Source organism: Gorilla gorilla, chromosome 15 (genome assembly GCF_029281585.2).
Source record: "Gorilla gorilla gorilla isolate KB3781 chromosome 15, NHGRI_mGorGor1-v2.1_pri, whole genome shotgun sequence".
NCBI classification, from domain to species: domain Eukaryota; kingdom Metazoa; phylum Chordata; class Mammalia; order Primates; family Hominidae; genus Gorilla; species Gorilla gorilla.
The window spans coordinates 120,581,239-120,864,985 of record NC_073239.2 but is presented as its reverse complement, the minus strand read 5'-3'; the positions used below and the strand labels follow the sequence as shown (position 1 = coordinate 120,864,985).

At 49.1% G+C, this 283,747-nt stretch overlaps 4 protein-coding genes, 2 long non-coding RNA genes and 1 other non-coding gene across 62 annotated transcripts; 3 read left to right on the top strand and 4 right to left on the bottom strand.

Moving 5' to 3' along the window:
• Positions 1–18,814: 18,814 nt before the first annotated feature.
• Positions 18,815–27,102, bottom strand: LOC109023300 (uncharacterized). Of its 3 annotated transcripts, XR_002002701.3 has the most exons (5): positions 25,735–27,097; positions 24,175–24,250; positions 23,020–23,116; positions 21,604–21,804; positions 18,815–19,792 (listed from the first exon to the last, which is right to left on the bottom strand). It is a non-coding gene; the product is annotated as an uncharacterized lncRNA (long non-coding RNA). The 3 variants fall into 3 exon arrangements; XR_002002702.3 differs by lacking the exon at positions 24,175–24,250 and having other exon boundaries at positions 25,735–27,102; XR_010130840.1 differs by having other exon boundaries at positions 21,604–23,116; positions 25,735–27,089.
• Positions 27,103–44,393: 17,291 nt separating this feature from the next.
• PPP1R13B (protein phosphatase 1 regulatory subunit 13B) lies at positions 44,394–157,977 on the top strand. Of its 5 annotated transcripts, none has more exons than XM_055361674.2 (17): positions 44,394–44,981; positions 94,402–94,549; positions 106,989–107,108; positions 113,069–113,145; positions 134,036–134,137; positions 137,515–137,689; positions 138,560–138,756; positions 141,840–141,980; positions 145,164–145,344; positions 148,887–149,056; positions 149,419–149,920; positions 151,120–151,889; positions 152,692–152,829; positions 152,903–153,036; positions 153,855–154,021; positions 155,524–155,723; positions 156,531–157,977. In XM_055361674.2, exons 1-17 carry the CDS (start codon positions 44,769–44,771, stop codon positions 156,570–156,572), a joined length of 3,477 nt encoding a protein of 1,158 aa, XP_055217649.2. In that variant the 5' UTR covers positions 44,394–44,768; the 3' UTR covers positions 156,573–157,977. The 5 variants fall into 5 exon arrangements, with proteins under 5 accessions (XP_055217649.2, XP_004055795.5, XP_055217652.2 ...); XM_004055747.5 differs by lacking the exon at positions 44,394–44,981 and adding an exon at positions 45,664–45,948; XM_055361677.2 differs by lacking the exon at positions 44,394–44,981 and adding an exon at positions 51,804–51,852.
• LOC115930697 (small nucleolar RNA SNORD51) lies at positions 94,572–94,648 on the top strand. Its single transcript, XR_004067313.1, has one exon. It is a non-coding gene; the product is annotated as a small nucleolar RNA SNORD51 (small nucleolar RNA).
• An 87-nt stretch (positions 157,978–158,064) lies between the features above and the next one.
• On the bottom strand, positions 158,065–176,023 carry ZFYVE21 (zinc finger FYVE-type containing 21). Of its 3 annotated transcripts, none has more exons than XM_004055757.5 (8): positions 175,789–176,015; positions 164,897–164,947; positions 163,801–163,969; positions 162,727–162,802; positions 162,528–162,619; positions 161,865–161,918; positions 158,962–159,104; positions 158,065–158,741 (listed from the first exon to the last, which is right to left on the bottom strand). In XM_004055757.5, exons 1-8 carry the CDS (start codon positions 175,924–175,926, stop codon positions 158,706–158,708), a joined length of 759 nt encoding a protein of 252 aa, XP_004055805.1. In that variant the 5' UTR covers positions 175,927–176,015; the 3' UTR covers positions 158,065–158,705. The 3 variants fall into 3 exon arrangements, with proteins under 3 accessions (XP_004055805.1, XP_004055804.1, XP_055217654.2); XM_055361679.2 differs by lacking the exon at positions 158,065–158,741 and adding an exon at positions 161,437–161,516 and having other exon boundaries at positions 158,963–159,104; positions 175,789–176,023; XM_004055756.5 differs by lacking the exon at positions 161,865–161,918 and having other exon boundaries at positions 175,789–176,013.
• A 260-nt stretch (positions 176,024–176,283) lies between these two features.
• XRCC3 (X-ray repair cross complementing 3) lies at positions 176,284–194,130 on the top strand. Of its 2 annotated transcripts, XM_031001539.3 has the most exons (9): positions 176,284–176,344; positions 180,220–180,321; positions 180,542–180,754; positions 183,106–183,243; positions 184,556–184,768; positions 188,399–188,553; positions 192,195–192,407; positions 192,592–192,638; positions 192,754–194,130. In XM_031001539.3, the coding sequence occupies exons 3-9, from the start codon at positions 180,700–180,702 to the stop codon at positions 192,971–192,973; spliced, it is 1,041 nt and encodes a 346-aa protein (XP_030857399.1). In that variant the 5' UTR covers positions 176,284–176,344; positions 180,220–180,321; positions 180,542–180,699; the 3' UTR covers positions 192,974–194,130. The 2 variants fall into 2 exon arrangements, with proteins under 2 accessions (XP_030857399.1, XP_063554285.1); XM_063698215.1 differs by lacking the exons at positions 176,284–176,344; positions 180,220–180,321; positions 192,195–192,407 and having other exon boundaries at positions 180,623–180,754.
• Positions 177,317–180,546, bottom strand: LOC109023212 (uncharacterized). Of its 4 annotated transcripts, XR_010130836.1 has the most exons (3): positions 178,842–180,546; positions 178,217–178,492; positions 177,514–177,710 (listed from the first exon to the last, which is right to left on the bottom strand). It is a non-coding gene; the product is annotated as an uncharacterized lncRNA (long non-coding RNA). The 4 variants fall into 4 exon arrangements; XR_010130838.1 differs by having other exon boundaries at positions 177,317–178,460; positions 178,842–179,957; XR_010130839.1 differs by having other exon boundaries at positions 177,317–178,268; positions 178,842–179,957.
• Positions 190,185–262,551, bottom strand: KLC1 (kinesin light chain 1). 44 transcript variants are annotated; one of them, XR_008671405.2, is made up of 18 exons: positions 262,222–262,547; positions 236,451–236,712; positions 233,495–233,725; positions 229,108–229,186; positions 228,373–228,598; positions 222,121–222,208; positions 221,437–221,538; positions 218,515–218,688; positions 218,272–218,371; positions 216,101–216,150; positions 215,946–216,013; positions 214,179–214,287; positions 212,161–212,397; positions 204,490–204,620; positions 199,292–199,358; positions 198,088–198,169; positions 191,024–191,096; positions 190,185–190,546 (listed from the first exon to the last, which is right to left on the bottom strand). XR_008671405.2 is itself a non-coding variant. In XM_031001533.3 (17 exons), exons 2-16 carry the CDS (start codon positions 236,709–236,711, stop codon positions 191,025–191,027), a joined length of 1,920 nt encoding a protein of 639 aa, XP_030857393.1. In that variant the 5' UTR covers position 236,712; positions 262,222–262,551; the 3' UTR covers positions 190,185–190,546; position 191,024. The 44 variants fall into 44 exon arrangements, 41 of the variants coding, with proteins under 41 accessions (XP_030857393.1, XP_055217618.1, XP_055217620.1 ...); XR_008671406.2 differs by lacking the exon at positions 199,292–199,358; XM_031001533.3 differs by lacking the exon at positions 198,088–198,169 and having other exon boundaries at positions 212,161–212,322; positions 262,222–262,551.
• Between the last annotated feature and the right edge of the window lie 21,196 nt (positions 262,552–283,747).

The following is a 283,747-nucleotide window of genomic DNA, read 5'->3' as shown; positions in this document are numbered from 1 at the left end:
TTCTGATGCATACTCAAGTGCAGCCCAGTGACCTAGAAGAGCCTGCCTTTGAAGGAAGCCTGGAGCAAGTCCTTCTGCAAAGACTTGAACCACCCGCAGTTCTGCCCAGTCAGCACAGCTGAATTTTCCTCCAAATACAGCACGGGGTGCACCCGCCTTCAGAAGAAAAGCCCCCCGGCCCAGCTTCCAGGTGTCGTGAGGAGAGCAGCCACAGACCGAGGCTGCATACCTGGCGCTGGTCTCCCCTCCCCTCCCCTGCCGCCCTGCCTGCCCTGCTGCAGGAGGCGAGGCCCGGCTGTGTGCTCACTGCTCCAGGCCTGATGATGGCTGGGAGCATTCAAGGAGCCACCCCTACCTGTGCCTGGGGCGCAGTTGGTCTTGTCTTAAACTCAATTTCTGGTAGACCTGGAGGCTGGGCTTGACCTCAGTCTCCCTCCACCTCTCCACCATGTGTGTCAGGCAAAGAGGCTGGGCTGCCCCGCTATTTTCCTGCCCTGAGCTGAGCATCAAGCTGGGCCTCAGAGATCCTGCCTTTGTCCTCATGCTCCCCTCCCTCCAGGAGGGGAGGGACTCTCCTCCAATCTCCAATATATGGTACATATACATACATATATACCAAAACAAAGATGTAGCTGCTGTCACTGCTGACCAGAACACCCTTCTGGTGTCCCTTCCCACCTGAGCTGTGCCTGCACTCACCAGCCCCCTTGGGCAGATTGCCACTGTCTTTAGGAGCCAGGCTTATACCCACCTCTCCCCACATGCCTACCCAACTCTCAGGTCCCAACATGCCCGGCAGTTGAGCCAACACAAGTTGATCTAAGTTCATCAGAAGGTGAGTGTTTGACTGATTCTATACTCGCCACACAGGCCCACCCTCGTCTCATGCAAGTGACAGCCCCAACTCCACTCCTCATCTCCCAGCCTGTGAACCGAGGCAGCCATGGAGCCTGGAAGGAGAACAGACTCCAGTATCCACAGATGCCCATTCTAAGATGTTCTCACGGGGGGTCAAAAGAAGCTGAGATCTACCCATGTTGGCCCTGTCGGGACACAGTATCTTTTGGGGATCCAAGAAGACACTGTGGGCCCCAGGACTCCTGGATCCCAGAACTGCGGCTGGCCCTGGACACAGAGTGGCCTAGAAGATCTTGGCTCTGTGTCTCACTGGGGCCTCCTTGACCCATTTCCCAGCTGTCCTCTCTCCTCCCCGCGCCTGCTCCCTGCTACGCTGCTCCGCTCCTCCTGACTAGGATCACGATGCTGTGTGGGGCCCCATGGCACCCACACGACCTTTTGGCCATATTTCCCTTCTCCAAGGAGCCTCCCTGTTCTGTTTATGGTCCAAACCTGAATGGGACATCCGACTGGCCCGGCTCATCTTCGGCACCAGCCTATAGGTCTCCCGCCAACCTGTGCGCGAGCTGCCCTCGGGCCTGGCGTCCGCCCGTGATCCATGCCGCGTGACAGGCCAGGGTTTCAGGGGTTTCCTTCCCCACAGTTCTGCTCATTGTCTCTCTCCACCATTGAGACGCCCATCTGGGTCCCTTATATTTTGGTTTTTAAACCTCCCGGTTTCATGCAGTTTTATTTCATCTTTAAAGGTTGACACATGGTTGTCAGCCCAGCGGCCCTGGTCTGGAAGTCCAGGTTTGGGTGGCAATGGCGGTGGGGGTGCGTTGGGCCTCGGTGCCAGAGGCCAGCCTGGTGATTTAGACACCTCCTCCCTGCCAGGAGCCTGTGTTCACTCCAGTTCTTTCAAAGTGGCTGCAGGGGAGGTGGGGATTAAACTGACAGGTTTCTCACTGCAGCAGAGGAAAGCAACCCTTGCTAAGCCCCTGGTTTTGTGCCAGCTCCCTGCTGGTTTGGGGAAAGGTGATGAGGGTGGCCCGCCATGCTCTGGTTCTCAGGACAAAGTTCAGAAGGTGAGCCCAGCGTCCTGGCAACAACTACCCCTGGCTGCTCCATGGCCACCGTGGGAGTGGTTAATAAACACCCGGGCTGGAGGTGGTAACGCCTATCTTCCAGGAACTTAGTTCAGAAGAGCTTTATGACCTGGATGGAGTCACCTGTTAAAGAGTAACGTACACCCCATATTACACTCGAGTCCCAGGAGTAAGTATCCAGGGGAAGTGTTTATTTCCATGGGGGAACAAAGCATCCTTTGGGGGAGACCCTGCCAGCACCAGGCTCTCCTTTGATGGGAACCGTCTGGCCCAGGCCCGGGGAATATGCAGCCTTGCAGCTACCAGTTAGCCATTTTGGGGGTGAGTTTATCCTACACAGTTTATCCTTGCTCTCCCCAGAGTGAGGGATTGAGTGGGCTGGCAGGAAACCAAAAGGAATCTACCTGTCCCTCCCACTCCCCCCACAGGCCCACATGGCGGGGAAGGAAGGCGGGATCTGTCTCCACATGACGGGAAGGAAGGCGGGATCTGTCTCCACACAGCGGGGAAGGAAGGCAGGATCTATTTCTGCATGGCAGGAACAAAAGGCAGGATCCATCTCCACATGGCGGGAAGGAAGGCAGGATCCATCTCCACATGGCGGGAAGGAAGGCAGGATCCATCTCCATGTGGCCGGAAGGAAGGCGGGATCCGTCTCCACATTGCCAAGCTACACCTTGTGGTTTCTCTCCTCGTCTGGCACAAAGGCAGTGCTCATCCCTCAGTGTGGGGCCATGGCAGTACAGGTACCCTCATCTCCTCTGGGGTCCCACCACGTCTCACAGATCCTCCTGGAAGGGGTGCTACAACTCTCCAAGCACTTACCCTGGGCTGCACCTTCAAGTCTGGGAGAGAGCTTTGCTAAAATACAACTTTCTGGGTCCAGCCCTGCAAACCTACCCAGCCCAGACCAGCCGAGGAGGAGATGGGGAGCCAAGTGCCTGGAGGAAGGAGCCTGGGGCTGGCCAGTGCTGGATGATTAAATTAAATTCCTAGGGTGGTGCGTGCCAGTAATCCCAGGTACTCAGGAGGCTGAGGTGGGAGGAGCACTTGAGCCCAGGGGGTCAAGGCTGCAGTGAGCCATGATCACACAACTGCACTCCAGCCTGGGTGACAGAGTGAGACCCTGTCACTTAAAAATAAAATGCTCCCTGGGCCGGGTGCGGTGGCTGTCTCACACCTGTAATCCCAACACTTTGAGAGGCCAAGGTGGGCAGATCATGAGGTCAGGAGTTCGAGACCAGCCTGGCCAACATGACGAAACTTGGTCTCTACTAAAGATACAAAAAATTAGCTGGGCGTGGTGGCTGGCACCTGTAATCCCAGCTACTCCAGAGGCTGAGGCAGGAGAATCGCTTCAACCTGGGAGGCGGAGGTTGTAGTGAGCCGAGATCACGCCATTGCACTCCAGCCTGGGCCACAGGGCAAGACTCTGTCTCAAAAAGAAAAGAAAAGAAAAGAAAGGGGGAGGGGAGGGGAGGGGAGGGGAGGGAGAATCCAGCTATGTAGCCAGGTTGGGAAGGCCAGGAGTGTGAACCCCACGGGATGAGATGGGACTGGGGCCGTGTGGGAGGCAATGCTGGCTCAGACAGAAGAGGGCGCCACGGCACTCCAGTGCAGGAGCCTGCAGTGGACCTCGTTCCCTGTGAGCACAGGGTTCTGCCTGGTCCAGGTAACAGCCGCGTGAGGCTGGTCTTAGACTGTCCATTTTATCGCTTAAGGAACCCACAGGACGGCCGGGTGCAGTGGCTCACACTTGTAATCCCAGCACTTTGGGAGGCTGAGGTGGGCAGATCACCTGAGGTCAGGAATTCGAGACCAGCCTGGCCAACATGGTAAAACTCTGTCTCTACTAAAAGTACAGAAATTAGCCCGGTGTGGTGGCACGCACCTGTAATCCCAGCTGCTCGGGAGGCTGGGGCAGGAGAATCGCTTGAACCCAAGAGGCGGAGGTTGCAGTGAGCCAAGATCGCACCACTGCACTCAAGCATGGGTGACAGAGCAAGACTCTATCTCAAAAAAAAAAAAAAAAAAAAAGGAAAAAAAAGAAACCCACAGGACCACAGGTAGCCTGTCCAAGCCACACGGCCAGAGCAGGGGGCCTGGGGTGCGCAGCCTTCCGATCGCGACCACGGCTCTGTGGAGTAGAACCCCTCCTCCCTGGTATGGACCCTTTATGCAAACATCCTGAGTGACACAGAGACAGAGCCTGTCTGCCGTGGTGCCATTAAGCCACCGAGCACTGGTGGCCTCTGAGTGGGACGGGTATAAGGTGGCCAGGTGGAGCCCAGCCCTGGGGAAACCAGGCCAAGGACGCTGTGCCAGGCTTGGCACCAGAGACACACCCTCAGCTCACCCTGAGTGCCTCTCCACCCCCACCCTGGGGGCGCCCTGGCATCCGTGAGACGCATGCCTCGGACTGGAGGTGGGTCAGCTGAGGCAGGCGCAATTAGGGAGAATGGGGCAAGGCCCATGACCTGGCAGGTGCCCTCCATGTGGGGCCCTTGGGTGATTTCTGGCTCACAGGCAGGCCAGCACTGAGTCAGAAGGAGACTGCGTTTGGGAAGGCCAGAGGCCACTTCCGGGTGCTCTTCCCTCTCCTCGGGAAGCTGCCCTAATTAGCACCTTGGCCAGAGGGCCTTCATGGGAAGCGCGGCAGCTTGCATCCTCGGCCCGCCCAGTGACCTGGCCTTCCCCACGTGTGCCTGGTCCTGACCTAAGTCCTAGAGGGTGGACACCCAGCCCCCACACTGGTGTAGCGGTGAGGACTGATGATCTCCCGTGGGAGATGTGGGGAGTGGTGCCTGGCCCCACCCCCGGGGCCCGCTGGGCATGAAGGGGCTTCCGCCTGTCCTCGAGAGCAGCGCTGGCCTGGTCACCTCCAGCCCTGCACACCTACCCAGCCTGGGCCGGCCAAGGAGGCAGGGAGCCAAGTACCTGGAGGAGGGAGCGTGGGGCTGGCCAGTGCCTGGGTGATAACTCGGAGTCCCCGGAGCACTCAGTGTCACACCCACACTGCAGCCAGAATCCACAGGCTTCCCAAAGGCCTCGATCCCCCCACCCCCTCCACACGGGCTGTGGCTTTTGCCCCCAGGCCTGCCACGCCTTGCCTCATGCCCTGAACTGGCTCATCATGCCTGCCCCCTCAGCCCTCCCAGACCCTGGCCCTCACCGTGGGTGGCGACCTTTGACAAGTCACCCAACTTCTAAGCCTCGACTTCCTCATCCACAAAACAGGCTTGTTCCTGTGGTGGACATCCACTGTGGTCTGGGGACCCTCTGCAGCTATCATGGGTCATAGAGTGGACCTCTACATACTGACACAGCAAGGGCTCCAGGGGCCAGTAGCCAATGGGAAAGCCAGCTTACGTGATGACAGACACAGAGCAATGCCACTTATTTTACAACATATGTGCACATGCATGCACACACGCACTTGATTTACAACACGCACACGCAGGCACATGCACAGAGACACACGCACTCACACACAAATAAAACTACAGATTCTGGCCGAGTGTGGTGGCTCACGCCTGTAATCTGAGCACTTTAGGAGGCCGAGGCAGGTGGATCACCTGAGGTCAGGTGTTCGAGACCAGCCTGGCCACCATGGAGAAACCCCATCTCTACTAAAACACCAAAAAAAAAAAAAAAAAAAAAAAAAAATTGGCCAGGTGTGGCAGCACACACCTGTAATCCCAGCTACTCAGAAAGCTGAAACAGGAGAACTGCTTGAACCTGGGAGCTGTTGAAGGTTGCAGTCAGCCAAGATGGTGCCACTGCACTCCAACCTGGGCAACAGTGAGACTTCATCTGACAAAAAAAAAAAAAAAAAAAAGGCTGGGTGCAGTGCCTGTAATCCCAGCACTTTGGGAGGCCAAGGCAGGCGGATCACCTGAGGTCGGGAGTTCAAGACTAGCTTGACCAACGTGGAGAAACCCCTGTCTCTACTAAAAATACAAAATTAGCCGGGTGTGGTAGCACATGCCTGTAATCCTAGCTACTCCGGCTGAGGCAGGAGAATCGCTTGAACCTGGGAGGCAGAGGTTTCAGTGAGCCAATATCGTGCCACCGCACTCCAGCCTGGAGTGCAAGACTACCTCTCAAACAAGAGCAAGACTACCTTGCTCAAAAAAAAAAAAAAAAAAACCTACAAATTTTGGTGCGTTTTGAGACAGGCTCTCACTCTGTCACCCAGGCTGGAGTGCAGTGGTGCGATCATGGTTCACTGCAGCCTCAGCCTCCTGGGCTCAAGCGATCCTCCTGTCTCAGCTTCCCAAGAAGCTGAGACCACAGGCACCCGCCACCAATTTTTGTAGAAACGGGGTTCTGCCATGTTGCTCAGGCTGGTCTTGAACTCCTGGGCTCAAGCCATCCACGGGCCTCAGAAAACTATGAATTCATATATGTCAGCACCACACACGGAAAAGTCTGGCAAATATGCAGACGGCAAACAAACCAGGAGGGGCAAGACCAAAGGGTCTTGATCAAGATAGACTTGAATTTTATTGGTAATGCTTTAATTTTTTATGAGAGTGTTCAAGAATTACTGTGCGATTTTAAATAAATAAAGTTTAAAGTAGCGTCCTTCTTGCAAGGGTGTGGGAGAATCACACCCTCAGAGCCTGATGAGGGCCGCGCCTTTGGCCCTCACTCCTGTCTCCCCAGCACCTCACTCCAGGTCATTTATTCATTCAACAAGCATGTGCTGCTGCCTCCTCCATGCTGGCCTCAAGCTGGACCCTGGGTCAGAGATGACTCCGAGGCAGGCCCTGGCCTGGAGAGGCATGCAGCCCAGCAGGAAGCTGCAGTGAGGGCTGGACTAGGGGAACTTCACCCCCAGCCCTGGGCACTGGGGGCCACTTCAGCAGTGTTGCCTCAATGTTTGGAGATGCCTGAGGATCCTGCAATAGTGCTCCTCACGCCAAACACTGATGAATAATTTCTTCAAAAGAGAAAGTGTGTCAGACCAAAATTAATTAGCCACACAATGAAATACAGAGCCAAACCAAAGAGGCCCTAGAACCTGGTATCCCAACCATGAAGAAATAACAGAAAACAAATAACTTAGAGAATTTTTTCAAACACCTGAAACACCCCAGCAGGGTGTTCCTGGGGCTTCAGATCAGAACTCCAGACCCCCGCTGCCCTTTCGGAGCCCGCTGCCGGCGGCATCCTCAGGGTTCTGCCGTTAGTCCTCCCCAGACCAGCATCCAGCCCCTTTCCGATGACTTTTCCCAAGCCTGCCTCTGCACCCAAACGCCCCGGTGTCTCTAAGCCAGCCAAGTGTGCCCACAATCACCCATCCCTGTGGGAACCTTCAGCAACTGCTCCCAGAAGCCCCTGCTCTGGGCCTGGCCCTAGCATGCAGCCTCCAGCCAAAAGCGCAGTTCCCAGGGTCCCCCGTGGACTGGGGCACATTCCCCAGCTCTGGTCACCTTGGCCAGAGGATCTCCCCCGAGGCCTGGGAGGAACATAGGTGTATGTCAGGCCCAGTGGAATGCAGTCTCCAGGAGGGCACCAGGAAAAACAAGTTCCAGGGCAACCTCCCTGGAGGTCTCACCTGCTGCCAGGGTCTGCGGGACTCCAGAGCATCCGGGAAGAACTGCTGTCTGCAGACAGCAGTGCCGGGTGCACAGGGTCAGGGCCTGGAGAGCAGAGCTGTGGCAGGAGCTGAGGCTGGGGAGGGTGCAGAGCCCAATTAGAGGGCAGAGGAGGAGGCTGCCTGGGCAGGCCAGAGTGACACCAGCAATGGACAGGGGAAGCCTAGGACCAGAGACGTCCTTGGCAGGTGGGAGGGAACCAGTGCCCAGGCCAGGGCCTGAGGTTGGGAAATAGGTCCTGGCTGAGGCCTGGCCAGGAAAAGCAAGTGTAGGAACTAGGCCAGAGTCACAGGATCCCAGCATTCACAGGCTGAGCCTATCTGTCAGACGCTCGCTGGAGAACAGTGGACACTGGGCACCTGAGGCTCCCCCTGATGCACCTGTGGGAAGGCAGGGCTTGCAGGCAGCCTCAGTGGGTGTGGGAACCAGAGGGCAAGAAAGGCAGGAGCCCCCAGTGCCACACAGGGTGGTGTTGCTGCGTGCCAGGCTCTGTGCTGAGCTTCAAGCAGGCCAGGGAGCAGCCTTTCTCAGGATCCTGGCCAGGAAGTGTGGCCTCTGGGAGCCAGGTCAGGTGGGCCTTGCCCCAAGGTGGATGCTGCTAACCCTACTCCACCTGCCCAGGGATCACGGCCAGCATTCACAGACCAGCACACGTCAGTTCAGTTAATCTCACAGCAGCTCAGGAGGTAGACAAGGTCATCCTCCCCACTTTCCAGGATGAGGAAATGAGGCACTGAGAGGGGAAGTGACCTGCCCACGGGCACACAGCTAGCATTCAGCAGAGCCCGCATTCAGACCCGCAGGCCATCTGAAGCCAGAGTCCCAGCTCCTAGCACCCCACTGTGCCACCCACCCCAAATCAGTGTGAGAACAGGAGCCCCGGCCCAGGGTCGGGCTGCAGACCCTCCGCCCCTCCCACCTCCCAGCTGCTGACACTTTCCTGCCTAGACCTGCTGCCCATGTAGCAGTACAGAGGGGCTGTCTGGCATCACACGACACCGGGTTCAAGTCAGATTCAGCCACTTAGCAATGTGTGACTGAGTCAGGAACTTCATCTCCACCCCAAGCCTCAGTTTCCTCATCTGCCAAATGAGGTTGTGACGTCCACATCAGCAGGCCATGGTGAGACTGCCTGAGAATGCACTGAGGTGACCCACACTCCTCTGGATATTACGATTTGAGACAGTGGGGTGTGTGTTGAGAGGAGGGGTCAGCCCTAAAATCAGGGCCAGGAAAACAGTCACAGTGCAGCCACTCTGCAGGCCTCCTGCCTGAGCTCCGGGTTCCCCAGAGGAGCCTTGCGCCCAGCCCGCCTAGAATGGGCTGTCAGGGGCCTTCCCGTCCGGGAGAGGGGCCCTGTGCTCCCAGTGGCCTCCTCTATCACTGGGGAGGCTCCAGGCCGTCAGAGCAGTTTTGGGGTCCACACCTCCAACCCCATCCCCAGACCCACAGCAGGAGACGGCTGGAGAAACAAGGCTGGCCTGGGGTGGGTCCCGGCTGCCCCACCCAGTTGTCTAGAAAATACCCGAATTTGTGGTCAGCTTTAGGTCGGAAGGGGCTGGGGCTCACTGAGTCTCTGCCAATGGCCTTGCCAGTGCTGCGTCTGAGGGACACCGACTGAATCCTTTTTGCTATCACTGCTGCTGATGCTGATGAACTGCAACTGGGCAAGTCACCGCCCCATCCACCAACTGGAGCAAATACCACCACCCACGCGGTGCTTAAGTGAACATGTACCGCCTTGGTAATCAGAAAATAACAACAGGACGCTTTACAAACAATAATGTAATAGCCCCGGTCCAGCTGGGGCGGGCAGCAGATGATAGGATCGTGCTGTGGGCGGGGCTTGGGGAACTCCCGGTGAGATCAGAGTCTCCGTGTCCAGGCCTGACCACGCCGACCACAGGCACTGGCGTTCCGCCCACGGCCGAGCCTCGAACCCTGAAGAGGTCCATGCACTCCTCGGCTTCCACTGCAGTGCACTGTCCTGCCCAGGGGCTGTACGGGCCCCCATTCTCCCAATCTCAGCCCTTTGCCCCAGGTCCCCCGCTGAGGCTGTGTGGAGGCTGCCTCCGCCAGGAAGGAAAAAGAGACCTTGCTTCCACCCTGCCCTTGGTGTCTGGGCGGCGTGAGTGGACCGGCCCTCAGGCAGGACCCCACTGAGCCATGTGCGTGATCCCTCAGTCCCAGACCAACGTGTGCACTGGTGGCCTATTTCCCCCATGTACACAGAGGAGCTGGCAGAGCTGGGCACCGGACGAGGTGAGTCATGTTCTCCTGGGGCAGAGCACTGAGGGCCACGGCCTCTAAGGGCCCACCAGCCCTCTGCAAGGCTGCGGCCCGGCCTACCACAGTGCCACCCGGGGGGGCTGGCTGGCTGGCTGCACCCTGCACCCTCGTCCCAGCCATGGGAGCTTGGACCCTCTAGCCTTAGATGCCACAGATATTTGCATTGTATGAGGATTTGGGTTTAAAAAAAAAAAAAAAAGGCCAGGTGCGGTGGCTCGGGCCTGTAATCCCAGCACTTTGGGAGGCTGAGGTGGGCGGATCACGAGGTCAGGAGATCGAGACCATCCTGGCTAACACGGTGAAATTCTGTCTCTACTGAAAATACAAAAAAAACCCAGCTGGGTGCGGTGGCGGGTGCCTGTAGTCCCAGCTACTCAGGAGGCTGAGGCAGGAGAATGGCGTGAACCAGGGAGGCGGAGCTTGCAGTGAGCTGAGATCCGCCACTGAGCTCCAGCCTGGGCGACAGAGCGAGACTCCGTCACAGAAAAAAAAAAAAGAAGACGGGGAGGGCGTGCCAAATCAAACACCATGATATGCCTGGAAGTTTACATTTCACAGTGCAGCCTTTCACTTGAGAACCCCACGTGCAACTCACTGGAAGGTGGTAAAGGCTTATAGTGGAGGCTTTTGGTGAGGGAGGCTCCAGGCATGGCCCTGCCTCCTGCTCTGTGCCCGCAATTCCCATGAGCCTGAACTTGGGCCTCAGCCCCTCTGCCTCTCAGCCGTGAGGCCCAGCATAGGCCCCGGGGAACAGATAGTGGACAGAGGGACGGCCGCTGGGAAGCATGGCAGGTGCTTCCTGTCCCTGCCAGGAGACCACTGGCTGTGATGTCACTCTTGTGCTCTGGCCTAGTGGTGACAGCTCTGGTCATGACCCACTTCCCCTCAGGTGACTCACCTGCACCTTCTTCTGCTCCTCAGGTCATCATCGAGCATGACTTACCTTCAACACCGGCTGAGCGAGGCCCAGAAGATGACCAACTCCGTGCGGACCTGAGGTCAGGAGGCAAACGTGCAAGGTGGCTCGTGCCTGTAATCCAACACTTTGGGAGGCTGAGGCAGGAGGATCACTTGAGCCCAGGAGTTTGAGACCAGCCTGGGCAACAGAGTGAGACCAAAAAATATAAAAATTAGCCGGGCATGATAGCACACGCCTGTGGTCCCAGCTACTCAGGAGGCTGAGCTGGGAGGATCACCTGAGCCCAGGAGGTCAAGGTTGCAAATCACAGCACTGCACTCCAGCCTGGGTGACAGAGGAAGACATGGTCTCAAAAAGAAAAAAGGAGACAAACATCACCGGGGGCCGTCCTGCAGGAGCTTGGGGAGTTTCTGCTGCTGCCTCCTAGAGACCTTCCCGCAGGGTGTGGCTCTTTACAGTTTGCACAGCTAGGTCCCCCCGCCCCCATTCTCTTATGGAGGCTCCAGAGGGGCCTTGATGGCCTAGTCAGCAGGGCGGCCAGAACGCACTGCCAGTCTCCTAACTCTGAGCCCAGTGTCCTTTGGGTCGGCCAGGCTCAGCCTGAGCTGAGGGGAGAGGGAGGAGAGCCGGAGGCCCCACCAGACGGTGAGAGGAGCGAGGGCAGCAGCCAGGGTGGGTGCACAGCAGGTGCCAGGCCTGGAGGGCATTCATGAGCCCCTTTGAGGCCTTTGGTCTCACCTGCCTGGCAGGGAAAAGTTAGAGGTTAGAGGCGGCTGAGGAGGGCACAGCCTGTCTGGGTAGATGAGGGGCAGAGGTGAGAAGGCACCATCCACCCTCCAGCAGGATGGGGCGGGAGACCCAGCTCCCACCAGGAGCTCTGAGCTTTCGTCTCACGGCCCTGGCAGTACCTGTCACGACAGGTGGAGGCTCAGGTGCGGACAGTGTGCTCACGCCCTCCTGGCTGGGAAGTCTCGTGGGCCTTGACTTCAGGCTCCTCAAGGTCCTATCTGTTGGCTCCCAGGCAGAGGAGATGCCTGGCCTGTGGTGAGAGTGTGGGGTCCGGGTCCCCCAGCCCCCACTCCGCCTCACTGGGCCAGTTTCAGCTCTGTCAGTCGGTGCCTGGCTGGCCCCCCTCTCCCCAGAGAATCCCAGTGCCCCCTCCACAGTGTCCAGCCCAGACGCCTTGGTGGCCCAGGGGTACCCAGAGAGCAAAGGGGAGGGAGGCAGGGGGCAGCTAGGCTGGGCTTGGGCCTGCGGAAGCCCACCCTCAAGCCTCCAGGCAGATGGAAGGCGCGGTGCTGCCGCCCCCGGTCCTGCTCAGCCTGGCTGGAGCGTCTATTCTTACATCCACACTTCCTGCTTCTTTTCCGGTTCTAGGTAAAGGCTGAGGGGCTCTATGGGGCCTGGCTTCTCGCCCAAGCCTGATCCTGCTTTCTGGGCAGAACCATGAAATGGGGGGCTCCTACACACCTCCCCAGAGAGGGTCCTTCTGCTGCAGGGCGGCCTTGGGGATGCCTCTGCTTAGCAGCAGCCGCTGCCCACTTGTCTGTCTGTCCTGCACCCCACACTCCCCACCCCCAGATGCATTCTGTCACACGGCATCCTGCCAGACCCCGAGGAACCAGAGAGGAGGAAGGAGTGGGCTGGAGGAATCAAGAGGAGACTGCCTCGCTTTTTTGTTTGTTTGTTTGTTTTCACTAGAGACAGGGTCGCGCTGTGTTGCCCGGGCTGGAGTGCAGAAGCTGTTCACAGGCACGATCAGAGCACCACAGCCTCAAACAGGAATCCTGGGCTCAAGCGATTCTCCCGCCTCAGCCTCCCGAGTAGCTGGGACTGTGGGTGTGCAACACCTTGCCTGGCCTGGTTTTCTTTAAAAAGAACAATTCTGAGCTTTATCTCTGGTGCCCCTGGCTGTGGATCCACAGAAGCAGGGATCACGTCTCTCTCACTTGGGGGGAGTCTCGGTGAACTGTGAAATGGGTTCCTGCTGCGGCAGTGAAAACTGATACGGCCCCGCGGGGTTCACAGGTCACAGCCGTGGGGGGACGGTGGCTATCAGTTCTTTCGGCCACCAGCACTCAGACACCAGTTCGGGCGCAACTCAGGCAAAAGGAAGACTCTCCTGGAAGGAGGTGGAGTGTCTGCAGGTGAAAAGGGAGCTCACCCTTCCAGTCTGCAGCCTTGAAACTGGGGCTACCTCTAGGCAGGTCAATGTCTCCCTGAGGCACAGCCAGCTCAGTGCCGGGGCTCGTGATATTTCAGGAAGCTCATGGAAACGATTTCACTTATTCTAAAATCAGGAGAAAATGGACTTTTAGGTTGAAGAAAATGTTTGTATGTGGACTATTAACATATTCATTTTTCCATCAATGCAGTTACGGCCCTTCCTCATACCTACACCACAAACCGGGGGCTCCTCCCTGGCCCGTCAGGCTTCAGGAGGAGAGTCTGACCCTCAACTAGAGTCAGGGCCCACTGGGGGACCAATCGGCTGAAGCCCGTGGGACAGGATGACCCGGTCCAGACTTGGGCCACTCCATGTCAGAGACATTCCTGGAGAAGGGTAGGGGCTAGGAGCCCCCACAGTGGGCTCTACCCTGCCGTTGTGGTCCCCTAAGGTGGCTGCCGTCAGAGTCTCCCACCTCCAGACTGAGCCATGCCCTTGGTCTGCCCTCTGCCCTCTCACAGGTAGGCACCCACATGCAGGAACCTTGGGGCTGCAGGCGAGGGTGGGGCACTCGCCCGCTGGAGCGGGCCAGCAGAGGCGGCATGGCCATGGCCACTTTCAAGGTCAGCACCACCGGCCCTGACCTTGGCTGTGGGAGGACAAGGACGCTCCTGAGCATGCAGGAGTTTGCTGGAGGGACCATCGGAGGGAGACCTCCCCCAGGCTCCCTGACAGCTGGCAGGGAGCAGGCATGGGGGGACTCTGGGCCAAAGGAATTTGGGAGATGGTATGAGAAGGGGCCATCCTTAGTGGCCGTGGATGGAGCCAAGACCAGCCCCTTCTTTGGTCTCCGTTAGGTCCCCTGATAAAACCTCATCAGGCTGGGGCAGAGTCTACTGAAAGGATAGGGGAGTAGAGGCCAGGGTGCCCCCCACCGCGCTTCCTGGGAGTCCTGGATCAGCTTTTCTGAATGCTGGTTCTCTAACCAGAGCCTGGAGAAGGGACGGTAACATGAAGAGTTTGCAGCATTTGGTGGTCGAGGATCCATATGAAGGGCATCCGGCTTGGGCCTGGCATGCTGGGTCTCATAGCGAAGCTGGTGACTGGCCTCCCTGCGAGGCCAGGGCCCCCTCCTCAGGAGCCGCCACAGCCACCAGGCAGGAAAGTCCACTGTGGAGCCATCCAAGCCAGAAGGGGCCTCAGACATCATCGTTTTGCAGATGGGGAAATGGAGGCCCAGAGAGGGAAAGTGATTAACCCAGGGACACACAGCAATTATGGCAGAACCGGGGCTGCCCCATGGGAGAACAATGGGCTTTGGGACAGGCTTTGGACCAGCTGTGGGACTCTGGGCAAACTCTTTCCTCCCTAAGCCTCACTTCCCTCTTCTGTAAAGAAACCCAGCTAGGCATGGTGGCTCACGCCTGCAATCCCAGTACTTTAGGAGGCTGAGTGGTAATCCCAGTACTTTTGAGGCAGGAGGATCGCTTGAGCCCAGGAGTTTGAGACCAGCCTGGGAAACATAACGAGTCTCTGTCTCTACAAAAATACAAAAATTAGCCAGGTGTGGTGGTGTGCACCTGTGGTCCCAGCTACTCAAGAGGCTGAGGTGGGAGAATCACTTGAGCCTGGTAGGTCGAGGATGCAGTGAGCCATCATGGTGCCACTGCCCTCCAGCCTGGGCAACAGACCAAGACCCTGTCTCAAAAACAAACAAACAAGAAAAAAAAAAAAAGAAAACACTTCAAGGACCAAGCTCATGCATCACTGGAGCAGTGCGGGGAGAAGGAGAGTGAGGAGAATCTTGAGACGAGATAGATTCTCAAACGGACATTTACAGAGCCCTCATTACTAGGCACTTGCCAAGTCCTTTGGGGGCATCTTGAGACTCTTTTTTAATTTTAATTTTATTTTGTTTTATTTTTGAGATGGAGTCTCGCTCTGTCACCCAGGCTGGAATGCAGTAGCATGATCTCAGCTCACTGCAACCTCCACCTCCCGGTTGCAAGCTATTCTCCTGTCTCAACCTAAGGAGTAGCTGGGATTACAGATGTGCACCGCCACGCCTGGCTAATTTTTGTATTTTAGTAGAGACAGGGTTTCACCGTGTTGGCCAAGCTGGTCTCGAACTCCTGACCTCAGGTGATCCACCTGCCTCAGCCTCTGGAGTAGCTGGCGTACACCAATATGCCTGGCTAATTTTTGCATTTTTGGTAGATATGGGGTTTCACTGTTAGCCAGGCTAGTCACAAACTCCTGACCTCAAGTGATCTGCCCGCCTCAGCCTCCCAAAGTGCTGGGAGAATCGTTTTCTAATTTAATTAATTTTTTTTTTTTTTTCAGAGATGTTCCTCAGGACTCAAACTCCTGGGCTCAGGTGATCCTCCTGACTCAGCCCCAGAGTAGCTGGGACTACAGGCATGCACCATCACCCTTGGCTTGGGAATCTTGAGGGGAAATGAACTAGCCCAGGCCTTCTGGGAGCCAGAGGAGGTCATGACAGACAGCAGGAGGCCAGGAGGCTCCCAGTCATGACAGACAGCAGGAGGCCGGGAGGCTCCCAGTCATGACAGACAGCAGGAGGCCAGGGGGCTCCCAGTCATGACAGACAGCAGGAGGCCGGGAGGCTCCCGGTCATGACAGACAGCAGGAGGCCGGGAGGCTCCCGGTCATGACAGACAGCAGGAGGCCGGGAGGCTCCCGGTCATGACGGACAGCAGGAGGCCAGGAGACTCCCAGGAGGAAAGTCTGGCACGCAGTCCCTCCCAGACCACAGCGGCTCTCCAGGCCCTGTAGTGGGACAGCCTCTCACCATCCCCCTGGCCTTGGAGTTTCTGTACATCCTGTGCCCTGCAGGCCAGGGTGCTCTTGCCCACGTGTCAACCCAGGCCACCCAGTGCAGACCCAGGAAATCTTCCAGACCTGTGGGAGCCCCTCATCCCCACCCCGTGTGCACTGTGCACCTGGGGCACACCAGGGCACCTTCCCAAGTGCTGACTATGCCCGGGCACCTGGGCTGCGCCATCTCACCCTCACAGCCACCCTTGAGGCAGGTGCCCTGATTCTTATCCCTGTCCACAGCTGAGAGAAGCCAAGCTCAGGGAACTGGGTCGCAGAGCAGCAGCAGGGGCTGCATCAGGTCTGTCTGTGTCGCCTCGACAAGCGCAATGTCCCGTCAGGGCAGCTTCTGAAGCAGGCCTGCCCTGCCTGCCGGTCTCTGAGACAAGCTCCCTGGGACCAGGCTGGAGCCGGTTGGTCTTTGTGGTGTCCAGGGACTATCTTGCGTGCAGGGCAAGGTTAACCAGGTCCCTGCCAAGACTGCGGCTCACATGTGGCATCCCTACCCAGCCCACTGCCCTGCAGGAGTGGCTCCACTTGGCACTGAACTGGAGTAGGCTGTACAGTTCTGTCCCAGGCCAGGAGGGGCGTGCCTGAGGCCAGGTGCAGTTCCCCAGGGCTGGTCCTCACAGGTCCTCCCATGGTGTTAGCAGGGCCCCAAGGCCCCCACCCAGGCCCGAAGCCTCCTTGCTATTCCATCCGGCCCCAGGGTGCAAGCGCTGCCATTTGGCACTTACATAAAGCATTCAGCAGGCACTCAGCCTGGGCAGGGCCGGGGAGTGGGAGGCAGCTCCCAACATCTGGAGAACATCACCTCCCTGTCCCACATGCTGGAGATAATACAGCTTGTTTGTCTGGGGAGATGCACCTTCCTGGCTGTGCCCAGAGCCGGCGGGGCTTTTATGCAATCGAGTGTTTTCAGTGATGACCCTGGAGAGCCACCCCACTTTGGGCGTGAAGGAGGGCCCACACTCGAATATTTTCTATATTGTAAGTTATTTAATCCCTCTGGAGAGGATCTCTCTGAATGATGTGAAATAAACCAGCTTTCTCTCTTGAGAGTTGTCCAAACCCTATGTACAGAATAGTCTACCCTTTCCCCCACGGATCTGCAGAGCCAGCTCTTTGTGGGTCAAGTTCTTTAAGAGTTTAGGTTTGATCGTAAAAGTAGCAGAGACCAGTAAACCACTCTAATCCAGGGGGCTGTAGCCTGAGCACAGAACCGTGGCAGGGCAAGCTGGGCGGTGGCTGCTCTCAGCCGGGGTGGAGTGGGGGGGATGAGGAGGCAGCAGGGAGGCAAAGGAGGGGCAGGCTTGGAAATAACCTGGGGGGTCTGTTCCCAGTGAGGTCCTGGCTGTCTCCCCTGGGAGCGCTTCTGCAGGCAGGGTCTGCTCTTGGGAAGCTGGGTCTGGCTTCCCTGGCAGGGCCAGGAACGGGGCCCGGAGCCCTGCACGAGACAGATCTGACTGGGTGTCCTGCCTGAGAGCGCCTTCATTTCCCGGATTCCAGGAAGGCTCCCAGAGGGGCAGCGGGCAAGCCCTCACTAGGGGTGTGCGCATCCTGCAGCTCCCGCCAGCCCTTCCGGTGGCCAACAAGAGGCCGGGTGGAGTTTCTGGGAGTGTGTCTGGCCATCCGGAGTCAGGGGCTGGCAGGCAGGAAGGCCCCAAGTTCAGCTAGGCCCCGAGCCTCCCAGAACAGCAGGGAACCGAGGTCCAAGAACCAGCCCGCAGTCACAGAGCAGAGCCACCAAGGGAGAGCCCAGGGCTGCTGGAGGAAAACGGGTGGTGGCGGCCAGTGCCTGGCTGCTGGCCCTGGCGCTCTGTGTGGCCTGGACCCTTCAGCCCCTCCCTGTCTGAAAGCTGCTGGCTGACCGGCTCCACGTTCCAGGTGTCCAAAGCCATGCACAGCCACGTGCTGACCGTGAAGTTGTCCCTGAGCCCAAGCATGCCGACCAGTTGGCCTGGGCACTGCCACGGCAGTGGAGGGCAGCACAGACACAGGCTGCAGGCGACAGGCCTGCCCAAGGGGGAGTTGGCAGCGCACCAGAGGCGAAGGCAGATTCTGAGTTTGCAGCCTCAGCTTCCTGGGGCGGGGGGCAGAGCTAGGGAGGCAGAAATGTGGGAGGGCAGGAAGATGGGGAGAGGCCAGAGGGTTCTGGATGCCTCTGTAGAAAGGCTGGTGGGGTCCCCTTGCAACACTGGCCCTTGAACACTCAGCATTCAGGCGGGGCCGTGGAGGTAGGCTGCACCAAGACGGAGGTGACCAGCTGTAGGGTGGACTTGGGGATGAGCTAATGAGGCACAGAGAGGGAGGGCTGTGCCCAGGGAAGAATGACTGGGGACCCTAAGAATGAAGCCCAGGGAGGAGGGGGCGTCCCATGCGGGAGACATGGAGTCCCATCACCACACTTGCCAGTGGGCCTCTCTAAATCGCCCCTACCCTTCCAGCCAGCTGCCCCCGAAATGCTGGAGCAGCAGAAACAGCGCAGCTGCTGGCTCTTGCTGGGAGGCCCTGCTCCCGACAGAGCTGTCCTCAGGAGAGGGCAGGGGAATGGGGTTGGAGGGAGCATCCAGCCAGCTGTCTCAGAAGTTGGGGGAAGGAGAGAGAGGAGGCTTGGGCTGTGGATACCCACTGGTGACTTCCAGCAAACAGCTCAGGATGAAAAGGGCTGACTGGAGCACTAGCTCCTCCCATGACGAAGGGAGGTGGGCATTGCTGATGGGCGACCCCTGGCCCGGGCTAGGAGGGTGGGGGAGCCATTCATCCCAACAGCTTCTCATTCGGTGACCCTGAAACAGGGGGCAAAGCAGGCGTCAGCGTTTCCCGAGCATTTCCTCTGGTGGATCTGCAGCACGTGGGCACGCTTCCAGGGCACTCTGCCAGTCCCCAAAACCACACGTGGGGTTGCCACAGAGGGGACTGAAAACATACTGAGCAGCTTCAGTGCTGGACCACAATTGTAAGCACATTTTCTAGCGGCGATTTCACGGTCCTCAAAAGGTGAGTGCCTTGGGTCCCTCCCAAGGAGCCCCAGAGGCCGAGAGGCCAGTGCTGGTTAATGGACCTCACTTTATTCCAGCTTTATTAGCTAATGGCAGCTAAAAGTGATTTTACACAAAATAATGTGTTGGAGATCATTGTTCCCGGGCACAGGTCCCAAATTCCAGCCCACGACCGAAGGCCAAACGTGCCCGTTAATGATTAAACCTCTGGAGTCAGTGCTCAGGGACACAGGCAGGGAGCAGCCCGGAGAGCTGCCGGTCAAGGTGCCCGGCCGGGCGGGGGTGGGGCAGCAGCCAGGCCCCGCCCAACAGGAACCTCTAGTTTCTGCCCAAAGCAGGAGGGGAAAGGCTTTTCCACCAAGGGAAAGCTAAATATTGTCTAATTCCGGCACCCAGGACGACACACAGGCTTCCCATTGTCTGCCGCACAGCAGGTCTCGGCCACGGCCCAGGTTGCACCCGTGTGAGGTCAGGGAGGGTGGAGCATCCTGGGGAGGGGGCCTGCCCCCACCGTCTTCCTCTGCACCGAGGCACATTCTTGGGAAAGGTCTTATGTTGCCAAAAGGGCTTAACCACATGACACGAGTGAGCATAGGTGGGCACCGGTGAGGAAAAGCCACCCTTGGCAGCAGAAGCCGGTGCAGGGGCGACGCTTCAGACCACAAGCAGCGAGCTCTCCACGGTGGCCGAGGGCTTTTCCACTCGGCGAGCCTGGGCACCAGTCCCAGCTCTGCTACCTTTTCGCTGTCATAGGATATCTCAGTTTCCTCCTCTGTAAAATGGGAACGTGGTACCTGACCTCAAGGTCACCATGAGGTCTACCAAGTGGCCCCTGTGAAACACATAGTGCCGGAGCCCTGGTACCTGCAAGCTCTCAATACCCGGCGATCACGTTCATTACGATTAGGATCACAAGATTCTGTTCCTTTGCGAGATCCTTTCCAACCGCGCTTTCATGTCAGTGTTCGTTTGCAGGTTGATGTTGGACCGTATTTACATTCAGTGTTTGGGGCTGACCGGGAAGAAATCTGAAAGTGGAAGAGAAGGGAAGGCACCGGTAACCTCGTCTTCCCAAGAGGAGGTCAGAGGTGAATGTGAAAGTAAACATATTCTTTTTTTTTTGAGACGGAGTCTCACTCTGTCACCCAGGCTGGAGTACAATGTCACCATCTCAGCTTACTGCAAGCTCTGCCTCCCGGTTTCAAGCAGTTCTCCTGTCTCAGCCTCCCGAGTAGCTGGGATTACAGGCCCCCGCCACCACGCCTGGCTAATTTTCGCATTTTTAGTAAAGATGGGATTTTAGCACGTTAGCCAGGCTGGTCTCGAACTCCTGACCTCTGGTGATCCGCCTGCCTCGGCCTCCCAAAGTGCTGGGATTATAGGCGTGAGTGACTGTGCTTGGCCTAAAAGCTCATTTATTGAAAGCCACTCAGTTACAGAGCGAGACGACCTCAGAAAGCAGAGGAAATGCGCCCGCTTTAAGTCTTTCTTATATGGGGGTCTTATCTGTATAAAGACTAAACTAAGCTGTGCCCACGTGCGGGTGGGCTGATAGCATGACAGAATTTATTATTCGGTTGATTTAAAGAAAACTATCCTTGACATTTTAGTATGCAAGTACAAAAAGCATAAGTAGAATTATCTTGAAAGCATATATTATTGTGTCTATCAGAACATCTGGACTTTTCATCGTTGTGGGAGTGTGTCCTTGCAGGTATTTTTAAGCTGTTTTCTCATTTGTAAATATCTCAGTACTATGTGACCGGCAAGGAATGTCCCTTACTAGTTTTAAGATGAAGTTTGTTTTAAGATGGTGTGACCCTGGCTCTCCTAGGCTCTTGTTTCCCTAATAGCAGAAAGAATATTATTTAAAGTTACCAAGGGCCGGGAGCAGTGGCTCATGCCTATAATCCCAGCAATCTGGGAGGCTGAGGCAGTCAGATCACTTAAGCTCAGGAATTCAAGACCAGCCTGAGCAACATGGTGAAACCCCGCTCTACAAAAATACAAAAAGTAGCTGGCAGCGTGGTGTACGCCTGTAGTCCCAGTCACACAGGAGGACTAGGTGGGAGGATCGATTGGGCCCCGGAGTTCGAGGCTGCAGTGAGCTGTGTCCACACCACTGCACTCCATCCTGGGTGACAGAGCAAGACCCTGTCTTTAAAAATTAAATTAAAACATACGCCGGGCGCAGTGGTTCAAGCCTGTAATCCCAGCACTTTGGGAGGCTGAGGTGGGCGATCACCTGAGGTGAAGAGTTCCAGACCAGCCTGGCCAACTTGGTGAAACCCCATCTTTACTAAAAATACAAAAATTAGCTGGGTGTAGTGGTGCACGCCTGTAGGCCTAGCTACTTGGGAGGCTGAGGCAGGAGAATCACTTGAACCCGGGAGGCAGAGGTTGCAGTTAGCTGAGATCACGCCACTGCACTCCAGCATAGGCAACAGAGAGAAACTGTGTCTCAAAAAAAAAAAAAAAAAAAAAAAAAAAAGTCTGGTGGTGGCTCACACCTGTAATCCCAGCACTTTGGGAGGCTGAGGTGGGCAGATCACCTGAGGTCAGGAGTTCGAGACCAGCCCGGCCAACATAGTGAAACTCCGTCTCTACCAAAAATAGAAAATTAGCTGGGCATAGTGGTGGGCACCTGTAATCCCAGCTACTCGGGAGGCCGAGGCAAGAAAATCACTTGAACCCAGAAGGCAGAGGTTGCAGTGAGCCGAGACCGCGCCGCTGCACTCCAGCCTGGCAATAAGAGCGAAATTGCATCTCGAAAATAAATAATAAATAAATAAATAAATAAAGTTACCAAAAAAGCAGTAGAAGAAATAAAAATAATTACATTAACAATAAAGTTTGTAGGGTGATGTGATGTAGCTGAATTCCCATCTTTCACACGAAGGAGTCAATAGTGTCTAAAATGTGGTAAATCGGAGAAGAGAGACGCTGTGCATGGCGCAGAGCTGTCCAGGTCATTGTCAGCAGAACTACACACAGCAGGAGTCAAAGGAAGCAGCTCTTGGGGAGACTCTGGGAAGAAAAACTGGGGTGGGGAGGTTCGGGGCACAGTGTTACTTCCCATCATAAATATCTCTGTGTCGGCCGGGTGTGGTGGCTCACGCCTGTAATCCCAGCACTTTGGGAGGCCAAGGCGGGTGGATCACGAGGTCAGGAAATCGAGACCATCCTTGCTAACACGGTGAAACCCCATCTCTACTAAAAATACAAAAATTAGCTGGGCATGGTGGTGGGTGCCTGTAGTCCCAGCTACTTAGGAGGCTGAGGCAGGAGAATGGCGTGACCTGGGAGGTGGAGCTTGCAGTGAGCCAAGATCGTGCCACTGCACTCCAGCCTGGGTGACAGCGAGACTCCGTCTCAAAAAAAAAAAAAAAATCTCTGTGTCATTTGTGACTATGACTGTTTTGCTTTCATTCAAAAGACACTTTGTTGGCCAGGTATGTTGGCTTGCACCTATAACTCCAGAATTTTGGGAGGCCAAGATAGGAGGACGGCTTGAGCCCAGGAGTTTGAGATCAGCCTGGGCAACACAGTGAGACCCTATCTCTATTACAATAATATAATTTTTAATATGTTTAAGTATAAAATTATTTTTTAAAAAAAGATGCTTTGTTGATTTGTTTGTTCGTTTACAGACAGGGTTTCTTTCTGCTACCCAGACTGGAATGTAGTGGCAAGATCACAGCTCACTGCAGCCTCAAACTCCCTGCCTCAAGCAATCCTCCTACCTCAGCCTTCCGAGTAGCTGAGACCATAGACGTGCATCACCACTTCTGGCTACTTTTTTAAACAACTTTTTGTAGAGACAGAGTCTCACCATGTTGCCTAGGCTAGTGTGGAACTCCTGGCCTCAAGTGATCCTCCCACCCTGACCTCCCAAAGCACTGGGATTTCAGGCCTAAGCCATCATGCCCAGCCAAGACACTTTGTTAATTATAAAAATGTTTGGAGTCATCAACAATTTCAGAACTAAAAATGTAAGTTTGCAAAAAAATCGGGTTCCATTTACCATTTGGCAGAAGCCCCAGAAGAGAAGGTGTCTGAAACCAGCAGGCAGCTTGAGCCTCAAGAAACCATCTGCCTCCCTGGTACTTCTGCCACTGGTTCTTGGTCCACCTGTGGAGCCATGAGGCTCAGGAGGGGTGTCCTTGCCTACTCCCAAGGGACAGTCCTCTAAATATTCAAAGGCAGCTCTCCTGTTCCCCTGAGCCTTGTCTTCTGTAGGGTAAACTTTACCCACCTCTCTAGCCGTTTTATGGACAGCCTATATGATTCTTTCTGGCCAGAAACTCCAGCAAATCAGCATATACAGGGAGACAGGAGTGGTCCTCTGGCTGCTGCTGAGAACACACCATTCACCTACCCATCCACCTATCCATCCACCCATCCACCCATCCACCCATCCACCCATCCACCCATCCACCCACCCACCCACCCAACCACCCATCCACCCATCCACCCAACCACCCATCCACCCACCCACCCACCCACCCATCCATCTACCCACCCATCCACCCATCCATCTACCCACCCATCCACCCATCCACCTATTTATCCATCCACCCACCCATCTTTTTTTTTTTTGTTTGAGACGTCTCACTCTGTTGCCCAGGCTAGAGTGCAGTGGCATGATCTCGGCTCACTGCAGCCTTCGCCTCCCGGGTTCAAGCAATTCTCCTGCCTCAGCCTCCTAAGTAGCTGGGATTACGGGCACATGCCACCATGCCTGGCTAATTTTTTGTATTTTTTTTTTTTCTAGTACAGACAGGTTTCACCATATTGGCCAGGCTGGTCTCAAACTCCTGACCTCAGGTGATCTGCCCGCCTTGGCCTCCCAAAGTGCTGGGATTACAGATGTGAGCTACCATACCTGGCCATCCACCCACCCATCTATCCGTCTACCCACCCACCTATTCATCCATCCATCCATCCACCCACCCCACCCCCCACCCACCTGTCCATCCATCCATCCATCTATCTACTCACCCACTCATCGACCCATCCATCCATCCATGCACTCACCCACCCATGCACCTGTCCATCAATCCATCCATCCATCCACCCATCCACTTGTCCATCAATCCATCTATGCATCCACATATCCACCCACCAACCCACCCATCTATCCATCCATCCATCCATCCACCCATCCACCCACCCACCTTTCCATTTATCCATCCATCTGCCCAACTATTCATCCACCTGTCCATCCATCCATCCATGCATCCACCCACCTGTCCGTACACACACACATCTGCCCACTCATCCGCCGGCTCATCCATTCATCTACCCACCCACCTACCCACCCTTCCATCTGCCACTTCCTGATACCTTCTCAGAGCCAGCACCATGAGCTCTGTCTTTACAGAACATCAAATGCAAGGGCCAGACTGACCTGTAAGCCAGCAATGACCACATGGGATGAGCAGTGTTGGGTCAGCCCCAGATGCAAGAGCATCAAAAAAGACTTCCTGTTTGGGGGAGACAGTGAGGAAGACACTTGAATAACCAGTCTCAGGTTAGGGCAGCAGAGAGCAGGAGAAGCAGGGGGTTGTCCACATGGCCAAGTCTGACCAACTCAGGGGTCAGGTCAGAGAATAACAACGATGTCACCAGTAGTAGTGATTTTACAGCAGTCTCCAGCCTCCTTCTGCAGACACCCTCCCCAACCTCAGGAAAGGCTCTGCAGCAACAAACTCAGCTTTGGAGCCCCTCCTGCTTGTGTCCTGGCCTGCTTCTCCCACTGAGTGTTCAACCTTGGGCAATGAATCCCCTTCCTGAGCCTCCAATCGCTACCTGTATAAATGAGAAACAAGGCTGAGTATGGTGGCTCATGCCTGTAATCCCAGCACTTTGAGAGGCTGAGGTGGGTGGATGGCTTGAGCTCAGGAGTTTGAGACCATCCTGGGCAACATGGCAAAAACCTGTCTCTACTAAAAATACAAAAAATTAGCCAGGCATGGTGGTACGTGCCTGTGGTCCCAGCTACTCGGAAGGCTGAGGTGGGAGGATCGCTTGAGCTAGGGAGGCAGAGGTTGCAGTGAACCAAGATCGCGTCACTGCACTAGAGAAAAAAAAAAAAAGGCTGGGCGTGGTGGCTCATGCCTGTAATCCCAGCACTGTGGGAGGCGGAGGCGGGTGGATCACGAGGTCAGGAGATCGAGACCATTCTGGCTAACACGGTGAAACCCCATCTCTACTAAAAATACAAAACATTAGCCGGGTGTGGTGGCAGGCGCCTGTAGTCCCAGCTACTCAGGAGGCTGAGGCAGGAGAATGGCGTGAACCCAGGAGGCAGAGTTTGCAGTGAGCTGGGATGGCGCCACTGCACTCCAGCCCAGTGAGCTGGGATCGCGCCACTGCACTCCAGCCTGGGCGATAGAGCAAGACTCTGTCTCAAAAAAAAAAGGAAAAAAGAAAAGCATTGTGAAATGTTCTTGGGGGTTTGTGTGACAAGGGTTTATTGAGTACCTGGTATATGTCAGACACAGTTCTAGGCCCTGGGATACAGCTGTGAGCCGAAGTCTTGCCCTCGAGGCCCTCTGAATTAGAGTGAACACCAAAAGCATGCAGCACAGTAGGGCTCAAAAACCAGCAGCCTCAAGAAGTGTTGCCTTTTTTTTTTTTTGAGACAAGGTCTCACTGTCACACAGGCTGGAGTGCAGTGGCAGGAACATGGTTCACTGCAGCCTCTACCTCCCCAGGCTCAAGTGAACCTCCCACTTCATCCTCTTGAGTACGTGGGACTACAGATGTGTGCCAAGCCCGGCTAATTTTTGTACGTTTTGTAGAAATGAGGGCTGGGCATGGTGGCTCACACCTGTAATTCCAGCACTTTGGGAGGCCGAGGTGGGCAGATCCCTTGAGGTCAGGAGTCCAAGACCAGCGTGGCAGACATGGTGAAACCCTGTCTCTACTAAAAATACAAAAATTAGCCAGGCATGATGGTACGTACCTGTAATCCCAGCTACTCCGGAGGCTGACCCAGGAGAATCACTTGACCCTGGGAGGTGGAGGTTGCAGTGAGCCAAGATCGTGCCACCACACTCCAGCCTGGGTGACAGAGAGAAACTCCATCTCAAAAAAAAAAAAGTCTGGGCGCGGTGGCTCAGGCCTGTAATCCCAGCACTTTGGGAGGCCGAGGCAGGTGGATCATTTGAAGTCAGGAGTTCAACACCAACCTGGCCAACATGGTGAAACCCCGTCTCTACTAACAATACAAAAATCAGCCGGGCGTGGTGGTGCACACCTGTAATCCCAGCTACTCGGGAGGCTGAGTCAGGAGAATCACTTGAGCCTGGGAAGTGGAGGTTGCGGTGAGCCGAGATTGTGCCACTGCACTCCAGTCTTGGCTACGGAGTGAGACCCTGTCTCAAAAAAAAGAAATGAGGTTTCACCAAGTTGCCCAGGCTGATCTCGAACTCCTGGGCCCAAGCAATCTGACAGCTTCAGCCTCCCAAAGTGCTGGGATTACAGGGATGAGCCACTCCATGTAGCCAAATGTCACTTTCTTAACAACAATGCAGATGCAGGACCCCCCACTGCACACAGGGCCCTGGGCCTGCCTCTGGAGGGGATGCCATGAGCCCCTCCAGCCCCTTCTTCAGCTGTTGAGGAATGTGCGCCCACAGATTCTGTTGGTGGAGACTTTCTGCTGAGCCGGCTGTGGTTCTGGAAACCCCCTTTCCCCCTTAAAAAAACCTTCAAGTCCTCCTAGGTATGGCCTGCGGAGCGGGTAATAAACATGAAGGAGATGTGGCTCTTCCTTCCCACAGGCCTCAACCTGCTCGTTCTGTTCAGCCTCCTCCAGCTCAGGGAGCAGGACCGCGGGCCACAGGTCGCATGGCTGCGGGAAGAGTCCATCCTGCAATTGATAGGAAAAGATCCTGCGGCCGAGTTTGGCCAAGCTGTTGATGGCCACTGTGGAAGTGACCTCCGGAGACGGCACATCTGACTGGCCCCGGATGCTCACTCACAGCCACGGCACTGCCCAGACACGGGGCCTTCTTCCATAAGACCCGGAGGCCTGGCCTGGAGGGCCTGGATAAGCACGCGGCAGGCTGGGCGTGTGGTGGGCACCCACCCAGGGAGGGGCGGGGGAAGCTGGATGTCGCCGCAGGAAAGGCCCAGGCTCGCCTTCTTGTCAAGTTGCCATTGTCACCAAGTCCAGAACACAGCATCAGAGAAGAAGGTGGCTGCGGCAGGCAAGGCCCGGGCTGGGTGGGGGAGGGGCGCCGGGGGAAAAGAGCACCGACCCGGTCTGGGAGAACAGAAGCCCCCCAGCAGGAAGGAAACGTGGGGGGCAGGAGGTGCCCTCTGGACTCAGGAAAGGGAAGAGGCGGTGCCGGCCACGCCCAGGCCACGCCCCGATGCCACGCCCCCCGTGGGTGGCGGGGCACCTGGGCGCTCCAGAGCCCAGGGCGCACCCTCAGCCAAAACCCTTGTCAAGCGTCCTGAGGCCGTCTGGCCGCCCGCCTGTCCCTGCCGCGTCCCCTTCCACCGGGAGGGCAGGAAGGCGCGCCCGGCTGCCTCTGCTTGGCTTCTCCAACGTCCCCCCAGCCGGTGCGCGCTCACCCCTACACTGGGCCTTCGCAGGTTCGGGGCGCTGGGGGCGGCCACCACCCCGACGTGGCTCTCCCTGCCTAGGACAGTCACAGGCCCCCGGGAAGGGTCTGCCGGGTTGGACCGTATCTGAGCCTGGGCCAGGGTCAGTAGAAGGTGTTCTACTACCTAGACAGTAGAAGGTATTCAGGAATGGAGAGAGCCAAGGCCTGCCCACTTGCTCGCCCCAGGGAGCACCTTCTCCCCAGGAAGAGGCTCTGCCTGAGTGGCTGCTCAGGGCCTCTTATCTGAACCCTCCTGGGAACAGGAAGCCCTGAACCCTGGACCTAGGGATGCTACAAACATAGGACAAGAACACCAGCCACAAGCCACCACAGTGGCTGCCACCATCGACCTGCACCTTCCTGGGGACTGTCACTTTTTTTTTTTTAACAGGGACTGATCTCTGCTTACTGCAGCCTCCACCTCCCAGGCTCAAGAGACCCTCCTACCTCAGCCTCTCCAGTATCTGGGACTACAGGCGCAAGCCACCATGCCTGGCTTTTTTTTCAATTTTTTGTAGAGATGGGGTCTCAATATGTTTTGCCCAGGCTGGTTTTGAACTCCTGAGCTCAAGCGATCCTCCTTCCTGGGGCTCCCAAAGTGCTGGGATTATAGGCTTGAGCCACAGCGCCCAGCCCATTAGGGAAGCAGGAGCCCAGGACAGCCAGAGCAATGCCATTGTAAGTTCATCTCCATCCTGAGACTAACAAGGCACATTCCTTGCCAGCCACGACTTGTGGTCACAAGAAGCTTACAATTAAGGGAACAGCCTAAAGATACCTGCAAGGACGCACTCCTACAAGAGAAAGTCCAGATGTCCCCATACTCGTAACAACATATGCTTTCGAAATAATTACAGCTATAATTAGATGTACTTACACTAAAGTGTCAAGGATAGTTTTCTTTTTGTTTTGGTTTTTGGGTTTTTGGGGGGTTTTTAGGTTTTTTTTAGACAGGGTTTTGCTCTGTTGCCCAGGCTGGAGCGCAGTGGCACTATCATAGCTCACTGCAGCCTCAGCCTCCTGGCCTCAAGCGATCCTCCCACCTTGGCCTCCCAAAGTATTGGGATTAGCCACCTCGCCTGGCTTGTTACTCCGTTAACAAGTGATTCCACCTGACCAGCCAGCATCCAGGGGGATTGCGCCCAGGGAGGATGGTACCAGGGCCCCTCACAGTGGTCAGAGCCAGGAATGGGCCTGGGATGGCCACGCTCCAAGGTCCAGCTGACAGCCCCAGACAGCAGGGAGGGCAGGCCTCAGGGCAGAAGGTGACCAGTGGCTGGGACCCAGACCAAGGCTGCAGCCCTGAGGTGCCACACAGGGTCAGGCAGACAGGGACCAACAAGAATGGTACAAAAGGGAAGGGACCCGGCCAGTTGGATGGGCTGTAAGAGGGTTCTGCGCAGAGCCACCTAGCAGGAACCAACCTGGTCAAGCCCTCTGGCCTCCAATCTGGTTTGGCTCCTGCGACTGAGCTGGAGCCCAGCAGGGGAATGGGGAGAGTAGGACCAGTCATGTGGCTCTAGGGATCCTGTGGCAGGGAGCCAGGCCAGGCCTGAGACTCCCTCTGCAGGGGTCAGAGGCCCAGTTCTGGGCCCCACGTACCAGCCTGTGGCCAACCTTTAGGCTTTTCTGACCAAGGCCAGACTTTTCCTGTAAGGTCCCCTGAGACCAGGCCTGGAGGGAGTTGGACGGTGGAGCCTCAAGAGCCCACATCTTGACAGGGCCCCGCACTACCACCTCCTGTCTATGGAACACCCCATCCCTCCTCTCTTCAGGGCAGTTCAGACATTGAAGGAAGAGACAAAGAGCCTTGAATGTCATGAAAAGGAGGTTGGACTTTATCCTGCAGGCAATCAGAAGCCAGAAAGGTTTCAGGATGGATGGGCTGATCAGATTTGAGTTTCAACAGGCCACTGTGTGAGTATGCGGAAAGGGTGTGGCTGGGGACAGGAACCCCAGTGAATGGCACTGCTGTCCATGAAGAGGGGCAGCAGGGGCCTGGGCTGTGCAGGGACCAGGGGGTACAGCAAAGGGGCTGGTGTCCAGAGAAAGCCCAGGGATGCCCCGGGACAGTCGTACCACCATGAGTCTTTGGGCCCTGTCCCTTTCCTTGAAGACCCAGCAGAGCGGGTGCTGCTTGATTTCCCAGAAGCCCTTTGGGGAGAGTAACTCACCCCATCCCCCACCCCTGCCACACAGACTGCTACAGACACCCAGACACCGGAGCTCCAGCTGGGGCAGGCTGCAGGATGCCCAGCCGTGTCCCCAGGATGCCCTGCACGCTGTCCTGAAAACTAACCTGTAACTGCAGCTCTTGGAGCCTTCCGGAACCCAGATCCCCACCTGAGATCAAACCAAAGACCTGGTTTAAGGTCCCTGGTTTGGCTTGTTGCCGTCCAACGCTGCCCCAGTTTGCTGTCTTTTTTTTTTTTTTTGAGACGGAGTCTCGCTCTGTCGCCCAAGCTGGAGTGCAGTGGCGCGATCTCGGCTCACTGCAAGCTCCGCCTACCGGGTTCACGCCATTCTCCTGCCTCAGCCTCCCGAGTAGCTGGGACTACATGCACCCGCCATCACACGTGGCTAATTTTTTTGTATTTTTAGTAGAGACGGCGTTTCACCATGTTAGCCAGGATGGTCTCGATCTCCTGACCTCGTGATCCACCCGCCTCGGCCCCCCAAAGTGCTGGGATTACAGGCGTGAGCCACCACGCCTGGCCAACTTCGCTATGTCTTTAGGCCAGCCCTGACTGCCCTGAGCCTCAGCTTGCCCAGGCCCTTGCAGAGTGATGGGGTCACAGAGAGGTACAGACACACAGTAGAACAACAGACATGTACATGGGGGGTGGCACATGTGACCATGGGAACAGAGAAGAGGGAGAGGGAGGTGGTCAGGGTGGGGACATCAGAGTTGGTGCTTGAAGGTGGGATGAGGCAGAGCCAGGGGTTGCCGTCACCTCCCTCTCCCCCAGGCACCAGCACCCAGCACTGGCTCTTGCTTATGGGCAGGAATGAGGAACGGATGTCATTAGTAGCAGCTCCCAGTAACTACCAATAGGTGTGAAGCCCGGTAGAGTTACAGAGGCCTGACATGCTGCAACCTGCACTTTGGCAGCACGTACCTGGGCTTTGAAGTAAGTTTCATTATCTCCAATTCACAAATGAAGAGACTGAGGGCCAGGATGGTGTAAGTCACTATCAGTGAGTAGCCATCCTTGTCGGGTGGGAGTGTAGGCCCTGGGGGCCCAGAGTGGGCAGGGTGCTGAAGTCCCCTCCCTGTATTCCTGGGCAGTCAGGTGTGCCCTGCCAGAGCCTTGGAGCATCTCCAGTCTTGGGGCAGGAGATCCCTTAAAGTGAAGCCGAGGGTGAGCCCCCAGGAGAGGGGGTCCGAGGGCCCAGTCCATCTCCTTCCCTCCGGCCTGCCCTGAGTTTCTGAGCTGGGTGATGGGGCCCAGGAGAGCAGGAATTGTGGGCGAGGCTGGCCTCCCTGAGACTAGGTAGATCAGGAACAGTTTCTTGGAGGAGGAAGTGCCTGAGCTGAACCTTGAAGGCCATGTCCGATTTTCACTAGTGAGGATGGAAGCAGGGACGTGTTAGGATCAACCAACAGCATGAGCAAGGATGGGGCCGGAGGGCAGGCAAGGGAGTGATGAGCGGGAGGTGAAGCCAGAGGAGTTGGAATGGAGGGCCGAGGGGAGCAGGAGCCAGGGCAGGCCTCCTTCAGCACTTGGGGCCCTGCAGACACCAGCAGGTCACTTCTGTGTCAAGCTCTGAAGCAGCACCAGGGAGGCCTGGGGAACCACCTCCCAGACACACACCCTACACTGTTTGCCTGCAAGATCAGCCCTCCTGGGGCAGCACCACTGGCCAGTTACAGTCGGGTCTGGTCAGTGCCCAAGACCAGAAGGGCACAGGGGCACGGAAGTCAGGGGATTGGAGACCAGGGGCCCTGCTCCAAGAGAGGCCTCAGAGGAGCCAGCTCCACTGAGCTCTCCCCATGGCCAGCCGGTGGCACGCGCCCCTCTGAGGAGGTAAGAAATCCGAGCCTGACAACGAGCCAGATGACTGTTTCTCCTGGATAGCAGGCCCCGAGCCAGTGCCTGCAGGCCCAGGCGTGAGTGCCAGCCCCCAGCCCCGCCTCCCTCCTGGCACTGCCTGGCACTCCACTCAGCTGGGCCCTGTGCAAGGCTGCTTTGATGGTGGAAATGCACAGTCACCACCGCCCAGAGGTTTGGGAGCACCTGGAGCTGAGCCTGAGGTTGCAGTGGCTCCAGGCCCCATCCCGCCTGCATGACCTAATGGCTGGTTAATTCGCCTCTCTGGGCCTTGGTTTCCTCATCTGTCAAGTAGGAATGACAGCAGTGCTTGCTTCCTGGAGACTGTTTGAGGATGAAAGGACAATGTGTGTGAAAGGCCCCGGGGAGCTCCAGCCAGGGCGCAGGGGAGGAAGGATTAGGCAGCACCCCACAAAGCAAAGTCAGAGCTACCTAACAAGTCCACACACCTTCGAGGGGGTCAGGAGGTGGCGGAAGGTGCCCGGGAAGGCTTCCAGCAGGAAGGTTCTGGAACATCTGCCCATGTTTGAACCCCTCTCAGCGTCCTTCCAGCAATGGAGCGCCTCGCTGCTCCTCCAGGCATAGCTGCAGGTCCCCCACTCCTCTACAGAACATCCTGTGAGTCCCCTGCCCCCCCACCCCCCCAGCCCTGCAGTGTGTCCCTGGGTTTTCAAGACCAAAATGGCCACCGAGCTCGGTGGCTCACGCCTGTAATCCCAGCATTTTGGGAGGCCAAGACAGGCAGATCACCAGGTCAGGAGTTCGAGACCAGACCAACCTGGCCAACATGGTGTAACCCCATCTCTACTAAAAATACAAAAATTGGCTGGACATGGTGGTGGGCTTCTGCAGTCCCAGCTACTCAGGAGGCTGAGGCAGAAGAATTGCTTGAACCCGGGAGACAGAGGTTGCAATGAGCTGAGATCCTGGGTGACAGAGAGACACTCTGTCTCAAAAAAAAAAAAAAAAAAGGCCAGCCGCAGTGGCTCACACCTGTAATCCCAGCACTTTGGGAGGCTGAGGCAGGCGGATCATGAGGCCAATAGATGGAGACCATCCTGGCCAACATGATGAAACCCCGTCTGCACTAAAAATACAAAAATTAGCTGGGCATGGTGGCGTGCGCCTGTAGTCCCAGCTGCTCAGGAGGCTGAGGCAGGAGAATGGCGTGAACCCAGGGGGCGGAGCCTGCAGTGAGCTGAGATCCAGCCAAGATTGCGCCACTGCACTCCTGCCTGGGCGACAGCGAGACTCCATCTCCAAAAAAAAAAAAAAAAGAAAGAAAGAAAAGAAAGCGCATTTTGCTAACTTCTTGCTACAAAATATCCAAGTAGTTACTGCCAAATGGATCCTGAGCTCATAAAACAATGCAAAGTGTACACATTGTGGAGAGTGCAGGGTTTAGAGTCAGAAGAGCTGGATTTGAATCTTGGCTCTCCCACTCAGAGGCTGAAAGACCGGGAAAGCCTCTATATCCTCATCTGTAATGAAGGGGAAATGGTATTTCCTTCACAGGATTATAGCGACCGGCAAGTGAGATAAAATCCTTTGAAACACTTGGGAATGATGCAATGACAATTTTGAAAATCAAAATTAAATTTCAACATAAAAATAAATTAAGGAGCACTCAGAACTGGCCTTGATTCGGCCCTCTAGAAAGACCACAGCAGACGGACTAGGGGAGAAACCCCAGGCCAGGAAAGGCAGGGGCATCTGAGAAGCTTCAAGAAGGGGTTTTCGTACATGACAGATGACGGAATCAGCGCTCCTGCTTGGGACAGCGAAGGGACATTGTCCTCAGGAGTGGGACCCAAGGTTGACCTGGAAGCAGCTGGCCGGCGGGAAGGACAGGGCAGGGCTGGAAGCCAGCGTGCCAGCCGAGTCGCTTCTCCCCAGGCTCAACTTCCTCCCACCAGGAGCCCCTGTGACAGGGAGCACAGATGGTCGGAGAGTTCCAGGTGGGCCAGGGAACAGGGAATTCGGACCGAGAGTTGGACGGAGGCAGGCCGTTGGGTGCCCACCCAGGGGACTGCAGGGAGGTGGGTGCCGAGGGAGCACAGAGGCTAGACACTGGCAAGGGAGCGAGCAGGGATGGTCTGAGCTGGGAATGGTTTGCCAGCAGCTTCACTGGGCAGAGCTGGCAACACTCTCCACCCCTTAGTTACCTGTGAGGGAGCCAAGGAGTTGTCCTCCAAGGAGGTGGTCAGCCAATTTCAGAGGTCAGCCGAGAAGAGGCACCCCTTCTTCTCAGGCCTCCTTCCCTTTCCCTTCCCCACCCTCAACATTCACTAAACACCTGCAGAGGTTTATGGGACCAGGTGCTGGGAAGGCCCCACATCTGTCCCCACCCGGCCAGCTCATGTGGTCCTTCCTTTCCTTCCTTCCCTCCCTCCCTCCCTGGCTCCTTCCCTCCACTCCCTCCCTCCCTCCCCTGGCTCCCTCACTTCCTTCCTTCCTCCCCCTTCCCTTCCTTCCCTCCCTCCCTTCCTCCCTTCCTTCCTTAGTGGTTACTTACTGAGTGTCAGGCACTGTTTTAAGTGCTTGGGACACATATACAGATCCCTGCCCTCCTGGAACTTATATTTTACTAGGAGCAAGACAATAAACAATAAATATAATAAGACCAGGCATGGTGGCTCATGCCTGTAATCCCAGCACTTTGGGAGGCCAAGACAGGCGGATCACCTGAGGTCGGGAGTTTGAGACCATCCTGACCAACATGGAGAAACCCCGTCTCTACTAAAAATACAAAATTAGCCAGGCGTGGTGGCACATGCCTGTAATCCCAGCTACTGGAGAGGCTGAGGCAGGAGAATCACTTGAACCCAGGAGGCGGAGGTTGCGGTGAGCCAAGATCGCGCCATTGCACTCCAGCCGGGGCGACAAGAGTGAAACTCCGTCTCGAAAAAAAAATATATATATATATATATAATAAATATGTGAATAAAATGTTATATTAGAAGGCAATATATGTTAGGGGAAAGAGAAAAAGTAGAACAGAGCATCCTGGGTTGGGTGTCCAGAGGGTGAGCCCAGAAACTGGGATTCCAGGGCCAGCTGTGGGTCTGGAAAGTGATCCTAGGAAGCGAGATGAGGAGGGAAGGAGAAAGGACAGGGTGCATAGCTGAACAGGGTACCCTGCGCCTGCCTGGGCTCAGTGGCCTCTGGGCAGCTGTGTGGAACGTGCATCCAAGCAGAGCCGGCCCGTCAGGGGAGGGGGCCGGGGACCCTCCAGCCCCACAGTCTTTGTGAGGACTGCTCCTATGCAGCAGCCAGCGTGGTGGAGTGGCCTCCCACAGCCTCAGGGGCTGCCAGACGGTCGGGTGGGGACAGCCTGGGGCAGTGGCTCTCCAAGTGTGGTCCCTGGACCAGCAGCATCAGCAGCACAGGGGAACTTGTTAGAAATGCGAATACTTGGGCCCATCCCAGACCTACTGGAGCAGATGGACCCAGCCCTGCAGGCGATTCTCAGGTGCTGAAGGTGGAGAAGCATCGGCTTTGGGGATGTGGCTAGGCACTGCTAAGGTCTGCACAGGGTTTGGGGAATCGGGAGTGAGTGGGGTAGTGTGGGGTGGTGTCTTAGTTGCGGCTGCTGTAACAAAGTATCATTAACTGGGTGCTTGTCAACAACAAAAATGTATTTCTCACAGTTCTGCAGACTGCAAAGTCCAAAGTCAGGGCAGCAGCAGGTGCAGGGTCTAAGGAGGGCCTGCTTTCTGCTTCAGCTTCATAGACAGTACCTTTTTTTTTTTTTTTTGAGATGGAGTCTTGCTCTGTCGCTAGGCTGGGGTGCAGCAGCACGACCTTGGCTCACTGCAAGCTTCACTTCCGGGTTCAAGTGATTCTCCTGCCTCAGCCTCCTGAGTAGCTGGGATTACAGGTGCCCACCACGTCCGGCTAATTTTTGGGTTTTTAGTAGAGACGGGGTTTTGTCATGTTGGCCAGGCTGGTCTTGAACTCCTGACCTCAGGTGATCCGCCCGCCTCAGCCTTCCAAAGTGCTGGGATTACAGGCGTGAGCCACCGCGCCCGGTCGACAGCACCTTTTGACAGTGTCCACACATGCCAGAAGGGGTGAGGGGTCTCTCTAAGACCCCTTTTATAAGGGCATTAATCCCATTCATGAGGCTCTGCTTGCTATGGACTGAATGTGCTGTCCCCAAATTCATGTGTTGAAATCCCAACCCTTAAGGTGGTGGTATTTGGAAATACATTTGCACTATCGGAGGAGGCCTTGAAGGATAGACCACGTGTCAGCAGATCCACCTAGAATGGAAGAGAGGGGCCTTGGAGAGCCACAGCCCAGACCACAGGGGCTGTGGAGAACACAGCAGTCTGGCTTGCTGGGAGCAGAGTTGGGGCACTGCAGGCGAGGCCACCAGGTGTGGCTGTTACATGACAGCCATTGATGGTGCTATGGAAGGGCCTTCAGTGGGGTAGTGACATACGTATTTTGGGGTCCTGTTAAAATGCAGTTGTTCTTACAAAGCAGGAAGGCTCTGGCTCAGGAATTCACTTGTTGTCTCATACTACAGAAACCCCCTACAAAGAAGAAAGGTGTTTGCGCAGAAGTTTCCTGCACACCTGTGCTGGGTGTCCGGCTCTCGTCCTCCCAGATTGATGCTCCATCCTTCACCCTGCTTTTGCCTTTTGGGGCCACCTCCATGGGCTGCAGCCAGATGTGGAGGTGCCCCTGTGGGAGGTCAGAGGCAGGAGAGGGAGCGATGCGGGAATGGATCCCTTCCCTCTTTGGGCCTGCCTCTGACCAATGCCACTGCCCTCCAGGCCGGCCTTCTCTGGACTTTCTTCTTTGCTGGAGAGCTCCCCTTGCTCTTCCTTCCAGCCCTGAGGGTGGAAAGAGTCCCCCTAATGTTGGTCCCAGAGTCCTGCCCTCCCCTAGTGGTCCCCCCTTCCTTCTGTAAGCATCCCCCTTTGTAAATCACCCTCCTGGAATTTCCCTAATTTGAGGAAGCCATCTGTTTCCCCATGGGACCCTGACTGATGTGACAGCGTTGTGAGTAATGGCGGGAACTGGAAGCAGCCAAGAGGTAGAGAGCTGGGGAAAAGCAGCGGGTTAGGTGGAAGAATGTCAGGGAAAACCCAAAATAAAGGCAGGAGTGAGCGGGCGCTTAGGGTAGGATGCTTGGTGAAGAAGAAAAGACGTAGGATGCTTGGTGAAGAAGAAAAGACGGAAGACTAAAGTGTGTGGCCTGACACAACATCCAGAGGGAAAGCTCGCTGTGTGCAGGGACCAAGACTCCTACCCTCCTTCGGGCCTAGCACGGAGGACGCAAGAAAGGTCAGGAATGAATGAATGAATGAAGTGTCCTGGCCCAGCAGCCTTTTCTTCCTCACAGGGGCCCCAGACAGATTCCAGAAGGAAGGGAGAAAGAGAGGTTTAGACCCTGAAAGACCAGTACTGTGTGTGTAGGACACCAGGCAAACCCTGCCAAGGCGGAGGGCGGGACTTGTGGAGCTGGGAGTTTTTGGAGGCAGCGGCCACCAGGTGGAGGCCATAGACTTGGCTCCGGGTTCCAGTCACAGGCTCCGTAGCTCTGTGGCCCTGGGCAAGTGGCAAAGCCTCTCTGGGCTTCAGAGAACGCCTGCCCCGCTCTGAGTCCTCGCAGGAAGATGAGGCTGCAGTCAGCTGAACACTTGCTGAGTTCTGGGCATGGCGACCCCTACCCCTGGACAGTGATCCTGTGACAGAGGCCTGTTGCAGGAATGAAAACAGGTGGGTTGGCTCCGGAGACCCCCCTCTCTGAGTTCCAAGACTCCTGGGTGGGAACTCCTGGCAGGGACACTCTTTTCTGTGGCCTGGGGTGGATGTCGCTGGGTTTCCAGCTGTATTTTATTTGGTGGAGGCAGCAGTGGAGTCTGCCCTCCATGCACATTTATTAGGTGTCTACTGTGTGCTGGGCAGTGGGGATCTGGTGGGGGACACAAGTGCAGCCTCACAGGCCACAGGGGCCACCCGCGGCCAAACAAAAGACCAAAAACAAGCAGATCGCTGGGTGTTTTCCCACCAACTTATTTTCTAACCTGGATAACAAAAAATATTACTTAATGCCCCAGAGGAGCGAATGGAACCACGACTGGTTCACAGCCAACACTTGTGAAAACAGGTTTCCCCGGGCAGCTGTGGGGGCGGAACAGGAGCTGCACGTCCCATTGTCCCAGAGTCCCCACCCCCACACTGGGGAGGGGCTGCCAGCGGGGCCTAGGGTGGGGTGGGAGTTGGCCTGGGGCGGGGGATGGTGAGGGCAGGAGGCTGGAGAGCAGCAGACCCAAGCCCTCAGGGGTTTAACTACCCTTGACCGTCAGGGCAGAAGGGAGGCCCCGAGGGGTCCCAGTGGGGAGTGGTTGGGTCGGATTTTCCAGCGGGAGGGAGGCTAACTTGGAGTAGAGGTGAGGGCAGCTCAGGTTGGGGTGGGGCCAGAGAAGAAAGGAGGTGTGTGTGTTGTGGGGGAAGGACTGAGGGGGTGAGGGGCACGGTAACACCTGGCATTTGGCTGCAGTGCCAGATGGATCCCAGAGTGGGCCACAGGCCCAGGGTGGACAGGAAGGGGAGTCATGAAATGTGGCCTTCTTGGGGACAGCATGGCCAAGCAGATGTCAGCACAGAGCCCACAGCGCCCTCTCTTAGGCCTGGATAAGGCATTGTGGGTGCCAGGTTGCAGGCCCTGCACAGCAGCCCCAAAGCCTGGAGCCATCCTGAGTCCTTCCTTTCCTCCTCCCAACTCCCACCCTTCAAATCTTACCCGAGATAGAAGCCCTTCCCCACATCCACTTCCTCTACCTTCCTCATCCTAAGGGCCCATCCTCTCCACTGCTGCGGAAGGCCAGCCAACTTCCACCGGAAGCTTAAGACTGTAAATCAGCTGTCAGAAAGAGTTTCCCCTGGAAACACCAGAGGGAAGGCCCTCTGCCCTCAGGGCCAACAAAATCCAGACCCGCCACAGCCCGCAAACTGAAGCCTGACCCTACCTCCCTCCATAGCCTCCAGCACTTTCCTTACCTGCTCCTCCCCCTCCCTGCTCCTGCAGCCCGCAACTCAAATTCACCTTCTCCTGGCAGAGGCAGCTGTCTCTGTCACATTATCTGGCTTTATTATTATTGTTGTTATTACTATTTTGAGGCAGGGTCTCCCTCTTTTGCCCAGGCTGGAGTGTAGTGGTGCGATCTCAGCTCACTGCAGCCTCAGACTCCCGGGCTCAAGCGATCCTCCCACCTCAGCCTCCCAAGTAACTGGGACTACAGGAGCACTCCACCACGTCTGACTACTTTTTGTATTTTTGCTGTAGAGACAGGCTCTCCTTATGTTTCCCAGGCTGGTCTTTAACTCCTGTCCTCAAGTGATCCTCCCGCTCCAGCCTCCCAAAGTGCTGGGATTACAGATGTGAGCCACCGCGCCCAGCCTGGACTTATTGTTAAAAATACACTTACCAGCGTTTGTGTTCTTGTCTATCGTCTTCTTGCCTGGCCGGAATACAAACTCTGTGAGGACAGGGACCTCACTGTTTTGCTCAAGGCTGTGTCACCAGGGCCTGGACCTGGGTGGGTACATGGAAGAAACCAGGGGACACCTGTTAATGGAGCCTGCTGGCCCCTGGGGCGACAGGTACATAGACAGCTCCAAGGTGGCAGATTGTGATGCGTGACCCAGGTCTGGGCAGTCTGGAGGAATGTGGTGAGATGCGTCATCCCTGGGCGATCTGGGGAAATGCTGCAGAAGAAGGCTTTGATTTTCAACAGGAACAGGTAGCACTCCTTTCTGAGGGATACGCAGAGTGCTTTCTCGTACACGGGGAGGTGGGTGGACAAGGGCCTGGAGGTAGGGTCTTCAGACAGGTAATTAGGTGAAATGAAGTCCTATGGCTGGGCCCTAACGCAATGTGACTATGACCTATGAAAAGAGAGACACCAGGCAGGTGCACACACAGCAAGAGATCATGTTAGGAGCCCACAAGAGGGTGGTCATCTGCCAGCCAAGGCAAGAGGTCTTGGAAGAGTCCAGCCCTGCAGCACCTGGAGCTTGGACTTCCAGAAAACTACCACGAAACTGTGAGAAAATAAATTTCTGTTTTTTTAAGCCACCCAGTCTGTGGTATTTTGTTATGGTAGGCCTAGCAAACCAATACGGGTCTTAGGCATGTTTTTTTTTGTTGCTGTTGTTTTATTTTGTTTTTGAGACAGGGTCTCACTCTGTTACCCAGGTGGGAGTACACTGGTGTTATCTCGGCTCACTGCAGCCTTGACCCCCGGGCTCAAGCAGATCCTTCCACCTCAGCCTCCTAAGAAGCTGGGACCGAAGGCGCCTGCCACTATGCCCAGCTAATTTTTAAAATTTTTGTAGAGGCCAGGCGGCGGTGGCTCACGCCTGTAATCCCAGCACTTTGGGAGGCTGAGGTGGGTGGATCACCTGAGGTCAGGAGTTCAAGACCAGCCTGGCCAACATGGTGAAACCCTGTCTCTACTAAAAATACAAAAATTAGCTGGGCGTGGTGGCTCATGCCTATAATCCCAGCTACTCAGGAGGCTGAGGCAGGAGAGTCGCTTCAGCCCAAGAGGTGGAGGTTGCAGTGAGCCAAGATCGTGCCACAGCACTCCAGCCTGGGTGACAAGAGTGAAACTCCGTCTCAAAAAACAAAAAAACAAAAAACAAAAAACACAAAATATTTTTGCAGAGATGGGGTCTCACCATGTTGCCCAGGCGGGTCTCAAACTTTTGGGCTCAAGCAATCTTCCCACCTCAGCCTCCCAAGTAGCTGGAACCACAGGCACATGCCACCACCCCTGGCTGATTTTTGTATTTTTTGTAGAAATGGGATTTTGCCGTGTTGCCCAGGCTGGTCTCCAACTCCTGAGCTCAAGCAAGGCACCCGTCCCAGCCTCTGAAAGTGCTAGGATTATAGGCATGAGGCACCATGCCCAGTCAAGTTTTAAAAAATGTTATTGTAGTTTAGTAATATAGTCACCTGATTCAAAAATCAAACATGAAATGCAACAGCAGCCGAGAGATGAAGGTCAGCGTCAATGGCACTGTCATGCTGATCATATGTATCCTTGATACAATCGGATGAGAATGGTCCCGTACCTCTGTGGTCTTCCTCCCCCAAACTCATAACATCAGTGTAATCATTAGAAAAACATCACATACATTTCAACTGAGGGACAGTCTACAAAATACCTGACAAGCACTCAAAACTGTCAAAGCCATAAAAAACAAGGAAAGCTGGCGAGGCGCGGTGGCTCACACCTGTAATCCCAGCACTTTGGGAGGCTGAGGCAGGCGGATGACCTGAGGTCGGAAGTTCGAGACCAACCTGACCAACATGGAGAAACCCCGTCTCTACTAAAAATGCAAAAGTTAGCCAGGCGTGGCGGCGGGTGCCTGTAGTCCCAGCTACTTGGGAGGCTGAGGCAGGAGAATCACTTGAACCCGGGAGGCAGAGCTTGCGGTGAGCCAAGATCGCGCCATTGCACTCCAGTCTGGGCAGTGAGAACAAAATTCTGTCTCAAAAAAAAAAAAAAAAAAACAAGGAAAGCCGAGACTGTCACAGCCAAGAGGAGTCTAAGGAGACAAGGAGACACGACGACTAAATGCCACTTGATGTCCTGAAACAAAGGCACTGGCTAAAAACTAAAGAAATCTGGGAAAAGTATGGACCTGAGTTGATACTAACGTACAGATAATGGTTCGTTTGTTGTAACAGGTGTACTGTACTGATGTAAGATGTTAATAAATGGGGAAAACTGGATGGAGAAAGGGGTATCTGGGAACTCTCTGTATTTCAAACTCTTTGCAATTTTTCTATAAAACTGTTCTAAAAATAAAGTTTATTTTTCAAAAACTAATAGTGAAAAGCCTCACTCTGATTTCTGCCCCTTATCAACCCAGTTCCCATTCCCACGTGCAGTCATCACTTTATTAGTGTTCCCTGGATTCTTCCAGAATGTATTTATGCCAATATGAATATATACTAATGTCCTCCCTAAAGGGACTTTTTATCTGTTTTAAGAGTATTTAATCATTTTTAATTTTTTTAAATTAAAATAGAGATGGGGGGGTCTTGCTATGTTGCCCAGGTTGGTCTCGAACTCCTGGGCTCAAGCAATCCTCCTGTCTTGGCCTCCCAAAATGCTGGGATTACAGGCATGAGCCACCATGCCCAGCCTTTATTTTTTTATTTTGAGACAGAGTCTTGCTGTCACCAAGGCTGGGGTGCAGTGGGGCAAACTCAACTCACTGCAACCTCTGCCCCCAGGGTTCAAGAGATTCTCCTGCCTCAGCTTCCCGATAAGCTGGAATTAGAGGCGCCCACCATCATGCTCAGCTAACTTTTTTTTTTTTGATACAGAGTCTTACTCTGTTCCCGGACTGGAGTGCAGTGGTGTGATCTCAGCTCACTGCAACCTCTGCCTCCCGGGTTCAAGCAATTCTCCTGCCTCAGCCTCCCGAGTAGCTGGGATTATAGGCGTGTGCCACCACGCCTGGCTAACTTTGTATTTTACTAAGAGACTGGTTGGTCAGGCTGGTCTCAAACTCCTGACCTCAAGCAATCTGCCTGCCTCAGCCTCCCAAAGTGCTGGGATTACAGGCGTGAGCCACTGCACCTGGCCTAATTTTTGTATTTTCGGTACAGACAGGGTTTCAGCATGTTGGCTAGGCTGATCTCAAACTCCTGACCTCAGGTGATCCGCCTGCCTTAGCCTCCCAAAGTGCTAGGATCAGAGGCTTAAGCCACCATGCCCAGCCATGCCCAGCCTTTAATCTACAGCCTTTAATCTTTTTTTTTTTTTTTTTTCCTGAGGCAGGGTCTATGTTGCCCAGGCTAGAGTGCAGTGGCGTGATCTTGGCTCACTGCAGCTTCCGTCTCCTGGGCTCAAGTGAACCTGTTGCCTCAGCCTCCTGAGGAGCCGGGACTACAAGTGAGCACCACCATGCCTTGCTTTTATTTATTTATTTATTTATTTGTTTATTTATTTATTTTGAGATGGAGTCTTGCTCTGTCTCCCAGGCTGGAGTGCAGTGCCGCTCACTGCAAACTCTGCCTCCTGGGTTAAGTGATTCTCCAGCCTCAGCCTCCCGAGTAGCTGGGATTACAGGTGTATGCCACCACGCCTAGCTAATTTTGTATTTTAGTAGAGACGGGGTTTCACTGTGTTGGCAAGGTTGGTCTTGAACTCTTGACCTCAAGTGATCCACCTGCCTTGACCTCCCAAAGTGCTGGGATTACAAGCAGAGCCACCATGCCCAGCCCCTTTAATCTTTTTTTTTTTTTTTTGAGACGGAGTCTCGCTCTGTTGCCAGGCTGGAGTGCAGTGGCACAATCTCGGCTCACTGCAATCTCTGCCTGCCGGGTTCAAGTGATTCTCCTGCCTCAGCCTCCCAAGTAGTTGGGACCACAGGCACTTGCCACCACGCCCGGTTAATTTTTGTATTTTTAGTAGAGACAGGGTTTCACCATGTTGGCCAGGATGGTCTTGATCTCTTGACCTCGTGATCCACCCACCTCGGCCTCCAAAAGTGCTGGGATTACAGGTGTGAGCCACCATGCCTGGCCCCTTTAATCATTTTTAACATAAAATATTTCAAACATAGAGTATAAAGTACAATGCACCCCAACATACCCACCATCCAGGTTCAAATGTTATCAAGAATTTGCTACGTATGTTTCAGTTATTCCTAACTGCTTGGCTCTCTCTCCCTCTGGCTGAATTGTTTTTAAACGAATTGCAGACCCCTTACATATGCTAGGATGCATCTCTAAAAAATATGGACATCTCCTTCCGTAACCCGAATGCCTATATCCCATCATTAGTGGTGATTCCTTTTTTTTTTTTTTTTTTTTAAGAGATGGGGGGATCTCATTGTGTTGACCAGGCTGGTCTCGAACTCCTGGCCTCAAGCAATCCTCCCATCTTGGCCCCCCAAAGTGGTAGAATTACAGGCGTGAGCCACTGCACATTAACAACATTCACGGCGATTCCTGATGGGCTGCTCGTGAACTTTGGTCTGTGTAATGGAGAGACACAGAAGGGCTTTACAGGGTTGGGCCGTGTGTGCTCCAGGAAGATGGAGGGCAGGGGCGTGTGGGGAATCGTGGGGGCGGGGAGACTAGAGCAGTGGGCTTATAATGAATGAGCTTGGTCCAGGTGGGAGGTGATGAGCCGATGCCTGGAGGTGGCAGGCTGGGTGGAGAGGAGGACGGGGACCAGCGGGAAGGACCTGAGGGGGAGCTGACCAACCTGCCTCAAATGGACCCTTGCCTGGAGGATATAGGACGCTTTGGTGTGAGGCACGGTAGCTGCCACTGTCTGTGCCCACAGGTCCTGCAGGCAAGAGGGGGGCCCTTGTGCCAATGCTTCCCTTCCTGGAAGAGCAGGCTCATTTGGATCACCTTACCCCGGGGGGCACCTCTCTGAAGAGCCTTGGCAAAACCTGTCCTTCGTCAGGCTTCGTGGGCCAGAAGTACCCCTTCGTGACTCAGGGACATCAGCTGTCAAAGCTAGGGAAACCAAGGCTCAGAGAAGGAGTGCAAGTTGCCTAAGGCCCCACAGGAGGTCAGAAGCAGAGCAGCTGGAATTAGAACTTAAGTATGTCTCTGACTTTCAGCCTAGGATCACTCATTTTCTAGAGCCTCCTCTTCTCTCCAAACCCTGCTCCCAGAAGAGGGGTGTCATTAGCCATTCATGCCCAGGTGTGGATAAGTTTAAAACTCCCAGGGACGTCTGTACACTACGCCTCCTTGCTAATCACGGCCCAACTACAGAATGCTATTAATGGAACAGCTACCACGTGCCACAAATTGTGCTGGGCGCTTTCCATCCCTCGCATCCGAAAAAGCCCCCCGACACGAGGCAGGCACTATTATCCCTACACTCTCCCATCACAGAGACAAACACAGTACGATGCAGAGAAGATGCGGCTTGTTTAGGATCCCAGGCGAGGGTGTGGCGGAGGCGGTGCTGAACCAAGTCTGCCTAACTGGAAAGTCCACACTCGCAAACACGAGCCCCCGTGGCCTCTGAGGGACAGGGGTGGCTCCCCAGGAATGGGCTGGTGGGAGCTCCCTGGCCTCCTCCCTTGCTCTGCCCCCACTCTGCAGCAGCCAGAAGCCTCTCCGAGAACCAGACAGGCTCCAGACTGACCCTGACCTCGCGGCGGCCTTCTCCACGGGGCCGGCGCTTCCCAGGGCGGCTTACGCCTTCTGTGTCTGGGGCCATCCGCAGACCTTGCCTTCTGATGCCCGTGGGAGTTCGGTGCTGCCGCGGGGAGCACCTCAGGCCCCCTGTCTGCTCTCCGCCGCGGTCCGGGCGAATGGCACCATGTGGGGGGCCCCGAGCGGGTGCCTGCCCCCCTGGCAGCCTTTACTGAGGGTCTGCTCAGGGCCCTGCCCAGGGCTCTGTCACTCCGGCCCTCAGGCCCGAGGGGGCGGCGCCTCTGGAGACGGGACTGCAGGGAGAGACCCAGGCCCTGGAGACGAGGACCGGACCCTCCCCGGGGACGCTGGAGCTGGACCTCGAGGGATGCTGGCGCAGGTGGGCACAGGTGGCACAGGTGGGCGCGGGGTTCTAGGCGGGAGATCGCTCGGGCGAAGGCCAAGGCTCGGGAGCTGGTGCGGGGGGCGCGGCCCCGAGAGCCGCGGAAGACGCCGGTGGGGGAGAAGCAGGTGCCAGCCAAGGGCGTCGGGCCGGGGCTGGTTCCGAGCGCGCGGCGTCGGGTCACATGCTCGCTCCGGCGGCCCCCCGCGCCCCTCCCACCGGCCTCTGGGCCGCAGCCCCACGGCGCGCCGGCAGCCGGGGGTCAGGCCGCGGTCAGAGTGCGGGCGCGCGCCGTCGCCGCAGGGACGCTCCCGGCCCACAGTCGGCCCCCGGGAGCACGGGTTCGAGTCCCGGCCCTGCCGTGATCCGCTGCGGGACCCGGGCCGGCCCTTCCCTGTCGGGCCTCAGTCCTCCCACCGTCCGCGGTCTTCCATTGTCGGGGCTCACGCAAGGGCGGGGGAGGCCACCGGTGGCCACTGCGCGTCCGCCCCTCCCCCGCCGCCGGGAGCGCGGACGCGCACGCACCTGGCCGCCGCTGAGAGCGAGGGTAGCGGGCGGAGCCGGGAAGCCCCGCCCCTCTCCCCGCCCCCGCTCCCACCGGGCCAATCAGAGGGGGCTACGGAACCCGTGCGGGGTGTCGCGCTGGGGGCGGGGCCTGCAGGGACTGAAGAGCGAGCCGGGCGGGCGGGCCAGAGGCTGTCGGGCTGGGGTTGGGGCTGAGGCTGAGGCGGCGGCGGCGGCGGCCGGGTGCCCGGGACAGCGACGCAGCGCGCCGGCGGCCGCGACAGGGCCGGCGAGAGCCCCGCAGCCCGCCGCAGCTGCCGCCTCGCCGCGGCCGGGCCGGAGAGCACGGCGGCGGGAGCGCGGCCTTAGGAGGCGGCCGGAGCGGCGGGCACAGCTCGGCGCGGAGCGTCCTGTCAGGCGGCGGCCGAGGGCGCCGCGGACTCTCCCCGCGATGATGCCGGTGGGTGAGGGCGGGCGGGAGGTGGCGGCGGCTTCCTCCGCGGGCCGCTGGCCAAACCTCCTTCCTCCCGCGGCTCCCAGCCCCCGCGGGCCGGTGCGAGGCCGGGCGGGCGGGGAAGGAAGTGGCTGGGCGGGCGCGCCCGGCCGCGGCGCCCCCCAGGCGGGCAGGTGGGGGCGGCGCCGGGCTGTCAGCGCGGGGCCGGGGCCGCCTGCGGGCCCTTCCTGCTCGGCCTCCGCGGCCGCGGGGCCGCGGGGGCTGCCGGGGGGAGAAGCAGATGCATTTGGGGCCGGTCATCTCCTCGGTCCTCTCCGGTGCGCGGTCGGACGCTGGGGCACAGGTCTGGTGGGTGGCGCAGCTGTGACCCGCCTGAAACGAACGTCCTGGGGTCGCCCTGGGAGTCGGCGGGGTGGGCACCCGCGCCCGGAGTTCCCACACTCTGCAGGCGCAATCCCGTAGCCTTCGCGGTTGTACTGAGGAAAGGTGCCGAGTGCACGGATTTGGAGAGCCATCTTAGGAATTCCCTTTTCCCGTATCTGCAATATTGGTTCGTTTTGCTTTAACTGGTTTGTTCTCCGTGTTCTGAAGGTTGAACGAGGTTCGTTTGTAGTGGTGGTGCCTTTGTCCTGCCCTTAAGGATGCTTTCGCCTAGAAAGACATTGGCCATTAGATATGCCATCGTCCTACCGACCCTTCCCTTTACCTATAATCTGAATAGGAGGGGATGCTGAATTCTGATTTTTAAAAATTGGCTTTTTGGGAGGTAAGCATCATGACTTATGAAAAAATGTGGGACTGGTTGTACCCAGTTGGAGAGGTATTGGTTTTCTGAGCGCCTATATCGTAAGTAAAATTCTCAAACACGTTTATAGTAAAGTAACACAGTCATTTTTTTTAACCTACAATACTACGTTGAAAATCACATTTCACAGGAAAGTGCAGTTTTCCTGCGTTCTCTACTTGAATATTGCCATTCTGCTGTGCTGCACCCAAGGACATTTAGATTAGATCCCCCTTCTTCCTCTTTGATTTCCTTTCTCTTGATAATCTCTTCTCCCCGTTTTTAACGGATTCCAGCATGTTTTGTAGCCGGCGTTCAGCGTTTTCCACGTCTTCAGGTTTGATCTACTTGATCCTTAGGTCTTTCTTTAGCATCAGACTTGCTGGGTTTCTAAACATTTGGTTTTAAATGAATAATTGTCTTGTAATGGAAAGAGAATTGGATGAGCATCAGAAGATCTGGGGTGAAACGCTGGTTCTTCCACTTTTTAGCTATGTGACCTTGAAGAAGTCAAGGTCTTTGAGCCTGGAATTACCTCTAAAGTAGGGAAAAAATGTACCAATATCTGAGCACTGTCCTGAGGATCAAATAGGATGATGTATCCAAAAGTGATTGTTGAACAGAATGTCATACAAATATTTATTATTCTTAATATGGCTTTGAATTTTCCATTTCTAACTTTAATCTCTGTGAGATAAGGCGTTTGGAAACTTCCCTCCCTAATTCTCACTAGCTAGATTTTGATGAAAGGCATTATGGTGTTTCAGAATTTTGAAAGTAGTTTTAGTTAAATCCTGTAATAGTTGATTGATGCATTCATACTGTGGTGGCATTGAAGGATATCTAGAAAAATTTTGGCTGGCTTCATCATTGTATAATGTTTAATTATAAATATCCTGCTAAGAAACTTGGCTTACATTTTCCATATGATTCATTCAGACATTTTACCTCTATTCCACGTGATTAGAGTTTTGAGTTCCTACCTTAACAGGTTTCCTTTTTAAGAAGTTTGTTTAGCTGGGAATTGGGACATTTCTTCGGATTTCTCAAAACAATAAAATACTGTTTTTTAAAAAAACAGGTCTATTATCTGTTTAAAACACCGCTTTTGTTTAAAAATGCCTTTAGAAACAGATGGTATTTCTCTTAGACTCTCATTTATGGCTTTTACTTTTGTATTTCCTTTTTGATCCCTAAAAATACTACTTGTAGGACTGAGTCCTTCCTCTATTAACACAGTTGGAGTTGGTTGTAAATTTAGTAGGAGTTTTCAGAAATGCCATTCTTACTTGGTAATATTTTAAACTATGTATCCAAAAATGTAAATAAGATTTTTCTCGATTTATTGTATATTTGGTATTCATCATGATGATGATGAATCAAAGGAACGTTGGGTCATATTTTGCAGTTTGTGTAGAGCAGCACTGTCCAATAAAAATGTAAAGCAAGCCACAAATGCAATTTTAAATTTTGTGGTAACTACATGAAACAAGTTGAAAAAGTATTAATTTTAACAGTATCCTTTTGTTAACTTAGCATATCCAAAATATTATTATTTTAACACGTTTTCATTATGAAAAAATCACTAATGAGATACTTTACATTTTTTCTGGTACTAAGTGTTTGAAATCTGGTGTGAATCCGGTGACAGTTTGCATTTTACAGCACACCTCAGTTCAGACTAGCACATTTCCAGTGCTCAATAGCTACATGTGCTTAGTGACTACCATATTGGACAACATAGGCTTAGAGTATATTTTATTTTATTTGAAAATTGGCAATTAGTATATAATGTCGTGGTAACTTTTTTCTTTTTTTCTTTTTTTGTGACAGAGTCTCACTCTGTTGCCCAGGCTGGAGTGCAATGGCATGCTCTTGACTCACTGCAACCTCCACCTCCCAGGTTCAAGAGATTCTCCTGCCCCAGCCTCCTGAGTAGCTGGGATTACAGGCACCCTCCATCCTGCCTGGCTAATTTTTGTATTTTTGTAGAAACAGGGTTTCACTGTGTTGGCCAGGCTGGTCTCGAACTCCTGGCCTCCAGTAATCTGCCCACCTCAACTTCCCAAAGTGCTGGAATTACAGGCGTGAGCCACCACACCTGGCTCAGCATCATTTCTTCTTGAAAGAGTGTGGACGTTTTGTAGCTAGTAAAACTTTTCATGCATAGATGAGATATATCTGGGGAATGTTGCTAAAGATACTTTTTTTTGTTTGTTTTCAGACAAGATCTCACTCTGTTGCCCAGGCTGGAGTGCAGTGGCGCGATCTTGGCTCACTGCAACCTCCGCCTCCCGGGTTCAAGCAATTCTCCCACCATAGCCTCCCAAGGAGCTGGGATTACAGGGGCATGCCACCATGCCTGGCTAATTTTAGCATGTTTAGTAGAGGTGGAATTTCCCCATGTTTGGCCAGGCTGGTCTTGAACTCCTGACCTCAGGTGATCCACCTGCCTCGGCCTCCCAAAGTGGTGGGATTACAGGTGTGAGCCACCGAGCCCGGCTGGCATACTTTTTCTTTTCCAAAAGATTATCGACGAGGCAAGAAGTGTTCTGTAGCTCTGAAGTGTTTTCTCTTCATAAAGAAGGTACTCTGGGCTTGGTGTGGTGGCTCACGCCTGTAATCCCAGCACTTTGGGAAGCTGAGACGGGCAGATCACCTGAGGTCAGGAGTTCAAGACCAGCCTGGTCAACATGGTAAAACCCCATCTCTACTAAAAATACAAAAATTAGCCAGGTGTGATGGAGGGTGCCTGTAGTCCCAGCTACTCAGGAGACTGAGGCAGAAGGAACGCTTGAACCTGGGAGGTGGAGGTTGCAGTGAGCCGAGATAGTGCCACTGCACTCCAGCCTGGGTGACAATGCAAGACTCCATCTCAAAAAAAAAAAAAAAAAAAAAGAAGGCACTCTGGTGGTGGTGTTTGGTGATGTTAGCAATGGGGCACCTAACTTCTACTAGATGCTGTGAAGTGTGGCTATGATTCTACTTATTTCTGTCCTAGGAGCCCTTTCAGCATGTTTACTGCAGGGTATGGATGACATTAATTTGTTTTTAATATTTAGCTTTCATTAAATATTTACTTATTCTAGGTATTCATTTTCTTCCCAACTATGTAGAAGCATTTTGAGATACTAGAATAGGTTTTTCTGTTTTTTAAATAAACAAATAACACGTAATTGACAACAAAACCCTGAACTGGAAATAGAGTTCTTGCTCCTACTTGTTAGTGAGGACCTTTGGACTTAGTCTCTTCGGGCCTCAGTTTCTCATCTGTAAAATGAGTTGGATGTGGTAATTTTCAGGCATTTATGGTTGGTCCAGTAGCTGATTTATAGCAGATACTTGCATGAAGTTCTCTAATATTCATATTCGCTTCATCAAAGGTTGAGGCAAGTTGACACTTGTTTTGGCAGGCTTCTAGTAAACTCTTTCATTTCCGAAGCATCTTTTATGACAGAGCAGATAGTAAGAGCTCAGTAAATGTTTGCTACTATTTTTTAATTAAGAATTAGGTGACTTGATAAACTTGATTTTACAGCCGAATTCAGTAAACAAACACCAAAGACAGGACAATATTTAAAAAAATTTTTTTTTCTTTTTTTTTCTTTTTGAGATGGAGTCTTGACCTGTTGCCCAGGCTGGAGTGCAGTGGTGTGATCTCGGCTCACTGCCATCTCTGCCTACAGGGCTCAAGCGATTCTCCCACCTCAGCGTCCTGAGTAGCTGGGATTACAGGCGCCCGCCACCATGCCTGGCTAATTTTTTTGTATTTTTAGTAGAGATGGAGTTTCACCTTGTTGGCCAGGCTGGTCACAAACTCCTGACTTCAAGTGATCTGCCCGCCTCGGCCTCTCAGAGTGCTGGGATTACAGGCTTGAGCCACCGCGCCCAGCCTTAAAAAAATTTTTTTTTTGAGACAGAGTTTCGCTCTTGTTGTACAGGCTGGACTGCAGTGGCGCCATCTCAGCCCACTGCAACCTCCATCTCTTGGGTTAAAGTGATTCTCCTGCCTCAGCCTCCCGAGTAGCTGGGATTACAGGCATGTACCACCATGCCTGGCTAATTTTGTATTTTTAGTAGAGACGGGGTTTCTCCATGTTGGTCAGTCTGGTCTCGAACTCCCGACCTCAGGTGATCCACCTGCCTCGGCCTCCCAAAGCGCTGGGATTACAGGCCTGAGCCACTGCTCCTGGCAAAAAAATTTTTTAATTGATATGTTTATATATGTTTCTGAGGTATATGTGATATTTTGTTACATGCATAGAATGTGTAATGATCAAGTCAGGGTATTTGGGATATCCATTGCTTCTAGCACTTACCATTTCTATGTGTTGGGAACATTTCAGTGGCTCTCCTGTTTCAAAATACACAATAATGTTCTTTTCTTTTCTTTCTTTTTCTTTTTTTTTTTTTTTGAGAGGAAGTCTCCTTCTGTTGCCCAGGCTGGGGTGCAGGGGTGCCATCTCGGCTTACTGCAACCTCCACCTCCCAGGTCAAGCAATTTTCCTGCCTCATCCTCCAAAGCAGCTGGGTTTACAGGCATGTGCTTCCACACCCAGCTAATATTTTTGTATTTTTAGGAGAGACAGGGTTTCACCATGTTGGCCAAGCTGGTCTCAAACTCCTGACCTCAAATGGTCTGCCCACCTCGGCCTCCCAAAGTGCTGGAATTACAGGCGTGAGCCACTGCGCCCTGCCAAAAAGAGGTAGTTTTTTCCACCTGGAGTTTAGGGACAACTCAGTTTTAAATGTAAATGTGTTAAATGTATTTTCTTCATTCCTTTCTCAGCATCCTACTCTGAACGGTTTTAGGATTAACAGTTTCTTAGGATTTTTAGCAAAATAGGAACTTAAAATATCACTGGGTTATTGTATTGAAGTTATATAACTGGTTGTCAACATGCATTTGTATGTGTTTGCACAGATGGAGAATACTTTCTCAGCAAAAGTGTGGTGGGATTTTGGTGCCTTGAAATGCTGTTGTCATAGTTATTTCACAAACTGTGGTTCTAGGGCTAAACAGAGGAATGGTGGTAATCAGATTCTATTGTGACACTTTCTTGGCTTGATTGCTTTGCTTTATTTCACTGCAGAGATAGCTATATGACTGTTGTTCAGACTAATTGGTAAGCAAAAGCTGCTGTTACTGGATTTTGTAAAATAAAAATCTTTGGTGATATCATATAGAACAATATAAAACTGGAAAATTTAGGTAGTTTTTATTAAAATTTATGACATTTGAAATATTAGTGTACAGTTCAGTACAAGATCTTGTTAGTGGCATTATTGATGTGTTTAGAGAAAATGTTAACTGAGGTTTTAGCAGAATCATGATTTATGCCACATGTTGTGATTGTAATTATCATAGCTCAAGAAAATGCAAACGCCATGTGGTAGGAGCATGCCCAGCATGCTGGAGAAACAAAAGTAGGCCTGTGTGGCTGGAGCAGAGTGAGTAAGGGGGAAAGTGGAGGAGGTGAAGTCAGGCGATGGGGAGAGTAGTGTAGGATTGATCTTGTAGGGCCTTAGAGGCTATTGTAATGACAAAGGAGATAAAAAGATTTTTTTTTTTTTTTTTTGAGGCAGAGTTTTGCTCTTCTTGCCCAGGTTGGAGTGCGGTGGCATGATCTTGGGTCACCACAACCTCCACCTCCCAGGTTCAAGGGGTTCTTCTGACTCAGCCTCTCGAGTAGCTGGGATTACAGGCATGCACCACCACGCCCGGCTAATTTTGTATTTTTAGTGGAGACGGGGTTTCTCCATGTTGGTCAGGCTGGTCTCAAATTCCCAACCTCAGGTGATCTGCCTGCCTCAACCCCGCAAAGTGCTGGGATTACAGGCGTGAGCCACTGTGCCCGGCGAGAGATTTCTTTTATCAGAAATGAAACACAGTGGGCTGGGTGCTGTGGCTCACGCCTGTAATCCCAGCACTTTGGGAGGCTGAGGTGGGCAGATCACAAGGTTAGGAGATCAAGACCATCCTGGCTAACATGGTGAAATCCCGTCTCTACTAAAAATACAAAAAATTAGCTGGGTGTGGTGGCACGTGCCTGTAATCACAGCTACTTGGGAGGCTGAGGCAGGAGAATCGCTTGAACCTGGGAGGCAGAGATTGCGGTGAGCAGAGGTTGCGGTGAGCTGAGATTGCACCACTGCTCTCCAGCCTGGGTGACAAAGCGAGACTCTGTCTCAAAGAAAAAAAGAAAAAGAAATGAAACACAGTGGTCTGTGTTTATTGCATCATAAGTAGTTCTGAGTAATAGTCATTGCCTAGGTGACTTTACTGTAGCAGGTAAGAGTGCAGACCCCCACTTTATTCTGCTTAAATATGGATGCTGGCATTGCCATTTGTGGGCTCTCTGACCTTAAAGTTACTTGACCCCTCACTTACCTCTGAGTTGAGCATAATAGTAACCTTACATTGTTGGTAGGAGGATCAGATGCATTAGTACAGTGAAAGTTGCCTGGCATATAGTAAATGCTTAGTAAATATGTTATTTGTAAACTCTGTTATTTCCTCTGGAAAGTTTTCACCGTCTCTGCCTTGGCCAACTCCACCATCAGAGGTGCTCACCCTGCCATGTCTTTTTCTGGGGAGGGGGATATGGTATAATTCATGTGCTATAAAATTCACCTTTTAATGTGTACAGTTCATTGGTTTTCAGTATATGCACGAGACAACTATTGCCACTGTCTAATTTCAGATTATTTTACTTGGAGGGTCTTTGCAGTAATTGTCTTAGTTGTAATCTTAAACATTTGTTTGTGTGACTGGTTGATTTCTGTTTCTTGTCCTAGACTGTGAGCTTCATGAGAGCAGGAGCTCTCTCTTTTTGTTTCCCATTATACCACTGCCGTTTAGCCCAGTGATTGACACATAGTTGGTGCTAAATAAATATTTGTTGAATGAAGAAAGATATGATGTGGAAGGTCCTGTTGGACCCCATTGTGAAGAGCTGTATGTGTCTGTGTGTGTGTGTGTGTGCCGTAACAGAGTTAGACTTGATCCTGTAGAGATGATCAGAAACCACCAAATGTTTTTATTGTTGTTATTTACTTTATTTATTTATTTATTTTGAGATGGAGTCTCACTCTGTCACCCAGGCTGGAGTGCAGTGGTGCGATCTCGGCTCACTGCAACCTTCGCCTCCTAGGTTCAAGCGATTCTTCTGCCTCAGCCTCCCGAGTAGCTGGGACTACAGGTGTGCGCCACCATGCCCGGCTACTTTTTGTATTTTTATTAGAGATGGGGTTTCACCATGTTGGCCAGGCTGGTCTTGAACTCCTGACCTCAGGTGATCTGTCTGCCTTGGCCTCCCAAAGTGCTGGGATTACAGGTGTGAGCCACCATGCCCAGCCAGAAACCACCAAATGTTTTTAAAAAGTGGAGTGATAGAGTCAGATTTGTATGATAGAAAGATAATTCTAGAGCCAGAATTATTGGAAGAGAGATAGTTGGTGCAGTAAGGTAGATTAAAAATAAACAGGAAAAGTAGTTAGGAAACAAATTGTTGTAGGCCTGACTTGAGGACCTGAAGAAGAGAAAGATCCAGTTGAAAAGCAGTAAATAGATCGGATGGAGAGTGTGTGTATGTGTGCATGTGTGTGCATGTGAGGGAGTGAGTGCTTGCGTGCATGCACATGTAAGTGTGTGTGAGAGAGAGAGAGGAAGGAAGGAGGGAGGGAGGGAGATAGCTGGAATTGAGGATAACAGGTTTATTGCTTCAGCAGCCAGGCTTGCCTTTCCTTTAAGATAGAAAATACTGCTTGAGAAAGGAGTAAGTTTAAAGGGTTGTGAGAATAAGGAGTTTTATTTTGGCTGTGTGGAGCTTGAGATAGATCCCTGCCATGTCCAGAAAGATGTTATCCTTAAATCTTAAGGTAAAATAGATATGTTAAATAAAACTTTTTGCCTGTGTTCAGTGGCTTTAGCATAGTGGGTTCTGGATTGCTGCCTGGGCATCTGCAGCACCCACACACGTCCTCCCCGTGTTTCCAGTTTGCCTGATGAGCGTCACCCTGAGCCCACTGGACCAGGGTTCTCAGGGCAGGGACTGGACTCGCTTTGTCCATCTTTGTGCTCCAGGCACCTGGCAGAGTTTATATGTACACTTTTTGTAGAGGTGTAATTTCTGTCTGTGTTGATTTCTTGTGTCCTGCTTTTTACTCAGTTGCATGTTTGTATTTCTATCCAATGACATTCTTGAAAATAGTATCAGTAAATAATAGTCAACATCACAAATTACCAAAGTATAAACAGAGATTTTTGTGATAGAGCTAGTATTTGTGATGGGAAATACAGATGTGAAAGTGTAGAGCATAGTGGTTATCAGCAAGTCCAGACCCGAGACTGTATATTCTGGCTTTGCCTCTTACTAACTCTGTGACTTTGGACAATTTTTTTTTTTTTTTTTTCTGAGACAGACTCTTGCTCTGTTGCCCAGGCTGGAGTGCAATGGCGCTATCTTGGCTCACTGCAACCTCCGCCTCCCAGGTTTGAGTGATTCTCCTGTCTCAGCCTCCCGAGTAGCTGAGATTACAGGTGCGTGCCACCACGCCCAGCTAATTTTTTTAATCTTTAGTAGAGATGGGGTTTCACCATGTTGGTTAGGCTGGTCTCAAACTCCTGACCTCATGATCCGCCTGCCTCTCCCTCCCAAAGTGCTGGGATTACAGGCATGAGCCACAGCGTCCAGCCAAGTTTGGACAAATTGTTTAACCCCTTTGTGCCTTATTTTCCTATTTGTAAAAATGGGTTTAATAACACTATATATTTCATGATACTGTTAGGATTGTCAGGTGCTTAGAGCATTGTCTGTTACTATATGTAATAAGTAGTTAGGGGCTGGGCATGGTGGTTCATGCCTGTAATCTCAGCACTTTGGGAGGCCAAGGCAGGCGGATCACCTGAGGTCAGGAATTCGAGACCAGCGTCGCCAACATAGTGAAACCCCATCTCTACTAAAAATATAAAAATCAGCAAGGCGTGGTGGTGGGCGCCTGTAATCTCAGCTATTTGGGAGGGTGAGGCAGGAGAATTGCTTGAGCCTGGGAGGTGGAAATTGCAGTGAGCTAAGATCGTGCCTCTGTACTCCAGCCTGGGCAACAAAGTGAGACTGTGTCTTAAAAAAAAAAAAAAAAAAGAAGTCAGTAGGCCAGGCGCCATGTCTTACATCTGCAATCCCAGCACTTCAGGAGGCCAAGGTGGAAGGATTGCTTGAGGCTAGGAGTTTGAGACTAGACAGGACAACATAGTGAGACCCTGTCTATATTAAAAAAAATTAAAGGCCAGGCACAGTGGCTCACGCCTGTAATCCCCGCACTTTGGGAGGCCGAGGCGGGTGGATCACGAGGTCATGAGATCGAGACCATCCTGGCTAACACAGTGAAACCCCGTCTCTACTAAAAATACAAAAAATTAGCTGGGCATGGTGGCGGGCGCCTGTAGTCCTAGCTACTCGGGAGGCTGAGGCAGGAGAATGGCGTGAACCCAGGAGGTGGAGCTTGCAGTGAGCCGAGATCGTGCCACTGCACTCCAGCCTGGGCGGCAAAGCGAGACTCCGTCTCAAAAAAAAAAAAAAAAAAAAAAAAATTAAAAATTAGCAGGACATAGTGGCATGCCTTTGTAGACCCAGCAACTCAGGAGGCTAAGGCACTAGGATCGCTTGAACCCAGAAGTTGAGGCTGCAGTGAGGTATGATCACACCACTGTACTTCAGCCTGGGCAACAGAGCAAGACCTGGTCTCTTTAAAAAAAAAAAAAAAAAAAAATGCTGGGCGCAGTGGCTCATGCCTGTAATCCCAGCACTTTGGGAGGCTGAGGTGGGAGGATTGCTTGAGCCCAGGAGTTTAACACCAGCTTGGCCATCATGGCAAAACTCCATCTCTACCAAAATAATACAAAAATTAGCTGGACATGGTGGCTGACACCAGTGGTCCCAGCTACTCAGGAGGCCAAGGTAGGAGGATCCCTTGAGCCTGGGAGGTGGAGGTTGCAGTGAGCCGTCTTCATGCCATTGTACTCCAGCCTGGCAGAGTACAGGCTGTATAGAGTACAGACAGATCCTGTCTAAAAAAAAAAAAAAAAAAAGCAAATGTTTACTGAGTACTTTAAGTTTTCTCCAGCAACCATGAGGCTTCTTAGCAAACAAGATTCAGTCAGAAAAGGATCACAATTACCCTATTACTCTGAGGCAGAATGCTTGTGCCCTTCATGCTGAGAGTAGCTAGGTGGTTAATTGCAAAATCTATTAAGTTAATATGGACAGAGAGAATAGTTTGCTTTTCTTAGAAATCAAAGTTTAGCCGGTGCGGTGGCTCACGCCTGTAATCCCAGCATTTTGGGAGTCCGAGGCGGGTGGCTTACCTGAGGTCAGGAGTTCAAGATCAGCCTGACCAACATGGTGAAACCCCATCTCCACTAAGAATACAAAAAAAATAGCCAGGCATGGTGGTGGGTACCTGTAATCCCAGTTACTCAGGAGGCTGAGGGAGGAGAATCACTTGCACCCGGAAGGCGGAGGTTGCGGTGAGTCGAGGTTGCTCCATTGCCCTCCAGCCTGGGCAACAAGAGCGAAACTCGGTCTCAAAAAAAAAAAAAAAAAAAAAAAAAAGAAGACATTAAAATTTACCTTCCCTGTGCAGTGCTTTCTGTTTTCCAGACCTGACTCAGAACCAGAATAAGGTTCACTTCATGCAGTGTCCTATCAGTCAGCTGAGAAGCCCTTCTTGGGGTCTCTACCTCGATGGCATCTTCCATCTTGTATGAAATGCCTCTCCCCTTCTTTTGCTTTATTCCTCTTTGTAGTACTTACTAGTTTTTGAGACAGTCTCACTCTGTCACTGAGGCTAGAGTGCACTGGCATGATCTTGGCTCACTGCAACCTCTGCCTCCTGGTTTCAAGCGATTCTCGTGCCTCAGCCTCCCAAGCAGCTGGGACCACAGGCGTGTGCCACCATGCCCAGCTAGTTTTTTGTATTTTTAGTAAAGACGGGGTTTCTCCATGTTGGTCAGGCTGGTTTTGAACGTCTGGCCTCAAGTGATCCACACGCCTCGGCCTCCCAAAGTGCTGGGATTACAGGTGTGAGCCACCATGCCCAGCCAGTTCCTCTTTGTAGTACTTGTATCAGCCTGGTGTTTATTTGTGGAAGCACCATGAAAGCAGAGTTTTGTTTTCTTTTCCCACTGCAGTATCCTTGGCACTTAGGACATTGTTGGTCTCTGGTAGGCATTTAACATGTACTTGCTTACTGAAGGAACTCAGCACGCCTTTAGGATTCATCATTTACATGCTGGGTCAGCCATTGCTTTCGGTGAGCTCACATTGTCGAGAACAATCATGTAACTAAAACATGCCATTCCAAAAGATAAAAGTCAGGATACAAGGTGCAGCAGAGTACGGTGGCAGAGAGGTCTTCTCAACCTCAGGATGTTGGGAAGTTTCACAGAGGAGGGAACATTTGAGTGGGGTTTGGAAGATTGAGGAAGAGGGAGTGAAGGTGATAGGGAAGGACTTTTAGGTGGAAGGATTTTATTTTATTTTTTATTTTTTTGAGATGGAGTCTCGCTCTGTCACCCAGGCTGGACTGCAGTAGTGCGATCTTGTCTCACTGTAACCTCCACCTCCCAGGTTCAAGTGATTCTCATGCCTCAGCCTCCCCAGGAGCTGGGATTACAGGTGTGCACAACAACACCCAGCTAATTTTTGTATTTTGGTAGAAACAGCGTTTCACCATGTTGGCCAGGCTGGTCTTAAACTCGTGACCTCAGGTGATCCACTCGCCTCGGCCTCCCAAAGTGCTGGGATTACAGGCATGAGCCACCACGCCTGGCCAGGTAGAAAGATTGACATGCAGAATGTTGAGGTCTGAATCAGCATGGTATGTTGAGGGAAGTTGCCTAGGATATGAGGCCAAAGGAGGTTAAGAGGAAGGGGATGAGGCTGGAAAAGTGATAGAAGCCAGATGTGAGGGAAGTGTATTACCTACATAAGAATTTGAACCTGGTCCTGAGAAAGATATGAAAATATTGAAGGATTATTTTAATGTTAAAATATGAGTTACCATTTTAGCCATTTTTAAGTGTACAGTTCTGTGGCATTAAGTACATTCACATTGTTTAGCAACCATTATCACCATCTACCTCCAGAACGTTTTTATCTGCATCTTCTCAAACTGAAACTACTGTTGATGGATCTTTTTTTTTTTTTCTTTTTGGAGACATAATCTCGCTCTGTCACCTAGGCTGGAGTGCACTGGCACGATCTCGGCTCACTGCAGCCACTGCCTCCCAGGTTCAAGTGATTCTCGTGCCCCATCCTCCCAAGTAGCTGGGATTACAGGCGCCCATCACCACGCCCAGCTAATTTTTGTATTTTTAGTAGAGACGAAGTTTCGCCATGTTGGCCAGGCTGGTCTCGAACTCTGACCTCTGGTGATTCTTCCCCCTGCACCCCGCCCCCCCTCCTTGGCCTCCCAAAGTGCTGGGATGCTGGGATTATAGGCATGGGCCACCATGCCCAGCTGGTGGATCTTAAGCTGAGATGTAAAGTGCTGCAATTTAAGTTAAAATTGATACCTTTAAGTGTCTGGAGTTGAAGAGAGTAGTCCCTTACAATAGTCAAGGCAGAGAAGGGTCTCTGAGTGATCAAAATAGTTGTCAAGGAACTTGGCGTTGAAACTGAATTCAGTTTGTAGACTTCCTCAATCCTTCACATAACCTTTATTCTTACATGTTACACAGTTCTAATTTACCAGGCTTCTAAGTCATTAGAAGCTGCATCTGAGATTACTAGAGGGGTAGTCGTTGGCAGACAGACTGGCTGGAGAGTGTGGTCTCAGACTGGAAATCATACAGAGGTATAGCTTCAAGCACAACCTGAGGTTGAGGTCTGAAGGTGGGCAGCCTGACCTTAGTCATCCCAACAATTGTCACAATTACAGATGACAGATTACACATAGGGTAGTAAAGTTCCTCATGATGACTGAGTCATCAAGAAAACAGTAAATATCAATGATGTAGACAGCAACTGGATACATTTTAGATGAGCTGTGTGCAATAGAAACATAACTTTTTTTTTTTAAGAGATAGGGTCTTGCTTTGCTGCCCAGGCTGGAATGCAGTGACAGACTTACTGTAAAGTCCTGGACTTAAACTCCTGGACTCAAACAATCCTCCTGCCTCAGCCTCCTGAGTAGCTGGGACTACAGGTGCACACCACCATCCCTGGCTAATTTTTGGTGTTGTTTTTTTTTGTGATGGATTCTTGCTCTGTCACCCAGGCTGGAGTACAGTGGCATGGTCTCGGCTCACTGCAACCTCCGCCTCCCAGGTTCAAGTGATTCTCCTGCCTCAGCCTCCCAAGTAGCTGGGACTACAGCCATGTGTCACCATGCCTGGCTAATTTTTGTACTTTTAGTAGAGACAGGGTTTCACCATGTTGGCCAGGTTGGTCTTGAACTCCTGTCCTCAAGTGATCCACCCACCTTGGCCTCCCAAAGTGCTGGGATTATAGGCGTGAGCCACTGCGCCCGGCCACAATTTAAAATTTTCTAGGAGCCTCTTTAAAAAGGCAAAAGAGGCCGAGCATGGTGGCTCACGCCTATAATCCCAGCACTTTGGGAGGCTGAGGCGGGTGGATCACTTGAGGTCAGGAGTTAGAGACTAGCCTGGCCAACATGGGGAAACCCTGTCGGTACTAATAATACAAAAATTAGCCGGGTGTGGTGACAGGCGCCCTGTAATGCCAGCTACTGGGGAGGCTGAGACACGAGAATCACTTGAACCTGGGAGGCAGAGATTGCAGTGAGCTGAGATCGCACCACTGCACTCCAGTCTGGGTGACAGAGTGAGACTCTGCCTAAAAAAAAAAAAAGTAAAAGAATGAAGTTGAAATTAATTTTAATATATTTTATTTAACTCATTATATAAAAAATATTACTTGAGGCCGGGCGTAGTGGCTCATGCCTGTAATCCCAGCATTTTGGGAGGTCGAGGTGGGCAGATCATGAGGTCAGGGGATCGAGACCATCCTGACTAATGTGGTGAAACCCCGTCTCTACTAAAAATACAAAACATCAGCTGGGCGTGGTGGCACATGCCTGTAGTCCCAGCTACTTGGCAGGCCGAGGCAGAAGAATCACTTGAACTTGGGAGGCGGAGGTTGCAGTGAGCCAAGATCGTGCCGTTGCACTACAGCCTGGGTGACAGAGTGAGACTTCGTCTCAAAAAAAAAAAAAAAAATTACTTGAGTATATAGTTAATATTAAAACATCATTAGTGGGGTAGTTTACATTCTTTTTTTTTATACTAAGTCTCTCAAATTTTAGAACATATTTTACGTATATGGCACAACTCATTTGGCTTAACCATACCCCAGGTTCTCAATAGCCATGTGTGCCAGTGGCCATCATATGCACAACACAATTTCAGATTTTGCCTGAGATGGAAGGGTTAAATCCCCAGCCATTCAGAGAATGCTGCCATTCATAAGAATTAATTCCTTAAGGATTATAGATGGCTGGGGTTTTATTATAGTAGTTTTCAGTTATGAATACTTGGTTTGTATGTTTGGAAAACTACTGGGAGGCAGTAAAGAGTACAGATTTTGGAACAGACTATCTGGGTTTGAATCTCAACACTGTCTTTTCCTAGCCCTGTAATCTTGGGTGAGTTACTTAATTTCTCTGCGTCTCAGTTTCCTCATCTATAAAATGGAGGGCATAGTAGTACCTACCTCATTAGGTTTTATGAGTTTTAAATGAGTTGTTACATAAAAAGAACCTAAAAGAGGCTGGGCAAGGTGGTTCACTCCTGTAATCCTAGCACTTTGGGAGGCTGAGGTGGAGAGGTCACCTGAGGTCAGGAGTTTGAGGCCAGCCTGGCCAATTTGGTGAAACCCCATCTGTACTAAAAATATAAAAATTAGCCAGGCATGGTGGTGTGTGCCTGTAATCCCAGCTACTCGGGAGGCTAAGGCAAGAGAATCAGTTGAACTCGGGAGGCAGAGGTTGCAGTGAGCTGAGATTGCACCACAGCGCTCCAGCCTGGGTGACAAGAGTGAGATTTCATTTCAAATAAATAAATAAATAAAATAAAAATAAAAATACAGGCCAGGCGTGGTGGCTCATGCCTGTAATCCCAGCACTTTGGGAGGCCAAGGTGGGTGGATCATGACATCAGGAGATGGAGACCATCCTGGCCAACACGGTGAAACCCTGTCTCTACTAAAAATACAAAAATTAGCTGGGCATGGTGGCGTGCATCTGTAGTCCCAGCTACTTGGGAGGCTGACTCGGGAGAATCGCTTGAACCCGGGAGGTGGAGGTTGCAGTGAGCTGAGATCGTGCCACTGCACTCCAGCCTGGTGACAGAGGGAGACTGCGTTTAAAAAAAATAAAAATAGTAAAATATTTAGCCAGGTGTGGTGGTGCTCACCTGTAGTCCCCAGCTACTTTAGAGGCTGAGGTGGGAGGAATGCCTGAGCTCAGGAGTTTGAGGCTGCATTGAGCTGTGATGGTATCACTGAACTCCAGCCTAGGTGGCATAGTGAGACCCTTGTGTATAGTAACTATACACTATAGATGTGTGTTTTTATCCTCAAAATATTTATTATCTTTAAAATGTTAGGCTGGATATGGGTGGCTCACTCTTGTAATCCCATCATTTTGGGAGGCCAAGGCAGGAGGGTTGCTTGAGGCCAGCAGCAGTCTGAGACCAGCCTGGGCAACAACATGGAAAGACCTTGTCTGTATTAAAAAAATTTTTTTTTAAAAACATTAAATTATTTTGATTCACTATAGTTCAAAGACATTCTTGCTTTAGAGATTGCTTAATTTCACATAGGCATTTAGCAAGTTTTCACAGGTGAAGAAAAAAATGTTGAAGTGTCATTTTGTGAGGATGCTTTCTAATTGATGTCTTTAGGTAACTAGTTTCCTTGTTTGCTGCAACATTAACAAGCACAGCAGTAGTGTGATTAAATAAAGGATTTAGATTTATAATTAAAATTAGAAAAATTTTGAGAGGATGATTTTTATCAGCATTTAATTAATACTGTTACAATTAAGCCACTCTTTCTCTCTGAAACACTTTAGAATCCTATGTCTGGGGAGACTTCATGGTTTTATCTTTTTTTGCAGTCAGTATATTTAACACACTGGATTATTTTGAGAGTCTCCACTTCTTTGTTAATAGAGTAGAAAAGAGTAGCAAAAGTAAAATAAAAATATAAAAAGATTACTATTTAGTACTTGGAAGACAGGTAAGAAGAGGACCTTTATCACCTTATAGAATGAAGACGCATGGCTGGAAACAACCAAATCTTCATATGGTTCTTTGAATGTCAAGTTTTTGGCACAGAAGAAAGCAGCTCCTAATGGGGGATTCTTCAGTCCTGCTTTCATCTGCCGTTAATTAGCAGTCCGGCCCTGCTGTTTCCAGTCTGTCCTGTCTTCTTGGGACATAATCTGCCCACCCTCTCATTCCATCTGTGGCTTACTCCTTTCTGTCTTAGCCTTCCGTGGCGTCCTTTGGGAAGTCTTTCCTGTTGGAGCAGGCAGCCCTTCTGTGGGATCTCGTGGCACTCTGCAGTTCTGTACCGTAGTTTTCTGCTGTCCTTTCTCTGTGTCTGCTCCAAGTTTAGTGAGGGCAGAAGTTGGCTCAGAGCCTGGCCCAGGGCCAAGCTGGGCTGAGTAAAATTTTCCTAAATGAATGAATGAGTGATCCTGTAAATGTAACCAATTTATGTTACATAAAAGGTAACACTGCCTTACACTATGGGTTTTGGCTTCTTGCACTTTTTTTTTTTTTGGAGACAGAGTTTCGCTCTTGTTGCCCAGGCTGGAGAGCAGTGGCGTGATCTCGGCTCACTGCAGTCTCTGCCTCCCAGGTTCAAGTGATTCTCCTGCCTCTGCCTCTCAAGTAGCTCGGATTACAGGCGCCCGCCACCATGTCTGGCTAATTTTTTTGTATTTTTAGTTTGTATTTTTAGTAGAGTTGGGGTTTCACCATGTTGGCCAGGCTGGTCTCGAACTCCTGACCTTGGGTGATCCACCCACCTCGGCCTCCTACAGTGCTGGGATTACAGGCATGAACCACTGCACCCGGCCGTGCTTTTTATACTGCCATGTCTTGCCATAAAACAAAAACCTTAGAGCCCAATTTTAGTCTCTTTATGTGGTTGGTTATTTGCCTCTGGAATTGAACAAACTCTTAAAAATCACTCTTAATAGAGAATACCTTATGGTCCAATTGGTTTCTTGTCCTTTTTGAGAGTTGCTAGTAGTTAGATACTAAGGCTTCTGTGGGATAACTAGGAGAGGAAAATGCTGTTTTTATAATAGCAATAGTAGCTGCTTATACTTTTGGTAATAAAGTCACAGTAGCTAAGTTCCATGATTAAATGTAATGGAAAAATGAACCTCAGTGTTTTGTTAGCTTTTTTTGTTAGGTGACAACCAATTGTTATAGAAGTCTCTTAAGCTGAAGCTTTATGGTTAATGATATACTATATCATATCTATATCTATATATCTAAAGTATATATACTATATATATACACTATAGATCTATAGTATATATATACTATATATCATACACCAGATATCACACTATAGATCTATAGTGTGATATATACTATATCATACTATAACTTTCTAGCAGTTTGTGATGTATTGGCTAATATTCAGAGAAGTCTGGTGCTAGGAATTACTGAAACCAAAATTTTACACTACCATGAGATAAGAAATGGATTTCTCAATGTTTTTGGAGGCTCTACTACACATGTAGATTTTTGCAAAATCTCACTGCTTTCACATTCCACTCTCCACCCCAAAAAGTATCTAGTATAGTCTCTTTTTTTGGAGTCTCGCTCTGTCGCTTGGGTTGGAGTGCAGTGGCGCGATCTCCGCTCACTGCAAGCTCCACCTGCCGGGTTCACACCATTCTCCTGCCTCAGCCTCCTGAGTAGCTGGGACTACAGGTGCGTGCCACCACACCTGCCACCACACCTGGCTAATTTTTTGTATTTTTAATAGAGATGGGGTTTCACCGTGTTAGCCAGGATGGTCTGGATCTCCTGACCTCATGATCCACCCGCCTCGGCCTCCCAAAGTGCTGGGATTACTGGCGTGCGCCACTGTGCCCAGCCTTAATCTACTTTTTTTTGCCTTTTATTTTTTGAGATGGAGTTTCACTCTGTCACCCAGGCTGGAGTGCAGTGGCGTGATCTCCGCTCACTGCAAGCTCCGCCTCCCGGGTTCATGCCATTCTCTTGCCTCAGCCTCCCCAGTAGCTGGGACTACAGGCACCTGCCACCACGCCCAGCTAATTTTTTTTTGTATTTTTAGTAGAGACAGGGTTTCACCTTGTTAGCCAGGATGGTCTCTATCTCCTGACCTTGTGATCTGCCCGCCTCGGCCTCCCAAAGTGCTGGGATTACAGGCATGAGCCACTGCACCTGGCTTTTTTTTTTTTTTGGTAGAGACAGGGTCTAGCTGTGTTGCCCAGGCTGTTCTCAACCTCCTGGCTTCCCCATTGTGCATGGCCTATACCTACCATAATCTAACCTTAACTGCTTTGTACTTTTGTTTTGAAATTTTCAATGTATTTCTTGTGATTTGAAGCTTTATTAGTTTGTCATAAAACCATAATTTATGAACTCTCTTACTATAAAGCGAGGAGAAATCCAGACTAATAACTGCTAAGATCCTTTGTAATGCTGACTTCTCGTGGTAATACCTGAGTAGACCTCTTTATGTGAAAGCCCTGTTAGGGAAGCTCCTGGTGAAGCAGGTGGGTTTCAAGTTTGAATTGTGTATGCATCCTGAGATCCAGAAAGGTCAAGTGGCCTGGGCTGAGCGGGAAGTGGTTATATCCTGGGTGTTAAATCTATAAAGGCTTACTTTGAAGATATTGCGAGTTTGGTTCCAGACTACTTTAATAAAGCAAATAATCACAATAAAGTGAGTCACACAAATGTTTTGGTTTCTCAGTGCATATAAGTTATGTTTGGCCGAGTGTGGTGGCTTGCAGCTGTAATCCCAACACTTTGGGAGGCCAAGGCGGGTGGATCGCCTGAGGTCAGGAGTTTGAGACAAGCCTGACCAACATGGTGAAACCTGTCTCTACTAAAAATACAAAAATTAAAAATAATAATAAAAATAAAAATACAAAAATTAACCAGGCCTGGTGGCGGGCACCTGTAATTTCAGCTACTCTGGAGGCTGAGGCATGAGAATCACTTGAACCCGGGAGGTGGAGGTTGTGGTGAGCCAAGATTGCGCCACTGTACTCCAGCCTTGGCGATAGAGCGAGACTCTGTCTCAAAAAAAAAAAAGAAGAAAAGAAAAAATCACTGTCTACAGTGTGGTTTAGTGTAGTCACCTTCGTCAGTGATTGTAGCTGGATCTTCTGGATAACTTCCTGCAGCTTTTCTGTCATTACTTGTTGTTTCACCTTGCACTTTTATGATACAGAGATGACTTCTTTCCTTGAAGCTCATGAACCAACCTCTGCTAGCTTCCAACTTTCTTTTGCAGCTTCCTCACCTTTCTCAGCCTTCATAGAATTGAAGAGAGGGCCTTGCTCTGGATTAGGCTTTGGCATAAGGGAATGTTATAGCTCGTTTTATTGATCCAGACTACTAAAACTTTCTCCATATCAATACTAAGGCTGTTTCAGGCTCTTATCATTTGTGTGTTCACTGGGTAGCACTTTTAATTTATTTTAGGAAGTTTTCCTTTGCATTCACAACTTGGCAAGAGACGTAGCTTTCAGCCTATCTCAGCTTTTGACATTCCTTCCTCTTAAGGTTAATCATTTCTAGCTTTTGATTTAAAGTGACAGACACGGTCACTTTCCTTTCACTTGAGCACTTAGAGGCCACTGTAGGGTTATTAATTGTCCTGATTTCAATAATGTTGTGTCTCAGGGAATAGGGAGGCTCGAGAAAGGGAGAGAAATGGGGGAATGGCCAGTTGGTGGAACAGTCAGAATACACACAACACTTACCAATTAAGTTTGCTGTTCTACGTGGGTGCTATTTGTGGTGCCCCAAAGCAATTACAATAGTAACGTTAAAGACCACTGATCACAGATCACCATAGGAAATATAATAATAATGAGAAAGTTTGAAATATTGAGAGAATTGTGACACATGGGTGAGCACATGCTGTTGGAAAATGGCACCAGTAGACTTGCTTGACACAGGGTTGCCACAGCCCGTCAGTTTGTAAAAAAAAAAATGCAATATCTGCAGAACTCAATAAAGCAAAGCACAATAAAACAAGATATGCCTGTGCTTTCAACAAATATGTTTGTGCTCTGACTAAATGCCAGGGCATTGTGAAAGATGTGATGGCCCAGTAGGGAAGATAAATGTAGTACAAAGAAAGTGACATACAACAAATATTTATTACCCTTTTGTTATATACCCACATGATCATAGGCACTGTGGACTTAAAGACACTCATTTGCTGTCTCTTTTTTTTTTTTTTTTTTTGAGATGGAGTCTCGCTCTGTCGCCCATGGTGGAGTGCAGTGGCGTGATCTCAGCTCACTGCAACCTCTACCTCCCAGTTCAAGCGATTCTCCTGCCTCAGCCTCCAGAGTAGCTGGGACTACAGGTGCGCTCCACCACGTCCAGCTAATTTTTGTACTTTTTTAGTAGAGATGGGATTTCACCATATTGGCCAGGCTAGTCTCGAACTCCTGACCTCGTGATCTGCCCACCTCAGCCTCCCAAAGTGCTGGGATTACAGGTGTGAGCCACAGCACCCAGCCTAATAATGCCTGTCTCTAAATAAATTATGATGTGATCATATAGAGAAATAGCCTTAAAAAAGAGAATGAGGGCTGGGTGCTGTGGCTCACGCCTGTAATCCCAGCACTTTGGGAGGCCGAGGCGGGCGGATCACAAGGTCAGGAGATTGAGACCATCCTGGCTAACATGGTGAAATCCCGTCTCTACTAAAAATACAGAAATTAGCTGGGCGTGGTTGCACGCACCTGTAGTCCCAGCTACTCGGGAGGCTGAGGCAGGAGAATTGCTTGAACCTGGGAGGTGGAGGTCGCAATGAGCCGAGATTGCGCCACTGCACTCCAGTCTGGTGACAGAGCGACACTGCATCTCAAAAAAAAAAAAAAAAAAAAAAAAAAAAGGATAAGGTAGAATGTTTTTCAGCTGACAAAACATATTGTTAGCTGGAAAACTAACATTCTACTTCATGTGGCCTCATTGTGAAAAAGGAAGGAAAGTGTTTTGTGGTGTAGAAAGGGTTTGAAAGGGTATGTATGTACCTGCTGTTTAAAGTGTGGGTCATTAGGGGGCTATTTTTTATTTCCTCTATTGGTTGACTTTTTTTTTTAAAGCGTATGTATATTAATTTGTAAAAATAAGAAAGATACTTTAAAAAACAGGATTTCTGGCAGGCTTGAAAGTTGTTATACATGGAAAGTGATCAGCACAAAGTCCAGCATATAGTAAATGTCAATAAGTGGGTGCTATTACTGTTATTGTTGGAGGTGGCAGTCAAGGAGGAGGAAGACTGCTAGACTGAATAATTTTGATGGTTGAAATTTTGTTCTGGGGTTTAGAATTTCCAAGGTCATTTGATTCCCCAGGTATAAGATCTTGGTGACAAGGTGGGGTCCAGAGCCCATGAGTTTTGGCTGGCCTTGTGTGAAGGAAGCAAAATGTAGACCAAAGCTAGGTCCAGTGTGCAAGTCATACGTGAACACTGCTCTCCCTTCTTCTCCATCCCTCCCCTTCTCCTTTAAGAATAACACTGTCCAGCTCACCTTGATGGAGGGAGAGCAGTGGTCTGCCAAATTGTCCCTGTTGTTTTTTTTTTCTTTTTTTTGAAACAGAGTCTTGCTGTGTCACCCAGGCTGAAGTGCAGTGGCGCGATCTCAGCTCACTGCAACCTCCGCCTCCTGGGTTCAAGCGATTCTCCTGCCTCAGCCTCCCAAGTAGCTGGGACCTACAGGCACCCGCCACCACGCCCAGCTAATTTTTTGTATTTTTAGTAGAGACAGGGTTTCACCGTGTTACCCAGGATGGTCTCGATCTCCTGACCTCATGATCTGCCTGCCTCAGCCTCCCAAAGTGCTGGGATTACAGCTGTGAGCCACTGTGCCCGGCCAAATTGTCCCTGTTCTAAGAGACTTAGGGATCCTTGTGGGCAATGTGATATAGTAGGCTTTTGGGGTCATCCCTGGGTTTAGATTCTGATCCCCAGCAAGGTGTCAAGCATCTCTTGAGTCTGCTTCTCCATCTGTAACGTAGGGATGATATGACCTACCTCATTCATTTGCATGTCATAAATGGTTCTTTTCCTTGTTCCTGTTCAATGCAGGAAGGATTAGGAAATACTTTTTTTTTTTTTTCTCGAGATGGAGTCTTGCTCTGTCTCTCAGACTGGAGTGCAATGGTGAGATCTCAGCTCACTGCAACCTCTGCCTCCCAGGTTCAAGTGATTCTCTTGCCTCAGCCTCCCCAGTAGCTGGGATTACAGGCGTGCACCACCACACCTGGTTAATTTTTTGTATTTTTAGTAGAAATGGGGTTTCACCATGTTGGCCAGGCTGGTCTTGAACTCCTGACCTTGTGATCCACCTGCCTTGGACTCCCAAAGTGCTGGGATTACAGGCGTGAGCCACCGGTGAAATAGGTAGTTAGGGTGAATTTTTATGAACAAAGAAATGTATTCTGTGGGGTTTTGGTGTTTTCTCTTTAGACTTGATTTTATAAAAGTTTGTGGCTTTGGCTGGGTGCAGTGGCTCACGCTTCTTCTAATCCCAGCACTTTGGGAGGCCAAGAAGGGCAGATCACCTGAGTTCAGGAGTTGGACACCAGCCTGATCAACACGGCGAAACCCCGTGTCTACTAAAAATACAAAAATTAGCCTAGCGTGGTGGTGGGTGCCTGTAGTCCCAGCTACTTGGGAGGCTGAGGTAGGAGAATTGCTTGAATCCAGGAGGCGGAGGTTGCAGTGAGCTGAGACTGTGCCACTGCACCCCAGCCTGGGCGACAAGAGCAAAACTCCGTCTCCAAAAAAAAAAAAAGTGGCTTTTTGATCCTCATCTCTTGGGATTGTCTTGTGGATGAAACAATGTAGTTTTTCATAGGCGTGATTTGTATTGGGTTTCCATATATCCAGATGTGCATGGGAAGGTCTTGGTTTTACCTGTTGTCCTAGCAATCTGTCCTGTTAGCTTATTTTTTTGACTCAAAAGCAGCATATTTAGTTCTTAATTTTATGATACCTCAATTATATCTCAACTAAATGCCTTGGACTTATTTATTTTTAACAAATATTGTCACTTAGCTTACATTTTCCAGGGTCTTGTTGGTATTTATGGAGTCCTCTTATGTTTTCAAATCATATTATAGATCTATTTTGTGGTCAGCTCCTCTTTATTTATTTATTTATTTTATTTATTTATTTTTTTGAGGTGGAATTTTGCTCTTGTTGCCCAGGCTGGAGTGCAATGGCACAATCTCAGCTTACCGCAACCTCTGCCTCCCGGGTTCAAGCAATTCTTCTGCCTCAGCCTCCTGAGTATCTGGGATTACAGGCAGGCATCACCACGCCCGGCTAATTTTGTATTTTGAGTAGAGATGGGGTTACTCCATGTTGGTTAGGCTGGTCTCGAACTCCCAACCTCAGGTGATCCGCCCACCTCAGCCTCCCAAAGTGCTGGGATTATAGGCGTGAGCCACTGTGCCCAGTGCTCCTCTGTATTTATAATTCACACTTGATATGTTCCTGTGTCAATTTTGGGTCTCTTTTGTGACTTAATTTCAGTTCATTTCTATAATTTTAAAAGTTGCAGGGAGGCTTCCCGACTTTTTCAGTGCCTATTATTATCGGTACTGAAATTAGAAAGAGGAAGAGGAGATTAGATTGGAGAGAATATGGTGTGTCGTGCTTTTGCTAGACATTTTACAGACCTCCTTTAATATTCAGTGAACACGGTGACTGAATACTGACAAGGATGTGTCATGCAGGGATGAGGATCAGCCTGGATTTTAGCCTTCATTTTGTTACCAAGATGATTTATTAACGTTGACAAATTATTTCCTTTTCTGGGCTTCTACTTCCTCATCTACAAAATGGGGAAAGAGTGTTGGATAGATTAGGTTCTAATCTGGCTCTAAGATTTTATGACTGATCTTTTTGATAGCTTGAAATCTCAACATAACCCTTTTAATTGAATGCTTTCAAAAGGACTAAGTAGCAATCACTTTCTTGCTTACTAACTTAAATTACAAGAAAAACAAAAAGTTATCCCTTTTTTCACCTCAAACAACTTTAGAGACTATAGAAAAAAATTGAGGCAGCTATGTAGTGTTGTCTTAAGTTTGCAGCTTCTAATGTAAGCTTTTCTTCTAAAAGGACTAGGGCTGGGTGCAGTGGCTCACACTTGTAATACCAGCACCTTGGGAAGCTGAGGTGGGAGGATCACTTGGGACTAGGAGTTGGAGACCAGCCTGGGCATCATAGAGTGGCCACCCTGTCTCTACAAAAAAAAAAAAAAAAAAAAAAAATCCTGGGCATGGTGGTATGTGTGCCAGTCCCAGCTACTTGTGAGACTGAGGTGGGAGGATAGTTTGAGCCTAGGAAGTTGAGGGTGCAGTGAACCATAATTGCACCACTGCACTCCAGCCTGGGTAACAGAGTGAGACCCTGTCTATTAAAAAAAAAAAAAAAAAAAAAGGACTAATGTCAATGTTTATTGAATGTTTTATTTTTGTGTCAAAATACGGGTCCTTGTGAGAACATCCTGAGTGCTAAGCCAATAACAACACTATTTTTGAGAAGAGAGAGAAAATGATTTTGCAGCAGTGTAGAAAGATGATGAAACAAAAGGAAAGGTGATCTGCAAATTTGGCCCCATTTTCTCTCCTCTTCTGTAGCCAGAGCTTTCAACTTCGTGGAGCTGGGGCTTTCCCATGTTTGCTGAACAGAGGAGCTGAGGCTCTGGACCTGGTGGGCTGGTGAGAAGGGAGGGGCGTTGTCCGTAATAGGATGATTCCTGCTTCTCATGCGTCCGTCCCTAGGGAAGTTGCTGGGACTGAAGCCTGATTGTTGCTGGCCTTTTTCCCCTGCCCCTCCCCCTTGTTTTTGTTTTAAGCTCTCTGTACCCGTTGGCAGGTAGAGGACTACTCAAGGCCTTGGAAGCAGTGTGCTTTAATGGAATAAGTGCAGGCTTAGGAGCCAGTCAGACTGGTGTTCATATCTGAACTCTACTACAAGTAACTGTGGGTCTGGGATAAGTACTGAGCCTTTTTTACACCTCAGGTTTCTCTTTGTAAAATGATCATAATTGTAGCGGTTAAGTTCCTTTTGGTCTCAAGTGGCAGAAACCAACTGTTGTTTTCTAACCTCTCAAAAGGGGGTTTATTGGAAGGACTCTGGAGGGATAGCCTAACAACCAGATCTTCAGATGGGGCAGAAACAGGGGAGCTCTGGGGACCTTGGCAGCAGGTGTGGTAGGCTTTCTCTCTAGGGCATGACCTCTTTCTCACAGTCCACATCCACTCCATCAGCAAATCTTGTCAGAGCTAACTTTACAGTGTACCCAGGTTCTATTTTGCATTATCTCTAGGGTTCTCATTCTCTCCTGGATTTTTATATTAGCCTCCTGAGACTCCTTCCTGTTTCATTTCTTTTTGTTGTTGTTGTTGTTGTTGTTGTTTTTTTATAGACAGATTTCTCATTCTCTTGCCCAGGCTGGAGTACAGTAGCAGGATTATAGTTCACTGCAGCCTCAGACTCCTGGGCTCAAGGGATCCTACCACCTCAGCCTCCCGAGTAGCTGGGACTACAGGCCTGCGCCACCATGTCTAGGTCTTCCTAATTCTGTGCTTGTTCCCCGCCTCAGTCTGTTCTCAACAAAGCAGCCACAGTGAACCTGTAAACCTTTATGGCAAAATATGCCACTTCTTACTTAAAACCCTCCAAGGGCTGCTAATATCCTTCTGAGAAAAAGCCTAATTAGTAGCTTATCTCTCATTTCCTACTCCTCTCCCTTTGATTTCCCTGCTTCAGTCAAGCTGGACTCCTTATTGATTCTCAGTCTCTTCAGGCATTCATTCTGCCTCAGGGCCTTTGCACTTGTTCCCTTCGCCTGAATGCTCTTCCTTCAAGCTGTCATTACGGCTCATCCTTTCTCCTCCTTCAGTGAGGCTTTTGTTCCCCTTCCAACTTAGAATTATCCTTCAGCAGTAAGGCTTTTTCTAACCACTTATTGAAAACTAAAATTGCCCCATTCCCAGTCTTCTTTGTCTGCTTAATTTTTTTCCATACTATATAGTACCACCTAGTCTAGTATACTATATTTTTTGCCTATTTATTTAGTCTCTTTTTCCGAACTATATAGTAAGAATTCCATAAGGGCAGAACCCTGTCCATTTTGTCAGTGCCAAATCTCCAGTGCCTGGCAGGTAGTAGGTGCTCAATAAATATTTGTATAATGAAGAACATTTTTCATCAAGTGTTTTTCTTAGTTGAGTCAGCATGGCAAGAGGGATGGGCCATGTAAAATAAGCATGACCCCTGGGAACTTGCCCAAATGTGAAGCCCAGAGAAGAGGAGAAAGAATTGTCATCTGAAGGCCATCCCAGTTGATGTCTCTGAGGTTGCCATGAGGACGAAATCAACTGGTGTATGATTGTCTAGTAGCTGCCAAGAAAATATTCATTCTTCTCCCTTTGTGAAAACAGGTACCTGACAATATTAACATTGAGAAATTCAGTCATTCTCCATAATATAGGTTGTTGTTTGCAAGAGTAGAAATTATGGTCATAGAAATATGAAAACTCATATGCAGCCTAATGTTTTAATCAGTAGTGTCTTCAAAAGGGATGGTATTGAAATTCTACAAATTGTAGACAGGTTTTATAAGGGCTCTTCTGGTATCTGAGCAGACCCAAATCTCAGGACCCAAACCACATTCATAAAAGAGTGGGAACTCATAGAGTGGGAAGGAAGGCGTTAAAGTTTTCATTTTTAATTTCCTTTCTGTAGTAGGAAATGTTTTGCGTGGTGGCAGGCTAGGCTGTGAGTACATTAATCTTTGGATTTTACGATGAATATCTACTAATTCGTCCTTTTATGTCACACTTACAATGTTTTGTTTTTCAAAGGTATGTGTATATTATATGTATGAAGTGAGTTCTTTCATTATGAAAAAAAAGTTTGATTTACCCATCTGATAATTTTTGGGTAAAGATTATTTCCTGTAGTTTGATCAAGATGAAGAACTTGAATAGTTGGGTTTTTTTTTTAATGTTCATAAACTTTAGCACTGTTTTGTTCCTGAACTATCTGAGTAGAAACTTAAGCTTTGGAGTCAGACACACTTGGGTTAGATTGTCATGTCTGAAGCATCTCAGTCACATGGCCTTGGACACGCCAGTCTGTCTGCAGTGACAGGATCATCATCCTAGCACCTAGCATAGGCCTGTTGAGAGTTAAAAAAAGGAGAGGGGCTTATCCTCAAACATAGCAAGCAAAAATAATTAGCTATTTTTATTATTAATAAATGGTAAAAGTCCTTTAATGTTGTATCTTATTATAAATTTCATTCTGATTTTATCTAAAATGTCAATACTAACAAAATTAAAAAAAAAAATTTAGCTCTGTATGTACCCTACTTTGAACAAGCAAATAGTTTTCAGAAGCATAAAACATGAACAAGGCATTTATTGTGAAAATATATTTTTAAACCTTTAGGTTTCACTTTTTAAAGTTGATAACCAAGCTTAGGCCGGTCTTTTTTTTTTAATATAACAAGTTTTATATGGAGATTAGTAAATTTATGTGTAGTCTTCATTTTGATAGTGATTTCTAGATCTTGGTTACAGTTGTTATTGAACAAGGCTATCAGTGAATTTTTTCTTCACTGGAGCTCACCTAATTAGGTGAAACTTTATCCACCATGTCACTGTGCAGTAACAACGGTGGTCTGTCTTGTTTCATTAGGACATCTTATCATGGCTCATGTCGTTAGTGCCCGAATTTAGATTCCACGAGGCCTGAGGGACATCTAAGTATTTTCCCTTTGTAAATGACATAGATAATCTCCAGGCACTTGCAGTTTTGTTTTCCACACTTCACTTTTGCTTAATTTTCTGAAGATGAGAAATATTTTAAGAACAGTAACTCTGAGCATTATAAGCAAATTCAAGGCAGCATCATGGTTTTCAAGAGCTGGCTCAGATCTGAAAGAGGAAATGGATAGAGTCATTTGTAAAAAGTTGGGGTGCTATTAGATTTACTTTTCCTTTGTAAATTGTATTCATCAGATGAATAGTATTTACTAAGCTATATTGATATACATGATTATATAAAAGTGTTCTTCAGGAACATTATTTTTCTAATTATCTTTGTTGTTTTAAGCCCCAGTTGCTACTGGCAAATGGATTAATACTGAATTTTTGGTATTTGCAGACATTAAGGTACAGCTATAAATGTTTATTGCCTGAGAAAAGGAAAAATATATGCAAGGAAATAATTTTTTTTTTTTTGAGACTGAGTTTTGCTCTTGTTGCCCAGGCTGGACTGCAGTGGTGCAACCTCCACCTCCCGGGTACAAGCGATTCTCCTGCCTCAGCCTCCCGAGTACTGGGATTACAGGCATGTGCCACCACCCCCGGCTAATTTTTATATTTTTAGCAGAGACGGGGTTTCACCGTGTTGGCCAGGCTGGTTTTGAACTCCTGACCTCAGGCGATCCGCCCGCCTTGGCCTCCCAAAGTGCTGGGATTACAGGCGTGAGCCACTGTGCCTGGCTGGAAACCTGGCCTGAGTTCTGGAGTTCAAGACCAGCCTGGTCAACATGGTGAAACCCCGTCTCTACTAAAAAGACAAAAATTAGCCGGAGGTGGTGGCACCCACCTGTATTCCCAGCTACTTGGGAGGCTGAGGCAGGAGAATCGCTTGAACCTGGGAGGCAGAAGTTGCAGTGAGCCAAGATCATCTGCACTCCAGCTTGGGCAACAGAGTGAGCTCTTGTCTCAAAAAAAAAAAAAAAAAAAAAAAAAGTTGTTTTCATTGAGAAAAATATTTTACTGATGGTATAGGTTGAATACTTGGCATAGCTAGGTTTTTTGTTTGTTTGTTTTGAGATGGAGTCTTGCTCTGCCGCCCAGGCTGGAGTGCAGTGGCGCGATCTCAGCTCACTGCAAGCTCTGTCTCCTGGGTTCATACCATTCTCCTGCCTCAGCCTCCCGAGTAGCTGGGACTGCAGGTGCCCGTCACCACACCCAGCTAATGTTTTCGTATTTTTAATAGAGACGGGGTTTTACCGTGTTAGCCAGGATGGTCTCGATCTCCTGACCTTGTGATCTGCCCGCCTCAGCCTCCCAAAGTGCTGGGATTACAGGCATGAGCCACCACACCTGGCCGTACTTTTTTTATTATTTTAAAATTATTTTATTTTATTTTATTTTGAGATGGAGTTTCACTCTTGTTGCCCAGGCTGGAGTGCAGTGGTGCGATCTTGGCTCACTGCAACCTCCACCTTCCAGTTTCAAGCAATTCTCCTGCCTCAGCCTCCTGAGTAGCTGGGATTACAGGCGCCCGCCACCATGCAGGATAATTTTTGTATTTTTAGTAGAGACAGGGTTTCACCATGTTGGCTGGGCTGGTCTTGGAATTCCTGACCTCATGATCCACCCACCTCGGCTTCCCAAGGTGCTGGGATTACAGGCGTGAGCCACCATGCCTAGCCTGTGTTTGTGTTTTTTAAATAACAGCTTTATTGGTACATAATTAACATACAATAACATTCATCTTTTCAAAATGTACAATTCATTGGTTCTTAGTATATTCACAAATTGTGCAACCATCACTACTATCTAGTTTTATATTTTCATCCCAAAAAGAAATCTTGTACCCATTTTTCAGTCACTCCCGCTCTCTCCTTCCTCCCAGCTCCTACCAACAACTAATCTACTTTATCTCTCCGTGGATTTGCCTGTTTTGGACATTTTATAAAAACGGAATCATATAATATGTGAACATTTTGTATCTGGCTTCTTTCACTTGGCTTAATGTTTCCAAGATTCATCCATGTTTAGCATTCATTTGAATCCTTTTTATGGTCAAGTAATATTCCAGTGTATGGGTATACCACATTTTGTTTAGGCATTCGTCAGTTTGAGTTGTTTCCACTTTTTGGCTATTATGAATAATACCATAAATATTTGCAAGTTTTTACATAAACATCTATTTTTTTTCTTTCCTTTTGTTTTTTTTTGTGAGACGGAGTCTCGCTCTGTCGCCCAGGCTGCAGTGCAGTGGTGTGATCTCGGCTCACTGCAAGCTCCACCTCCTGGGTTCACACCTTTCTCCTGCCTCAGCCTCTTGAGTAGCTGGGACTACAGGCGCCCACCACTATGCCCGGCTATTTTTTTGTATTATTAGTAGAGACAGGGTTTCACTGTGTTAGCCAGGATGGTCTCGATCTCCTGACCTCGTGATCCACCCACCTCGGCCTCCCAAAGTGCTGGGATGACAGGCGTGCGCCACCGCGCCCGCCCGGCCGGTTTTTGTTTTTTTTTTAAATAGTGATGTGGTCTCGTCAAGTTGCTTAGGCTCATCTCTTAACTCCTACCCTCAGGTGATCCTTTTGCCTCTGCCTCCTAAAGTCTTGGGATTATAAGTGTGAGCCTCTGGGCTCAGCCCATTAAAACTTTTACTGCCTTATCTTTTTTATTTTGAAGCATTTTAGAGTAGTGGTTTAAAGCTTAAGCTTTGGAGTCACACAGGCCAGGGTTAAATCCTGACTCTAGTATTTATTAGTTCAGCAGACTTGGGACAAATTATTATTTTATTTATTTATTTATTCATTTATTTTGAGACGGAGTCTTGCTCTGTCGCCTAGGCTGGAGTGCAGTGGCGCAATCTCGGCTCACTGCAAGCTCGGCCTCCCAGGTTCATGGCATTCTCCTGCCTCAGCCTCCCAAGTAGCTGGGATTATAGGCTTGTGCCACCACGCCCGGCTAATATTTATATTTTTAGTAGAGACGGGGTTTCACCATGTTGGCCAGGCTGGTCGTGAACTCCTGACCTCAGGTGATCCGTCTGCCTTGGCCTCCCAAAGTGCTGGGATGACAGGTGTGAGCCACCACGCCCATCTGGGACGAATTATTTAACCTCTCTGACCCTCTTTTTCCTAATCTGTAAAGTGAAGAGTAGTACCTATATCACAAAGATGGTATGACAATTGAGAATGTGTAAAGTCCATACTATAATGAGTAATAATAAGTACCAATAAATGATAATGGAAATGTTTTTTCCCTAGTGCAATGACTTTTCATTTAGTTTTATGGAAGTCCTGGTAGGTTTCATGAGGCCCTCAGAGTAGTATCTTTCAAACTTTTCTGACCATGAACCCACACTAAGAAATATGTTTTACAAGGTGACTCAGTTCTTACATAAATACTCAGACACGTATCTATACGTGTCAAAATGTCAGGAGAAAACACCCTATGTTACTCTTCTCTTACCCTGCTATAAAGAACTACCGGAGACTGGGTAATTTGTAAAGGAAAGAGATTTAATGTACTCACAGTTCTGCGTGCCTGGGAGACCTCAGGAACTTACAATCATGGCGGAAGGCACCTCTTCACAGGCTGACAGGAGAGAGAATGAGTGCCAGCAGGGGAAATTCCAGATGCTTATAAAACCATCAGATCTCGTGAGACTCACGCATTATCACAAGAACAAAATGGGAGAAACTGCCCCATGATCCAGTTATGTCCACCTGGTTCTCCGCTTGACACATGGGTATTACAATTCAAGATGAGCTTTTGGGTGGGGCACAGCCAAACCATATCTTACCCTTTCCATGGGCAGTGTACTGTCTTATTTTTTATAGAAGTTTTAGATATACAGAAAGATGGAGCAGAAAGTACAGTGGGGACGTGAAAGTACAGTGGGGACTCTCTTCTGGATTTGTGCTTTTTTTTTTTTTTTAACATTGCTGAATAACTGAATACTATTCCAGCAGTATTATGTACCACAGTTTGTTTATCCATTCATCTACTGAAGGACATCTTGGTTGCTTCCAAGTTTTGGCAATTATGAACAAAGCTGCTATAAACATTCACATGCAGGTTTTTGTCTGGACACATTTTCAACTCCTTTGGGTAAAGACCAAGCAGTGGGATTGCTGGATCACATGGTAAAAGTATGCTTAGTTTTTTAAGAAGCCACCAAACTGTCTTCCAACATGGCTGTACCATTTTGTATCCCCAACTGCAAGTTCCTTTTGCTCCGCATCCTCACCAGTGTTAGGTGTTGTCGATGCTTTGGATTTGGGCCATTCTAGTAGGTGTGTAGTAGTATTTCATTGTTGTTTTATTAATAATTTGCAATTCCCAAATGACCTATGATACGGAACATGTTTTTCATATGTTTATTTTGCCATTTGTATGTCATCTTTGGTGAAGTATCTGTTCAGATCATTTGCCCATTAAAAATTAGGTTGTTTTGGCCAGGTGCGGTGGCTCACGCCTGTAATCCTAGCACCTTGGCTGAGGCAGGGGGATCATTTGAGGTCAGGAGTTCGAGACCAGCCTGGCCAACATGGTGAAACACCATCTCTACTAATGATACAAAAATTGGCTAGGCCTGATGGCAGGCACCCCAATCCCAGCTACTCAGGAGGCTGAGTCACGAGAATCGCTCGAACCCAGGAGGCAGAGGTTGCAGTGAGCTGAGCTTGTGCCACGGCACTCCAGACTGGGCAACAGAGTGAAACTGTGTCTCAAAAACACAGAAAAGCCACACGCGGTGGCTCACGCCTGTAATCCCAGCACTTTGGGAGGCTGAGGTGGGCGGATCACAAGGTAAGGAGTTCGAGACCAGCCTGGCCAATATGGTGAAACCCCACTCTACTAAAAATATACAAAAATTAGCTGAGTGTGAGGGCAGACACCTGTAGTCCCAGCTACTCGGGAGGCTGAGGCGGGAGAATCGCTTGAACCCAGGAGGCAGAGGTCACAGTGAGCCGAGATTGCGCCACTGCATTCCAGCCTGGGTGACAGAGACTGTCTAAAAAAAAAAAAAACACACACACAGAAACAAAAACATTAGCTTGTTTTATGATTATTGAGGTTTTTTTTTTTTTTTTGAGGGGGAGTCTGGCTCTGTCGCTCAGGGTGGAGTGTAGTGGCGCAATCTCAGCTCACCACAAGCTCCGCCTCCCAGGTTCATGCCATTCTCCCACCTCAGCCTCCCAAGTAGCTGGGACTATAGGCGCCCACCACCACACCCGGCTAATACTGTTTTTGTATTTTTAGTAGAGATGGGGTTTCACCGTGTTAGCCAGGATGATCTTGATCTCCTGACCTCATGATCTGCCAGCCTTGGCCTCCCAAAGTGCTGGGATTACAGGTGTGAGCCACTGCACCCGGCCTGGGTGACAGAGCGAGACTCCATCTCAAAAAAGAAAAAAGAGTTATTTGTGTATTTAGGATACAAGTCCTTTATGTATTTATTTATTTAGTGACGGTCTCACTCTTGTGCCCAGGCTGGAGTGCAGTGGCACAGTCATAGCTCACTGCAGCCTCAACCTTCTGGGCTCAAGCAATCCTCCTACCTCAGCCTCCCAAGAAGCTGGGACTATAGGCCTGCACTACTACACCTGGCTACTTTGTGTGTTTTTTGTAGAGATGGGGTCTCCCTATGTTGTTCAGACTGTTCTCGAACTCTTGGGCTCAAGTGATCCACCCATCTTAGCCTCCCAAAATGCTGGCATTACAGACATCCCGAAGTGCTGGGATTATAGGTGTGAACCACCACACCTGGCCAAGTCCTTTATCAAATATGTACTTTGCCGATATTTTCTCCCAGTCTGTGGCTTGTCTTTTCATTCTCTTAATAACTGTTATATATTGTTCTGTTCTAGTTCATTAAAAAACAAAACTGGTCCTGAGGCACTAATTGATTTTAGAGCCCGCTAAGAGATCATAGTCTGTGGTTTAAAATTCAGTGTTTGTTCTGCTTCCGTAATATTCACGTGATCAACATTAGTAAGGCAACCATTATTTCAAGCAGTAATTTTCTTTGTCTTTTTTTTTTTTTTTTTTTTTGAGGAGGAGTCTCATGCTGTCCTCCAGGCTGGAGTGCAGTGTGGCATAATATCAGCTTACTGCAACCTCTGCCTCCCGGGTTTAAGCGATTCTCCTGCTTCAGCCTCCTGAGTAGGTGGAATTACAGGCACGCACTGCCATGCCCGGCTAATTTTTTTTTTTTTTTTAGTAGAGACGGGGCTTCACCATGTTGCCCAGGCTGGTCTTGAACTCCTGACCTCAAGTGATCCACCGGGCTCAGCTTCCCAAAGTGCTGGGATTACAAGCACGAGCCACCACACCTGGCCTCAAGCAGTCACTTTCAATTTTTTTTTTCTTTTTTGAGATGGAGTCTCGCTCTGTCATCCAGGCTGGAGTGCAGTGGTGCGATCTCGGCTCACTGCAGGCGCCACCTCCCGGGTCACGCCATACTCTTGCCTCGGCCTCCCGAGTAGCTGGGACTACAGGCGCCCACCACCACGCCCAGCTAATGTTTTGTATTTTTTAGTAGAGATGAGTTTCACTGTGTTAGCCAGGATGGTCTTAATCTCCTGACCTCATGATCCGCCTGCCTTGGCCTCCCAAAGTGCTGAGATTACAGGCATGAGCCACCACGCCCAGCCAAAGTAATTTTCAATATTGATGAACAGTGGTGTCAGAATTGATACTGTTCTTTATTCTAGAGTATTATTTTCTAATTTTAATTTTTTATTATTTTTGAGAGGAAGTCTCACTCTGTCACTTGGCTCACTGCAACCTCTGCCTCCTGGGTTCAAACGATTCTCCTGTCTCAGCCTCCTGAGTAGCCGGGATTATAGGCATGTGCCACCACGTCGGGCTAATTTTTGTATTTTTGGTAGAGATGAGGTTTCACCATGTTGGCCAGGCTGGTTTCGAACTTCAGACCTCATGATCCACCTGCCTCAGCCTCGGAAAGTGCTGGGATTAGAGGCATGAGCCTCCACGCCCGGCCTTTTTAAAATTTTGAGACAGCTGGGCGCGGTGGCTCACACTTGTAATTCCAGCACTTTGGGAGGCCAAGGCGGGCAGATCACAAGGTCAAGAGATCAAGACCATCTGGCCAACATGGTGAAACCCCGTCTCTACTAAAAATACAAAAATTAGCCAGGCATGGTGGCGCATGCCTCTAGTCCCAGCTGCTAGGGAGGCTGAGGCAGGAGAATCACTTGAACCCGGGAGGCAGAGGTTGCAGTGAGCCGAGATCGTGCCACTGCACTCCAGCCTGGGCAACAGAGCGAGACTGTCTCAAAAATAATAATAATAATAATAATAATAATAATAATAATAATAATAATAATAATAATTTTGAGACAAGAGTTTCACTTTGTCACCCAGGCTGGAGTGCAGTGGTTTGATCATAGCTCACTGCAGCCTTGACCTCCTGGGCTCAAGTGATCCTCCCTGCCTCAGCCCCCCACGTGTCTGGGACTACTGGCATATACTACCATGCCTGGCTAATTTTTTGTGCTTTTTGTAGAGATAGGGTTTCGCCATGTTGCCCAGGCTGATCTCGAGCTCCTGAGCTCGAGCAGCCTGCCCACCTCAACCTCCCAAAGTGCTGGCATACAGGTGTGAGCCGCCACACCCAACCTATTCTAGAGTATTCTTTAAGTTTTAGTGGATAGAATAAATGTGGTCAGCTGTATCACCTCTATATCCTGTAGTCATGACACATCTTGGTATTATGGAAAGCTGTATGAATTTCGCATTTCTACAAGGTTTAAGATAGGTTCTCTCAAAATGCGTTATGCTTTTAAATACTGAAGGGACTATATACTAAGTAAATAATGTAAATAGAAGCTAAGGTGTCTATTTTGTATTCCCAGGAATACTGTATAATGTAATTTAAAATGTGAAATTATTAAGGCAAGTAAAAGTAAAACAGTGATTAGAACTCAACAGAATTGATAAGGTTATTGAGATCTATTGTAGTGGCTATTTAACTTTGAGTAGATGCTACTCACATATTTAAATATGTCTAGGCTGAGCATGGTGGCTCATGCCTGTAATCCCAGCACTTTGGGAGGCCAAGGCGGGAGGATAATTGAGCCCAGGAGTTAGAGACCAGCCTGGGCATAGACCCCATCTCTACAAAAAATAAAAAAAATTAGCTGTGGTGCACTTTTACAGTCTCAGCTACTTGAAAGTTGAGGCGAGGGAGGATCACTTGAGCCTAGGAGTTCGAGGGTGCAGTGAGCTAGGATTGGTGCTGCTGCACTCAGCCTGGGCAGCAGAGCAAGATCCTGTCTCTAAAAAAAAGAAACATTAAAAAAAATGGGTGTATGGCTGTCTCTGCCTTCGTAAGAGGGTTAAATATGTACTTCTACAGTCTTATTTATTTAGAAAAAAATTTTCATTGCTCTAAGGTTAATTTTATTTCTTTTCCAAAATAATACAAGCCCTAATTATGGAAATTGAACTTAATATGATCTTACTAAACTGTACCTTTATTTTCCTTGGAGTTAATTCTTCATCCCTAAAATTTGTGTCAGGGGAAGGGGGTGGTGCTGAACTCACCCCCGTTACCCTGCAGTGCCACCTTGTGGAAAGAAAAGCTTTAGCTCAAGCTTGTCCAACCCCTGGCCCCGGGCCACAGGAGGCCCAGGACAGCTTTGAATGCAGCCCAACACAAATTAGTAAACTTTCTTAAAACATTATGATATATATATATATTTTTTAACAATCTTGTTTTCTAACTCATCGGCTATCATTAGTGTTAGTGTATTTTATGTGTGGCCCAAGACAATTCTCCCGTGTGGCCCAGGGAAGCCCAAAGTTGGGACACCCCTGCTTTAGAGCAAGGGACATCCATTGTATCTCTAGGTTTGAGCGAAATCTGCCGAATACCACATACTTATGTTCAAGTCTCCTGACTTTCACACTAATTTTTTTTTTTTTTTTTTTTTTTTGACATAGAGTCACTGTCACCCAGGCTGGCGTGCAGTGGCGTGATCTTGGCTCACTGCAACCTCTGCCTCCTGGGTGCAAGGGATTCCACTGTCTCAGCCTCCGAGTAGCTGGGATTATAGGCAGGTGCCACCACGCCCAGCTAATTTTTTTTTTGTATTTTTAGTAGAGATGGGGTTTCGCCATGTTGGCCAGGCTGGTCTCGAACTCCTGACCTCAAATGATCTGTCCACCTTGGTCTCCCAAAGTGCTGGGATTATAGGCGTGAGCCACTGTGCCCAGCCTCACACTAACTTTTTTTAAGAATATTTTTCTTCTCTTTGATGTGGACTAATTCAGTGATTAGAGGGGTAAAATATTGGCTGTTTTTCTACAGAGAACTTGAAGATGAGAAAACAGGCCTACCTGTCGTGATTCAAGAAACCTACTATAAAAAGACATTTCATGGCCAGGTGCGGTGCCTCACGCCTATAATCCCAGCACTTTGGGAGGCCAAGGTGGGTGGATCACACGGTCAGGAGATCGAGACCATCCTGGCTAACACGGTGAAACCCCGTCTCTTCTAAAAATACAAAAAATTAGCCGGGCGTGGTGGCAGGCACTTTTTGTCCCAGCTACTTGGGAGGCTGAGGCAGGAGAATGGCGTGAACCCTGAAGGCGGAGCTTGCAGTGAGCCGAGATCGCGCCACTGCAGTCCAGCCTGGGCAACAGCGTGAGACTCTGTCTCAAAAAAAAGGAACATTTTACGTATAATTGGGGGAGTTTATTGAGTGCCTCTTACGTGCCAGGCACTGCTTCAGGCACTACTGACACAGCAGGTAATTAACTGAAACTCTGCTCTCAAGAAGCTTATGTGTTCTAGTGACAACAGACAGAGGATAAACAAATATATACATAGATCAGGTGGTGGTTGAGTGCTAAGCAGAAATACATAAACCAGGGTAGGAGGACAGAGGGATGCAGTAGTGCTATTTTAGGTAGACTCTCGGTTAAGGAAAGCTTCCTTGCTAAGACGCCATTCCAGCAGAGGCCTGAAAGAAGAGGGTAATACAATGTCAGTAGCTGAGTGAAGTGGTCTAGGCAGAGAATAGCAAGTGCAAAGCCCCTGAGGCAGGAGTTGGCTTGCCCTGTTGAGGGAGGGAGAAGGGATGAAGAGTGTGGTAAGCATTGAGATCAGAGTGGTATGCATGTGTGTGTTGCAGGTCTTGCAGGGCCTCTTAGACAATAGTTAGGACTTTGAAATTTATTCTCAGAGAGGAAACCACGGGAAGGTTTTGAATGAAGTGATGTATCTGAAGGGTGAGAGTGGAAACAGATGAATGAGTTTGCTCTTGCAGACATCCTTTCTGAGAGGTGGTGGTGGCTCGGGCTTGGGTAGTAGCCAGGGAGACGAGTTATCAGATTCTGGGTACGAGGTTGACAGTCTTGCTAATGGATTGTTTGTGGAGTATGAGAGAGAAGGGAGTTGAGCCAATCCTTTATTTTATTCTCCTTTTTCTGTGTGGATGACAGCGACTCCCAGGTGTGTTTTTCAGTCTTTGAGAGGCTAATTGAGGAAAGTGAGATGAAGCATTTAAGGTGATGGCTTAGACTTAATTTTCCTTACAGCTCTAATGTTTCTGAGATTTTAAATTGGTGAACTGAGTTGCAATCAGGGCCAGAAGGGACCTTAGCATCAATTCTCATTTTAGGGTGCGTGGCCTGCTGGAAAGCTAAAGGGGTCTTCCTGGTGTTCACCCACCCTCACCCCAACTGATCCTTTCTGTGGCTTTTATGAGCTATTTACTCATAACCTACCAAGTGAGTTATTGCAAGTTACTAAAATTTAGTATAGGTTTTATCACCTTATTTCTCTTCAGTTATTTTTTGTTATCCCTGAGCTCCTTTTCCACTAGAAAGAAGTAGTAGATGGTATAGGTGAGTTGGGGGATCTAATACTTTACCTGATTGGGTTGGGCCAGAAAAGCCTGAGAGCCATTTTCCTGCAAATATGTGTTTCATATTATCTGCTGAGTTCTTGCCAAGAAACCAAGACCCAGAGATAGACTAAGGAGCAGCTTCCCCAGCCAGTTGCAGCAGTCAATGCCATAGCTAAGGATAGAACTTGGGCTTCCTATTCCAGGGTTCTTTGTACCATGTAAATCAAGTTTCTGAATTCCTTTTCTAGAAGTTTTGTATATCCTACTTTTTAAAAACAGCTTCATTGTGTTATAATTTATGTGCCGTAAAGTTTACCTATTTTAAGTGAACATTCAGTGATCTTTAGTAAATTTACATAGTTGTACAGCCATCACCACAATCTAATTTTAGAACATTACTGTCATACCAAAACAAAGTTTGTGCCTATTTGCCATCACTCCTCATTCCCATCCCCACTCCTAGGCAACCACACATCTTTCTTTCTCTATGGATTTGACTGTTTTGGGCATTTCATATAAATGGAATCATATAACATGTGGTCTTTTGTGTCTGGCCTCTTTCACTTAGCTTAGTATTTTCAAAGTTCATCCATGTTGTAGCATGTGTCAATACTTTGTTACTTTTATTGCTGAATAATATTCCATTGTATGATATTGCATAATTATCTGTTAATGGAGATTTTGGTTTTGTCTTGTCTTTCCTTTTCTCTCTCCTTCCTTCCTTCCTTCTTTCCTTCCTTCTTCCTTTTTTTTTTTTTTTTTTTTTTTGAGACAGCATCTCGCTCTGTCACTCAAGCTGGAGTGCAGTGGCATGATCACAGTTCCCTGCAGCTTTGACCTCCTGAGCTCAAGCAATCCTCACACCTAGGCTTCCTGAGTAGCTGGGACTATAGGCGTGTGCCACCATGCCCAGCTACTTTTTAAATTTTTTGTAGAGGCGGGGTTTTGTTATGTTTCCCAGGCTGGTCTTGAACTCTTGAGCTCAAGCAATCTGCCACCCTTGGCATCCCAAAGTTCTAGGATTACAGGCATGAGCCACCGTTCCTGGTCTTGTTTCTTCTTTTTGGCTACTATGAACAGTGCAGCTATGAACATTTGCATACAAGACTTGGTGTGGACATATATTTTTATTTCCCCAGGGTAGGTACCTAGGAGTGGAATTGCTGGGCCATATGGCAAATCTGTGTTTAAAATTTTTTAGGCCGGGCATAGTGGCTCACGCCTGTAATCCCAGCACTTTGAGAGGCCGAGGCGGGCAGATCACGTGAGCTCAGGAGTTCGAGACCAGCCTGGCCAACATGGTGAAACCCCATCTCTACTAAAAATAAAAAAATTAGCCAGGCGTGGTAGCGTGTGCCTATAATCCCAGCTACTTGGGAGGCTGAAGCAGGAGAATCAGTTGAACCTGGGAGGCGGAGGTTGCAGTGAGCTGAGATTGAGCCACTGCACTTCAGCTGAACTGTTATACAAAATAGCTGTACCATTTTACATCTTCATCACCAATATATGAAGGTTTCAGTTTCTCCACATCCTTGTCAATGCTTGTGATTGTCTGTCTCTTTGATTACAGGATAATTCCTGTTTAGATTTTTTTTTTTCCTTAGAGATGGGATCTCACTCTATCACCCAGGCTGTAGTATAGTGGTATGATCATAGCTCACTGCAGCATTGAACTCCTGGGCTCATGTGATCCTCTACCTCAGTGTCCTGAGTAGGTGGGACTACAGACACATACCATGATGCCCAGCTAGTTGTTTATTCATTTATTTAGTTTTTAGTAGAGATGGGGTCTCAGTATGTTGCCCACGCTGGTCTCAAATTCCTGGGCCTAAGCGATCCTCCTGCCTCTGCCTCCCTCAGTGTTGAGATTACAGGCTTGAGTCACCATGCCCAGCTAATTCCTGTTTTTTAATAGCTTATACATCCTCAATTTGTGTTTTGCTTTGATTTCCTTGGATTGCCAAGAAAATAGTTTAAATACCAAGTTTGTAAAAACGTTAAAATATCTGTGTGGATTACTTAAATTAGTGATTATTTGATTTCAGTTGATTTTCTTAGTTCAGATGTTCCTGAAAGCAAGGGTAAGATGACGTCTTAAGCTACTTAATAATGGTTGTCAGTTTTCTGCCTGCCTCAGCCTGCATTTCTTGAGCACCACTGTGTGTCCAGGCACCGAGCTGGAGAACACAAGTATTGTCCTTATGGTCTAGTATGATCTTTTCCAACTTTTTTGAATGAAAAAAAAAATGGAGCAAGTTAAGACACACTTAGATGATTTCAAGACCAGGTAATGAGTCACAGATACTGTTCCAGTAGAGGATGTAGTCAAGAAAACTATTGATAATGTAATGTAAGAAAGTTGTACTATAAATAGTCACAGTCTGTTACAGCAGGGGAGAAGAGGAGGCTTTATCTGAGGTTGGGTCAAGATGGGCAGACATTGGTTCCAGTCTTTCTCAGGTCAGGTCAGGATGGGTAGAGAGTACTGTCAGTGAGCAGAAAGGGGCAGGATTTGTTGTGTGATTCATCAGGGCAGAGAAGCAGTTTGAGGAAAGGCATAAGTAGGGCATCTTGTCATTACATGCTATATTTGTTACAGCACACAATTAGAAATTTTTGTTTTCCTAACTGTAGCTAACCAAATCTTTTATTTTATTTATTTATTTATTTATTTATTTATTTATTTATTTATTTATTTTTGAGACGGAGTCTCACTTGTTGCCCAGGCTGGAGTGCAGTGGTGCTATCTCGGCTCCCTGCAAGCTCCGCCTCCCAGGTTCACAGCATTCTCCTGCCTCAGCCTCCCGAGTAGCTGGGACTACAGGTGCCCACCACCATGTCCGGCTAATTTTTTGTATTTTTAATAGAGACAGGGTTTCACTGTGTTAGCCAGGATGGTCTTGATCTCCTGTCCCGGTGATCCGCCTGCCTCGGCCTCCCAAAGTGCTGGGATTACAGGTGTGAGCCACCGCGCCCGGCCCCAAATCTTTTATTTTTAACATATTAATCATTTAGGAAGGATAAACCTATTAACTTGTTTTCTTTTTTCATTTAGTTTCCTTAATCCTACTGAATTTCATCTGTTTTGTACATACTATTAAAGAAAAAAATATGCTACCCATTAAATTGTGTCATGCCATCGTGAGGTGTACTATGATTTCAAAGATGTTATTAAAATACAAGCAAGTGCATCTAGAATCAATACAATATATTTGTTTTGGAGCTTCTTTAGTCATGTTTAAGCTGAAGAAATCTTACTAGAATAACATTAGCAGTCACACGGCTTTTCAGCTTCAGTTTTCGGTGATGCTTTAGGGAAATGTGTACCATCCAGGTCAAAACCAGCTTAATTTCTCTAGAAAGCTTTAAAGTCTGCCATGATTATAATGAAATTAGCTTGAATAATAGAGATTAGGGAAAATGAATTTTGCTAAAATTAGGAAAGACAGGGTTATTGCGAGTGAAAAAATGGAACACAAGAAATTGAAATAATGTTTAGTGACTTTTGGATAAGTTATTTGGGTGTTCTTTGCTTTTAAAAATATCCAGATTTACAAGCTGTCATCGTGCCTCTCCCCCTCCCTCATCACATTGAACTTACTCATGAGCTGAAGAGTCTTGGTAATTCAGAAAGTACCCCAAAATGCTGCCATACCATCCTTCATTCTGACAATGCCTTCATAAAGAATTCCGCTTTTCAGAGCAAGTAAGCACAAGCTGTGCCTCTGTGAGTGCCTAAGGATACTGCTTTACGCGTGCTATATTCATGAGGCAATGATTGTGCAAATGTTTTGCTAGCTCAGAGCGTTGAGAGCAAACCGTGGGATGCCTTAGTGGGTAGAAGGGTAAGGAACAAGGAAGAAAAACCGATCCCGAAGTACTGAGTGAAACGGCATTCTGCTTGTTGCTAGTGAACTGTAGGAATAGCATATAAGGGAAGGTAGTAAAAAAAAATTTTTTTTACTCATTTGAAGCTTCAATTTATAAAGCATGATTTGGGAAAATTTATTATTAGATCTTTTTGTTGTTGTTGTTGTTTTTGAGACAGAGTCTCACTCTTTTGCCCAGGTCTGACTGCAGTGGTGCTATCTCGGCTCACTGCAAGCTCCGCCTCCTGGGTTCACGCCATTGTCCTGCCTCAGCCTCCCGATATTACTAGATCTTTAAGAGCATAGATTATGAAGTCACATTGGAAAATATTTACCATTGCAACTGTAGAATAAATGTGTATAAGTAAGAATAAAACTATATTCCAGTTGTTTCTGATGAAACTGTTAAAGTATTAGTCTTGGCCTTGTTAGAGCTGGATCCAGTAATTACCTGTTTTATTCCAAATTCTATAGATTCCAGGCTACTTATTTCAGTATACAAAAATCCCCAGTTTTTATAAATTCTTCTTACAGGTTAGTGAGCAGAGGTAACTGTTACTTAATTTTTAAAAAATTTATTGTAAAATAGAAATGTGCTCAGGGAAGAGGGATGATGCTTGTTTATTGAGCAGACTGGATATATCTTACTTCAATTGTGTGTGTATATATTTTTTCTCAACTTAGGGCATGGTGGGGGTTCTATATTTGTGTGTCATTCATAGAGTTGACTAGATTTTAGTGTGCCTCCTATGCGTCAGGTCCTGACTCAGCAATGGGAAATTAAAGACTCAAAAGTGAAGTGCTTGGAAGAGTGCAGAGTCTATAAAGGGAGGGAGTCATTGAGGTGATTCAATAGAGATCTGTGTGAAGAGCCACTGGATCGTAAAGGAAGGAGCATGTGGCCTCCCTGGTGAGCGGAGGCGGTAAAGGGATGTTTTTGCAAAAATGGTAGTTAGGAGCTGAGTTTTGAATTGTGAATAGGAATTTACAGGCAAACAGGAAGGGTACTTGGGCAGAGGGACGGCTGCCAGAGAGAACTCCATTGATGCTGATGGAGGGAGGTTTAGTGCTTGGAGAGACTTAGAACCTGGAAGGTTTTCTCAGAGTATATTTTATAGAAATCCAAGCCTCATGAGATTCCCTGGAGGGAAAAAAAGAAATATATATGATCATTACATTAGACTCTTAAGGAGTGCTCAGTTAAGAAACCTATTTCCTGCTTATATACCAGAGAAGGTGTTTTGGGAAGGGCTGGTGTTGGGCAGTGGGGAGCTCTTAAATATTTTATGCAAGGGAATAACTTTATTTGACTTTTAGAAAATGAAATGGTAGGCCAGACGTGTTGGCTCACGTCTGTAATCCCAGCACTTTGGGAGGCCAAGGTGGGTAGATCACCTGAGGTCGGGAGTTCAAGAGCAGCCTGATCAACGTGGAGAAACACTGTCTCTACTAAAAATACAGAATTAGCTGGGTGTGTTGGTGCACGCTTGTAATCCCAGCTACTCGGGAGGCTGAGGCAGGAGAATCGCTTGGACCCAGGAGACGGAGGTTGCAGTGAGCCGAGTTCACGCCATTGCATTCCAACCTGGGCAACAAGAGTGAAACTCCGTCTCAAAAAAAGAAAAAAAAAAAAATGAAATGGTAACGGTGAGGAGTTAGAGTCGGGGGAGATTAGTGGCAAGGAAACCAGTTCAAAGCTGTTATCAATTTTGGTTACATAAAATCTGACCATAGATGTAAAGATGCTTAATTTCAGAATGTAGGAATTTAGGGCGCTTGTAAGAAAAAAAATCTTTTTTTTGTTTTTGTTTTTTTTTTTGAGACAGAGTCTTGCTGTGTTGCCCAGGCTGGAGTGAATGGTGCAATCTTGGCTCATTGCAACCTCTGCCCCCCGGGGTTCAAGTGATTCTCATGCCTCAGCCTCCTGAGTAGCTGGGACTAGAGGCGCGGGCCACCACGCCTGGCTAATTTTTTGTATTTTTAGTAGAGACAGTGTTTTGCCATGTTGGCCAGGCTGGTCTCAAACTCCTGATCTCAAGTAGTCCGCCCACCTTGGCCTCCCAGAGTGCTGGGATTATAGGCGTAAGTGACTGTGCCTGGATGAAAAAAAAATCTTAACAACAAACTAAAATCATATGCTTACTCGAATGCAGAGATTTTAAGGTCTGGCTCTGTTGCCCAGGCTAGAGTGCAGTGGCGTGATTGTAAGCTGCACTGCAGCTTCAAATTCCTGGGATCAAGTGATCCTCCCACCTCAGCCTCCAGCTGAGACCACCGTCATGAGCCACCATTTCTGGCCTGTTTCTGACCTTTTGTCAAAGATTAGACATAAATGTTTTATAATACCTTCTGATTAAAGAAAATCTTTGGTTTAAATTTTACTTTATTCCTTTATTTTTATTTATTTATTTATTTATTTTTGAGATAGAGTCTTGCTCTGTCGCCCAGGCTGGAGTGCAGTGCGTGCCACCGTGCCTGGCTAATTTTTGTATTTCTTTTTTATCAGAGTTGGGGTTTCACCAAGTTGGCCAGGCTGGTCTTGGACTCCTGACCTCAGGTGATCCACCCACCTTGGCCTCCCAAATCTGGGATTATAGATGTGAGCCACCATGCCTGGCCTAATTTTTACTTTAGGTGTATTGTTTTTAAAGTATCTCTTTCACTGTTCCACTGAGGAAAAGGGGGAAAAAAATTTCCTTCCAATATGATGTCTTAAGATGCTAGATCAAAGTGTTAGTATTTTTTTGAAATTTAAAAAAAAAAAAAAACCCGGCACAGTGGCTCACGCCTATAATCCCAGCACTTTGGGAGGCCAAGGCAGGCGGATTACTTGAGGTCAGGAGTTCCAGATCAGCCTGGTCAATGTGGCGAAACCCTGTGTCTACTAAAAATACAAAATAACGCTGGGCGCAATGGCTGACGCCTGTAATCCCAGCATTTTGGGAGGCCAAGGAGGGCGGATCATGAGGTCAGGAGTTCAAGACCAGCCTGGCTAACACGGTGAAACCCCGTCTCTACTGAAAATACAAAAAATTAGCCGGGCGTAGTGGCGGGCGCCTGTAGTCCCAGCTACTCGGGAGGCTGAGGCAGGAGAATGGCGTGAACCCAAGAGGCAGAGCTTGCAGAGAGCCGAGATTGCGCCACTGCACTCCAGCCTGGGTGACAGAGCGAGACTCCATCTCAAAAAAATAAATAAAATAAAATAAAATTAGCTGGGCGTGGTGATATGCGCCTGTAATCCCAGCTACTCAGAAGGCCAAGGCAGGGAAATTGCTTGAACCGGGGAGGCAGAGGTTGCAGTGAACCAAGATCGCGACATTGCATTCCAGCCTGGGCGACAGAGTGGGACTCTGTCTCAAGAAAAACAAACAAACAAACAAACAAAAAAACACCAGGTGTAGTGGCTCACATTTGTAATCCCAGCACTTTGGGAGGCCAAGGCGAGAGGATTGCTTGAACTCAGGAGTTTGAGACCAGCCTGGGCAGCATGGCAATACCCTGTCTCTACAGAAAATACAAAAATTAACTGAACATGGTGGCACATGCCTGTAGTCACAGCTACTTGGGAGGCTGAGGCAGGAGGATCTCTGGAGTCTAGGAGGCAGAAGTTGCAGTGAGCTGAGATCACACCACTGCACTCCAGCCTGGGTGACGGAGTGAGACCCTGTCTCAAAAAAATAAAATAAAGTAAGGCTAGACAATTTTTATTTTTTCAAATACACTATAATGTATGTTTAAGGGTCATTTATTTTTCTTTTACTGTGATATATTAATACACTTTCCTGGCTAATTTCTTTTAAGGAATTGGATTTTTGGTCTTTCTGTTATCATTTTTTAGGAGCGCTTTATGTATTGAGGGGATTAGCTTTGTATTTGTAATACGAGTTGCAAATATTTTCCCCTACCTTGTTTTTCTGGATTATAGGAGATTCTTGGCCGGGTGTGGTGGCTCACACCTGTAATCCCAGCACTTTGGGAGGCCGAGACGGGCGGATCACGAGGTCGGGAGATTGAGACCATCCTGGCTAACACGGTGAAACCCCATATCTACTAAAAAAACAAAAAATTAGCCGGGCGTGGTGGCGGGCGCCTGTAGTCCCAGCTACTCTGGAGGCTGAGGCAAGAGAATGGCGTGAACCCGGGAGGCGGAGCTTGCAGTGAGCCGAGATGGCGCCACTGCACTCCAGCCTGGGCGACAGAGCGAGACTCCATCTCAAAAAAAAAAAAAAAAAGAGATTATTATATTTAATGTACTTGAGTATCAGTCTTTTTAAAAATAGTGTCTGATTTTTGAGTCATAGTTTGAAACAGCACCTTTATTCCAAAGCTATAAAAGGGAATTTACCCAGGTTTTATTCTGGACTTTTTATGGTTTTAGGGTTTGTATCTAAATATTTGATCTGTTAGGAACTTCTGCTAGTGTACGATATATGGTATGAAACCATTTTTTTCCAGATGGATATATTTTGCTCAAACATCACTCATTGTATAGTCGTTTTCCCTCCTTGATTTTTGAGATACCTCCCTCATCATTTGCCATTTTTTTCATAGGTAATTGGGTCTATTTCTGGGGTATGACTTTGCCCCATTGATCTATATATATATCTACTGCTGCCTTGTTGTTTTGAGGCTTTATAATGATCTGGTAGTGCTCTTTCTTTTCTATTACTCTCCTCATTTGGAATTTTCCTGACTTGTCTTTTTCATCTTTCTACATGAACTTTAGAATCAGCTTATCTATTATTATTTCCAGAAAATAATCCTGTAGGCATTTTGGGGGCGGGGGATGGGTAGAGGGATCACTTTAAATTTACAGATTAATCTGTTTGTGATAAGGAATCTAAATTACAGCTTTACTCTTTTCTCTTACAGATGATATTAACCGTTTTCTTGAGCAACAATGAACAGATTTTAACAGAAGTTCCTATAACACCGGAAACAACCTGTCGAGATGTTGTAGAATTTTGCAAGGAACCTGGAGAAGGCAGCTGCCATTTAGCTGAAGTGTGGAGGGGAAATGGTATGTATTAGGTCCTGTAAAGATTGTTACATTGATAAAATCAAATCACCATCTTTTAGCTAAGCTTGTGATAGATTTGCTTTTTTTCTGATAAAGATGGGGAAACAAGGTAACTAAATACATATAATTTAGTATTTATCAAATGGAAAATATTGCTTCTAGTTCTTAGTTATCTGTGGTAATAAAGAACTGAGTAATTAAAATAAATGTAATTATATTGTACAGGACTGAGTTTTACAAAATGCTTTTTTGTATACTTTTTTTTTTTTTTTGAGACAGGATCTCACTCTGTCTCCCAGGCCAGAGTGATAGATGTTTGGGCTGTCTCTCTTTTTTTTTTTTTTGGCTATTATGAATAATGCTCCTATGAACTTTCATGTACAAACTGTTTTTGTTTTTTGTTTTCCGACATGGAGTCTTGCTCTCTCCCACAGGCTGGAGTGCAGTGGCATGCTCTTGGTTCACTGCAACCTCCACCTCCTGGGTTCAAACGATTCTTGTGCCTCCGCCTCCCAGTAGCTGGGGCTATAGGTGCGCACCACCACGCCTGGCTAATTTTTTGTACTTTTAGTAGAATCGGGGTTTCGCCGTGTTGCCCAGGCTGGTCTTGAACTCCTGAGCTCAGGCAATCCACCCACCATGGCCTCCCAAAGTGCTTGGATTACAGGCATGAGCCACTGCACCTGGCAATGTACAAGTTTTTGTGTGGACATATATTTTCATATCTCTTAGGTATAAACCTAGGAATCTCTGGGTCATATGGTAATTCTGTGTTTAACCTTTTCAAGAACCACCAGACTGTTTTCTAATGCAATTGCTTCATTTTACATTCCCTGCAGCAGTATACGATGTGGAGAATTTCTGCACATTCTCATCAACACTTGATACTGTCTGCTTGAGTTTAGCCATCCTAGTAGTTGTGAAGATATGTCTTATTGTGATTGTGATTTGCATTTCCCTAATGACTAATGATGGTGAAAATCTTTTCATGTGCATATTGGCCGTTTGTATATCTTCTCTGGAGAAATGTCTATTCAGTTCCTTTGCCTATTTATTTATTTATTTATTTATTTTTGAGACAGTGTCTTTCTCTGTTGCCCAGGCTGGAGAACAGTGGCCCAATCCTGGCTCACTGCAACCTCTATCTTCTGGGCTCAAGCAGTGCTCCCACCTCAGCCTCTTGTGTAGCTGGGACTACAGGCATGCACCACCATGCCCGGCTAATTTTTGTAGAAACAGGGTTTTGCCATGTTGCCCAGGGTGGTCTCAAACTCCTGGGCTCAAGTGATCCACCTGCCTGGGCCTCCCAAAGTGCTGGGATTACAGGTGTGAACCACTGCGCCCCACCCCATTGCCCATTTTAAAAATGGGTTATTTGTCTTTTTGTTACTTAATTGTAAAAGTTCTTTATGTATTCTAGATACAAGTCCCTTATAGGTATAAAAATTACAATTTTTTTTGCAAGGTCTTGTGCTTTTTACTTAGAATTCAGAGTAAAGAATTTTAAGGATACATGGAGAGAAACTTGACTTTGATAAACACTGGACTATTACTAAATTAGAAGTAAAAGGACAGGCCCTCAATTGTTAGCCTAATGACAGCTACAGGAAGCAGGCAGTTAAGTAATTGTAATTAACGTTTTTAAGGGGAGCAGTGTTAGAGCCTGATCATTCATTCCCTTGTTTTTTTTCTTCTCTAGCCTCTTAGTGCTTTTGTTCTCTGTTACTTGTTATCAATTCTAATTCCTTATCTGCCTTCCCATTGTAAAGGAATAAAATTTTTACACAAGTATTATAGCCCTAAATGGTCTATGGCCTGTTGAGAATGCTTATCTCTCTCATATGAGTCACTCAGTTGGTGCCATCCTTGTCTCCCAGCCCATCTCAAATCATAACTTAGTTTTACCTCCTCAAGGATGAGGACTACCACCCTGGAGCACAGAGTCACAGCACAGTACATTTACTGTGGCTTTTGTACATGCTCCTTCGTTGTCTAGAACAATCCCTAGGAGCTTGGCTAACATCTATTTATTCTTTGCCTCTCATCCCTTCCATGAATCTCAAAGGGTGTTAGTGTCCCTATGCTCTAATACTGTTGTTGTATTTATCAAAACATGATACAGGTCGGGCACGGTGGCTCTTGCCTCTAATCCCAGCCCTTTAGGAGGCCAAGGCGGGTGGATCACTTGAGGCCAGGAGTTGGAGACCAGCCTGGCCAGCACGTCAAAACCCCATCTCTACTAAAAATACAAAAATTAGGCAGGCATGGTGGCACACGCCTATAGTCCCAGCTTCTTGGGAGGCAGGAGAATCCCTTGAAACCCGGAAGCGGAGGTTGCAGTGAGCCAAGAGTGTGCCACTGCACTCCAGCCTGGGCGACAGAGCGAGACTGTCTCAAAAACAAACAAACATAATGTAGTAGTAGTTTTTATGTCTATCTTGTTGGACTAAAATTCCTGAAGGCGAGAACTTGTCTGTTGCTCACCATTACATCCCCAGTGTCCAGCCTAGTGTTCATAGAAGGCACTTAGTAAACACAGATTAGTAAGTAAAATGGCCAACGAAGCTGGATCTAGGAAGAAGAGAAGGTAACTTCCAGTGGATGCCATCAAAGGGAGAGGGCAAGCACTGTAACAGCCTTTCTCAGTCCTTTTACCTAGAGGAACCCTTACAGAGATTTTTTTTTTTTAGGTTTCAGAGAACCCTCACATAAAACTTATTGCACCTGGCCGGGCACTGTGGCTCACTCTTGTAATCCCAATGCTTTGGGAGGCCAAGGTGGGTGGATCACCTGAGGTCAGGAGTTTGAGACCAGCCTGGCCAACATGGTGAAACCCTGTCTCTACTAAAAAAACAAAAAATTAGCTGGGCATGGTGGTGGGCACCTGTAATCCCTGCTACTCAGGAGGCTGAGGCAGGAGAATCGCTTGAACCTGGGAGGCGGAGGTTGCAGTGAGCCGAGATTGTGCCACTGCACTCCAGCCTGGGCAACAAGAGTGAAACTTCATCTCAAAAAAAAAAAAAAAAAACAAAAAACAAATTACTGCCCCCATAACTGCTGACATTAGTATGATCAGTATGTCATAGATAGAATCCTTCAATAGTAATTATCAGTGCTTTCCAGTAGAGCTATTTCACTGTGGATCTGTGCATTATTTTGCTAAGGCTGCCGTAACAAAGTGCCACAGACTGGGTGGCTTAAACAACAATAATTTATTTTCTCACAGTGATGGAGGCCAGAAGTCTGAGATGAAGGTGTCAGCAGGCTTGGTTTATCCTGAAGACTCTCTCTCTCTTTGACTTGTAGATGGTTTTCTTTTCTTCCCTCCATGCCTGTCTGTGGACAAACCTCCTTGTCTTGTAAGGACACTAGTCATATTGGATTAGGGGCCACTTTGATGACTTCATTTTATCTTCTTGCCTCTTTAAAAGTCCTATCTCCAAATACAGTTAAATTTCGAGGTACTTGAGGTCAGGACTACAACAGATGAATTTAGCAGGGACACAGTTCAGCCTGTAACAGTCTGTTAATTTGGCCAGGTCATTAGCTACTCTGTGTGGTTCCCTTCCCCACACAGGTGTCAGTTCTAATGGCAGTCAGTAAGGTAGATAAAACCTTCCATTTTTATCTTTTGTTAAGTTTCCTACTTGAGGTTTTTTAACCTTATTTAAAGTTCCTAAAAGTCTTAAATAGATTTCCATTATACAAGATGCTGATTAGGTATATTTTATATTACATGATATGTATAGGGTAGTTAGTCCATTTTCATACTGCTATAAAGAACTGCCAGAGATGGGATAATTTATAAAGGAAAAAGGTTTAATTTACTCACAGTTCTGCAAGGCTGGGGAGGCCTCAGGAAACTTACAATCATGGCAGAAGGCGAAGGGAAAGCAAGGCAGCTCCTCCACCAGGTGGCAGGAAGGAGAAATGTCAAGTGAAGGGGGAAGAGCCCCTTCTAAAACCATCAGTTTTCATGAGAACTCACTCACTATCATGAGAAACCACCTCCATGATTCAGTGACCTCCATCTGGTCTCTCCCTTGACATGTGGGGATTATGGGGATTACAATTCAAGATGAGATTTGGGTGGGGACATAAAACCTAACCAGATCAGTAGTGTTTTTTCCTTTTCTTTCCTTTCCTCACTTCTCTTCCCTTTTCTTCCCTTCTCTCCCTTCTCTTCCCTTCCCCTCCTTTCCCTCCCCTCCCCTCCCCTCCCATTGCCTTCCCTCCCCTCCCCTTCCTTCCCTTCCCCTTTTCTATGACAGAGTCTCGCCCTGTCACCCAAGCTGGAGTGCAGTGGCGCATTTTCAGTTGACTGCAACCTCTGCCTCCCAGGTTCCAGTGATTCTCCTGCCTCAGCCTCCCCGAGTAGCTGGGACTACAGGCATGCGCCACCATGCCCAGCTAATTTTTTGCATTTTTTAGTAGAGACGAGGTTTCGCCATATTGGCCAGGCTGGTCTCAAACTCCTGACCTCATGATCCGCCTGCCTCGGCCTCCCAAAGTGCTGGGATTACAGGTGTGAGCCACTGCACCCAGCCTCTTTTTCTTTTTTTTGAGACAGAGTCTTGCTCAGTTGCCCAGGTTGGAGTGAAGTGGTATGATCATAGCTCACTGCAGCCTTAAACTCCTGGGCTCAAGGGATCCTTCCATCTCAGCTTCACAAGTACCTGGGAGCACAGGCAAACTGCACAGTGCCCGGACAATCCTTTTATTTATTTATTTTTTGTAGAGACAGGGTCTTGTCATGTTGATCGGGTTGTGTTTTTTCTACTTTAAAACAAAAATTATGTTCAGTTAAACTTTCTTAAAAAAATATGGCGAAGCTTTCTTGGAATTAATCTTCTCAAAATTTTGCCAGGTGCAGTAGCTCACAGCTGTAATCCCAGCACTTGAGGCCAAGGCGGGCAGATTGCTTGAGCCCAGAACTTCGAGACCAACCTTGGCAATGTGGCCAAACCCCATCTCTACAAAAAATACAAAAATTAGCTGGGCATGGTGGCACATGCCTGTAGTCCCAGCTACTTGAGAGGTTGAGGTGGGACGATCGCTTAATCACACCACTGCACTTCAGTGCTCCAGCCTGGGTGACAGAGGACAGAGTGTGACCCTGTCTTTTAAAAAAAAAAAAAAAAAAAATATATATATATATATATATACACACACACACACACACACACACACAATGAATAGAGGGAAACAATAAATTTCTGTTAAATAACTGGCTTAAGACAAAATGGGTTTTAATTTTTATTAGGTTATGTTCAGACTTGGTATATTTAAATATAGGTTGTAAATTGATTTTAATGTAAAAGTTTAAAAGTTGATTTTAATGTAAAAAAAATGAAAATTTACTGACAATGTTGATTAGTAAAACAACTAAAAATAAAGCTACTAAATGATAAGCCAAAGCAATGTGAATAAAAATGTGGCCTAAGACACAATTTTGTGCGAAACTGAGAAACATGATTTAGCTAATATAGGCCTTGCAGTTAGAAAAGGCCAATACACTTGCTTTTACAGATCTTTTTATAGGCATATGTGTATATAAAAACATGCTGCTTTCAAAACTAAAAATATGGAATGAAATTCACTTCTATATGTATATTTTGTTTGTTTGTTTGTTTTGAGACGGAGTCTTGCTCTGTCCGAGGCTGGAGTGCAGTGGCAGGATCTCGGCTCACTACAACCTCCACCTCGTGGGTTCAAGCTATTCTCCTACCTCAGCCTCCCGAGTAGCTGGGATTATAGGCGTGTGCCACCACGCCTGGCTAAGTTTTGTATTTTTAGTAGAGACGGGATTTCACCATGTTGGCCAGGCTGGTCTCGAATTCCTGACCCCATGATCTGCCCGCCTTGGCCTCCCAAAGTGCTGGGATTATAGGCGTGAGCCACTGCTCCCAGCTGAAATTTACTTCTTTAATGTTTAACTTGTCGTTGTTTTTTGCTCTACAGATACTTAGTTCTGATATGAACTTGAGCTAAGCACAAACAGATTTCATTTTCAACTAAGATGAGACCGTTTCTGTTTTTGCCTTTGATGTTTGTTAAATAAGACAAAGCTAGAGCCAGGCGTGATTGTGTGCGCCTGTAGTCCCAGCTACAGTAGGCTGAGGCAGGAGGATCCCTTGAGCCCAGAAGTTCAAGGCTACAGTGAGCTATGATCATATCACTGCACTTTAGCCTGGGTGGCAGAGTGAGACCCCATCTCTTAAAAAAAAAAAAAAGAAAAGAAAAAAGTCAGCAGCATAATGTGCGTTATATTTCTATGAATGGCAGGATTTTCTTTATGCAAATCTAGAACTTACCTAGGAATGGAACAGTAAATTACAATCACTTACACCTTGAATCTGTGCTTAGATTGTGTAGCTCACAAAGTTTTATCTCTTGACATCAAATTCTTTGGTTGCACTGAAGATTTAGAGTTATAAATCTTAAGTATAAACACAAGTTTATAGCTGTATTACAGGCACGCCATCATACCCGGCTAATTTTTGTGTATTTCTTGTAGAGATGGGGTTTCGCCATGTTTACCAGGCGGGTCTCCAACTCCTGACCTCAAGTGATCCGCTTGCCTTGGCTTCCCAAAGTGCTGGGATCACAGGCGTGAGCCACCCACGCCCAGCCTGTTTATTTTTGAGACAAGGTCTCATTCTGTCACGCAGGCTGGAGTGCAGTGGTACCATCTTGGCTCACTGCAACCTCCACCTCCCAGGCTAGTTTTCTGCACTTTTAGTAAAGATGGGGTTTTGCCATGTTGCCGAGGCTGACCTCAAACTCCTGAGCTCAAGCGATCCACCTGCCTTGGCCTCCCAAAGTGCTGGGATTACAGCCGTGGGCCACCGTGTCTTGGGCCTCTTTTGTAGGGGCACTAAACCCATTTATGAAGATAGAGCTCTCATGACCTAATCACTTCTCAAAGACCCCACCTCCTAATATTACCACATTGGGGATTCAGTTTCAACATATGAATTTTAGGGGAACACAAACATTCAGACCATAGCAGATTGTTTACGTTTTTGGTTCTTATGAATAAATCTCCTGTGAACATTCATGGACAAAAGTTTGTGTGGACGTGTTTTCATTTCTTTTTTTTTTTTTGGAGACAGGGTCTCACTCTGTATCCCAGGCTGGAGTGTAGTGGTGCCATCTTGGCTCACTGCAACCTCTGCCTTCCTGATTCAAGCAATTCTCCTGCCTCAGCCTCCCAAGTAGCTGGGATTATAGGCGCCTGCCACCATGCCCAGCTAATTTTTTTATTTTTAGTAGAGACAGGGTTTTACCATGTTGGCCAGGCTGGTCTGGAACTCTTGACCTCAAGTGATATGCCTGCCTCGGCCTCCCAAAGTGCTGGGGTTATGGACGTGAGCCACCGGGCCCGGCCTTCATTTCTTTTGAATGTGGGTATAAGTCTAGAGTTCTCCTCTTTATCTTACACCTCATCTTCAAAAACTGTCGGACATGTTTGTTAAGACATAAACACTGATAAAATATAAAGCAGGAAGACATAATTAATAACTAAGCAAGAACTGCAGGCTGGGCACAGTGGCCCACACCTGTAATCTCAGCACTTTGGGAGGCTGAGGTGGGTGGATTATTTGAGGTCAGTGGTTTGAGACCAGCCTGGCCGACATGGTGAAACTCTGTCTCTACTAAAAACACAAAAGTTAGCCGGGCGTGGTAGTGCACACCTGTAATCCCAGCTACTCAGGAGGCTGAGGCAGGAGAATCGCTTGAACCCGGGAGACAGAGGTTATATAAGCCAAGATGGCGCCACTGTACTCTAGCCTGGGCGCGACACAGTAAGACTCCATCTCAAAAAATAAAAAATTGGCCGGACACGGTGGTTCACACCTATAATTTCAGCACTTTGGGAGGCTGAGGTGGGGAGATCACTTGAGGTCAGGAGTTTGAGACCAGCCTGGTCAACGTGGTGAAACCCCATCTCTACTAAATACAAAAATAGCTGGGTGTGGTGGTGCATGCCTGTAATCCCAGCTACTCGGGAGGCTGAGGCAGGAGAATCGCTTGAACCCGGGAGGCGGAGGTTGCAGTGAGCCGAGATCATGCTAGTGCACTCCAGCCTGGGCGACAGAGTGAGACTCCATCTCAAAAAAAAAAAAAAAAATTTTCAGAAATACACAGTACAGTTCACTTTTAACCTACCCAATGTGTATTTTTAAGTGTTAACAATAGCAGAGCCAGGGAATCAGCTCATGAGGTATAAATATTCTCTCAGTAGAATGAAAAATTCCAAGATTCCTATTTCAGAGCTAGAGCTTGTTTGTTCCTATAAATCAGTCATTAGCATATAAAGAGGTGTTGGGGAAGATGTTTCTGGAGGGAGAAGCTAATGCCATCAGCCCACCATCCTCTCCTGTCTGCAATACTCTCACCATCTACCAACTCCTGATTGAGAATGAACTTTATCAAAGGAACGTGGTCCTGCACACAGCCATTCGGGGCTGAGAGACCACTGTTGACGTTGCTGACAGGGCTGCTTGGCCGTTGTCTGTCACTCTAAATGCTAATATCATGTTCTGTATGAAGTTCAAAAATGCTAATTTTTTTCAGTTATAATATCTCATGAAGCCCTTAGTGACATCTTACAGAACTCTAGGTTTCTGTAGACTCACAGAGGAGAAACTTTTTTTTTTTTTTTTGCTTTGATTGTATTAAGACAGGGTCTTGCTCTGTCATCCAGGCTTGAGCGCAGTGGCAGTCGTAGCCTCAAACTCCTGGGCTAAAGGGATCCTTCCATCTCAGCTTCCTGAGTAGCTGCAATTACAGATGTGCACTGTCATGCCTGGCTAATGAGAAATGCTACTTTATAGACTAAAAGTATCATGGACTTCTGCTTAAGTGGTGTGAATAAACCATACATGCATCCGTATCAGTCTTTGTTCTTTCCTGAAATTACACTAAAATTACAATGAAAAGGGATAAAATAGCTTAAAGCTACAAGGTTGAAGAACAGGATGTGATAGCATTGTAATATTTTGGAATGTTCAACACAGATGGATGGGTGGTTAATGACTTAGCAGACCCCAAAAAGCTAAAATCTAAGGTAACAGTAAGTCTGACTCATGCCAAAGAAGCTACGGAAGTTTAAGAAATTGCAGGTGTTAATACTTTTGAAAATGGTGAGACTAAAAACAGAATTGGCTGAAATCTGTTAACCAATCTATCCCCCAGATCATTCTGGCATTTTTAATCTTTTTTTTTTTTCATTTTTCTCTTTTTGAGACAGGGTCTTGCTCTGTCACCCAGGCTGGAGTGCATTGTGCAGTCATGGCTTACTGCAGCTTCAGCCTCCTGGGCTCAAGCAATCCTCCTGCTTCAGCCTCTCTAGTCTCTGGGACTATGGATGTGTGCCACCACACCCGGCTAATTAAAAAAAAAGGAGGCTGGGTGCGGCGGCTCACGCCTGTAATCCCAGCACTTTGGGAGGCCATGGTGGGCGGATCACGAGGTCAGGAAATCGAGACCATCCTGGCTAACACAGTGAAACCCCGTCTCTACTAAAAATAAAATTAGCGGGGCGTAGGTGGTGCACACCTGTAGTCCCAGCTATTCGGGAGGCTGAGGCAGGAGAATGGCGTAAAACCCGGGAGGTGGAGCTTGCAGTGAGCCGAGATCGCGCCACTGCACTTCAGCCTGGGCAACACAGGGAGACTCTGTCTCAAAAAAAAAAAAAAAAGTAGCAATTAAGTCTCACTGTGTTTCCCAGACTGGTCTTGAACTCTTAGGCTCAAATGATACTCTTGCCTCCCAAAGTGCTGGGATTCAGGTGTAAGCCACCACGCCCAGTCCCTAGGGTTTTTTTTTTTTTTATATGCCAGCTTTTCAGTGCTTCTTGATAGAGCACGTGAGCTGATATGAACTTTCTTTTTTGAGACAGAGTCTCACTCTGTCACCCAGGCTGGAGTGCATGGAGTGAAGTAGCACGATCTCAGCTCTCCACAACCTCCACCTCCTGGGTTCAAGCAGTTCTCTGCCTCAGCCTCCCGAGTAGCTGGAACCACAGGCATGCACCACCACGCCGGGCTAATTTTTGTATTTTTAGTAGAGATGGGGTTTCACCATGTTGTCCAGGCTGGTCTTGAACTCCTAACCTCAGGTGGTCCACCTGCCTTAGCCTCCCAAAGTGTTGGGATTACAGGCGTGAACCACCACGCCCAACCTGATATAAACATCTTGATTATGTAAAAGATTAGTTTTGTAATCCCAGCACTTTGGGTAGCCGAGGCAGGTGGATCACTTGAGTTCAGGAATTCAAGACCAGCCTGGCCAACATGGTGAACCCTGTCTACAAAAAATTCAAAAAATTAGCTGGGTGTAGGCCAGGCGAGGTGGCTCACGCCCATAATCCCAGCACTTTGGGAGGTCGAGGTGGGTGGATCACCTGAGGTCGGGAGTTCGAGACCAACCTGACCAACATGATGAAACCCCATCTCTACTAAAAATACAAAAAATTAGCCAGGTGTGTTGGCTCAAGCGATCCTCCCACCTCAGCCTCCTGAGTAGCTGGGACCACAGGCATGCACCACCATGACCAGCTTTTTTTTTTTTTTTTTTTTTTTTTTTTGAGACAGAGTTTTCTCTCTTGTTGCTCAGGCTGCAGTGTAATGGTGCGATCTCGGCTCACTGCGACCTCCGCCTCCTGGGTTCAAGTGATTCTTCTGCCTCAGCCTCCTGAGTAGCTGGGACTACAGGTACCTGCCACCATGCCTGGCTAATTTTTATATTTTTAGTAGAGACAGGGTTTCACTAAGTTGGCCAGGCTGGTCTGGAACTCCTGACCTCCGGCGATCTGCCCACCTTGGCCTCCCAAAGTGCTAGAATTACAGGCGTGAGTCACCCCACCCAGCCACAACCCAGATTTTTGAAAAACAGGCATAATACCTGAGACAGTTCACAGAGAAGGAAAATGGACTGCATTATACATATAAAAGTGTTCTTTTAAATTCAACAACTGAGTTAGTGCTCTTCTCAAGTAATTGGTTAGATACTGGCCAGGTACAGTGGCTTACACCTGTAATCCCAGCACTTTGGGAGGCTGAGGCAGGCAGATTGCTTGAGCCCAGCAGTTCAATACTAGCCCAGGCAACATGGCAAAAACCCCATCTCTACAAAAAATACAAAAATTATCCAGGCATGGTGGCATATGCCTATAGTTTCAGCTAACTTGGGAGGCTGAGGTGGGAGGATCGCTTGAGCCCAGGAGGTGGAGGTTGCAGTGAACTGAGATCATACCACTGCACTCCAGCCTGGGTGGCAGAGCAAAGACCTTGTCTCAAAAAAAGTAAAGGAGTGAGAGATTGTGAGTAAGCTTTGATTTTTAAAAAAACATTTGAAATACATTTAGTTATATAGGATTTAATTTTTATTAACTTGGTACTGACAAACATTCACAATAATGTTGCCTGAGTTGCCAGGAAGTGCCCTGTCCAGCCTTCGTACCTCTGATTGCCACGCCTGACATTTTAAGAAATAACATGGCCTGGTCAATTTATGTTTCTTTCAAGAATGAGAGGCTGAGCATAGTGGCTCACACCTGTAATCCCAGCACTTTGGGAGGCCAAGGCGGGTGGATCACCTCAGGCCAGGAGGCCAAGAGGCCAAGACCAGCCTAGCCAACATGGTAAAACCCCGTCTCTCCTAAAAACACAAAAATTAGCTGGTCGTGGTGGTGGGCACCTATAATCCCAGCTACTCAGGAGGCTGAGGCAGGAGAATCTCGAACCCTGGAGGCAGAGGTTGTAGTGAGCCGAGATGGCACTCCAGCCTAAGTGATAAGAGCAAAACTCTGTCTCAAAAAAAAAAAAAGGCTGGGTGTGATGGCTCACGCCTATAATCCCAGCACTTTAGGAGGCCAAGGCGGGTGGATCACCTGGGGTCAGGAGTTTGAGACCAGCCTGGCTAACATGGTGAAACCCTCTCTCTACTAAATACAAAAAATTAGCTGGGCACGGTGGTGAATGCCTGTGATTTCAGCTACTTGGGAGGCTGAGGCAGGAGCATCTCTTGAACCCAGAAGCGGAGGTTGCAGTGAGCCAAGATGGTGCCACTGCACTCCAGCCTTGGCAACAAGAGCAAAACCCCATCTCAAACCAAACAAACAAACGAACGGGAGACACAATGCTTTGTGATAAATAAGTTTTGTAAAAGGCATGTTTCAGTGTTCCCTATTTAATGTTGCAAAATTGCTTTCGTGGATACTTTTTGTGTTTATCTGTTGCCTAAATTATTTCCCATTCATATTCTTGCTTTTACTCGGTAATGTTGAAATTCAGTGCTTGTAATATCTTTGAATTGTAACATGTAGACATACATGTGTGCATATATACATTCATTTAAGTTTTTTAAAAAATTTACTTTTGGTTGGAGTCATTTTAATTCTGGAGTAAAAAAGATGTGGTCTTTTTCCTAGAACGTCCCATACCCTTTGATCATATGATGTATGAACATCTTCAGAAATGGGGTCCACGGAGGGAAGAAGTGAAATTTTTCCTCCGACACGAGGACTCCCCAACTGAGAACAGTGAACAAGGTAGATAACTGCTTTCTTCCTCATTTGTTAATTTTTGCTAGGAAAGTTAATTTAAGAAAAATAGGAATAAATATTAAATTATTCACACACACCCGGCCCTGCACTTTCAAGTGGCTAGAGGGAAAGTTGGTATCTCATGTTTCTTTGGCTTCTGTTAGTGTTGTTTACCATTACGGCACTTTTTTTTTTTTTTTTTTTTTTGAGACAGAGTCTCACTCTGTCGCCTAGGCTGGAGTACAGTGGCGCAATCTCGGCTCCCTGCAACCTCCACCTCCGGGGTTCAAGGGATTCTCCTGCCTTAGCCTCCCAAGTAGCTGGGACTACAGGTGTGCACCACCACACCGAGCTAATTTTTGTATTTTTAATAGAGATGGGGTTTCACCATGTTGGCCAGGCTGGTCTCGAACTCTTGACCTCAAGTGATTTGCCCACCTCAGCCTCCCAGAGTTCTGGGATTATAGGTGTCAGCCACTGTGCCCAGCCAATTACATCACACTTTTTAGGCACCAACCCTTCTTTCCTTCTCAGGACTCTAAGTTAATTAAACAACGTACTCAGACATATAAAGGGACTTGGTGTTTAAAGGGATTTTTGTTTTGTTTTGTTTTGAGGTGGAGTCTCACTCTGTCACCCAGGCTGGAGTACAGTGGCACAATCTCAGCTCACTGCAACCTCTGCCTCCTGGGTGCAAGCGATTCTCGTGCTTCAGCCTCCCGAGTAGTTGGGATTACAGGCACCCACCGCCACGCTAAAGGGATTGTTTTTGGTAAATATCAGATTGGTCAAACATCTAGATTTTAAAAATATATAAAACCATGAAAATACTAGAAGAAAGTTCTGGAAGATCTTTTATTTTTGAAGTGAACAAGGCCTTTGTAAGTGTAACACTAAAACATAAAAAGAGAAGACTGATAAATGAATTATTTAAAACAAAGCCTGGGTGCAGTGGCTCAGGCTTGTAATTTCAGCACTTTGAAAGGCTGAGGCAGGCAGATCACTTGAGCCAAGTAGTTTGAGACCATCCCGGGAAGCATGGCAAAACCCCATCTCTACAGAAAATACTAAATAGCTGGTTGTGTTGGTGGATGCCCTGTAGTCTCAGCTACTTGGGAGGCTGAGGTGGGAGGATCGATTGAGCCCAGGAGGTGAAGGCTGCAGTGAGCCATGATTGTGCCACTGCCCTCCAGCCAGCCAGGGCAACAGAGAGAGACCCTGTCTCAAAAAATAAAAATAGGCTGGGTATGGTGGCTCACGCCTATAATCCCAGCATTTTGGGAGGCCAAGGCAGGCAGATCACTTGAGGTCAGGAGTTTGTGACCAGCCTGGCCAACGTGGTAAAACCCCATCTCTGCTAAAAATTAGCCCGCTGTGGTGGTGTGCGCCTATAATCCCAGCTACTCAGGAGGCTGAGGCAGAAGAATCGCTTGAACCTGGGAGGCAGAGGTTGTAGTGAGCCAAGATCAGGCCACTGTACTCCAGCCTGGGGGACAGAGCGAGACTCCGTCTCAGGAAATACATATAAATAAAACAAAACCAAAAATAGCTGCATGGCAATAACATCTAAAAAAAAAGTCAAAAGATAAATTATAAACTGGGAAGTAGCATTTGTAGCTCATATTGCAAAGGGCTAATTCTCTTTACATGTAAAGAATTCCTAAAATTTGATAAGAAAAAAACTTGGCTAGGCGTGCTGGTTCCCACCTATAATCCCAGCACTTTGGGAGGCCAAGTGGGGTGGATTACCTGATGTCAAGAGTTCGAGACCAGCCTGGCCAACATGGTGAAACCCCATCTCTACTAAAAATACAAAAATTAGCCAGGCTTGGTGGCATGCATCTGTAATCCCAGCTACTCGGGGGGCCGAGATAGGAGAATCACTTGAACCTGGGAGGCAGAGGTTGCAGTGGCCGAGATCGCGCCATTGCACTCCAGCCTGGGCAACAAGAGTGAAACTCCATCTCAAAAAAAAAAAGCTTAGTAGAATAATAGAAAAAATATATACACACACAGTTCACAGAAAAGGAATATACATGGCCCTAGGATATATGAAGATATTCACCTTATTACTAATAAAAGACATGCAGAGAAAACTATCTTGAAATACTATATTTTAACTGTCACATTGACAAAGATTAAAACAGTTAATAGCACAGTGTTGACAAGGATTCTGAGAAACAGGCAGTCTTCTGCATTGCTGTGGGAGGCGGTTGGCACCTTCTATAGAAGGAAATTTGGCAATGGCTGTTAAACTTACAAAACATAAAACCTTTTACCCAGCAGTTTCATTTCTGAGAATTTATCCTAAAGCTGTGCCCTGGCACATACAAAATGATATATAAACAGGGTTATTCACTGAGCATTGCTGGTAGGAACAACCTAAATGCCCACCAGGAGAGTTGAGCTAAATAAATTAGGGTCCATCTACACAGCAGAATGCTCTGCAGCTGTAAATAATGAAGAACCTCTGTGCCCTGACCCAGACCATCTCCTAAACATGTTACATGAATTAAGCATGGTGCAAAAGAATGTGAACACTTAGTCTTCTTTTGTGGAAAGATGAGCAAAGAGTAATGTGCATATCTATCTGTTTGTATGTGTATATGTATAAAGCAGTTTTGGAAAGATATCTACGCAACTGGGGATGTTGTTGGCCTGGGGGGGAAGGGAAAAGTGGCTGTAGAACAGAGGAGGGAGGGTTGTTGATTGTATACCTCTTTGTTCTTCTTGATTTTTGAACCATGGGAATATACTACATATTTTTGAATTAAAATTTAAAGAAAATAAGGATATTTTTTTGAACACGTATACACTGTACAGTTAAAAGACCTTTGGCCGGGCGCGGTGGCTCATGCCTGTAATCCCAGCACTGTGGGAGGCCAAGGAGGTTGGATCACGAGGTCAGGAGATCGAGACCATCCTGGCTAACATGATGAAATCCCGTCTCTACTAAAAATACCAAAAAATTAGCCGGGTGTGGTGGCAGGCGCCTGTAGTCCCAGCTACTCAGGAGGCTGAGGCAGGAGAATGGTGTGAACCCAGGAGGCAGAGCTTGCAGTGAGCTGAGATCGCGCCACTGCACTCCAGCCTGGGCGACAGAGCGAGACTGTGTTTCAAAAACAACAACAAAAACAAAACAAAACAAAAAAACCTTTAACTTGTTAATTAACAGTGATTATGGATTACTTCTGATATTTAAAAAAATGAACTCAAGCAAATAAAAGGACAATCCTTTGTAAAAATAATATTTCTTTATTGCAATTTATCCCCTTTATTTGTATTTTATAGTAAAGGAAAATTTGCCCTTGATTGAGCTACTATCTACTTTAAAATCATCTTTCCGTAGCATAAGGCTGTCTTTTAGAATACACCATTACATCTGGAGCCAGGACACCAAGGCTCCGGGCTCAACTCTTCATCTACTTTTACCTTAGACCAGGGTCCGTCCTCTCTGGGAACATCCACCTGAAGAGGAGGATTAGACTAGCTGACAGTCGAAGTGCTGCTTTAGTGCTAAGGATTTATTTTAACTCTCTACCTGAGTTCTTCAGACACCTATACCCTCCCTCACTTATCTATACTTAAATAAAAAGTCTTGCCTTTTACTTATTAATATGTGCATAATCCTTAATGTCCTGAGGAGAGTGGTTATTTTTTTCTCACTTTATAAAGTTTGGAAACGGGCTGAGTATGGTGGCTCATGCCTGTAATCCCAGCACTTTGGGAGGCTGAGGTGAGAGGATTGCATGAGCCCAGGAGCTGTACATTCACTCTCTCTTTCATGCCCCGACTCAGAATTCCATCTTCCCCACCTGTAACACTCTACCCTCTGCCCCTTTACCTTTGCCTAAAAGGGTGGCATAGAGAGTAGCTTATTGGATGCTGTCTCGTGTTTTGTTTTGCTTTTGCTCACTAAACTTCTCCCTTCAACTTACTAATATTCTTTTTTTCTTTTCCTTTCTTTTTTTTTTTTAGAGACAGAGTCTCACTCTGTCGCCAGGCTGTAGTGCAGTGGCCCAATCTTGGCTGCAACCTCCGCCTCCCGGGTTCAAGCAATTCCCCTGTCTCAGCCTCCCAAGTAGCTGGGACTACAGGTGTGCACCACCATGCCGGGCTAATTTTTTGTATTTTTAGTAGAGATGGGGTTTCACCATGTTGGCCAGGATGGTCTCAATCTCCTGACCTCATGATCTGCCCGCCTTGGCCTCCCAAAGTGCTGGGATTACAGGCATGAGCCACCACGTCCAGCCCCCATCTCAGTGAATGTCTTTTTTTTTTTTTTTTTTTTTTTTTTTTGAGATAGGGTTTCACTTGTTACCCAGGCTGGAGTGCAGTGGCGTGATCTTGGCTCACTGCAACCTCTGCCTCCTGGGCTCAAGTGATCCTCCCACTTCAGCCTTCCAAGTAGCTGGGACCACAGGCGTGTGCCACCACGCCCAGCTAATTTTTTGTATTTTTGGTAAAGATAGGATTTCACGCTGTTGCCCAGGCTGGTCTTGAACTCCTGGTCTCAAGTGATCCTCCTGCCTTGGCCTCTGAAAGTGCAGGGATTGCAGGCATGAGCCACCATGCCTGGCCCTAAAATGCAAATGCCTTTTGGATTTTTTTTTTGCTTTTAGTTTTGGTTTTTTTTGAGACAGAGTCTCACTCTGTCGCCCAGGCTGGTGTGCAGTGGTGCTATCTCAGCTCACTGCAACCTCCGCCTCCCAGGTTCAAGCAATTCTCCTGCCTCAGCCTCCTAGTTAGCTGGGATTACAGGTGTGCACCACCACGCCTGGGTAATTTTTGTAATTTTACTAGAGACAGGGTTTTGCCATTTGGGCAGGCTGGTCTCAAACTCCTGGCTTCAAGCAGCCTGTCCGCCTCAGCCTTCCAAAGTGCTGGGATTACAGGCGTGAGCCACCATGCCTGGCCGCAAATACCTTTTTGAAATTTTTTTTCTTTTTTTTTCCCCTCTTGGTAATATGAATGCCAAATTTTTATCTTTATTTTATTTTTGAGACAGGGTCTCACTGTCACCTGGGCTGGAGTGCAATGGTGCGATCATGGTTCACTGCAGTCTCTACCTCCTAGGCTCAAGCTATTCTCAGCCTCGTGAGTGGCTGGGACTACAGGCACATGAGGCACATGTCACCATGCCTCGCTACTTTCTGTATTTTTTTTTTTTTTTTTTTGTAGAGACAGATTTTCGCCACGTTGCCCAGGCTGGTCTTGAATTCCTGAACTCGAGTGATCCTCCCACCTTGGGAGAATCCCAGCACCTCCCAAAGTGCTGGGAATACAGACGTGAGCCACCTCGCCCAGCCCCAAATTTTTATTTTTAATTGAGATAAATACACATAAAATTTACCATCTTCTCCATTTTTAAGTGTTAAAAGCCTTTTGATAACAAGTCAATTTCAAGATTCTGAGATAGAATGTAAAAAGAAAAGATTTCATTTAAACACTTTATTTCATTTATTTTTAATTTATTTTTTTTAAACAGGGTCTTGCTCTGTTGCCCAGGCTGTAGTGCAACAGAGCAAGATTGTGCAGTAGCCCAATCCTGGCTTACTGCAGCCTCGACCCCTCTCACTCAAGTCATTCTCCCGCCTCAGCCCCCCAAGTAGCTGAGACTACAGGGTGCACCACCATACCCGGCTAATTTTAAAATATTTATTGTGGAGACAAAGTCTCCTCATGTTGCTGAGGCTGGTCTAGAACTCATGGGCTCAAGCTATCTTCCTGCTTTGGCCTCCCAAAGTGCTGGGATTATAGGTGTGAGCCACTGAGCGCAGCCTGAACAACTTTATATATAAAAGATTAATTGTAAGACCATTTTTTCAACTGTACTAAAGTCTTGAATTTCTCAGCCTGGTATTTTACACTTGTGTTCAATAAATATTTGAATACATGAAGAAATGGGAGAATATTACTTTTTTCTAATACGCCTTTTGGTGAGTTTGATTCTTTCATTTCTTTAGGTGGCCGTCAGACCCAAGAGCAACGAACTCAGAGAAATGTAATAAATGTACCTGGAGAAAAACGTACTGAAAATGGGGTAAGTGATAGTGAATTAAATTGAATTTTAAAAATTGATGGCTAGGTGCAGTGGGTTACACCTGTAATCTCAGCACTTTGGGAGGCCAAGGTGGGAGGATCACGTGAGGGCAGGAGTTTGAGATCAGCTGGAGCAAGATGGTGAGACCCTCTGTCTATAAAAGGTTTTAAAAAATTAATCAGATGAGGCCAGGTGTGTGGCTCACACATGTAATCCTAGCACTTTGGGAGACCGAGGTGCACAGATCACGAGGTCAGGAGTTGAGACCAGCTTGGCCAATCTGGTGAAACCCCATCTCTACAAAAAAATACAAAAAGTAGCCAGGCATGGTGGCATGCGCCTGTAGTCCCAGCTACTCGGGAGGCTGAGGCAGGAGAATTGCTGGAACCTGGGAGGCAGAGGTTGCAGTGAGCCAAGATCGCACCACTGTACTCCAGCTTGGGCAACAGAGTGAGACTCTGTGTCCAAAAAAAAAAAAAAAAGTCAGATGTGGCCAGGCGTGGTGGCTCATGCCTGTAATCCCAGCATTTTGGGAGGCCGAGGCGGGCAGATCCCCTGAGGTCAGGAGTTCAAGACCAGGCTGGCCAATATGGTGAAACCCTGTTTCTACTAAAAATACAAAAAAATTAGCTGGGTGTGGTGGTGGGCTCCTGTAATCCCAGCTATTCGGGAGGCTGAGGCAGGAGAATCGCTTGAACCCAGGAGGCAGAGGTTGGAGTGAGCCAAGATCGCACCATTGCACTCCAGCCTGGACAACGAGCGAAATTCCATCTCAAAAAAAAAAAAAGTCAGATGTGGTAGCATCCGCCTGTAGTCCCAGCTACTCAGGAGGCTGAGGCGGGATGATGACTTGAGCCCGGGAGTTTGAGGCTGCCGTGAGTCATGATTATACCACTACACTTCAGCCTTGTCAACAGAGTAAGACCCTGTTTTTTTTTTTTTTTAATTGCTTTGTACCGGTAGTAATGAGTTTGGGTTATAACTTATTTTTAAATAATTATTTTTGGGGTAGATATTGTCATTTCTATTGAATATTTCAAAATATTATATGAAATTATAAAGCAGCAGTCACTGAGTGGTGTTACCTATTCACATAATGGTCCATGAATCAGATCATGTCTCCTTTGGAGCAGCCCTCCACCTGCCCTTCACATGCTGCTGCCATGTCCTCTCCTGGAGCAGGCAGTGGGTGCCTCTGTGCACGTAAACACAGCATCTCTGTGGCGGCAGATGGGCTATGGTCTTAGCTTGTAGACTAAGAGTTGAGTAGGCTGACTTGCTTTGCATCTTCAATGTTGGTTCTGGATCCTCTGTCAGGTTTTGACAGACACAGTGGATGGTGGGTTGCAGTGTCTTCGTCCATCATTGTGGTATAGACTTGGAGAATAGATGGAACGCTGATCATAGGTGAGGGGAGCTGTGGAGGAGCTCTTTGTAAGAAATGTTGGTGTTGGCTGGGCATGGTGGCTCACACCTGTAATCCTGGCACTTTGGGAGGCCAAGGTCGGTGGATCACCTGAGGTCAGGAGTTCGAGACCAGTCTGATCAATATGGTGAAACCCTATCTCTACTAAAAATACAAAAATTAGCTGGTCGTGGTGGCATGCACCTGTAGTCCCAGCTACTCAGGAGGCTGAGACAGGAGAATCACATGAACCCAGGAGGCAGAGGTTGCAATGAGCCGAGATTGTGCCACTGCACTCCAGCCTGGGCAAGAGAGTGAGACTCCATCTCAAAAAAACCCGAAATGTTGGTGTATGTTGAAAGAATGAACCAAATAGGGACATTTTTAATGTGGTCTTTTCTGAAAATTTGAAGATAACTGTAACAAGTAATTTTAAGACTAGAGATTGAGTTTCTTTTTTTTTTTTTTTGAGACAGAGTCTCGCTCTGTCGCCCAGGCTGGAGTGCAGTGGCCTGATCTGGGCTCACTGCAAGCTCCGCCTCCCGGATTCAAGCCATTCTCCTGCCTCAGCCTCCCCAGCAGCTGGGACTACAGGTGCACACCGCCACGCCTGGCTAATTTTTTGTATTTTTAGTAGAGATGGGGTTTCACTGTGTTAGCCAAGATGGTCTCAATCTCCTGACCTTGTGATCTGCCCACCTCGGCCTCCCAAAGTTCTGGGATTACAGGCATGAGCCATCGCGCCCAGCCTGATTGAGTTTATTTTTCTGGCTGTAACACTAACTAGGCATCTAAGCTTAGGCAAGTTCCTTCCTCACACAGGGCTGGGCATGGTGAGAATACTGGTAAAGTGCATGGAATCTAGAGTGTGACTGGCCCATGTTTAGCCCACTGGCCTCGGAGCTTTCTAATGAGCTGAATTTGAGCAAGTTATTTCACCTCTCTACTTCCCAACTTATTATTGAATTGCTAGTTCTTTTATTGGCTATATTTGTGACCCTACCTCATATACTTAAATCTCTGTTTATTTGTACTATCAACTTTAAACAGTATCTCTCTGGACCTTGCTCTTTGTAAAATGATAATATTAGGCCCCTCCCTCCCTCCCTCCTTCCCTTCCTCCCTTCCTTCCTTCCTTCCTTCCTTCCAGCTCTTGCAGCTGTACCAGACTTTCATGTTGTAAAGGTTGACAATGTTTGTATATTGTTATCTAACTATAAACCTTTTGTGCTTTGTCTGTAGATTGGTTATAAAGTTGAAAACCATTTAGTAGTTTCATTATTTTAGATTTTGCAGGTATTATCCACTGCAGAGCCATGTGGTATACTAGATTATATTTTCTTCTCTTTGGTTTCAATATCATAAACCTTCTGCCACTCAGGGAGAAATATTCCTGTTGTTAAGATTATAGATTCTCCCTCTTCACATTCCTGCCTTCTGTCATTGGAGTAGAGATTTGTCCACTGCACATCAAGAGCCTCTACAGAGTTCTTCCAGGCGGATCTGCTTTAGGACGTCTTAAGAAATAGATGCACACACGCCACTGGTAGAAATTTTCATTCAGTAAATCTGGAGTGGGGCCTAGAAAACTCCCCATGTGACTATGTTGCCATGCCAAGCTTGGGAACATCCAGGTTACACTTTAGCAAGCATTTATAGCTTGTTTGTCTAACAGAATGTTGAAGATCTTTTTGAGTTCTAAGATTTACCATGGGACGGGCACGGTGGCTAGCTCCTGTAATCCCAGCACTTTGGGAGGCCAAGGTAGGCGGATCACCTGAGGTCAGGAGTTCTAGACCAGTCTGGCCAACATGGTGAAACACTCTCTCTACTAAAGATACAAAAATTAGCTTGGCATGATGGCAGGTGCCTGTAATCCCAGCTGTAATCTCCTGGCTGAGGCAGGAGAATCGCCTGAACCCAGGAGACAGAGGTTGCAGTGAGCTGAGATTGCACCACTGCGCTCCAGCCTGGGTGACAGAGCGAGACTCTGTCTCCAAAAAAAAAAAATAATAATAAATGAAAGAAAGGAAGAAAGAATTACCATGACCTGAACTTCAGGGAAGATTAAATAGATACATTGAATAGGCCGTGTGTTGAAGAAGTGAGGTGTGTTATATATGATATAATATATGGAAGAGACTCAAAAGGAAAGCATTCCAAAGGTATGATAAATTGGGTAGACCAGTTTTGATGTGATGAGACCTTTTCCTTGATGAAGTTGTTTCTTCATCAAGTTAATAAGGAGATAATGTGTATATTTCAAGATAAACAAAATTGAAACCTGAAACCAAAGTTAAAAATGTGTTTTTATCCTTTATGTGGCTTGTAATTAGAGGAAGGTATGAGAGCTCCTCTAGAGGAATAATTTAGGATTGGAAGCATCACATCAAAGATGTTACTGTATTTTATGGCTTACACATCTACCTTTTAAGCTTAATAATACGTTACCTTGTAAAACACTTTATTGTCTACAGAGCAGTTTTACGTGCATTTTAAGATATGAAAAACATCTTCCCCCAAAATGTTTCTGTGTATACCTTGGTTATAGAATAATGACATGTTAATAAGCCTTCTAACTTCTGGGCTGAGACATCTAAGGACAGATTAAGGAGAGCTGTGAGGAAAGGAGGGAGTGTGGATTGGAAGAGAAGGGCAGGATGCTGAGTTGGTGTGATTGATGTCCATCAGCAGCTGCTGAACTAAGAAGCCGGGGAAGTTCTGCTCTCTGAAAATTGTAGGCCAGCAAGTCAGGTTAATACTACTGTGCTGGTTTGTCATTATGCTGTAAAGGCAAATTGATTTGTTCTCATTATATATGCCTGTGTTGAAGCTTCCAAGATGTCCCCAGGTTCCGTGGTTTGCTAGGACCACTCAGGACTAAGCATAGAGTTCTCTTGAGTTGCTACAGTGAAAGGATTCAGAGCCAGATCAGCAAAGAGGAAAGACACATTCGACTTAGGTATCCTGGAAGAATTTTTTCCTGTCTTCTCAGCCAAGCAGGTTTAAAATCTGAGTCAGTTTTTGCTTTATTCTAGGATATCCAGTAAGTTGCCAAGACCAATTGATCCTACCCTCCTGTGTTTTCTTCTAAGAGCTTTATAGTTTTAGCTCTTACATGTAGTTCTATGATCAATTTTAAGTTAATTTTTGTGTATAGTGTGAGTTAAAGGATTCAAATTAATGTTTTTCCATGTAAATATCCAGTTATCCCAGCACCATTTGGTGAAAAGACTATTCTCTCTCCCACTGAATTGCCTGACACCTTTGTCAGATCAACTGACCATAAATGTGATGTTTATTTCCAGAAGCATTCATTGCTAACGTAGTCACCCAGGCACCGTTTTCCATATGGTGCCCAAGACTCAACTGTGCCTATCATCTCCTAGGCCAGATAACACTTCAACTGTCTAGAGAAAAACTTTTAGACTTATGCCAGGAGAGGATAGAGGGAGTCACCTAGGAGCATGGAGTTGGGGAGTAGATAGGGATTTAACTGCCTCTTAAATATTGTTCACTCAGTCTGCCTTATTTTCAGTCCCTACATTTTATTCCCCTTTCCAGAGGTACATGGTGTTGTCAGTTCCTGAAACTTTGAAGATTCTGTGCTGTAACTGGAGTGTTTATCCAGTTTTACTCCTTCTGGCTTGAGGTTTGTCTCAGATGTACTAGGTCAGTTATTTCTCGTCTGTTCTTTTGCCAACTTCCAAACATCTGTGTTGTGTGCACTGCTGTTAGTCCCGCTTTTGTGGTTTTATATTATTTGATGTCAAAAATCCCTTTACTGTCAATTAGTGGAGTTTTGGAATTTAATGAAATTGGGATTAATCCTCCCTTGTGAGCAGAGCCAGGTGTGAATTTCTTTTAATTTCCCAATTGGGCTTTGTTGAATTTACTGATTCTGAGGATTGGCATCTGTCAACAGTTCTGGAACATTCTCTGTTATCTCAAGAAGTATTTTATCTTCTGCATTCTTTCTGTTTTCTTCTTTTGGAACTCTTATTAGACCTTCATCTTTCATTTTATTCTCCTTATCTCTTAATTTCTTTTTTATATATTCTCTTTTTTGGTCTCTTTGTACTATATTCTGGATACTGTCCTAAGATTAATCTTTCAGTTAGTGAATTTTGTCTTCAGCTGTGTCTGTCTATTTAATACATAAAAGGTGCTTTTATTATTATTATTTTCAAAGGTATGACATAGTCTAGGAAAAATACTAGCAAATCATGTACCTGATAAAGGATTCAGATGCAGAATATATAAAGAACTCCCAAAGCTTAATAATAAGAAAACAACCCAATTCAAAAAAGAAGTAGGCTGAGCTCAATGGCTCATGCCTGTAATCCCAGCACTTTGGGAGGCTGAGGCGGGTGGTTAACTTGAAGTCAGGAGTTCGAGACCAGCCTGGCCAACATGGCAAAACCCTGTCTCTACTAAAAATACAAAAATTAGCCCAGCATGGTTGTGCACGCCTGTAATCCCAACTACTTGGGAGGCAGGAGAATCACTTGAACTCGGGAGGCAGAGGTTGCAGTGGGCTGAGATCGCGCCACTGCACTCTAGCCTGGGCAACAGAGTGAGACTCTGTCTCAAAAAAAAAAAAAAAGAAAAACAGGTGAAAGATTGAACAGGTGCTTCCCCAAATAAAATATATGAATGTCAAGCACATGGAAAGGTGTTCACCATCATTAGTCTTTAGGAAAATACAAATTAAAACCACCATGAAGTGGCATTACACACCTATTAGAATGTCTAATGTTAAAAAGACTGATCATAACAAGTGTTGGTGAGGAAAGGGAGAAATTGGAACTCTTATGTATTGCTCGTGGGAATGTAAAATGGTATAATCTGGAAAATAATTTGGTAGTTTGAAACTTAAACATAAATCTACTGTATGACCCAACAACTCTACTCTTAAATATTTACCTTAGAGAAATGGAAGCAAATATCTGTGCAGACTTGTACATGGATGTCCATAGCAGTTTGATTTGGCTTGAAGCCAAAATCTGGCAACAACCCAAATGTTCGTTAACAGATAAATGCACAAATAGACTATGGTATATCCTCACAGTGGAATATTCCTGAACAATCAGAAGAAATGAACTACTAATACATGCTACAACATGGATGAATCTCAAAATCATTGTGCTGAAAGAAGCCAGCCAAAGGATTACATACTGAATACTGTTATGGTTTCATTCATATACAATTCTAGAAAACACAATCTCTAGTAACAGGGAAGGTCAGTGTTTGCCTGTGGATGTGAGAACCAGGAGTGGGGGGCAAAGAGATAGGAGGAAGGGATTACAAAAGGGCACAAGGAAATTTGGGGAGAGGATGGATTTATTTTCTTGATTGTGCTGATTTCATAGTTTATACATTTGTCAAAACATTAAATTATGTACTTTAGATATATGCAGTTTATTATATGTGAATTATACCTCAGTAAAGCTGTTGTAAAATTCATTAAAATTTTCACTTCTAGAAGTTTTAGGCCGGGCACAGTGGCTCACACCTGTAATCCCAGTACTTTGGGAGGCCAAGGTGGGTGGGTCACCTGAGGTCAGGAGTTCTAGACTAGCCTGGCCAACATGGTGAAACCCCATCTCTACTAAAAATACAAAAATTAGCCTGGCGTCGTGGCAGGCGCCTGTAATCCCAACTACTCGGGGATGAGGCAGGAGAATCGCTTGAACCCAGGGGGCGGAGGTTGCAGTGAGCTGAGATCATGCCATCGCACTCCAGCCTGGGGGACAAGAGGGAGACTTCATCTCAAAAAAAAAAAAAAAAAGAAGTGTTAGTTCTTAAATCTTCTTAGTTGCTCTTTGGTTACATTTTAAACACACTAAACATATTTTATGTTCAGCAACTAATAATTTCTCGATCTGAATGTGACTTCTGCTGACTGTTGAGTCCTGGCTCCTTGATTGCTCTGTGTTTTGGTTTTTGACAATGAGCTGCTCATTTTCCTTGGAACTTTACCTCTGGGCATTTTTTGAGACCTGGATAAAGTCAGGCCTTTCCTGAAAGGCTTCCATTTGCTTTGTCAGTAACTAGGCACAAGCTAGGCTCAATTTCTACTGTCCTTTGTGGATCATGACGCTTTCATGAGAGCTGTCTAGTGGTTACAGATAGTTAGGGGGCCGTCTCTCCTTCCACTCAGTGATAGAGAAAGGTAGGTTCCTTACTGCCCCCTTCTGTGTGGGGGGTTCATTTCATAGTTAGCCTTACATTGAGGTTGTAGGTCTTCGCATCCTGGACGTTTGTGGGCATCTCCTCTTGGACTCTCCACAATGGAATGAGCTTAAGTCTTTACCTCCTAATGCCAGACTTCACCAGCTGCCAGGGAGCAAGTATGCAGGTGGGCAAAAACCTTCAGGACAAAAGCCAGCTGTGGAGTTCTTTTATTATTGCCCAAGGTTTCTGGTTTCTCTTTATTTTTGGTCCCTGTAGTTTCCTTACTGTTGTGCCAACTCAGTGATGCTTTTAAAAACATGTTTTGTGTTTTATCTTGCCTTTTAGGTGTTGTTACCAGGAGTGTGATACAGGGTGTCCTGTCAGCCATGAGGTTGGAAGCAGAGCGCTCCCAGGGTGTTCTCATAGTTCTCATGTGGCATGAGATGCGTTTTCTTTTGTTATCTGTGCACTTTGATAGCCCATTTTCCTGCCAGTTTCTTTCTAGCCCTAATTATTCCTAGCATCTTGCCTTGGGTATAAATGTATATTGAATTGAATGGATATGGATGAATTTTTTTTTTTTTAAGACAGGGTCTTGCTGTGTCTCTCAGGCTGGAGTGCAGTGGCACAATCTCGACTCACTGCAACCTCTGCCTCCCGGGTTCAAGTAATTCTCCTGCCTCAGCCTCCCACGTAGCTGGGACTACAGGCATGCACCACCACGCCTGGCTAATTTTTGTATTTTTAGTGGAGAACAGGGTTTCACCATGTTGGCCAGGCTGGTCTCGAACTCCTGAGCTCAAGTGATCCTCCTGCCTCAGTCTCTCAAAGTTCTGGTATTACAGGCATGAGCTACCACCTGGGCCTTATGTGAATAAGTCTTATGATTAAAATTTATTCATATTGGGCCAGGCGTGGTGGCTCACACCTGTAAACCCAGCACTTTGGGAGGCCGAGGTAGGTGGATCACTTGAGATCAGGAGTTTGAGACCAGTCTGGACAACAGAGTAGACCTCATTTCTGTTTAAAAAAAAAAAAAAAATGTTATTCACATTTATAGACTAAAATAGCATGTTGTAGTACTATTGCAGGGGGTAGGGAGCTAGTATGCATTTTAGATATCTAATTGGCTCTTATTAATTTGTGAGACTTAGTAATTGTTGGAATATGAAATATTCTGGCTTCAGAATTTAATGAGATGTTAGAGAGGCTTGATTTTATTGAACATTTTATATTTTTGCCACCTTTGTGACTGGGAATACTGAGCATATAATTTATGTGATAAAAATGAGCATCCGTGTTCATAAGGTATCTTGATATCATTATCACCTATTTTTTGTTTGCTAAATGGGCAAGTAAAACCTACTCTTCAAACCTGAAGATATATAACCTTGAAGAGATAGGAACAAAGAGGAATGATTTCGTACTGATGAATATTACGTGAGCATAAGTAGGTTTTATTCTAATTATTTTGCTAGAGTTTTGCATTAGGGATGTTTGTCATTTTTGAAATGACATTTTACTTGAGAAACTGCTTATACTTTTAAAAAAAAACCTAGTTATACAGTATGTGTTGTGGCTCACGCCTGTGATCCCAGCACTTTGAGAGGCCAAGGCAAGAGAATAACTTGAGACTAGGAGTTTGAGACCAGCCTGGGCAACATAGTGAGACACTGTCTCTACAAAAAAAAATTTAAAAATACATCAGTGTAGGCCAAGCACAGTGGCCCACACCTGTAATCCCAGCACTTTGGGAGGCTGAGGCGGGCAGATCACTTGAGGCCAGGAGTTTGAGACAAGCCTGGCCAACATGGTAAAGCCCCGTCTCTACTAAAAAAAAATACAAATATTAGCCTGGCATGGTGGCACGCACCTGCGATCCCAGCTACTCGGGAGGCTTAAGCAGGAGAATTGCTTGAACCCGGGAGGCACAGGTTGCGGTGAGCCAAGATCGCACCACTGCACTCCAGCCTGGGTGACGGAGCGAGACTCCCTCTCAAAAAACAGAAAGAAAAAAGATCAGTGCAGTGTGGAAGTAAAACAAAGACAAATTTAAAGACATTTTCTGTAAACTGCTAAAAATATTTATAGTCTTTTTAAATCTTGTGATGATTAAATTACAAGATACTAGACATTTGATCTAATTTTTTCCTATTCTTTATTGTGAAATATATACACAGAAATATATGTACATGTATAAAACATGTACAGTTTAAAGAGATACTGAGAGCTGGGCAGGGTGGCTCACCTGTAATCCAGCACTTTGGGAGGCCAAGGAGGGTGGATCAGTGAAGTCAGGAGCTTGAGACCAGCCTGGCCAGCATGGTGAAACCCCGTCTCTACTAAAAATACAAAAATTAGGCCTGGTGCAGTGGCTCATGCCTGTAATTCCAGCACTTTGGGAGGCTGAGGCAGGCAGGCAGATCACAAAGTCAGGAGATTGAGACTATCCTGGCCAATATGGTGAAACTCTGTCTCTACTAAAAATACAAAAATTAGGCCTGGTGCAGTGGCTCACGCCTGTAATCCCAGCACTTTGGGAGGCTGAGGCAGGCGGATCACAAGGTCAGGAGATTGAGACCATCCTGGCCAATATGGTGAAACCCTGTCTCTACTAAAATACAAAAAAAATTAGCCGGGCGTGGTGGCACACGCCTGTAGTTCCAGCTACTTGAGAGGCTGAGGCAGGGGAATTGCTTGAACCTGGGAGGCGGAGGTTGCAGTGAGCCAAGATGGCACCACTTGCACTCCAGCCTGGTGACAGAGCAAGACTCCGTCTCAAAAAATAATAATAATAATAAAAATACAAAAATTAGCTGGGCGTGGTGATGGGTGCCTGTAATCCCAGCTATCCGGGAGGCTGAGGCAGGAGAATCACTTGAACCCTGGGGGGCGGAGGTTGCAGTGAACCGAGATTGCGCCACTGCACTCCAGCCTGGGTGACAGAGTGAGACTCCATCTAAAAAAAAAAAAGACACTCAGGTGACTACCATGGAGGCTTAGAGTTTCTCTCTTTATTATTTTTAAAACAATTCTATGCAACTTATTTTAATTGTAGACAGAATAAAGACATAAAAGCAAGATGGTTAGTGGAGGCCACCTGAAGTCTCCTCTCAGATTTCATAGAGAAAGAAAGGGCATTTTTGGAGACAGATGTGTGAACAAATCATGCTAGTATGAAAAGTGTAGTAAAAGTGGAATAAGGCACCAAAATAAAGGGGTATGATTAACTTTATCAATATTGGTGTTGGACAATACTTCCCAAAAGAAAGAATCAGAGGATTCCACAAAGATACAGAGGAATAGACATGAAACTGTACGGTGACAGAGAGTTATAAACAGGACTATGCAGCATGAAGTGTAGGGACAGGCAAGGGGGAGGAGACACTGAGAGGGGACATGGAGAGGGAAGAGAGTGAGAGCAAGAGGACCAGCCTGGGAGAGGCCAGGTCTTCACCATGCTAAGAGCTCAGATTAATCTTGTGGGATTTTAAGCAAGCTGTGTTTTAGAAAGATCTCTGTGGTGCTGGCCTGCAAGAATTATATATCAGCAGTGGGAGATAAAGAGCAGGACAGGAATGAGACTGGAGACGAGCCTTGTGAGGTCATTGTTTGCTGTGCTTTGCAATGGTGTCACAACTCCTGGAATCTCAGAGACTTTCAAAGGAAGTATTTGAAAATACAGGTTCAAGGGTATGGTGATACAAGCAGAAAAGGCATCCAGTTTTTCTTCTAAATGGTAATTTATAGATTTTTCAGTTCTTATTTATTTATTTTAAAGAGACAGGGTTTCGCTCTGTTGCGTAGGCTGGAGTGCAGTGGTGCAATCATAGTTCACTGCAGCTTGGAACCCCGGGCTCAAGCAGTCCTCTCACCTCAGCCTCCAAAGTAGCTGGTATTAGAGGTGTGTGCCACCATGCCCAGCAATTTTTAAATTTTTTTGTAGAGATGGTGTCTCATATGTTGCCCAGGCTGGCTTTGAACTTTTGGCCTCAAGTGATCCTTCCACTCCAAAGCCCTTCGGGTCCCTGGGCAGGTGACATTAAGTCTATTTGGTCACTTCTCATAATCTTCCAAAAATAAAGAGTTGCCTATAGAGTTCTCATTATTGCATTTATCTTATTTTTAAAATTGTTTTATTCTTGAATCAAGTAACTTTTATGTTTTTCAAGGGGGAGAAATTAATCCTTTCCCATTAGTTCGAACTATGTGAAATTGTTGATGTTTGATCATTTTTTGATCTGGCGGATCATGAGGTCAAGAGATCGAGACCATCCTGGCCAACATGGTGAAACCCATCTCTACTAAAAATACAAAAATTAGCTGGGCGTGGTGGCATGCACTTGTAGTGCCAGCTACTTGGGAGGCTGAGGCAGGAGAATCGCTTGAACCCAGGAGGCGGAAGTTGCAGTGAGCCGAGATAGCGCCACTGCACTCCAGCTGGTGACAGAGCGAGACTCTTGTCTCAAAAAAACAAAAAAGCAGTATTTTCATATGATTTAGATTATTAAGATGTCTTCATGGTGTCTGGTAGAGTGTTTACCCTTTGACATAATAAATGGCTGTTGATTAGGAGCAACCACGTATACCAAGCTGCAGCCAGGTAGCGAGGACATCACCTCCCATGTGATGGAAAGAGTGCCTGCTTGCTGTCAGGAGATGTGGCTAGGATCCTGGCACTGCTACTGACCTGACACTTAAGCGTGGGAAAGCCAGTCAACCAGCTGCCCAGAGCCTTAGCTTTCTCACCTATAAAATAAGCTTAAGAATTTTCCTCCTAGGGGCCAGGCACGGTGGATGACGCCTGTAATCCCAGCACCTTGGGAAGCCGAGGTGGGTGGATCATGAGGTCAGGAGATCAAGACCATCCTGGATAACATGGTGAAACCCCATCTCTACTAAAAATACAAAAAATTAGCTGGGCATGGTGGCATACGTCTGTGGTCCCAGCTATTCGGGAGGCTGAGGCAGGAGAATCGCTTGAACCCAGGAGGTGGAGGTTGCAGTGAGCCGAGATCTCGCCACTGCACTCAAGCCTGGGTGACAGAGCTAGACTCCATCTCAAAATAATAATAATAATAATAATAATAATAATAATAAAATAAAAATTTCCTCCTAGAGTTTTTGTAAGCATCATCTAAGACAACTGTAAACTTGGGTATATATAAATGTCTGATATGCAGCAGGCATTCATTACATGTTAATTGATGAATCTCCAGAATGAATTCAAGAATTCATTTTAAAAAGTACTGAGTTCTTCCCATCTCTGAAAGTGAATAAACATCCTGAATATCAAAACAATGGTATGAGAGAGTCCTTAAAGAATCAGGAAGAACTTCAGGAAGCAGATGGCATTGCCTCCTAGGTCTTAAGTGATAGGCAGAGTTTAGGAAGCAGTGGGGGAAGGGCACTGTGGGCAGCAGGAAGAGCATGAGTGAGATATGCTCACAGGAAAGTATTGGTTCTAGAACGGAGTGGCAAGCACAGATGTGGGAGGTCATGAAGAGCACTTTCGAGCAGCAGCTTTTATTTAGGGCAAGGATGGCTCAATCAAAGATGTTGCTGGTGAGGCTTCTGGAAAAAGGCTAGAGCCATTCATAGAAATAGGGAATTTAGGGAGGAAGCCAGGCTTGGAAGGAGAGAGAGGAGTTTGATGGAGAGAGGCCAGAAGTGGATGTTTTGGCAAGGTGTGTTCTCGTATAAACTAAGTGCAAAAAGGAACGAGCATGAAACTGTTGAACTATTTCATGTCATCTCACTGGAGCTTGAAAGCTTAGGGAATTTTTTATTCCAAATAATATATATTTTTTTGATTCTAGGTTACAGTTTATTTCAAATAATCTGAATACAATGACCAGTATACAATTTTTAAAAATCACGTACACAAGGAAATAAGACATCACGAACAAAATGTGACAAACACCTCAGATACTGGTATGACCTGACACAGGCTATAGAACAGCTGTGTTGGCTGGGCGCAGTGGCTCACGCCTGTAATCCCAGCACTTTGGGAGGCCGAGGCGGGCGGATCACGAGGTCAGGAGATCGAGACCATCCTGGCTAACACGGTGAAACCCCATCTCTACTAAAAATACAGAAGATTAGCCGGGCGTGGTGGCGGGCGTCTGTAGTCCCAGCTACTCGGGAGATTGAGGCAGAAGAATGGCATGAACCCGGGAGGCAGAGCTTGCAGTGAGCTGAGATCCGCCACTGCAGTCCAGCCTGGGCGACAGAGCGAGACTCCATCTCAAACAACAACAAAAAAAACAGCTGTATTTACTTTATTTAAATAAACGACAAGTTTTGGTGGTATGTTCAAGAGAATAGGAAAATATTTTAAAATGGCACTGCAGACTGAAAAAGGAACCAAACAGAACTTTCACAAATGAAAAAAAACCCTGAAATTAAAAGCTCAAAAGAAATGTTTAACACATATAGACAAATCTGAAGATTTACAATGAATAACAGAAATTGAGAATAAGCATTTTGAAACTTTCATATCAACTTAACAGGGTAATCTTATATCTACTGACTACAATAATTAACATTGTGGATGTATTTTGTACTTCTATAATAATTTTCATTGTATTTTCTGATAAAATGAAGGACTCATATCTGGGATAACATACTGTTACAATTCAACAACAAGAAGACAAGCAACTTAAAAATAGACATCTCATCAAAGAAGAGAGACAGGTGGCTAACAGGCATGTGAAAAGATGCTTAACATTTCCAGTCATTGGGGAAATGCAAATTGAAACCACAGTGAGACACCATTACACATCCACAAGAATTAAGCTATAAGCAAAAGGACAAATATTGGCAAGAATGTGGACACACTGGTGTCCATTGCTGGTGGAAATGTAAAATAGTGCAATCACTTTGGAAGACAGTTTGGCAGTCTCTTAAAAAGCTAAACATAAACTCACCATACAAGCCAGGAATTCCACTCCTAGGTATCTACTCAAGAGAAATGAAATATCTGCTCGCACAGACTTCTATGCAAATGTGCACAGCAGCACTGTTACTCATACCAGCTAAGAAACAGCCCAAATGTCCATTAACTGGTGAACGGATAAACAAATTGTGGTGTATCCATCTGACTGAATATGATGCAGCATTAAAAAGAAACCACTCAACACAGATGAACCTCAAAAACCTCACAGCAGGTGTAAAAGACTACCTATGGTATGACTTCACTTATATGAAGCGTCCGGAAGAAAGTAAGTCTAGAGACAGACAGCAGATCAGTGGGTGCCTGCAGCTGGGGCCCGGAGGGGAACTTAATGGTGAATGGCACGAGGTAACTTTTGGAGGCAGATGGAAACATTCTAAAACAGAATTGTGGTGATGGTTGCACAACTCTATGTATTTGCTAAAATAACTAAATTTTCCAGTTACAATGGGTGAATTTTAGGATATGTAAATTATGCCTCAATTAACTCTAAAAAAGAAAAACCTATGACTTGAAAAGTTAGGAAAAAATAAAATCTAGGGATAGGGCTGAAAGTTACACTCAGAATGAATATGTGGCTTTAAATTCTTTTATGATTAAAAAGCAAACTAAAAATAAGTGAACTCTCTACTCAATAAATGAGGAAAAGGTTGAAATAAAAGACGTAAGATAATTAAAGATAAAAGTGCAGATGAATAATATTGAACACAAACAGAACAGTCAAAAGAATAAATGAACTTATAAGGAGACATAACCTCCACTGATAAGGAAGAGATTAAAAGGTCCATTAAACAATGACCATGTACTAGTTAACAGATACCCCTTTCTAAATGGACCCACTGTGGTAAGAAGCTACAGATGTTTCATAGAGAAAAGCAACAGGCCCACTGAGTTCCAAGTCAACCTTTCAACCCTATTTCATGGACACATTCCACATTTTATTGTTTCTGAAATCCGGGTCCATCTCATCCCTGTCATAAGGTGGCAGTGTGAGGGAGCTGCGGGAAAAGCTGCTGCAGGCCACCCCAGGAACCTTCACAAAGTGCTGGTGACAGCGAATCTTTTAAGGATGGTAGTTTTTGAAGTTCTCTTTTATTGCTTGCACTAAACCTTGAAGAATTTTGCCGTTTGTCTGAGAGACTGGTACTTTTATTTAGCAGATACTGTAGACGGGGACAGCAACAAGGCTGTTTGTCCTGATGGAAATTTGCTCTGATTCTACTTTGTCTTGTCCTTCTTTTGAACTTTTTCCACTCTTCCCTGCTTTTGGTGATTCTTTCTCCTTCCTGTTTTTATTCAGCATGACTGGAGTGGGCGGCCGCCGCCACCACCTGCCCCCGCAGCAGCAGCGCCTCCACCCCCATCCGTCTCACCCCCACGGCCACCGCCGACACCCAGGGACTGAGTCGTTCTCTTGCTCTTGGTTCCCATTTTTCAGGCTTCCAGAGGCTGCAGCAGTGGCTGCCTATTCCAAATAATATTATGGTGACATTCTTTTTTTTTTTTTTTATACTTTAAGTTTTAGGGTACATGTGCACAACATGCAGGTTTGTTACGTATGTATACATGTGCCATGTTGGTGTGCTGCACTCATTAACTCGTCATTTAACATTAGGTATATCTCCTAATGCTGTCCCTCTCCCCCACCCCACCCCACAACAGGCCCCGATGTGAGATGTTCTTGTCTATTATAACCATAATGAAGTAATTTGGCTGAATATTAAAATCAGCATATCAAGATTAGGGACATCTGAAGTGACCCATTTGCCAGTAGATGTTTAATTGCTGACAAAATCCACTAGTCTTTTCTGTTAACTGATTTTGTAATCACAAAGGAATGTATGTTAGGCATTGAAGGAAAAAGCACCATTCATAGTTAAACCTCCATCGTTTACGCTGTAGCTTAGCTCCTTTAAACATACACATGTTCTCTCTCTTCTCTGGGTTATGATGATGCTGTTTGGGGAGATTGCACTGTGACTGAACTTATAATAAAAATAAAGTTATAGGACGGGAAAGCAACTTCAGGGTGACAAAAGCTAAACAAGAGAGCACTTCAGAGCAGGTAGAGCCAGCACATGTGCACCACAAAACAGGCGTCGGAGATGCTCCCCTGCCTCTGAGGCACTTGGCATATGTATGCCAAGCAAAAGCAGAATATTTTGGGTTTATCCAAGCATGACACAAAATTCAAATCTGTACCAGAGTCTGTTCTCTGACTAGGAACAATTGGGTTGACTAAATTAGTATGTATATTTGCCTGAAATTGTAATGTCAAAATACCACTCCTTATAGAGCATTATTTAGTGTTTCTTTTTTTTTTCTTTTTCTTTTTTTTTTTTTTGAGATGGAGTCTTGCTCTGTTGCCCAGGCTGGAGTGCAGTGGCATGGTCTTGGCTCACTGCAACTTCCGCCTCCTGGGTTCAAGCAATTATCCTGCCTCAGCCTCCCGAGTAGCTGGGATTACAGGCACCTGCCACCATGCCCGGCTAATTTTTTGTATTTTTAGTAGAGACAGCGTTTCACCATGTTGGCCAGGCTGGTCTTGAACTCCTGACCTCGTGATCCGCCCACCTTGGCCTCCCAAAGCGCTGGGATTACAGGTGTGAGCCACAGCGCCCGGCCTATGTAGTGCTTCTAGGTGAAAGATTAATTATACGAAAAAAAAAATGGCATAGTTTTTCAAGAACTGCAATAATGAAGAGTCATTAACTGGACAGGTATTGGATAAGGTATGTAATATGATGAATTCCTCTGTTCATAGGTAAAATTGTAGTCTTTACTACTTTTTGGCACATAGCAAAATTCTTTCTTTTTTTTTTTTTTTATATAGGGTCTTGCTCTGTTCCCTAGGCTGGAGTGCAGTGGTGCAGTCACAGCTCACTGCATTCTCAACCCCCCAGGCTCAAGCGTTCCTTCCACCTCATCCTCCCAAGTAACTGGGACTACAGGTGCCCGCCACCATTCCTGGCTAATTTTTGTGTATTTTGTAGAGATGAGGTTCACCGTGTTGTCCAGGCTGGTCTGAAACTCATGAACTGGGATTATAGCCGTGAGCCATCATGCCTGGCCACATATTAGCAAAATATTTCAATAGTACATTAAATAGAATGTAAGACTAGCCTTATTACTAATATTTGGAGAGACAAATATTTTGTTTATAAAAATTTTGTAAGCTAGCTAATGAAGTCTCTTATTTCTGCAAGTAGATTTGTGGAAGTTTGGAGAAAGAAGGCAGTGATATGATCAGATAAGTGATAATAAAAACTATTTCCCTCTGCTCATGCTGGGGTTGGGGTGGGAGGCTAGCTAGACCTGAGCAGGGGTGGGCCGTGTTTATTGTGGAAAACAAGTGATGTTGCCGTGAGGCTGGAGAGTGAGCTGGGTTCATGAGGAGCAGAAACAGTGTTCCTGGAACCCAGAGTTCAGGTAGTGAACATCGGTGTTGGAGGAGATCTGGATCCCTGGGGCCACAGGTGGTAGTCCCTGCCGAAGGGATCATCGGAGCAGGTTTAAGGCTGGTGGGATGTTTCCTTTTTGGGGGTCCCGTATTTGTAGGCACCTGCCTGACTGTTGCTGAGAAAACTTTTCTGCTAATTTAACTTAGTTGTTGGAAGTGGCTTGTGCACCGTGTGACCTGGAGCTGAACTCATCCGACAACTCTACCATAATTAGGGACCTTGAATTGCCTGAGGGAACAGGGTTTGACTTCTTCTTATTAGATGCAATCAATGAAGAGAAATAGGGAAGAATTAGATAATAGGTTTGTTTGAATAAATTGAGTTTGTATAAAAAATTTAAAATTGTAAATAGGGATAGTTTGCATATAATACAGTGATAGGCCTATTATTAAAAAATCCAGTTTGCATTGAAGGGTTTTCATTTTCTTTGAAATTGTGGAAAAAGTGCTTCTTTTTTCCCAAATTTTCACATCGCACAGTTACTAAAATTGTTACGTATTTGTTGACTTACAGGTTTATGGTAGCTTATGTTTTTATAACCCATTTAAATACAATTAAATCACACAGGCATATTCACTTTGAAATAATTCATTCAGCTGTACATAATGATTTATTACACCTTTCTATATGTAAGATCTTCCATAAAATTTCATTACATTATAAGTTGATATATAAGATACAATGAATTACCTATGACAAGATGGCATATCTTAATTTTGTACTTGGAAAAACACATGCAACATAAAGAGTATAAATGTATGTATTGGCAAATAAAATACTTTTTGGTTTAGGTAAGTAAAATATTTTAATAAGCTCTATCTTATTCATAGATATAAACATCAGAACACCAGACAGTTAAATTTCTCTTCTATCCTCTTTTCATTGTTTTGTGAAGCCTTTGGTGGGGGAGACCAGAAAGGTAGTTTTTGATTTGTTTTTTTTTTTTTCTTCAAGTTGTGAAATTATAAAATTAATGTTAATTGAAAGATTTGTTGAATAGACATAGTTTTACTCTAGTCAAAAAGTGTTTAAGTCTGGGCACAGTGGCTTACACCTGTAATCCCAGCGCTTTGGGAGGCCTAGGTGGGAGGATCATTTGAGCCCAGGAGATTGAGGCCAGCACAGGCAACATGGTGAGACCCCTGCCTCTACAAAAAATTTTAAAAATCAGCCAGGCATGGTGGCTTGTGCCTGTAGTCCTAGCTAGGCGAGAGGATAGCTTAAGGCTGCAGTGATTGCACCACTGTACCCCAGCCTGGGTGTCAGAGTGAGATTCAGTCTCTAAATTAAAAAAAAAAAAAAAAAAAAAAAAATCTTGTACCGTATTGCTTTTTCAGGATTTTTAGATAAACAGAATGGTGGTTCCAGTTAAGACTGTTAAATCCAGCCGGGCGCGGTGGCTCATGCCTGTAATCCCAGCACTTTGGGAGGCCAAGGCAGGCAGATCACGAGGTCAGGAGTTCAAGACCAGCCTGGCCAATATGGTGAAACCCTGTCCCTACTAAAAATAACAAAAATTAGCCGGGTGTGGTGGTGGGCACCTGTAGTCCCAGCTATTCGGGAGACTGAGGCAGGAGAATTGCTTGAGCCCAGGAGGCGGAGGTTGCAGTGAGCCAAGATCGCACCACTGCACTCCAGCCTAGGTGACAGAGCGAGACTCCGTCTCAAGAAGAAGAAAAAAAAAAGACTGTTAAATCCTGATCCCATGTTTCAAGAGTCAAGAATGTGCTCAAACATCATAAAAGTTTGGGAAGACATGGAGCTGGAGGAACAGGAACTGTAACTGACTATTAAGAATTATAAGAGGTTTAAGGGTGGCAGAAGGTGAAGGTATCCTAAGAGTATATATGAACCTAGAAGTAGAACGTGGGAGCTTGAGGAGGAACTATGTGGCCTCCCTGCTCAGAACTGAAGGGTTTAGAGATGGGCTTGTGAGAGTGGAGCTCTAGGGCTTTAATGAGCTGCGTACCTCTAGGCATGCTCCTTCCCCTCACCCCCATAGCTCCTCACCCAGAGTGGGGGCTCACATAACCCCCACAACCCCATGCAGATTTGTTTTGAAGAGCATATGGCACAATGCTCATAGCATGTCTGTCACAGTACACAGTGCACGTGGTGTGGGCTTAGTAAGTAATGAACTATGAGTAACAGTCGAGAACATGGACTCTGTGTCTCTGCTCTGCCTCACAAGCTGACTGCCCTGTGCTTGTTTTCTTATCTGTAAAACGGGGATGTAACAGTACCCACCTCATTGGTCATTCTGAGGCCGAAATGGGTCATATATGTAAAGTGTTTAGTTCAGGGCATCATTGACAGAGATTGGAGAATGGAGAAACAGCCAACTGCATTCCTCTAGATGTTACTTTGCATGTTGATTTCACATATGTAATTCTCTCGGATGATGTGTTCTTCATGTAAGTCATGCATATGGTGTTTTTAGTGAGTTATTCATATATTAGAACTTGTTACGTATTTTCATTTCCTGAGATCAGGTGATAGTGAGATGACATTTGTTCTTAGGCGTTACCTGCATATTTATATTTTTGGTTGTGTATCCTTAAACATTTGACAGCCCCATTTGCTCAAATATACCTACTAAATTGTCATTCCAGAAGGAGGAATGTCACTCATAATACACATTTGCAAATGTTTGCTTAAACTTGAGCCCTTACTAAATACAGTATCTGATGTTTATGCATTAGAAAAACAGTTATTTATATTTCATAAAAGCAGTCAACAATTAGGAAAAGTTCTTACAAGAAAATAAACAAGTTGGTACTCTCCTCACTTCTAGGGATCCTATCTAAAGTCCTGATATGTGTGAGTTTTGACACTAGAGAAAGACAATTATGCAGATAAACTTATGTTCCAAAATAAGTGCTTTTTGTTTAGGTTGGGAATCCACGTGTTGAACTTACCCTCTCAGAGCTCCAAGATATGGCAGCTAGGCAACAGCAGCAGATTGAAAATCAGCAGCAGATGTTGGTTGCCAAGGTAAGTTATAAAAAGAGGTATTGAAACATTGTTCAAAAAGTACCTTCTTTAACCATCATTTTAGACTGGGGTTAATATATTCTTGGGTAACGCTTATAAAATAGGACCATGCCATAGGAGTGCTAAATGCAGTCTTTCTCTCTTTGTTATCACTTCCATAATAATATATGCATACTGTAGTTTCTGGAAGTTGGGAAGCTATCAGAACAAGAGCATCTCACCTTTGACACATACAATAGACACCCCAAACAGGAAACTGATGACCTTATTAAAATCATAGATAAAATTTGGAAAGGGGCCAGGCACAGTGGCTCCTGCCTGTAATCCCAGCACTCTGGGAGGCCAAGGCAGGAGGATTGCTGGAGCCCAGGAGTTCAGGACCAGCCTGGGAAACATAGTGAGACCCTGTCTCTACAAAAAGTAAAAATTAGCCAGGCATGGTGGCATGTGGCTGTGGTCCCAGCTACGTGGGAGGTTAAGGCAGGAGGATCACTTGAGCCCAGGAGTTGGTTGCAGTGAGCCAAGATCATGCCACTGATTCCAGCCTGGGTGACAGAGTAAGTGAGACCCTGTATTAAAAAGTAAAAAAGGCTGGGTGCAGTGGCTCACTCCTGTAATCCCAGCACTTTGGGAGGCCAAGGCGGGCGGCTTACAAGGTCAGGAGATCGAGGCCATCCTGGCTAACATGGTGAAACTCCGTCTCTACTAAAAATATTTTTAAAAATTACCGAGGCATGGTGGCGGGCGCCTGTAGTCCCAGCTACTCGGGAGCCTGAGGCAGGAGAATGGTGTGAACCCAGGAGGCAGAGCTTGCAGTGAGCCGAGATTGTGCCACTGCACTCCAGCCTGAGCAACAGAGCGAGACTCCATCTCAAAAGAAAAAAAAACAAAGAAATCGGGAAGAAAGGGTGCTTTTGTTATCTCCTTTTGCCTCTGGGTATGTTCTTGGCTATGTCGTTGGTATTAGTGTTCAAGAAGAAAGCAGCAATCCGTGATGAAAACACTGATCAGGGCCACGAAGACAATGACAGGTGGTTAATGGGGCTTCCCAATGTGCTACTCTAGGCTGGACTTGTTTGGTTTATTACAGTGCGGGGTATAAATAATGCTTATTATATATACTGAGTTCTACACTGGTTATTGAAACTCGAATCTTCCTAAGTAATGGTTTAGTCATATTTAATTGAAACATCAGATGTATCACACATGCCTGCTGGAAATGATTCATGTTGTAAATGATCTTAAAATATTCCGAAACTGGCCGGGCGTGGTGGCTTATAACTGTAATCCCAGCACTTTGGGAGGCTGAGGCAGGTGGATCATCTGAGGTCAGGAGTTCGAGACCAGCCTGGCCAACATGGTGATATCCTGTCTATACTAAAAATACAAAAATTAGCCAGATGTAGTGGCTAACGCCTGTAATCCCAGCCACTCAGGCTGAGCAGGAGAATCGCTTGAAGCCGGGCGGTGGAGGTTGCAGTGAGCTGAGATCACGCCATTGCACTGCAGCCTGGGTGACAGAGCAAGACTCTGTCTCAAAATGAAAAAAAAAAAAGAAAAAAAAATTCCAAACTGGCTTTAAAGATAACATTTAAACATTACCAACTAGGTTCTTATTGCTTTCTTCTGTAGAGAGATTTTCTTTATGACTAAAATGTCCAATCTGATTTTTTAAAATTTATTGAATGACTGTATACTTCATTGTACTATCCACTTTTATGTAAATAATAATTTGGGTTGGACTTGTTTTAAAAAGTTGTCTCAATATTTATTGGATTTATGAGAAAATGATTAAAAGTTAAGTTCAATTGGAAAGTACTTTATCCCATTGATAAGATTTCTAAGATAAAATATACATAGTATTATGTCATTGTAAAAATTTTCTAATTCTGCTTTTTATTTTTTTCCAAATATTGATCCAAGAGTATTGCTGTTCAAAATAGTTGTAGATATTTTCAGTAATGTAAATCACAAGTTAATGCTACATCTTAAATATTTAAGCACATATTGTTTTACCTTAGAGTGTAGTATGTAGTGCCTTCATAATCACCCCTTAAACCTGTCCCTATGTAGGTACATTTTATGCATACATATGGGATCATGAATACTTAATGTTGACTCTTTAAGGTATGTTTTCACATTAATAGGGAAAACCCTATTGAAGAATATTGCATATATTGTTATTTTTAGATTGTTCTGGTATTGTTTGACTCTAAAATGTTTCCTTATTGAAGAAAATAATCCTGAAGAAGCAGACACTTCCTTGATTGTTCAGTATCACAACAAATTGAAGATTTATCTCCTTACTGATCACCTTTATCTCTTTTCAGTGTAAAATTCTCTGCTGGTCAGTGTTCATTTCCTTTAGGAAATGAATTAGATTCTTGGAAGCCACTTTGTAGCAGCAGGAAAGTAAGGCTCACTGGAACATCACGGATGTGATAGAGTGAAGAGGAGACTGTGTTAGTGCATGTTCTCCTGCTGGAAGGTTTTCTGCAGAAGCGCTTATATTAACTGGTGTAGATGAGTGTACATGAGAAAACCCTCTCACCGGGCGTGGTGGCTCACGCCTGTAATCCCAGCACTTTGGGAGGCTGAGGCGGGTGGATCACGAGGTCAGGAGATCGAGACCATCCTGGCTAACACAGTGAAACCCTGTCTCTACTAAAAAAATACAAAAAAATTAGCTGGGCATGGTGGTGGGCGCCTGTAGTCCCAGCTACTCGGTAGGCTGAGTCAGGAGAATGGTGTGAACCTGGGAGGCAGAGCTTGCAGTGAGCCGAGATCATGCCACTGCACTCCAGCCTGGGCGACAGAGCGAGACTCCGTCTCAAAAGAAAAAAAAAAGAAGAAAAAGAACCCTCTCTCTTAAAAATCCTCCAGCTCTTACTATTTCATACTTAGGTACGCCCAGTAATTTCAGTTTTGTATGGTCTGATATAAGATTCCTCTAGTGTTTTAGTATTCTTTAAGATGAGTGATACTGTAGAATACTCTCACATTTTTCTTTTTGAGTATATAAAAGTAATCATAAGTTTTGATTTTCTTTTTTTTTTTTTTGAGACTGAGTCTCACTCTGGCACCCAGGCTGGAGTGCAATGGCATGATCTCAGCTCACGGCAACCTCCATCTCCTGGTTTCAAGCGATTCTTCTGCCTCAGCCTCCCAAGTAGCTGGGACTACAGGCGCACACCACGCCCAGTTACTTTGTGTATTTTTAGTAGAGACAAGATTTCACCATGTTGGCCAGGCTGGTCTCGAACTCCTGACCTCAGGTGATCCACCTACCTCAGCCTCTCAAAGTGCTGGAATTACAGATGTGAGCCACGGCGCCCAGCCTTCAATTTTCAAAGTTACATTTTTCTTTCTTTTGTTAGGAACAGCGTTTACATTTTCTAAAGCAACAGGAGCGCCGTCAGCAGCAGTCTATTTCTGAAAATGAAAAGCTTCAGAAATTGAAAGAACGAGTTGAAGCCCAGGAGAACAAGCTGAAGAAAATTCGTGCCATGAGAGGACAAGTCGACTACAGCAAAATCATGAACGGCAATCTGTGTACGTGCCTGCAACACCCCCTCAACACCAGTCTCACCAGGCCCAGATCCAGTGAAACATAGTCTAACTGCCTGACAGTTGAGTCACAAATTCACAGGACTAAATAGCAAGTGTGCTCAAGTTTTGCTCTGTTATTTGCATCTAAAAGGATGGGTGGGTTAGGTTAAGTGATCTTAAAATTGTGTAGTCCCAGCTACTTGAGAGGCTGAGGTGGGAGGATTGCTTGAGCCTGGGAGGTCAAGGCTGCAGTAAGCCATGATCCGGCCAGTGCTCCCCAGCCTGAATGACAGTGAGACCCTGTCTCAAAAATAATAAAAAGATCTCTTGCGGCCCTCAGACGCAGTAGAAAGATCCTCTTGTTACACTGGTACCAGCGGCCCTTTGGATTAGGGTGGGGCGCTCCAAGACTTATTCATTCAGAGGGTCTGTTTTTCTTGAATAACTTAACTTGTATCCATGCATTAAGATAAGTTATGCTGATGCTCACTTTTTTCTGTATGAACTCTTATTTTATTCATTGGTTTAGTCTGTGCCTACTTTAAGTCACAGTGATGCACGAGAGAGGCTTGGATGGCCCTGCCTTCACAAAACCTTTGGTCTCAGAGATTTCTAAGTCACTTGAACAAACTAGCTTATGGACTGATTACCCTAAAGAATAGTCGGGAATTAATGCAAATATAATTGTTTGCTTTATGAGTAATCAGATACATGTGTCCCAAAGGCTTTTTGAAGTGTGTTGTGGATTCTGCATATCACAGCCTTCTCCAAGGTCTGGCACTAAATGATACTAGAATTAAGTTCCATGTATAGAAATGAAAAAAAAAAGGATCAACTAAATGTTTTATTCTTTTCTTGTGTGGGCAATTATAGCTGCTGAAATAGAAAGGTTCAGTGCCATGTTCCAGGAGAAGAAGCAGGAAGTACAGACTGCAATTTTAAGGGTTGATCAGCTTAGTCAGCAATTGGAAGATTTAAAGAAAGGAAAACTGAATGGGTTCCAGTCTTACAATGGCAAATTGACAGGACCAGCGGCGGTGGAGTTAAAAAGACTGTACCAAGAACTACAGGTAACTCCTGAGTCTGGCAATGGTTGTATTAAAACGTTCTCATCTTTCTATTTTTCATTAGCATGGGTTGGAAACCTTAGAAAGTGGAAACAAATTAGTAGATTCTAATTTAATAGTAGGCACAAGATATATTCAGTACAAAATAATTTTTTAAATGACTTGGGATAGGCCGGGTGCGATAGCTCACGCCTATAATCCCAGCACTTTGGGAAGCTGAGGCGGGCAGATGACAAGATCAGGAGTTTGAGAGCAGCCTGGCCAATATGGTGAAACCCCGTCTCTACTAAAAATAGAAAAATTAGCTGGGCGTGGTGGTGCGTGCCTGTAGTCTCAGCCACTCGGGAGGCTGAGGCAGAAGAATCACTTGAACCCGGGAGGCAGAGGCTGCAGTAAGCCAAGATTGCGCCACTGCGCTCCAGCCTGGGTGATAGAGTGAGACTCTGTCTCAAAAAAAAAAAAAAAAAAGGATATAATTCACACAGCGTACAGTTCATCCATTTCAAGGATACAATTCAGTGGCTTCAGTACCTTCACCGACTTGTCAGTTACATCCACCACCACAGTTAATTTTAGAACATTTTTGTCACCCAAAAAAAAGGCCTGCACCTCTTAGCCATCACCCCACAACCTCCATACCCTCCAGAGCCTGGCAGCCACAGATCTACTTTCTGTCTCTGTAGATTTGCCTATTCTGGACGTTTCATATGAATGGAATCATGCAGTACAGGTTGAGCATCCTTAATCCGATAATCTAAAATGCTTCAAATCTGAAACTTCCTGAGCTCCAGTGTGGCATGCAAAGGAAATACAAGCTCATTGGAGCATTTTGGATTTTGGATTTCCAGATTAGGAAGGATGCTAAACAGGTAAATATAACATAAATATTTAAAAATCTGAATGAATCCAACATCTGAAATGCTCCAGGTCCCCAGCATTTTGGTTGAAGGATATTAACCAAAACACAGCCTGTATGCGGTCCTTTGTGACCGGCTTCTTTCACTTAGGATGTTTTCAGCACAAAATAATTTAATTAGCAGATAATAATCCAGTAAAGAATTAAACTTAGGGTGATATTTTAAGGCCTTTGTGTAAACTCTTTTGATAAGCTAGGTGCCTATTGTTAAATCCTTGTCTTAGCTCAGACTGCTATAACAAAATATCATAGGCTGGATGGCTTAAACTATAGACATTTATTTCCCACCGTTCTGGAGGCTGGAAGTCCAAGATCAAGGTGCCAGCAAATTCAGTTCCCAGTGAATGTTCACTCCCTGGCTTGCAGAGAGCCGCCTTCTCGCTGTGTCCCCACGTAGTGGAGAGAGAGTTGTAGTCTCTCTCCGTGAACTTCATCATGGGGGGCCCCACCCTCATGACCTTGCTTAAACCTAATTACCTCCTAAAGACCCTGCCTCCAGACACCATTACAATGGGGTTAGGGCTTCAACATAGAGATTTTGGGGGACACATTCAGTCCTTAACAATCCTTAAGATTTTCATGTCTCAGAAGTTGTCATTCAGCAGGCGATTTTTCAAGCCAGAAATAGGTCTTGCTGCTTTATTAGCACTTGCTAGAAGAAGTATTATATCATATTATGAAATGAGGGTATTTAACTACATAGAGTAAAATCACTTGTGGTTGCTGTTAAGTTCTTTAACATAAATGCATAGAAGTACTACAGTATTATAAGGTTTCATGACTTCTACATTTTAAGCGATTGTGAAAAGTGCAGGGTTTTAAGGATTTTTTGGTGAAATGCGATGAGTGTAATATAAGGATGTCATTTATTTCCAACTTTTTGGACTGCAATCCAGGTTTTTGTTTGTTTGTTTTTGTTGTTGTTTTGTTTTTCTTTTTTTTTGAGACGGAGTCCAAGGCTGGAGTGCAGTGGCACGATCTCGGCTCACTGCAACCTCTGCCTCCAGGATTCAAGTGATTCTCCTGCCTCAGCCTCCCCAGTAGCTGGGATTACAGGCACCCGCCACCATACCTGGCTAATTTTTGTATTTTTATTAGAGACGGAGTTTCACCATGTTGGCCAGGCTGGTCTCGAACTCCTGACCTTGTGATCTGCCTACCTTGGCCTCCCAAAGTATTGGGATTATAGGCGTGAGCCACCGTGCCCAGCCTGCAACCCAGTTTTTATTGTTGTTTTTTGTTTGTTTGTTTTTTGAGACAGAGTCTGCCTCTGTCACCCAGGCTGGAGTGCAGTGGGGCAATCTCAGCTCACTGCAACCACCGCCTCCTGGTTTCAAGCAATTCTCCTGCCTCAGCCTCCCAAGTAGCTGGGATTATAGGCGCATGCCACCACACGCGGCTAATTTTTGTATTTTTAGTAGAGACAGGGTTTTACCATGTTGGCCAGGCTGGTCTTGAACTCTTGACCTCAGGTGATCCACCCACCTCGGCCTCCCAAAGTGCTGGGATTACAGGCGTGAGCCACCGCACCCGGCCTGCAATCCAGTTTTTAAAAGTACATTTTACGTCCTGTTGAGTATACACATGGAAGTGTGTATGCACTAGTGCTGTGGGCATCCGAAAGTTTAAGACAACTCTTCCTATGGGAAGTACACTCTGATATTTTCTGTTCTGTCCTAGTTCATTTCTGTAAAATGCTGGTTGCAAGCCACTAAAATGATGTAAAGGTGCTTCACTTGGTGACTCAGGCCATCCTTTTTGGTCCTTTTTGAATTTCCTGCTGCCTCCACAGTAAGGTGCATCATGCGGTGGGCTCAGGCCTGAAGCAGCTCCATGGGATGGAGCAGAGCATCCTTTAGTTTCTGAGAGTCCCAAACACCACACTGAGTCTCCTGTAATCATCATTGGCACTAGTCATTTCGTGTGCTTTGAAGAAGATGTAAAGCACATTTCGTGTGCTTTACAGATGTTTGCTCTTTCTTTGTTCCATGAGAACGCTGTCCTGGCTTATCTCTGCTGTACCTGTGAAATATTCCACACAAGGTGGCAGTGCATGCATGTAAATATACATCAGAACTTAATGCTACTTTTTCTTTTTTAATCTCCCTGGCAATGAGAATTTGACTTTTAATTAACGCAAATCATAAAAGTTGTATTTTGTGGTTTGTAGATTCGTAACCAGCTTAACCAGGAACAAAATTCAAAACTTCAGCAGCAGAAGGAACTCTTAAATAAGCGCAACATGGAGGTGGCCATGATGGACAAGCGAATCAGTGAACTGCGTGAACGTCTCTATGGGAAAAAAATTCAGGCATGTGAAAAAGTTTTTGTGAGATAAACTACTAAAGATAGTTTATCCAAGCATTGCCCATCTTCTGTAAGTAGCAGTATGCTCCGCCATCCACCATAACTGATAAAACATAAATAGGCCATAAACCATCAAAAATGACAGAACAAAGTTCCTTCTCCCAGTGACTCATTTATTTCCTGGTGTGTGGAGGCAGAACCATCCTCAGCATGCAGCCTTGCTCTCAGTGTCCTGGCCTTCCTTCCTCCCCATGTGTTTCTGTCTCCTCTTCACTGGGGGATGCTGTTGGCTCTGGAGTCACAGCATCTGTCACGGTCCGCACTCTGCCATTTTAAGCTGTGCCACTTTGAGCAAATTCTTCGACTTGCGTAGCCTCATGTTCTTGCTGTAAAGTGATTTGTCCTACTTGCCCTGTGAGTTGTTGTAAGGATTCTTATAAATAAGCCATGTGGAAGGATTTTGTAAACTCTTGACCAAAATGCTATATAAGGGGTTATGCTTCTAAAAAAATCCTTATTTGATACTGAATTTTAAAGGTAGTAAATACTCATTGAAAAGGTAATACAATAAAATACTCATTGAAAAAATAATACGATAAAATACTCCTTGAATAAGTGCTCATTGAAAAAATGAGTATTTATTAACCTTTGAAATTCAGTATCAAAGATTTTGGACTTTCCAGCATCCACAATCACATGAGTCGATTCCTTAAGATAAATCTCTTAAGTACAGAAATATTTAAGGGAAAATGTGAAAGTCCTTTCCACCCTGTTCTCTAGAGGTGATAGTTGCTAATGGTTCCAGTCTTTTCCCTAATAAAGACACAGAGGTACAGAACTTTAACTGAAAATGGGATTGCAGGAATTACACTAGTCTCACTGCTCACCTTGTCTTTTTCTAACTGCAGCACGGGTGTCTTTCCAGGTCGTTACTTCATTCTGGTTGCACCATCTGAAAGCTATTCCCTGGTCCCAGAGCCTATAACCCGTTTACCACCCTCTGTAGTCAGGCAGGGAGTCCTGAGTCTTGCTGCCGCTCACAGTGCATTGGTGAGCACATGTACCACTGAGCCGCCTGCATGGAGGACGGATGCCTGCACTCTGTCTTTGGCCGGATGTGGCACTCAGTGATTAGGGGAGCAGTGCCTGAATGCAGAGCTGAGTGCATTCTGCCCTCGTGGTAGGAGAATGGAGCACCCGCTCTCCTGACCCACCAGCAAGGACTCCCTTCCCACATCTCCCTTCTGCATATAGTTTGGTGACAGAATAGTGTCCTCTTGTTAGCCTCTGCTGCTCTGAAAGATGCTCTGAGGAGGCAGCACGGGCTTGAAGGCCTTTGCCTAGGGGGAGTGGGTGTGGAGGGTGGTAGACGTAGAAGGGAGCTTCCAGTTCTGTGGATGTCACAGTCTCTCATTTATAAATCTGCCCTTCTTTTAAAAAAACAACACAGTGAGTTTAAAGATCAGTAGTTTATTTGTACAACTTTATGATTTCAGATGTTGGTTTTCCTTTTTCTCAAGATTAACAACAAAGAGGCCATGTGAGAGAGAGGCTGCAAGCACTTTCCCTGTGCTTACGTATGCTCCTCAGTAATGGCGTAGTAGTCAGGGCTCCCCAGAGAAAGAGAACCAGTAGCGTGCGCGCGCACACGTGCGTGCGTGTGTGCGTGTGTGTGTATGTGATTTAAGGAATTGGCTTATGTGATTGTGGACGTTGGCAAGTCCAAAATCTGTGAGGCCGGCCGGCAGCCTGGAGGCCCAGGGGAGATGTTGCAGCTGGAGTCCGAAGGCCAACTCTAGGCAGGATCCCGCTTTCTCAGGGCATCTCTCTGTTTCTCTTAAGGTATTCCACTGATTGGATGGGGCCCACCCACCTTCTAGAGGGTCATCTGCTTTACTCAAATCTACCAATTTGAAAGTTAATCTCATCCAGATTGCAGACTATTGTTCTAAGTGAAGTAACTCAGGAATGGAAAACCAAACGTTGTATGTTCTCACTCATAAGTGGGAGCTAAGCTATGAGGTTGCAAAGGCATAACAATGACACAGTTGACTTTGGGGACTCGGGGAAAGGGTGGGAGGGGAGTGAGGGATAAAAGACTACAAATTGTGTGCAGTGTACACTGCTTGAGTGCACCAAATCTCACAAATCACCACTAAATAACTTACTCATATAACCAAACACCACCTGTTTCCCAATAACTTATGGAAATTAAAAAAAAAAAAAAAGTTAATCTCATCTAGAAAATACCTTTTCAGCAACATGTAGTCTGGTGTTTGGCCAAATATCTGGTTACTGTGACCTAGCCAAGGTGATGTGTAAAGTTATCCATCACAAACAGCTAGATTCATTCCACCTACACTTCAAGGGATCGCCTTGAAGAAGTCAGTATTTTTGCAGAGATGCGTCTCCACCCAAAGGTCCTAGGTACCTTTGAGCAATTGTGAAAGCCATAACCCCTCACCCCGAAATGACCTGTCCTCATGCATATAGAATCTTAAAATCACAGGGGTTATGGATCTAGAGCCTATATTGAGATCTTGATGAGTCAGTAGTTCTCTAGAATCCCTGTTCCAGGCGCCTTTGTTCCTGAGCAGTGTTATGTGAACAGTGTCCTCTGTGTGTGGCTCTGTGTCCTGGCTGAGAAAGGCAGCGCTGCCTTCAGGGAACTGGGCCCATTGCTGGGGGTCAGAGCCTTGCGTGCTCACTGTGCCCCACGTGGCTTAGACAGTACCGGCTACAGCCCTTATCCCGACTCCACGGGTGTGAGCACAGAGGCTGAGTCACCTGCCCGAAGCAGCACAGCGAGTAAGTCACAGAGGGGATTTGAAGCCAGGCTCAGAGCCCAGGATTTGACCAGTGTCTCTGTGCCCACTCAAGGGAGGAAGAGTATCTTGAGTAAGAGGGAAGCCACATGTGGATCACGGGGAAGTTGCTCTGCCCTCACATCAGCTGCTCATGTGTACAGCTCCAGATGGGTGGGTGTTGTCAGAGAATTGCTCATAGGAAGCTACAGTTCCTTCTCCACAGTCTCCCCTTCTAGATGCTGACCTTTCCAGATGACAGGCTTCCTAAAAGCAAACCACTGAGTGAGTGCTTTCTGTCCGAGCTGGCAGTCTCTTCCACTAGGCTTAGGACTTCTTTGAATGTAGGAGAATCTTGACTCTCATTTCTTCCCAATTTGTAGCTGAACCGTGTGAACGGCACGTCATCACCACAGTCCCCTCTGAGCACATCGGGCAGGGTCGCTGCTGTGGGGCCTTATATCCAGGTTCCCAGTGCCGGAAGCTTTCCTGTGCTGGGGGACCCCATAAAGCCCCAGTCTCTCAGTATTGCCTCAAATGCTGCTCATGGAAGATCCAAATCCGGTGAGTAGTCCTGGCCCTCTTCCTGGGGGAGAGTTTGTGAGCAGGGAATGGGGCCTGCGGTGGAGGGGCGGGGGGTGGGGCGGGCTCCTGAGGCTCTGCCCCACACATCATCAGACTCCAGGCTCAGTCTCCCCGTGAGGCACTTGGAGAGCTGTGTTCCCCCGTGGTAACAATCCTAAAAAGAAAACAAGTTATTTTTACTGAACTAGAGGTCTCTACTGTGTGGCTTTTCAAAACACAAATGATTAATTAAAACTCTGATCCATGGGCCGGGTGCGGTGGCTCACGCCTGTAATCCCAGCACTTTGGGAGGCCAAGGCGGGTGGATCACCTGAGGTCAGGAGTTCAAGACCAGCCTGGCCAACATGGTGAAACCCTGTCTTTACTAAAACTACGAAAATTAGCCGGGCGTGGTGGCGTGCACCTGTAATCCCAGCTACTCAGGAGGCTGAGGCAGGAGAATCACTTGAACCTGGGAGGCGGAGGTTGCAGTGAGATCGTGCCACTGTGCTTCAGCCTGGGCAACAAGAGTGAAACTTCATCTCAAAAACAAAACAAAACAAAACAAAAAAAAACCCACGAGTGTCCTCTCTTACTGCAGGTTTATTTACTCTGAGGACACTGAGGCCCGGCATGGATGCCTCACCACAACTCGGCTGCAGCCAGCCAAGTGGAGGGGCTGCCCCTACAAACAGCGCTCTGTCCTCATTGATCAAAGTCCACACATCATTGGTTTGGTCTTGACCTCACAATGGTGCTGTGTGATGGACTTGGACCTCCAGTGTAGTCCATGGGTGGTGCCCCTGCCAAGCAGAGGGCAAGCTGTTCATGGAGAGTCTGTTTCTCAACCAATGCATTAAAAGTGTTGGGGCTTCCTTGCAATAAGACTTTCTTTATGGCTGAGGTTGACACATTTCCCTGAAACACACAGCATCAGGAATCCCTGTCCTGATGTGTTGAAACATTCCTTCATTTATGAAAACAGTACTGTTACTCTCTGGCCATCAGGCCTGTGTTTCGAGCCCCTTTTTCGGGATTGTGGTGGATTTGTGCTCATCTTTGTTTGCTTCATTTTCTCTTGCCTGGCCGCCAGGAGGGACAGCGACACATCTGTTGCCCCCACTGGGGAGCTTGGGTCTTGTTATGAACTCCGAAAAAGAAGAGCATCACCAGCCCTTGTGAGCCACAAGCCCCCACTCAGATCCCTTACGGCCGTGTCTCAGCAGCCACATAAAGTGTGGGGTTGGCATGAACCCCTAACTGCAGGTTGCTCTGCTAAGCTGTTATTTATAGTTTGAACCACCCTGTGGTAGGAGTAGATATTTGTCTGTTTCCAGTGGGAGGTAATTAGCACAGCCAGCTACTTCTCTGCTGACTTCCTTTGAGAAACTCCCCAAGGTGAGAATGTCTCCTGTGTCCCGTCCCTGTTGGTGTCTGCTGTGCTGCCTCAAGGGGTTGCAGCAAGGAGATGCCTTCACGAAGCCCTGGTCCTAGCCTCTGCTGTGGATGAAAGTCATGGACACGGGGAACCTGTGCTCACCTTCAGAGTGGGGGCAGAAGCTCAGCCCAGAGGTGGAGCTGGGCTGTGAAACCTCCTGGCAGGGACTCTAATCCCTTGCTGTTGGCTGTCCTGGTTCTGTGTCACACAGATGGCCACAGTAAACCCAGAGTGACCAGCTCATGGACAGTGTCAGACCTCGACGTCGGGCCTAATTATGGCTCCTCACGGCCCTCTGCAAGCCCATTTGTAAACCGTATGTTGGCTGACAAGCTTAGTGGGAAGCTGCGTCCTCTTTAATATGTACAAAATCACCTGTCACTTGTTTTTCCAAACTGACAAAGGTCTGCTCATCACATCTAGACTTGAAAAAGATGCCGCACAAACATAATTTGTCCCTTTCTTCAACAGACAGGTATGGAGTTTGGGTGGGGCCACATGCACCCTCCCATCCTTAGAAAGGGTGTGACACCAAGGGACAGATGCTGGCGTAGCACGGGTTTTGTTTTGGAGGGTTTTTTGTTTGTTTTTACAAAATTAAGATATTTCTGAGTTTATTATGAGGCTTTTAGTTTTACAATCATACTAAAAGATAATTGTTCCTCTATAAAATGATTTTCCTTCTGTACCTCTTGCCTTCTTCTGAAGAAAGGGGAAAATTGCTTTTTAGTCCCCACTATGGCTGATTTCCATAAAACTTCCTGTTGTTGCTGGGTGGTTTCTGAAGCACCTGGACAGCCACATTCCCTGTGACCCTGAGACCACAGGCCCTGTCCTTGGGGAGGCTGCAGGTTTCTGACCACACATCCTCCAGGCCACATGGAGCAAGATGGCAGTTAGTCCAGGGGCCTTGGAATGCCTCGCCAAGACTCACGGGGCTTGACTAGAGCTGTCTCAGAAGCCGCTGCCTGGAGCCTGCATCATAACTTCACAGCCCAGCAGTGTATGCAGCTGGGGTTGCGGTGCGGCTGCATCGGGTCAGTTTGGCTTAGGAGCAAGCCGTGTGAGGCTGCGGCTGATGGGGCCCTGTGTTGCCCAGGCGCTCAGAGCGCAGCCGGGAAGCTTCCTCGTCACGTGCTATGAGTCCAGAGTTCTGGCTCAGACGTTGTTGTGAGGACCACTGATTTTCCTGCTGCTACTTAGTTATCCCCTCCTGCCTGTGCTGGCAGATGGGATAAGGGAAGGGGATGTGCCGTTCCTGCCAGGAGGGCCTAAAAGAGTCCCTCTGATTTCTGTCTGTCCCATGTTGCTGATGGCGCTGGAAGCGTTGAACACTTTAGTTCAGTTCAGCACCTGTTCCTGTAAAAGAGAACCAGGAGCCTGTGTTATAGTGGACTTCAGGCCACTGTGAAGGTCTTGTGTTACAAGGGGATACTTCTGCACCCTTTTTCAGTTTGGAAAATACTCTGTAAAGAACCTATCATTTCAGTGGCTTTCCTGAAAACTTGGGGTTGATGACTGGCTTTCTAATCACTGCAACAGAATGATAGCCTGCTCCTCCTGCTACGCAAATCAGTGGGAACCTGCATGGGCCTCCCGTGATCATAAGTTACCTTAGAGGGCAGAAGTTTTTATCTCAATAATTAAAGTACTACAGGTCAAACCTATTACGAAGTCAAAAGATAAATCTTTTTTATTGCTCTGTGTAATTGTATTCATAAATAGTGTTTCAAAAGTAAGGGCCAGTGCTTATTTTATTTGGTGGTGCTGATGCAATGGATTTGACCTGTGTTGAAATAGGGCGCAGCCCCAGGCCCGCACCAGTGGAGCCTTGGTTTGGCGTGAGTCTCTGGTAACACTTGAGGCGATTTGGGCGTTGGCAGTGAGCTGCCAGCAGAGCCCATCCCTTGGTCTTGTGCACGGGTCTGTGGGTGCTGGAGGAGATCAGCAGTTGTGCATGTGGCTGGTGGTCGACCACTCGGTTAATGGATCTGCATCAGAATGGGATGTCCCAGTGCTGTTTTTGTTTCTGGCAGAGTGTTATTCTTAGGTTGGTTCAACTACATCGAGAAAAGTTTTACCTAAGTTCTGTGTTCTTTTCAAGCTAATGATGGAAACTGGCCAACATTAAAACAGAATTCTAGCTCTTCAGTGAAACCAGTGCAGGTGGCCGGTGCAGACTGGAAGGATCCGAGCGTGGAGGGGTCTGTCAAGCAGGGCACTGTCTCCAGCCAGCCTGTGCCCTTCTCAGCACTGGGACCCACGGAGAAGCCGGTAGGCCTGTGTCTTTACCACAGAACACAAGCGGGCTCTTCAACAGGGCTCTCTTCTGCCTTAGTACTAAGCTAAAGGGTATGACTTGTCAGGAGGCAAGTTAATCCTGTTATTGTCCAGACAACACCCAAAGTCCTAGAGGGTTACTGGGCCCTAAGAGCCTGAGCAGCCCACGAGTACACACACCTTTCGGTCAGAACTTTTGCAGACAGGCAATGAGCTCAACAGTGTGCCCCAAGTCCTGGTCACAGCCAATTTGACGGATTACAAATTCTACTGTGTATTCTCTTGGGAATGTGGGTGGAAATATTCTCAACTGTTCAAAGGGTGACTTTGTTTTTCTTCTTAACACCTAAACTTAGGGCATCGAGATTGGTAAAGTGCCACCTCCCATCCCGGGTGTAGGCAAGCAGCTGCCTCCAAGCTATGGGACATACCCAAGTCCTACACCTCTGGGTCCTGGGTCGACAAGCTCCCTGGAAAGGAGGAAGGAAGGCAGCTTGCCCAGGCCCAGTGCAGGCCTGCCAAGTCGACAGAGGCCCACCCTGCTGCCCCCCACAGGCAGCACCCCCCAGCCAGGCTCCTCACAACAGATTCAGCAGAGGATTTCCGTACCGCCAAGTCCCACGTACCCGCCAGCAGGACCACCTGCATTTCCAGCTGGGGACAGCAAGCCTGAACTCCCACTGACAGTGGCCATTAGGCCCTTCCTGGCTGATAAAGGGTCAAGGCCACAGTCTCCCAGGAAAGGACCCCAGACAGTGAATTCAAGCTCCATATACTCCATGTACCTCCAGCAAGCCACACCACCTAAGAATTACCAGCCGGCAGCACACAGCGCCTTAAATAAGTCAGTTAAAGCAGGTAGAGTGGGTTTATACTCTCCTTTTCTTGGGGCTAGGAAATTATACTTTCAATTAAGAAAATACTAATGTATTTCTTTACGTTTGGGCCACGTGCTATTTAGGATTAAACTTAATTCTTACATAAAAGTACAGCCTTGGGTGTCAGTGTGAGAAGGGAATGGAAGCTGGAATGCATGGAGGAGGCCGTTTTGCAGATGGCTCACAGTTCTCTGACTTCCTGTCTGAGCAGCCGCCTCCCTGTGCTACTTAGGAAATCCAGCTCCGGGAAGGGTGAGATGTCGAGAATTTCCTTTTTTCCTTCTGTTTCGTGGTAACTTGTGCCAGGAGCTGTCCAGTGAGTAGAGGGTGGCCTTGACCACTGGCCCACCTGGTAGTGGCTGAGCCCGACCCCTGGGCATGGGCAGTTTAAGGAGGGCATTTGCTGCATAGGAGCCTCCCCCATAGCCCAGAGGGGAGGAAAGCCTTGGTTTGGGTTATGGAGCTCAGATGTTCTAAGAAGGCAGCTGAGAGAAGGTAGCTTAGTTCCACACCTACCACAGAGGCTGATGGTGTTTCCGACTCTTATGGGAGGAAGCCGCAGGTCAGGTCTAGGCTAGGGCCTTCTTAGACATTCCTGGGCATTGGCTGCAGCTTCTAGACTCACAGTTGAGGGATTCCTGGATGTGCCTAGTCACTTCCTGCACAGGGACCTCCCAGGTGGTGGTGCAGTGTTCCCTTGTGGGGAGGGTTCTGGCTATGGTGGGAAAGGCTTAGACCATTCTCAAGAGCTCCTGGACCTCCAGGTAAAACCTTCCTGCTCTGAGGAGGCGCGTGTGTCTCCATCATGTGAGTTAGTCCAAGAATCAGATGCATGTTTAGTGGTTTTTGTCTTTTTCCTTGGCCAGAAAACAGGCAGGCTTGTCTGCGGCAGGAAAAGTCGGGTTAGCACCCTATTTTTTTCTTTTGAAAAAGCTCCAGTTCTGGAAACCCAAATGTAAAAACCGACACATTAGAGAGACACTGCACCTTTCAGAAGGAGTCAGTGGAGGCTCTAGGAGGGGGAGGTTTCCTCGGAGATTTGAAATGAGAATTGAAGAACAGCAGCAGATGTATATGTGTGTCTTTGCAGGAGCCTGTCTCTGGTGTAATCGTAGGAGTGTATGACTTAGATCTCTGTAGTGAGGTCGAAATCACCTCTGTCCTTTGTGTCTTCCCCAGTATATGGTAAGCCCGTCTTACCTTCGGGTTCAACATCTCCATCGCCGCTGCCGTTTCTTCACGGGTCGCTGTCCACGGGCACACCACAGCCTCAGCCACCTTCAGAAAGTGCTGAGAAAGAGCCTGAGCAGGATGGCCCCACCGCCCCCGCAGATGGCAGCACCGTGGAGAGCCTGCCACGGCCACTCAGCCCCACCAAGCTCACGCCCATCGTGCATTCGCCACTGCGCTACCAGAGTGATGCGGACCTGGAGGCCCTCCGCAGGAAGCTGGCCAACGCGCCCCGGCCCCTGAAAAAGCGCAGCTCCATCACGGAGCCCGAGGGCCCCGGCGGGCCCAACATCCAGAAGCTGCTGTACCAGCGCTTCAACACCCTGGCCGGTGGCATGGAGGGCACCCCTTTCTACCAGCCCAGCCCCTCCCAGGACTTCATGGGCACCTTGGCCGATGTGGACAATGGAAACACCAATGCCAATGGAAACCTGGAAGAGCTCCCCCCTGCCCAGCCCACAGCCCCACTCCCCGCTGAGCCTGCCCCATCATCAGATGCAAATGATAATGAGTTACCTTCCCCCGAACCAGAGGAGCTCATCTGTCCCCAAACCACCCACCAAACTGCCGAGCCGGCAGAGGACAATAACAACAACGTGGCCACGGTCCCCACCACGGAGCAGATCCCGAGTCCTGTGGCTGAGGCCCCATCTCCAGGGGAAGAGCAGGTCCCTCCAGCACCTCTTCCCCCTGCCAGCCACCCTCCTGCCACCTCCACGGTGGGTGTCATTGCTAGACCAAAGCCTGGCCTTCCTGGTCATTCATGCAACCAGGACCTCTGGGGTCCTTCCCTTGGTCAGGCTGTGCTGGGAGCAGTGGGAACCAAGGATGTCCCTGAGTTTACATCTTGTAGGGAGGACGGACAGTCACACAGACAAATGGGGCATTAAAAAGGCATGACAAATGGGGCTCGGCCACACAAATGCACAGTGTGGCCAAGCCTTTCTCAGACAGCTGGTCAGGGAGCTCCAGAGGCTTTCCTGAGGAAGGGGAGCTGTCGCTGGCACCTGAAGGTCCTGTAGAGAGTTGAGGGAAGAAGGATCTAGACAAAGGCCCTGGGTGGGAGGTCAGTGTTGATGGAGCAGAGAGGGAGCCAGGCGCCATCTCAGGGAACCCTCAGTGGGATTCTCTCCGCTAGGATCTGGTGCCGTAGCAGGAAGAACCCTGTCGCATGTGGGCAGGAACGAGCTGCTGGCTCCCATCAGCTACTTGGCAGTCACACGCCACCCTCCCTCCCACAGAGTCTTCCGAGGAGTGGCCAGAAGCTCAAACACGGCCGTGTCCCTCTGTGCGTGAGCCAGGGCCTCAGGCCTCAGACAGGGCTCTCCCTTGTAGTGAGCAGAGTGGCCCTGGCCCTTATTTGAGGTGGTCACCTGGGTGCTGCCGCTGCTGCCACTCCAGGGCTGCTTCACGGAGCCACTGTCTTTGGGCTTTAGCTCTCACCACTCTTTCCCAGCAGGCGTGGGTCCCTAGACCTTAGTGGGCCACCTGTAACTGGAAAGCGTGCTTCCTTCCCAACAGAGCAAGCGGACCAACTTGAAGAAGCCCAACTCGGAGCGGACGGGGCATGGGCTGAGAGTCCGGTTTAACCCCCTGGCACTGCTCCTAGACGCGTCTCTGGAAGGAGAGTTCGATCTGGTGCAGAGGATCATCTATGAGGTGAGCTGCAGCCGGGGACCAGTGCACGCTGCTGGGGGCCAGGGGATGGGCGCTCACAGGCCGTGTGTCCTAGGTGGAAGATCCCAGCAAGCCCAACGACGAAGGGATCACCCCACTGCACAACGCCGTCTGCGCCGGCCACCATCACATCGTGAAGTTCCTGCTGGATTTTGGTGTCAACGTGAATGCTGCTGATAGTGATGGATGGTGAGGCCCGTAGGAGTGTGGGGTGGACAGATGTACTTTCCCTGCTTTGCATAAGGAAAACATGCGTGTTCTAGACAATCAGGAAGCACGGAAGAGAGAATTAGAGCAAGAACACCCATCATTTCATCTTTGAAAGACAGCTGTTGCCAGGGTTTCCTTGCCTTTTTTTCCAGCCTTTTCTCTTGATGATTTTGTTAAAAACATGGCTGTGGTTATGCTCTTTCTGTGCCTCATCATTAACATTGCAGTCTAAGCATTCTGTGAATCATTCCGTCTTCCCCTTTTCATATGTTCCGGATGAACTATTCACACTCTGTGCTCCGTGTGAAAAGCAGCCTCAGCATCCCCCTGGGTCAGGCATGTAGGTTGTCGCATTGTTCATTCCGTTTGCCTTCGGGAGCTCTGCTGCTGGGCGAGGCGTGTTGGTCTCCTGTGGGGGTTATTTTGAACTTTCAGACAGCTGACATTGTGCTGTATTTGAATCGTGGTAAAATACACATAACATAAAATTTCACATCTTAGCTATTTTTAAATGTGCGTTTCAGTGTGTTATGTACATTCACATCACCATGCAGTGTGGCGTGAACATCTGTGGATTGGCCATTTCCTAACCCATTCCCTGTGCCCCCTTTTCAAAATGTATGTATGGTCTGAAACAATTGGCTCGTGGAAATCCTGCCTTTAAAGAAACAACACTGAGACTTGATGGCACAAAGGCGAACGCCTTCTGCGAGATTCCTTAGAGGGAAATCTCTGAGGGCCACGTCCTACAGGACAGGCAGTGCCAGGCCTGCACCTTCACCCACGCTCTATTCCAGGACGCCGCTGCACTGCGCTGCCTCTTGTAACAGCGTTCACCTCTGCAAACAGCTGGTGGAGAGTGGTGCCGCCATTTTTGCCTCAACCATAAGCGACATTGAAACTGCTGCAGACAAGTGTGAGGAGATGGAGGAAGGCTACATCCAGTGCTCCCAGTTTCTATATGGTACGCAGGGGAGGCCTGGGGCCACCACAGTGGTGCTGTCTGCTGTGGTACTGCCATGGCAACAGTCAGCCGGTGCCAGAGAAGCTTCAGCACAGCTTTCTGTTTGTTTTTTTTTAAGACAGGAGACAAGGTCTCATTCTGTCACCCAGGCTGGAGTGCAAAGTCGCAATCATGGCTCACTGCAGCCTCGACCTCCCGGGCTCAATTGATCCTCCCACTTCAGCCTCCCAAGTAGCTGGGACTACAGGCTTGTCCCACCACAGCCAGCTAATTTTTTGTACTTTTTTTTTTTTTTTTTTTTTGTAGAGACAGTGTTTCGCCATGTTGCCCAGGGTGGTCTCGAACTTCTGGGCTCCAGCGATCTGCCCACTTTCAGCCTCCTAAAGTGCTGGGATCACAGGTGTGAGCCACCATGCCTGGCAGCACAGCATTCTCGAGCTGTTCCACCTTCTTCAGGGGCAGCCAGGATGTCTCACTCGAGTGACGGTCACACTGCCCCTTGTTTTCATTCCTGAAAACATGTTTGAAAGTCCATGTTGTTAGAAGGATTCTGTGCCAGATTCCCAGGAAAACAAAATGACTTGGCTGTGCTTTGCATAGATGTTCTGTACCCTTGCTTCTGGAAGCAGGGCCAGCTCCTTTCCTGGGGTGGCCTGGGGCCCTGGCCATTCCCCAGAAACATTTGATGAATGAGGCTCATGTCCTAATTAAGCTGCTTTAGCCAGGGCCGCATTTTCCAAGAGCTGGAACATCTTCTCTATTCTGAGTATTAAACAGTCAGAAGTCATTTATTCCACACATTACTTGAGAACATACTATGTGCCCTACACTGGACCCTAGGTTTGAACTTATCCATGAAAACAGCCATGTGATGCCCTCTTTGGCCCAAGCTCCCACAACAGAGCCAAGCAACAAACTCTCAGGCTGTGTGGCAGGGCTAGGGGAGGCACAGCAGCCCCCAGGTGAGTCCCACCAGTGTGAGGAGGAGGCTGCAGTCACAGTGGCACCACCACAGGGAGGGGAAGCTCCCCATGGTCACCACAACTGGGCCTCAGAAGCAGAGTGTCCCACAGAAGGGCCCTTTCTTGGGAACCCACAAGTAGCTGTTCAGTCAGAGCTCAGTTGTGTGTAGTTTGTTCATTACCATCCAAGAGCAGTCACAGCTGCTCTAGCTAGTGACTTTAGAAATCTGTTCTGGCTGTGATTGCTAAGTGTCACCTTAAGAACAGCACACTTTTGCCCTGGGGCTCAGGAGCTGGTTTGTCCTGTCTGTCCTGCAGGACTTAGAAAGGGCCGGCAGCAGGAGCAGCAGCTGGGACCGGGCAGGGGAGGTATCAGGTGGGGGCCCTAGTCTCCAGTAGTCTCTCATCTCCCTCGCTGGCCTCTGTGGGGCCTGCTGAGAGCAGCCTCGGCAGCAGCATGACTGTGTCCTATTCCTCGAGCAGGGTCCCTCACTGCAGGCCACCCTCTGCTGAGGCCTGACCATTGCTCTCTGGTTCCAGGGGTGCAGGAAAAGCTGGGTGTGATGAACAAAGGTGTGGTGTATGCTCTGTGGGACTACGAGGCCCAGAACAGTGACGAGCTGTCCTTCCACGAAGGGGACGCCCTCACCATCCTGAGGCGCAAGGACGAAAGCGAGACTGAGTGGTGGTGGGCTTGCCTTGGAGACCGGGAGGGCTATGTGCCCAAAAACCTGCTGGGGGTGAGCACTCAGGTTACTTACTGGGAGACTAGCTGTCCGTGTCTCCGTACAGCATGCGGTCCTATCCTGCTGTGGGGCTGGGGAGGGAGGCTTCGCTTCTCTGAGCCTCAGCAGCCCCCTCTGTAGAGGGGGAGGTGCCTACTTGGCGGAGCTGGCATGAGGCTCAGGCAGGGCCCCAGGAGGTTCCCCCAGCCATGCTTATGCCATGGAGGCCCGTGTGGAGGCTGAGTGCCCCAGTGAGGGGCCGCTCAATGAGCTCGGTTCATGATGAACTTCACCAAGTGGCCCGGCTCACCCCACCCACACTTTCCCCAATCTAGAAATCTCTGCAGCCTAGAAATTTCTCCAGTGGAGGGAGAGGTGGGAACGTGCAGGCTGCTAGCTCTGTGTTGGACTTGTGATTCCCTCAGTCCTCTGGCAGAGGGAGCTGCCTCTGCTCTCTTTGTGCCCTGCAGAGCTGCCAGGGGCTTCCTGTTGAACCAACGTTCTTGGCCAGGCAAACACAGCAGGGAGCCAGGCAGAGACCCTTGCCCAGGGGAGCTTATGACCTTGAGAGCCACAGGCAGTCACAAGTCTTGAGGTGGCATGAAGTGTTGTGAGAAAAATAGGATATTCTGGGGGTACAAGGCACATTTTAAAGAGGGCTGGGTGGGTCTCAGTGTAGAGGTGCAGCTGAGTGTAGGCCTGAGGGACAAGGGTGCTGCACGGCTGTCCAGGGTGGCTGAGGTGAGGAGCAGGGGTCGGGTCTGGCTGGCCCTGCTCCCTGTGTGTGGCTTCCTGTCCTGACACGGCTCCGTTGCTTCCCAGCTGTATCCACGGATCAAACCCCGACAGCGAACGCTCGCCTGAACTTCCTTTTGGAGCACCGCATGGTCTTGCCAGCTACCAGGAGCCACTGAAGAGATTATTGTGCTGTTTTCCAGGAAAGCTGCAGCTAGAAAATGGTCTTAATGGTGCTCACTTTAGCAGACAGCGTCCACAATGTGAATCCTACAGTTTCCAGGTGAGGCCCTTTCTCTAGTTTGCCCATAACTGGGAGAGGTACTTTCGCCTCCAGGGACTGAATTTTGCCAATTACTGTAAATCCAAATAAATACCCACTTTCAAAACACCCACCCCTCTTGCCATTAAGAAGTCCCATAACCCCTGGTTGGTTGCCAGTGAAGACAGAAGCTCTTACTGACTTGGCCCCGAGGCCATCACCCCTCCAGCAGTGAACACAGTCCGCCGCTGTGAGGCCTGCTCCCCTGCGACCGCCCTGCCTCCTGTCACCGAATCGGACACTCATCCTTTCTCACACTTCCCACACATGATCCTTCTTCCCTTCATCACCAAAGGAGCCTCTGTATGGAAAAAAGTCCAGTGTTGCTGCCCAGTGTGTATGCCTCCCAGTACCCACTCTGCTCGGCCGTCTTGGGGGTTCCGCTTCCTGTTCCAGTTCACCTAAAGGCTGATCGTGCAGGCCCAGCACTGTGGCTGGACTGCCGCGCCACGGGCACCAGGACCCCTAAGACCAAGTGACAATTGGGAGAGCCTCAGCATATACTCTTCTCCTCCGATCTCACAGCCTGTCATGCTGCTCAGTGTGGTTCTCACCCCTGCAAGCTCAAATTCAGTTCTCTGAATGGAGTCAGGTGCTGGAGGCCGTGGCAGCGGAGGGTGGTTGGGGTTGGGACTGGGGGTGGACTGGTGTGAGGGCAGACCAGGGCCAGGTAGACGGGCTGTTTGGTGCCTGAAGGATGGCAGACGCCTGGTGTCAGGAGGGGCCGCCACCAAGGGGCAGCAGCTGGGGCAGAGGAGCTGGGGTCAGGGGCCACCCCTCTCTGCTGATCTCCCTGCCTGGGCTGGCTGTGAGGCCACCACCTTTGTCCCAGGCCCAGCCTCAAGGCAAGGAGGGCGCTTCACTGAGGTGTGAATTGTACCTACAGGCTTTTTATATACCAAAAGTATTTTTTGACTAGACCATTCAAAGCTACCCGAACTATGTTGGAAATTTTTTTTTTCCTCATTAAATTACAGGCCCTTAGGCTCTATTTTTCATGTATGAGTCTTGTGTGTAATTTATGTAAAAATGTGTGTATAGACTCACTGATGCAGCACTGTAGCCCATCACCTCGGAGCACTGACTGTACATAGTGTGGGGAAGAAAAGTGAACGCCATTGTAGAGCAGCCCGGCCCCAGGAGCGTGGCCACTGCCAGCCCCGACGCTGCTGACGCTGTGTAAATGTGCACAATAAACCCGTCTCACCCCGGCGGCTGTGAGTCTTCTTTCTGGACCCAGACTGCGCTGTGGCACGAGGGTTCAGGTGATCTGGACACAGGAAGGCGAGGCCTTGTCCATATGTTCAAAATAGGTTTTAATCATAAGCTTTATATACAAATTGCTGTACAGTCATCTTAATAAAGTGAAATAGTGAGTGAAAAGTACAAAACACAAAGCCCCCACGTTCCCCTTGGTGAAGTATCAAAGGATCACTCACAGCCCAGAAGCCCCAAATTAGTGACAAGGTAAGTGGACAGTCTGTAAAACAGGCTAAGGCAAGTGCTGTAAACTGGCTATTAGAGGCAAGCAGGCTCAACTGCAGACCGGAAGCCTGAGTTCCTACTACCCAAAGTGGTTCTGTGGAAGAATTAAATGAAATGAATACTGATGGGCCAGAACCTTCTAGTAGACCTGTGAACTCATAAAAATGGTATATATTATGCTAAAAATAGTTTAGCAGTAGTGTAGCTCAGTCTCTCCCACCCCCAATTAAGGATTGACAATACACAAATTCTAAAACATGAAGCTGTTTAAAGCATTAATAAACTGTGAACATATTGCACTAGATAAGTGAACACTTCTGTTTCTCCAAATACATGAGTTGCATTTCCCAGCACAAGCAGGATTAATCCCTGTGGTACGCAAGGAGCAGGCTCTGCTGTTCCAAGCGACTCAGTCCTGGTGACCATATGTACTCCAAGCTCAGCCCCACGTAGAGTTACTGGTCCCGAGATTCGTAGAGGAGCTTGGCAGCCTGCAGATCAGACAAGATCAACACAGTGAGGCCTGCTTGGTCCTGTGCCTGGTGGAGCCAAGCCTGTGTGCATTTCAGGGGAGATGGCGTGGGCACCCCAGCTGAGGGGGAACAGGTTGTGGGGATAGGGGGCAAATGGCAGGACACAGAGCTTCCTCTGGGAAAGGCAAGCTTTTGTCTAAGCCAAAGGGCCCAGCCTCCCTGGCCTGGGCTCAGGTACCTTGTGCATGGCCACTAGCCACGCCACCGCCTGCCTCCTGCCCACAGTCACGTCCTCCACCGCTGTCAGCTTCAGCTGGGTCACACCCTCCGTCCCCGGCACTGTATACTGCAGGAACATGCCTGTGGCCCGTGCGTTGCCTCCTGGAGGAGAGATGAGGTAAGACGGCCCAAAGGAGGCCCTGAGTGCCCAGGTGGCCACCAGCCCAAGGCGGTGGCCAGCACATCCTAACCTTGTGCTGCTCCAAGAGTAGCCTGGCAGTGAGGGCTGGTGCTCAGGAGCACCCAGGGAACACCATCTCCTCAGGCCTCTGAGGGGAGACCCCAAACTCTCAGGTGGGGTGGGAGAGGGACCAAGACACTCAGCCGGGTGCCCCAGGGCCCGGGACAAACAATAAGAGCCACATCACCTCGAGAGGCCTTGTTCTTGGCTAATTGAGGCGCTTGCTGTGCCCTGGGGCCTGTGGGGGTTCCTGCCTTCAGAGAACCTCCAGACAAGACTGGCTTCTGCAGAGGTGCCCACCTGCACCCAGGGCTGGGGGAAGAGTGGAGGCCACCTCGAGAGCGCCCTGGCCACTGACAGGCCAAGCAGATGATCAGGGTCACAGCTGGCCTCACACCCAGGAGTCAGAGGCCTCAGCCATCCCACTGTTGAGAAGCAGCATCAGCACACAGGGGATTGTCACTACAAAGGCCCAGTGTCAGGGAAATGCCACCCCAGCCTGGTCACGGGCCATCGCCCCAGACCCAGCACCCATGTTGGGGACTGGTCTCTGGGACCCAGGCTCCCCGTCTTTGGGCGGTGACCAGCTGTTCCAGTGACAATGACTCAATTCCAGCACTCGCTCCAACAATACACTGCTGAAGAGAGCAGCTCTTCAGTCAGGGCTGGTGTTGAAAGAGACCCATGGGATGCAGCCTCCCATGAACTTGATGACTTGGGAGGGAAGCCCCATCGTAGGCAATCACTGACCTCAGGAGACCCCTCCATCAGACACACATCCCCGCATCAGCACTCAAGGCCGGCTCCTCTGCCGGTTGGTGGAGTGGGCGCCAAGGCTGCAGTTGGAGGCGCACTGACCACGCTTGGAGGCCTGAGCAACCTATGACATGCTGTCCCCTGGGAGGCCCCGGAACCACATTTTTTTTTTCCGAGACAGAGTTTTTGCTCTTGTTGCCCAGGCTAGAGAGCAGTGGCGCGATCTCGGCTCACTGCACCCTCCGCCTCCCGGGTTCAAGTGATTCTCCTGCCTCAGCCTCCTGAGTAGCTGGGATTCCAGGCGTGTACCTCTACGCCCAGCTATTTTTTTTTTGTATTTTTAGTAGAGACGGGGTTTCTCCATGTTGGTCAGGCTGGTTTCGAACTCCCGACCTCAGGTGATCTGCCCGCCTTGACCTCCCAAAGTGCTAGGATTATAGGCATGAGCCACCGTGCCTGGCTTTATTATTTTTTGAGTCTGTTGCCCAGGCTGGAGTGCAGTGGTGCCATCTCAGCTCACTGCAACCTCCACCTCCTGGGTTCAAGCGATTCTCCTGCCTCAGCCTCCCGAGTAGCTGGGACTACAGGCACCCACCACCACACCCAGCTAATTTTTGTATTTTTAGTACAGACAGGGTTTCACCGTGTTGCCCAGGCTGGTCTCGAACTCCTGACCTCAGGTGATCTGCCCGCCTCAGTCTCCCAAAGTGCTGGGGTTACAGGCGTGGGCCACCATGCCGGGCCTCTAGAACCACACTTTCATAAGCCCGGTTCTGTGGTTAGGGCACGCACCCCCACCCCCAACACTGGGGAACCTTGCCTGTCAGTGTAACGTCCTGCCTGGGCTCTAGAGCAGGGCGACCATGGCTCTGCCTACCGCCTGCATTTGCCTGATAAAGCACCACTGGATCATAGCCACGGCCGTCTGTCACCCTGTCTTCTGCAGCCACCTCCGCCTTCACCACAGCACACGTGGCTGGCAAAGGTTTACTATTTGGCCTTGAAAGAATGAGTGTGTGGCCTGCCCTACAGGGCCCAGGCTGGCAGGCGGCCCCTTGGCTGCCTTCAGGTCAGGGGACTGTTCCTATTGTCCCCACCCCCACCGGAAGACAGGGTGCTGGGGTCTGAAGGGCTCTACTGAGACTGGGCAGAGCGGGGCTCACTGCACCCCCCAAGCCACCACAAGGGGGACACAGTGCCAGAAGCCCTGGGGAGGGTCTGCCCAGGAGAGCAGTCCGGGAGGCTGTGTTGCCCTGGCCTCCTGAGGCACTGGCCTTCATCTGATGCCCCTAAACACTGGCCTTCATCTGAGCCTCAGGCTCCCCAGGAGGAGGCAGGCAGAGAGGGGTGCCTGGGGTGACCCCCGCTTCTCCAGACCCTACCCTTTGCACCTGGGCGTCTATACCTTGCAGCCTGCTCAAGGCAACCGGCTTGATACCATCCCAGCTCCACACACATCCCTGAGCTCAGGACAGAACACTGGCCTGGGCATCTCACCTCATCATCCAGGAGGCTGACGGAAGTGCCAGGAGAGTCAGGGGTCCCAGGAGGCCACATTGAGCTGGGGAGCAGCAGGCCTCGGGGGGAATGGCAGTGTTGGGAGAGGCTCCCAAGGGCACGTGAGCCCCCACGCCCCCTGGCCTCAGCCTGTTCAGGGCTGGCAAGTACTGACAGAGAGCTGTCAATTGCTGGGTAACCCTCCCCCTAAGACAGAACTGAGAAAGTACATCTGCTGCGGTATCTTCATTTATGCTTTATAAACCCACTTATCAGATCCAACATCTCTCTTAAGTCAACCAAAGTAAGTGAATTCAGGTTTCACAAAGAACCTTGGCATGGACCACCCCGTGGACAGAAGCCAGGTGGCGAGGGGAGGAACGGGCCCGCTGCATGCGGGGAGCCCCGGCGAGGAGGAAGAGGCTGACCTTCAGAGGCAGGCTGGCTCCCCCGGAGGCTGGTGTAAGCGTGAATGTCTTTTTCTATGGCAAGAAGGTGGGCAGGCAGTGGCGAGAAGGAGCAACCAAGAGCCGGTGAGAGAACGGAAGGAAAGCAACATGGGTTACGGCACACGCATCTGTCAGCACAGTTTGCAGATAACGGGATGTGAGCTCCCCGTCAGCAGAGTTTAGTGGAGAGGCCCAGGCTGGGCCAAAGCTCACCAGGAAATGCACCAGCGGTTTAGTCTGCATAGACGCCTGCAGGAGGAGGGCTGAAGTGCTGGCTCCCGATGAGCCACCATTCAGACCTTTTTGGGGATCTCAGTTATTGCATTTGGGGCTTTATCCTTGGTTTGAATCCAACAATAAACGGAATGATACATTAGAGCATTTAGAGCAGAGGAAATCATTATGACATGCTGAGCAAATTTCCCTTTGTTGCCTTACAGTTTAAGTCTCCACTCACCTGGCGAGTTCTAAAGCCACTGAGTAAATACACGCCCCGCAAAAGAGGAAAGGCAGATTGTCCTGGAAACCCAGCAGACCCCACTCCTCAGGGCGGCTGCCTGATCCCAAAAGTGCATGCTCCTCTTGTCACCCACGCATGGCACCAAACCCTCCTGGCTTAGGAAAGGACGTGCTGGCATTTACCTCCAGGAGGGAAGCCTTCTGTGAGGATCTGCACGGTGGAAATGTGTACAATTTCGATTTCATAGTGGCTGTCTCCATCCAGAAACAAGTATCTACATCAAATAAAAGTGTCCAAATCGGGTCACTCTCAGGCTCAGTGCCACCGAGGCTCCCGGTCTGTGACAATGCTGCCCCGTGCCAAGCAGGATCCGGCTCTTACCTCTGGTTATTGGAAAGACGACAAGTCATAGTTTCAGGTTTCTCTGAGTTTCCAAACGTGACGAGGAAGGTGGCTCCTTGGGAACACAAAAGCAAACGTGAGAACAGGGCCTGCTTCTTTTCCACCTAACCCTTCCCACGAGTACCAGTAGGAGACGCACGCACAGAGGACAGAGTAAAAACAGCAAGAAACAAACCACAGCTTTGTTCTAAGGACCCCCTTCAGCTGAGCAAAAAGGCAGTCATGGATCAAGGGTTTAAGAGGTAAACCCAAAGGCGCTGCTCTAGACAGGTTCTGCTTGCTTACAAAGCTCCTAGAAATTCTTTTACATCCTTCAAAGGATGCAGGGAATTCATCACCAAGGTCCAGATCAAAGAACAATAAACCCCTCTGCTCACACGTCCTAAGAGCTGGCAGGATACGACCAAGACAGCAGAAAGGAGGCACAACAAAGCCCACCGTCCAGCCAGGGACCATGCCCGTTTCACACAGGACGGAGCTGTAGGCAGGAAGGCAGGTGGTCCCAGACCCCACGGCGGGCAGGCAGGGGACAGGAGGCTGGGACGGCAGTGGCCAGAGGTGGACGGACAGTGGGGAGAAGGCGCTGCTCGTTGTTCAGATTCCAGGGAGGCACACCCTATGCCCCTGGAGAATGCCCTTCTCCCACACCAGGTCCCCAGAGATGGCTCAAAACCGGGTCTGCATCGTGCTACTGGGCAAAGGTCTCCGGACTCTCATCGAGGAGCCACAGTGGTTGCAAACGCCCGAGCACCGGCGCCGGGTTCCACCTGGGGGAAGGAGGAAGGTGCTGCCTGGGCCCAGGGCCTCCCCTCCCACTTGATGGACGTGCCCAGCGGAGTCAGCACCAACATTTTAGACGACATTCCGTCTCTGAAAAGAAGGGAAGGCTCTATAACTGCTTCTAAACGAATCCAGAAGAAAACGGGGAAGGGAGGGCGGGCGAGAGAACGTCAAAGAGAAGCAGAACGCCCCGTGCACAGCCCACAGCATCGCCACAGACACGAGGAGCCGGCTGGCGGAGCGCGCAGGACTGTGCAGGACACCCGTCCTTACCGCTCAGGAGCACTTTGAGCTGCTTGTCGTAGAACTCCGCCTCCTTGTGGGACACCAGGGCGCACTCCGCGCACTGCCGCACGGGGTCCACAAAGCACATGCGCCGCAGCGGCACCTTCTGGCTGCAGCACCTGTCGCAGAAACACTTCCCGCAGCGGCGACAGTGGTGCTGGGCAGATGCGGGAGGATTGGCAGTGAGGAGGGGCAGGAAACAAGCGGCCCCGGGTGTGGCCCCGGCTGGCCTGGCACTCCCCGGGCCACGCCTAAACGCGAGGCCCCTGTGCCGGCCGCTGCACATGCGCACCTCCTGACGCCAGCCCCTGGGCTCCCCACCACGCAGCGGGGATCCGCCTCACCTGGGAAATGAGGCCCTTTTTTCAAAATCATGGGTCAAAATGGCTGTTTTTCAGCTTTCTTTCAACTACCCAAGTCCCACTGCTTAGGACGCCCTCGGGCCTCGGGGCGCCATGAGCTGGGCACACATTAGGGGCAAGACACTTCGCGAGGGCAAAGCGGCACGGGGACGGGGCGGAGGGGGCGGAGGGGGCAGAGGGGGCGGGGGAGGCGGGGGGCAGGTGGGTGCACAGGCCTCGCAAGCTGCACCCCCACCCCATAGCGTCCGGCAGAATCAGCACAGTCACTTTCCACGGAAAACAGGGCATGGCTGACACTCAAAACGAGCCATAATGGCTGGGTGTGGTGGCTCACACTTGTAATCCCAGCACTTTGGGAGGCCGAGGTGGGAGGATCATTTGAGGTCAGGAGTTCGAGACCAGCCTGGCCAACATGGTGAAACCCCATCTCTACTAAAAATATAAATATTAGCCAGGCGTGGTGGCAAGCCCCTGTAATCCCAGCTACTCAGGAGGCTGAGGCAGGAGAATCACTTGAACCTGAGAGGCAGAGGTTGCAGTGAGCCGAGATGGAGCCACTGCACTCCAGCCTGGGTGACAAGAGCGAAACTCCGTCTCAAAAAAAAAAAAAAAAAAACAAGCCATAAGATGACATCCGTCCCCTGCCAGAAGGGGCAGCGGCAGCTGTCCTGTTGGGGCCCCTCCCCTCTTCCCACCACCCCCACTCAGCGGCCTCAGCTCACCTTTCTGGTGAGAAAGTCAAACTTGGCGTCACACTGCATACATCTCCGACACTAGGAAAGACACGACAAAGCGTTAAAACCCAGCTTGGTCACTCACCACGTCGCTGGGGCACGACCACGGGCTGCTGAGAAAGCTGGGCCCTGCCACCTCCCCACGCACCCAAGCAGCCTGAGGCAGGCAGGGTTGTGACGCAGGACGGTGGACTGGCCGCCTGTGCCCAGGCTCCAGAGCCAACGCGGTGGGGTGCAGGCTGCTCCGAGGCCTGCGGGAGATGCACCCAGCATACCCATGGGGCCTGAGGTGGGCTTGGGGTTTGACTGTCTCGCAGCAGAGCGTGCATCCTGGCACTTCAGGTCCCTCCACACTGGACCCAACAGCAGTTCACCTTAACAACGCCTTTTTAGCCCTGGTCCTGTTACTGCAACCAAAGAGCAACGCCACGAAGGGACTAGGAAATCCACAGCAAGAGCCAACCTAAACCCCTAAACCAGGGAAGGCTGTGCTAGCACCCGCTTCACAAATGAGGCGAGCATGGGGAGCTGCCGATTCTGGGTCTGCGCGCCAGCCGGCAAAAGCCCAGGTATCTGAGACATAAAGCTTATTATTTTGGTTTACTTGGAGTCCTGGCGTGCGTGACCTGACCCCCGCCTGTGAGGGAACCCCTGGAAGCAGCTGAAGCACACGCAGGCCGGTGTGTGTCACGGGGGCGGGCGCCAGGCCTGGGGACGCCCTGAAGATGCTTCCTCAGCTGGAGGACCCAGGCGCAGAGAAGCTGTAAGACTCACAAGCCAGGGCTCACAAGGCTGGACTTTGTTGGCAAAGAGTGTTCTATGCAAACAGAATGTACAAAGGTGGACAGAAACAGGAAGGTGACTGGGCTCAGGGCCCACCAGGAATTCTGACAGCACAAGACCTGGGAACTGGGCAGGTGGCCATGGGGCTCACTTTCCCCAAGGGGTCACAGCAGGCCTGAAGCCCCATGGCAAGGTGGTGCTGTCCCGGCACCTCAGATGCTTGGTCGGCCTAAGGGTAAAGGTGGAATTGAAATCAGTTAGAAATAAAACAGATTTAAGATGCTCCCTGCATTTCCACTGCTTCACTTGACTAGACGAAAAAACGTGTCACCGAAGCGCAGGGTACATTTACCAAGCACCCGGAGACACACATGTGATGGTCTATGCTGAAGCCCCCCACTGACGGTGGGCTCTCAGCCCCTGCCAGGAGGCCCTCACTGAGGAGGCCACAAGCCCAAGGTCACGCCCCACTGTGGGCAGCCATGGCCACCCGGGCAACTCTTTAGAAAAACCAGCCAGGCCTCCAAGCTCCCGAGGGCTGCAGAGACCTCAGGACTGGCCACAGCCCAGCTTCTCGCAGCAGCCCCAAATGGAGCGTGGCCTGGTGAGGTGCCTGCTCCGACCACCACAGAGCCTGCTTCTGAGGGGCGTGGGTCCCAGCTGTGCCTGCCGCCTCCACTTAGAACAGCAAGCCGGATGCGATGACCACTTGCGGGGGGTTCCTAGCTCGAACCTCCTCATGACCAACGGACGAAGTCACCGTGAACACGCTCACCCTCAGCACCAAAGGCACGGAACTCCCAAACCTCAGCTGGGAAGGCCTGGCCTGGCCGCCTCCTGCTCACTCCAGATGGCAGGGGGACCCTGACGCCGGCACAAGCGCAGCACGAGGACGCCGCCATCGCCGCCGGCTCCTCCGCTCTAACAGCAGTGACTTCAGTCCAAGGGGAAGACATTCAGACCTGGCTCTGAAGGAAATCTGTGTCACCATGCATTCTTTTAACAGAGTGAAGGACACTTTTGCCATGAAAATGGTTCCCGGATTTGGTAAGCTGGTACAGCCTTTTTCAAAGCTGGCCCTCGGTGCTGCCCACCCGCTCCCCAACAGGCCCTTCAGCAGCACATGGGGGCTGCGGGACCCAGGACGCCTCGCCTCCCTCAGCTTCATGAGAACAAGACCCTCGTGCTCTGGGGTCCTTGGTAAGGATGAAACAAGAAGGTGTGACAAGCACACCCCGCTTTGGTCCTCGCTGTCAGAGACCTCGGTGGCGGGTGATGAACCAGAAACAGGTGTGGGTTCAATGAACCAGCGACGGAACGGTGTGAGTCAAAGGGGTCCTCTTGGGAGAGATGGAGGGTCTTTTGGCTTCTGATGATTAAGGGCTCGGCTTAATATTGACCAAGAATCATCCATGTTCAAAGCACAATAATCCTCAAAAGAGATGTAAGAGAAGACCTTCGCTCCACCAAGAGCCCCCTTTTCCCTTCGGGGGGAAGGAGGGGGCCCCCAAACGAGACCAGGAATTACCTGGCAAGCATAAACTGAGGGCCTGAAGTCTCGAAAAGGAGGCAGACTGGAGGTAGCCACAGCATTACCAAGCCACACAAGAGCTCAGACGTCTTATCTAACGCGAGAGCCGCCTCAGAGCTCCACCAAGGACAGACGGGCTGTGCTGGCACCAACAAGCAGCTGACAGGGCTCGGCCCCTCAGTGGGAAAGCTGCTCCCACACGCATGGCACCGTTCCAGCCCAACCCTGGGCCAGCGAACACTGCTGGGGCTGATTCCACAACGAGGCAGGCAAGGCCTGTGGGGTCACCAGGGCCGAGCACCTTCTGGAACACAGGCCCCTGGGTCTGAGCCAGGGTGGGGACCGCACGGCCGCCCAATCCCCCAGCGCCTCTGACATGGCTGCACAGCCTCCTTGTGGTCTGGGGGCCCAGCCACGGATCCTCCACCACCCCACCCTGATCCTCTCCCTCACAGGCACGGGGACTCTTCCCTGCCCTGCACCCCTTCTCTGGGAAGTCCAACCCCTTCTCTGAGCCCCAGAAGACGCTGGTGCGGAGGAGCTGCTCTGATGCGGTGCCATCACAGCCGCCACCCTCACCGTGTCCCCGCCACCCTCAGCGTGTCCCTGCCCCCCTGCAATCTGCAAAGGCAGGGGCCTCCCTCCAGCCTGCGGGACCCACACACACAGCACAGGAAGCCTGCAGCCCCTCCACAGGGGGCTCGGAGACAGTCCACATCAGGTGCCAAGTGCCCACTGTGCTTAGTTGGCAAAACAGAGTCTGGTGGTCCTGGGACTCTGCAGATGCTTCTGGAAGGAGTCCTATGGGGCCCACAGCCACGTGTACCCTCACTGTAGGAGGACAGAGGTCCCGGTTGTGGCACACATCAGGGGCCCTTCAGACACCATTCTGCAGCAAGGACTGGCCCGTCGCGACCCACACGAGGGCCTCATCCCTGCCGAGTTCCATGTTGCCACTGCCCCAACTCAGGCAGGCAGGTCCTGAGCTTTGTGAGATCCCACGACCAGCCTTTTTTTGTTTCCCTTTGCTTTTAAGCTGCTTCCTGGACTTGGAAACCAGGCCTGGCCCCCCCCCCACCCCAGCCTTCTGGAAGCATCTACAAAGTCCAGCTGGCAGCTCTGCCAGGGGCTCCCTGCCCACGGGCTGTGGGCGTTGGCTGGCTGTTCCCCGCCCTGACTGTGCTTCGGCCCAGCCCTGCCATTGCCCTCAAATGGGCCTGTCGGTTCCGGAACGTTCTGCCTGCTGTGCGGTGGCACAGTCCCTGCCTCTGTGTGGTGGCCCCTTCCCTGACCCCAGACATCCACTAGCCACAGAATCCACTAGAATCTGCTAGAGAAAGCTTCACGGGGGTTTTAACTCTGAGCTTAAGCAAACACGAAGCCACGTTATCACCAGGTTCCAGTGAGAGTAACTGTTGATGGTCTCTCCAAGGTGACCCTGGCCCACAGCGCCCGACAGGAGGGGAGAGGGCTCTCAATATTCTCAGCAGACGGTGGTGAAAGAGGACTGCTTTTCACATTTACTGTGCAGTTTGTGTTTGGGCAAGCTGAAAGGCCAATTTCTAAATAGAACACCACACTGCTGGAGCGGTGGCTCACGCCTGTAATCCCAACACTTTGGGAGGCTGAGGCAGGAGGATCACTTGAGCCCAGGAGTTTAAGACTAGCCTGGGCAACACAGCAAGACCCTGTCTCTACGAACATTTTTTTTTTTTTTTTGAGACGGAGTCTGTCGCCCAGGCTGGAGTGCAGTGGCGCAATCTCGGCTCACTGCAAGCTCCGCCTCCCGGGTTCACGCCATTCTCCCACCTCAGCCTCCCGAGTAGCTGGGACTACAGGCGCCCGCCACCACGCCCAGCTAATTTTTTGTATTTTTAGTAGAGACGGGGTTTCACTGTGTTAGCCAGGATGATCTCGATCTCCTGACCTTGTGATCTGCCTGCCTCGGCCTCCCAAAGTGCTGGGATTACAGGCGTGAGCCACCGTGCCCAGCCTGAACATTTTTTTTAATGAGCCAGGCATGGTGGTGCACACCTGTAGTCCCAGCTACTTGGGAGGCAGAGCTGGGAGGACAGCTTGAGCCCAGGAGGTCGAGGCTGCAGTGAGCCATGTTCATGCCACTGCACTCCAGCCTGGGAAGCAGAGTGAGACCCTGTCTCAAAAAAAAAAAAAAAAAAAAAAAGAGACAGACCACACCTAGGATTTGCCCCCTTAAAAATATAAGTGATCCAGAAGTTTATTACTCTAAAATAACCAAGGAGCTTAGATGTATAGGCTTTTAAATAAGGTAATTTCCTATTGATTATATTAGTGAAAGAAATTTAAAAAATTATCAACAGAGCAATTTAATATGAAATAAAGCAATGGATGAAGACATAAGGTAAAACTACTGCCAAATACCTACCCCGCCAGTAAGCACGCCCCGCAAAGGAAGCGCAGGACAGCAAGCCGGGCCCCAGACCAGGCTCCCACCAGCGCCTCCTTTAACTGGACCCCGCAGCTCTGATGCTCAGTGGAACAGCTATTTTAGGAGCTAGGGAGAATACACCGAAGCCCAGAAACCAAGTGTGATTCATCCGTTTTCACCGTAGGTGGCCAGCGGTGTCTGGAATGCCAGCCTCTGCGTCACATCCCAGGTACACATGTGTCACCACCAGCGTGGGCTGGAGCAGACTTTCAAACCAGCACATTCGCTGGGGAAACTAAAACCTCCAAGAACAATCCAATGAAACAGGCCTCAAGGTGTTTAGTGACGAAAATGAATAAATAAATAATAAAGGTGTTTACTGAGGGCCACGAGGCCAGAGGTGCAGGCTGTGACAAACACACAGAGATGAAGAGGGAGAGTGAGGCAGGGTCAGCTTGGGCAGTGCCCCTAATAACACCCATCTGCTGCTTGACCCTCTTGCCCAAGCCAAGCAGATAAGACCGCTAATGACAGACACTGCCCCCTAGGATGGACGGCGGGGCCCAAGTGCTCTCCAGGAGCCCTCTGTGTCCTGTGCAGTGGCGTCACAGAGGCAGCCTCGGCCCAGGCGTCTCTGGGGCGCCTGGCACTCACCTCCATGGGAGGCCTCCGCGGCCACCTTGCAGGGCCCAGCACAGGCTTGGCGGGAAGCTATATGTACACAGAAGGAGCTGTCTCAAGGGAAGCGGGGCCAAGAGGGAGCGAGGATCAGGGCAGGTGCATGCAGACGGCTCCCAGTGAAATTTCGGAACACACTTCTCCTGGCTGCCTACAGGAGTCAGAGCCCTGGGCGCTTGTCCCCTCCTTGCTAGTCCAGTAAACCACAACTGACTTGTACCCACCCTGCCGGATGACATGCTCGGAGGCGGTCAAGGCAGATGCCATAAACTAGGCTTCCCAGTGGGTAAGCAAGATGGCCGCGAGCAATGAAAGAAGAAACCAGGTCAGGCGTGGTGGCCACACCTGTAATCCCAGCACTTCGGGAGGCTGAGGTGGGAGGACTGCTTCAGCTCAGGAGTTTCAGACCAGCCTGAGCAACATAGCATGACCCTGTCTCTACAAAATAAAACCTAAAAATTAGCTGGGCGTGGTGGCGGGTACCTATGGTCCCAGCTACTCGGGAGGCTGAGGCAGGAGAATGGCTTGAACCCGGGAGGTGAAGGCTGAAGTGAGCCGAGATCGCGCCACTGCACTCCAGCCTGGGTGACAGTGAGACTCCATCTCAAAGAAAACAAAAAACAGAAATCATGAAGCCCATCACTCCTCCACAGTGCAGCAGACAGCAGCATGGAGCTCCTTAGAGACCTGCAGGTCGAGAGCTGCTCCCCCACTCCAATGCAACAGGAACAGCCCCTTGAGGGTCACAGGGCAGCTCCTCAGAACCAGCACCCGGCCCACCCCAAAGAGTGGGGTTTGGCAGCACGCAAGAAACCAAAAGCGCCTCCATGTAATCTGAAAGTATAGTTTAGGGAGTTTAAATGGATGTTGAAAAAAAGTTATAAAAAGAACCAAGTCTCAGGACACAGGCTGGACATGGACATAGGCCTGCCCTCCCTTTGAGGCTGGGGTGACAAAAAACATCAGGCCCCACCACGCACTGTGAGCTCCCACACTACAGTGAGAAGCGTCACCCACTGGCTGGTGGGGCTCCCACAGTCAACTAATTCTCAGCCCTCCAAGAACTCGCCAATCAAAAAACAATTTAAATGCGTGTATCAATGCACCTTTATTGAAAGATAATCACGTTTAACTGGTAGAGCGTAACTCCTACAAACAGAAAAGGAACCCACCTCAAAGATTTACCTCATTAGTTAATGAGAGAACCAATAAGACTAAAAACCCAGTTCAAAGGAGAATCCACAGAGCAGACATGGATACAGGCCGTGAGGAAGGAAGATGTGAGTTGTAAACTGGCTCCTCTCGCAGGGACCCCGCGGTGGGGTGTGTGAGAGAGGACATCAACTTCACCTCTGAGGGACAAAATCTACTTGCATCTCAGGGACTAGAAACACGTGCGTTACTATCAGTTTTCTACAATTTGAAGCTGTCAGACAGTTTGAAGACGGTGACAGGTGCAGACACTATGATCACATCCTGGGAGGGCTATGCTAAAGGCGGCCTGGCCTCCCACAGGACGCCCAGGAATCCTTTTTTGTGGCTTCAAAGTCTCAGTTTTACCTAACATCAGTAAAAGCTCTCCAGCCTGGGTGACACAGCAACACCTTGTCTCAAAAAAGAAAAAGCTCTTAGCCAGCCACAGGGACCCTTGAGAAGCTCGCTGGTGTCCCTGGCAGTATCTCATGAGGCTGCTGGTTCCCAGAACACCTGTGGAGGTTCTGGCAGCCCCTGGCACCACACAGGGGTGAGCTTTACCCAAGCGCTGAGATCCTGGACACAATTATGAAACCCCCCACCCTGCAGTGTGCTGGGAAAGCCTTCCACCGAGAACGACCCTCCCCATACGAGCCAGAGGAGATCACAGATTTACCTGCAGCAAGGCCCTCCAAATTCCCATTCTCTGCCTCAGAAAACACTGGCCATTTCTCCTCATGATCAACTGGAACACAATTCCCTTACCTGGACTTTTTTTTTTTTTTTTTTTGAGACAGAGTCTTGCTCTGTCACCCAGGCTGAAGTGCAGTGGCACAATCTTGGCTCACTGCAACCTCCTCTTCCCGGTTCAAGTGATTCTCCTGCCTCAGCCTCCTGAGCTGGGATACAGGCACACACCACCATGCCCGACTAATTTTTGAATTTTTATTATTCATTTATTTATTTTGAGACGGAGTCTCGCTTGGTCGCCCAGGCTGGAGTGCAGCTGCATGATCTCAGCTCACTGCAACCTCCACTTCCTGGGTTCAAGTGACTCTCCTGTCTCAGCCTCCCGAGTAGCTGGAATTACAGGCACACATCACCACGCCCAGCTAATTTTTGTATTCTGGCCTCAGCTCTCTGATCTGCTGGAGGTCCGGACCCTCCACTGGCCCATCCCACCTCCCCAGCTTGATTCTTTCTAGCCTTGGCCACTCCTCCCTGCAAAAGAAAAGCCCTGTCCGGCCTGGCCTGTGAGACCCTCGCAGAACTCAGGGTCCCCTGTTCTCCCCGCTGCACAGCTCCAGACGCCCCTAGCAACAGTCCTCACTTCAGATCTCTCCTCATCCGAGTCCAGGCTCGTGATCAGACGCGCACGTGCTCTCTCCTTCCTGGCTCTGAATCTAGAGTATCCATCAAAGTGTCAACCCACCAGCATGGAGCTGCGGTCATTCTTCTGCCAGCACCACGGATGGGAGGTGGGAGGGGTGCACAGCGGCAAGGATTTTAAGGATAAAACTCAGGATCTCGGCTGCTTGTGACAAGCCCAGATGGCTGCACGCCCGGACCGCCCACCCCCAAGCCCACTGCCTTGCGTCAGTGTCGGATATTTGATGGCAGAGTCAGACAAGCCCCAGAGATCATCTGAGGCTTCCTTCACACCCCCAAAGCACCTCTATCCAAAGTGGTGTCGCACGAAGCTTTACACGCCGCCTCTGCCTCCCCTGCCCCTCAGGTTCCTGAGGAGGCACAGACTGGAGAAACGATTCTCAACTGGTTCTGCGTCAGAGCCTTGAGAATCTGAGAGCTGCAGGCCACCTCTCTGAGAAAGGTGCATGTGTGCACACGCTCTCCACGCTCCCCAGGGGGTTCTGCAGCATTTTAAAGGGATAACCCTCACGGGCCCAAACTGATAAACCAGCCCGGTCAGGCAGCTGGTATTCGGGAGATGGGCATTGGGCTGGATTCAGACTCCCCTGGCTAAGGACAGAGCTGGAATAAAAATGGACCAACACGTTTACAGATATGACGATGATGCCGATCGGCACACGGCCACCAAGCCAAAGACAATGTTACCCACCTGCCAAGTTCTACCAAATTCTCCTCTCCCCATTCCAAACCACCTCAAATAAACCTATTTCCCACAACTGGTTATCTGCACATTTGAGTCACCTCCCGACAATCACCTTAGCGGCCCCAAGCACGCAGCCAGCACAGTGCAGCTCAGTGTCCCCTTCAGCATCGCCACATGCCAGGCGACTGTTACCGTACGTGTCCCCTCGAGCTATTGCAACTAAAGCTGGACTTTATTCCAAATCTTCCAGCCCTTACTGCCCCGTTCTAAGTTCCTCCAGAACACTGTCTTTGGTCGTTTCTGGCCTTTACAGGCCTTACGACCATGCTCCAGTAAAATTCACAACACAAAACTCAGAGACAAAGTCCATCTTATTAGAATGCTTTCTCTGTCCCTCAAGCCCACCCAATGCTAGGACCTCCCTCAGCTGCTCAGATCCCAGTTAATCATCCAAACATGGTGGGGGGCTCTGGAGGGGTATCCTGCCACCACGCCAGCGTGGGAATGAATCTTCTCTTCCACGAGGGGTGCCACCTTGACTCAAGTGTTTCAACTCCACTCGGTCGGAAGTCACCGCGGGACTTCCACACAGTGCCTCAGCAGAGGCCACAAAGAAAGGCAGGGAAAAATGCTAAACAATTCAGCTGATACCAGAAGGGCTCTGGAAGAGAGAATGAAGGAGGGGAACACAGTGGTTAACTAAAAAACAGAACCGTAAGATCAGTGCATGTGTACAGTAGGGAGAAAGAAATTGTGCTTTGGTGGAAACCTCTGCCTCATCTTGGCCACACTTTCTCACGTGCTCCTTACGGTTCATACAGATGTGGAGTATTTCTGTGCTATTAAGAGTTCGTTACACCATAAATACAATTTTCACTTGTCAACTTAAAAGTAAATTTTAAAAAAGATGTAGGAGGATGATTGGGGGAAGGTGTCTAAAAAGACTCCTTATGGTGGCGATACCGGGGAGAGGTGGGCAGCACTGGTCTCGACTCTCCAGGACACGCTCAGTGACCGGTGACGGTTCCGTACACTGTAGATGCCAGAGACACCTCCCCAGAGTCACTGGAATTCCGTCCTGTCCCCGAGGCTCTGTGGCCGCCCATCCCCCAACCAGGCCTCCGACCAAGCTTCAATGAACCCAGTCAATTAGTGCTACTTTGACTTCTTGAACCTAGTTCCAACGTCTGCTTAGTTCTATCACTGAGGGAATTAAACGAATCTGTAACACGTGTTAAGTATGAAAGTCACATTACAAAAATTTTTTTTCTCCCCCGATTTTTTTTTATCGTGGTAAAATCCACAGAACAGAAACTGGACGCACCTGTTAGCGCACAGCCAGTGGGATTAAATGCACTCGGGGCCTTCCTAGTTGGCCAAGGGGCTGGTGTGAGGCAAAGGCACCTCCGATCAGGTCACAGGGAACCCCGCAGGAGGCCCAGCGGATGGCCTGGCTCAGGGACCCCACGCCCACGCCCCAATGTCTGCAGGAGTGGCCTGGGCAACTCCTGCCGTGTCTGGGCCCATGGGAAACGGGTGCAAATCTGCGGTCTCCTTCAAACTGTCCAGTGGGCGACTGCGATCTCGCTTCCGAGGTGGAGGGTGGTGTAGACGAAGGGAAAGGGGGGGCAGCCTGGCCCGCAGACTGGGTCCTGGCCCTCCTCCCGAGCAGGAGGTGGCTTCGGAACCGGCCACCCGCCCGCGGCACCGACGCCTCCCCCGGTTCCCGGGAGGGACCCCTGCGGGGCCGCCAGCTCCAGCGCTTCCGCGGACAGCACGCGCCCTCCCCACCGAGCCTGCGAGGAAGGCGCTCCGCCTTCCACTTTCTCGGGAGCGAGCCCCAGCTCTCGGGACGCAGTCCACACGCGCTAGCCCAGCACGAACCGGCCTCGGGCAGGGCCGCACCCACCCCCGGGACCAGCCCGCGCCCCGCACCCCGCCTCCCGGCGCCCGCCCTGGACAGGTGCAGGGCCTCCTGCCCTCCCGGGACCCCCGCACCGGGACACCGCGCGCCTCCCGCCCTCCCCGCGGGCGTAGGAGCCTGAGGCGGCGGCCCGGGGACGCGGCCAACCTGGGAGAGAGCGGGGCGGGGGCCGGCTGGGGAAGGGGCCGCCCGGAGGCGGAGGGGTCGTCGCGGGAGCCTGGAAGCCCGCGGGGCCGGGCCGGGGCGGCGGGGCGGGTCGGAGGCGCTGGCCGGGGCGACGGCCACCCACCTCCTTGTCCGGGACCCACTGCGGCTCCTCCAGGCCGAACGGGCTTCCGAAGGCGCGGTGTTCGGGCACCATGCGCAGGCCGCTCGGGGAGCGCACCAGCTTCTTGGCGTCGCGGCGCGCGGACACCTCGGAGGACATGACGCCGCCTCAGCCTCTCGGCCAGCGGCCCCGCACCCGGCCCCTCGCCGAGCCCGGGGCACCGCCCGCCCCGCCCCGGTCCGCGCGCGGCTGACAGCGCCGGCGTCCAATCGCCAAGCCCGCCACGGAGCTCGGACTAATCGGAGCTTGAACTCCGCCCCATCGCTGCCCTCTCCAATCCGTGTAAGGGCACCGCCCCTGCCACCCTGAGGTCGATCACCAATCGGCGGCGAGGGCTGGCCCGGGTACGCTCCGCCCCTCTCAGAGAGATTGAGACTTTGGATTGGTTAGTTAGTCAGTCACGTTAGCGTCGCTTCGTCTCTGATTGGTGTAGCCCACTCAGGGTGCTAGGCGCCTATTGGAGGAGAAGGCCGAGAGGAGCAGGACGGCGCCAAGAGGAGTGCGGAACCCGCGGGAGGTGAGGCCAGCCGAGCCGGGCTGCGGGCCGGGGGGCGGCGGGGTCGGAGGTCGTGGGCGGCAGCGGGCGTGAGGGGTGAGGCAGGGTCAAGGGGCGGGGGAGGCCGCGGGTCTCCATTGCCCGAGCCTGTGGGAGCAGGCGGGCCTGGGGCTGCAGCACTCACCCCGGGGGCCCCGCCGCAGCTCGGGTAGCGTTCAGGCACCTCCCCGGGGCCGGGCCGCGTGCGTTCGGAGCGGGGAAGGCGGGGAAGGCGGTCTCCGGGGCCCCCGGTGCGCGCGGGGAGGCGTCCGCTCAGGGGAGGCCGAGGTGGGCCCGCGGCTGCGCCCCCGGCCTTCGATGCCTTCGCTCGTCCGCCTGGGACCGCGCTGGCCTCGCATCGAAGTGGGAGAGGTCTGAACAGTTATTTTAATACTTTGATTTGGAAAGAAAATCTTTAAGGCCGGGCGCGGTGGCTCACGCCTGTAATCCCAGCACTTTGGGAGGCCGAGGCGGGCGGATCACGAGGTCAGGAGTTCAAGACCAGCCTGGCCAACATGGTGAAACCCCGTCTCTACTAAAAATACAAAAATTAGCTGGGTGTGGTGGCACGTGCCTGTAATCCCAGCTGCTTGGGAGGCTGAGGCAGGAGAATTGTTTGAACCAGGACCCGGGAGGCGGAGGTTGCAGTGAGCCGAGATCACATTACTGCACTCCAGCCTGGGCTACAGAAAAAGACTCCATCTCAAAAAGCAAAAAAAAAAAAAAAGAAGAAAATGTTTGTTCATCCTGCCTTTAATTCCTTATTACAAGGCGTGAATTTTTATTGTTTTTTTGAGACAGTCTGGCTCTGTCATCCGGGCTGGAGTGTAGTGGCGCCAGCTAGGTGCAACCTCGACCTCCCAGGCTCTCAAGTAGCTGGGACCCCAAGCGCCACTACGGCGCCCAGCTATTTTTCTTTTTCTTTTTTTTTTTTGGTAGAGAATAGGTCTTGCTGTGTTGCCCAGGCTGGTCTTGAACTCCTGGGCTCAGGCGATCTTGGCCGCCTTGGCCTCCCACGGTGCTGGGATGACAGGCATCAGCAGTGTTGAAGCCTGTGAGGTGGGGTCCCTGTGGCTGACTCTGCCCTCTCCTGGGGCCATTGGCATTGCAGGGGTCCTTGTGTGTGGAGGAAATAAGGAGATGATCAAAGTATGATTCCACGAATCACACGGTTTATTGTCAAAGAGGATTTGTTCTCGGGTTCACAGTGCTCAGAGGGGAGGAGAGGGGAGGAGGTGAAGACGCCTGGCAGGGAAGCAGGGCCTCCATGGATGGGGTGCATTCACGGCAGGGAGGTGAGTGGCAGAATGGCCAGGGTCCAGTTGCTCTGCTGGGATGGAGCGGGCCCCTGGAAAGTGAGATCTGGTGAGAGCTCGAGGTGTGCCTTGGTAGCAGTGGAGAACGTGAGAGCGGGAGCTCTCTGAGAAGCTGGGACCAAGGTCCAGCTCCCAGGCCAGCAGCGTATAGCTTGCCTCAAAGCATCTGCACAACCTTCAAGCTGATGTCTATTTTTGCAGTCCAGCAGTCAGGGCCAGTAACTCACGTAAGGGAGCGTCTGATAAGGTTTAAGTGGCATTCCCAAGGTTGCAGAGTTCACTCAAGTCCTCACATATGTGGTCTGATAAGACATCACACTCTTGCAGGGGGGTCAGGTCACCCCAAAACATCAGACTATGTGAGTGCTGTGAATCACTTCAAAGCTACACAGCAGGTCCTAGGGCCCGAGGCAGAGGAGTGAGTCCACCTCGGAAGGCTCAGAGCAGCTCCAGGCAGTAACCACAGCATTTCCAGAGTCTGAATTTCCGGAGCCTGGCGTGTGAGCCTAACAGCTCTGGTGTGACCGTCCATACTCACCTAGCAGCACGTGACATCAGCTCTCCCCCGAAGTCATTGCTCAGCTTGGGTGCTGCAGGAAGACATACAGGTCTGTCTTGGGCCAGCCCCTTGCCTGCTGTGGGCTGCTCCCCGTGTGTGGCCTTCAACCCGGTGTAGAGAGATGGGCTGGTCACACCCCTGCCCCTCACAGCGGTGAGAGGACAGAGGCATGTGCCGGGCTGTCTGTGGAGCTCCCGGGCCAGTGTCTGGGATGCGGCAGGTGCTTGGTGTTAAAGGGAAAATATTCCAGGATACCTGTGAAAGCACGTTAGGCAGAGACCAGGCTTTCATTCAGAAACTTTGAGAGGTGTGGGAACCACCACACTGTGGTCTTGCAGTGGGAGAGAGGCTGGGCTCAGCTCTGAACAGGCCATGGGCTGGTGGCGGCTTATAGCTCCAGAGCTGGGCGAGGGCAGAGGATGGAAGGTTGCTAAGAGGAACCCCCAGGGGTGAAGGGGATGCGGGTTAAACTGACCTGCCAGATCAGGCCGCCCGGGGGACAGTGGAAGATGAGGCGCCTAATCAGCTCTCAAGGGTGATGGGACACGGGAGGAGGTCCTTGCTAAACAGACTTTGAGCCGGGCCTGTTAAACCAAGTTCTCACCAGGATGTGCACAGAGGGCCCAGGAGGAGCCTCAGGAGCCGGACTGCCGTTGGCCAAGCAGTGAGTCTGTTATCCCGTCAGTGGACACTCTGCTTCCAGGTGCCTTGGCCTTGGCCCGCGTCCTGAAGGCGGGAGACGTTGCAGCCACGTGCCGTCCTTCCCGGTGCTCCTGCCAGTGTCCCGCTGCTTGACACAGTCCAAGTTTTGTATCCAGACCCAGCCCGGGGCAGCAGCCTCCCGACAGCCCCCAGGCCCAGCCTGTCTGTGACAGTCACGCCTGCTCAGGGAACCATCCCTCCGTGCAGATCTGGGCTGTGTTTTGGGTGGTACCTCGGGTGTGGGGTCCCCTACCAGGCACGAGGTTCATACTCCCCAGGCTGCCTCCTGTCCTCAGGGCTTGGAGAGTCCCATGTTCTGAAAATGACCTCTTTTCGAGCCGGGCGAGGCCACACCTCCTTTGGCAGTGTAGTGCCTTCCTGGAGGAGGCATTCCTTTTTGATGTGCCTTCTGTGCTTGGGAACCTCACTTCCTCACTCAGGCCAGCTCTGCCAGCAGTTTGGAGCTGGTTCAGTGCCCCACCGCCCTGCCTTGGCCTGCGCCCGGCCCTCCAGAGTGGCTTCTCGCCAGTTCCTGTCAGGCCTGCCTGGGCAACCAGGCCTGGGCACCTCCCTGTCCCTTGCTCAGAAAACCCACAGGCCGTGGGGCCCGGGAGCCAAGCCTGGTGCGTGGGCAGGAAACGCATCCTGGAGCACCAGCTTCCCTGCACTGCCCGCCTCACGGGGTGCCTGGGGGCGTGCCTCAGCCTGCTGCTCCTGTAGTCTGTTCTCCACGCCGGGCCTGTCTCCCTGAGCAGGCTGAACATGGGCAAACGAGTGACCAGCGTGATCGTGTCCAGGCCAGTGCCACATTCTGCGTGGTCCAAGGGAAAACCTCCTCCAAGTCCACGGCCCGCCCTTTCCTCTGCTGGGTTACGGCCAAGGGCACCAGGCCTCACTGGAGGACGTGGATCCTGGACCCGGCCCTCGAGGCTGCTGCCTTCCAGTTTCCCCATGCCCTGGACACTCTTGGTCTCACCATTTGGGAGGCCGACAGGGGATGCAGAGTGGCCTGTTGGAAAGGCCTTATGTGACCCCAGGCTGAGTCCCTGAGCAGCCTGCTGAGGCCGGAGGGGAGAAGAGCTGAGCTTCTCCCTTGCTGGGCCAGGCTCGGGCTGTGGAAGGGCTGCCAGCTCCCTTCCTGGGAGAGGCTGGGTGGGGTCCACGGCACCTTCCTCCCGTCCCACAGGAAGCTGTCTTCTGCTGTTGGCTGCTGGGGGCCACCGATGTTCGGATCCCTGAGCACCCTGCCAATCCCACACTCACCTTCCCACTCTTTCCAGAGTCCCCAGGGAGACACTTAAGGGAAATTAAACTGCAGAGTGCAAGAGATGCCTCAGTCAAGTCAGCCAAAAACACGCGGGTCATCCCCGAGCCCCAGAGAGGTGAGTCGGGCAGGGTACCCAACTGCCGCAGGAGGATGGTCTTATTTCTAGCACTTTCCACAGGAGGTAAATGTGGTGGGTTTGGGGGATTTTTCAAATGCATCAGTGTCTGGAATGCGTTCTAAGCTGCTAAATAATTCTTAGAGGTAAATTACAGACATGTTGCCCTACATGTAGCTAGACAGCCTTCCCTCTACAGTGAAGTCTCCTCCACCCTCAGTGACAGAGCCCCGATGACACGGACACCTCGGCTGCTGTCACTTCCCTGGTTCGGGCCTCCCACAGGCTTTGAATTGAAGGAGAGTGCCTCAGAATTTGCATCCATTGTTCTGTCTTTCCTGGGAAGTTATTCATCCTGGTGGCCAGCCCACCGACAAAATGGATTTGGATCTACTGGACCTGAATCCCAGAATTATTGCTGCAATTAAGAAAGGTACACTTATTTCTATTTACATAAAGGGTGTGGGTGGGTGTGTGCAGTTTATATAAGGCAGGTTAACAAAATGTTGGCTGGCTAAGCCTTCCTTACTTTGCCTACCCTGATTATTAAACCGAGGACGGGATGTACTATGGGATTTTCAGGGGTGTGTGTGTGTGTGTGTACTACATGGATTTCTTTCAGTTACTTTTATTTTTATCAAAGTAATACATGCATATTGTCTAAAAGGTAAAATGGAGCCACATAAAGTCTTTTAGTTTTTTTTTTTTTGGAGACGGGGTCTCGCTCTGTCACCCAGGCTGGAGTGCAGTGGTGCGATCTCAGCTCACTGCAAGCTCCGCCTCCCGGGTTCACATCATTCTCCTGCCTCAGCCTCCCTAGTAGCTGGGACTACAGGCACCAGTCACCACGCCCGGCTAATTTTTTTGTATTTTTAATAGAGACAGGGTTTCACTGTTTTAGCCAGGATGGTCTTGATCTCCTGACCTCGTGATCCACCCGCCTCTGCCTCCCAAAGTGCTGGGATTACAGGCGTGAGCCACTGCGCCCAGCGGTCTTTTAGTTATTTTTTAAAAAAATATTTACATCTGGGCTCCTAAATGTGTTTATGTTGTAATGTTTGATTTGTCAGTGTTACTGATTATCCATGGACTTCTCTTGGGGGCTGTGAGGACTGAGCGTGCCTACACCTGTGTACCCTAACTTCCTCTCCCCCCAGCTCCCTGCCCATACTTGGAACCTAGTTTGGGTGACATCAGCTGTCAGGGTTGTGACTGGGTGCATACTGGCCATTGTTGAACCTGGTGTGGTGGTGCAGGGGATGGTTTTCTTTCTTACAGCATCTTTTTTCGCCCGAGTTAGTAAATGCTCAAAACTCAGGCCCCACGTGCAGCCCCTGCCCCCTGCTCCCCATGCCAGCCGCCTGACTGTCATCCGGGGACCCTCCTGCCATCTTCCATCCTCCCCCGTCTCCCAGGGCCTCAGCTACGTGAACCTCAGCACGCTGTCTGTGGCGAGAAGCCAGAGTGCTCATGGAGCTGCCGCAGCAGCCTGGTGACAGGGCAGGGCCTCACTGTCCTGACTCTCCATCCTTGGCTGTTGGTTTTTATCCTCCTGTTGGTGGCCTTGTGATCACAGCTGCTGCCACAGCTGCAGACACGACGCTTGCAGACCAGGGACAGAGAAGGGCTCAGCCAGGGAGTTCCTTTCTCACCTGTGTCTCTTATCCAAAAACCAATGTTTCCAGAAGTCCCTGCAGACTTCGCAGCTGTGAAGGGGGCTGGGGCTGTGAGGCTTACCAAGGGGAGCGTCCTGCCACAGCCCCGATCCCGGCGAGTCCTCAGGGCCCACAGAGCCTTCTGGAGCAGCCTGTCTGCGGGAAGCCCCTCCGCTGGATCTGGTGAAACCCAGGGGCACTTTCTTCATTCCCACCCTTCCATCTCCTTGTGTTTTCTGTGTGGCTTTTCTGAAGATCACACCAGTGCTTACTGTTTTCCAGCCGGACAGTGGTTGTCTTTTCACTGCAGCGTTCAGCGCACCCGTGCTGAGGGGGTTTCTGATGTGGCGGGTGTAAGTCTCCGTGGCCGGGTGGGGCGCTTCGTCCACCACTGCTCCCTCTCGTGCACGCTTCCTCGCACTTCCCTGATCGGCTGATCAGTCTGCAGCATTTGTCGTCTTTCTACGAGTTTGAAATTAGAAAGTGATCCACTTATCTGAGTCCAAAATTAACTTCCTTGCCCTCCTCCTCAGATGGCAGGTCCTGGGGGTCTGCACCCCTGTAACTGCTGCCACCGCCGTTCTGATTCGCACATGCTCTGCCCCCTGCCCTGACTGCCCTGTGCAGCTGGTGTTTGGACCTGGGCTCTGCTTCCCTCCCAGCGCTCCCCTCCCTGCGCTCCCCTCCCCAGGGCACATGTCCTCGCCCGTGGCTCAGCCCAGATCCATGCCTGGTGGGCGGGTGGTGGAAAGCTCGGTGCTGGTTTTTTCCTGCCCCCTTCTGGAGCACTGTCTCCAGCTGGCATGGAACTGGGTGCCTGTCGTTTCTTCTCAGCACCGGGACCTGCCCAGCCCTGTCTTCTGGCTTCTGCCCCAGCTCATGAGGCTGGTATCTGTCCGAGTGCCAGGACTCAGGGCGCAGTGTCCAGCAGCCCTTTCCTCTTGCCTGTGCATCGGCCACACTGTGTCCAGGGTTTCCAGGGAGCAGGGGATCCGGTCCCTACCCACCTTGTCCCCAGAATCGGAAGCACGGTGCTCTCACAGTGCTCTTAACAAGCACCTTTTGTCACTGTGTTGCCCTGCGTTATGAGAGTCTGACATTTTCCTGTAATTTATCTGTGTTATTTCAGCCAAACTGAAATCGGTAAAGGAGGTTTTACGCTTTTCTGGACCAGACTTGAAGAGACTGACCAACCTCTCCAGCCCCGAGGTCTGGCACTTGCTGAGAACGGCCTCCTTACACTTGCGGGGAAGCAGCATCCTTACAGGTAGGTGGGTCCTGGCATCTCTGCCAGGGGTGACATGTGGCTCCAGCATCATGGTCCCAGTGGTGCAGGGCGGGGGCTGTGCAGACTTCACCCAGGGACCAGCCTCAGGGCGTGTGGCAGCTGCTTCAGCCCCAGAGTTCCCATCTTGCTTGTCCTACACCCATGGGGCTGTGGTCACAGCATCGGGTCAGAAGATGCGTGAGGTGGACACAGAGGGGCTGTGGGGCCTCCTGGGGACCTTGCTCCATGGACCAGAGGAGGGGGTGCAGGAAGCAGGGGTGGATTTGGCAGTCAGCACCCAGAACCCTTCAGGCTCTGGCAGGGCAGGAACGGTGTGAGATGGGGCCCTGGCCGCGGTCCCACCAACACGTGTGGGAAACCAGGTCTCAGCAGGGGAAGGAGGTACCCAGGGAACCCCATGCGCCTGGATGGACAAGGTTTCCATCCCTGCATCTGAGCAGGCCCTAGTAGGCAGCGGGGTCCTGGCATGAGCAGGGTCCTCCCTCCCCTGCAGGTGGCTCAGTGGCCCAGGCCCCAAGGAACATGCTGAACTTGGGGCTGCCGTGGTGGGCAGGTGCCACGGCCACACACACGGTGCTGTGGGCAGGGCTCTGGGCAGGCCTCACAGTCAGGGTGGCCTGCTCCACCTGGACGGGGTGCCCAAGGCAGTGTGCAGACACCAAGGGAGGGGCTGCTCCTCCCGGCCCAGGCCCCAGGCCAAGAGCGCAGCCTGCACCGCGTGTCCCACCTTGAGCCTTGCCCTGAGGGGCTCTTCGGTGTCGTGGAGGAGGCTGTGTCGAATGGCTCATCCAAGGCCCTTTAGCCAAGAGGCTGAGACCAGCATTGCTGTAGAATGGTATCTGTCACAGAGAACTGACGGCATGTGGTGTGCACGTGTGTGCGCCTGCGGGAGCCCATTAAAGCCACTTGAGAACTGTTCAGCACCCCAGGACATCCCAGCTAGACGGAGCTGTGCCTTTTTCTTCACATGGAGGCTGTTAGGGAGCGCCTCGGGGCTCTCTGGAAGCTTTGGCTGAAGGCGTCTGGTGCTGCAATTGCCCCATGGGGGATCCCTGGGGGCATGTGATGGTGGCCCTGGGGCTCCCCCTGACTCTGCATCTCAGGTGCACCCGCCCTTCCCAGCTGGGCTACCCCTCCCTGCCCTCAGCACCTTGCTCACCCCCATGACCACAGGCACCTGTGCTCCAGCCACACTGCACCTGGCACAGGCAGGCTGGCCGTGCCTCCCGCAGTCCCCAGCCCTGCCCGCAGGCCCAGGAGAGTCAGGCCTGACACCATCCCTGCCCTTCAGCACTGCAGCTGCACCAGCAGAAGGAGCGGTTCCCCGCGCAGCACCAGCGCCTGAGCCTGGGCTGCCCGGTGCTGGACGCGCTGCTCCGCGGTGGCCTGCCCCTGGATGGCATCACTGAGCTGGCCGGACGCAGCTCGGCAGGGAAGACCCAGCTGGCGCTGCAGCTCTGCTTGGCTGTGCAGTTCCCGCGGCAGCACGGAGGCCTGGAGGCTGGTGAGTGGCCACTCTTCCGTGGGGTCTGGGCAGGTGGGCAGCCCCTGCTCTGTGCAGGACAGCTTTCCGTTGAGGTGGGGCAGTGGCCGCCTCTTGCGCTGTTCCTACCATTGCATCTCCCTCCTTCTCACCCTGATTGCCCTCGCTCCTTCCAGAACAGGGAGGGGGAAGTGAGGCTGGGCTCAGCTGACAGCAGGAGGGGTGGGAGGGTACGAACCCCACCACCAGGCAGCCGGCCCTCAGCAGAGCTAGGCCCCCAGGGGTCGCTGGCTGAGCACAGCTGCCAAGCCCGGAGTCCACAGAGCCAGCAACGCAGGGAGGGCAGCACAGCCTTTCCCCAGGTGCCCTGCCGCCAGGCCGTGTATGCTCCTGGCACGGCCCCTGAGCCTGTACGCTCTGTGAAACGAGGGTTCCCTGCATTGGACTAAAGCGTTCAGAGCATGCCTGCCTGGGTCTCTCAGGTGTTAAAAGTTCACATAGTTTTAAACTGTGAGTTGTGAGTAGGAGAGATGTTTCTTAGTAGCTCCTTAACTTTTAAACTAATTCCCTGGTGTCAACATGCGATTCCCACGTTGTCTTAAACTCCACGTGAACACAGAGTGGCAGCATTTTTTCATCGGTGGCACCTTTGAGCGCATCTGCTAGGCTCACTTCCCACACAGGGCGGGACCCCAGGCCCTGGACCCACAGGCCCAGCCAGCCACCTCCTCACGGGCCTGACCTGCCAGCAGCGGTGTGGCTGGGAACCTCACCTCTGCCACCCTCAGCGTCATCCCCAGGACCCAGGGTGTGCTGTGCCTGCCTGAGCTTCAGTGCTGGGTGGAGGGTGAGGGGTCTCCTGAGCCTCCGTGTCGGGTGGAGGGTGAGGGGTCTCCTGAGAGCCCAGCTGGGGTCTGCTCATGCCACAGGCATTTTTGTCCCTGCAGCCCAGGGGAGGGCGCCCTCTTGTCAGGTGCCTGAGTCCCTGCGGCTGGTCTTGGGGATGAGCCTGGAGACAGCCAGAAGCCGGGAGGACAGGAGTTGGCCTTGAAAATGGGAGTCTCCCGCTTACCCCACGGAAGATCTGCTGTGAGGTGGAGGCGGGACTCGGGCGTGCTCAGGAACGGGACGGGAGCCGCCCTCATTCTCCAGCGTCCTCCGTGCCAGGCTTTGTGCAAATCTGATTTGTGCAATGACTCCCCCTCAGCTTCCACCCCGTTGGCCTTTTCAGTGAAGCCCACACTCCCCGATACCCAGGGACACAGAAGCCTTAGGACACCCTCCCTGAATCCCCCAGCTGCGCCCAGCCCAGTGACTGCTGCGGGATGACAGCACAGTCCAGCCTTGCGGGCCAGGGGAAGGGAGGGGGCCCCACGGCCACCGTGACCACATGCAAGGTTAGGGGTCAGATGTGCTTTCCTGGGGAAATGACTTCCTTTCCTGGATCCAATCTAAAGGCCCGAATTTTGAAAAGAAAGTGGCAGGCGGGCTCTGAAGTGATTCCGACTCCCGTGCTTAAGCCGCGTGAGGCTCTCCCAGGCCTGCTGGGGCCCCGCCCACCACTGGGCTGCCCACAGCCACCCTCCTGCCAGCTTCACGACGTCCCCATGACTGTGCAGCCCCTACATACATCACCCCAACAAAAACACGCTGCTTGACCGGTTCCACCTGCTTCCCAGCCTTCCAGCCTAGCCTCTCTCCAGCCAACAGGATGGAGGAAGCCCAGGGCCCCGACCTTCCTGTGGCTCCTGACTAGGGGCAGTCACGGCTGGGGACACTGGTGGGGAAGGGAACCAGCCACAAAAGGGATGTGGCCTCCCAAGGCAGTATTTGTACGTTCCTGGCCTCAAGTGGGCCAGATGCTTCTCAGAAGCTTAGTTCTGACACAGAATGGGGCGGGGGGTTCCTGACCCATTTTTGCAACTCTTTACGTTTGAAATTCTGTCAAAGCAAAATCAGCTCAGAATTAAAGGTTATGCGGACACTCAGAAATAGGCTGCATGACATGGCGTGGGGGCACTGGCTCTCCCACAACTGCATGTGCCACTGCAGGAACAGGACGACGCCCCGTGGGCCACGGGGTCCTGGCTGGGCAGCCTTCCTGGCATAGTCAATGCTTAGAGAGCTCGCCGGCCTTGTTTTTGTTTTGCAGGAAACTGGAGTTTTATTATTACTCAAATCAGTCCCCCTAAGCCTTCCTGTTTTTTAAATTGAGATGTAATTTACATGCCATAAAATTCCCTCTAAAAGTGTACAGTTTGGCCTGATGGGCGCAGTACCTCACGCCTGTAATCCCAGCCCTTTGGGAGGCCGAGGCTGAGGCAGGCAGATCATGAAGTCAGGAGTTCGAGAGCAGCCTGACCAACATGGTGAAACCCAGTCTCTACTAAAAATACAAAAATTAGGTGGGCGTGGTAGCGCACGCCTTGTAATCCCAGCCACTCAGAAGGCTGAGGCAGGAGAATCGCTTGAACCCGGGAGGCAGAGGTTGCAGTGAGCCGAGATCGCACCACTGCACTCCAGCCTGGGCGACAGAGTGAGTCTCTTGTCTCTCAAAAATAAAAATAAAATAAAATAAATAAATTCAGTGGCTTTTAATAGAAGCATGAAGTTCTGTGCCCGTCACCACTATCCAATTCCAGAACAGTTCCCTCACCCCAAAAGGAAACCCTACCCATGAGCAGTCAGCCCCCACCCCCAGCAGCCTGCCTCCCATTTCCCTACCTCTGGCTCTTCCTGTCCTGGGAGCTCCATGCAAGTGCAACCGGACAGCACGTGGTCTCGTGACAGGCTTCCTTCACTGGCATTGTGTTTTCGAGGTTCATCCATGCTGGAGCAGGTGTCAGAACTGCCTTCCCTTTTAAGGTTCGATCATCCCACTGTAAGGATGGGCTGCACTTCATTCGTCCACTCCTCAGTTGATGGCCTTTGGGCCGTCTCCCCCGGGCTGTCATGAAACGTGCTACGGTGGACGTGTTTTCTCTTGGGTATCTACCTAGGAGTGGGGCTGCTGAGTCATGTGATTTGTTTAACTTTTTAAGGAAGTACCGATTGTTTTCCGAGCTGCACCATTTTACATTCCTAGCGGCAGCGCACAGGGGTCAGGGGTCTGCCTTCTCCACATCCTCACCAACACGTGTCTTTTCAAGCTGGCTTTTTGAATTTCACCATGGAGCCCAGATTGCAGGAGCTTTGAAGAGAGGAAACACTTGCTCAGTGGGGGCCTTGAGGGTGGCCACGTGTTGGGGCTCAGGGGCCATTTCCAGAAGGCGTTGCCCTGATGCTGCCACTTGCTCCCTGCCCTGCAGTGGGGAACGGAGGGTCACGGGAAAGGAGGGGCAGGGTGGAGCAGGAGAGGCCTCCCATCTGTGGCCATTCCAGCCCAGGGCCCAGAACAGGGGAAGTCCTTGCTTGGGTGTCAGAAGTGGAGACCCAGCCCGTATTCCTCCTGAGGGGGTCACCTGGCCCCGAAGGTGGCTGCCAGTGGGAGGGTGAGAAACAGCACCAGCCTCCTCCCTCCCCAGGCGAGGGGCAAAGAACCTGTGAGGGGCAGAGAGTTAGAAATGGCGGGAGACATCTGCACTTGATTTGTGTGGCAGTCACAGGCCCGTCTGGAGTCCCCTGGGCACATCAGGCACTCTTGCTTCCCAGGAGCCGTCTACATCTGCACGGAAGATGCCTTCCCGCATAAGCGCCTGCAGCAGCTCATGGCCCAGCAGCCGCGGCTGCGCACTGACGTTCCAGGAGAGCTGCTTCAGAAGCTCCGATTTGGCAGCCAGATCTTCATCGAGCACGTGGCCGATGTGGTGAGTGTGGGAGAAGCCCCATGACACCCCCAAGGCAAGCTATTCAGGACCATTGGGGCAGGTGTAGCCACCACGGCAATGGGGTCTCACAGCAGGGCAGGGAGATATGGGGCTCAGCTCTGAACACAGCATGGGTCATGGGGGTTTACGCCCGAGGAGCAGGTGGGGTCAGAGGATGGAGAGTGACTGAGAGGAACTGGCAGGGGAGGGGATTCTGGCTGAAGCATCCTGCCAGGACCCTTGCTGAAGGTGTGCCTTGGGGATCAGACCACCCCTGGGGACTGTGGAGGATGGACCAGTCAGCTACTGAGGGCGACTGGATACGGAGAGCATGGGTCCTGCTACAATCTCAGCAGGGATTGCCAAAACTGGATTTCATGAGGACGTGCACAGATGGGCCTAGGAGGAGGCTCAGGAGCCTGACGGCAGTTTGGCCAAACAGAATCCTGGCCAGGAGTGGCTGTGGGCCAGGCAGGCAGGGCGGCAGGCTACGACACCCAGTTACATCTGAATCTCAGGCAGCTTTGAAGCGTGTTCTAGAATGAGGATGCCCATATTCAGATCAACTTTCTTCATGATCTGAAACTCAGATGTAACTGGGCGCCTGTACACCATCTGTTAACCTTGCCCATGAAGACGGAGTGGGGAAGAGAAGCCCCAGGCGGGTGGCAAGGACCTCCTCTGGGCTGTGGGCCCCTGACCAGCTGCCCCAGGAGACCACCACCCTGAGAAGGATGGGACCTGCTCTCCAGGCTGCTGCCCTGCTGAGATAGCTGTGTTGGTTTCCCCTTGCCTCTGAGGGGAAGACGGCCCTCACTAGGGGCACAGGGGCTCCACCTGGCCAAGGCCTGCTGGGCACCCAGCTCAGACAGGTGACCTCAGATCCTTGACCACTGCCTGGCTGCTGGCTTCCCTGCAGACACTGGCTGGGCTTGGAGGAGGGACCCATGGCAGGCCTTGCAGAGAGCAGGGGCCACTCACCGGGGGCCAGTGGAGTCCGTCCTGTCGCCAAGAAGCAGGCAAGAGAGGCTGGGACCCATCCCTGCAGCTGGGGCAGCAGTGCTGTGAGCTGTCAGTGCTTAGTTTATAGAGATCATCCTGGGAGGGAGAAGTGATGAAGTAGAAAAGATGCAGAAGAAAAGATGGGAAGTTTGGGAGTAAACCCCTGACCAAAGGCAAATAAGGAAATTCCGCCCTGTGCAGGGGGAGCGGCTGCCATGTCCAGCCCACCCTAGACATGGCTGTGGCCTGGCAGAGCAGCTCCTGGGTGGGCCTTCCCCCACTTCTTTTTTTTTTTTTTTAAGACAGAGTCTCGCTCTGTCGCCCAGGCTGGAGTACAGTGGCGCAATCTCAGCTCACTGCAAGCTCCTCCTCCCGGGTTCACGCCATTCTCCTGCCTTAGCCTCCAGAGTAGCTGGGACTACAGGCGCCCACCACCATGCCCAGCTAATTCTTTGTATCTTTAATAGAGACGGGGTTTCACCACGTTAGCCAGGATGGTCTCGATCTCCTGACCTGGTGATCCGCCCACCTCGGCCTCCCAAAGTGCTGGGATTGCAGGCATGAGCCACCGCGCCCGGCCAGCCTTCCCCCACTTCTAAGAGGTCTTATAAAAACTTTCAAGTAAAGCATAAGGCATATAAACTTTTAATTTAAAAAAATGTACAATAAAATACGTTATCACACACAACGTGAGGAAGTTACACATGGGAAGGGAGCCGTGGGCCCAGCTCATGCCCCAGGTCTCCTGGGAGGGACCACGCCGCACCAGGGCACCCGCTTAGGCCCAGCCCCAGCCCCAGCCCCAGCCCCAGCCCCAAGGTCACGCCAGCCGTGTGGTTATTAGTATCATGTCCCACGCACACAGACGCAGGAGAAATGAGTGAGCGCTGCGGCTCCCGGCCAGGGGCCCTCCCTGCCGCCCTGGCTGTCCCGGGCCAGCTCCGGGCCACACTCGGCAGTCCCATCCTGGAGCGGGGCCAGGTCGGGGTCACTGCAAGAGAAGATAGAAGGTCAGGGCTGGGCCGCCAAAACCTGACAGTGTTACTAAGTTCTGTTCTGAAAACAGCTCTCTGGGGAACCCCCACCCCAAGTCTGCCTAGAGAAGAGGGTATTGCTGGTTGTGAGCCTCCCTGGGGCCAAGGGGTCATGGGGGACTGGTGCGTCTTTGGTCTCTGCTCCCTGGAGCACCAAAGGCCTGCATCTGGCACGGGGGAAGCCAGGGGTGTGGACACAGAGCCTTCTCTTGCATAAGCAGAGCCTGGTGCCATTCCCACCCCCCAACTCCTCTGTGGCCCTTGGGCTTGCATGAGGATGGGGACCTCTGAGCCAAGCCCTTCTTGGAGGCCCAGCCTGGCAGCTAGCAGCAGTCACCACTTGCCCATCCCCAGCTCCCCCCAGTCCCTGCATGTGCAAAGTCCCTCCCTGGCCCAGCTGCCTGCTTCCTGGGGCTGCAGGCCGTGGGACTCACGTTAGCGGTGGCGTCTTCCAGGCCACTGCTGCTGCTGTCGTTTTCCACAAAAAGAGGCTCGGCCAGAGACGCCCTGGAGATGAAGCACAGACGAGTTTCACTCAGGGCGTGCAGGCGGCCCTCAGGCGTCTTCAGAGCTCCGGGCGTGCCACCAGTGTGTGGCTGCAGACCTTGGACTTGAGGGGCAGCCTAGGGGCCCCTTAGCAGCCTCCATCTGGCCAGAGCTGCTGGCAAGGCCCATGGGGCCTGAACTACCCTGCTTGGTGCCAGGAGCAGCTGTGCCACCCTCCCCCATCACCATGGCTCACCAAGCTGTGCGGTCAGAGGCCAGGCCAGCCATGCCAATGGCTCTGGCACCCACAGGCCACGGCAGCACCCAGAGGGAGGCCGAGGACACCTGCCTTCACTGGGGGGTCCTCCCCTGGAAGCTCTCCTGGGAGCTGGTGGGCACAGGGCTGTTTCCACCCCTTGGCCAGGCCAGGCCAGCTCAGAGCACAGGGCTAAGGCCTCGGTGCACGGGAGGCGCTGGCCTTGAGGGTGTCTCAACCTACAGCCCCATCCTGACCCCCAGGTGGTCTCCCAGAGTGCCCCACGCCTTGGCAGAGGCAGGCCAGGCCTGACTCGCCTGAGTAACGCCTGAAGGGCATCAGGCCCCTGCCTTGCTTGAGCGTCTGAAGAGGTCATGGCCCAGGTGGTCATGGCCACCACGGGCTGGCTTTGGTGAAACTGTGGCCAGGTTTGGGTGGTCTGAGTACCTGGTGTGGGGCCACTGAAGGAGGGGGCTGGTTGCTGCTGACCTGTGAGGGGGGAAAGGGTGAAACCATGGCAGAAGGAGAGCAGACCCCCGCAAGGACTCAGGAGCCTGCGCAAAGGACGCCTCTACAGAGGACGGTGTTGGCACAGCCAAGGGGTGACTGCCTGGGAGGGCCAGAGGAAGGACATGGGGCCAAGGGAACCAGTTGTGTGAGCCTGAAGCTTCTATAGTTGGGGCCTTTTTGAGAAAAATACAGAATTGGGCTCAGAGTATGGGGACTACAGAGTATGGGCACTGTGAGCCCCAGGTGGGTAGGAAGGTTTTCAGTCAGACGGTCGAGTGACAGTCCAAACGGGGTCTGGTCACCTGGGGTGGGGACTTGCTGACCAGCATAGACAATGACAGCTGTCCCCACAGGACACCTTGTTGGAGTGTGTGAATAAGAAGGTCCCCGTACTGCTGTCTCGGGGCATGGCTCGCCTGGTGGTCATCGACTCGGTGGCAGCCCCATTCCGCTGTGAATTTGACAGCCAGGCCTCCGCCCCCAGGGCCAGGCATCTGCAGTCCCTGGGGGCCGCGCTGCGTGAGCTGAGCAGTGCCTTCCAGAGCCCTGTGCTGTGCATCAACCAGGTGGGCACCAAGGCAGGGGTGCACCCGTGAGCTCGTATTTTTAGCCAGGATGCAGAAGCAGAGCCGGTCTGGAGGTGGGGCGGGTGGCAGTGAGGTGGCCTCCGGCTCCTGCGGGTAGCAGCCTGTGCCTAACCATCGAGAAGACCCTCAGCCGTTGCAGCTGACCTGGACTGTGCTCTTCCAGGTGACAGAGGCCATGGACGAGCAGGGCGCAGCACACAGGCCGCTGGGGTGAGTGCAGCCATGTGGTGTGTGCACCTCTGTGCAGGTGCCAGGGGCACAGCTGGGCCGAAGTGGGCGGGGCCACCAAGCCTGAGCGCCATCTTGCCTGCTTCCTGTTTCTCAGGTTCTGGGACGAGCGTGTTTCCCCAGCCCTTGGCATAACCTGGGCTAACCAGCTCCTGGTAAGACTGCTGGCTGACCGGCTCCGCGAGGAAGAGGCTGCCCTCGGCTGCCCAGCCCGGACCCTGCGGGTGCTCTCTGCCCCCCACCTGCCCCCCTCCTCCTGTTCCTACACGATCAGTGCAGAAGGGGTGCGAGGGACACCTGGGACCCAGTCCCACTGACATGGTGGCGGCTGCACAACAGCCCTGCCTGAGAAGCCCCGACACACGGGGCTCGGGCCTTTAAAACGCATCTGCCTGGGCCGTGGCACAGCTGGGAGCCTGGTTCGGACACAGCTCTTCCAGGGCAGCGGCTCCACTTTCTCATCCGAAGATGGTGGCCACAGACTGACCCCCACCTGAGCTGGGGGGATGTTCTGCCTCTCCCTGGGTCTGGGGACAGGCCCGCTTGCTGGGTACCTGGTCCCCACTGCTGAGCTGGCCCTTGGGGAGAGGTGATTCTCAGGGCTGGAGCCTGGGGTGTCCTACAGTGACTCCCTGGGAGCCTCCTGCTTCTTCTCTCCACATGGAAGCCCAACTGGGGTTGCGTCTGAGGCCTGCCCCCTGGGCTGGGGCCTCAGACCCCCTCAGCCTTGGGACCGTGCCCACGAGGGTCTCCCCTCCTGCACACAGGGCAGTCCTTACTCCCCCACCACTCGGGCCACAGCGGGGCTGCAGGCAGGCGGCTCCTCCTCACCCACCTCTGGGTCCTTGGCTCCCGGGGGCCCCACCTCGGCACACACTGTGCCCCACAAAACTTCAGTGTGGTACAAGGTGGAGAAAGCATATCCCACCGACCTCCAGTGTCAGGGTCCAGGAGAGCCTGGGGGTGGGGGGACTGCCTTGTCTCTAGTAGTGTGGCCTGTGCCAGCACCACAGCCAGTCAGAGGAGCGCAGGCAGCACAGGGCTGGCACGTGACAGGCTCGTCAGCCACCTGGGAACACAGTTCTGGGCAAAGAGGATCCGAGGTTGAAAGGAAGGAGGGTCCTGGTGTATCCTGGCCCGGGGGGTCTGGGCGTCCAGCTCAGCCCTGGCCTGGCTGGGTGGTATTCTGGTAGGGATATGGCAGGACTCCTGGCAGGGCCACCTGCAGACCCAGTCCCACACTGTGGCCAGGCCTTACATCTGGCTGGAAAGCAGAGCCTCCTGGGAACACATCTGGCTGCAGAGGCTGAAATATCCACCCAGCAGGCAGAGTGGCGTGGCCTCCCCATGGGCACAGTGGTGACCCCCTTGATTCCCACCGTACAACCCCCTCCACCCTCCACCCAGTGCCTCCACGTGCTGCCTGGCACAGACCAGGCCTTTGACAAATAAATGTTCAGTGGCTGCAGTTCCAGGACCTGCGTCTTGCTGTCTGCCAGGCCCTGCTCTGAGTAATTCATGCACACTGAAGTATGTTCTCCTCACAACTCCTAGGGATAGGTACTGTTACATCTCCACTTGCAGGTAGGGAAATTCAGGCCCACAACTGTTAAGTAGCTTGACTCCTCCCACAACCCAGAGGCAGAAATTGTCACCCCCCACCTTATGTGCCCAGGGTGAGCCTGTGGGTGCTCCTATAGTGGGAGGAAGGGGGGCTGGCACTGGTTGGGGGAAAGGTAAAGGGTGGGGCCATACTGTGCAGAATTTTTCTGTTTGCCATTTTCTAGGGTGGGACAATCCGTTTAAACCTTCACCACGTTATCAAGGCTCTCTATGACCCTAAAGTTAAGAATCACTGGCATGAACATCGGAAAAAGTTATTTTGGGGTTGGATTTTTACAAAACAGCCTTTCTGCAAAAGTGCAGGGATTCTACAACAGCAAGTAAGACATTTTATTTCTGTAATTGAACATAAGCAATTCCAAATGCTTTTCTAGGCAAGACATGCCAGCGATTAGAAAATGAGACAGCTTAAAGACAGAGGTACATTTAACAGAGAAAACACACCTGGAAGCTCGGCCGGCCCCGCCCATGCTGGCTCAGTTCCTGCCCCTGGAGGGAAGGGGCTGAGGGGCTTCCCGTCCCAGGGAACTCCCACCACAGGAGTCTGCAGAAGGGCTGGCCTGGCAGTCAGTCCCAGGAACACTGACCATCCCCTTAGGGAGGCACCACGCCCTGGGGAGCACAGTTTCAGGCCAGGGCCACGGGTCTTGCCCTGAAGACCCTCCCTCAGGGACCACGCGCCCTGACCCTCATTGCCTCACCATATTATAAAACACTAAAACCACTTAGGTTCTTCCCCACAGAGTTGGGGAACTAATTGTAAACAGAATACAAGTCTACATACCAGCCCTAAGACAGCTGGCCCCGCTGCACACACAGCCTGCTGGCCCTAGCAAGACATGGTCAGAGCTGGTAAGTGCTCTACAGCATTCAGAAATCTGACCACAGCGTACACACAGCTCACAAGTCAGTGCAAACAGAAGCTAATGACATCCTCCAAGAAAATTCCATACAGTTATGACAATGGAAAACCTGTTATACATTGTAACCATACATCATTAGCAATGTTTAATACATCTTACTATAAACACTGAATTTCTAAGTACATGATACTCCTAGCAGCTTAATCCAGAAAATAACGATGTGAATCCCTCCAATACTGTAAACACAAGACCAAGTGCTGCCCATGAGAGTGCCCCGTGCCACCCGCGGGCACCACCGGCCTCTGAGGACCCCTGAGCCGCACACTGCTGCTGCTTCAGGGAAGCATCCGTGTCACAGGACTTCCCCAGGGGCCTGGTTTCTGCCACAGCTGCACCAACTACCCACAGATATGCTGTCCGCCCACAGATCCAGACGCTCCCGTGCCATGGTTGCTGGGGCCGGGCGCTGCACACACGGCTGCTGTGGGGGGGGTGGCGCAGTGATTATTTTGACAGCAACGCTGAAGAAACAGGTGCTGACTCTCGCGCGGGGTTCCTCTCACCAGAACGACCACACACAGGAGGAGGGATGGCTGGGCCCACCACTTCTCTCCTCTGAAGGGAAAAATTCAGACCGCCAGATGGGAAATGGCTGAAATCACTGCACTTCTATTGAGGGGAAGGGTTCAAACATCGGGGACTCAGGTACTCAGATTCCCTTGCCGCCTCCCTCTCTGAAACACGAACCTTCCTTTACGAGCTGGCTTCAGGGAGGCCCCCGGGCTTCTCTTACCCCAACACACAATGCTCCCACAGCCACAGTGCTGCAGAGGCCACCTCGGCCCTAAAGTCCCATGGCTGGAAGCCACAGCAGGCTCCACAGAGGCCCCACACAACCTCGTCTGCACCCATCAGTCTGAAGAGGTTAAAATTCAACTCCATATTCAGCCCTATGTTAATTCCTTCTAAATGCCCTTTTTCCTTTCCAGATAACTGTCACTAAGGGAAACTGTCTGGGTTCCAAACTCTGCTCAGCATCCTCACAGGGAGAAGGCACCCCCACCACAAGGGAAGCTCCGGAGCCCTCCTGCCTGTCGCCTGTGCACAGACATAGCCCACTACGGGGGCAGCCACGGCACCTGTCAGGGGAAGCTGCTCTACACCCCCCTTTTTTTTGGGGGGTGGCTTCTCACAACGCATCAAATTATATATATATATATATATATATATATATATATATACATACATACATACACATGGTTTTTTTTGCTAGACACAGGGACTCGCTGTGTTGCCCAAGCTGTTCTTGAACTGGGCTCAAGTGATCCTCCCGCGTCAGCCTCCCAAAGTGCTAAGATTATAGGATTACTGGCATGAACCACCGCACCCAGCCATATATATATATAATTTAACATTTTTTCTTTTAATCCCATCCACTATTACAGAACCTATGAAATTTTCTTCAACACCTCTATGTAGCATTTAGAAAGTAAGCTCCTGATCCACTAGAATCTGCAAGAATGGAGTCAGGAGCCTCAGAAAAGGAGCCACGGCCACAGGTGAGCAGCTCGGGGACAACGCTGGCTCCACAGGGCAGCTCCTGGGCCAGGCACCCGCTGGTGACTACATGGAGCTTGTCTTGTGGAAACAAACGCGTTTTCACAAACACAGCAGTCCTGTGACATGAGACGGGATGAAACTTTTAAAGGTATTTTAAAGTCTAGCCTTGTAACAAAACCTCAGGACACTCTGTCCCCAGCCTTCGTGCCCCACGGGGAGCTTCTGGGGGCTGAAGGTGACAAGTGTGAGCCTCTGCTGGGCCACCACCCGCCCTGTTACATGACAGTGGCAAGCTGAGCTTTCACGGGACGGCTGGTGTTTCACAGACCGCCCCTCCATCCCGTAGCCTAGTTGGCTGGCATGGAGGTGGCGCTTCTGAGCGTCAGCCTTTGGAATCACTGATCACCTCGGCATCTGTTTTGTACGCTCTTTACCTATGGACTAGTTTGTGGACGGCTAAGAAATACAGCCTCAGCATTGATTTGAAAAGGTTCCTGTCAGAGTCCACCGTGCTCCCTCATTCTATAAAGCTTAAGCTTTTAAAAAGTGAAACACCGTGTTAGCCGGGATGGTCTCGATCTCCTGACCTCGTGATCCGCCTGGCGGGCACCTGTAGTCCCAGCTACTCGGGAGGCTGAGGCAGGAGAATGGCGTGAACCTGGGAGGTGGAGCTTGCAGTGGGCCGAGATTGGGCCACTGCACTCCAGCCTGGGCGACAGAGTTAAGACTCCGTCTCAAAAAAAAAAAAAAAGAAAAAAGAAAAAAAGTGAAACACACGTCTCTATGGGCTTCGTGTGCAGGGGCGTCCGGGAGAACACAGCTCAAAAGGGGTGGGCATGGGGCCCCAGGGCCACAGGCATGGGGACCTTGGAAAGAAAGACCCAGAAGATGCTCCTGCTGGGAAGGAATTCACTTCCCACTGACCAGTGTCTGCTAAGCTTCAGGCTTTACTGCCATAGATCACTAAATGCCTATCGTTCTGAAAGGGGTACTTTATGTTTCCAGATTCTTAATTTACAGCCTTATTACAATATTACAATTTAAAAGAGAGTTTGGTGTCATGGCAAAAAGGTGGCAGGCAGGAAATGCAACAGCATCCGTGAGCAGGAGCCAATCCCCAGCGTGCTGAAGCCACCTCAGCGCCACCTCGGCCTCCCTGAGCCAGCCTGGCCAGGTCGTGGTCGGGGCGGCTCCTGGCACTGGGGCTGCAGGCCGGGTAACAGAATGCTGAGGCACGGCCTCCCGGGTGTTTTGAAAAGGCACCTCCAAGGTTGGTGGACGTCACTATCTAGGAAAGGAAGCCAAGGAGTGCGGCTGGCGCCTCTGGGCAGGGCGGTGAGGGGCATGGCAGGGCGGGGCGGTCTCACACTCCCAAGACAGGTTACCTAGCCCTGCTGGCCCTCAGTGGGCCAGGTCAGTGTGGCTGGCACTCAGAGCTCGCGAGTCGGCCAGACAATTATTTCGTTCCTGCATGAAAAAACAAATAGAAAAATTACACTTAACCAGGACTTCAAATGATGCCAGCTTCAAATGGCCTTAGGCCTAACAATACCAGCTGCACAGCTAAATCTAGGTTGGCATTCAAGAGGCCCGGGGTCAACGTGCATGTGGAAACTCCAAGAAACCAGAGGGCAAACACTGGGTCAGCTACAGAACCCTGTAAAATGAAGAGACTTTCTTTCCTCTTATCATTAGGGGTGCTTCAAGCAACATGTCCAGCACCCTACAAGCCTCTTTAACAGCCACCGAGAAGGGGGCTGGGGAAAAGCTTTCCTGAGATGGCTGCCTCCCAAGAGTGTTGGGGGACAGGTCGGGGCACTGGCCTGTCTGTGAGGATTAGTGGATCTGGACAACTGGGAGGGCAGTGCCTGGCCACTGTCGCGAGCTCTCAGCACCAGCACAGGGGCAGGGACTGCCAAGTCCCAACAGCTCGAGCTGCCGGGTGGGCCCCAGGCACCTGAGAAACAGGTTCTAGAGCAGCCACAGGCACCCGGCCACCCACTGACAGCCACACCAAAGGGCGGAGTGGATGAAAACTCAAACGGCCTCCGTGATGGGGAAGGGAGGCAGTACTTTCAGATGTAAACCTGATGTGTCTGTGTGAGACCCGAACAACTGCACCGAGTGCTTCAGATTTTAGTGTCAAATTGACAGCACGCTAGTCATCATGTTAACAGAGTTCTGAATACTTTTGAACACTGAACAACAGCTTAAGTAGACAATTAATTATTAATAGTTATAAACTTAGTAGAGGCTAAAATCAATCATACAAACTAGTAATTGGTCAAGCTTTGATAGTACTTTAACAGAATACATTAATTAGGTTAAACTATTTTTAAAGACCATTTGAGATCATTAATAAATATTCTGGGAATGTTCACCGTGTGAATATGCCCATAATTCACATCATCAGTGGTTAAGCAGAATATAAAAATACTACTGTCACAACTGTCTGTCTAGGAACAAACGTGGAGGCGTCCCCAGCCCTCTGCAGGAGCAGGGGCCGAGCAGGGGCCGGGTGCGGGTCTGCAGCAGACCTGCCAGCATGGTCTGGGCAGCCTAGGACACAACTCGGGGTAGGCTCCTTACTTGAAAGCGATCTTCAGCAGCCTTGCCACCCACGTTAAGGACATTCAGAGAGCTGGCACGCTTCATGCTGCAACCCGGACACGGACATGCAAGGACAAACGATCAGCACATCGGTCAACCAGCAACAGGAAGCACAAGCAAAGCCCCCTCCAACGCCTCTGTGACACTGGGGGCTCTAGGGACCTTGGCTTCATCTTGCTTGGGTAACCGGGGAGTCCTATGTCTCACTCTATTTAGTGCCCAGGAGAAAAGACCACAGTTTCTCTGCATCTTTCACAGCAAAATGCTTCTTTTAAAGTACCATATGCAAACTCAAAATGTCCTTAGACTTGCACTTTTAAAAAGTGGCTCATCTAGACTGGGTATAGTGGCTCAAGTCTGTAATCCCAATGCTTCGGAAGGCCAAGGCAGGAGGATCACTTAAGCCCAGGAGTTCAAGACCATCCTGGGTAACACGGGGAAACCCCATCTCTACAAAAATACAAAAATTCGCCAGGCGTGGTGGCATGCATCTGTAGTCCCAGCTGCTCAGGAGGCAGAGGTGGAGGATCACTTGAGCCCAGGAGGTCAAGGCTGCAGTGAGCCATGACTGCACCACTGCACTCCAGCCTGGGAGACAGAGCAAGAGCCTGTCTCTCTTTAAAACAAAACAAAACAAAAAAAAGACCAGCTGCAGTGGCTCACACCTGTAATCTTTGGGAGGCTGAGGCGGGCAGACTGCCTGAGCTCAGGAGTTTGAGACCAGCCTGAGCAACACGGTGAAACCCCATCTCTACTAAAATACAAAAAATTAGCTGGGCATGGTGGCATGTGCCTCTAATTCCAGCTACTTGGGAGGCTGAGGCAGGAAAATCATTTGAACCCAGGAGGCAGAGGTTGCAGTGAGCTGAGATCACGCCACTGCACTCCAGCCTACGCAAGAGTGAGACTCCACCTACCAAAAAAAAAAAAAAAAAAAGCCAGGCGTGGTGGCTCATGCTTGTAATTCCAGCACTTTGGGAGACTGAGGCGGGTGGATCACTTGAGGCCCAGAGCTCACAACCAGCCTGGGCAACATGGTGAAACCCTGTCTCTACTAAAAATGCAAAAAATTAGCCAGGCGTTATGGTACACACCTGTAATCCCAGCTACTCTGGAGGCTGAGGCACAAGATTCACTTAAGCCCAGGAGGCAGAGGTTGCAGTGAGCCGAGATCACTCCACTGTACTCCAGCCTGGGCGACAGAGCAAGACTCTGTCTCAGAAAAAAAAAAAAGAAAAAAAAGGTGAACCATCTGGGAGCAGAGAGGCTCTGCCTTCAGTCTGATGCTTTTCAGGGAGGGTGCTCAAGGGCTCATGTCAGACTCGTCACCACTAAGGGATCATGAAGAGACACTCAAAACTCACTGCTAAAAGAAGATGCATAAATATACTGTCATATTTTTTATCTTTCTATATTAAAAGCTGGGAAATCAACTTTACTGTTAGTAAAATAAACTCTGAAGCCAGTATTTCTCTACTTAGCAAAATGTAACATAAAGTCATGGTTCTCCATTTAAAGGGATACAGGAATGTATACATATATTTACTTTTCCTCCCATCTGATGTATTTAAAATACTTGATGAAATAGCCTGTAAATAATCTATAACTTAAATGATGGACAGGCATAAAATGACTGTCATTGTTCACCACCACCACGGATGCCTTTGAACATAAACTCCCCTGAAGTTTTAAAGCTAAAGCAGCCGATACTGAGGGTTACTTGAATTCTGAACGTGAACTGCATGCAACATGGACAGCGAACATGAGTGCAGCAGTTCCTGGCAAAGCCAAGGACGGTGGCTGTGAGGCTGAGGCACAGGCTTGAGGGGTGACAGGGACAGCCTCACACAGGACACTGGGATGAGGCTGAAAGCCCAGGGCACTCGCCCGTGTGTCAGCAGTGCTGTGAGCACAGCGCCTGGCACATGGCAGATACTCAGCCAGCCCCTGCCGAACAACTGCACCAAAAGCAAGACCTGAATTTCCTTATCCCCAGGCAAAACTCACCCCCAAAATGTCCCAACCAGGACAAAACAAAAACATCCCAATGAAGCCCACAACAGACATTGCTGGAGTCCCAAACAGGTTTTTCTCTACCTAGAACCACTCAAGAACAAAGTATAAAATCAAACCAAATCACAAGTAAATTATCATCTGACATACTCAGTTATTCTTGCTATAAAGTGGCCATTAACTTTTTTTTTTTTTTTTGAGACGAAGTTTCACTCCATCACCCAGGCTGGAGTGCAGTGGTGTGATCTTGGCTCACTGCAACCTCTGCCCTACTGGGTTCCAGTGATTCTCCTGCCTCAGCCTCCTGAGTAGCTGGGACCACAGGCATGCACCACCTGGCCCGACTAATTTTTGTATTTTTAGTAGAGATGGGGTTTCGCCATGTTGGCCAGGCTGGTTTCAAACTCCTGATCTCAAGTGATCCACCCACCTAGGCCTCCCAAAGTGCTGGGATTACAGGCATCAGCCACTGCACCGGCCGCCATTAACTCTTTTTAAAAGAGCTACACAACCTTCCCTCAAACCCCCTTTTACGAAACGAAAGAACAACTCGAATCCTCAACGTCTCTTCCTACCACTCTTGCGAACTGCCTTGTTTGAACATGTGGCATTCAAAACCTTTCAGTACAGTCACTGTTAGGAGTCAGCCAAACAGCAAGCTGCAAACACCCTGGTCCTTCAGCGATTCTCAAAAAGTGGCCCCGGGCCAGCAGCCCCAGCACTGTGGGAACTTGTGTGAAATGCAAATTCTGAGATCAGGGACTCAGGAATTGGAAACTCAGGGGTGGGGCCTCACAGTCCCTGTCTGAACAAACCCTCCAAAAGATGTCTGAGACTACTGTCTAGTTAATAAAAACAGTCACTCTTATTTGGAAAGATCATTCAGTTGTATGCATTTTACGGGATGCAATTTCCAAAGTCATGTAGAAAACGTTAGTCCGTGCAAGTGTGTGCATCTATGTCACATGGTTCAGGCTGGCAGTGCTACAGCCCCAAGAACACTGACCACAGTTCTAACACTGGGGACTGGTCACACACTGCTACATTTTTATCACGGCAAAGACACAAAACACGAAAAAACAGAACAACTCTGACAGCTGTCATGTGGGAGTGTGGTCCAAGTTACAACACTCAGCACCAGAACTGGACTCTGCACTTAAAAGGCTTCAAAACTTAAGATCCTCAAACAATCAGTGTGATCCCCTCCGGGAATTAAATAATGTCCAGAATGCTCTCTCTGGGCATCATGTAATTCCTGGAGGGGATCTGAGAGCTGCTGTGTGACTCATCACATCATTCCAAGGAAGCGACACCAAGCAGTCACGCAGCACTGCTCCAACCCTCTCAATGCTGTAAGAAGAAATGTGTAATCTCAAAATTCATCGAGAGGCAGATAGTAATCTATCATTTTGGTTCTGGAAATCTGTAAACATTTTAAAATAAGATCACTATTCCAAAGGCAATTTAAAATCCATTTCCCCCAAATAAGAGTTCATTTGTTTCATTGTAAGCAATTTGCTGCTAAGTCCCCATAAACTTCCAGAAGTCCAGTCTTCAAATCCTTGGGATCTTCCAGGGAGTTTTCTGAATGAACATTCGTGGGGCTCCTAAAACTCCCTCTCCAGAAATGGGCTGGAAAACAGTTGTGAGAAGCTCCTTACAAAAGCCACGTCACTCCTCTTGCCTCAGGCCTGCACCTCTCTCACAGCCATGAAGAGAAGTCTCCATCCACGACAGATACTCCCACAGGGATACCAAGCGGACAAGAGGGTGAGCCCTACCACCAAGGGACTGGGCCATCTCTGGCCACCCCGCACCCTGGCCGTGTATGGCAGCAGTTCTAAGGGCTTAGGTTATCAGGGATACTGAGAGAGATGAAAAAGTGGACATACTTTTTTTTTAAATAGCTTTTAAAAGACAAACTAGGCCAGGCGCGGTGGCTCACACCTGTAATCCCAGCAATTTGGGAGGCCGAGACGGGAGGATCACCTGAAGTCAGGAGTTCGAGACCAGCCTGGCTAACATGGTGAAACCCCGTTTCTACTAAAAATACAAAAAACTAGCCAGGCGTGGTGGCATGTGCCTGTAATCCCAGCTACTCAGGAGGCTGAGGCAGGAGAATCACTTGAACCCAGGAGGCGGAGGTTGCGGTGAGCCGAGATGGTGCCATTGCACTCCAGCTTGGGGAACAAGAACGAAACTCCATCTCAACAACAACAACGAAAAAGACAGAGTAACGAAACAAATGATCAGGCACATAACTTTATTATTTCCAATATGTTCTCCAGAAGAACTCGGTTTCACCATCCTGAGGTGATCAGACTTCTTACTCACAGAACTTAAAGTGGGATCACTTGTAAAATAGTTTTACTAGGAATCAGTCTCTAAAAAGTCGGTACCATTTAGGAAGTCAGAGTTACACAGAGTGGCTAGCAAAAGTCTGCCTCATGAGAAATACGTCCAAGCCAGGAGCAGCTGCCCAGAGGTGACCCTGGACACTGCGGCAGGGACAATCTGTCAACTCTGTGCACCATATTAAAAACAAAGGATATCTTAAGAACCAAATTCCTTTGACAACTTAAATGTTATTTTTCAAAAGCCTCTAAGACCCACGACTCAAACCTTTTTTTAAACATATGAAAAGCCTGAGGTTTTGAAAATCTCCTTATAATAAAGTCTTAAAAGTTCTGATCCTATTTGAAACCATTTTTCTCCCTATTATAATACTGTATGAGATTTAATATAGTCGTAGCTAACATCTGATTTATTTAAAAGATTAAAATTTTTAAAGAATTTAAACTAATGCTAATTTAAAAAATAATGCGTATCTAGAGTAAACAAGTTCAAAATGCTCAACGTTTTAATATAAATTCCCACATTTCGTTGCTAAGGCTTTCTTAGAACATGTGACAGAATCAAAAAATTCCATAAATTTCTTTTAAAGGTATTCGCCCTTTAGCCACTAACAGGAAGTTACCCAATTACTTCTCAACCTATCCTGGGAAAAACCTACGTGGCAACTATGAAACCCTTCCGTTGTGAGAATACGGGAACCAACTGGAGTGTCTTTCCTCAAGTCTGTGGGTGAGGAAGGCTGCGCTAGGAAGAGAAGCGGCCCAGCAGCCGGCGTGCAGGGAGTCGGGAGAGCTGGAAGAGATAGTTACCCGGGGTTCTTTGGCTCACTCTCTCGTGAACTTCCTCCCTTCAGCTTCCTAACCAGCTTCTCACTGCTGCGTCTAATGGAAGCCCGGAGTTTGCTAAAGGAACCACTGCGTTTTAAAGATCCAGTGCCATCCTGAAAAAAACGTGAACAAACGTGAAGCTGCAGGTGGTTCTCCCTCCTTCCCACAAGAGCCACACCGGGTGCAAATAAGAGCTCCACCAAGGCCGCCCTGCTTGCCAGCAGCTCACTGCTGACAGAGTCTTGCAGAAACCACCAATTACCATGTACGTGAATATACTTTAACTAGAAATTGTTCTTTTTAAATTTCATTAAAGATAATCCAATGATCATGAAAACCTTTGGACATAAGGAAGCTCATTCAAACAAGTGATCGCATCCCAAAAGCAATGTGAATCCTACTATTTTGAGACAAAAGCCAACACACAAAGTCTCAAGAAAATTAAAGCAGCTTCTAAGAATTATCATCAAAATCGACTTCCACATTTAACAGATACATAAGCATCTGGTACAAGTAACACAGTACAGGACCCAAACCATTTGGATCTGACAGAGGCTCTTCCTTTTAACAGTTTCGTCTAAATGCAATAGTTGGAGGTACTGTTTCCTTCAGTAAATTTTACAGAACAGTTTCATTAAATGTTAACTATAAAGGTGGTTGGAAAATTAAATAAAATGCTCATTCTATACAAATAACTAAAAATCCTCAGACAACCTTGTAGGGAGGTGAGAGTGCCCAGCTCTCATCTTAATTGATTCAGGTATTAATAAGTGAAATACTTGGCAGTATCTGAACATGAAAATAAAAAACACAGAGTGAAGAAGATGTGCATACAGCAGCATTTCTTCTTGGAAGGAACTCCTTGGTGAGATGAACTGTCACCCCATGACCCCTAGCAGCTGTGCCATGCGGCGTTTCATGGATAAAGAATGAGAAGTTCTACCAAGCAGACAGACGCCAAGACACAGGTCAGTCGGAGTGAGTTTATTAGAAGTTAGAAAGACACAAATACACAAATCACTGAGCACTTCAAGATTAGTAGAGAAAAGCAGAATGCCCAAATTTCACACACAGACTACACAGCAAATGCTACTGGGGCATATCCTAGGGAGACCCGGAGTCCGAGCGGGGCCCCCAGGGCTCTAAGTACCACGGAGCACGTGCGGCACATGCCTTGCTCTAAGGCTTAGTTACGTCAACAGGTCACCGTCATGCCATTGCAACAACACCTTGTGTGACACTTAACTACCTGTTATCAAAGTGAACAGCTAATCGCTCTTAATTTTTAAACTCGTGTATTACACAGTAAATGGATTTTATTAATACAGTTTATATTACTAAGTACATATCTGGCAAAGCTACATGTATACAGAAATCAGGAACCCCCCCAAAAAGGACAGCAGCACCGAAAGGAATGGCCAGTTCACAGAGAGGTGCAGCTCTGACAAGATCCTAGGGGCTGCTAGACACAGCGGGCAGCACTGGAGAGAGAAGGGAAGCTGCGGGAGACGCCACCCGTCATGCAGGAGACAGTGTGAGAGTCACGGGCGGCTAGGCCTGTCAGACAGAAAGGAGAGAGAAAACCCACGTGAAACCGCGGCGAGGAAAGGCAACAGGCTCTGCATAACAGCCTGGCTTACAGTATTTCTAGGTCACAAGTCTCAGCAGCCTTCTGAGTGGCTTTAGGACTGGGATGACCTTCTGCCTGCTTCTACCAGCCCAGCATAAAGCAGGTGCTGGGCCTCGTGGTGCATTTCACAGAATCCAGACTGGTCCATTCCCAACGGTCATCAAAGTAAATGTCAACACTTTAAGTGTAAAGACTGGCAACGTATTAGAAATCTCCTTGACACTCGGTGTAAAAGGCTTTACAAGTAACTGTACATAAGGAGATTATGCGATGAAAAACACAGGGACCAAAATAAAGGCTACAGGTATGACTTTCATTCTCTTAAAAACACATTTTAGACATTTCAGAAACTTTAGGAAACCACGGACTTTAAAAGTCTACAGCCCATTTTAAACATGCAGTTGATAATCCAAAAGAAAATTAATTTCCACAGGCAGCAATGCGTCCTGGGTCCTGCCAGATTGGAAAGCCGACGTCTCGACAGAAGCATCAGACGGCAGGGCCTGCGCCCCGCCCGCTCGGACTCACCATGGGACGCTGAGCAAGTCATTTAACCAGCCCGAGCTTCATTTTTCTCATCTTTAAAATGGAAAAATAACACTTGTTACCAACACCTCAAAAATGTGGGGAGGACAAGAAAACATAAGTTTTTGCTGCTCTTTAGAAAAAGGATGCTAAAATGCTAACATATCGTCATTAACAGTGCAGCCCTTGCTGTTCATTTCAAAACTCAGTGCTACACTACAGTAGTATTATAATACACCTGAACTAAATACTTGGCAGAACACAGAAGATTCATTTCACTCAGATTCAAAAGTATTTCATGTGACACACACACGCACACGCGTGCACACACGCTCACTCATGCTCTCTCTCCCCTCTGCAGCTGCAGGAGTAGCAAGCTGACAGCTGACAGCTGGGCAATGGGCCCAGGAGTCCCAGAACTGGGGTCCGACCCAGCTGCCTCCTGCTCCCTGAGCCTCTGCAGACCCAGACCAGCACCTGGGGTTGGCAATGGAGCGGGTCTGCCCCACTCTGGGTCAGTCTGCCTGCTTCCCTGAACTTGCCACCTGAAGACCTTGGCTGTGAGAACCAGGGGGAAGGCCGGCGGCTGCCCTGGCCCAGGCAGATTTCCATTCAACTGGACTTCAGGGCCTGGGAGGATTCACTGCATTCTAACAGCTTAAGAAACTGTCTGCCTCTTTATATTACTGGGAAAGAATATTCACATTACAAAGGTGGGTTACCTGAGCAGGATTAATAGGATAGTGTGTTCACAGTTTAAAAATATGCAGTCATCACTATTATCTGTATACAGGAGGATCTCAGATAATTTGGTGCTTAAGTTTATTTATTTTTGGCATATTCTAGTTGTCTTACTAGTGTAATTTGAGACAGATTCTGGCTCTGTCGCCCAGGCTGGAGTGCAGTGGCATGATCTTGGCTCAATGCAGCCTCCACCTACTGGGTTCAAGTGATTCCCTGCCTCAGCCTCCTGAGTAGCTGGGATTACAGGCGCGCGTGACCATGCCTGGCTGATTTTTGATTTTTTCGCACAGACGAGTTTTCGCCATGTCGGCCAGGCTGGTCTCGAACTCCTGGCCTCAAGTGATTCACCCGCCTCGGCCTCCCAAAGTCCTGGGATTACAGGCATGAGCCACCTCGCCCAGCCCTTATTGTCATTTTTTAAAAATAAAAATTCATCTATTTCTAACCATATATTCCATTCCCCAATAATCCTAGGTAAGAATTTAGTGTATTCGAAACGTGTAGAAATCTTAACATGGGAGCAGTGTGAAAAGAATGGCAAGACGGAGAGAGGCTGCTTCAGAAGGCCCCAGCAGAGCTGGTGACCTGCAGACAGACAAAGGTGGTGCAGCTGGGAGGCAGACCCCGGGCTCCACCTAGGATAGAGGATGTGTGATGTGGCTCTGTGTGTCTCATGGGACCACTGTAAAGAACTGCTAAATGATGAGACAGCCCAAGGGGCTCCCACATCCCAACAGGGACCTGGGGCTGGTGGCTGACACATGCACATCACACCATGAACATGAAGCCACACGGACAGCAGTTATAGAAGACCCAGTTTTACCCAGAAAAGGATTTCTGTGCACAATGCAGTTGCATTTTCAGAGACAAGACCATGAGAGAGAGCCAACTGAGACTCACGGTGACAGCGGCTTCCAGATCTGCATGTGTCACACGAAAACGAGGTCACAGAAGTGCCGCTGTCAAGTAGTTTAATCATAGTCCCTACCGTGTGTACCTAAAGAAGAGAACTGTCCTTCCCTGGGCAAACCACCCACCAGGTCGAGACTCCGATCCAGACGCTCCCTGCACATTACCAGCGTCTGTCACCGCCTGCTTTCCTTCTCAGTTCTGTGTGACACCAACGCCCAGGGCCCACAGGGGACGATTATCATTAGCCAGTTTGTCCTTTCTTTGACCACATAACTCTTTGTTTTCAATGTTACTTATGAATATTGAGAAAAACTGAGCCCAATATCTGGTGTATGTGGTTATTATAACTTAATCAAAAGCTGTCACATTCATTCCTGGCAGTCACTTCTGCTGAAGCTGTAACTTCCCAACAGGGAGGCACAATGTTTTTCCCTATGGTAGTAGTTTTCAACCTTTTAAAAAGCATTAAAATGCCTTTTAGGCTGAGGCAGGAGAATCGCTGGAACCCGGAAGGCAAAGGTTGCAGTGAGTGGAGATTGTGCCACCTAACTCCAGCCTGGGCAACCTCCATCTCAAAAAAAGAAAAAAAATACATATACATACATATACATATACATATATATATATAATCGAAATCACATTTTCTCATTATACAGATAACAGGTATAGTTGTTTTCTTTTCTTTTTTTTTTTTTCTCGAGACACTCTTGCTCTGTCACCCAGGATGGAGTGCGGTGGCGTGATCTCGGCTCACTGCAACCTCTGCCTCCAGGTTTCAAGGGATTCCCCTGCCTTGGCCTCCCAAGTAGCTGGGATTACAGGTGCCTGCTACCATGCCCAGCTAATTTTTGCATTTTTAGTAGAGACAGAGTTTCCCCATGTTGGCCAGGCTGGTCTCAAACTACTAACCTCAAATGATCCACCCGCCTTGGCCTCCCAAAGTGGTGGGATTACAGGCATGAGCTACAGCAACCGGCCACAGGTATAGTCTTTTTTTTTTTTTTCTTTTTGAGACAGAGTCTTGCTCTGTCACCCAGGCTGGAGTGCAGTCTTGCCTGGCTCACGGGCAGCTTGGCTCACGGCAAGCTCCGCCTCCCGGGTTCACATCATTCTCCTGCCTCAGCCTCCTGAGCAGCTGGGACTACAGGCGCCCGCAACCATGCACGGCTAATTTTTTATATTTTTAGTAGAGAGGGGGTTTCACCGTGTTGGCCAGGATGGTCTCGATCTCCTGACCTCGTGATCCGCCCGCCTCAGCCTCACAAAGTGCTGGGATTACAGGTGTGAGCCACCGTGCCCGGCAAGGTATAGTCTTAATATTTACCTCAACACCTATTTCTCTGTTTTAACTTAATTGCATAATACTGAAAAAAATCTTGATGCACACAAATAAGTGGCTACAGTGGTAACGGTTTGCTTTGCAATCTCAGGGAAATTTTCACTTAAACAGAAACAGCATGAGAAACTTTGTTCTAACATCTATATAAAGACAAACTAATGTGCTGACCTGCACCGTGTTAATATTTAAATCAGACAACAGTTAAAATGGGCCCCTTTTACTGTCTCTAATTATCCCTCAAAAAAGTTGATTAAAAATTAATACCTATGTGCATACTGCCCTACCATTTAAAAAATAAGAAAAGTCGGTGGTTTATGCCTGTAATCCCAGCACTTTGGGAGGCCGAGGCGGGCAGATCACGAGGTCAGGAGTTAGAGACCAGCCTGGCCAACATGGTGAAACCCTGTCTCTACTAAAAATAAAAAAATTAGCCAGGTGTGGTGGCACACACCTGTAATCCCAGCTCCTCAGGAGGCTGAGGCAGGAGAATTGCTTGAACCAGGAGGCAGAGGTTGCAGTGAGCCGAGATAGCGTGACTGCACTCCAGCCTGGGCGACAGAGCAAGATTCTTGTCTCGGGGGGAAAAAGTGTACTTTGAAAAGAAAATCAAAAGTTGGTCGAGTTTAGCATTCTGCCTTCTCAGAACCTTAGAGTTGTGGGGTTGGAGGCCAAGGCCTTCCTCTGAAGACTCTGAGGCAGCCTCAGCTGCCCACCCAGTGAATTCACTCACTTTATCTAAGACTCCATCTGAAGAGGGGGCTGCCTCCATGCGCAAAGTGAGTCTAGGAACCACTGCACTGGATAATTTAAAACTCAAACTGTTTTGGTAGATCACCCGTGGCCAACGCACCCTGGGATGAATTCCATCACACCTGCAGAGCTACCAGGGGACACACCAGAAACACAGCCTGCGCATGGCCTATAGAATCAGGTGTCCAAAGTGAGAAAGGAAGCATGGAAGGAGGAAACCAGCAGGCGCGCAGAGGAGCAGCTGCTTTCATCCCCAGCAGCGACACTTCCAGCCCGCGGGCCTGATGGGGACACCTGCCCACGAACCCCCTGCAGGGGACACGAGTTCTCCTTCCTCTCCGAGTCCATCTTTAAGATGGTAACAGAGCTCTAAATCGTCACAATTTTATCATCAGATGATTTCATGTCAACATGGACCTAGAAATACTGTCTCAAGAGAAACTTCCTCCAGAACTTCATTCAAGAGGATCACAATCTGCACCCTGGCTCCTAGAGCCTAGATAAAGGACTTGTCCTTCTATACGAAGCATGCAGGTACGACAGCAACCAAGAGAAGAGTACAGTACACAGTTCTGACAGGATGCGGGCGACAGGGAGGCCTGCGGGCCAGGATTTCAGTTTAGACTACTGCCCAACTGGGGTTGAGTGGGCAAAGCAGATGCTGATTGGTTGTCTTGGCACAGAGAAAAACCAAAGCAAGAAAGCTGCCAGATAGACAGTCAAAGAGAATGTTCTCCCTCAAATTTTGCTACTAACATTTTTTATAAAATATTTATTTAGAATGCTAGCTCCTACCAAATTGCTATAGCTATAGAAAATCCTGAAGAATAAAAGGATTTACATTGTAAGAAAGCCCAAAACTACAATTTGGCAGAACATCTGTAGAATTATAACTAATCAAACTGTACTACGGCAACTTCAAAAAACCAACTGTGCCCCTAGATGAGTCAAATGCCGCCTTCAATTCTCCCTGACAAAAGCAAAATACCAAAGACACCAGCTTATGTATCAAAAAAAAAAAAAATCCATGTGCTAAAAAATTCACTGGAGAAAAAATGTCCAGAAGGCCACATGGTCTTTGGCAACCAGTGGATAAACAGCAGTGGTTAGGAATTTCCAGGGGCAAACCAGTAAAACCCAGAGGGGGCCCTGTGCAGCCTCTCAGGCACATGGCGGGCTGGCAACCAGGAAGAGCCAGCCCCAAAGATCTGGACGCCCTCTCAGGGGAAATGCAGGATGCTCAGGACTGAGGCAGGACATCAAGAGAGCAGCCACGTAAGCTCTTGTTTCTGACCTGTTTTCTAAAAACAAATTCCACTTAAACAGCATCTCCCTTTAAAGCATTTCAACTCATTCTAACAAAATCTAGAGCAGCCTGGTCAGTGAAGTTAGGAGCACTGGAGTTAGCAATGAAATGGGTGAGTTAAAGAAGCAAGTTAGTTATCTGCCACACTGATCCCAATATTAAAATGAAACCAGATAGGGATCATGCTTTAAATAGCCAGGACACTCAATCAGCATTTAAGTGCTCAAAGTTAAGCCAAACAGCTTTCATGGATTCCTGAGAAGAAAATTACCACTTTAAACAAATAACAGACTTCAGTATTAGCAGAAGTGAAGAACTTACAGAAAGCTTAATTGGCACTTAATTTGAGAAAAGCAGAAGGTCTAGCACATGAGACAGGAGGAAGGCCTGGCAAGCGCCACTTGGGGGCGCCTCCCGGAGCACGTGCCCGCTGTGTACTGTACTTACCCCGTTCCACTCTACGCTCATACTCACTTCCTCCCCTCCGTCAGGGCCACTCTCGTACTTGACCACGTCCACGTTGAGGCTCTCACGGCTCCTGCGCTTCTCCATGTTCTCAGGGTCATTGAGCACTTCTGCCACCCTCTGTTTGTGAACATTGTCAAGACCCTGTGAGCCAGGCAGGGGAAAATGGTTTGACCCATTAGCACTTAAGATTTTCTTAGGTATTTCTGAGATACTTCGCTAGAAAAAAAAAAAAAAAAAAACAGTTCTTAATCACTGGAGGGAAAAGCATTGGAAGACTGGTTCCTTGGAGCAGGTGAGGGTGGAGGCGGGGAACTGGAAACACAAAGGACCCCTTAGGGGAACAGTGATGGGGCTTGGATTGCACAGGGTGTGTGCCCGTGTTCAACTATTCTGGGTCTATACCTAGGACTGCAACTGCTGGGTCATGTGGTTTTCTAAGTTTAACTTTTAGATAAGCCATCAAACTTCTCCAGTGCCTGAACCATTTTACATTCCCACCAGCAAGAAGACATGAGGCTCCAGCGTCTCCACCTCCTCACCAATGCCTATTTTCCATTTGTTCGCTTATTATAGCCAGTCTAGTGGGGATGAGGTAGTATCTCACTGTGATTTCAGTTAATATTTCTATAATGACTAAAGATGTTGAGTATCTTTTCATGTGATTGTTGGCTATCTATATATCATCTTCAGTAAAATGTCTATTCAGGTCCTTTGCTCATTTTTTAACTGGGTTGTCTTTTTGTCTGGATACCAAAACCTTATGAGATACATCATTTGCAAATATCTTCCCCCGTTGCATGGGTGTCTTTTCACTTTTTCTTTTTTTTTTTCTTTCTTTGAGACAGGGTCTCGCTCTGTTGCCCAGACTGGAGTGCAGTGGTACCATCTAAGCTCACTGCAACCTCCAGCTCCTGGGTTCAAGCGATCCTCCCACCTCAGACTCCCAAATAGCTGGGACCACAGGCTTGGGACAACACACCTGGCTAATTTTAAAAAAAAAATTTTTGTAGAGACAAAGTATCACTATGTTGCCCAGGCTGGTTGCCCTGAGCTCAAGGGATCCTCCTACCTCAGCCTCCCAAAGTGCAGGAATTGCAGGTGCTCAGCACCACACCCAGTCCCCTTTCACTTTCTTGATGATGTCCTTAGATGCACGAGAGCTTTTAACTTTGGTGAATCCAACACATCTAGTTTTTATTTTGCTGTTCATGCTTTTGGGGTCATATTCATGCTATTTTATTTTATTTTAATTTTTGAGACGGAGTCTTGCTCTGTTGCCCAGGCTGGAGTGCAGTAGCGCAATCTCGGCTCACTGCAACCTCTGCCTCCTGAGTTCAAGCGACTCTCCTGCCTCAGCCTCCCCAGTAGCTGGGACTACAGGCTTGTGCCACTGCACTGTGTTTTTAGTAGAGATGGGGTTTTTCCATGCTAGCCAGGCTGGTCTCGAACTCCTGACCTCAGGCAATCCACCCACCTTGGCCTCCCAAAGTGCTGGGATTCAAGTGTGAGCCACTGTGCCCAGCCTCATGCTTTTTTTTTTTTTTTTTTTAAATTGAGATGGAGTCTCGTTCTGTCACCCAGGTTGGAGTGCAGTGGCATGATATCGGCTCACTGCAGCCTCCACCTCCCAGGTTCAAGTGATTCTCCTGTCTCAGCCTCCCGAGTAGCTGGGATTACAGGATTACAGGCGTGTGCCACCACGCCCAGCTAATTTTTGTATTTTTAGTAGAGACGGGGTTTCACCATGTTGGCCAGGCTGGTCTTGAACTCCTGACCTCAGGTGATCTGCCCACGCTGGCCTCCCAAAGTGCTGGGATTAAAGGTGTGAACCACCACGCCCAGCCTCATGCTCTTTTAAACAATATAACTTTATTTGTTCAAACTAAAATAATCAACATTTTCTATTTCTAAATCAAGCTTTCAATAAAAGTCATGTAAAAGAGAAGCATTCAATTCAAAGTTCCCATGGGCCGGTTAAGGACAGAAGTATGACTAACCTGTTTACGAGATCTCATAGCAGCTTCTTCTAATGTTTCTGCAGCTTCAAATTTGCCTTGACGTCTGTAAAGTGCCCCAAGGTTTTTTAGAGTGGTTGTAACAGTTGGACTGTAAGAAAGCACATGACATACAGAACTATGACATATAAGCTCTGAACAACCACTATCAACAGCACATAATCTAAAGAACTAACAGACTTCTGTTTTGGCTTGAATATGTTTTAACTTTCTCTTGTACTTTTTTGAAACTGTAAAATTGTAAAGCGTTCTTCCCTCTCAGGTAGCTCTGCCTCCCATGACCCTGGCCCGTCCTGTAGACAGCCCCTGCAGGCCAGGCTAACACCACACTCCATCCAGGCTGAGGTGGCTCTCACAGACCACTGGCCACTCTGTCAACAGAAACATCTGGGCCAGGTCTGTGTGGTATCAGCATGCTTTCCCTGGAGACGACTTGGTCTGCGCCGGCAGTAACGACGAACAGTGCTCTGAATGTTGCTGCTCATGTGCTCCCGTCTCCCCTCAAGTACCCGGGAGAAGAGAGCAAAGCAGAACCTCCTTATCAGTGGGGTGTGAGGGCAGAGGATAAATGCTTCATGTACCAGGGAAGCAATAAGCAGATGGCCGAGAGGACGGCTGTGTTTCTGTGTTCTTTCTTTCTTATTTTTCAAACTGTATCATTGGGCTTGATGTTTCTGCATTCTTGATAGAGCAGACTTACTAAAAAAAATTATAAATAAACCTAGATTCATTTTAGCATAGATAAGTACTTCGAGAGATTTCTGTTCACTTTCTTACAATAGGCATTTTGGGTACAGAAATAAAGAAGCTATTTTCTATGTCTCTGAAACAAGTAATCTATGGTAAGTGCTATGGGAGCCCTAGAGAGAGTTCAGAGAGTTTTCTGAAAATAGATGAATGGTAGGCTGAGTCTTAAAGGATGAGGAAAGTTAAGAGTGGAAAGACACAGTGGCTCACACCTGTAATCCCAGCACTTTGGGAGGCCAAGGCGGGTGGATCACCTGAGGTCAGGAGTTCAAAACCAGCCTGGTCAACACGGTGAAACTCCATCTCTACTAAAAATACAAAAATTAGCCGGGCATGGCGACAGACTGTAGTCCCAGCTATGCGGGAGGCTGAGGCAGGAGAATCACTTGAACCTGGGAGGTGGAGGTTGCAGTGAGCCATGATCGTGCCATTGCACTCCAGCCTGGGTGACAAGAGCGAAACTCCGTCTCAAAAAAAAAAAAAAAAAGAGTGGAAAGACAGCAAAACAGGTGAGCCACCTGGACCCAGGGACAGCAGCCATCACAGAGGGCAGTCTGCACAGGCTCGGGCTCAAGAGGCAAGGCTCTCGGGCCAGCCACGGAGGGGCCTACACTTCCCTCTGCAGAGGACAAGGCCCCATGGGCTGTGAGGAAAAGGAGTGTGTGTGGGTCTGTGTCTCCAGCGCTGTGTGTGAGGGGCTGGCTTTCCCAGGCCTGCTGGCACGCTTGTCATGAATTTACTGTATGGTTTCTGCCATTAAAAGTAAAAGTAATGGCAAAATCGCAATTACCTTTGCACCAACCTAACATGATAGTGGGTTTTATACACGTAAGTGATCTCATTTACAAGGTTAGTGGGGTTTTTTAAATTGGAATTCGGAAAAACATGGGACTGTGCACTTAAGGAACACTACACATTGGTCATTTATAAGCTGCCCTGTAGAACACAATTACCTTCCCCCTGCTTTTTGGTTTTTCCAGCCAAACACGATTCCAGACATACCTATCAACTTTGCAGGCTTTGTACCAGCCGCCATACTCTCCAAAAGATGTCCCATCCTTTTGCTTTCCCTAAATTATAAGAAATAATTTCAAATGAATAATTATCTTGAATGCAGTATATACAATTTAGAAAATCTCAAAATAATAAATTCTTACTTTGCATTCTTCTCTTTCTTCAGCATGCATCCAGATGGGTTTATTTTCATCTAGGGAAGAAAACACAGCATACAGGTTGAGCATCCTTAATCCAAAACTCCAAAATCTGAACTGCTCTAAGGGGAATTTCCTTTGAGTGTCAAGTCGGCACTCGAAAAGTTTCAAACTTTGGAGCACTTTGAATAATGGGATACTTAACCTGTACTATAAATGAAGGATAACAGAGCCTGCTAAGTAAACTAGAAATCATGAAGCCTCTGTGGTTGCTTTTTTATTTTTTTGAGATGGAGTCTCACTCTGTTGCCCAGGCTGGAGTGCAGTGGTGTGATCCCGCCTCACTGCAACTTCCAGCTCCTGGGTTCAAGTGACTCTCCTGCCTCAGCCTCTCAAGTAGCTGGGATTATAGGCACCCGCCACCACACCCAGCTAATTTTTTTGTATTTTTAGTAGAGATGGGGTTTCGTCATGTTGGCCAGGCTGGTCACTCCTGACTTCAAGTGATCCACCTGCCTCAGCCTCCCAGTGTTAGGATTACAGGCGTGAGCCACCGCGCCCAGCCTGTTTTCTTTTTTATATGATCCTTGTTAGATACTACTTCTTACAGCATGGACAGATTAGGTTCACACTGGAGGAAAAAGTCTATGGATGACAGAGCTGGACACCAAGCAACAGGTAAGACACAGGGTACAGAATCAATGTCCTGAGACAGGTGAGCAACTGTCGAGACACCCCAGCAAATGCTAGGGCCCTGGAATGTAACTTCTAAAATGCCAGCTGCTCAAGTAGCACAAGGGAGTATTCAGAATGTGAGCACTAAACAAAAACATTAAACAATAGTCTAAGAAAAAGTAGTAAGAAGTTGCTAGCAAAAGTAGAAAAGATACAAATCAAGGCCGGGTGCAGTGGCTCACACCTATAATCCCAGCACTTTGGGGGACTTAGGCAGGAGGATCACCTGAGGTCAGGAGTTCGAGACCAGTCTGGCCAACATGGTGAAAACCTGTCTCTACTACAAATACAAAAATTAGCCGGGCGTGGTGGTGTGTGCCTGTAATCCCAGCTACTCGGGAGGCTGAGGTAGGAGAATCACTTGAATCCAGGAGGCAGAGGTTGCAGTGAGCCAAGATCACACCATTGCACGCCAGCCTGGGAAACAAGAACGAAATTCCGCCTCAAAAAAAAAAGAAAGAAAGCATACGAATCAATATTCGTTTTAAGTCATCTTCTCGGAACACTCACACAAGTTTCTAGACAACCAACAGACCCATGCTATGGAGGAAAAAGCCACCTTAAAAGTAATGTTTATGAAAATATTTTTATGACTGAAAGGTACTCACACTAAAAATGTAAAGAAAATAAGCAGTATACATGATGATATGGACGGTATGGTTTGAAATCTGTAAACCAAAGGCACAGAAGGAAGGAAAGACATTAAAAATGTGAAAAGATGAATTTGGGTGATTCTCCTGTTTCCATTTCTGCGTGAATTGGGTAGGTCTCTGCAATGAGGACATGAAGATGGATTTGGGTGATGCTCCTGTCTCCATTTCTGTGTGAACTGTATAGGTCTCTGCAATGAGGACATGTTATGGGCTCTGGGCATTGTAATCCCAGTCTACCTGCTTCTCAGCTACGGGGCCTCACACAAGTCACTTAGTCTGTGGTGTCTTTTTTTTTTTTGAGACAGAGTCTCACTCTGTTGCCCAGGTTGGAGTGCAGTGGCACGATCTCGGCTCACTGCAAGCTCCGCCTCCCGGGTTCACGCCATTCTCCTGCCTTAGCCTCCCGAGTAGCTGGGACTACAGGCGGCCGCCATCACACCCGGCTAAGTTTTTGTATTTTTAGTAGAGACGGGGTTTCACTGTGTTAACCAGGATGGTCTTGATCTCCTGACCTCGTGATCCGCCCACCTCGGCCTCCCAAAGTGCTGGAATTACAGGCGTGAGCCACCATGCCCGGCCTGTGGTATCCTTGCTTTTAAAATGGGGTAATGTTTGACCCGCTGCACAAGACTGCTATGAAAGTGAAGTGAAATCACACATTTAAACTATTTAGCTTAGTGATGTACAAAGTTAAGTGCTTAATAAACAGTAACTAATACTATTAGTATATTACTATTAGTCAAGTCATTATACAATTAAATTCACTTGAAACGGGAGTATATTTCTTACCATCTACAGAACCAAACTCCCTTTCATGTGCACGAGTGAGAATCTCTTTGTACAGTGTTTCTGCTTGCTTGAACTTTCCTTGTTTCAAATAGCAGGATGCCTTAAAATAAAATAAAATAAAATATTTCATATCTTTCAGATGTAAATAAAGCATACATTTTAATCTCCAGTTAAATGAGAAAGTGTTTGGACTTGGGAAGAAAGCACTCCTGGCCCCTCCCTAGTGCTGTGCAGTCAACACACCAGGTTATTTTTCGTCTTAGCCACGTTGGGGTCATCAGGTCCCAGTTTTGTCTGGTAGATCTCGAGGGCTCTTTGATAATAATATTCTACTTCTTCATACTTGCCCTGGTTCTGGCACAGTAAGGCCAAGTTATTTAACTGCTTGGCAACATCGGGGTGATCCTTCCCCAAAACCTGAAAATAAAAAACAGCATATTAGAGACACTTGTTCTGCTCCCATCCAATCCACTCTCCACCCTACTGTCACATTAGGATCCTCCTCAACATAAGCACGACTGTGCTACACTTTCAGATTTAAATCCTTAACTGGCTCGCCACGCCACGTAGTAATAAAACAACCAGAATTTCTCAAATTCTTATTCATGAGGGGAGGGAGGGAACTGTGCTCATCTTCTTTAGCTGTGTTAATTACTGTAGTAATCCTTCACGGTGGGTATATTTTTGTACATTGGTTGTACTATGTACAAATGTACACATTAGGCACATTTTGAAGATAAGGAAATGGGCTTTGTAAAGGCTATGTGAGTTTTACTGCCAGTTTCTGAAGAGCCCCCAGCTGTCCCAGTTGCCCAGGATGCTCTTCTCCTAGCCCTCCCCACTAGCTACGACTTATCCTTCAGCAGGGTTCTCTTCAGTTCCCCTCAAAGGAGACTTCCCTATACCACCCCACCCCACCTAGTGAACTCACAGGCACATCACCTGGTTGTTCTTTATAAGAATCACTTCTCTAAACTACCTTGAATATTTTTTATTACAATGTAAGCCCCAAGAGTATAAATTCTTTGTCTCTCTTCTTCACCAATGTAATCTCCGCATCGAAAAAGGGGTCTGGCACAGAGATGGATGAATGAACAGTAACCTCCTCCCTCAGTACCTTGAACAAGTGATGAGTTCTCTCCACTTTGTGCCTTTACACATGTGGTCCTCAGGGAGGTAAAGCTGCCTTTCTACTCCCTTCTGCATTCCCTACCTCCCCCTGCCTAGGACACTTTTAACTCAATTATTCAAGATGCAGTTCCAACACCGACCTTCCCTGAGAAACCATCCCCAACACCCCCTGGCTCTGGCCCGCAGAAGCCCACACTTCATATCCTCCCAGAGCTCTCTATTCTAGATGCTGATGTGCCCTCTGCGGTCCTCAGTCTGTCCAGTGGACTGCGTCCTAGTGGGAGGAACTACATCTCTGATCTGTAAATCACCAACTCTAAGCAGGGGGCTCTAAATGAATGAAAGGGTAAATACATGAATGAATTTGGCAGGTCATCTTATATGGTTCCTAATCCTTAATTTGATACTTTTGTGCTCTCCCTGACTTTAACTCCAGCCCACCCCAAATTCAACCATTCTATTTCAGAAATATCATGCAGATTGACAGCATAATAAAATATTACCTGTATAATTTGATAAGGAGCCCCTTTTTATTTTCTCTCCCCCAATTCCTTGCCATGTGGCTCAAAATTAACTGATAAGAATCACTGATAAATAATCACAAAAAATACCAGGTTAAAATACCATTTGTGCGGCTGGGTGCAGTGGCTCATGCCTGTAATCCTAGCACTGTGGGAGGCTAAGGCAGATGGATCACCTGAGGTCAGGAGTTCTTGGCCAGCCTGGCCAACATGGTGAAACCCCATCTCTACTAAAAAATACAAAAATTAGCCGGGTGTTGTGGCACATGCCTGTAATCCCAGCTACCCAGGAGGCTGAGGCAAGAGAATCCCTGGAATCCAGGAGGCGAAGGCTGCAGTGAGCCGAGATCGTGCCACTGCACTCCAGCCTGGGCGACACAGCAAGACTCCGTCTCAGAAAAAAAAAAAACACAATTTGTGGTCACTCATCGGATAGACCCAATACCCGAATCTTCGTAACATCTAAACAGATTGTCATACACAGCACTGCTGAAATGAACAAGTTGTTATATTTTTTAATACCTAATTACCATAAACTGTAGCAGCTGGTATTAAATATATATGACATTGACTTAATCTATAGCTCTGAGTTAATCTTTAGTTATAATAATAATTATTTCATTTTTCAGCTTCATAAAGCATATTTGGTGAATTTATCTTTAATCATGTTTTTCTTATTGACAAGCACATGTTCCACTGTCAAATGCAATGCTCCCAGGCTTTCCATCTCTAGTCCTCAGACATGTCTTCTTCAATCAGAGTCACTTCTAGGCCATATCAGGCTTGGACAGCATCAGACTCAGGACTGCACCTTTCTAAATGTACACACCTCATAACTCGACCTTCTTTTCTTTCTTTTTTTTTTCTTTAGAGACGAGGTCTCACTATGTTACCCAGGCTGGTCTTAAACTTCCTAGGCTCAAGCGATCCTCCCACCTTGGCCTCCCAAAGTGCTGGGATTACAGGCATGAGCCACTGCGCCCAGCTTGTAATTGAGTCTTAAACACTGATTTGTATGGGCCAATCTGGCTTTGTTTTGTGGGCTATTCTCTAATTAAATGAGTTGTTTTCAGCTAATAGTCAGTTAAAAACACATCACAGTGGTTATTTCTCAAAACCTAAAACCGAAAAATTTTTAAAAACACAAAAAACAGCGCTGGGCACAGTGGCTCAGCCTATAATCCCAGCACTCTGGGAGGCCAAAGCGGGCGGATTAGGAGGTCAAGAGATTGAGAACATCCTGGCCAACATGGTGAAACCCCATCTCTACTACAAATACAAAAATTAGCTGGGCGTGGTGGTGTGTCCCTGTAGTCCCAGCTACTTGGAAGGCCGAGGCAGAAGAATCACCTGAACCATGGAGGTGGGGGTTGCAGTGAGCCGAGATCACGCCACCGCACTCCAGCCCGGTGACAGAACGAGACTCCATCTCAATAAAAAAAAAAAAAAAAAAAAAACCACACACACACAAAACAAAAATCTCAAAGAAGACAACTGCCCCCTTCTTTTGTACCTTTTCTCGGATTTCCAGAGCTCTTTTACACAACGGCTCTGCTTCTTTGTACTTCCCTCTTTTACCATAAAGGACTGCAAGGTTATTCAAAGTCGCCGCCACCTGTCAACACAGAGAGAACCACTAAGAATGGTAAAAGATAACCAAATAGAGTACATTTATACACCACATATTCATTTATACTCAATCTATACAGTAAAGCATTCTTAGTCGGATAGAACAATATGACTTCAGTTAAAACGAAAAGCGCAATTCACTAGAGTATAGATTATACAAAGTAACACTGCAGAATACTAAAATTAAACAAATCAGCAACGTATTCCTGACTTTTTAAAAATTTCCCTGGAAGCCACAAAGCCAACCAAAACAGATTCATATGCAAATCTGACCAGATTTTAATGAAGACAATATAATTTTCAGAAAAAAATTTCTAGAAGGACATGCAATTTGATTTACAATCAAACAATACAGTTGGTGATCCATTTGAGGTGGGGTCATAAACAAATTAAGTGTGCTCTGGCCTGTCACTAGCACTGAGTAAGTGAAGACCTCCTACCTGCACCATCTAGGGAAAAGGCAGCACTTAAACTTTCCCTGTTGAGTTTAATGGTAAAATGAGTTGGATAAAAGAAATATATGGGGAAAATAAAATATTAAAAGAATGAAAGAACTGGATATACAAACCGCAGGATGATCTTTGCCCAAAGTTTTCTCACGAATAGCCAAGGCATCATTCAGTAGGTTAGCTGCATCTTTGTATTTATTCTGATCCCTAAATGGAAAAACACACATTAAGTGTTTCAGATGTAGATCACTACAGCTTTTCTTTTCTTTTTTTTTTTTTTTTTTAGACAGAGTCTGACTCTGTTGCACAGGTTGGAGTGCAGTGGTGCCATCTCGGCTCACTGCAACCTCCGCCTCGCGGGTTCAAGCAATTCTCTGCCTCAGCCTCCTGAGTAGCTGGGATTACAGGCATCTGTCACCAAGCCCGGCTAATTTTTGTATTTTTAGTAGAGACGGGATTTCACCATGTTGGCCAGGGTGGTCTCAAACTCCTGACCTCATGATCCACCCACCTAGGCCTCCCAAAGTGCTGGGGTTACAGGCGTGAGCCACCGTGCCCGGCCTCACTACAGCTTTTTTAAATGTAATTTTCAACTACAGAAATAAAAGTTAAGTTTAAACTATTTATGAAAAACCACAGGGCCGGGTGCGGTGGCTCATGCCTGTAATCTCAGCACTTTGGGAGGCTGAGGCGGGCAGATCACGAGGTCAGGAGATCGAGACCATCCTGGCTAACATGGTGAAACCCCATCTCTACTAAAAATACAAAAAAATTAGCCGGGTGTGGTAGCAGGCGGCTTTAGTCCCAGCTACTCGGGAGGCTGAGGCAGGAGAATGGCGTGAACCTGGGAGGTGGAGCTTGCAGTGAGCAGAGATCGTGCCACTGCACTCCAGCCTAGGCGACAGAGTGAGACTGTCTCAAAAAATAAATAAATAAAAAGATGGGTGTGGTGGCTCATGCCTGTAATCCCAACACTTTGGGAGGCTGAGGCGGGCGGATCACGAGGTCAGGAGATCGAGACCATACTTTCTAACACAGTGAAACCCTGTCTCTACTAAAAATACAAAAAAAAATAGCCGGGCATGGCAGCATGCGCCTGTTGTCCCAGCTGCTGGGGACGCTAAGGCAGGAGAATGATGTGAACCCGGGAGGCAGAGCTTGCAGTGAGCACAGATCGCGCCACTGCACTAAAGCCTGGGTGACAGAGCAAGACTCCGTCTCAAAAGAAAAAAAAAAGAAAAAAGAAAAACCACAAGCTTACGGATGGGGAAAAAACACTGGAAGGAAATCCATCAGTAAATGGACTGGCAAGGTGAACTCTGGAATCAGACCCAACTAGCTTCTGAACTTAACCTTCCTATCTAGGCCACTGGGAAGATAATGTCCCCACACTACAGTGTTGTCCTGCCTATGCCAGCTGGCCAGCACAGAATAAGTGCAACAGTCTAGAACAATGCACCAAGCTTGCATTTGGTTTCAGACAGAATTAATTCTAGTGTCTGAGCTTGGGCTCTACCAGTTAATGGCTACATGGCTTTGGGTGCATTAAGTGACCTCACGCAGTCCCAGCCTTCCCATCTACAAAGCAAGTATATGATCTACTGCACAGTCTTGCTGTAAGAAGATGATATGCTACATGTATACTGAAAAAATCTTTTAAAAAACAACAAACAAAAGTAAATATATTGTTGTGTCTGAACTTGGTACCCAATCTGCCTCCATTTTGTTGAGTATGGAGGAACGAAGAATCTTTCTTGATTGGAGTAAAACAGAAACACCCCAGAACCAGAAACTCTCAGTTTAAGCCTGCTACTCACTACTGATGTGACTGAGAACAAGTACTTGCTTTTGAGACTTAGCACACATCTTTCTCAATTGAGTAGTAGTAACTGCCTGGCAAGGCTTTCCCCTGAAAAACGTGAGAAAGGTTAATAAGGCTTCTACAACCTCTGAAGCACACTAATTCTGGCCAAGTATTAATATATTGTTGTTTCTTCTTTCATCCTATTACATCCTATTGTAAGCTGCCTCAAACTTTTTGTGAAAGTCAGCAAGTACAAAATAGAGTTCCAAAAAGTAGTGGCCAGGTGCGGTGGCTCACACCTGCAATCCTAGCACTTTGGGAGGCTGAGGCGTGCAGACTGCCTGAGCTCAGGAGTTCACACAGTGAAACCCCATCTCTACTAAAATACAAAAAATTAGCCAGGCCTGGCGACATGCACCTGTAGTCCCAGCTACTCGGGAGGCTGAGGCAGGAGAATTGTAGCAAATGCAATTTAAAAATAAGCTACCAAGGCTGGCACGGTGGCTCACGCCTGTAATCCCAGCACTCTGGGAGGCTGAGGCGGGTGGATCACCTGAGGTCAGGAGTTCAAGATCAACCAACATGGCAAGACCCTGTCTCTACTAAAAATACAAAAATTAGCTGGGCGTGGTGGCAGGCACCTGTAATCCCAGCTACTCGGGAGCCTGAGGCAGAAGAATCGCTTGAACCCAGGAGGCGGAGGTTGCAGTGAGCTGAGATTGTGCCACTGCACTCCAGCCTGGCCAACAAGAGTGAAACTCCGTGTAAAAAAAATAAAATAAGCTACCTAAAGTGTTATGACAATTAAATGAGGCCGGACATGGTGGCTCACGCCTGTAATCCCAACACTTTGTGAGGCCAAGGCGGGTGGGTCACCTGAGGTCAGGAGTTTGAGACCAGCCTGACCAAGAATGATAAAACCCTGTCTCTACTAAAAATAAAAAAAAATTAGCTGGGCATGCTGGTGGGCACCTGTAATCCCAGCTACTAGGGAGGCTGAGGCAGGAGAATCGCTTGAACCTGGGAGGCAGAGGTTGCAATGAGCCAAGATGGTGCCATTGCATGCCAGCCCGGGCGACAGAGCAAGACTCCGTATCAAAAAAAAAAAAAAAGAAAAAAAATGGCCAGGCACGGTGGCTCAAGCCTATAATCCCAGCACTTTGGGAGGCCGGGGTGGGTGGAATCGCCTGAACCCGGGAGGCAGAGGTTGCAGTGAGCTGAGATCACACCATTGCACTCCAGCCAGGGGTACAAGAGCGAGACTTCGTCACAGAAAAAAAAAAAAAAAAAAAGAATTAAATGAGATGAGGTATATTAAACACTTCTGTAAACGATGACATATTATAAAATGTCTGGGACTATTAGTTAGCAGTGGTTCTCAGGTGTGGTCCCAAACCAACAGCCGTCAGCCTCGACTGGAACTTATTAGAAACCTAGACTACCCTAGCCCTGCTGAATCAGAAACTCTGGGAGTGGGACTAGCACACTGTGATTTGTTAAATCAAGTGGGTTTAAGAAGCCCACCAAGGGCCGGGCACGGTGGCTCACGCCTGTAATCCCAGCACTTTGGGAGGCCAAGGCGGGTGGATCACAAGGTCAGGAGATCAAGACCATCCTGGCTAACACGGTGAAACTCCGTCTCTACTAAAAATACAAAAAATTAGCCAGGCGCGGTGGCAGGCGCCTGTAGTCCCAGCTACTCGGGAGGCTGAGGCAGGCGAATGGCGTGAACCCGGGAGGCAGAGCTTGCAGTGAGCCGAGACAGCGCCACTGCACTCCAGCCTGGGTGACAGAGCGAGACTCCGTCTCAAAAAAAACAAAAAGAAGCCCACCAAGAACTCAAATTCAAAAGAAAACAAACATAGAATACTAAAGCATTAAAATCCTAACAGAAAAATGTGCAAGGTAACAGAAAATTCACAGAAGGATACAAATGACTAAAAATACATAATCAAAGAAATACAAATTAAAACACAATGCATACTCTATCTCCACCAACGGAATAGAGCCCCCCACCTCCAGGGTGGCGCCTGTGCGGCAGAAGCATGGGCAGACACAGCCTTTCTGAGTGGCAGTTTGGCAGCAGGTACCAAGGACTATAAAATGTTTATACTCTAACCCGTCTTAGGAATTTATCCTAAAAAAAGAAATACATGGCTGGGCACAGTGGCTCACACCTGTAATCCTAGCACTTTGGGAGGCCAAGGTGGAGGATCATTTGGAGCCCAGGAGTTTGAGACCAGCCTGAGCAACATGGTGAGACTCCATCTCTACAACCAATCAATCAATCCAAAATCTTGAACAAACCTTATAAAGATCAGCAAAATATTAAAGGCAAAAAAAAAAAGCTTAAAATTATGTGTCCCTTAATACAAGAATGATGAAATAACAAGCTGAAAGGTAGAATACTGAATATGAATACATATGTAGCTACTATTTTTTTCCCAAACATCTACGCACGTGGGTCAACTCTCACACTATAATGCTAGGGAAAAACACAAGACTGACAGAGGCCATGGCATCCCCAGCACCCAGCAGTGATGTGTGTGCCCATGCACGCTGTGCACAACAAAAACCTAGTTATGCTTACTTAACTCATTTATATTAATAATATCCAGTGCTGTCCAGAAACTTCCATATGTTTTAATGGGCATATAAGTTTAAAAAAAAAAAAAAAAAAAAGCCTTGGCCAAGTGCAGTGGTTCACGCCTGTAATCCTAGCACTGTGGGGTACCGCGCTGAGCAGATCACTTAAGCCCAGGAGTTCGAGACCAGCCTGGGCAACATGGCAAAACGCTGTCTCTACGAAATATATAAAATTTAGCTGGGTGTAGTGGTGCATGCCTGTGGTCCCAGCTACTCAGGAAGGTGAGGCAGGAAGATTGCTTGAGGCCAGGAGTCAGAGGTTGCAATGACCCATGATCGCATCACTGAGCGAGACCCTATCTCAAAAAAAAATTTTTTTTGGAATGAAATGTCTCAATCTATTAAAAGCTAAATGCAAATATCTCTGACTAAGAAATTCCTGCAGTGAAATATGCAAACAATCGGCCAGGCACAGTGGCTCGTGCCTGTAATCCCAGCACTTTGGGAGGCCGAGACAGAAGGATCACTTGAGGTCAGGAGTTTGAGACCAGCCTGGCCAACATGGTGAAACCCCGTCTCTACTAAAAATACAGAAATTAGCCAGGCATGGTGGCGCATGCCTGTAATCCCAGCTACTCAGGAGGCTGAAGCAGGAGAATCACTTGAACTCAGGAAGCAGAGGTTGCAGTGAGCTGAGATTGCACCACTGCACTCCAGCCTGGGTGACAGAGCCAGACTCTGTCTCAAAAAAAAAAAAAGAAAATATGCAAACAATCTCAACATTCACCAACAGGAAAACAGTCAAAAAATGTCCAGAATGTCCACAAAACCCTGCTGCATGGTCACAGGGCAGACCAAGCTGCTGACAAACTACAGAGCCAAAAGGCACGGCCCCATTTTAAATAGTGTTGTTATAACAGGGGGCTTACTTTCTTATTTGTGTGTTTTTATTTTATCAACTTTCAAAACTTATTTTTAAAGAAATCACTTATGCGTGTGGGTAGTCATATCACCGCATTTCTCTTCAAGCGTCATTAGGCCCTGTACTCTCCTCTTCCTCCACGTCCTCCTCCTTGCTCAGGTTCCCCTCGCCCCACCCCAACAACCTCAATCCTGTCCCAACAGGACACCCTGCCTCCGGCTCCAGCCCTCAACTGCATCCTAGGCACTGAGCCAAAGGAACTCTTCTACCACACAACTCAGAGCCCACCACTCCCCCGGGGCATCCTTCAACAGGGGTGAAACGGTTAGGGGAGCACACAAGGGGCAAAGGGCAAGTTGAATCCTGGATTCCAAAAGGAGGTACAGCGTACCAAGCCTCAGAAGGCAGGAAGACACTGCCAGGCCAAGTGGGAAGGCTATTTAGACAAAAGCCACCTGCACAGGGTCTTGTGGAAAAGGTCAAAACAGCTTCGTTTGGCTGGCGTGAGGGGTACACTGTGGGCTATTCTAAACAAGCTGAACTGAGTGGTCACGGGCAGCATCTGTTCTGATTCAGTGACACCCTTCCACAAAGCTTGCTAAATAGGCCGGGTGCCAGTGGCTCACGCCTGTAATCCCAGCACTTTGGGAGGCCGAGGCAGGCGGATCACGAGGTCAGGAGATCGAGACCATCCTGGTTAACACGATGAAACCCCGTCTTTACTAAAAATACAAAAAAATTAGCCAGGCGTGGTGGCGGGTGCCTGAAGTCCCAGCTACTCGGGAGGCTGAGGCAGGAGAATGGCGTGAACCCAGGAGGTGGAGCTTGCAGTGAACCGAGATCACGCCACGGCACTCCAGCCTGGGTGACAGAACGAGACTCCGTCTCAAAAAAAAAAAAAAAGCTTGCTAAATATTTTTAATTTAACCCCTGTTTAAAGAGAAGTGGATATGGTTGAAAAATAGTTTATATAGATACATAAAAATATATTTTAAGGGGCAAGATGGTTAAAAACATTGTCTCTAGGTAAAATTCAGTAGGTAAACAAAAGTGACTAGCCTGTACACCAAGGCCAGGATGTTGAGCATGGTGGCCACGTCCGGGTGGTCGTGTCCTGAAGTCTTCTCCAGGTCCTCCAGGGCCTGCTTGCAGAGGGGCACAGCTACCTCGTAGCGCCCCTGCGAGGCATACTGGATCACCAGGTTGTGGAGCGTCCGCAGCCGCGCGGGGATCTCGTAGCCGCCCTGCTGGGCAGCCGCGGCTGCACTGCTGTGCTGCTGCTGGACTGCACCGAGAAAGTTCACTTCAGATGGGTTTTTAAAGACAATTATCCAGATGAGTCAGTTTCTTTAAAATTATCTTTACTAACTTTGGTTCAAGTTAGTACTTGGCCCCCAGTGCTATTTAAATCTTTTCCTAGTACTGTCTGGGCAGGCAGGGTAAGAGTAGTGACTATAGTGTCAGGGATGGCAACATGGCCACTCAGTGCCATGAGACTCCTCTTGGCGCCATGAAACAAGCAGAATAAGTAATTCTGACCTCTTTACCCCGTAAGAATCAGCAGATCACGCCTGAACCGCACGTGCATGCCGCTGTATCCTAGGGTCTGCTCTAGCATATTCCCGTATCACAACACAGATTATTTTGGAAAACCAAAGGCAATCCCGCTCTGGTGGTGCTTCCTCCAGGCAGGCCGCATGCACTAAGGCTGCCACTGATTGCTATGACCGTGTTCTAGGAGGAAAACACCTCTCTCCTACACTCGGTAACATGCCCGCATCACCCATCACTCACTTCCTTGCCCTGGGTCGTCTTCATCATTGGGGAAAAGGTCATCCAGAGGCTCTTTGGTAGAATCAGTGTCTTTGTCCTCCTATAAAACAGACCCAGGACAACACTTCATCTTACACGTGCTAGACACATCCTGTCCTGAAAATTTTTAATATTAAATACATTTTAACTAAGAATCTTAGAAAAGATGATCAGTTTTTAACATCAAATGTAGGATGGCCAACGATCTGGCTTATCCATCAGTTGAACAGGAGCAATGAAAAGCTTGCTAGACTAGAACACAAATACTTAAGTGCAGACCACAGTTTGACGAAATGGGCCATGGCTGCATTTCCATGCCTCAGATCCTTCTCCCGCGCTCTGAGGGAGGTCTAGGAGAGCAGGGAAAACCCTGACTCAAAATAAAATCTTATTTGGGAACCAAATATGTAGCAACAGGTGAAAATGGTGCATCTCTGATCCCCAGAGAAGTGGAGGGGCTAGATTCCTCACCACCACAATCGGCTCTGGGGCAGGATCCCTGGGAGCAGTTTGAAACCTCCCAGCTTTAAAGGCCTGTGACCCATGTTTTCCCACATTTTGCTGATTAGTCAAAGAAATAAAATCAGAAACTACATAATGGAAAAGACAGGTAACAGCCTGACCAGTAAGAAATTAGCTTCGTCATGAGGCAGATGAACACTGTTTAGCTCCGAAGGGAAAATGTGATAAAGACACATTGCTTTTAGAATATTCCTGTCTGGGATGCATAATCCAGGCATTAGATGAACCCCAACTGAGGAATGATGGACAAAATAACTAGCTTGCATTCTTCAAAAACACCGACGTCATGAAAGACAACCAGAGACAGAGACCCCATTCCACGTGAAAGGCTACTCAACAGATGTGACAGCCACATGCAGGATGTACCCCTGAACTGGACCCTGGGACACAGTGAAACAATGCCATGAAGGATGCTGTTGGCAGTTAACAAAAGGAGAGTATGAGCTGCAGAGGAGAGGACATACTGGGTCTGTGTGCAATTTCCTGAGTGCCCTTGGCCCTGGACTGCCACAGGAGAACCCCTCACCCTAGGGAAAGACGCCCAGCAGCAGTAAGCAGCCGTGGCACGTGCTATGCCACTATGTGAACAGGGTTCAGAAGAAACAGGCACTCGTAAGTACTCTGGAAAGGGTAAGGAGAGCCAGCTCATTGGATGTTTTCTCCAAGTTTAACACTTTTTCAAAATAATAAATTTTAAAAGTCTCCGATCCTACGAAACCAGTTTTCTTCTTCTCAACATCCTCCAGTGTCCCAGGTCAATCACTGCTGGCATCGACATCTGCAAAGTACTTGCATTTCCATAGCACTCTAGAGCAAGCATCTTTTATTTATTTATTTATTTATTGCTTGTTTTTCTGAGACAGGGTCTCCCTCTGCCACCCAAGCTGGAGTACAGCGGCATGATCTTGGCTCACTGCAACCTCCAACTCCCAGGTTCAAACAATTCCATGCCTCAGCCTCCCGAGTAGCTGGGACCACAGGTGCACTCTACCACACCCAGCTAATTTTTTTGTATTTTTTAATAGAGAAGGGGTTTTGCTATGTTGGCCAGGCTGGTCTTGAACTCCTGGCCTCAGGTAATCCACCCGCTTCAGCCTCCTAAAATGTTGGGATTACAGGCATGAGCCACCGCATCGGCCTTAATTTTTTTTTTTTTTTTTTTTTTTTTTTTTTGAGACAGAGCTTTACTCTGTCATCTAGACTGGAGTGCGGTGGCGTGATCTTGGCTCACTGCAACCTCCATCTCCTGGGTTCAAGCGATTCTCCTGCCTCAGCCTCCTGAGTAGCTGGGATTACAGGTATGTGCCACCATGCTTGGCTAATTTTTGTATTTTTAGTAGAGACAGGGTTTCACTATATTGGCCAGGCTGTCCTCCAACTCCTGACCTCAGGTGATCTGCCTGCCTCGTTCTCCCTAAGGGCTGGGATTACAGGCATGAGCCACTGCGCCCAGCCACATCTTTTAAATCAAAACATTTAGTTGGCCCCTAACCTAGAGGAGATGTGAGGGAGGAATATGGTAAGCCTTTTGAAATAGCATGCTGTCAACTAAACTGTGTTCTCCCCAAATTCCTATGTTAAAGCCCTAACCCCCAGTGTAATGGTATTTAGAGATGAAACCTTTGGGAGGTGATTAGGATAAGATGAGCTCGAAAGTGTGGGGCCCTCATGATGGGATTAGTGCCCTCATAAAAAGAGACACCAGAGAGCTTACTCCCTCTCTCTCTGTACCATATGAGAACACAAAGAGATAGCAGCAGTCTGCAAGCCAGAAAAAAGGCCCTCCCCAGAACCGGACCCTGCTGGTACCCTGATCTTGGACTTCCAGAACTATGAGAAAATAAATGTTAAGCCATCCAGCCCGTGGTATTTGTTACAGTAGCCCAAGCAGATGAAGACAGAGGGGAAATGCAGGTTTGCTGGTGCTACGCAAAAAACTGTTTCAGTAGTCTTAGGATGGGGATTCGAACGAGACACACAAATGTGCACCTCTCTAGTATTCTGATTACGTACATGAACATGTCTGGCATCATACAGGCATTTAAAAAACGTTAGTTCCAAATGCAATGTGGAACACTGGACTAGGTCCTAGCACAGAAAAGAGATACTAGTGGAAGGCCTGGTGACATCCAACCAAGTCTGTGTTTCAGTTAACAGTAAAGTGTTGATGTTAATATCTTAGTTCTGACCACTGTTCTATGATTATGGATGATTAGGGGAGACTGGGTTATGGGCACATGAATTTTCTTCTCTAACTTTTCAACTTTTCAATCAATTTAAAATTATTCCATTGGAAACTTGAGAGGAGGGTAAAATTTTTAAAATTAAAAATAAGTAAAATAAAATAATTCCAAAATTTAGAAATTTTCTTTAAAAAGAAGTTAACTGAGGCCGGACGTGGTGGCTCACGCCTGTAATCCCAGCACTTTGGGAGGCCGAGGCGGGGGGATCACCTGAGGTCAGGAGTGGCCAACATGGTGAAACCCCATCTTTACTTAAAATACAAAAATTAGCCAGGCGTGGCGGTACGCACCTGTAATCCCAGCTACTTGGAAGGCTGAGGCAGGAGAATCGCTTGAACCCAGGAGGTGGAGGTTGCAGTGAGCCAAGATCGCGCCATTGCACTCCAGCCTGGGGTACAAAAGCGAGACTTCGTCTCAAAAAAAAGTAAAAAAAAAAAAATAAAAAGAAGTTAACTGGCTGGGCGCAGTGGCTCACACCTGTAATCCCAGCAATTTGGGAGGCTGAGGCAGACAGATCACAAGGTCAGGAGATCAAGACCATCCTGGCTAACACAATGAAACCCTATCTCTACTAAAAATACAAAAAATTGGCCAGGCGTGGTGGCACACGCCTGTAGTCCCAGCTACTCAGGAGGCTGAGGCAGGAGAATCGCTTGAACCCGGGAGGTGGAGGTTGCAGTGAGCCAAGATCGTGCCACTGCACTCCAGCCTGGGCGACAGAGTGAGACTCCATCTCAAAAAAAAAAAAAAGTTAGCTGAATCAGAAATAAATGTTGAATGAAAAATAACTGAGACTAGGATAAACATCCAAATAGAGCCAACAGAGAAAGAAGGCTGGGCATGGTGGCTCCCACCTGGAATCCCAGCACTTTGGGAGGCTGAGGTGGGCAGATCACTTGAGGCCAGGAGTTCAAGACCAGCCTGGCCAAAACAGTGAAACCTCATCTCTACTAAAAAAAAAAAAAAAAAAAACTTAGCTGGGCATGGTGTTATGCACCTGTAATCCCAGCTACTCCAGAGGCTGAGGCAGGAGAATCACATGAACCTGGGAGGTAGAGGTTGCAGTAAGCCAAGATTGTGCCATTGCACTCCAGCCTGAGTGACAGAGCGAGACTCCTTGTAAAAAAAAGAAAAAGAAGAAAACCAAGATCCTTTCTTCCCCTGCAGATACAGAAAGATAAGCTGGCAAGGGAAGCTAAGGGGAGGATGAGAGAGGTGGCAAGAGAGCCAGGTGGTGTCCAGAGGGCCAGGGGAGTTTCAAAGAGAATGGCAATGCCAAGAGCACCCACCATAAGGGGCAGAGAGGTTGCCCAAAGTCCAGATTCAGACGGCCAGATTGGACCACTGCTAGACCAGCAGCTGATGGCATGGAAGCCAAGCTACAGAGGGGCAAGGAAGCTCCAGAGCCTAAGCTGGGGCAGACCTCGGGGCAGACCTTGTTGAAGGTAATGGTGTCTCTCTGGATTGTGGCTTATATTTACAAAACATTTTTGCATGTTCTAATGTTCTAATATGTTCTAATAGGAAAAGAATATGGCAAACTATGACTTTCCCAGGGACTCCATTTTAAACATTAGCACCACATTTGCTACAGAGCCACTCACGGATGGGGAAATGTCGTCATCATATTTTTTTAGCTGATTCATAAACTCCAGATGCTTCTTCTCCTCCTCCAGTTGAGCCACAGACTGCTCACTCTTCTGCAGTTTCTGCTGCGTGTTGGCCAGTTCATCCCGTAGCCACTGATTCTCCTGGCACAGACGACGAACCTGCGCACGCAGTTTCTGCTTCTCGGACTCCACAGCATTCAGGTGATTTGACAAAGCCATCATAACCTGAGCAGACAGAAACGTGTGCAGCACTGTGGCACGTTGTCCAGCAAGAGTCCCTCCCACCCGTGCGAACATTCTGTGGCTGGGGCTGTAGCTTACACTCGCAGATATTTTCTCCAAAGTACATATAAGTACAATCTGCCATTTACTTATCTTTTCCCCTTCAGCCACAGACTACAAAGCAGGGTATGATAAAGAATATCACACGCTCAGAATGCCTACCAAAAAATACTTATTTTTTTGAAGAGCATGTCAAATGAACTAGCAATGAAAACACAGCTACCCTTCTGATGAAACTGTATTCTTTTACTTTCTATCAAGATGGGCCCAACGTAATTTTTTCTACACCCTTTCCCATGTGTGAGACCTTGTGTACACACATGCATGTCTGCGCACAGAGTGCATGTTGGTGAAGGGCTGCAAGTGGGGGTCAGAGAACAGTGCACATAAAAATCTTCCTTGATGTTCCAAGGTGAGAGAAGACATCTCCGTAGCTACCACCAAGAGTAAGAATGCACTGGTGCACTCATAAGCTTATGTTTATGTCACAAAATCCAGGGGCCACTCCAGGGCTCTGCCTACAGAGTGCTCACTGGTTTCTGGAACAGACCAGCGTGAGGCTGTGCCAAGTTCCTAGCAGCATAAGAGCACAAAGAGCTAGGAGCTGGCTGGCAGCAATCTGTTCTCTCTTTAGAACATACATCTGCCCATCCCTCTCATAATATAATAACCAGGTTATTATCCTCCTAGGTTTAAAACCTGAAACTCCAGAAGGTGGGACCTTTTCTTCCTTCTTTTTTTAAAACTCTTATCTGCGACACCAAAAAAGCAAGTTTAAATTCATGTCACCTGTTCTCAAGGTAACAGAACTTGAGAAATAATACGTTCACAATATCCAAACAGAGCTACAGTTCTGCAACTCAAGGCTGTAACATGGTTAGGATGAAGACTCTAAAATCAGGGTGTGGGCAGTCACTTCCTCTATGAAAGCAGAAACCGCTGGCCAGCAGCCCTTCTTCTGCTCTATTCACTCACTAAACTAGAGAATGCTAAGAAAGAAGACAAGCTTTAGTATATTTAATTTTACCTAAGATATGCTGACAGAGCCAGAAGTTATCAGGAGAGAGAATTTAAAAACCTAGATGTTTCCAGTGTTTTCATCTCTATGTCAAGCATGATATTATAGAAACAAAGGTTAGTCAAAGATATGAAGCAATCTGGCCCTGGGATTGCAGAGACCATCACCCACTGGCCAGTGTCCATTCTCCTTCCTTAGGCTTAAGAACCTGCCACTGTTAAGTGGGAAGACAACATTCCCCAGTCTCCCACTCACCCAGGTACAGCCATAAGGTCTGGCCAATGCAATGTAAGCACTGCTGTACACATCATCAAAGTAGTAGCCGTCAAGGAAGGAGGCACGTCCTTCCTTTCCCTTCCCCTATGCTAGAACAGGGCCACATGGAGCTCACTCTCAGTCCCCAAGACAGGCTGCCAAGGTGTAGTGTGGCAGATGTTAGGAGCCTGAGTATCCCCGATGACTGTGTAGCTACAGAACCCCTCCAGGAGAGTGTACCTCAGTACTTATTTGACAAACATCTTGTGGTTTAAGCCACTGTTTTTGTTTTTTTGATACTGGCAGCCAAATCAAATCCTAAATGATACACAGCAGTATCCACTATTTTGGATCCGCTTTTCAAAATTCAGAGAGGCCCTGAGGTCAGGAGTTCAAGACCAGCCTGGCCAACATTTTAGTTTCTACTAAAAATACAAAAAATTAGCCAGGAATGGTGGTATGTGCCTGTAATCCCAGCTACTTGGGAGGCTGAGGCAGGAGAATCACTTGAACCCGGGGGACAGAGGTTGCAGTGATCCGAGATTGAGCCATTGCACTCCAGCCTGGGCGACGAGAGCAAACACCGTCTCAAAAAAATAAAAATAAAAATAAAATTCAGAGGCCGGGCATGGTGGCTCGCGCCTGTAATCCCAACACTTTGCTGAGGCAGGCGGATCACGTGAGGTCGGGAGTTCAAGACCAGCCTAACCAACATGGAGAAACCCTGTCTCTACTAAAATTACAAAATTAGCCAGGTGTGGTGGCCCATGCCTGTAATCCCAGCTACTTGGGAGGCTGAGGCAGGAGAATCATTTGAGCTCAGGAGGCAGAGGATGCAGTGAGCTGAGATTGCATCACTGCACTCCAGCCTGGGCAGCAAGAGCAAAACTCCAGCTCAATCAATCAATCAATCAATCAATACAATTCTGATAGGCCCAAATCAATAGTAATTTATTAACATACAGAACACATGATCTGTTTTGTTTTGTTTTTTCTTTGAGAAAAAGTCTCTGTCACCCAGGCTGAAGTGCAGTGACGCAATTTTGGCTCCCTGCAACCTCTGCCTCCCAGGTTCAAGTGATTCTCCTGCCTCAAGCCTGCCTAGTAGCTGGATTACACACGCCAGCCACCAGGCCCGGCTAATTTTTGTATTTTTAGTAGAGTCAGGGTTTCGCTATGTTGGCCAGGCTGGTCTCAAACTCCTGACCTCAAGTGATCCACCTGCCTCAGCCTCCCAAAGTGCTTGGATTACAGGCCTGAGCCACACCGCACTCGGCCTGGATCTGTTATTCTATAACCATCTTTCCTCTTCTTTAGTGAAACTGCTTATTTCAAACAAGTCTCCATTTTACCATCAAAAGTTCCTGATAATGTCTGAGTCATTCTCACTCGTACCTGTGCCTCACTCAGGCCGAGCTCCAACATCTCCAGTGACTTCCGGATCATGTTTGATTTCTCCTCCACCAAGTTACTTTCATCATCTTTCTTCAAACACTTCAGTGTCTCCAGCAAACTTTGTAAAATGGAATTGTGCTCATTCTTCAAAGCCTCCAGCCCCTGAATTACTTGCTTTGTCTTAGAAATAATTTCATCCTGTGTAAGCTTCTCCAACTTGTCTTCCTTTATGTACACCATTGTGGACATGTTGTCATACATTCTGGAATGAAAAAAGAAAAAGAAATTAGACCCCTCATTACAGGTTTCATTTCTGTTACATCAAGTAAATATGAAAAATTTTTAATTAACATTTTATAGGGGAATAATAAATATGCACACTTGTAATTTATGACCTTGAAATACCATATTCTGCAGTTTCTGTTTTTCCTTTGCAGACACATTTAATTACTTTTCTGGTTTATGTCTCAATTCTTTTTTATGACAGCAACTGAAATTAATGCCAAAGATTAAAAGCAGCAAAACATCTAAATGGCATTTCCAAAACACATAGCCTCGGTGAACAACATTTTTTCTCAGAATGTTTGCAAGCCTTTTTCTCTTCCTAATTAAATGCAGGAAGAACACTACATTCTTGGTAACATGTTTAACTGGACAAAGGCATGAAAAGGAGTCACACAGCTGGAAGAAGAAAGAAAAACCAGCCAAAGAACATGGAACAGGAAGAGCAGCAGGGGAGGAGCAGACCTGGAAGACACAGGGCATCAAGGACAGGTGCAGCACAGTCACCAGGCAGGCTCACAGATGAGGAGGGCACAGCGAAGCACCACCAGGGCCAGGCCCAGGGTGATGTGATGCAATGTCTGGAAGGGGCTTTCAAACACCAAAGTGAGAAAGAAAAGGGGGAGGAAAGGGGAATATAAAAACAGCATCATTTGTGCTGTTGTGCCTGACAGCCGCTGTCACTGAGCAATGGTTCCCTCTGCTAGCCTCTCTCCTTTTTTCTAAGTCTTAAAAACCCATAGTTAAGTTTAAAAAACAGAAAGATAGTGAGCAGTGATCTTTTTCGGCAGAGTGACAGGGATGGAGGCAAGATTACATGTCAGAGTTATTTCCTTCATAGCACTGCCACTGTCTAAAATCTCACGATTCATTAAGTGTCTAATATCACCTTGAATATAAGCTCTTATTTAAAAAGGCAGGACAGTCAGGCATGGTGGCTCATTCCTATAATTCCAGCACTTTGGGAGGCCAAGGCAGGCGGATCACTTGATGGCAGGAGTTCAAAACCAGCCCGGCCAACACGGCGAAACCCTGTCTCAACTAAAAATACAAAAATTAGGTGGGTGTGCTGGCACACGCCTGTGGTCCCAGCTACTCAGGGGGCTGAGGCATGAGAATCACTTGAGCCCGGGAGGCAGAGGTTGCAGTGAGCCAAGATCTCGCTACTGCACTCCAGCCTGGGTGACAGAGCGAGACTCTGCCTAAATAAATAAATAAAAATAAACAAAGTAAAATTAGCTGGGTGGTATGTGCAGGTATTCCTTGCTACCCAGGAGGTTCAGTGAGGCACAAGGATCGCTTGAGTCCAGGAATTTGAGGTGACAGTCAGCTATGATGGTCCCTCTGCACTCTAGCCTGGGTGACGGAGCAAGACCCTGTCTCTTTAAAAAATTCCAAAAAAAAGAAAAAAGGCAGGGACTTGATCTTGTAGGACTCCACAGCTTCTAGGGGCAGCTCCTGGCCCAGAAAGTCCATGTGGTGAATGGATGGACTGACAGACGTTGGATGAAGGAAAGAAAAGCTGAATCAGCAGATACAGACTATGTATTCCAGGATTTTGGGGTGAAGCTATGAGTGCTTGAGAATAGGGTCACGTTAGTCTCTGCATCACACACTGGAAAAATGATTTTCTTTTTCCATACATATGAAGACTAAATTCCTTTTAAAATTTGGAAGTTGTCTGTTAAGACTATTCAGAAATCCACCTCCACTCCACTAACAAAGAGCCCAGAAAACAACAAAAGAACAAACGCCAACCGGGCACGGTGGCTCATGCCAGTAATCCCAGCACTTTGGGAGGCGAAGGCGGGCAGATCACGAGGTCAAGAGTTCGAGACCAGCCTGGCCAATATGGTGAAACCCCCGTCTCTACTAAAAATACAAAAATCAGCCGAGCCTGATGGCGCTCGCCTGTACTCCCAGCTACTCAGGAGGCTGAGGCAGGAGAATCGCTTGAAGCCAGGAGGCAGGAGTTGCAGTGAGCCGAGATCGTGCCACTGCACTGCAGCCTGGGCAACAGAGGAAGATTCTGTCTCAAAAAAAAACAAAGAACAAAGGCCACTCCTCTACCTGACAGTATGTTAACTGTTAGTATTTATTTAACACAGGGTTCTCCAGCTTCACTGTAGCAAATCCATGGTGTGCCAGGCTGGGAATATACTGCTGAACGATACTGCTGCTCCATTAGGGACCTCATCCATACTGTTCCATGATATATCCCCGGCCTGGCACTCAATACACATTTGTAAAATGAGTGAAAGGAAACACTTAAGGACCAGTTTTCAACAAACAAGATTAAAATGTACTAGGTTAAAGTGTTGATCTGAACATCTTTGAGGTTCCTATGACTGAAGGGAAGAGTCTTCAGGAGGAGGAAAATAAAACTTAAGGCCTGTTTTTCCACCCTGACAGCAAAGTATTTATGTATTATATCCAAATGATGCAACATATATTCTTTTATGTTTCCCAAACTAGCAGATGCAAGTGTTTTACTAAAACTTACTCTGAGCTAAGCCCTGGAATGTACAGATTAATAAGGGCCTCGCCCTTGGGGACATGCAAGCTAGCAGAAGACAAGCTACACAAGCAGGTGCACAAAGACCTGAAGGCTCAGGGACAGTGGCTGTGTGGCGGAACACGGTGGTGGGGGGCAATGGCCAACTGAGAGACGAAGGCCAGACAGAAGAAACCACTCCCAAGGGAAGCCAGTGTTATCAAGTAGCACCTCTCAAGGCTAGTAAGGGCTACTAAGATTGCTAAGGGCACTGCCAGCCCGGCAGGAAAGGGGAGCTGAGGCAGAGGTGTGACGGCACCCACTGCTGCAAGCAGCTGCTCATCACTGCGAAGCCAGACCCAGTACCAAGGCTAGAGGAGCAGCACGGAGTGAGAGCACAAGAAACCTGCCCCCCAAGTGACTGACCACGGTATAGACGTTAAGTACATGCGCCACTTCTTCAGAGGGAAACAGACAGTGGCATGTATATTTAGACTCGATACCTCTCACCATTTCTAGGCTAAGCCATTATAACCAAAGACAGCTTACATAATAAACGGTGCCAAGGCAACTGGCTATTTAGGAAAAATAAAATAAAGTTAAACTCCTACACTCACTATATACTAACATGAATTCCAGATTAATAACTAAATTAAAAAAAAAAAGAAACTAGAAGGAAATACAGGCAAAAGTCTATATGCACGTAGGTCAAACTAAAGATCATTCTATGAATAAAAGTAATGGCAAGCTGGGCGCGGTGGCCGACGCCTGCAATCCCAGCACTCTGGGAGGCCGAGGCTGGCGGATCACGAGGTCAAGAGTTCAAGACCAGCCTGGCCAACATGGTGAAACCCGTTTCTACTAAAAATACAAAAAATTAGCCGGGCGTGGTGGTGCACACCTGTAATCCCAGCTATTATGGAGGCTGAGGCAGGAGAATCGCTTGAACTCAGGAGGTGGAGGTTGCAGTGAGCGGAGATCTCACCATTACACTCCAGCCTGGGCGACAGAGCAAGACTCCATCACTAAATAAATAAATAAATAAGGTATAAAACTGTAAACGACTGACAAGTCTACTTAGGGCATTTTTCAAGTTTGATGCAGAAACAAAATGCGTTTCTCAGGGAACACTATCTTGCAGCTCCTCAAGATGAAGAATTCAAAAGTATACAGGCGGCTGGGCTTGGTGGTTCACGCCTGTAATCGCAGCACTTTGGGAGGCCCAGGTAAGCAGATCACTTAGGTCAGGAGTTCCAGACAAGCCTGGCCAACATGGTGAAACCCCGTCTCTACTAAAAATACAAAAAATTAGCCAGGCGTGGTGGCAAGTGCCTGCAATCCCAGCTACTCAGGAGGTTGAGGTAGAAGAATCGCTTGAACCCAGTAGGCAGAGGTTGCAGTGAGCTGAGATCGCACCACTGCACTCCAGCCTGGGCAAGAGTGAGACTCCATCTCAAAAAAAAAAAAAAAAAAAAAAGTATACAGGCTACCGCTAAGTAACAGGTAACACTGATTTACTGATTTCTGCAAGGTAAAAATTACTCAGTATCTAAGTTGACTCAAACATTTTGCCAGCCTATAAATCACACCATCACTGGACCATCTTCCAACTCTCATGCTGTGTATGCCTGGAGATGATTCAATGGAACAAGGAATCAGCCAAAACAATGCCTAGCAACCCACGGGCATGCAATAAAGATGCGTGCAATGAATGAATGAAGCAGCTTTGGAGCTACTGTACCTTCTTCTCACCTACCCTGGGATGTGGTGGAGGCTCAATCTCCCTGTACGTCAAGTGAAATTGATACCCACCTGACCTGGAACATAGTACAGGCTCAGAAATACTCCCTTCCCTCTTTCCCTCTGACTGACACACAAGCTATCTGGCCCCAGGTTATTCTAACTACAAACTTTTTTTATTACGCTTTTATTCCTTAAAAAAAAAAAAGTCCTATTTAAAGTTCCATTATTTACTCTGTGAGACCAAAAGAACTCAATGCAAAATCTCCAGTGTAAAACCTGATAAATCTAACATCTGAATTAAGCTCCCAAAACACAAGAAGCGGCCGGGCACGGTGGCTCACGCCTGTAATACCAGCACTTTGGGAGGCTGAGGCGGGCGGATCACGAGGTCAGGAGATCGAGACCACCCTGGCTAACATGGTGAAACCCCATCTCTACTAAAAATACAAAAAATTAGCCGGGCGCGGTAGCGGGCGCCTGTAGTCCCAGCTACTCCGGAGGCTGAGGCAGGAGAATGGCGTTAACCCGGGAGACGAAGCTTGCAGTGAGCCGAGATGGCGCCACTGCACTCCAGCCTGGGCAACAGAGCGAGACTCCGTCTCGAAAAAAAAAAAAAAACACACACAAAAAGCCCTTTTTAGGGTCAAACCTCTTTAAGGCTATATTGTTCAACAGGCAAAGCTACTACAGTCTAGTGAATTTAAAGTCTCAGGATTCAAGTAAACCTAACAAATTCTTTTTTTTTTTTTTTTGAGATGAGGTCTCACCATGTTGCCCAGGCTGGTCTAAAACTCTTGGGCTCCAGTGATCCTCCCACCTTGGCCTCCCAAAGTGCTGGAGATATGGGTATGAGCTATCACACCAGGCCCCTAACGAATTATGTACTGTGTCTACAGACTGTAAGTCACTACCTAACATAATGAAGACCAAAAAACCCTATAATTGTTATTTTTATTTTATTTTAGAACTCATTTTGTTTACATTATTTTAGATAGTGACTCAACTTTTGCAATTATATAGTATTGTGGTTTTCATGTTTTTCTCTTTCTTTTAGAGATGGGGTCTTGCTATGTTGCCCAGGCTGGACTTGCACTCCTAGACTCAAGCAATTCCCCACCTTCAGTCTCCCAAGGAGCTAGGAGTATAGGCAATTGTCACTGTACTGTTTCTTTGTTTTTTTTTTAAGACAGGCTCTCATTCTATCACCCAGGGTGGGGTGCAATGGCACTATTTTGGCTCACTGCAACTTCCGCATCCCGGGCTCAAGCGATCCTCCCACATCAGCCTCCCAAGTAGCTGGGACTACAGGCATGCACCACCATACCCAGCTAACTTTTGTATTTTTAGTAGAGACACAGTTTCGCCATGTTGCCCAGGCTGGTCTCAAACTCCTGAGCTCAGGTGATCCGCCCGCCTCGGCCTCCCAAAGTACTGGGATCACAGGCATGAGCCACTGCACCCGGCCCACTGTGCCGTTTTGACATGTATTTTTAACATACATGATTCTCCTTTTTTTTCTGAGACAGGGTCTCACTCTGTCACCCAGGCTGAAGTGCAGTGGCATGATCTTGGCTCATTACAACCTCCACCTCCTGGGCTCAAGTGATCCTCCCACCTCAGTCTCCCATGTAGTTGGGACTACAGGTGCGTGCCGCCAAGCCTGGCTAATTTTTCTTTCTTTTTTATTTTATTTTATTTTTTCTGTAGAGAGGGTCTTGCCATGTTGCCGAGGCTGGCCTTCAACTCCTAGGCTCAAGTGACCTGTCCACCTCACCCTCCGAAAGTGCTGCGATTACAGGCATGAGCCACCATGCCTGGCCACAAGTCTCATGTCCAAAGATTTACTTCAATCATTCTTTCATACTACCACATTCTGAGGACATAAATTGAGAATGTTAAGAACCTTTCCTGTCAGGCTCCACATTGGGACCTCTGATTAAATACCTGTATCACAACTTGCCAGGAGTAAAAAATAAATCAAAATAAATGTTAAAATCCTGTCTGTAGCATTTTGTAACCTAGAAATAAAACAATTTTTACTCTTTTTAAAATGTCATTTGAAAAACAATACAGGCTGGGTGAGGTCAAGAGATTGAGACCATCCTGGCCAACATGGTGAAACCCTGTCTCTAATAAAAATACAAAAATTAGCCGGGTGTGGTGGCGTGCACCTGTAGTCCCAGCTACTCAGGAGCCTGAGGCAGAAGAATTGCTTGAATCTGGGAGGCAGAGGTTGCACTGAGCCGAGATCGCGCCACTGCACTCCAGCCTGCCAAAAGAGCGAGACTCCGTCTCAAAAGAAAAAAAAAAAAACCCAATACAAATAGACCTGGTCTTTTACAAACTACCCACTGGGACAGAAATTAGGAAATGCTATTCTTTTTTTTTTTTTTTTGAAATGGAGTCTTGCTCTGTCGCCAGGCTGGAGTGCAGTGGCACGATCTCGGCTCACTGCAACCTCCACCTCCCAGGTTCAAGTGATTCTCCTGCCTCACCCTCCCAAGTAGCTAGGACTACAGGAACACACCACCATGCTCAGCTAATTTTTGTATTTTTAGTAGAGATGGGGTTTCACCATGTATGCCAGGATGGTCTTGATCTCTTGACCTTGGGATCCGCTCACCTTGGCTTCCCAAAGTGTTGGGATTACAGGCGTGAGCCACCATGCCTGGCCATGCACCACCATGCTCAGCTAATTTTTGTATTTTTAGTAGAGATGGGGTTTCACCATGTATGCCAGGATGGTCTTGATCTCTTGACCTTGGGATCCGCTCACCTTGGCTTCCCAAAGTGTTGGGATTACAGGCGTGAGCCACCATGCCTGGCCATGCTATCCTTTGAAAAGGCTTACCTGCCTTTTGGAAATACAAGAAACAATAACAAAAAAGTTTCTGGGTAAGGCACGGTGGCTCTCCCTATAATCCCACCACTTTGGGAGGCCCAGGCAGGCGGATTACTTGAGGTCAGGAGTTCAAGACCAGCCTGGTCAACATGACAAAACCCCATCTCTAGTTAAAAAAAAAAAAAAAAACAAAATTAGCTGGGTGTGGTGGCACACACCTGTAGTCTCAGCTACTCAGGAGGCTGAGGCAGGAGAATCACTTGAAACTGGAAAGTGGAGGTTGCAGTAAGCCGAGATCCTGCCACTGCACTCCAGCCTGGGTGACAGAGCAACACTCCGTCTCAAAAAAAAAAAAAAGTTTCTGGATAAAGAAAGTAAATAAAAAACCCATGCTCAAACTTGAAATAAGGCTTAACAGTTCGGATAGACAAGGTAACTGTAGCATGTTTGTATTATTCAACATCCTACTTGACAGGTAAGGATTTGTACCTGTGTAACTGAAAAGAGATGGCGCGCAATAAAACCTAATATACAGACTACAACGAAAGTTCTATCACTCAGCTCTGACAAAAACACCAGACATAAATGTGAATTTGTATATTCAGTTGTTTTACCTCTAAAGTAATCCAAGCAGAGGTAATATGAAAAACAGAAATAGTTCTTATGCTGGACACTGTGGCTGATGTGTGTAACCCCAGCACTTTGGGAGGATGAGGTGGGAGGATCCCTTGAACCCAGGAATTCAAGACCAGCCTAGGCAAGACAGCAAGACCCCCATCTCTACAAAAAAACAAAAAAAATTAGCTAGGCATGGTGGCACATGCTTGTACTCCCAGCTACTTGGGAGGCTGAAGCAGAAACATCGTTTGAGCCCAGGAGTTCAAGACCAGACTGGGCAACATAGAGGGGTCCCATCTCTTCAAAAAGAAAAAAAAAGAAAGAAAAAAAATTAGCTAGGCATAAAGATGCATGTCTGCCGTTCACGGCTGCAGTGAGACATGACTGTGTCACTGCACTTCAGCCTGGGTGACAGAGTGAGACCTTGTCTGAAATATGTATATATACACATATATATGCATACATATAATATTTTAATTAAAAAATTAAAAATTAGATGGGCATGGTAGTATGTGCCTGTACTCCCAACTACTTGAGAGGCTGAAGTGGGAAGATGGCTTGAGCCCAGGAGTTCAAGGCTGCGTGAGCTATGATCATGCCACTGCACTCCAGCCTAGGTGACAGAGCAAGCAAGACTGTCTCAGAAAATAGTTCTTATTACACACTAAAACTGTCCTTTTAATTCGTCCTTTATGACAGGAGTGATATTTTACTTACTCTGTCACACTAATGACGAAAAGAGAAGGCCTTGGGAATTTTAACTAACTCCCTGATAGATATGAAGCAAACTTAACAAATTTACAATAGACAAATTCTGTACAATACAGTCATGTGCAGTATAATGACATTTTGGTCAATGAGGGACCTCATCTTTGACAGTGGTCCCATAAGATTATAACACCAGGCCAGGCGCGGTGGCTCATGCCCGTAATCCCAGCACTTTGGGAGGCCGAGGCTGGTGGATCACGATGTCAGGAGATCAAGACCATCCTGGCTAACACGATGAAACCCTGTCTCTACTAAAAACACAAAAAAATTAGCTGGGCATGGTGGCGGGTGCCTGTAGTCCCAGCTACTCGGGAGGCTGAGGCAGATGAATGGCATGAACCCAGAAGGCGGAACTTGCAGTGAGCTGAGATTGTGCCACTGCACTCCAGCCTGGGCAAGAGAGCGAGACTCCGTCCCAAAAAAAAAAAAAAAAAAAGATTGTAACACCTATTTTGACTATATCTTTTCTATGTTTAGATATGTTTAGTTGCACAAATATTTACCACTGTTACAGCTGCCTACTACAGCCACATACTGTATGGGTTTTTAGCCTAGGAGCAATGGGCTACACCATACAGCCTAGGTGTGCAGTAGGTTATACTTCCTAGGTTTGTGTAAATGTACTCCCTGATGCCCCCACAACGAAATCACTTAACGATGCATTCCTCAAAACACATCCCCAATGTTCAGCATAACACACACACAACTGCATTAGGTGGATGCTTTAAACTAAGAAGTGCGACTGCGATGTCCACTACAAGCATGGCAGGGAGCTGCAGAAGAACTGAGCTAGGCAGCACCAGAGGGAACCTGGGAGATGACCAACTCTCAGCCACCACTTGGTTTGTAGACCTGGTAGGGCAGCTAGCCTCCAAAAAAAAGACAGGCAAATTTTCCCGAGAAATCTGGCCAGCCCCAGGCCAGGCGCAGTGGCTCCCGCCTGTAGTCCCAGCACTTTGGGAGGCCGAGGCGGGCGGATCACCTGAGGTCGGGAGTTCGACACCAGCCTAGCAAACATGGAGAAACCCCGACTCTACTAAAAATACAAAATTAGCCAGGTGTGGTGGCACATGCCTGTAACCCCAGTTACTTGAGAGGCTGAGGCAGGAGAATCACTTGAACCCAGGAGGCAGAGGTTGCAGTGAGCCAAGATCACCCCATTGCACTCCAGCCTGGGCAACAAGAAAGAAACTCAAAGAAAAAGAAAGAGAGAGAAAGAAAAGAAAAGGAAAAGAACAGAACAGAAAAGAACAGAACTAAAGAAAGAAATCTGGCCAGCCCCAAAAGAGTAACATCCATCCATTCCTCAAATGTTTACTGAGCCTCTACTTTATTCAAGGCACTGTTCTAAAGGTAGAACTTGACCCCCAAAAAAAATTGTCCCAAAAAAATTAAAATATTTTGGTGACAAGAGAATATTCTTTTTCTTCTCTTCTCTTGTCTTTTTAAGTAGAGACAGGGTCTCACTATGTTGCCCAGAATGGTCTCAAAGTCCTGGGCTCAAGTGATCCTCCTACCTCGGCCTCCCAAAGTACTGGGATTATAGGCGTGAGCTACCACACCCAGTCCCAAAGAATATTCTCTATACTTCCAGAGACGGAGGAAAAAAAACAGGTCATGTAGGCCGGGCGCGGTGGCTCACGCCTTAGTCCAAGCACTTCAGGAGACCGAAGCGGGTGGATCAGGAGGTCAGGAGTTCAACACCAGTCTGGCCAACATGATGAAAGCCCATCTCTACTAAAAACACAAAAAAATTAACCGGGTGTGGTGGCGGGAGCCTGTAATCCCAGCTACTCGGGAATCTGAGGCAGAGAATTGCTTGAACTCGGGAGGCGGAGGTTGCAGTGAGCTGAGACCACGCCACTGCACTCCAGCCTGGGCGACAGAGATTCCATCTCAAAAAAAAAAAAGTCACGTAGAAAGAATCGAGAATAACTTTAGGCTTTTTTTTTTTTTTTTTTTTTTTTTTTGAGACAGAGTCTCGCTCTGTTGCCCAGGCTGATGTGCAGTGGTGCAATCATGGCTCACTGCAAGGTCCGCCTCCCAGGTTCACGCCATTCTCCTGCCTCATCCTCCCTGGTAGCTGAGACCACAGGCGCCCGCAACCACACCCAGCTAATTTTTTGTATTTTTAGTAGAGACGGGGTTTCACCATGTTAGCCAGGATGGTCTCGATCTCCTAACCTCATGATCTGCCTGCCTCGGCCTCTCAAAGTGCTGGGATTACAGGCATGAGCCACCGTGCCCAGCCAACTTTAGGTTTCTTAACAGCCACATTGGAAGCAAAAGGAAATTAAACAAATGCCTTCGGGCCAGGCAACCTCCACCTCCTGCGCTCAAGTGATTCTCTTGCCTCAGCCTCCCGAGTAGCTGGGATTACAGGCACGCGCCACCACGCCCAGCTAATTTTTGTATTTTTAGTAGAGACGGAGTTTCACCATACTGGCCAGGCTGGTCTGGAACTCTTGACCTCAAGTAATCTGCCTGCCTTGGCCTTCCCAATTGTTGGGATTACAGGCGTGAGCCACCATGCCCGGTCAACCAATGTATTTCTTAAATGTATCTGATTGATGTCTCATGCCTCTCTAAAATGTATAAAACCAAGCTGTGCCCCGACCACCTTGGGCACATGTTCTCAGGACTTCCTGAGGGCTGTGTCACGGGCCATGCTCACTCATATTTGGCTCAGAATAAATCTTTTCAAATATTTTACAGGGTGTGAATCTTTTCATAACAATTCTATCAAGGGCACGTGCCAACATGATTTACACCTAATACATCAGCCTCGACCACCTGGCTCAGGTAGCATTTGCAGGTTTAGCCACTGTAAGATTATCACCACCACCTCCACACACACTCATCCCATTCCATACTCTTAGGAAGCAAGTCACTAAGTGCAGCCCACACTCCAAGGAGATGGGGAAAGTTATAGAGGACCCTCTGGAAGATGGAAGAATCTACCATTATTTGGAATTCTTCTCTAAGGGAGATCAGTCTATTCTTTGTCTCTTTCCTCATTTATTAACGTAATTATTTATATCAACATGGACTTACAGATATTTGTTTTATACTTTAGGTGATAAGTAAAATACTAATTGTTAAAAATACATTCTTGGCTGGGCATGGAGGCTCATGCCTGTAATCCCAACACTTTGGGAGGCCATGGTGGGTGGATTATCTGAGGTCACGAGTTGGAGACCAACCTGACCAAAATGGTGAAACCCCGTCTCTACTAAAAATACAAAAAAATTAGCCAGGCGTGGTGGTGTGCGCCTGTCGTCCCAGCAACTCAGGAGGCTGAGACAGGAGAATTGCCTTGAACCTGGGAGGTGGAGGTTGCAGTGGAGATCACGCCACTGCACTCCAGCCTGGGCAACAGAGTGAGACTCCGTCTCAAAAAAAAAAAAAAAAAAAAAAAACTACATTATTTATTTTATTGTTCAAGTTGTTCCAGCTTTTGTCAATGGGAGCTCTTTCAGTTGGTTCCTGTGTCCCTTCTTCATGTTTCCATCCCTTTGTTTTTTAGCATATCCTTACATTCAAACACTAGAAGAAGCTTCAGGCTCATCTTATATTTTCCCTGCCCCAGCCCTAGAATCACCCATTACTCCAAAGAGTTCTGATTTGTTTTGGTACAATGGAATCAGAATCCAAAACTGGGAGCCAGTAGTCTTTCTCCTAAAAACTCATAACCCTGACTTAACCATGGGAAAAATATCAAGACAAACCCAAATTTAAGGACATTGTACAAAATACCTTGCCCGTACGTCTCAAAACTATCAAGGTTATTGCAATGGAATCAATGCGTGCCCCCCACCCCAATTCACATGTTAAAATTCTAATGCCTAGAGTAATGCTTTTAGGAGGTGGGGTCTTTGGGAGGTGACTAGGCCATGAGGGGACCCCTCACAGTGGGATTAGTGCCTTTAAAAAAGGGAACCCAGGGGCTGAGCAGTGGCTCATGCCTGTAATCCCAGCACTTTGGGAGGCCGAAGTGGGTGAATCACCTGAAATCAGGAGTTCGAGACCAGCCTAGTCAATATGGTGAAACCCCGTCTCTACTAAAAATACAAAATTAGCCGGGCATGGTGGTGCATGCCTGTAATCCCAGCTACTCAGGAGGCTGAGGCAGGAGAATAGCTTGAACCCAGCAGGCAGAGGTTGCAGTGAGCTGAGATCACGCCACTGCACTCCAGCCTGGGCGATGGAGTGAGACTCTGTCTCAAAAAAATAAAAAATAAAGGGAACCCAGGCAGAGTATAGTGGCTGATACCTATAATCCCAACACTTTGGGATGCCAAGGCAGGCAGATAGCTTGAGCTCAGGTGTTCAAGACCAGTCTGGGCAACATGGTAAAACCCCATCTCTACAAAAAATACAAAAATTAGCTGGGTGTTGTAGTGTGCACCTGTAGTCCCAGCTACTTGGGAGGCTCAGGTGGGAGGATGAATTGAGCCTGGGAGGCTGAGGTGGAGGTAGGAGGATGAATTGCACCCAGGAGGCAGAGGTTGCAGTGAGCCAAGATTGTGCCACTGCACTCCAGCTTGGGCAACAGAGACAGACTCTGTCTCAAAAAAATAATTATTATTAAAATTTTTTTAAAAAGGGAACTCTCTCACACTCTTTTCACCGTGTGAGAATACATCTAGAAGTCAGTAGCATGCAACCTGAAAGAGGGCCTGCACCAGAATCTGACCATGCTGGCACCCTGATCCCAGACTTCCAGCCTCCAGGACTGTGGCTTATGTTGTTCGTAAGTCACTAGCCTGTGGTACTTTGTTACAGCCTCGCAAGCTAAGACAGTCCTCTAATACAAGGAAAGTCTAAGAAAACAGCCACAGAGCAGGAGGCATGATGACTAAATGTGATATGGTATCTTGGATGGGATCCTGAGGTACAACAAGGACAAGGGAAAAACTAGTGATATCCAAATAAAGTGGAGTTTAGTTAATAATAACGTACCAGACTGGGCGCAGTGACTCACACCCGTGATCCCAACACTGGGAAGCTGAGGCAGGTGGATCACTTAAGGGCAGGAGTTCGAGACCAGCATGGCCAACATGGCAAAACCCCATCTCTACTAAAAGTACAAAAATTAGCCAGGCGTAGTAGCGCATGCCTGTAATTCCAGCTACTAGGGAGGCTGAGGCAGGAGAATTGCGGGAACCCAGAAGGCAGAGGTTGCAGTGAGCCATGGAGCCACTGCACTCCAGCCTGGGTGACCTGGCAAAACTTTGTCTCAAAAGAAAAAAAAAAAATAGTAATAATAATAGTAACGTACCAATGTTGGTTCCTTGGTTGTCACAAATGTATCACAGTAATGTAGGATATTAACATTAGGGGAAATTGGATGCAAAGTATGTGGGAACTCTCTGTACTATCTTTGCAACTTTTCTGTAAATCTGTAACTATTCTAAAATTAAAAGTTTATTTTCAAATCTACATATAAATACAAAATACATATATAACTTGACAAAAACAAAACCAAAAAAGTATACATACAATATGTATATTAAGAATTCACAGGGCCGGGCGCGGTGGCTCACGCCTGTAATCCCAGCACTTTGGGAGGCCGAGGCGGGCAGATCACAAGGTCAGGAGATTGAGACCATCCTGGCTAACACGGTGAAACCCCATCTCTACCAAAAATATAAAAAATTAGCCAGGCGTGGTGGCGGGCGCCTGTGGTCCCAGCTACTCAGGAGGCTGAGGCAGGAGAATGGCGTGAACCCGGGAGGTGGAGTTTGCAGTGAGCAGAGATCGCGCCACTGCACTCCAGCATGGGCGACAGAGCGAGACTCCGTCTCAAAAAAAAAAAAAGAATTCACAGGCCAGGGGTAGTGGCTCATGCCTGTAATCCCAGAATTTTGGGAGGCCGAGGTGGGCCGATCACCTTAAGTCAAGAGTTCGAGACCAGCCTGATCAACATGGTGAAACCCCGTCTCTACTAAAAACACAAAATTTGCTGGGCGTGGTGATGCATGCCTGTAATCCTAGCTACTGAGGAGGCTGAGGCAGAATCACTTGAACCCAGGAGGCAGAGGCTGCAGTGAGCTGAGATCGAGCCATTGCACTCCAGCCTGGGCAACAAGAGCAAAACTCCATCTCAAAAAAAAAAAAAACAAGACAAAAGAAACAAAAAATAGAATTCATGGGCCAGGCGCAGTGGCTCACTCCTTCGATCCCAGCACTTTGGGAGGCCAAGGTGGGTCAATCACCTGAAGTCAGGAGTTCCAGACCAGCCTGGTCAACATGGTGAAACCCTGTCTCTACTAAAAATACAAAATTAGCCAGGCATAGTGGTGCACGCCTGTAATCCCAGCTACTCGGGAGGGTGAGGCAGTAGAATCCCATGAACCTGGAAAGTGGAGTTCGCAGTGAGCCAAGATCGTGCCACTGCACTCCACAACAGAGCGAAACTCTGTCTCAAAAATAAAGAAAATAAAATAAAGAATTCACAGCCTGACTCAGTGGCTCACGCCTGTAATCCCAGTACTTTGGGAGGCCAAGGCAGGTGGATCTCTTGAGCTCAGGATTTCAAAGCCAGACAGGGAAACATGGCAAAACCCCATCCTAAAAAAAAATACCAAAATTAGCTGGGTGTGGTGACATGCACCTGTGGTCCCAGCTACTCAGGAGGCTGAGATGTATCACTGGAGTCCAGGAAATCAAGGCTGCAGTGAAACATGATTGCACCATGGTGCTCTAGCCTGGGTGATAGAGTTGAGACCCTGTCTCAAAAATAATAAAATAAAAATAAAGAATTCACATCTGGGCCGGGTGTGGTGGCTCATACCAGTAATCCCAGCACTTTGGGAGGCCAAGACAGGAGCACTGCTTGAGCCCAGGAGTTCAAGACCAGCCTGGGGAATACAGTGAGACCCTGTCTCTACAAAAATAAAAATTAGTTGGGTGTGGTGGCACACGCCTGTGGTCCCAGCTACTCAGGAGGCTAAGGTGGGAGGATTGTTTGAGCCTGGGAGCTCAAGGCTACAGTAAGCTTTGGCTGTACCACTATACTCCAGCCTAGGTGACACAGCGAAACCCTGTCACAAAAAACAAAAAAATAAATAAGTAAAAGACAAGAAAGAGCCAGGCGTGGTGGCTCACACCTGTAATCCCAACACTTTGGGAGGCTGAGGCGGGCGGATCACTTGAGGTCAGGAGTTCAAGACCAGCCTGGCCAACACGGTGAAACCCCATCTCTACTAAAAATATAAAAATTAGCTAGGCGCGGTGGCACATGCCTGTAGTCCCAGCTACTTGGGAGGCTGAGGCTGCAATGAGCCAAGATCATGCCACTGTACTCCAGCCTGGACAACAGAGCAAGACTCCATCTCAAAAAAAAGGAAAGAAGAATTCGCATCTGTCCAATATGTTAGTTTTGGGAGCATTTTCAAATGTGTAATATTTTATCGAAATAACAACAAAAAAAGTCTGCAGGTAGTTTGATGACCTATCATTGTAATTCCCATTTACAGCTGAGGAAACTGGGATAGATGAAGTGATTTAAGCTTATTCTACCAACAAGAGGAACAGAATCCAAGGTCTCTTTGCCCCAAGTGTCCCTCTGCTTCAGGAACCCTACCACTCTGCATGCACGCACACACACACACACCCTTGTGCTCACACACATACACCCTATGTTCATACATACACACCACCGTGCTCACACACACCCCCATGTTCATACATACACACACCACTGTGCTCACGCACACACACCCCCACTGTGTTCATACATACACACCACTATGTTCACACACACCCACACACCCCACTGTGTTCATACATATACACCCAGACTCCAGCCTGGGTGACAGAGCGAGACTCTGACTCAAAAAAAAAAAAAAATTAATGAAATGAAAGCAAAGGCCAGAGAAGCAAAGGCCAGAGAAGCAAAGGGCATCATCTTTGGTCACTTTACCTCCCCTGGTTTTATCATGTGAAATTCAGCCACGTGGAGAAAGCTTACAGTGATGAAGAAAGTTAAGAAAAAAAAAAAAAAACACCAAGCACTAAAAAGGGAAAAGGAATGTGTGGAATTAGATAGACGGTAGTTGCACAAAACAGAGAATACATTAAAAATCACTGCACTGCACACTTTAAAATGGGGCATTTGATGTGATGTGACTTACATTTCAATTTTCTAAAAGAGAAAAAGAATGTGGTAGAAAAAGCAACAGGTCTGGGTGCACAGAATGAAGGACAGCCAAGAAAGAAATGTGAATTACTCTCAGTTCTCAAATGTTAAATAAAGTTCCTATGAATACAGACGAGGGTAGCACATTAAGGAAAAATGGGATGGAGGGAAGAAAACAGAGGTTTTTGCCTTGCAAAGGTTTATAAGGGATGTTTTACTGAGAGATGGGCAACAGGAAACCCTGGCAGTGCTGGCCAGATCAGCAAGGTCAGGTCCCATCCCCATATACAGGCGCAGAAGCCCCAAACAATACCAGCAAAGAGGGTCCTGAGGTGAAGGGACCAGCCTACAGGAACAGTCCACGTCATATTCAGGGAAATAAATAGTATCTTGGTGGCCCAGCATAGTGGCTTACGTCTGTAATCCCAGCACTTTGGGAGGCCAAGGAGAGCAGATCACTTGAGCCCAGAAGTTAAACACTAGCCAGGGCAATGCCATGAAACCCTGTCTCTACAAAAAACAAGCCAGTCATGGTGGTGCGCACATGTAGACCCAGCTACTTCAGGGGCTGAGGTGGGACGATCACTTGAACACGAGGCTGCACTGAGCCAAGACTGTGACACTGCACTCCAACCTAGGCAACAGAGCAAGATCCTGTCTCAAAAATTAAATAAATACATAAATATTTTTTTAAAAAGAAAACATTAACAACCAGACAAAACAAATGCATCTATTTGGCCTTTGGGTGACTTATTTGTAGATATGCTTTCAGAATTAAGGAAAGCGGATGTTGCTTAGGCAACAACAAAAAATAAAAGATAAAAATAAACCCTGCGAAAATTTCTTTTTTTTTTTTTTTGAAACAGAGTCTCACTCTGTTGCCCAGGCTGGAGTGCAGTGGCGCAATCTCGGCTCACTGCAACCTCTGCCTCCCGGGATCAAGCGATTCTTCTGCCTCAGCCTCCCAAGTAGCTGGGACTACAGGCACACACCACCACGCCTGGCGAATTTTTGTAATTTTAGTAGAGACAGGGTTTCACCATACTGGCCAGGGTAGTCTCAAACTCCTGACCTCATTCATGATCCACCCGCCTTGGCCTCCGAAAGTGCTGGGATTATAGGTGTGAGCCACCGCGCCCAGCCGAAAATTTCTTTAATAAAACTTGCCAGAGCATGGTTAAGAAAAATTAAAAGTATTGATTTATTAAAAGGCACTACCAAAAAATAAAGTTAAGCCATAGATTAGGAAAAAATATTTGCGACACATATATATCCGGCAAACGGCTTGTATAAAAAATATGTCAGCCTGGGCAATAGAGCAAGAGCAAGACTCCATCTCAAAAAAAAAAAATATGTAAGGAACTGCTGGGCGTGGTGGCTCACGCCTGTAATACCAGCACTTTGGGAGGCCAAGACGGGCGGATCACGAGGTCAGGAGATCGAGACCATCCTGGCTAACATGGTGAAACCCATATCTACTAAAAATACAAAAGAAAAAAAAAATTAGCTGGGCGTGGTGGTGGGCGCCTGTAGTCCCAGCTATTCCAGAGGCTAAGGCAGGGGAATGGCGTGAACCCGGGAGGCAGAGCTTGCAGTGAGCCGAGATCGCGCCACTGCACTCAAGCCTGGGCAACAGAGGAGACTCCATCTCAGAAATAAATAAATAAATAAATAAATATGTAAGGAACTTAAAAATACAAGCAATCCAATTTTTTAAATGGGCAAAAGTCTTGAACAGACACTTTACAAATCCAGGCATACAAAGACCGACAAGCATGTAAGCGCTCACCACTATGAGTCATCAGTGAAATGCACATTAAAACTAACAAGATGCCACTACACATCCGCTAGAATGGCTCAGATGAAAAAGACAGGCAAGGCTGGGCAGGTGGCTCACGCCTGTAATCCCAGCACTTTGGAAGGCCGATGGGGGGTGATCACCTGAGGTCAGGAGTTCAAGACCAGCCTGACCAACATGGAGAAACCCATCTCTACTAAAAATACAAAATTAGCCCAGCATGGTGGCCCATGACTGTAATCCCAGATACTCAGGAGGTTAAAGCAGGAGAATTGTTTGAACCCGGGAGGCAGAGGTTGCAGTGAGCTGAGATCGTGCCACTGCACTCCTGCCTGGGCAACAAGAGTGAAACTCCATCTCAAAAAAAATAAAAAATAAAGTATTGAAAGTAGTCAAAATCATAGAAACAAAGTAGAAAAGATGGTTACCGGGGGAGGGCGAGGGAGGAGGAGATATCAGTATTTGGGGGCTACAGTCTCAGCGCTGCCAGATGAAAGAGTTCCAGAAATGTGGAAAAACGATGTGCATATCCTTAACACTACTGAATTGTGAACTTTTAAATGGTTAAAATGGTACATCTTTGAAAAAAACTGAAGTGGCGCGAGGTTTTCCCAAGAAAAAGTAATGATAGGATTAAACAGCATTATCACGGTTCACTTGAAGCCGCAGCTTTAAGTCCTGCAAGGTGATTCGAAGCTTCTACCGCGAAGCAAAAAAACTGAGTTAGAATCTTGACTTCACAGCTGTGTACCTTTGGTTTCTGAAACCTCCCCTCTCTCACCCTCAAATTCCTCAACAGTAGAATCTCAGTAACAGTACCTATTTTACTTTTTTTTTTTTTCGAGATGGGAGTCTCACTCTGTCGCCCAGGCTGGAGTGCAGCGGCACGATCTGGCTCACTGCAACCTCCGCCTCCCGGGTTCAAGTGATTCTCCTACCTCAGCCTCCCAAATACCCGGGACTACAGAAGCATGCTACCACACGCGGCTAATTTTATATTTTTAGTAGAGACAAGGTTTCACCCATGTTGGCCAGGCTGGTCTCAAACTCCTGACCTCAGGTGATCCGCCCTCCTCAGCCTCCCAAAGTGCTGGGATTACAGACATTAGCCACCAAGCGCAGCCTTTTATTTTTTTAAGAAACAAGGTCTCACTATATTGCCCAAGCTAGTTTGAACTCCTGGGCTCAACTGATTCTCCCACCTCAGCCTTCGGAGTAACTGAAACTACAGACACATATGACATCCGCGGGGTTTACAGTACCTATTTTCTCTGGAACAGTGCAAACATCACTCTGATCAGTTTTAGTAGCAGCATAGTGAACTTCAGAGAAGCCTGAACATAAATTTATGTTATGCAACTGAAGTCAGGGAACAATCCATGGTTTAAATGAAGGTAACTGAGATATTTTAGAACCAAGGAAGTAACTTAGTTCACGTATGCACGTAACTCAGCTTAACATGTTTGCTCCATATCCATTGCTTTAAGTTCAGATAGCACTTTTCAAATTCAAAAAGCATATGTGCAAACTGCTTTCATCTGCCTCCAAATATTAGTTAAAACTAAAAAAAATCATAATTCATTTCTGATCCATGAGTATACTAACTAGGAGGCTACAGAGTACAATGCCACAAAGGATGCCTTGGGAGAACGAATGAAGATCATCTCGAAATAGCCTCCATCCTTAAGAGGTAATATTCTCAGGAAACAGGCAACAGGCCGGGTGCACTGGCTCAAACCTGTAATCCCGACACTTTGGGAGGCCACGGCAGGCAGATGGCTTGAGCCCAGGAATTCGAGACCAGCCTGAGAAACACAGCGAGACCCCCGTCTCTACATAAACTATATTCAAAAAAAAAAAAGTTAAAGGTCATTAGTAACGTCCTAGAAGCAAAATCCATAGAGACTTCTCAGTCCAACCCATCACTGACTTCTTAGGCAATTTGCTACTGATCTCCTCCCTCCTCTCCTCGTGGTTTCCCAGGACCCTCTCCTCTTAGACCCACTCCCCATCTCCACCAGACGGACATCACACCCGACTGGCTCAACGATATGATGCAGTCTCTGGAATCTTTACCTCCAGCCTCAGCCTCTGTCTTGAGCTCCAAAGATGTATCTCTAACTGCCCACTAGTCCACTTGGCTGCCCCACAAGCACTTCAGATTTAACGTCCAAAAACAAACTCGTAATCTCATCCTTCTCCCATTTTCCCTCCTTGGATGAGTGTCACCAGCCAGTGAGTCACCCAAATTAGAGATGAGGATCATTCTAGATGCATTCCTTCAACAAACATTTACTAAGTTCCTATTACGTGCCAAGCACTGACACTGAATACAAGAGACAAAACTCCCCATCCTTGTGGAGGTTATGAACGTTAAGTGGAGACAAACAATAAAAATTTTAAAATGATTAAAATAATACAGTATTGGCCAGGCACGGTGGCTCAGGCCTGTAATCCCAGCACTTTGGGAGGCTGAGGCAGGTGGATCACTTAAGGTCAGGAGTTCGAGACCAGCCTGGCCAACATGGTGAAATCCTGTCTCTACTAAAAATACAAAAATTAGCTAGGTGTGGTGGCACATGCCTGTAGTCTCCCAACTACTTGGGAGGCTGAGGCAGGAGAATGGCTTGAACCCGGGAGGCAGAGGATGCAGTAAGCTGAGATCATGCCACTGTACTCCATCCTGGGTGACAGAGCGAGACTCCGTCTCAAAAAGTAATAATAAAAAATAATAATAATAATAATACAGCATTTAAGATAGTGAGGTGTGCTAAGGAGTATGTGGGGAAGTGAGGAAATGCAAATCACTACAAGAATGGGTTTGGTTCAGAACTCCAGATGCACCTGAAGTGCTTGAGTAGGGCCAGAGCAGGAAGATGAAAAGAGACAGGGTTGGGTGCTCGGAGGACACTGACGAAAGCTTTAACAGAGGAGTGACTCAGGTTTTCACAGGATCATTCTGGGGAGTCCTCCCTGCAGCTCCTCATTTACCCCAATCCAATCAGCCCCAGATCAGGTCCACTATAACCCTTACAGCCCAGTCCCTGCCGCCACCTAGCTTCTCTGTTCCTTCTGTCACTGCCCTAATCCTGAGGCTTGCCGAGTTGGGGTTAATGGCTTCCTAATTAACCTCATCCCAGTTCACAGCACCTGCCCCACCACTGCCTATGCTCTTTCTAAAGTGGCAACTGGCTCCTTAGAATCTTCCAACCCTCCGGCCAGGCACGGTGGCTCACGCCTGTAATCCCAGCACTTTGAGAGGCCAAGGCGGGCGGATCACGAGGTCAGGAGATGGAGACCATCCTGGCTAACGTGGTGAAACCCTGACTCTACTAAAAATACAAAAAATTAGCCGGGTGTGGTGGCACACACCTGTAGTCCCAGCTACTCGGGAGGCTGAGGCAGGAGAATCACTTGAACCCGGGAGGTAGAGGCTGCAGTGAGCAGAGGTCGTGCCACTGCATTCCAGCCTGGGTGACAGAGCGAGACTCCATCTCAAAAAAAAAAAAAAAAATCTTCCAACCCTCCTTTGTAAACCTCTGAATGAAAGTAGACTTCTAAGAAGTCATTCAAGGCCTTTCCTAACCTCGTCTTTCCACACTCACTCCCATGTCCCCTTCCCAACATGCCCCTTTACAGCAGAACAACCTCAGGATTTATTTCCTCCAAGCAGGAACCCCAATCCCACCCCTGACCCCCTGACACTGGCTGATTGGTACTTTTCTTTTGTGAAGAATCGTCTCTTCAGTGCAGTCCACAGCCTTTAACCTGGTCTGTGGTACCTGCCCATGCCAGCCTGTGAGCTCCTAGAGGACAGAGTTTTTTTGTTTTTTGTTTTTATTTTTTTTGAGGCAGAGTTTCGCTCTTGTTGCCCAGGCTGGAGTGCAATGGCGTGATCTCGGCTCACTGCAACCTCTGCCTCCCCGGTTCAAGCGATTCTCCAGCCTCAGCCTTCTGAGTAGCTGGGATTAGAGGCACCCGCCACCACACCCGGTTTTTTGTATTTTTAGTAGAGACAGGGTTTCACCATGTTGTCCAGGCAGGTCTCAAACTCCTGACCTCAGGTGATCAGTCCATCTTGGCCTCCCAAAGTGCTGGGATTACAGGAGTGAGCCACTGCACGGCTGACAGCGGCTCTTTTTGTTTGTTTTGAGATGGAGTCTGGCTGGACTGCAGTGACGTGATCTCGGCTCACTACAACCTCCACTTCCCGGTTCAAGCGATTCTCCTTCCTCAGCCTCACGAGTAGCTGGGATTACAGGTGTGCACCACCACACCTGGCTAATTTTTGTATTTTTGGTAGGGACGGGGTTTCACCATGTTGGCCAGGCTGGTCTTAAACTCCTGACCTCAGGTGATCCACCTGCCTTGGCCTCCCAAAGAGCTAGGGGTGATCCGCAGCCTCAGCCTCCCAAAGAGTTAAGATTACAGGCATGACCACGCCCGGCCAACAGTGGCTCTTTTATCAACGTATCGCTGACTACTCAGCACAGTACCTGCCATTCAGTTGGTTCCCAACAGACATTTAAGACCAGTATTTGCAATCTTAATGTGCTTGTCATTTTTATTCTATGCCCTGAAATTTGACACTTAAATCTTCCCAAACACTCTCGTCTTGAGTATATTACTGATCATTTCTTTGCTACATAAAATACTGGTTTCGGCCCAGATGCAATGGCTCACACCTGTAACTCTAGCACTTTGGGAGGCTGAGGCGGGTGGATCGCCTGAGGTCAGGAGTTCGAGACCAGCCTGGCCAACATGGTGAAACCCCGTCTCTACTAAAAATACAAAAAATCAGCCTGGTGTGGTAGTGGGCACCTGTAATCCCAGCTACTAGGGAGGCTGAGGCAGGAGAATCACTGGAACCTGGGAGGTGGAGGTTGCAGTGAGCCGAGATCACACCACTGCACTCTAGCCTGAGCCACACAGTGAGACTCATCTCTAAATAAATAAAAATAAAATACTGGTTTCTAACATTCCACTTATCTACAAAGAATGTTTTCAGGTGATACTAATCATACATTTCACTCAACTTTTGATTTTTCTATCCTAGGTTTCTTTTTATACAAGTATGTTTTAAGATAATTTATGGCCCTATACAGAAAGTTATACATTGACTTTTTTCCAACATTGAGAAACATGCCTAAGAATGTATAAATTTTAAAAATGTATAAATTTGGGCCAGGCGCAGTGGCTCACGCCTGTAATCCCAGCACTTTGGGAGGCCGAGGTGGGCGGATCACGAGGTCAGGAGATCGAGACCATCCTGGCTAACATGTTGAAACCCCATCTCTACTAAAAATACAAAAATTAACCAGGCGTGGTGGCAGGCGCCTGTGGTCCCAGCTACTCAGTAGGTTGAGGCAGGAGAATGGCGTGAACCCGGGAGGCGGAGCTTGCAGTGAGCCGAGATCGCGCCACTGCACTCCAGCCCGGGCGACAGAGCGAGACTCCATCTCAAAAAAAAAAAAAAATGTGTAAGTTTAAACGACTGCAGTTATTTGCTATGAAATATTTAAGATACTGTGTGCCTCTCCCCAGCGTCATTCCCTCCCCCCTTGCTGGAGATAAACGCTGTCCAGAGTCCTGTGCATGTCTGGATGATTTTTTCTAAGACAATGCTAGGCAAGGTGAGGTGCGCCAAGGCTGCAGTAGGGTTAGAGGTTACCACCTGGGTCCTCCACAGCACTCAGTGCCAGACAGGGCTGCCAGGCTCAACTGCAACATGATGTTGCATTCTTTGATGACTTGGAGAGACACTGGCTCTTTAGAGTGCCTACCCTCCCACACAGAATTCCATACAAGTTGAAATATACTTCATACTTAGTATCATTGTATTCCTACAAATATTTAGGAAACAGAGCAATAGGTCAAATTTCTCACCATAACAGGCTTGCTGACAATCCCTGAAAGAAGCAAGGCCATGGTAATATAACTTAAGGAGGTTCTTCCACTTTTCTAAAGTGTTTTTCACTAAACTAGTGCAATGTATTCCGAGCTGATTCTGATCAATGGCTTAGTCATGCCGTACCAAAAAAAAAGGCCTTGGGATTTAATTAATGCAAAGAATCAAAGCTCTAACTGCCCTTTTACAGAACACCTGAAATAGTATATCTCAAATTTTTTGTTCTCACATTTTTAAAAAACATCATTTTTGTAAGTATTCCTTTTCAAACGCTTAATATGTAAATTCTTAATTCATTTAAATAATAAAACAGTAACAGGCAGCAACAATTCTAATACAAATATACCTAGAAATGACCTACAAATGTTAAGTTATAAAACCATCCACTCCATCACGCATTAATTTCACTATTTTAACGCTTTATTTTAATTTTCTTAAGGAAAAAGGTGCACCCAATTTTACATGGAAAAAGCATTCCAGGACGGGGGCTGCTTCAAGTTTAGTTGGAGCAACGCCAGCCTAGGTGAACAGGGTCGCCTGAAACGTTTCGCATCTGGTTACTGAAAAAAAGGGGTCGCCAAGGAGGCAAAGCGGAGCCAGCTCTCGGGAGGGACCCGGCCCCCCGCCGCCCGCGAGAATGACAGGCGCGTCCGCTCAGGGCGGTGCCGGGAGAGGCGGGGGTGGAAGGAAGAGGAGGAATCGGACAAAGCCAGCCCCGCCGGGCCTCCGGCCTCACCGCCCGCCGCGATCCCGGGGTCAGCCACCTCCCCTGTCGCGGGCTCCCGGGGTCCACAGCTGTCCCCGGGAACGGCCGCCGCCGCCCGCAGCAGGGCCAAGCCGGGGATGCGGGGCCAGGGCGGGGCCCTGGGCAGGGCCGGGGACCGGAACCTGCAGTGGGACGCGGATGGGGAGGACGCGCTGCGCCGGGAGCCGGGGCTGGCAAAGGGGCCGGGGACAAGAACCCGACCTGAACCTGGAAGGGGTCGCAGACCGGCCGGGGCGGTGAACTGGGGCGGGTACCGGGGTGGGAACGGAGAGGGGCCGGGACCCAAACCGGGAAGGGGACCTGGATGGGGACAGAGTTGCGGCCGGGGCGGGTCCGAAGAGGAGCGGGACAGGGATGGGGCGGAGGATGAGGAGGGGGCCGCGGTCCGGGGCGCACGCCGGGGACTCACCGCCTTGCTCCTGAGGGCCGCGCTCTCTCGCGCTGTCAGCACCTGGAGCGCCGCCGGGCGCGCGCGCGGAGCAGCGACTGTGCGCCAAGCCCGCCTCGGCTGTGTGAGGCACGGCGCAGCAGTCACCAGCGAGGGGCGCCGGAGCAGCCGCCCCGCAGCATCCTTGGCGACCCACGCGCTGTCCCCTTGGCCGCCGAGCACAGTCCCGCGGCTCCTCGCACCAGCAGCCCAGCCGACCTAGCCAGTACCGCTCGGCCGCCTGCGCCGCTCCCGCCGCCGAAAATGGCGTCTCAGTGTCGCTCCCCCCGGCGCCCCGCCTCGCCCCGCCCCACAATGCCGCGCGCCGGCATGACGTCATCGCCCCTCGCCCCGCCCGGGGCTGGGGAAACTGAGGCTGGGTGGCTACCCGCAAGCGCTCGGCGAGCTGGGGACTGGAGGGGCGAGAAAGTTGTTTGGGTATCAGGTGGGCGGTCACAGGGAGGAGGGTGACGGTGCAGGACCCAGCGGGCCTCCCGCTTGTAACGCGGACGGGGGTGGGGCGCTCGGGGCAGGGCGCGGCTCGGGGGGTGGGCGGCCAGGCCCTGGCCTCTCCGACTCCTCAGCCGCGATGACCGAGCGCTTCGGCAGCTTCCCTTCCAGCCGGACTGTGGGCCCTACCGGAATGCGGCCGGGGAAGGTGCAGGCCCGGCCGCAGCCGCCACCACTGGGCTCCCGCCCCACCCCACTCCCAGGCCCGCGAGCTTCATGCGCTCATTTCGGTCCCCCCAAAACCGAGCTAGGAGGCCTTCGGGAGGCCCCGGAATCAGAGGATCCCGGCCAGGCCTTTCTCCCTCCTCCAGGAAAACCGACAGCCTTTGGTCGAGACCCTGACCTCTAACCCTGCGCCCTCCCCTTCTCATTATTCCCTCTCCTCGGGGCTTTTGGACCCTCGTATCTGTACGAGGAAACTTTCCAGGCGCTCCCCCTCCACACAAACTGCGCCTCAGACGGGCAAAGGGGAAGGGCCGGGGTGTAGACTGTGAGGGTGGGAGACAACCCCCCTCTGTCCCCACGCAGCCACCGGCGCATCTCCCTGGCTGTAGGGCCTCGACCTCCAGCCCGGCCTGAAGGGCAGCGGAGCGCGCCTGGGTCAAGTCCTGCGGCTTCGCCGGCTCCGCAGGCCTGACTCAGCAGCCAGCCGGGAGGGCATGCTGATTCAATGGGCGAGGCTCCGCTCGCTGCTGCCAGCGGTTTGGGAAAAACCCTCCCAGTGCCCGCAGACGTCCCAAGTGCGGGGCCCGGAGGCATCATTTAACCTGGAGGGGTTCCTGGGCCAGTCCCCCAACCCCATCTTGTGAACTGCCGTTCCTTTCCGATGTTATCACCCAGCACCAGCAGCCCTGTGTGAACCCTGCAGTTACGCCCCGCAGTCACCAGAGAAGCAAGTGCTCCTTGGTTTTTCCAGGGAGGTCTGGTTACTTTTATCTCATTTATAAAGATAAAGGTGGGCTACAAAGGGGGAGCTCCTAGGTAACACGGTAGGGTTGGCCCGGGGAGAGGCACCGAGTCAGGGTCAAACAAACCTTCTCCATACCACTTTCAGGTTAGTGATTTCAGCCAGACTGCAGCTTGGATGTCACTAAGTTCAGCCACTGGGCTGGGCACCGCCAAGCATCGACTGCTCATTCTTTCTGTGCCGCTGGGCCCAGTAACTGTCCCCTCTGCTCATCCACAACCCTAGCCAGAAACCTGGGATGCCTGCACCGCTCCCTTATGCCCTACTACAACAGGTGGAAAAGATTCTACTTCCTCAATATTTCTTTCTTTGAGTTAGGGTATCTTTGTCACCCTGACTGGAGGGCAGTGGCAATCATACCTCACTGTAACCTCGAACTCCTGGGCTCAAGAGATCCTCTTGCCTCAGCCTCCCAAGTAGCTAGGGACTACAGGTGTGCACCACCACTCCCAGCTAATGTTTTTTAAATTTTTTGCAGAGAGGAGATCTTGCTATGTTGCCCAGACTGATCTCGAACTCCTGGCCACAAGTGATCCTCCCAGCTGGCCTCCCAAAGTGCTGAGATTACAGGTGTGAGCCACCATGCCCGGCCTCTCAGTATTTCTTGAATCCATCTCAACTGCCACCACTTTGTTCTGGCTTTATTACCTTGTTCTTTTATTTCCTCAACAAATATTTGTTGCTCTCCCGTGATCCTCATAACAGCCAAGGATGCATAGGTGAACAAGATAGATAAGATCTCTGCTTTCTAAGAGTTTACATTCCAGTGAGGAGAAGTAGGCCATAAACACATAAGGAAATACTGGATCTTGCCGAGATGATGGAACAGGCAGAGATGGAACAAAGGTGATGGAACAGGCAGAGTCTAGGTGGTCAGGGGTGAACTCAGAGGCAGGCGGGTGACCTGAGACCCAAATGAGAGGAGGGAGGCAGGCGTTCAAAGCCCCAGGAGAGGCCAGCGAGGTGGCTCACGCCTGTAATCCCAACACTTCAGGAGGCCAAGGCAGGTGGATTGCCTTCAGGAGTTCAAGACCAGCCTGGGCAACACAGTGAAACCACATCTCTACTAAAATACAACAAATTAGCCAGGCGTGGTGGCGCACGTCTGTAGTCCCAGCTACTCGGGAGGCTGAGGCAGGAGAATCGCTTGAACCTGGGAGGCAGAGGTTGCAGTGAGCCAAGATCACGCCACTGCACTCAAGCCTGGGCAACAGAGCCAGATTCTGTCTCAAAACAAAATAAATCAAAGCCCCAGGAGAGCTCTGAGGGCAGGAGTCCTCAGGCAGGAATGACCCTGAACCATGCAGTCCCGTTGGTCTCAAGTGGGGAATAGAACAGGAAGTTGTTATTTTTTACACTATTCATCTTTTTACTGTAGATATTTGTAGATGTCTGTCTTTGTGAGCGGCTTTTTGGAAGAGACAAGCAGGCAGGAATTTCCCTTTGGTTCTTGAGGATCTGCAGTCTTGTGGGCAGCCCTGTCTGTGAATGCCTGAAGAAAGGAGGGAGGAAGGGGGTGGGGAGGAAAGAGGGAGAGAAGAAGGGCAGGATGGAGGCAGCCTGAAGCCTGTCCCTGGCTGGCAGCTGTACTCAGGTGCCCATCCTCTGGCTGGGAGGGGTGACCTGCCTGGAGGGGCTGGGGCGGGGGAAGCACAGGCCATGGGAAGAGCAGGCTGGTTGACTCCACACAGCCCTGACCCCTCCCCGCAGCCTGCTCACCCTCCTTGTCAGCACGAGGCTTAGGGACGAGTCACCGGACGGGCGTGCTGGTCCAGGGAGGGGCTGCCTGGCATCCAGACCTGGCTAATCTGGGATCTGGCCTGCCTTGCTCTCAGCCGCAGGTCACACCCTCTCTGGTCTCAGGCTTCGATTCTAAAAATGGAATTCCTCTGATTTCCAGGGTGTTTTTTCCTTTCTTTTTTTTTTTTTAATTGAAACGGAGTCTCACTCTGTTGCCCAGGCTGGAGTGCAGTGGTGCAATCTCGGCTTACTGCAACCTCCGCCCCGCAGAGTTCAAGCAATTCTCCTGCCTTAGCCTCCCGAGTAGCTGGGATTACAGGTGCCTGCCACCATGCCTGGCTAATTTTTGTATTTTTAATAGAGATGAGGTTTCACCATCTTGGCCAGGCTGGTCTTGAACTCCTGACCTCGTGATCCACCCACCTCGGCCTCTCAAAGTGCTGGGATTACAGGCGTGAGCCACCACACCCAGCCAGGGTGTTTTTTCTTTAAAGAGCTGGGGCCGCTCAGCACAGAGCTCCAGGGACCACTTACTTCAGAACTGCAGGGAAAGGCGCGCTCAAGATCGGAAGGAGGTGTGGTGGACACCCTGCCAGGAAGCCACCCCTCAGTCTGTCTTTCTGTCCTTCACACCCACTCCACTCCCGCAGGACAGCCCAAGGGCCCCTGAGAGAACAGAGCCCTGGGTTCTCCCAGGGCCAGCAGGCCACCGTGACGGCTCAGCAGCACTGTCCCCCACACCTGGGATCCTGTCTCAGCAAGCCCTGGTTGTGGTAGCTGGTTTCCTCACATGGCCTGGTGACCCAGACCCCCAGCATTTGTGTCCTGTTTCGTGGTACAGCTGGAGGGAGGCTGCGCCAGTGCCAGCCGAAGCTTTAAGACAGCTGGAGGCGCCAGGCAGCGAGGGAAGCCGTCTGGGCGGTCCCCTGGGACCAGAATTTCTGCAGATGAGGACTGAGGCTCAAATGGCAGCAGGGAGGAAGACATCACCAACCAAGCTCAGCCTGGCTGGGTACACCGAGTTCATCCTATGCCGACTGAGCCCCACCTGTGTCTCTGGACTTGAGCCAGGTGCCAGGGCGACAGTACTCCAAGTGACCAGGAGAATATTTACCCCACTTCACTTCCTCTCAAGGAATCATGAGATATCTTGAGGAAAGTGCTGGACTTCCCACAATATGTGGCATGGAGACTGGACGTGTTTTATGTGGTTATCCAAAAGGTTATGCCAGAAACTGGGAGAAGGGAAGACATCTATGTCCTCCAGATAATTTCAAAATGGTTTGAAGAACACTGATAGAGGGAAACAGTGGGGCTGTGGTACCTGCGATTAGGGATTTGCCATGGAAAACAGATTCCATATTGGAGATTTTCTCTCAACATTTTATTATGAAAATACATTTACAGAAGAGTTGAAAAACCTGTACAGTGAAGGCTGGATGCAGTGGCTTACACCTGTAATCCCAGTACTTTGGGAGGCCAAGGGAAGAGGATTGCTTGAGGCCAGGAGTTCGAGACCAACCTGGGCAACATAGTGAGACACCAACTGTACACAAAATTTAAAGAAAAAAATTAACCACGCCTGGTGGTGTACGCCTGTAGTCTCAGCTACTCTGGAGGCTGAGATGGGAGGCTCCCTTGAGCCCAGAAGTTCAAGGTTACAGTGAACTATGATCATGCCACTGCACTCTTGCCTGGACCACAGAGCAAGACTGTGTGTCTCAAAAAAAAAAAATAACAAACTGTACAGTGAACGTTCACATACCCACCACCAGGATTCTACCATTAATATTTTGCCTGGGCTGGGCGCAGTGGCTTGTGCCTGTAATCCCAGCAGTTTGGGAGGCCGAGGCAGGTGGATCACTTGAGGGCAGGAGTTCAAGACCAGCCTGGCCAACATGGCGAAACCCCATCTCTACTAAAAATACAAATAATTCGCTGGGTGTGGTGGCGCACCTGTAGTCCCAGCTACTTGGGAGGCTGAGGCAGGAGAATTGCTTGAACCTGGGAGACAGAGGTTGCAGGGAGCTGAGATCACACCACGGCACTCCAGCCTGGGCAACAGAACAAGACCCCGTCTACAAAAAAAAATGTGTGTGTATATATACATATATATATATAGCTTTATTTCCTTTATCACATCTCTTCTCCCCATTCTTCTATCAATACATTTTTAATGCATTTCAAAGTAAATTGCAAAGATCAGTACACACCACCTCTAAACGCTTCAGCATTCATAGCATTAATGGAATCCGATATTCTTTGCTTGTTTGTTTTAGGAAACATTTACACGTGGTAAAATACATAAATCTTAAGGACAGCATTTGAAGAGTTTTGTTTTACATGATATTGACCTTTTATTTCAGAGACTAAACAGTGGTTTTGTTTTGTTTTGTTTTGTTTTGAGACAGGGTCTCACTCTGCTGCCCAGACTGGAGTGCAGTGGTGCAATCTCAGCTCACTGCAACCTCCACCTCCCAGGCTCAAGCAATTCTCATGCCTCAGCCTTCCAAGTAACTGGGATTACAGGCACGCGCCACTACCGCCCAGCCAATTTTTGTATTTTTGGGGTTTCACCATGTTGGCCAGGCTGGTCTCAAACTTCTGTCCTCAAATGATCCACCTGCCTCGGCCTCCCAAAGTGCTGAGATTACAGGCATGAGCCACCGTGCCTGGCCGGTTTTGTTTCATTTTTAATTGTGTTTCGTTAAAGCAGTTTTAGGCTCACAGAAAATTTGAGCAAAAAGTACAAAGAACTGCCATGTATGTCCTGTACCCAGTTCCCCTACCACTAACATCCTGCACTAGTGTGGTACATTTGTTACAACCAGTGGACCGATATTCATATATTAACTAAGTCTAGAGTTTACATAAGGGCTCACTGTCTGTATTGTACACAGTATTGGATATTCTATGGGTTTTGACACATGTAAGTATAATGATATGATGAGTTGTGAGAAACCTTTCACCTGTGTAACTGAAGTCCCTACCAGGAAATGGAACGTTTCCATCACATTGCAGGGTTGCCTCATGCCCCTTCCCATCTGACCCCAGGCAACCACTGTTGGGTTTGTTTGTTTGTTTGTTTGTTTGTTTATTTTTGAGATAGAGTCTCACTTTGTTGCCCAGGCTGGAGTGCAGTGGCACAATCTCGGCTCACTGCAACCTCCACCTCCCAGGTTCAAGCAATTCTCCTGCCTCAGCCTCCCAAGTAGCTGGGATTATAGGCGCCCACCACCACGCCAGGCTATTTTTTTGTATTTTTAGTAGAGATGGGGTTTCACCATGTTGGCCAGGCTGGTTTCGAACTCCTGACCTCAAGTGATCCGCCCACCTCAGCCTCCCAAAGTGCTAGGATTACAGGCGTGAGCCACCACGCCCGGCTGTTTATTTATTTTTTATTTATTTTGTAGCGAGGAGGTCTCACTAAGTTGCCCAGGCTGGTCTTGAACTCCTGGCCTCAAGCAATCCTCCTGCCTCAGCCTCCCAAAGTGCTGGGATTACAGGCGTGAGCTACCATGCCTGGGCTGTTTTTTCTTTTGGTTTTTTTTTTGGTTTTTTGTTTTTTTAGACGGAGTCTCACTCTGTCACCCAGGCTAGAGTACGATGGCACAATCTCAGTTCACTGCAACCTCCGCCTCCCGGGTTCAAGCAGTTCTTCTGCCTTAGCCTCCCAAGTAGCTGGGATTACAGGCACGCACTACCACGCCCTACTAATTTTAGTAGAGATGGGGTTTCACCATTTTGGCCAGGCTGATCTCGAACTCCTGATCTCAGGTGATCTGCTCACCTCCCAAAGTGCTGGGATTACAGGCATGAGCCATCGCGCCCCACCCCAGTTTTTATTTTTTAAATGTAGACCTATTTTGCCTGTTCTAGCATTTTACATGAAGTCACATAGCATCTACTTCTGTGTCTAGCGTCTTTCACTCACCTCCTGTTTTTGACATTCATCCACATTGTCCCACATTTGTTTACCATTCTCCTGCTGATAGAAGCTGGGATGCTTCCATTTTGGTTGATATGAGTAAAGCTAATCTCAGCTTTCTTATACAGGCCTGTTGGTGAACAAGTATTTTCATTTCTCTTAGGTAAATACCTAGGAAGGCCACGTACAGTGCCTCATGCCTGTAGTCCCAGCACTCTGGGAGGCCAAGGAGGGCAGATCATTTGAGACTAGCCTGGACAACATGTCAAAACCCTGTCCCTACTAAAACTACAAAAAAAATTAGCTGGACGTGGTGGCACATGCCTGTAACCCCAGCTACTCAAGGGGCTGAGGTACGAGAATCGTTTGAACCCAAAAGGTGGAGGTTGCAGTGAGCCGAGATGGCATGACTGCATTCCAGCCTGGGCAACAGAGCAAGACTCTATTTCAGATGATAAACAACAACAACAAAACCTAGGAATGAAATTGCTGGGTCATCAGGTAGGCATATGTTTGTTTGCTTGTTTTTTTTTTGTTTTTTTCTTTTTTGTTTTTTGTTTTGAGATGGAGTCTCCCTCTGTTGCCCAGGGTGGAGTGCAGTGGTGTGATCTCAGCTCACTGCAACCTCCGCCTCCCAGGTTCAAGTGATTCTCCTGCCTCAGCCTCCTGAGTACTCCTGAGTAGCTGGGACTACAGGTGCGTGCAACCACGCACAGGTAATTTTTTGTATTTTTAGTAGAGACGGGGGTTTCACTGTGTTATCCAGGACAGTCTCAATCTCCTGACCTCGTGATCCACCCACCTCAGCCTCCCATAGTGCTGGGATTACAGGTGTGAGCCATCATGCCCAGCCAGGCATATGTTTAGTTCTATAAGAAACTTCTGGGCTGGACACGGTGGCTCACGCCTGTTAATCCCAGCACTTTACGGGGCTGAGGTGGGCAGATCACAAGATCAGGAGTTCAAGACCAGCCTTGCCAACATGGTGAAACCCTGTCTCTACTAAAAATACAAAAATTAGGCCAGGCACGGTGGTACACGCCTGTAATCCCAGCACTTTGGGAGGCCGAGGCAGGCAGATCATCTGAGGTCAGGAGTTAGAGACCAGCCTGATCAATATGGAGAAACCCCATCTCTACTAAAAATACAAAATTAGCTGGGCATGGTGGCACATACCGGTAATCCCAGCTACTCGGGAGGCTGAAGCAGGAGAATCACTTGAACCCAGGAGGTGGAGATGGCAGTGAGCCGAGATCGTGCCATTGTACTTCAGCCAGGGCAACAAGAGCAAAACTCCGTCTCAAAGAAAAAGAAAATTAGCCCAGCATGGTGGCACGTGCCTGTAATCCCAGCTACTCAGGAGGCTGAGGCAGAATTGCTTGAGCCTGGGAGGCAGAGGTTGCAGCAAGCAGAGATCACGCCACTGCACTCCAGCTCTGGGCAACAGAGCAAGACTCCATCTCAGGAAAAAAAAAAAAAAGAAACTTCTGGTTGGGCACAGTGGCTCACACCTGTAATCCCAGCATGTTGTGAGGCTGAGGCAGGAGGATTGCTTGAGCCCGGGAGTTCGAGGCCAGCTTGGGCAACATGGCAAATCCCCGTCTCTACTAAAAATATAACAGTGAGCTGAGTGTGATGGCATGCACCTGTAGTCTCAGCTACTCAGGAGGCTGCGGTGGGAGGATGGCTTGAGCCTGGGAGGCGGAGACTGCACTGAGCCAAGATCATGCCACCACACTCCAGCCTGGGCAACAGAGACTCTATTTTCAAAAAAAAAAAAAGAAAGAAAGAAAGAGAGAGAGAGAGAGAGAGAGAGAGAGAGAGAGAGAGGGAAAGAAAGAAAGAAAGAAAGAAAGAAAGAAAGAAAGAAAGAAAGAAAGAAAGAAAGAAAGAAAGAAAGAAAAGAAAGAAAGAAAGAAACTTCCAGGCCTTTCTCCTAGGTGACTGCCCATCTAACCCTCCCATCAGTGAGCTATGGGCATTCCAGTTGTTCCACGTCTTCTCCAGCGTCTGGTGGCATCAGTCTTTTGAATCTGAGTCATTCTGGTGAACGTGTAGTTCTCTCTGTGGGTGGTTTTTTTTTTTCTTTTGAGACAGAGTCTCACTCTGTCACCCAGGCTGAAGTGCAGTGGCACTATCTTGGCTCATTGCAACATCTGCCTCCTGGGTTCAAGCAATTCTTCCATCTCAGCCTCCTGAGTAGCTGGGATTACAGGTGCACACCACTAAGCCCGGCTAATTTTTTTTTTTTGAGACTGAGTCTTGCTCTGTTGCCCAGGCTGGAGTGCAATGGCATGATCTCGACTCATTGTAACCTCCGCCTCCCAGGTTCAAGCGATTCTCCTGCCTCAGCCTCCCAAGTAGCTGGGATTAGAGGTACATGCCACCACGACCGGCTAATTTTTGTTTTTTTTTTTTTTTTTTTTTTTTTTTTTTTTTTGAGATGGAGTTTCGCTCTTGTCCCCCAGGCTGGAGGTCAATGGTGCGATCTCAGGATCTCAGCTCACTGCAACCTTCACCTCCCAGGTTCAAGCGATTCTCCTGCTTCAGCCTCCCTAGGAGCTGGGATTACAGGGGCCTGCCACCACGTCTGGCTAATTTTTGTATTTTTAGTAGAGACGGGGTTTCTTTCACTATGTTGGACAGGATGATCTCCAACTTTTGACCTCAAGTGATCCACCCACCTTGGCCTCCCAAAGTGTAGGGATTACAGGTGTGAGCCACCGCGCCCGGCCCCTAATTTTTGTATTTTTAGTAGAGATGGGGATTCACCATGATAGTCAGGCTCATCTCGAACTCCTGGACTCAAGTGATCATCCCGACTCGGCTTCCCAAAGTGCTGGGATTACAGGCTTGAGCCACCGTGCCTGGCCTCTTTGTGGTTTTATTTTTTTATTTTTTATTTTTATTTATTTATTTTTTTTGAGACGGAGTCTTGCTCTGTTGCCCAGGCTGGAGTGCAGTGGTGCAATCTCGGCTCACTGTAACCTCCGCCTTCCAGGTTCAAGCAATTCTCCTGCCTTAGCCTCCCGAATATATGGGACTACAGGCGCGCACCACCACGCCCGGCTAATTTTTGTATTTTTAGTAGAGACGGGGTTTCACCATGTTGGCCAGGATGGTCTCGATCTCTTGACCTCATGATCTGCACACCTTGGCCTCCCAACGTGCTGGGATTACAAATAAAATAGTGTTTTAAATGCCGCTACATCTTGGGGTGGTTCATCAAGCTGCAGTGGTGACCTGCACATCCTCTGGGGTCTTCTCAGTTCCCGGCATGATCCTGTTCGTTGGAGCACGCATGGCCTGCCGTGAGCCCTGCTTCCTGGGCATGGAGAGGTATCGTTATCTCTAGAAGCACTAGCACTTCTGCCTCACGTCCCTGCTTAGGTGAGTGTTGCCTCCTCCCACACAGCCGAGGTCAGGCTCATCTCTGTGGCCCCTGTGATGATACACAGGGTGGTTGGCATTAAAGGAAGGAGGGAGGGAAGGGAAGGAAAAAGGAAGGAACTGAATTCAGTCCTGAATCATGGCCCATGAGGAGCCACACTGGGCTGGGAAACAGGAGCTGATGACTCCAGTCCGGTTCCCCACTCTGTGGTCTCCGTCTGTTTCAGCCTCCCAAAGTGCCGGGATTACAGACGGGAGCCACCAGGCCTGGCCGCCTCATGACTTTTAAGAGCTAGAAGGGGCCATTATGATTTGATTGAGCCATTTGGGAATAAGTTGCAAATATAATGACCCTTCACTCCTAAATGCTTCAGCCTACCTCTGCTAAGAACGACGGCGTATCATCAAACCCAGCAGACACAGCACTGAGACCACAGTACTGTCTACAGTCAGTCCTTGATTAAATGTCACCAAGTGTCCCAGTAATGTCCTGGAGAACAATTTTCCTTAAGTCTGGATCCAATGGCATTTACTTGTCATGTTTTTTCACTTCTTTTATTGTAGAACAGCACCCCCAGTGTGTCTACCAGGACATTGATGTTCCTGAAGAGTAGAGACATGATATATACAGATACAAAATCATATGTTTTATTAAATGTTTTCCTTTATTTTTTATTTACATTTTTTTTTTTCTGAGACAGAGTCTCTGTCGTCCAGGCTGGAGTGCAGTGGTGCAATCTCAGCTCTGCAACCTCCACCTCCCATGTTCAAGCAATTCTCTTGCCTCAGCCTCCCAAGTAGCTGGGACTACAGGCGTGTGCCACCACGCCCAGCTAATGTTTATCTTTTTAGTAGAGACGGGGTTTCACCATGTTGGCAAGACTGGTCTCAAACTCCTGACCTCAGATGATTCGCCTGCCTCAGCCTCCCAAAGTGCTGGGATTACAGATGTGAGACACTACGCCCAGCCAAATTTTTTTTTAATGAGATGCAGTCTTGCTATGTTGCTAAGGATGGTCCCCAACTCCTGGATGCAAGCAATCCTCCCACCTCAGCCTCCCAAAGTGCTGGAATTACAGGCACACGCCACAGCACCCAGCTAACTTTTGTGTCTTTTGTAGAGACGAGGTTTCACCTTGTTGCCCAGGCTGGTCTTGAACTCCTGGGCTCAAGTGATCCTCCCACCTTGGCCTCCCAAAATGCTGGGATTATAGGCATGAATGAGCCACTGCACCCGGCCACGTGTTTATCTTATTACACAGATAATATATCTCTATTGTGGAAAAGCCAGAAAACACAGATTTGTACAAAGAAACCATGTTTAGCTGATAGGATCTTAGGTGACAAGTGTCTTGCTTCTTTTCTTTTCTTTTCCTTTTTTTTTTCTTTTGAGATTGAGTTTCGCTCTTGTTGCCCAGGCTGGAGTGCAATGGCATGATCTCAGCTTACTGCAACCTCCACCTCCCAGGTTCAAGCGATTCTCCTGCCTCAGCCTCTCGAGTAGCTGAGATTACAGGCATGCGCCACCACGCCCGGCTAATTTTGTGTTTTTAATAGAGATGGGTTTCTCCATGTTGGTCAGGCTGGTCTCAACTCTTAACCTCAGGTGATCTGCCTGCTTCGGCCTCCCAAACTGCTGGGGTTACAGGTGTGAGCCACTGCGCCTGGCCTTCCTTTTTTTTTTAACATTGTGGTAAAATACCCACAACATGGAATGTGCCATCTTAACTACTTTAAAGTGTGCAGTTTAGGCTGAGCGCTGTGGCTCATGCTTATAATCCCAGCACTTTGGGAGGCCAAGGCAAGCAGATCACTTGAGGTCAGGAGTTCAAGACCAGCCTGGACAACATGGCGAAACCCCGCCTCTACTAAAGATTCAACAATTAGCCGGGTGTAGTGTTGGGACCTATAATCCCAGCTACTCAGGATGCTGAGGTGGGAGAATCACCTGAACCCGAAAGGTGGAGGTTTCAGTGAGCCGAGATTTCACCACTGCACTCCAGCCTGGGTGACAGAGCATGACTCTGTCTCAAAAAAATAAAAATAGAGCCAGGCATGGTGGCTCACACCTGTAATCTCAGCACTTCGGGAGGCCGAGGCGGGCAGATCACGAGCTCAGGAGATCGAGACCATCCTGGCTAACACGGTGAAACCCCAGCTCTACTAAAAACACAAAAAAAATAGCCAGGCGCAGTGGCGGGCACCTGTAGTCCCAGCTACTCAGGAGGCTGAGGCAGGAGAATGGTGTGAACCCGGGAGGCAGAGCTTTCAGAGAACCGAGATCGTGCCACTGCACTCCAGCCTGGGTGACAGAGCAAGGACTTTGTCTAAAAAATAAATAAGTAAATAAAAATTAAAAAATAAATAAGTAAATAAATAAAGTGTGCAGTTCAGTGGCACCAAGTACATTCATGTTGTTGGGCAGCCCTGCCACCATCCATCTCCAGAAATTTCTCATCTCCCCAAACAAGCCCTGTACCCATTACCTATTAAGCAGGCACTCCCCATCCCCCTCAGTCCCTGGCACCCACCATTCACTTTCTTTTTCCTTTCTTTCTTTTTCTTTTTTTCAGATAGGGTCTTATTCCATCACCGAAGCTGGAGTGCAGTGGCACTATCTTGGCTCACCGCAGCCTCTGCCTCCCCAGGTAGCTAGGACTACAGGTGTGCACCACCACACCTAGCTAATTTTTTAGTTTTTATTTGTTTTAGAGACAACGTCTCACTATGTTGCCCAGGCTAGTTTCAAACACCTGGGCTGAAGTGATCCTCCCACCTTAGCTACAACCAGCTGTTGTGCTACCCCATGGCCATTTCCCAACTCGGTAGAGTGGGGTCCTTACCGTCTTCCATTTTTACCCCCTTAGCTCAGACCACTCCATGTTTTAGTCTCTTCACTTGTAGCACCCCACTCCTGGTACCAAATTCTGTGTTGAGGTTTGGAGACTTCTGGTTGCAGTCAATAGACAACCCACCAAACTGGCATTCCAGCTGTTCTCGTTTTGCCACACTGCCCCTCCTCAATCCTGTTTTTTATGCCTTGGGAGGCCTTCCCTGCAGACTGCTCTCCCAGGCTCCTTCAATGCCTGGCTTCTGATTGGGTTTGCCCCAAGAAGGGGGTATTAATTTGTAGGGTTGCTGTAGCAAAGTACCACAAACAGAGTGGCATAAACAATAGAAATGTATTGTTCCACTGTTCTGGAGGCCAGAAGTTCTAGATCATGGTGTTGGCAGGACCATACTCCCCGTGAAGGTGCTAGGGAAGGATGTGATCCCCTGGTGTCCTAGCTCCTGTAGTTCCTTGGCTTGTGACAGCATAACTCAAAATCTTCACATGGCATTTTCCCTGTGTTCATGGCTCTGTCCACACTTCCCTTTTTTTTTCCTTTCTTTCGTTTTTTCCTTTTTTTTTTGAGACAGAGTTTCACTCTTATTGTCCAGGCTGGAGTGCAATTGCCTGGTCTCAGCTTACTGCAACCTCCACCTCCCAGGTTCAAGCAATTCTCCTGTCTCAACCTCCTAAGTAGCTGGGATTACAGGCACCCGCCACCACGCCCAGCTAATTTTTGTATTTTTAGTAGAGATGGGGTTTCACCAGTTTGGTCAGGCTGGTCTTGAACTCCTGACCTCAAGTGATCTGCCCGCCTCAGCCTCCCAAAGTGCTGGGATTACAGGCATGAGACACTGTGCCTGGCCGAGTTTCACTCTTGTCACCCAGGCTAGAGTACAATGGTGCAATCTCCGCTCACTGCAACCTCTACCTCCCAGGTTCAAGCAATTCTCCTGCCTCAGCCTCCCGAATAGCCGGGATTACAGGTGCCTGACACCACACCCCACTAATTTTTGTATTTTTAATAGAGATGGGGTTTCACCAAGTTTGCCAGGTTAGTCTTGAACTCCTGACCTCAAATGATCCACCCGCCTCGGCCTCCCAAAGTGCTGGGATTATAGATGTGAGCCACCATGCCCAGCTCACGTCACCCCCTGCCTCTTTTTTTTTTTTGAGACGGAGTCTGGCTCTGTTGCCCAGGCTGGAGTGCAGTGGCGCATCTTGGCTCACTGCAATCTCTGCTTTCCAGGTTGAAGCAATTCTCCTGCCTCAGCCTCCCGAGTAGCTGGGACTAGAGGAGCATGCCACCACGCCCAGCTAATTTTTGTATTTTTATTAGAGACAGGGTTTCACCATATTGGTCACGTTGGTCTCGAACTCCTGACCTCAGGTGATCCACCCACCTTGGCCTCCCAAACTGCTGGAATTACAGATGTGAGCCACCATGCCCGGCCCACATTTCCCCTTTTATAAGGACACCAGTCATGTTGGATTAGGGGCCTCCCCTACTCTAGTAGGACCCCACTTTAATCACATCTGCAATGACCCTAGTTCCAAATAAGGTCCTAACTGGGGTTAGGACTTCAACATATGAATTTTGGGGGCACACAATTCAACCCGTAACAGGGAAGCCCAGGAGGAGGCCTGGGCGGGAGGAGAGAGCAGTCCATGTATTCAGTCCCCTCCCCTCTCCTCATTTCCAGCCGAAGGGGCATCTGGCATTCTGGCTGTTCTCCTTTTGCCACACTGCCCCTCCTCAATCCTGCTTTTTTATGCCTTGGGAGGCCTTCCCTGCAGACTGCTCTCCCAGGCTCCTTCAATGCCTGGCTTCTGATTGGGTTTGCCCCAAGAGGGGGGTATTAATTTGTAGGGTTGCTGTAGCAAAGTACCACAAACAGAGTGGCAAAAACAATAGAAATGTATTGTTCCACCGTTCTGGAGGCCAGAAGTTCTAGATCACTGTGTTGGCAGGACCATACTCCCCGTGAAGGTGCTAGGGAAGGATGTGATCCCCTGGTGTCCTAGCTCCTGTAGTCCTTCCTGACTGTTTCTCTCACCAGGCAGCTCCCATCAGGTGCCGTCCCTTCCCCTTATCCCTTTGGCTTCTCTCTGTTCCTAGTCTCTGGGCACCCTGACATCCTTGGTTTGTTTCCAAATCCCTATTCACCCATCTTGCCCTTTCAGTCAAGTCTCCTTCAATCCCTCTGTGGGGAATGCTATTTCCTTTTTTTTTTTTTTTTTTTTTTTTTGAGACAAAGTCTCACTCTGTCGCCCAGGCTGGAGTATAGTGGCACAATCTCAGCTCACTGGAACCTCTGCCTCCCAGGTTCAAGTGATTCTCCTGCCTCAGCCTCCCAAGTAGCTAGGATTACAGGCACCCGCCACTACACCTGGCTAATTTTTGTATTTTTAGTAGAGATGGGGTTTCATCATGTTGGCCAGGCTGGTCTCAAACTCCTGACCTCAGGTGATCCACCCTCACCTTCCTCAGCCTCCCAAAGTGCTGGGATTACAGGTATGAGCCATCGCGCCCGGCCCAGGAATCCTGTTTCTTGCTGGAATCCTAGATGAGTCAACTGGTTAAACTACAGAAGGGCTGCTGGCTCATGTAGGCACCCAGATGAGCAGGCTGTGGTTGCCCTTGAGCTCCCAGACCCTACACTGGGGGTCCCTACAGCTTTCCTGGCTCTGCCTCCCAGTGTCTGCATGGCTGTGTGGCTGGAGGTCAGTCTGGCTCCTCTGTAGAGGCAGAAATGGCCAGAGCAGTTCCAGATGTTGTATCTGCGGTCCCCACCGTCCAGCAGGAGAAGCTTGTCCCCCAAAGCATCGATAATGCCCCAGGCTTCACTTGGATTCCACCTCCCAAGGTTACCAGCCCACCTTGGACCCTTGTCTGTGGCCAGGAGAATGCCAGGCACTGCTTGGCTTCGGCCCACAGGCCCCCCCAGGAAGACACTGCAGCAGGCTGGGGATGGGCATGCAGGTTGGGGCGGCCCAATCCTCTCAAGTGTTCTTTGAGTTCACAAGCCCTGTTCCTTGGGGTGGCACCTCTACCCCCAGAGGCAGGGGTGGTGTATGGGAGACACCTCCATGCTCCCACCCACCTCTCCTATTGTTAAACTCCTCCAGGATGAGTTCTCCTCCAGGGACCCCACCTTCTCCACCCCCACCCCGGCCGGCTTCCCTTTTCCCTCCCCCAGCAGCCCTGCCTCCTGTCTACCGAGGAAGGGTAGACACTGTTCCCACTGTTTTCTTTCTCTCTCAGCAGGTTTCTCAGCCCCTGAGGATTCACGATCATCTTTGGGAGGAGAGGGCCACTCACATCCTCCCAGCTAAGCTCCATGTTGGCCAACTGGGACCACACGCCTCGGGCAACGTCCAAGGGAAAGGCGATCTGGGGGCAAGAGGCATGGGGTTCGGGCACCTCCAGCAGAGGCGGACTTCCAGCCACGGCCCCCACCTGGGCAGAGGGAACGTCTCCAGACCTGTGGAAACAGGAGGAGGGCAGACCCGGCGGTGGGGGGGGGTCGCATTCAATCGTCCCAATAGAAAGTCCTGATCGTGCCGTTCAGCTCAGCTCTGCAGGGCAGACCCAGACCCTGAGTAAGGAAATGTGCGAATGGAGACATCCTGCAAAGGGCTTAGATCATATTGAAAAGGAAAAGCGCAGCCTTCAGAAAGAAGATGGGTGGGGGCGGGGGCGAGCTGACCCTGGTGGTCTGGGGGCTCTATTGCTTTCAGCCCGTGGTTCCCGTCTTCACAGAACCTCGGCAGTCACGGCCACGCAGCACAGAGCACTGCTCACCATCTCTCGTAAGCAGCAGTCAGGGCAGGTGCAACCCATGTCACAGATGGAGAAGCCGAAAGGGGACTTTGACGCGGGTCCTTGGCTCAGATCTCACACTGCCCCACCCGTCACCGCTGCGGTAAATGAGGAGACTAAGGCTTCTACCAGGTTCCAGTTCTGGAGTCTGGCCTCAAGGAGAGGCTGTCAGCAATGCCTCTGGCAGCTTCCATCTATCGATTCCTTCCAGAAGCTGCTGAACACACGGGCTCCCCGCCACCAGACATAAATCTCCGCCTCCTTTTCCGGGACTGCACATCCACCCAGTCTCACTTCCAAATGCTGATGAGTTCCTGCTGTTCTTGCGGACACCAGCTGTCATTCTGGAAAGCACGTGTTTCCTGTGGCTGCACCACAGCACCACACGCTGGGGGCTCAGGACGACAGAATTGATTCTCTCTCCCAGTTCTGCGACGGAAGTCCGGAATCAAAGTGTCAGCAGGGCTGGCTCCCTCGCTGCAGTTTCTGCGGTTCCACCGGCCCTTGGTGCTCCTGCGCTTGCAGCTATGTCCCTCCAGCCTCCGCCTCCACCTCATCTGCTCTTCCCTGCTGTGTGTCTCTGTGTCTTTCAGGGCCCCACCCCAAATCCAGGAGCTCTCATCCCTAGACTAGCCTGGGCAACACAGTGAGACTTTGTCTCTAAAACAAATGAAAATTTAAAAATTAGCAAGGTGTGGTGGTACACACCTGTAGTCCCAGCTACTTGGGGAGGCTGAGGCTGTGGTGGTGAGCCAAGATAGTGCCACTGCACTCCAGCTTGGGTGACGGAATGAGACCCTATTTAAAAGAAAAAAAAAGAAAGAAAAAGAAAGAGAAGGAAGGAAAGAAAGAAAGAAAAAGAAAAGAGAGAAAGAAAGAAAGAAAGAAAAAGAAAGAAAGAGAGAAAAGTAAGTGAATGGTGGGTGAGGATGGGGAATGCCTGCCTAATGGGTACAGCGCTTGTTTGGGGAGATGACAAAGTTCTGAAGATGGACGGTGGCGAGGCTGCCATGAATGTACTTGGTGCCACTGAACTGCACGCTTTATTTATTTATTTTTATTTATTTATTTTGAGACGGAGTTGCATTCTGTTGCCCAGGCTGGAGTGCAGTGGTGCGACCTCGTCTCACTGCAATCTCTGGCTCCTGGCACCCAGGTTGGAGCGCAGCGGCGTGATCAGGGCTCACTGCAGCCTTGACCCCTTAGGCTCAAGTGATCCTCCCGCCTCAGCCTTCTGAGTAGCTGGGACCACAGGCACGTGCCACCCTGCCCAGCTAATTTTTAAATTTTTTGTAGAGATGGGGTCTCCCTGTCTTGCCCAGGCTGGTTTGTTTGTTGTTGTTTTGTTTTGAGATGGAATCTTGCTCTGTCGCCCAGGCTGGAGTGCAGTGGCACAATCTCGGCTCACTACAAGCTCCGCCTCCCTGGTTTATGCCATTCTCCTGCTTCAGCCTCCCCAGGAGCTGGGACTACAGGCGCCCGCCACCACACCCAGCTAATTTTTTTGTATTTTTAGTACAGACGGGGTTTCACCATGTTATCCAGGATGGTCTCCATCTCCAGACCTCATGATCTGCCTGCCTCGGCCTCCCAAAGTGCTGGGATTAGAGGTGTGAGCCACCGCACCGGGCCAATTTTCTAATTTTTTGTAGAGATGGGGTCTCCCTGTGTTGCCCAGGCTGGGTTTTTGTTTTGTTTTGTTTTGTTTTTGTTTTTGTTTTTTGAGATGGATTCTCACTCTGTCACCCAGGCGGGAGTGCAATGGCGCGATCTTGGCTCACTGCAACCTCTGCCTCCTGGGTTCAAGCAATTCTCCTGTCTCAGCCTCCCAAGTAGCTAGGACTACAGGCACGTGCCACCACACCCTGACAGGCATCCTGCCATGACCCTATCAGAGAGATTGCTGGGCCAGACCAGGGCTGCACTGGATACCCAGACCACCAGGGACAGGGGAGGAGGCACTGAAGATACACTGAGGCTCTTTTCAGCATCAGATCCTCTGCCCAGAACTGTGTTCCCAGCACACTGACCAGCCTGTCACATGCCAGCCCATGGCTGCTGGTGCTCCTCAATCTGGGTGTGGCTGGTGGGGAGGGGTCGGGGGAATAAAACAGACAGACAGACAGACAGACAGATCTTCTCTAGGCCTTTCTGCCTACCACTCCAGCTTTTTTCATGTTAATCTTTCCACTCCGAACCAAACCCTGGATCTGCTTTGATGGCAAACTCAAGTCTTTGGGTCAAGTGTGTGCTTGGCTGGAGGTGTGATGTTGTCAGCGGGCGTGGGCCCAGAGGAGCTCATAACCCCTAGATACCTGGACAGAAGGCCCCCTGGCCACCTCCTCCTATAGCCCTTCCTGCACTTTTCCACCAAAGGGCTGACTCAGGATATAGTGAAGACAATTATTCTTCCCAATCAATAGCTGAGGAGCTCCAAATGCACCTTGAAGCACCCTGAACACTTCTGGGATATTGACCAACCCATTTTCAACAGCATAAAAGGAAAGAGATGACTTTCCTGGCAGACCAGTGAGGTGAGCGGAGTGTCTGAGCTGGGGTACTGCTGGGTGGAAGGAAAGCGGGTGGAGGGGGGAGGGTGGTGGCCCTCTTCTTTACGGCTCTATTCCCAGGGGTACAGCAGGGCCTGGCACGCAGGAGGTATTCGGAAGTATCCAGAGAATAAGTCACCAAGGACCCTGCTGTCCTCCCAGGAACGTAAGTGGACCCCTCATGTACCTTTTGTGGTGAAGGGTCACTATTCCCAGTCTACAGCAGCGTCTGAGGCTCAGAGGGCTCAAGTGGCATAGCAGAGACTGGACTTGGCTTATCTGTCTGCAACAGGTGTCTACCTGCTACACCACAGATGGACCTGGAGGACCTGTGCTGAAATAAGCTAGTGAAATAAGCCAGCCACAAAAAGGCAAACACTAGGCTTGAGGTCCCCAAAGCAGGCAAATTCAGACACAGGAAGTGGCATGGTGGTTGCCAGGGACTGAGAGTGGGAGTTGGGGAGTTGTTTAAGGGAGACAGAGTTTCAGTCTGGGAGGATGAAAGATTTCTGGAGATGGACGGTGCTTGTACAACAGTGTGAATGTGCTCAGTGACACTGGCCTGTGCACTTGAAAGTGGTTAGAATTGGCCGGGCGCGGTGGCTCACGCCTGTAATCCCAGCACTTTGGGAGGCTGAGGCGGGTGGATCAGGAGGTCAGGAGATGGAGACCATCCTGGCTAACACGGTGAAACCCCGTCTCTACTAAAAATACAAAAAGTTAGCTGGGCGTGGTGGCGGGCGCCTGTAGTCCCAGCTACTCCAGAGGCTGAGGCGGGAGAATGGTGTGAACCCGGGAGGCGGAGCTTGCAGTGAGCCGTGATTGCGCCACTGCACTCCAGCCTGGGTGACAGAGCGAGACTCCGTCTCAAAAAAAAAAAAAAAAAAAAGAAAGTGGTTAGAATGGAAAACTGTACACACACACTGTCATATTTATTTGTTTATTTATTTATTTATTTATTTATTTATTTATTTATTTATTATTTTCTGAGACAGAGTCTCACTGTGTCCCCCAGGCTGGATGCACTGGCTCGATCTCGGCTCACTGCAACCTCCACCTCCTGGGCTCAAGCAATTCTTCCACCTCAGCCTCTCAAGTAGCCGGAACTACAGGAGTGTGCCACCATGCCCGGCTAATTTTTCTATTTTTAATAGAGATGGGGTTTTGCCACATTGGCCAGGCTGGTCTTGAACTCCTGGCCTCAAGTGATCCACCCCCACAGCCTCCCAAAGTGCTGGGATTACAGGTGTGAGCCACGAAACCCAGCCTATTTATTATTATTTTGAGGCAGAGTTTCACTCTTGTCACCCAGGCTGGAGTGCAGTGGGGTGATCTTGGCTCACTGCAACCTCTGCCTCCGGGTTCAAGCGGTTCTCCTGCTTCAGCCTCCCAAGTTCCCAAGTAGCTGGGATTACTGGCATGCACCACCCCGCCCGGCTAATTATGTATTTTTAGTAGAGATGGGGTTTCTCCATGTTGGTCAGGCTGGTCTTGAACTCCCAACCTCAGGTGGTCTGCCCGCCTCGGCCTCCCAAAGTGCTAGGATTACAGGCATGAGCCACTGTGCCCAGTTTTTTTTTTTTTTTTTTTTGTTTTGAGACGGAGTCTTGCTCTGTCACCCAGGCTGGAGTGCAGTGGCATGATCTCGGCTCACTGCACCTTCGCCTCCTGGGTCTCCTGGGTTCAAGCCATTCTCCTGCCTCAGCATCCCCAGTAGCTGGGATTACAGGTGCCCACCACCATGCCCAGCTAATTTTTGTATTTGTTTTGT

Coding starts and splice junctions, on each gene's coding strand:
- ZFYVE21 (XM_004055757.5), bottom strand. CDS start 175,926: ATGTCCTCCGAGGTGTCCGCGCGCCGCGACGCCAAGAAGCTGGTGCGC. Junction 162,620..162,726: donor CGTCTTTCCAATAACCAGAG/GTAAGAGCCGGA, acceptor TATTTGATGTAG/ATACTTGTTTCTGGATGGAG. Junction 159,105..161,864: donor GAGCCAGCCTGCCTCTGAAG/GTCAGCCTCTTC, acceptor TCTCTCCTCCAG/GAGGCAACGCACGGGCCACA.
- XRCC3 (XM_031001539.3), top strand. CDS start 180,700: ATGGATTTGGATCTACTGGACCTGAATCCCAGAATTATTGCTGCAATT. Junction 184,769..188,398: donor GCACGGAGGCCTGGAGGCTG/GTGAGTGGCCAC, acceptor CTTGCTTCCCAG/GAGCCGTCTACATCTGCACG. Junction 192,639..192,753: donor GCAGCACACAGGCCGCTGGG/GTGAGTGCAGCC, acceptor CCTGTTTCTCAG/GTTCTGGGACGAGCGTGTTT.
- PPP1R13B (XM_055361674.2), top strand. CDS start 44,769: ATGTGGGGGGCCCCGAGCGGGTGCCTGCCCCCCTGGCAGCCTTTACTG. Junction 113,146..134,035: donor AAAAACGTACTGAAAATGGG/GTAAGTGATAGT, acceptor CTTTTTGTTTAG/GTTGGGAATCCACGTGTTGA. Junction 154,022..155,523: donor GTGCTCCCAGTTTCTATATG/GTACGCAGGGGA, acceptor CTCTGGTTCCAG/GGGTGCAGGAAAAGCTGGGT.
- KLC1 (XM_055361643.2), bottom strand. CDS start 236,711: ATGTATGACAACATGTCCACAATGGTGTACATAAAGGAAGACAAGTTG. Junction 216,151..218,271: donor GGAGTTTGGTTCTGTAGATG/GTAAGAAATATA, acceptor TTTCTTCCCTAG/ATGAAAATAAACCCATCTGG. Junction 216,014..216,100: donor AAGAAAGAGAAGAATGCAAA/GTAAGAATTTAT, acceptor CTTATAATTTAG/GGAAAGCAAAAGGATGGGAC.